The 288,358-nt window shown below is 40.8% G+C and overlaps 6 protein-coding genes across 12 annotated transcripts; 3 read left to right on the forward strand and 3 right to left on the reverse strand.

Moving 5' to 3' along the window:
- Positions 1 to 56,092: 56,092 nt before the first annotated feature.
- On the forward strand, positions 56,093 to 215,041 carry LOC124132567 (calcium-dependent protein kinase C-like). Of its 4 annotated transcripts, XM_046496529.2 has the most exons (17): positions 56,093 to 56,287; positions 56,433 to 56,464; positions 57,134 to 57,216; positions 153,418 to 153,526; positions 160,110 to 160,238; positions 164,689 to 164,845; positions 167,344 to 167,578; positions 170,096 to 170,221; positions 173,089 to 173,262; positions 174,414 to 174,505; positions 175,899 to 175,961; positions 177,320 to 177,458; positions 179,219 to 179,299; positions 185,282 to 185,389; positions 185,836 to 185,976; positions 191,946 to 191,960; positions 204,209 to 215,041. In XM_046496529.2, the coding sequence occupies exons 1-17, from the start codon at positions 56,130 to 56,132 to the stop codon at positions 204,359 to 204,361; spliced, it is 1,995 nt and encodes a 664-aa protein (XP_046352485.1). In that variant the 5' UTR covers positions 56,093 to 56,129; the 3' UTR covers positions 204,362 to 215,041. The 4 variants fall into 4 exon arrangements, with proteins under 4 accessions (XP_046352485.1, XP_046352486.1, XP_046352484.1 ...); XM_046496530.2 differs by lacking the exon at positions 191,946 to 191,960; XM_046496528.2 differs by lacking the exon at positions 204,209 to 215,041 and having other exon boundaries at positions 191,946 to 193,344.
- LOC125378091 (chromosome alignment-maintaining phosphoprotein 1-like) lies at positions 215,039 to 215,936 on the reverse strand. The gene is made up of 2 exons (XM_048392941.1): positions 215,876 to 215,936; positions 215,039 to 215,736 (listed from the first exon to the last, which is right to left on the reverse strand). The coding sequence occupies exons 1-2, from the start codon at positions 215,934 to 215,936 to the stop codon at positions 215,039 to 215,041; spliced, it is 759 nt and encodes a 252-aa protein (XP_048248898.1).
- Positions 215,937 to 225,845: 9,909 nt separating this feature from the next.
- On the forward strand, positions 225,846 to 235,916 carry LOC124132566 (trans-Golgi network integral membrane protein 2-like). 2 transcript variants are annotated; one of them, XM_046496526.2, is made up of 4 exons: positions 225,847 to 226,598; positions 229,486 to 230,759; positions 233,329 to 233,424; positions 235,377 to 235,916. In XM_046496526.2, the coding sequence occupies exons 1-4, from the start codon at positions 226,082 to 226,084 to the stop codon at positions 235,383 to 235,385; spliced, it is 1,896 nt and encodes a 631-aa protein (XP_046352482.2). In that variant the 5' UTR covers positions 225,847 to 226,081; the 3' UTR covers positions 235,386 to 235,916. The 2 variants fall into 2 exon arrangements, with proteins under 2 accessions (XP_046352481.2, XP_046352482.2); XM_046496525.2 differs by lacking the exon at positions 235,377 to 235,916 and having other exon boundaries at positions 225,846 to 226,598; positions 233,329 to 234,124.
- Positions 235,917 to 248,205: 12,289 nt separating this feature from the next.
- On the reverse strand, positions 248,206 to 260,112 carry LOC124132565. Its single transcript, XM_046496524.2, has 4 exons — positions 259,618 to 260,112; positions 250,882 to 251,097; positions 249,192 to 249,268; positions 248,206 to 248,779 (listed from the first exon to the last, which is right to left on the reverse strand). The coding sequence occupies exons 1-4, from the start codon at positions 260,087 to 260,089 to the stop codon at positions 248,651 to 248,653; spliced, it is 894 nt and encodes a 297-aa protein (XP_046352480.2). The 5' UTR covers positions 260,090 to 260,112; the 3' UTR covers positions 248,206 to 248,650.
- Positions 260,113 to 262,903: 2,791 nt separating this feature from the next.
- On the reverse strand, positions 262,904 to 276,012 carry LOC124132563 (putative per-hexamer repeat protein 5). Of its 3 annotated transcripts, XM_048392543.1 has the most exons (5): positions 275,343 to 276,012; positions 271,526 to 271,801; positions 264,233 to 265,270; positions 263,994 to 264,196; positions 262,904 to 263,373 (listed from the first exon to the last, which is right to left on the reverse strand). In XM_048392543.1, exons 1-5 carry the CDS (start codon positions 275,809 to 275,811, stop codon positions 263,242 to 263,244), a joined length of 2,118 nt encoding a protein of 705 aa, XP_048248500.1. In that variant the 5' UTR covers positions 275,812 to 276,012; the 3' UTR covers positions 262,904 to 263,241. The 3 variants fall into 3 exon arrangements, with proteins under 3 accessions (XP_048248500.1, XP_048248499.1, XP_046352479.2); XM_048392542.1 differs by having other exon boundaries at positions 263,994 to 265,270; XM_046496523.2 differs by lacking the exons at positions 262,904 to 263,373; positions 263,994 to 264,196; positions 264,233 to 265,270 and adding exons at positions 268,208 to 269,729; positions 269,835 to 269,917 and having other exon boundaries at positions 275,343 to 275,991.
- Positions 276,013 to 282,468: 6,456 nt separating this feature from the next.
- On the forward strand, positions 282,469 to 287,022 carry LOC124132623 (tripartite motif-containing protein 3-like). The gene is made up of 2 exons (XM_046496624.2): positions 282,469 to 283,271; positions 285,386 to 287,022. Exons 1-2 carry the CDS (start codon positions 283,256 to 283,258, stop codon positions 286,183 to 286,185), a joined length of 816 nt encoding a protein of 271 aa, XP_046352580.2. The 5' UTR covers positions 282,469 to 283,255; the 3' UTR covers positions 286,186 to 287,022.
- The last annotated feature ends 1,336 nt before the right edge of the window (positions 287,023 to 288,358 follow it).

Consider the following 288,358-nt stretch of genomic DNA (forward strand, 5'->3'; position numbering starts at 1 on the left):
AAAATCTGTTGTTTGATTCGGTGAAAATGTACTGAAGGTATTTCACTATTTAGGATTCTGGGGAGGGACTGGGAGGTTTTTTTAGACCGCAGTGAGCCTGAGGACCTTTTGTGAAAAAACCCACGCCCTTGTAAACGGTAATACGTTAATGGTTGAAGGAAAAAAATCCAATTATATTTGATCTGTCACTGAGGCGGCGGCTTAATATAGAAGTGATGATATATTAAATTAATGGTTACGTAGATACATGTCGTCAGATTCTTGGCATGCCAAATCAAGATAAAAAATGTCACCATGAAATCACCGGACTTGGAACCCAGGTTCAGTAATCTGGATTGTTATGAATGTGCAAGTGTAGACAGTCAGACAAGTATTTTGGACAAAACATCAAACGTAGCATTCTAAAATAATGCCGAACGAATGCAGTACAATTGTTTGATGTAATAGTGCACTCGGTGGTTGCAAGAAGGCCAGTTGAACACATGCTGTTGGCAATATTTCTGAACCCATTTATTAGTATTGTACAGATGGCATAATGTAACCAGCATCCCCACAACGACTGCGGTGGCATCAAACGTGTTCATTACTTTAATATGTTCCGTTACTTCATACACCTCTTCTCCATCCTCTTCACACTGCATCTCTCAGACTCCCTTTATGTCCGCAATTCAGTTCTCCCGATTGGTCTTCGGAAATAAGACCAGCTAATGACGATTATCAAGTCCGAATCTAACGCATACAGAAAATGATTATTTTCTTCCAGTCTTTCTGGAGCCTAGACTTCTTCTGGGGGTTGCAGCACAATATGCATGGACAGATGCTGTCAGGGACGTCTTCACCTCTAACACTTGTCGGCTACCCTGTCGTACAGATGTCCAAAGAACGAGCTAATCGTTAATATCTCTGTGGAAAGGATATTATCATATTCAACGCAATAAGCAACGCAGATGTTCTGAACGACGTCATGCGCGTCCCAAGAGGACACCCCTTTCTTATATTGCTGTCTAATTCTTTAGGTAGTTCTGTACTGACATATGGTCATTAATTTCCCAATGGAACATCTTTATAACGACCAATATTAACTGTGCATATTTCATCGACTTTATAACTACGTTAGTAGGGTAATGACGGAACTTTGCACGTCTACATACATTAGTTTCCTTGAACTGTCGAAATATTTTATATCGACCATAGCTATTCCGTGGCCATCTGCGACCTTTCGGTTTTGCTGCGAAGTTGTGAAGTTTCAGCGCTCTGGGCTCCCTCGTTGGTAAAAGTGTCAATTTTGCGCCTAAGGTTCGCGTGTCAGACAGATCAGGCGACTGTCATCTCCACGAGGGCAGGGTTCATTTGTCCCTCAACTAGCGACCTTGTACGCGTGGGACATTATGCGTTGTCGTTATCGGAGTGGTCACTGATGGTCAGCCAGCTTGTGTCGTGCGGCCGTAATGATCTTCACACCTACCTACCACTTGCTGGTGTTGACATTGGGTCGAGGGCTGGTTTGGCAATGCTAACCTAGGTTTGTGGGCCATCATATTTATCCATACTGTAACGTACCCTTACGATTGTTGCAGCTTTGCAAGTTTTGATGGAAGAGGGGCCGTAACATGATGACTAGGTACAGGTCGTACGTTCGAATCCTACCTTATTCCTGATTATTGCTCAGGGTTTCTCTGCACCAACCCTCAGCTCGTTGGCTTCACGAAGTGGTTTTGGTCTAAGACATGTGCCCGTGATGTTTGGTACCTACATTTATCTGAAATGCCGTGAACTCGTGGTCAAAAACAACGTTAAACCCACTGAACGTAGGTATTAGGCATTTTCTACTTCATACTTATTAGTCTCTGTCTTGTTATGGGGCACAGGTGGCCCAGTCGTCTAAGGCGCCGCGATTCGCTGTGCAGAGTTGCGTCCCTTGGGCACGCCAGAAACCTATGATTGTGGGTTCGAATCCCGGTTCGCCCCGATTATGTTTCTTGGTTTGTCAGCACCATACCCGTGCTCGTGGGTTTCACCGAAGTGGTAAACGTCTGAGACCTGCATCACTTCGGGCTTTCCTCCCACATTAAGATGACACGCCGCGATATAACTGGAATACTGTTAAAAGCGGCGTTAAACCCAACTCACTCACTGTCTCGTAATGACGTAATATCTCAGAAAATGGGCAAAGCCGTGAGGCAACCTTGACGCCATGGTTCCGTGTATGTTATACAGAGAATAGCATTCGCCATGACACCCCGCTTATTTGTCGTTTTCCAACGTCATCACCGATCCTACCAAGTGTCATTTCTAACACTAATAGAGAGCAGTTGTGTTGTTATACTACACACCTCTGAACATAAATACACACCAAGGTTGCAGTGGCTATAATCATTTGCGTTGTGTAAACGCGGTGTGTGTCACATTTATTTACCACCCTCACAGTCTTGTTGGCTTATTCCTTGTCACTTACAGAGGTGGGACACGAGAAGCTCAATTGGGCCACAAAAAACGGATGATATATTCGTCGGAATAGCTCAAGCCTAACTACAGAATTACATGCTGGGAAGAGCTGCTTACTCTACAAACCCTTAATGTCCTTAATTAGGCAATAGACCGCCTCCGTGGTCTAGTGGTAGAGCGTCCGCCCGGAGAGCGGAAAGTCCGGGGTTCGATCCCCGGCCGCGTCATACCAAAAGACGTTAAAAGATGGTATTTGTTGTTACCCTGTCTTGCGCTCGGCATTAAGGCGCTAAAACAAGGACTGGTCGTCTCGGAGTCAGTATACTGTGTCTGAGTGGGGTATTCATGTGAAACTGCGGCATGGTATCTCAGTGAGCTAGCACTATAAATCGGCATCAGTCCGGACTAGTACAAGCAGCCACACACACACACACACGTGCATGTACGTCGCTATATAAGTGCAATAATCTTGGACGCGACGTAAACCCAATTTCACCTCACCGATCCTTATTAGGCAATAACATTGGTAATATAGTCTAAACTAATTATTACAATGTAAATTTATTGATCAAGGGAACTTTGAGATATAAACTGCCGGGGAAAAGAATGTATACTCCCACGTTTGATGATGGCTAAAAGTGAACCAAACAAGAAATAGTTATTCGATGGCGATGCATTTAATACGGGTATTATAGTTGTGTTTTGAACCATTAGTTTGTTTCGGCAACTGGTTTAAGCCCAGTAACGTTTTTATAACAGTTGTATTCTTTTTGTCAATTCCAATGTTCAAGTGCATACTTTCTTTTGCCCGGCAGTTTATACTTATTGAGATTGTAAAAATAAATTACAAAATCCTTTCTATAATTTCGATTTACGATTCCGATTATATCATAAGCATTTGTTTATGAATCATTATCAAATAGTGATGACACCAGGTGTTCACGAACAGCCACAGCTAAAACACATCCGACGAACAACTAATCAGTTTGAAGTTATACAAGTTTTATCATATGGTCCTCTATACAATCGTGTCTGAGCCACTCAAACCAGTGGTTGATAGCAAAAGCAACGACCAAGGCCGATAACACACTATTAGCAAGGTTACACGCGATGACCAGCCGCCCTGGGCTGCACGTACGACAAGCACGAGGTGTTGGTGACCTTTTCTGTCACGCAATTCCTACAGGGTAGGACAAAGTATAGCACACCTGTTTGTTCCTTCTTTCCTATTGTCGGCCTGTACAAATTTGATTCAGGACAAACTAGTGATTGATATTATGAGCAACGTACGAGGATGTGAGGATACGGTGTCACACAATCGACCAAGTCACCGAGCCGAGCCTTTTTATGTTACTCAGTTGTGAACAAATATATGACTTGGAGTCCAGTGAAATTGTTTGCGCTTACGGTTTCGCAGTTGTTACATGCGATCAAATATATCATCATTAGTCTAGTTGTTAACAGTTCTTGGTGTCGCATGTAAGACTGGAGTGGCACCTGCTGTTGCATCTTAAATCTACCCTGTAACATCTTTTCAAGGCCTTGTAACATTTGCCTCTGTTTGTACCCGTGAAGATCCGGGGTAGAATAGGTCTTCAGCAACCCATGCATGCTGTAAAACGCGACCATGCTTGTCGTAAGAGGAGACTAACGGAATCGGGTGGTCAGGCCCACTGACTTGGTTGATGCATGTCATCGTATCCCAGTTGCGTGGATCGATGCTCATGTTGTCAATCACTGGATTGTCTGGTCCAGAATCCAAATTACAGACCGCCGTCGTATAGCTGGAATATTGCTGAATGTGGCGTTAAACAACAAACAAACAAAATTGCATCCATTTGTCTGACACTATTTGCCATTTACTACTGTTTGCCAACTACACTTGGCAAATCCCTGACCACCGCACTTCTCTTTGTCTTCAATGCTGTACAGCTGTTTGGTGCCCAGGTCGAGCTGGAGTCCTGCGCGAACAGCTACCGGAAGCAGATCATTGTCGTCTCTGTCCACAATCACGCCCATGACATTACGAGGGTCGCCTTTACACGCGGGATGGGAACAGTCACATTATCACGGGGTTGACAGGGACATGTTCAAGTCTTGACCATGCGTCCAGCCCGTGCAAGTTGACCATCTGCTGTGCCTTTTCACTCGTACCTGGATGTTTATGTAGCAGGGCGCGGTGTCATCCCACAGATGACATCCTTACCTTGTCAGCTTGCTGACGGGGTTAACCTCTTTGGTCATGTGGACAAGGCGTCCGACCTCGGATCAGAAGGTCCGTGGTTCGAATCCCATCACGGGACTCGGAAGTTTTATGGCCGCTACATTGGCGCCCAACGTGGTGCTGAGCACGTTCATATTAAATTTGAGCAAAATAAGCCTCAGTACCTCACTATGCGGCCCGGGACGTGCCTTCTGTTGACGGGGGAGTATGGTAGCTGTCCCCTAACACGCAGTGAACATGTCCTTTACATCACAGTTTAAACGTTCAATTGATTCCAATAAATTGTGTTAAACTGCGTACTTATATAAGCTTCTTTGATCATCGTAAGATCAAAATAGATCCAAATTAAAACGAGGAGATTAAATTAAGAAGTTAACTTCATTTCAGTCAATCTCTCTAAAATCCACTGTCATTTTTCAGTCAATATGTACATTGCCTGAGTGAATCACTCAACACACATATTGACTTACAAATTGAGTCAACATAACTTTTGCCTGATTATAGTCATTGACTGAAACATATACAAAGTTTTACTGAGAACGGTGTATGAATTATGCTCCGGAAACTAGACGGGCGGACGGAGTACGTTTCTATATGCCCCCGCAACCCCCCGCAAACCCGCGGGGATAATGATGACCAACAAACCACATTCTACACACACACTGGGCGTAACCGTTCATGTTAAGCAATATTGATATTAACACCATTAAATCAATGCATACCTTCTGTCCTCGCCATAGTGGGTGACACTTCACTTGAGTGGGTGAAGTCAGCAATGACGTCTATATCAATGGGGACTGGGTGCGATAGTGAGTCGTTTAGTCAACCAAGTGAGTCAGAGCAAGAACAACTACCCATTCACGCACAGCTAGGCAAGTAAACAGGTGAGCGTATCCTGCCCCACAGGGGGCACCCGCCAAAAACACATGCAGAGGCAAGTAAACAGTCCACCTGAGAAAAACACGGGACATTATGGTACCAGTCATTATCGGGAACTGCATCTGACATTATTTTTGTCACTTATGCGTCAAATGTGGAAATGTCCGTCCTTGAAAGCTTTGCTGAGGCCTTCAAAGTCTTAACCTTGATCAAACAAGTTTGAGCAAGATCGTATGGCGCTCTTTGAAATCTTCTGAAAGATGATGTTTTTGATTGTACCTTAAAAGTTGTGAAATGTAGACACACATTTTGGGTAGCTGACTCCGCTACGCCTGGGATCTGTCGACAGGAACACGTTTCTCCAAACACAAACACAGTCTGTGTGAAGGAATCAATCGTGGCAATTTATGCCACAAGTCCGCAAAACCAAAGCAAAATCAACGATGCCATGAAGATGGTCATTGTCAAGTCTTTGTAGCGTGTCAATCGTTGTGACTTCAAATTTGTTCCCCCTACTCCCCACACCAATAAACATAATATAATACAGCCAGCTGGGTGTCGTTGTATAAAGTGATCTTAGCGCTAAGGTGATCGTAACTCCCATACCTTAACATAGACCTACGCCAGACGTAGCGCTAAGGTTGTTTTGTACAACGGCATCCAGGCCCTTAATGTGTGTGACATAACGGTGGTGATGCCGGTCTTGTAGGACAGGGTTCGTAGTTACGTTTCGCGCCCTTATTTCATTTAAATTAGACACTTTTTTTGTTTCTTGATGGATTTCATTCTTCAGTAGAGCGATAGATCAAACGAAAATAATGTTGTTAAAAGCAAATGCCCTGCCCAGATAGCCTCAAACCCAAATCGATACATCCCAATTGAGATCACATGGCGTTGTGGTCACGAGAGTATTTTCACTGCCACCGCCATGCGCTTGTCCTCGCCTAATCTGCTCCGTGGGAAAACAAGTGACACGGACAAAGCAACTCATGAAACCACTAAAAACGTCTGCACGCTGGTGTCCGTAAATTTAAATCCTCGATGGACCTTTCAGTGGGACGTAAAAAATGTTAACAAACAGGCAAAAGCTTTGCTAACGGTATTGAAATATTTATATATCTGTATTTGTAGACGAACTGTGTTTAGTCTACACACCAAAGGGGGCATGTCTCTGGAATTACTAACACACTTGGGGGTGTCTATTTATATCTATGTTGAACACAACCCAAACAACAACCAGTCCTTATGTTTTGGGGAGGAGCGAGCCTGGGCTATTGTCACCACCCTATAAATCGTTTCAGAGTACCTTTGCCATGTACCAAGACTGGGTCATACGACGGTGGTTGGGTAGGCAAGTGGTTAAAGCGTTAGTCCGGTTCGATTCTCCACATGGAAACATCGTTTAAGGTCTCCTTGTTCTTGTTGGGACAGCGAAAAACGGCCTAAAAAACTGCGTATTCTTTTCCGGCAATACCTTGTCATCCATATATGCCACATGAGTGAGTGAGTATGGTTTTACGCCGCTTTAAGCAATATTCCAGCAATATCACGGCGGGGGACACCAGAAATGGGCTTCATGCATTGTACCCATGTCGGGAATCGGACCCGGGTCTTCGGCGTGACGAGCGAACGCTTTAACCACTAGGCTACCCGACCGCCCATATATGCCACATGAATCTGTTCAGTGTGCATTTGCGACCCGTGAAGATCCGGGGTAGAACAGGTCTTCAGCAACCCATGCTTGCCGTAAAATGCGACTATGCTTGTCGTGCGAGGCGACTAACGGGATCGGGTGGTCAGGCTTGCTGACTTGGCTGATGCATCTCATCGATCCCAATTGCGTGGATCGATGCTCATGATGTCAATCACTGGATGGTCTGGTCCAGACTCGATTATTTACAGACCGCCGTCATATAGCTTGAATATTGCGTGCATGCTCTTCTCTATATTAGTGGCAATAATCTTGGACGCGACGTTAAACCCCATTTCACCTCACCTCACTTTTCAGATTGTGAATCATAACCTCTACTGTGATACCCATACTCACGCCACCTCCACTTTCAGTATTATGTTACTGTCAGGGTGTTACTGGAGTCGTAGGGTAAGATTACACTACGTCCCAGGATCAACGGTTTTATTTAAAGACATCTGAAATTGTTTCAATTAACCTAAGTGTGCAGTGTTAAACGATTGTCTCATCCGGTCACTGATCCGGGCGCATTGGGTAATTATCTCCTTAGCTGAAAGGTTCGAACCTCACAGCCTATGATTTTTACTGCCGCTAAATAACTGAAACACTGCTGAAATAAACTCACTCACACACTCACTCACTCACTCCCATCCATCCACCCACTTAAACCCACCCACCCACTCACTCACTCACTCAGTTTGTTAAGGGGCGGTCGGATAGCCTTGTGGTTAAAGCGTTCGCTCGTCACGCCCAAGACCCGGGTTCGATTCCCGACATGGGTACAATGTGTGAAGCCCATTTCTGGTGTCCCCCGCCGTGATATTGCTTGAATTTTGCTTAAAGCAGCGTAAAATCAAACTCACTCACTCACTCAGCATGTTACTTCTGGCAGCATCTCAAACCAAGTCTTTCAAACTGTTTCACCATCCTGGCAACAGCGTTACAAATGCTTGATTAATTTCGAAACTCCTAAACAAATTCCCTCGACTGAACAAAATGCATTGGGTCTCCCATGCATCTTTGCCAATGCAATGTATCAGATGAATGTTTTCCTAGAAGAACCACACTGTTATTAATGAATCTTCCTCATGATTGAGCGCACCCACTAGATAGAACGGGCCGTATAATTTGATGGGAGTAATGATTGTAGATAATATTCCTGTCACGCCACATTGTCACGTACATTGATTCATGCATAGCCTTAATCAATGCATCGGGCATTACCATATACACAAAAATTAGCAGTCACGCAAGACCAGTGGGACTAGGATATCCTCAGCCCATAGCTCGTTCAGGAGTGGACTACCTGGCGCGTCTCTCTGTGGTACTGTTACCCATGAAACAACAATAACGGTAAAAACACAGCGCATTCCTCTTTCACATGTTTGTCATTACAAACCAAATTTGAATTATGACTTTGCCCAAGGGAGATAATCGGCAATAGGAAGAACAATTTTGAGTCGATTGAAGAGTTCGGTGAATGTTTTATTATTTAAATAAAGACAATAACTGCGTTTTACTGAAAATATTATTGCGCGACCATGGTTGGAGGTACGGATATAGTAACAGACCATTGTTAAACGTGTCAATGGGTTTATGCATGTTGATTGTTGCCATTGGGATAAGCTGATTTAATGTAATGAAACATGCAAGTAATTGGTATAAAGGCATATCATCATCATCGAGTTCGTGCAGAGGTCCAAGAGGCAAATGTATGCTGATAGACGTAATTCAAAATGAACATATGCTTTTTAGTTTCAACAGAATCAGGAACTGGATTTATTTGGTCCATCACTTGATTGTCTGGTTTGTTTACAGCCCGCCGTCGTATGGAAGAGGTACAGCTGTGCGGCGTCCGGCACCAAAGTCTTACTTTTATGCGGGAGGGTAGGACATGCTTACCCTTTTCGCGAACACCTGGTGTCATCACTGATTTTCAGTGATCCATTCATATAATTCTCACCGCTGTTTTGTCTTGTCGTGAGAGGCGACTAACGGGATCGGGTGGTCAGACTCGCTGACTTGGATGATGCATGTCATCGTATCCCAATAGCGTGGATCGATGCTCATGATATCAATCACTGGATTGTCGGATCCAGACTCTTTTAATCACAGACCGCCGTCGTATAGCTGGAATATTGCTGAGTGCAGCGTCCACAAACAACAAACAAACGACACTTTGGAAACGGTTATAATTTTCTCATATATTAAATTAATATATCAAATTAAAATATTATTAAAATATATTAAAAGATTATTTACAGACCACCATCATAGAGATGGAATATTGCTGAGTGAGACGTTACACAACAAGCAAACAACATGTTACGGCCAATTGAAGTGGCGTGCAACAGAAGACTGCGATTCCCCTGTTTGGATGTTCCTATGGGGATGTTCCGATCGGCAGCGCGGAGTCTCGGCATTTTCGAACTTGAAAAATGTTGACAATTGAATGACAAATTATTGGCTTATTCTTGCCTTTTTATAGCCACGACCACGAGTTACGAATGCCATAACTTGAACGTTCATTTTGTTTTACAGTTTTCCTTCATGACATTTTTGAACAAGTGTGAAAACAATGCCGTTTAAGCCATTGCAAATTGACAATGGCTGAGTTTTGACGCACCGTTTGTCGAATATCAGGCCACCAACATTTTCCAATAACATATATCCAATTTATATACCGGTTTTTTTGTGTAGTCAGGTTCAATGAACTTCATACTAACTATGCGTTTCTTTTTTTTCTTTTTTTTTAAGAGTGTAATTACTAGTACATAGTGTAACATAAGTATGCGTACCATGAAGTATGACATGTAAATCACTAGCTACCGTATTTCCTAGACAAGAGGGTATATGGGGTAGCCGAGTGGTTAAATTGTTAGCTCGTCACGCCGAAGACCTGGGTTTTATTTCCAAAAGGGGACGTTGTGTGAAGCCCATTTCTGGTGTCGCTCGTCGTGATATTGCTGGAACATTGCTGAAAGCGGCGTAAAACCACACTCACTCACTACTCGTCCGGAACAGATACAGTCACTACACATGGGATTTGAGGAGTTTTACAACTTTATGTTTACGGTCATGAATAATCGAGTCTGGTCTAATCAGAGACTGAAAGCACTGGTGAATAGCCACGCCATCGATGACAGATGACCCTCTATGAGTAAGGTTATATATTATAACCAATTGATCATTTTGATAACATTTACGGTAACAGCCATATTGAAAATCGGATTGGAACCTGGAGGTCCGTCATTGGTGGGAACACGCATGCAAAGTTTTAGCAGTTTTCAAGGGCAGATCGATCATTTTCAAAAGGGAGGTGTCCAAAATATCTAAATCCTCTCACAGTGCGTGTGTGTGTGACTGCGTGCTTGCGTGCGGGGGGGGGGGGGGGACTACTACATTTGGTATTGAAAAAAAAGGGGGGGGGGGGGGGTCTGGACTCCACCTCTGGATCCACCTATTGTCCAATGGGATGAATAGAAAATGTCTACAGATGAAGTCAACGTGGAATGTGCAAGCAGCCAGAATCGTAAACACACTTTGTCAAGTGAGCTGAAAGTATATCAAGACACGATCAGCACATCATGCAAACAAATTCTTCGTATGGCCTTACAGTATATAACGGCAAAACCAACACGTGTAGGAAAAAAACCTCTTATTAATGATTCCACTACAGCACTTTAAAACAATTGTTAGTTTTATAATTACATAGTATTATCATATAGCCACAGAAAACCTCGGAGCGCGACATAGATAACATACGTCCTTGGTACTGAGGCTGGCAAAGGAGTCTCCTTGCCACTAAATAAATCAAGCAGCACTGAAAGATCCATGAGTCCCATGTTAACGCCATATTTGATTTATTACGCAAAAATGAAGAAACCCCATCTCATCCCATGAGGTACATTCTGGTACGGAAAATATAACTTCAACTTACTGTTATCATTGGACATTCATACGCCACAGGCGTCTAAATCGCCTACCATAGCTTTCGCCATGCACACCCACCATCTTGAAGTTGTGGGAGTTTGTTTGATGGCTGCATTTGAACGGAGGGAGGATGTGACGTTGATGTGTCTGCGAGAGGATAGGAAAATACTGACGGGAGATGTCGCTGATGAGTTGTGATCTACGTTGTTGCGCCATCAAGCCACAATGTATATCTTCCCCAAGAGGACAATTTAAAGACTTTGGAACAGATATTAATTTCCTGTTATCCATTACAATTTCTTCCAGCTGAATAGGATTGGTACCGCCAGTCCAGTAAGTCTGACCGTGCCAAATCCCGAGACTCCCTTAACCCTTGAAATGTCAGACAAACGTTATGCTAGCATATGTCCCAGAAGCAAATTGATATGAATTAAAAAAAGGCGCTCTTTAACCATAAAACATCCAAGTCAATATGGAATTAGCGAAAGAGGGTCGCAATCTCGCTGTGTGCAATCGATCTTCATAAGTTCCAACGTTATCTGTTTTATGGCCGATACTTGTAACATTATGTGGAAAAGGTCATGCTGATTTGTAACCCTCCGATTATGAGTTCTGTGAATATTGTTTTGAGAATTCAAAAGCTGTGTCTTGTCAATATAAATATTCCTTAATTGCAATGTTGTGTAATTCGTTAGAGCGGCCACATCCCACAGAGCGACGTTGAGCCTTTTGTCATCTTCCTCGTTTGAGCAAACAGGATGCCGTGAAAGTAAATGTAACATTGGAGTTCTAAGTGTGGTTGGAATTATCTGCCCTTGTAGTAAAACGGATGCTGCAGTATTTAAACCTTGCTGAAAATATATTCTGCACTTAAAATCACATTATCAGAATCAGCCTGAGAATAAGACATCATCATCAATATCTGCGGGATCAAAACCAAACTAGACCGTCGTCCAGTGGTAGAGTGTCCGCCCGGAGAGCGGAATGTTCGATCCAAGCTCCTTCCCAGTGCGTGACACCTTCGTTACACTCTCGGTAACATTGCTGCCACCAGTGTGGGCGCGGCCTTTACAAGAATCTTCAAATTTGCCCTCTAACCCCATATGTAGTAACGTTTATACTTTTGTTTATGTCTTTGGGAATGCCATCATATTTCATTTTGAAAAGGTTTACGACTGACCATGTTTTCCAGATGAATTTACTTTGTTGTTTTGATAATCAGATTGGTTCGTGATTGCAGACTAACGGAAAATCAACCAACTTCTCCCTTAAATTCTTACTATATCAATAACACGATAGTTTTAATGAAACAGAAATTCAAATTGACAAACGAAGAAAGTAATTTAGCAGCGATAAGTGTATTCGACGTCACGACAGTCGTCACTTGTTTGTAAACATAACGGTCATTCGGTTGCGAGTTCAACTCCAAGCATGGTTGTGGCCACCTATTCACAGTGGGGAGTTTTGACTGGTGGCAGCGATAGTATAGAGAGCTCCGCGAACGGACTATCGCTGTGAGGAGCTTGGTTTCGATCCCCGGCCGCGTCATACCAAAAGACGTTAAAAGATGGTACTTGTTGTTACCCTGTCTGACGCACGGCATTAAAGGGCTAAAACAAGGACTGGTCAGCTCGGAGTCAGTATACTGTGTCTGAGTGGGGTATTCATGTTAAACTGCGGCATGGTATCTCAGTGGGCTAGCACTATAAATCGGCATCAGTCCGGACTAGTACAAGCAGCCACACACACACGTGCATGCAAATGTATGCTGATAGACGTAATTCAAAATGAACATATGCTTTTTAGTTTCAACAGAATCAGGAACTGGATTTATTTGGTCCATCACTTGATTGTCTGGTTTGTTTACAGGCCGCCGTCGTATGGAAGAGGTACAGCTGTGCGGCGTCCGGCAACAAAGTCTTACTTTCATGCGGGAGGGTAGGACATGCTTACCCTTTTCGCGAACACCTGGTGTCATCACTGATTTTCAGTGATCCATTCATATAATTCTCACTGCTGGTTTGTCTTGTCGTGAGAGGCGACTAACGGGATCGGGTGGTCAGACTCGCTGACTTGGATGATGACTTGCTGAAAATATATTCTGCACTTAAAATCACATTATCAGAATCAGCCTGAGAATAAGACATCATCATCAATATCTGCGGGATCAAAACCAAACTAGACCGTCGTCCAGTGGTAGAGTGTCCGCCCGGAGAGCGGAATGTTCGATCCAAGCTCCTTCCCAGTGCGTGACACCTTCGTTACACTCTCGGTAACATTGCTGCCACCAGTGTGGGCGCGGCCTTTACAAGAATCTTCAAATTTGCCCTCTAACCCCATATGTAGTAACGTTTATACTTTTGTTTATGTCTTTGGGAATGCCATCATATTTCATTTTGAAAAGGTTTACGACTGACCATGTTTCCCAGATGAATTTACTTTGTTGTTTTGATAATCAGATTGGTTCGTGATTGCAGACTAACGGAAAATCAACCAACTTCTCCCTTAAATTCTTACTATATCAATAACACGATAGTTTTAATGAAACAGAAATTCAAATTGACAAACGAAGAAAGTAATTTAGCAGCGATAAGTGTATTCGACGTCACGACAGTCGTCACTTGTTTGTAAACATAACGGTCATTCGGTTGCGAGTTCAACTCCAAGCATGGTTGTGGCCACCTATTCACAGTGGGGAGTTTTGACTGGTGGCAGCGATAGTATAGAGAGCTCCGCGAACGGACTATCGCTGTGAGGAGCTTGGTTTCGATCCCCGGCCGCGTCATACCAAAAGACGTTAAAAGATGGTACTTGTTGTTACCCTGTCTGACGCACGGCATTAAAGGGCTAAAACAAGGACTGGTCAGCTCGGAGTCAGTATACTGTGTCTGAGTGGGGTATTCATGTTAAACTGCGGCATGGTATCTCAGTGGGCTAGCACTATAAATCGGCATCAGTCCGGACTAGTACAAGCAGCCACACACACACGTGCATGCACGTCGCAATATAAGTTCAATAATCTTGGACGCGACGTTAAACCCCATTTCACCTCACCTCAAAACCACACGATAATAATAAAACACGTGTCATTCTGCCATAGCTGCGTCCGAAGAAATCGCGCCACGGCTCATAAATCAATCCTTCGTATGAACTTTTTAAGTCGGAACTACGAAATGAAGGAAAGTAATTTTGATTAAAGAACTAAGTTTTTCTTGGTAGGTATAGCCATAGTCTCTAACCAACATTGTCCTCCAACAGACACGCGAAGTACCCTGGACGGTATCTTCCTTTGGTGGAGAGGGAGTTTGTCGACAAGTAAATTATGTGGCTAAGTATAGAAACATGTCCCTTATAATATAATCACTGCCCTGTGTACCCTTTTTTAAACAAGCAGGCGACGAATCAGACGATCGGGTAATCAATTTGGTGTAGCCTTGTCGGGGGTTTGCAGCCAATTCAGGCAGCGTGATCACTCAGCAGTGTGGCGCCCCCTGTAGGTCACTCTCAACACGTCTGAAGAAGCCTCGTTTTGGAGTGAGTATAGTTCGTTAATGTCGCTTTGAACATTATATCAGTAGATCCAGCGTGCCCAATCGATGCGTGGGGGTGGGGGGATAGGGGGTCTTTTTTCAATTTGGGAAATCCACTAGCACAGAGAAGTGTGGCGTCTTGGACCACAAACCACCCGTACCTCCTTGACATGGTCGCTGCGAGAAATATAACCTTCCACTCGAAACAAACGACCTCGGTCAAAATTCTCCTGTCAAAATACACATGCTCTTTCGACTACTTAGACATTCAAAGACAAACAGAACCCTAAATGTTTAATGGAGGTTGTGTTTTTTTATTGTTTACTCAGTGTGTTTTTCAGTTGAGCCTTCAGCTCTCATAGAGGGCATCACGAGGTGCAAGGAACATCAAAAGTTTAGAGTATTCAACACTGCCTGGGGGAATTGAGCCAGCATAAATCAACAAGTAACTCCATGTATTTGTTTGTGTGTTGTTTACCATCGCACTCAGCAATGTTTCAGCTATATGACGCCGGTCTGTAATTATTTGATCATTTGATTATTTGATCAGACAATCCAGTGATTGACCACTCCTTACAAAACTGAACATTAATTTCAGACCCGGACCATAACAGAGGTCCGACCCTTGTTCCTGTCGTAAATCTAATTGGGAGAAGCTTAACCAGCCCTGACTGGAGGCCCGGCGCTTATTTCGAATTACATTCTTTTTGCGAAAAAGAGTTACTGTACATTATTTTTTTTAGTAACTGGTTGATTTTGTTTTTATGTAAAGAATCATTCACTCACTCGATGGGAGGGGATTATAGCAAATTAAAATATTGGTAAGTTAGTGTTAGAAATTATATTATAGGCATGAAATTATAATAATCATCAACTCATTAAGACACGAATGGTAACACATAATTAGACAATTAGAGAGAAATTAAAACAGCAAGACATTGAAATAAGGGAAACTACACGCCAGATACTGTGTCAAGAACTAGCAATATACGGATGTGAGTACCATCTTGCAGAGATATACAGCCTTAAAGGCGGGTGCACTTGGCCATAAGGGCACGAGGGCACAGCCATTAGGGGGGGGGGGGGGGGGGGGGGGGGTGTTGCTGGATATCATATCATAGCGATGGTATTAAGATTAGAAAGAACATCCAAGCTACTACAAATAGGGAAAGAGTAATGAGAGACCAACCAGAGACTAACCACAGATAAACGTTTATGGTATTAAGAAAATAGTCTTACGAAAGACCTAATAAGGGTTTTGGTATGGAACACGGGTAGGTTAGAATGATCTTATGTAAGGAGGAAAAGGTTGTTGACCAATGATAGATGAAAACATGATTAGCGTTGTGACGTAGGAACCGGTTTTTAAGGGGCGAGGGAGACCCGGTGGCAGATTGGTCACTCAACTTGTGTTTAGAAATCATCTTAAGCCCTCAGCATTTTGACTGGGACTGAAGCTTTGCGGCCGAAGTCTCTTAACTAAGTGACAAATAGAGTGGTTTGACCGACAACACAAGGAGAATAGAAGCATTGAACGAGGAGCATCCTTTGTGGTTGTTGGAGAGACTACGGTAATAGGTCCAAGGTACTGATATTGTACCTATCGCAGCATCCCAATCGTCAGGACCGAAGTACGAGGGAAATACCGTAGTCAGGTGAAGGTACACGAATTACCTTCTAATTGCCGTTAATTACATCTTTAAAATACCTTGGACAATTCGGCCGCTGTCAGCAATCGGTAAATACTCGATATTTGACGAGACGACTTAGTGGTTGATAGCATGGATACAGCCCATGCTGTCAGAGTACGACGTCACACGAGCAGCCAGGTCACACATTGTAACCAACCGATCCCCATTAATTATGGTGATCTTACGACAAGCCTGGTGTACTTGGGATGCATTCTGGCCAGACTCCCTGCGGCAAAATACATCACCACAGAGGAACCATTTCTCTCTGTTTCATACAGGGGCGATCGGGTAGCCTCGTGGTTAAAGCGTTCGCTCGTCACGCAGAAGACCCGGGTTCGATTCCCGACATGGGTACAATGTGTGAAGCCCATTTCTGGTGTCCCCGCCGTGATATTGCTGGAATATTGCTAAAAGCGGCGTAAAACAATACTCACTCACTCACTTTGTTTCATACTTAGCCACCACCAAACACGAGTGTGTGTTCTTTTGCACTGCAGTTTGAATTGGTAAATCAACTCGGGGACCATAAGCCAAGAAGTGTCGACTTTTATAAAGTTGTCCTATCACAAGGTTTCTCACTCTCGCGTGACCGGTGAATATCATTTGATTTGTTTCTGCCTCTTAATCAGAGTTGATCGAAAGGCCTACAATCATAACTCCCTAATAATGCATTAAATTATTGATGAGCGAAATCTGCAATGACTCATTAACACGCCATGTTCCCTTCAGAAACGGCAGTACAGAGATCGGCGGTGCATCACTTCACACATGTCGAATCATTACATTTGTACAACTGCATGTAGTTTTCTGATAATGTCTGTTTGTTTGTTGTTTAACGCCGCACTCAGCAATATTCCAGCTATATGACAGCAGTCTGTAAATAAGCGAGTCTGGACCAGACAATCCAGTGATTGATGTCATGAGCATAGATCCACGCAATTGGGATACGGTGACATGCATCAACCAAGTCAGCGAGTCTGACCACCCGATCCCTTGTCGTCGTCATTCACTTCCAGTTAAAGACATCAATTCCTGTTTTGGAAAACAGAAATCACCATGCCTCTAGATACCTAAATACACTTTTTTACAGTTTCATTCACACGGTTAATTACATTATTTCCGGTTAGGGGAGACAACAACGTCATTTATAAACCAGTCGTACAACCACAGGCATTTGTTTCCGGGAAGATCCGGGGTAGAATAGGTCTTCAAACCATGCTTGCCGTAAAAGGCGACTATGCTTGTCGTAAAAGACGACTAACGGGATCGGGTGGTCAGGCTCGTTGACTTGGTTGATGCATGTCATCGATCCCATTTGCTTGGATCGATGCTCATGATATAATCATTGGATTGTCTGGACCAGACTCGATTATTTACAGACCGCCGTCATATAGCTGAAAGTGTATTATTGCTGTGTGCGGCGTTAAACAACAAACAAACAAACAGGTCAGTTTCACATGTCATCATTGGGACAGAAATATTGCAAAGTTTCCAAATGCTGCCTCTTACCGTATTAACTTTGGGAAAACTATTTCGTCTTTTCGTCGCGTCATCAACCAGCATCATCAGGATAATTCCAATCCGTGACGGGAAATGCAAACAGAAGTGAATTTCAGTCAAGCGCATTTTTTTAATACGACATTATATTTGAAACAGCGGGAAAGGAATGTTCCGATTAATGCACGTCCGTAACACTAAATGACGAACACGGAACAGCGACAGTGTCTCCAAGTCAGCTTTGTGAAAGTGCTGAACACGTTCTGCATACTAGTTAGTAATAGTTCATTCCGGCTAACCCTCGTCGCATTCATGTAGTGATGTTTCTGTGTAACTTGTGACCTCTTCCCAAGTACATTGGCCTGCCCTGCCCTGCCCTGCCCTGCCCTGCCCTGCCCTGCCCTTTGATGACAACCTGACTTCGAGGTTCCGAGGACAATGTATGTTTGCACATCACATATATATGTATTATGAGAATCACCAACGAGCTGCAAAGAATTACAGTTTATCTTTAACAAGGGAATTAATGTCATAGATCCCAAGTGACCGAAGCCGACGAGGGATTTGTGACATCAATTCGCAAGGGAAAGTTGAACCGTAATTCCGAGCTTCGAGTTGTTTATTCTCTTTCTTATCCATAATAAAAGTAACTTAAACGTCACTAGATCCCACCACTGACCACCTTCGAAATTTCTAGCGGCTGTAACCCAAAACAAATGTATCCCTACGCAACAGTAAACAGACGACCTTTTCACGGCATATCGGATTGTGTAAAATAGCTCGCTGTTACGATTCAAATTTAGTATATTTGTATTAATTACACTTCTAAAAAACAGCAAATCAAAACTTAAGAAACGTGTTGTTGCATTTAATTCATTAACTTTAATAACTGTAATGAAATCACGGAGACCCGGAAAAATTCAAACCTAGGTTTCTGGCTCGACAAACAGACTCAAGTCTGCACAATGAATGGCAGTTCCTAAGTGACAGGCACCCGTGCCCTCCACGTCTGAGTAAGTATGGGACTAACAACAAAACAACTTTGCAAATTGTATGGTGATTTTCATGAAGACATATTTTTATTTAGAAGCTTCAGTGTGCACTTTAGAAAATATAAGGACGGGAAAAAGAGTAGGACTATGGTAAATGTTCTCCGAAGTAATAATAGCTGAATTCTTAACTCATTTAAATAGACTCAGCCATGTGTGTGTCTGAGTATGATGTTTCAACACATATCGATTTTTGGAAGCAATAAATAAACTATGTAATAGATCATTTCATTTAAATAAAAATAGACCATGCTTTCATTCGACAGAAATGAGTTTTCGGAGAGCGTGACTGACAATGTAACGTGCAACACATGTCGCATCTGTCGGCCATTGTAGTTAACGGTACTCTGTGGATACAAAGTATTCTTTTCTCTGCTCTTACAATAGCAAATTTTCTATCTATTAATCCTTATATGTTGTACAATGTATCTGTGTCTTTCGTTTATGAAATAGTACATTGCAGCTATAGATTAATTAATAGACATGGGAACCGTGAATAATTACAAAGTGCGTTATCCTATTTTCAGCGATTCTGATTGACCGACTGGGACTCAAAATTGAATGTTATTTTTCGATAACCGTTATTTTCCCGATGCGAAGGGAACTAACTGACTGTAAAAGTCTAGTTTCCACCCTTGCCGAACTAGGTTGGAGTGAGTGAGTGAGTTGGGTTTAACCCGCTTTTAACAGTATTCCAGTACTGTTATATCACGGCGTGTCAGCTAAATGTGGGAGGAAAGCCCGAAGTGATGCAGGTCTCAGACGTTTACCACTTCGGTGAAACCCACGAGCACGAGTATGGTGCTGACAAACCTAGAAAAATAATCGAGGTGAACCGGGATTCGAACCCACAATCATAGTTGTCTGGCGTCCCTAAGGGACGCGACTCTGCACAGCGAATCGCGGCGCCTTAGACGACTGGGCCACCCGTGCCCCCAACTAAACTGGAATTCCGGAGTTTGGCTGGACTAACGAGTCCTTGCATAGTCCTATCATAGTCGCGCAACGAACTAGACATCCGATTTCAACGTGTAGATTTCGATCGACTGCAGGATTTGCCAAGCATGTGAACCGTCAACTTTAGGCGTCAACAGATATTTTCCAAATCTTTTCATGTTTTTAATCAAATTAAATTGGGGAAATGGACAAAGTTTGACAAATATTTTATCACGTCAAATGCCACATATTTAGAATTGGAAATTGTGAAAAAAAGGGAATATTACAACTAACGACCAAGTTCCATTATCATTAGACTGCCAAGGGTCAACCCGATAACGCATATAGGACAGGACACGTATCTCTCATGGTGCTGGTCAGATAGAGTTAGGCAAACAAATGTAAGGCGTTAATATCTGTATCTGTATCTGCAGCTGTTTATTATCCACCCTTATCAAATCACACTACCACGTATACATTCGTGGCATACTAGCAACTGGTTAACTATAACTCTTACTAAACACTTTTATCATCAATGCCTCGATCAAGCTAAATTATATAATTATGTCTAGATAGCGCCACTAAAGTTCGCAATAACAACTTTCAGTCAATGAGACTATCTGTAGTTGCTAGAATAGCTATTAATACGAACGACAGACAGTTACAAATCATTCTGTGGCTGTCTAATAAACTGTTTATTCACTCATGATCAGGTACGAAACCTTACTATCTTGTACTATGTTCATTTTTTAACTATATGCTGTTACCCTTGGCAAAACCTGAAAGTCTGTTTGGTAACTAAAAATGTCATTCCTGTGTATCCCATTGTACTACTTCTGTGTATAAATAATGTCAATTCTGTTAACTGCATTAGGCGAGTTGAGGTGAAATTGGGTTAAATGTTGCTACCAAGATTATTGCACTTATATAGCGACGTGCATGTACGTGTGTGTGTGTGTGTGTGGCTACTTGTAGTAGTCCGGACTGATGCCGATTTATAGTGCTAGCTCACTGAGATACCATGCCGCAGTTTAACATGAATACCCCACTCAGACACAGTATACCGACTCCGAGCCTACCAGTCCTTGTTTTAGACCCTCAATGCCCAGCGCCAGACAGGGTAACAACAAGTACCATCTTTTAACGTCTTTTGGTAAGACGCGACCGGGGATCGAACCCCGGAACTTCCTCTCTCCGGGCGGACGCTCTACCTCTAGACCACGGAGGCGGTCGTTCACTGTATTACATTGTTTACCGTTTAGAATATGTATTGTGGCTGAACTGAATGCAGCTTGTGTGAATGCCCACTCGGGTAATGTATAAGTTAGAATGTGTCGGGTGTACCAGATTCAATCATATGTAAACTGTTGCCTTACGTTGTGTACTTTGGAATATGTATCGTGACTAATGGTGTACATTGGGGCTGGGACGAGTCCAAATGCACTACCCGCGTACCCACCCTCATATTACCCGACCCTATCCGGGTACCCACTGTAGGTCTCAGGATATGTCTCAATAGCATAGCCCTGGCATGTCTTTTAGCTCAGCCCTGGCAAAACGTATTTAGATACACGTATTAAACAATTTGGTCATTCATACACTGAAGTTAAATTGAGTTATATCTTTATTCAACCATATGAAAAATCAGAAGGAATGGGTGCATAGTCAGAAAGAAATGCGACCATTAGTGACTTGTAGTTTACCATAATTTGTGTCATTAAACAATATATCACGTGACTAACCACGGGTCCGGGTAGTCCTGTGGGTACCCGGGTCCTACTCAGCACCAGACCCGACCCGGGTTCCCGAGTTACCCGTCCCAGCCCTATTGTACATGTATATACCTTGTGTAATGATTCTATACCATGTTCACCTAATGTTCTTCCCATATATGTACTTCTACAACTGATTGTTAACATGCTATAATAATTGACTGTAATTATTGATTGTCAACATTTCTATTGTTGACTGATTATATATATGATTCTGGCTGTCTAATAAACTGACTGTTTATTCACTCGGGTCTTGTGTTGTTGTGTGGGTTTGTCGGGTACAGTTGTAAAATGATTGATGCACTTCGCGCGGTAAGACCTGTTTTATTACAATATAGATCTTGATTATCGATCAGATCGTCTTGACTGTTCGCCGCAATTTTGTTTGAAGCAAATACAGTGGTAATATGAGAGGTGGAATCTGATTGGTCAATAGGAGGGCATGGAAGGGACATAACTCGTAATAACTACCGACTGCGCTACGATCGAGCCCAGAAATTCCAGCGTAGTTCGGCAAGGTTGGAAACTGGACTTTTGTAATCAGTTAACACCCTTACCTCGTGTATGTACACGCGTAGGTCGTGACGATGAGCTTGACAGCCCTCCCGTGGACACACTTGTTGTTAATAACACTATTAAAAGGTCGGTGTGACAAGTCGATACCAGAATGATCTAAAAGTCGTTTAATAAAAGTTAATTACAAACAAATAAACACGTCAAAGCTAGACAAGCAAGGCAAAATCATACATTCTCAAGATAGCGAATAGGTTTTTTAAAGAAATAAATGATGAGTGGGGGTTGTTTATCGTACAATAAAACACTGCAGGGAGAGTAAACCATGATAAACCATGTTCTTTGCGATTTATCGCGTAGCTATCTTATATCGGGTCATAAATTACATGGAGAAAGAATGTACAAATATATCTCAAGCATTGTCAAAAGTAAGCATTGTCACTGGTCTGCCTGTATCTGTGCTAAAGTGCGTCAGAATGTGAAGACTATTACTATGAATATCCAGTTATCTCAACATAAATCCAGTTGGCAATATTACGTTTACAGCATGCTGAAACCTCATAAACAATCACATGGGATTAATTAAGGAGAATGTCATTGAGTCAACTATCTGTACGTTAAGGTCGCAACCTTCACAGTCATTTGATGAATGACATGACAATGGTAGTTATTGCTCTCAGGGGTAAAAAAGCATTCAATTTTGTAAGAAAACTAATGCCCTTCATTGTCTCGGTACTTCTCAATTGTTGTTATCTATGCAAATTTGCTGTCACAGCCAAATTGTAAGAACGTTGGAGATTGCACAAAGCGAAAGTCAACTCTTAAAATAATATATTTTGTACCTCAAAGGATGTACAAGCAAGTAGATTTACATTGAGTGTGTCTGATTTCTTGTCTACACTAACAGACACCCACACAGCAATACAGCCGAATCGCTGAAGAAGTAGTTACTGAAAACGAGGGCATGTCTGATCAAAATACTAGTACTCTACACAAAGTATATATACAAATAGCATGGGATTAATATAATGTTATAAATAAACATTAGATGAGACACGTCTTTTAAGAACTACTTTAGTAAGTCAGTGGAGCGTGGAAGTGTGTGAGTGAGTGAGTCGGGTTTAACGCCGCTTTTAACAGTATTCCAGTTATATCACGGCGTGTCAGCTTAATGTGGGAGGAAAGCCTGAAGTGATGCAGGTCTCAGACGCTTACCACTTTGGTAAAACCCAGAAGAACGGATATGGTGCTGACAAACCTAGAAACATAATCGGGGTGAACCGGGATTCGAACCCACAATCATAGGTTTCTGGCGTGCCCAAGGGACGCAACTCTCCACAGCGAATAGCGGCGCCTTAGACGACTGGGCAACCCGTGCCCCGCACATAAACAGTGACAAATGTTACACTGCTAGATGAATTTAGCACACATTCAAACATAAAGTCATTGGGATGGACAAAGTGATATTCTGATATATACGAATTTCTTTATGACGAAATATCCCGGAGACAGTGATACTGATTCCCTCTTTCTTCAAGTTACATGACAGGCAAATTCGTTCTTCTCTTACAATATTTGGATATGGAACCTCGAAATCTAGCAAGAGCTATTCGTGATTTCTTTACATTTAAAAGGTAAATAATGTTCAGTGTTTAAATGCCTTTTTCATGGCCTATATAAATGCTTGTGTTTGAACCCGGGACCAAAACATGAACCTAGTTTTGTACATAAATATTTTCATATCCTTCAGTTGTTTTGTTAGTGAAATGATAAAAACGCTGCGTATAAATTACTGTGCAACAGATGGTGACAACAGGTGATTGTTCAGTGTGAAGTGTTGTTGCACGATCGCGACCTGGTTTGTTAGTACATGACTTAGTTGTCTACGTGTAGCATATCCTATTGTGTTGTAAAGGACGCATTACTCCGAACAAACTCAACGTGGAGGCGGCGGTGGGGTAGGCTAGTGGTTAAAGCGTTCGCTCGTTACGCCGGTTCGATTCCCAAAATGGGTACAATGTGTGACGCCCATACCTGTTGTCCCCCGCTGTGGTATTGCGGGAATATTGCTAAAAGCGGCGTAAAACCATACTCACTCACTCGCTCACTCACACTCAAAACGTTTTAAAAACTACGTGTTTCTCAAAACGGTTTACAAACAAAGTGTTTCTCAAGACATTTTAAAAACAAGGTGATTCACAAGACATTTGACAAAATGTATGACGAGACGTTTGTAGAATCTAAGCGTTCCACAAGGCGTTTTACAAATTCGTTCTTTCGCAAGACGTTTTACAAACGTTTCACAAAATGTTCATATGTCGTTTCACATCCACTGTGATGAACCCGGAACAACATATAGGCTCCACACACGTCATGTTAGTAGTGTAAATGGCCAACGTTGTGAAGAGTGCGAATGGAGCATCGATTGACGTCACGCCCGTAAAGACTCCCACTCCCTCACATCTAGCCTGGCTCGTATAGTGTTGCCATCCTTCCCCACGATGTCAGTCGCAACTTTGTTAGTACAAAGAAAAGTGTGTATCATACTGAAACGTTGTTAACGTGTTTTTCCCGTGTGTGACTCACGAGATCGCTGAGACGTGAAGATCCGGGTTAGAACAGGTCTTCAGCAAACCATGTTTGCCGTAAAAGGCGACTGTGCTTGTCGTAAGAGGCGACTAACGGGATCGGGTGGTCAGGCTCGCTGACTTGGTTGATGCATGTCACCGTATCCCAATTCCGTGGTTCGATGCTCATGATGTCATTCACTGGATGGTCCAGACTCGATTATTTACAGACCGCCGTCATACAGCTGGAATATTGCTGAGTGCGGCGCTAAACAACAAACAAACAAACAAACAAAAGCTAAGATGATGTTCATGGTCCCGGTAGAATCGTCATTATTATATCCCTCTTAAAGATAGACATTGAGTCATACCAAAGGCTGGAAGACGTAATACGTCACAATTGAAATCCCAACTTGTGTCAATGCCCTGTATCATTCAATGTATTCGTGTGATTATTCACACGTTTGATGGCTTGATTAGTAGATTAATCTTGAGCAAGCATGCGTGATTATAACATCATATACCCTCGACATACGTTAATCAATTAAACGTGAAATCTCCTTGTAATCAACTAAACGTGAAATCCCCTTGTAAGTAATGAGCAATGAAAATGTGATAAAGTAAGTGAAAAGAATTTGAAACTTAAAGTGAAGTTGCTGTTTAATGATCGTATGTTAACAATGTAAATGGGTAGCTCTCTCAACTCTTTCTAATCTGGTCTTTGAAAGGCATTTAGAAGTGATACACATAAGGAAGAGAATATATGGATGTCAACTTCTTTATTATGAGGAACACAACGTTTCGGAGTATATGCTTACTCCTTCATCAGGTGAATGAATGCCATGAGGCAGAGAGCATATATATGTACATGTAAGGACAACAAAATTAATAAGATAGCAAAAGGTGGAAAATAACAAAGGGTGGAGCTAACAATGGAAGCCAACCGATGAATGGCGCTGATAGGTTATTAGCAATAGACAATGGAAGCCAACACTTATGTTATCATAGCTAAGTAATTGGTAATGGACATGGGCAAATGGGGGATGGCGGTAACAAAACATGACTCTTGTTCCCGGACGCTCTAGAACATCTTTTTTTATACTAAATTCCAAAGCCCCATAAAAATACGTTTAATGAGAAATATATTGCTAGGTCCAACAAATGTACCACCAAATCTCTGTCTCAAAGATCGGTCATAATCCTTAATACAATCAAGGAAGCTGCTACGACAGCCGTAGGTCAATATTGGAGTAGAGCCGTAGAGCTATGGTCGTGTACCAATAGAAGTAGGAGGGCTTAGATGCTTCTGATATAATTTGTTGTTTGTTTGTTGTTTAACGCCGCACTCAGCAATATTCCAGCTATATGATGGTGGTCTGTAAATAATCAAGTCTGGGCCAGACAGTCCAGTAATTTATATAATGAGCATCGATCCACGCAATTGGGATACGATGACATACTTCAACCAAGTCAGCGAGCCTGACCATCCGATCCTGTTAGTTGCCTCTTACGACAAGCAATGTCGCCTTTTACGGTAAGCATCTGTTGCTGAAGACCTATTCTACCCCGGATCTTCACGGGTCACTTCTGATATAAAAGACAGCGACTGCTTCGTCTGATAAGTTTGGTTCATATACTTTGAATAGTCACTTAACTCACGACAAAGTTGGAGCATGGTAAGGGAGTGAGTGAGTGAGTGAGTATGGTTTTACGCCGCTTTTAGCAATATTCCAGCAATATCAAGGCGGGGGACACCAGAAATGGGCTTCAAACATTGTACCCATGTCGGGAATCGAACCCGGGTCTTCTGCGTGACGAGCGAACGCTTTAACCACTAGGCTACCCGACCGCCCAAAATGGTAAGGAGGTAAGTAAAACAGGAAATATATGGTCAAACGATCTTGAAAATTACCAAAATGTAAACAACCCCAAAGCCCGTAATGTAGTTTTGAATAATATGGAAATTCTTGATCTCCTGGATATCTTGAGTGAACTATATCATGATAGTTAAAAAATTACTTGGTGGAGAGAAAATCCAAGAAACAAGAGAGACTTGATTTTTGTTTGGTACAGAAGGACATTTTTAATCTTACTTTGGATTGTAATATTCTACCAGGTTATAAATCGTATCACTCTGTTATTACTTTCGAATTTTCTTATGTCCTCAGTAAAACTAAGCGTAGAGGATATTGAAAATTAAACACATCCTTATTATACAAAGAGGACAACATAAAATTAGCTAGGAATTTATAAAAAGACAAAATTTGAATATGCACAGGAAAAAACGGATATTGAGTGAGTTGGGTTTAACGCCATTTTTAACAGTATTCCAGTTATATCACGGCGTGTCAGCTTAATGTGGTAGGAAAGCCCGAAGTGATGCAGGTCTCAGACGTTTACCACTTCGGTGAAACCCACGAGCATGGGTATGGTGCTGACAAACCCAGAAACATAATCGGGACGAACCGGGATTCGAACCCACAATCATAGGTTCCTGGCGTGCGCAAGGGACGCAACTCTGCACAGCGAATCGCGGCGCCTTAGACGACTGGGCCACCCGGGCCACCCTCCACATAGGAGCAAATAGTGACCATGACCATTTTACTAAGGTTGATAACCCATTTTAGAAATAATTACTTTTGATTTGTGGAAGATCTTTCAGAAAACATAAAATAAACCATGAAATGATTTAAGATACTTTATAAAAGATTTATGCAATGCATAACGCATAATTCTTTTGAATGATCTTAAAAGAAGTAATAACATAAAGGGGATATATAACTGAATGCTAAATGATATTCCCAGTAATTGGAAAAAGACCATAACTGACTTATTACAAGCTACTTCCAGACTAAATTCTGTAATGTATGAAAAGATGAAACCACACAACGCCTAATAACTCTTTTATTTAAAGCTTAGCTCTCCCCACATTTATCCAAATATTTGTTACAAATGGCAACACATGATCAAATTTGACATTTCTCGGGAGGAAATACAATACAATACAGATGATTTACAAAAGACATTAAGCTGTTAGACTTTCAGTATAGATTTATATATAGCATTATTTATACCAAAACAGAATAGTTTGAGATGAATATTGTTGATGATAACATTAGTTCCTTTTGTGAGAAGGAACATATTTTTTTATGCATGTTTATATAGAATGCCACTATGTAAAATTATAGTGGAATCAACTGCAGAACTATCTTAATAATAGCTTACTTTTTGAAATTAGATTTGATAAAAACCAGGTACTATTATCTATCAGTGACACAAACTCATTATTATTTCAAGTAAAAGATATATCTATACTTTCACTAATAAAAGGAAAAATAAACACTAATTTCTTTTGAATTTTTGTTTGAAAAACATTTATCTGGTTGAAAACATCTTGGCAAAAAAATAACACCATGATTTCTTTTATATAAATGGTCTGATCTATGAGACCTACTTAACTAAAACGTAATGGGTTTCAAGAAGTATATTAAACATGGTTTCCGTTAAGATATATCATTACTGCTTGTTTCCACGCGGTATAGCCTTTGTTTTCTTAAACAATGATATGTAATGTTATATAATGAAATTATAACATTATGTTTCTTTTAACATGAATAAAAAAATAATTAAAAAATGACATGAAATGAATTCGATGAATGAATATTGTTTATCGCCGCTATCATCAATACATCAGCTATATCACGTTGACCTGTAACGAGTCAATTCTAGGCCAGTAAGGCAAGTGTTTGGTAAACAAGATTCAGGGTGATGAAACACTCTCCACATGACTGTATGACAAGAGGGATGACTTCAACTTTCCAATAGTCAATTTTCCTTTCATGTCGAGGAATATTCCAGCAGCTCCAGCCTTTGGTGTTTACATTTCACAACTTTTGAGATACAATCGAGCATGCTCTTTCCACCAAGAGTTCAGAGAGCGTCATACTTTTACATATTTATTCATTTTTTTCATATTTGTTTTTTCTATTTTTTTTATATATTCACTGCAGTATATGATTTTACATGTTATCACATAAGGTACCTTGACACGTGATATAATACTTATTAGGTGTAGGTCACATACCTATACAGCCGACAGCAAATTTTAGTTTAGTCAGTTTTTGTTTAGTCAAGTGAGTGAGTTGGGTTGAACGCTTCTTTTAACAGTATTCCAGTTACATCACGGGGTGTCAGCTTAATGTGGGAGGAAAGCCCGAAGTGATGCAGGTTTCAGACGTTTACTACTTCGGTGAAACCCACGAGCACGGGTATGGTGCTGACAAACCTAGAAACATAATCGGGGCGACCACTCGATTCCGTTAGTCGCCTCTTACGTCAAGCATAGTCGCCCGCATAGGTTGCTTAAGAATTCTAACCCTGACCTTCTCGGGGACACACTCGGGGGCACGGGTGGCCCAGTCGTCTAAGGCGCCGCGATTCGCTGTGCAGAGTTGCGTCCCTTGACACGCCAGAAACCTATGATTGTGGGTTCGAATCCCGGTTCACCCCGATTATGTTTCTAGGTTTGTCAGCACCATACCCGTGCTCGTGGGTTTCACCGAAGTGGTAAACGTCTGAGACCTGCATCACTTCGGGCTTTCCTCCCACATGAAGCTGACGTGCCGCGATATAACTGGAATACTGTTAAAAGCGGCGTTAAACCCAACTCACTCACTCACTCACCCGGGAACACACTCACAAGCACTATCATGCTGTGGAATCTGTCTAGAAAAAATGTATGTATTAAGGTAGTCATATACATAACCTGCATTACATATACAACTAATATACCATCTCACTTTCACATAAATATAAGTATTCCTGTCCGCAACGCGGACATTGTTTCAGACAAATCAATTGGGTGTACATTATTGATAAGATGGTGGCGCCAAATATACGACTGTGCAGAGATACAAATATTCAGGAAACGCCAGGCATTTTTGTGAGGTCCCGTTTACAGTTATGTATTGCAGAACCGTTGTAGGGGTCAGTCTGGTCGGAGACACAGGTCAATCGATGGCGATAGCATGTTGTCCTTTCGTTAGGCAACTGCACTCTTGGGACACATTACTGATCAAATATCACATTCTGCGCTTTGGGTTATGTAATCACCGCAAAGTTTTATCAACGAATACGCTCTAGTGTTACACATGGGATACATAATTTAAAAGAAAATAAGCTCATACATTTCTGTTTTTCGTATTGTAAATGTGTATGACATTTTTGTGTCTATGGCTTAGAACAGTGGCCCCTCTTCAGTGACTTGGGGCGGTCGGGTAGCCTAGTGGTTAAAGCGTTCGCTCGTCACGCCGAAGGCTTGGGTTCGATTCCCGACATGGGTACAATGTGTAAAGACCATTTCTGGTGTCCCCCGCCGTAATAATACTGGAACATTGCCAAAAGCGGCGTAAAACCATACTCACTCACTCTATGGTGACTTTTTGTGTGTTTGTTTGTTTGTTGTTTAACGACGCACTCGGTAATACGAGCTATATGACGTCGGTCTGTTAATAATCCGGACCAGGCAATTCAGTGATTGACATCATGAGCATCGATCCACGAAAATGGAATACGATGACATGCATCAACCAAGTCAGTAAACCTGACCACCCGATCCCGTTAGTTGCCTCTTAGAGCAAGAATGAATTGGTGAAGACCTGAAGACCGGATCTTCACGGGTCCCACTGCGACGTACCAGGTTTGATCTGGATTAATACTCCTTACTCCTTACTCCTTACTCCTTACTCTGAAGATCACATCATGGTGTTTACCATTATTGTATACTGGAAAGGGAGACTACATAGCAAACACTCAAAATGTGAAACAGACCCTATCTTGCAATTGCGAGGTTTTGTTGATCGGGAATATACATTTCTCAATGTGAGTGAGTGAGTGAGTATGGTTTTACGCCGCTTTTAGCAATATTCCAGCAATATCAAGGCGGGGGTTACCAGAAATGGGCTTCACACATTGTACCCATGTCGGGAATCGAACCCGGGTCTTCTGCGTGACGAGCGAACGCTTTAACCACTAGGCTACCCGACCGCCCCAATTCTCAATGTGACTCAACCCAGGGGTTTTGGGACAGTAATGTCTCCAAGTAGACTATGCTTCTTCTAAGAGTCGATTAAAAAGGGATGGGGGTAGCCTTGTGGGTAAAGCGTTGGTTCGTCACGCCGAAAATCCGAGTTCGATTCCACCATGAGAACAATGTGTGAAGCCCATTTCTGGTATCCCCCGTCGTGATTTTGCTGGAAGTTTGTGAAAAGCGGCGTAAAACCATACACACTCCCGGATTTTGTTGGTTTCGTGTCTTCCTATCCTGACAGTGCGGTACGCTGCAGATAAACGAAGCACCATGTTGGTTTGGCCCAGACTTGATTATTTACAGGCCGCAATGAAATACTTGTAGTTGGAATACTGCTGTACAAAAAATGAACTCTCATTGTGTGTACAGGATGTTTATCTGGACAATGTCCACTTTAACACTAGTTTATATCCATTTCAGTTTGGAATGTCCTTTGGTTTGGTGCTGTTCCGGCCATACACATGATGTACTTCATCCTAATTAAAACAGACGGTACCAGTGTCAATCAAATCGGACATGTAAATCTCATTAAAACCCACGCTTTTACGCCAACACCATGCCATTCTGGGAGAAGATCTACGGACACATCCATGGTTGTGTCAATGGTATGAAGTATTGTATAGGAGTAAAAGATCTGGTTTTAATGAGATTTGACATTTTACAAATTTCCAGGTTAACGAATCATGCTTATTAATGACCCCTCTGTGTCTATGTACAGGAAGTATTGGTCCTGAAAGTAGAAAATCCGGATTAACGAGGATACACAGTATAAAGGATGGTTCTTTTTATCGGATCTGGTGTTGATTAAGAAACACTTTTAAAAGAGTCCAAGTACTTAACAGCTTCATCTTCATAGCTGAAGACCATTTGGAAAACACTTTGTCAAAATTAGTTTAGAAGCTATACTAATGGGCCCAATGGATTCTGAGAAGATGTGAGCCGAAAACGGAAGTCGACACGCAATCTACGGATAAACATATGCAGACCTTGACAAAGACCCTTCCGTGTAAACAAAATATGTCACTTCCTCCTGCATTAATCATACACATTGGATTCAGCTTTTTAAATATCTAGGTCAAGTATCTTACAAATTTTGATCATATTTTAATTTGATATATTAATTTAATATATGAGAAAATTATAACCGTTTCCAAAGTGTCGTTTGTTTGTTGTTTGTGGACGCCGCACTTAAGCAATATTCCAGCTATACGACGGCGGTCTGTGATTAAAAGAGTCTGGATCCGACAATCCAGTGATTGATATCATGAGCATCGATCCACGCAATTGGGATACGATGACATGCATCAACCAAGTCAGACAGTCTGACAACCCGATCCCGTTAGTCGCCTTTTACGACAAGCACAGTCGCCTTTTATAGCAAGCATGGGCTGCTGAAGACCTATACTAACCCGGATCTTCACGGGTCATGGTTGTGATGTGTTCGATAGAATAGGAACGTTCACAAGCCGGGTTGTGGTGATGGTCCCAAAGCAGGTGGTTTACTTTACATATCTATATCATTACCATCTATATCATGCAGCTGACGGGGGCACGGAGGGCCCAGTCGTCTAAGGCGCCGCGTTTCGCTGTGCAGAGTTGCGTCCCTTGGGCACGCTAGAAACCTATGATCGTGGGTTCGAATACCGGTTCGCCCCGATTATGTTTCTAGGTTTGTCCGCACCATACCCGTGCTCGTGGGTTTCACCGAAGTGGTAAACGTCTGAGAGTTATACACTTCGGGCTTTCCTCCCACATTAAGCTGACACGCCGTGATATAACTGGAATACTGTTAAAAGCGGCGCTAAACCCAACTCACTCACTCACTCACTCACTCATGCAGCTGACACAGGCTGTGCGGAGTTGCGCCCATTTTTGTGCCAGGATCCTAGGTTCAAATGCCAGAATCGCACTGACAGAATGGACCGGAAAAAATAATTTGTTCTCAGGTCCTCCCCCTAGAAATAGAATGTTCGTTTGATGTGATGGGTGACCTGATAAAACAAGTCCTAATGTCTCAGTTTCACGCATGGCACGTATTTGTTGAAGAAGCGCAGACACCCATTGGTGAAAGTCGGTTCACGCAAGTAAGTATTGTTTTGACAGATAGCTTGGCCTTGCACGCACCGTCCGTGCACAATGTATACACCCGTCAATGTGCATAGTACACACACCAAGCAGCCATTTGCACAATAGACGCACCTGCCAGGCACGTGCACCATACACACACCTGGCAGTCACGTGCACAACGCATAACTGACAGCTATGGTGGCCGAGAGGGGACATCGCTTTCTCGTCTTCAATTATGGCCGCGAGAAAGCGATAACACTAGACGAGAAAGCGATAACACGAGACGAGAAAGCGATACCAAGAGACGAGAAAGCGATAACACGAGTCAAAAAAAGCGATATAGCGCTGTTTCTTCTCGAGTTATCGCTTTCTCGCGGGCGTAACTGAGACACCATAGTCAACCACATCGGACACCCACGTGCACAATACATACACCTGGCAGTCACGTGCACAATACATAAACCTGGCAGCCACGTGCACAATACACACACCTGGCAGCCACGTGCACAATGCATTCACCTGCCAGCCACGTGCAAAATGCATACACCCGGATTAGGGCTCATATTATTTGTGTGTACCAGTAGGCACAAAGTGTATATCTTGACAAGAAACAGGCACCATTGTCCCTCTTTCCAGATAGCTCGGCAGAAAGATGACTAACGTTGTTGTTGTTGTTGTTGTTGTTGTTGTTGTTGTTGTTTATATTGGAGGTCAGAAGTAACATAGCCAAGTTTAAGTAACCTTGTTCAGCTATAGTTCATGTCATGAGAGAATGAAAGTAAAAACAATTGTACCGTTTCTGAAACCTTAACCCCTGTTTTTCTACATTTATACGGAATTCAATATATGCATACAGAACATCGGGTGAACAGCGCGGGATATACATTATTCACGAACGGGAGAAAAGTAGATGCATGAAATAAACACCACGCTTGTTTACAACTCTGTAAATGTAAATCCAAAGAGTCACACCGGACCGTTATCAGGTTCAGAATATGGCAATGTTATTTATCAATGTGTCACAATTAACTGCAGTATGTACATGTATGCATACCCTGGCCACTCGATTACAATTACTGGGCCTGCACAGCTTGTAGGCGAAAGTAAATACAGCATGGCACCAGATTGCAATCATCCATGGACATTGTCAGAAACATTTAACATTAAGTTGAAGGTGTGGATTATTTTTAGAATAATTCTTTGGAATATTTTACGGTACAAACCAATATGATCTATGCATAGAATGTGTCATGATTTCTGAGTGCTCTATCCTCGCATATACAGTAGTGACGTTTGTAGCCATATGATTGCCGTCTGTGTTTATAGACAGTACGTACTGAAGGTCAGACTCGTAGACTTGGTCATCGTATCCCAATTGCGTAGATCGATGCTCAGGATGTCAAACACTGGATTGCCTGGTTCAGACTCTATTTTTTATAGGGCTGGAATATTGCTGAGTGCGGTGTTAAACAGCAAAGGAGCAAACAAACATTTGAAACCTCAAAGAATATGTTCACTTGTTAATGGGGCCTTTACACAGGATGGCGACCTTTTGTGCCTCACGTGTGCGACCTTAGAATTTACCAGGTCGTCGTTGGAGGCTCAAAGTAGGCAGAATGGTTGCCTAGGTCGTTCCAATGTGGTACACAGGAGGTTCAGAAATCGCCATGGACGCCATGGTGGCCGTGAATTTTTGAGCATGTTCAAAACAGTCGCACAAAGGTCGCCGAGGAGGTTGGTTGCTCAAAGGTGTCTCAAAGGAGGCAGAAGGGAGGCACAAGCATTGCCGTTGTTGCAGAATGAAGGCACAGTGGTCGCCCAATGGTCGCCAGGTAATAGATGCGTTCTGTTGAAATACTGTCCCGTAAATCTTGGCGATGCTTCTGCCTCCCTTGTGCCTTCTTTGGGCGACCAACAGCGTGCATTGAACGATGAGTATGGCGACCGCCGTGCCTCCATTCGGCGACCACGGCAACACTTGAGACACCATGGCAATGCTTCTGCCTCTTTTCCGCCTCCTTTGAGCTACCTGTAGTGCCTCCTCAGCCTGCCTGTAAATAAAGGGCTTGTACCTGCAGTGTTTCATTGTGGTTGCAGACGTTGAACAACTCGAGCAGTTACTGCTGAACAACTGCTGGAGCAGTTACATAGAAACATGATTTCCTGGGTTCAGGTGACCATTGAGCGTCCTGGCCAGTTTTTGATCGCTCGAAGGTGGCACAAAGGTCGCAGCCCTGTGTAATGGGGGCTTAAATGAAAAGAACGTTCGCTGATGCGAGCTGTAAGTACAGACATGTTTCAAATGCATCAATAACGTCATTTCCCAATTGTGAAAACGAACCACGTGAAGGGTCGTGACCCAAGATGAAATTATCAACAAATGTCTGCATGTTTTCTTATTACCAACCCTTTAAAGTGTACAGCTCCTGCACATCTGAGTGAGTATTGTTTGACGCCGCTTTGAACAATATTCCAGCAATATCACGTCGAGGGACAGCAGAAATTGGCTTCACACATTGTACCCATGTGGGGAATCGAACCCAGGTCTTTGGGTTGACAAGTGAACACATTAACCATAAGGCTTCCCCACCACCCTACTTCCGCACAAACGCTTACTTTTTAAATGACCAGAAACCCCTCTTTTGCCATCCCCTTAGGACAGTTTAGTGGTTTCTTGTAACTAATATCATTCGTCAAAAATGTGGTGGTGTTAAAATATAAAAAACAGCTTTTCAAGTTTGCAATCCGTCCTATGAAGCCTTTCAGTGATTTTCTTAACAAGTTTTTCGTTTAGAAATCTGGCATTTCCAGTGGACCAGGATCATTGTCTGCTGTGAAAAGGATCATTTTATATTCATAAATAGTATATCGTATTTGCCTCTTCAGTCACCACATACAGAGTATCTAGTACGTTTTGGACATCCAAAATGACTGCCTTGCTTCTCTTTCCACCAAATACTTTCAAGGCCTGAATGAGATATGCAGGAGTTTATGCTCAATAATATAACCGGAATTGACTTCTGTACTGGGGGTCAACATTCCAGACAATTTTGTCTGTGCTGAGATAAATATTTTAGAGTCACAGACATGAGCAAGAAAAAAAGATGCAATTATGCCACTCAACTGTCATGTGCAATTGTTAATTGACGGCTCAATTACTGACGTTACGATTAAGAAGATTAAAAAGCCACGGGGATCGCCTGTATTGGAAACTTTACTTCATCTAATTGTGTCTCACAGAACAATACAGTAGCATGGGAAATTAGGGTGCGGACTGTACATATGTCTTAAGGAACTTTGTAGATGGACTTAGAAGACTGAATTTAGCCCTGGAGTATATGATTGCAAAGTGGGTGTTTTATTTGGTTTGTTGTCTGTTGTTTATCGCCGCACTCAGTAATTCCAGCTATATGACAGTGGTCTGTAAATAATCGAATCTGGACCAGACGATCCAGTGATTGACATCATGTGCATCGATCTACGTAATTGGGATACAATGACATGCATCAACCAAATCAGCGAGCCTGACCATCCGATCCCGTTAAGTTGCCTCTTCCGACAAGCATCGTCGCCTTTTACGGCAAGCATGGGTTGCTGAAGACCTATTCTACCCCAGATCTTCACGGGTGCAATGGTCAATGAAAGACAAGAACCAAGGGTATAAAATACAGCGACAGCTTCGTCTGAGCGAGTGAGTGAGTGAACAGTATCATATCACAGCGGTGTGGAAGCAATCGTTATTGGGTCATACGTACCAGAGGTTAATATGGCACGGCAGGGCTGATCCCCAACGTCAAGGTAAACAATGCATACCAATGGAGAACTCACAGTAGGCCAATGGAGAACTCACAGTAGACAATGGAGAACTCACACTAGGCCAATAGAGAACTCACAGTAGGCCAATGGAGAACTCACAGTAAACAATGGAACACTCACAGTAGGCTAATGGGGAACTCACAGCAGACAACGGAGAACTCACAGTAGGCCAATGGAGAACTCACAGTAGGCCAATGGAGAACTCACTTTAGGCCAATGGAAAACTCACAGTAGACAATGGAGAACTCACAGTATACAATTGAGAACTCTCAGTAGGCTAATGGAGAACTCACAGCAGACAACGGAGAACTCACAGTAGGCCAATGGAGAACTCACTTTAGGCCAATGGAGAACTCACAGTAGCCAATGGAGAACTCACAGTAGGCTAATGGAGAACTCATAGTAGACAATGGAGAACTCACATTAGGCCAATGGAGAACTCATAGTAGACAATGGAGAACTCAGATTAGGCCAATGGAGAACTTACAGTAGACAACGGAGAACTCACGGTAGACGATTGAGAACTCACAGTAGACAATGGAGAACTCACAGTAGGCAATGGAGAACTCATAGTAGATAATTGAGAATTTACGGTAGACAATGGTGAACTCACTATAGGCCAATGGAGAACTCACTGTAGGCCAATGGAGAACTCACAGTAGGCCAATGGAGAACTCACAGTAGACCAAAGTAGAACTCACATTAGACAATGGAGAACTCACATTAGGCCAATGGAGAACTTACAGTAGACGATGGAGAACTCACAGTAGACAATGGAGAACTCACGGTAGACCATGGAGAACTCACAGTTTGCCAATGGAGAACTCACAGTAGGCCAATTGAGAACTCATAGTAGACAATGGAGAACTCACAGTAGACAATGGAGACCTCACAGTAGGCCGATGGAGAACTCATAGTAGACAATAGAGAATTTACGGTAGACAATTGAGAACTCATAGTAGACAATGGAGAACTCACAGCAGACAATGGAGAACTCACAGTAGGCCAATGGAGAAGTTACAGTAGACAATGGAAAACTCACAGTAGACAATGGAGAACTCACGGTAGACAATGGAGAACTCACAGTAGACAATGGAGAACTTACAGTAGACAATGGAGAACTCACAGTAGACAATGGAGAACTCACAGTAGGCCAATGGAGAACTCACGGTAGACAATGGAGAACTCACAGTAGACAATGGAGAACTCACGGTTAACAATGGAGAACTCACAGTAGAAAATGGAGAACTCATAGTAGGCCAATGGAGAACTCACTTTAGGCCAATGGAGAACTCACAGTAGCCAATGGAGAACTCACAGTAGGCTAATGGAGAACTCATAGTAGACAATGGAGAACTCACATTAGGCCAATGGAGAACTCATAGTAGACAATGGAGAACTCAGATTAGGCCAATGGAGAACTTACAGTAGACAACGGAGAACTCACGGTAGACGATTGAGAACTCACAGTAGACAATGGAGAACTCACAGTAGGCAATGGAGAACTCATAGTAGATAATTGAGAATTTACGGTAGACAATGGTGAACTCACTATAGGCCAATGGAGAACTCACTGTAGGCCAATGGAGAACTCACAGTAGGCCAATGGAGAACTCACAGTAGACCAAAGTAGAACTCACATTAGACAATGGAGAACTCACATTAGGCCAATGGAGAACTTACAGTAGACGATGGAGAACTCACAGTAGACAATGGAGAACTCACGGTAGACCATGGAGAACTCACAGTTTGCCAATGGAGAACTCACAGTAGGCCAATTGAGAACTCATAGTAGACAATGGAGAACTCACAGTAGACAATGGAGACCTCACAGTAGGCCGATGGAGAACTCATAGTAGACAATAGAGAATTTACGGTAGACAATTGAGAACTCATAGTAGACAATGGAGAACTCACAGCAGACAATGGAGAACTCACAGTAGGCCAATGGAGAAGTTACAGTAGACAATGGAAAACTCACAGTAGACAATGGAGAACTCACGGTAGACAATGGAGAACTCACAGTAGACAATGGAGAACTTACAGTAGACAATGGAGAACTCACAGTAGACAATGGAGAACTCACAGTAGGCCAATGGAGAACTCACGGTAGACAATGGAGAACTCACAGTAGACAATGGAGAACTCACGGTTAACAATGGAGAACTCACAGTAGAAAATGGAGAACTCATAGTATGCCAATGGAGAAGTCATAGTAGACAATAGAGAATTTACGGTATAGACGATGGAGAACTCACAGTAGACAATGGAGAAGTCATAGTAGACAATAGAGAATTTACGGTAGACAATGTAGAACTAACAGTAGGCCAATAGAGAACTCACAGTAGGCCAATGGAGAACTCACAGTAAACAATGGAACACTCACAGTAGGCTAATGGGGAACTCACAGCAGACAACGGAGAACTCACAGTAGGCCAATGGAGAACTCACAGTAGGCCAATGGAGAACTCACTTTAGGCCAATGGAGAACTCACAGTAGACAATGGAGAACTCACAGTATACAATTGAGAACTCTCAGTAGGCTAATGGAGAACTCACAGCAGACAACGGAGAACTCACAGTAGGCCAATGGAGAACTCACTTTAGGCCAATGGAGAACTCACAGTAGCCAATGGAGAACTCACAGTAGGCTAATGGAGAACTCATAGTAGACAATGGAGAACTCACATTAGGCCAATGGAGAACTCATAGTAGACAATGGAGAACTCACATTAGGCCAATGGAGAACTTACAGTAGACAACGGAGAACTCACGGTAGACGATGGAGAACTCACAGTAGACAATGGAGAACTCACAGTAGGCAATGGAGAACTCATAGTAGATAATTGAGAATTTACGGTAGACAATGGTGAACTCACTATAGGCCAATGGAGAACTCACTGTAGGCCAATGGAGAACTCACAGTAGGCCAATGGAGAACTCACAGTAGACCAAAGTAGAACTCACATTAGACAATGGAGAACTCACATTAGGCCAATGGAGAACTTACAGTAGACGATGGAGAACTCACAGTAGACAATGGAGAACTCACGGTAGACCATGGAGAACTCACAGTTTGCCAATGGAGGACTCACAGTAGGCCAACTGAGAACTCATAGTAGACAATGGAGAACTCACAGTAGACAATGGAGACCTCACAGTAGGCCGATGGAGAACTCATAGTAGACAATAGAGAATTTACGGTAGACAATTGAGAACTCATAGTAGACAATGGAGAACTCACAGCAGACAATCGAGAACTCACAGTAGGCCAATGGAGAAGTTACAGTAGACAATGGAAAACTCACAGTAGACAATGGAGAACTCACGGTAGACAATGGAGAACTCACAGTAGACAATGGAGAACTTACAGTAGACAATGGAGAACTCACAGTAGACAATGGAGAACTCACAGTAGGCCAATGGAGAACTCACGGTAGACAATGGAGAACTCACAGTAGACAATGGAGAACTCACGGTTAACAATGGAGAACTCACAGTAGAAAATGGAGAACTCATAGTATGCCAATGGAGAAGTCATAGTAGACAATAGAGAATTTACGGTATAGACGATGGAGAACTCACAGTAGACAATGGAGAAGTCATAGTAGACAATAGAGAATTTACGGTAGACAATGTAGAACTAACAGTAGGCCAATGGAGAACTCACAGTAGACCAATTGAGAAGTCATAGTAGACAATAGAGAATTTACGGTAGACAATGCAGAACTCACAGTAGGCCAATGGAGAACTCACAGTAGACCATTCAATGATTTACAGTTAAACAATGGATAACTTGCCGTAGACCAGTGCGGGCTTAAAGTAGATAAATGGAGAGCTTACAGTAGACAACTGAAGGAATGACAGTAGATGAATGGAGGACTTACAGCAGGCCACTTGGGGACATTTAAACATGTCAATGACACTCCATAAATTCATATTTGGTTGGGATAGTTTATCTTTATAGACATAAAGATGTTAATTCACGTTAAGCGTGTTACTGGACTGTGGCAAGGCAGCTTCAGGTAGCTCATTAATGCAGTGTGTTTCCGAGCTATTAAGCGTGCCTTCAGCTTGGATGGTATCCCATGAATAATACTTTATGATTAAACATTCGAACAATAGAATCATCGAACATAGGAACATCGGCTCTATTTACAGCTTCACTGCATACCTCGGAGGTTAAAGAATAAAACACTCCTCGTCTTGGGCCATGAAACACAATCTTTTATCGCTTTAGTTGCTGTTTTTGTTGCCCTGATTTGTAGAACAAGGGGATGCCGTGATTGATGGCGAGGACAAGTATCTTGTTCCTTGATAATTCTGTTTAAAATACGTTCAGGCTTACCAAGAAAACACAAATACCAACAAAACAACAAATATTTATTTAGAAATACTTTAGCAATACCAATCGTTGTTTTGAATATTGCTAAAAAAGGGCTGAAGTTTTGTTTATTTTTTTCTTAAACGATAAAAACAATACTTTGAGGTCGCGAATAAAACAATCGCCTTTATTGTGAGGACCGTCCCTAATGCTGCACCAAATTAGGGCTAAGTCCTCAATCTTGTCAATATCACGGTGCCCGGGGAAATCAAAGACACGCTAATGTCATTGCCTCCTTATTTTTGCCCCTGCCACGCGGCAGGGGAGGGGCTAACAGTTCAGTGTTTGGCTACTAATGACAAACTAAAAGTTTTGTTTCAGAGAGGTAATATTTGGAACCCCTAGTGATGTTAGCACTGTGTTAGTTGGCACAGTGACAGACCGGTTGTGTGCTGGAGTCGATGCATAGATGTAATTAGCCGAGGATATTGAGAAGGGAAATATTATTTTTTATATGAAATTGAACCGGGGGTTCAGACACATGGTATATTGACGATCGACGATTGAATTGTGTGGTATATAGAGAGATATGGTTCACTGGCTCGGTATAATGCTTCCTCACACACCATGACTCATTACATGAAGGGGACCTGACATTGTCACATTCAATTAAGTGAGTGAGTGAGTGAGTGAGTGAGTGAGTATGGTTTTACGCCGCTTTTAGCAATATTCCAGCAAAATTCCAGCAAAATCCACCAGAAATGGGCTTCACACATTGTACCCATGTCGGGAATCGAACCCGGGTCTTCGACGTGACGATCGAACGCTTAAACCACTAGGCTATCCGACCGCCCCCATTCAATTAAGAAGCGCGATTTAAGTGAGTGAGTGAGTGAGTGAGTATGGTTTTACGCCGCTTTTAGCAATATTCCAGCAATATCACGGCGGGGGACACCAGAAATTGGCTTCACACATTGTACCCATGTCGGGAATCGAACCCGGCTCTTCGGCGTGACGATCGAACGCTTTAACCACTAGGCTACCGACCGCCCCCGCGATTTAAGGGGAAAAAACAGAGTTATTATGCTCAATTGTATAAACTTTGCCCCATACCTGTATATATGCTTGTCAACCACATCACTCACCGCATCCGTGTTCTATTGGTAGAGTGTCTTCCCGGAGAACGAAAGGTCCGGGGTTCGATACCAAAAGACGTTGAAAGGTGGTACTTGTTGTTATCCTGTCTGGCGCTCGGGGGCTAAAACAAGGGTTTGTCGGCTCAGAGTCCGTATACTGTGTCTGAGTGGGGTATTTATGTTAAACTGCGGCATGGTATCTCAGTGGTCTAGCACTATCAATCGGCATCATTCCGGACTAGTACAAGTAGCCACACACACACGCACGCACGCACGCACGCACGCACGCAGACGAACATTTTGCCCTCGACACGACTATACATCTTAAATACGTCCATAGTGTCTATGACAATATGATATACATTAAATACGTCCATATTATCTATGACAATACGATATACACTAAATACGTCCATATTGTCTATGACAGTACGATATACATTTAATACGTCCATATTGTCTATGACACTACGATATACACTAAATACGTCCATATTGTCCATGACACTACGATAAACATTAAATACGTCCATATTGTCTATGACAGTACGATATACACTAAATACGTCCATATTATCTATGACACTACGATATACACTAAATACGTCCATATTGTCCATGACACTACAATATACACTAAATACGTCCATATTATCTATGACACTACGATATACACTAAATACGTCCATATTGTCTATGACACTACGATAAACATTAAATACGTCCATATTGTCTATGGCACTACGATATACACTAAATATGTCCATATTGTCTTGGACACTCAAATATACATTACATACGAACACGATGTCCATGACACTACAACATCCATTATATACGCCCATATTGTCTATGACACTACGCTTTACAATAAATACGTCCATATTGTCTATGACACTACGCTATACAATAAATACGTCCATATTATCTATAACACTACGATATACACTTAATACGTCCATATTGTCTTTGACACTACGATATACAATAAATACGTCCATATTGTCTATGGCACTACACTATACAATAAATACGTCCATGTTGTCTATGACACTACGCTATACAATAAATACGTCCATACTGTCTATGACACTACGCTATACAATAAATACGTCCATGTTGTCCATGACACTACGCTATACAATAAATACGTCCATATTGTCTATGACGCTACGATATAAATTAAATACGTCCATATTATCTATGACACTACGATATACACTAAATACGTCCATATTGTCCATGGCACTAGGCTGTATATTACAAGCGTCAATGCTGTACAGAACTAAAGCGCTTCGTATGATATCGTAATTTAATTAAGTCACACGCACCCATAAGAATACTACGACTGCCTGTGATAAACTGCAGGAGCCACTATCAGTGCTCTAAGACTGCGTAACTCAAGCTGGCTTCGAGATAAGATGATCACTGTTCCCAAACCACCGACTGCCGTACGCATTGATACCACGGCAGTTACTGCATGGGCCCTAACGCTGCGATAATTCGTATATCCAGTGGTCTAATACAGGTCGACGACAGCGGTAGAGACAAAATCATTTCATGTATAATTAGGACTTGTCTGTATTAAAATACGGGATGTGCGAGTCGTATCTCTGATATCGCTTTTTGAATCCGGGTTCCAGAGTGTCCATATGGAATTAATTTACAGGTTCGTTGCTGGGCAGTGTTACACGCTCTAGTAAGTATTTACGTCACGCTGAGCTGAGCCGAGCTGAAATGGGACCGCGTCCAAGATTATTGCACCTATATATCGACGTTCATGTGTGTGTGTGTGTGTGTGTGTGTGTGTGTGTGTGTGTGTGTGTGTGTGTGTGTGTGTGTGTGTGCGTGTGTGTGTGCTTGGTCCTATTTTATAGTACTAGCCCACCATGCCGCAGTTTAACATGAATACCCCACTGTGACACAGTATACTGACTCCGAGCAGACCAGTCCTTGTTTTAGAATCATAATCCCGAGCGCCATGTTAACAACAAGATAGGGTTACAACAAGTATCATCTTTCAACGCTTATTGTATGACGCGGCCGGGTATCGAACCCCTAACATTCCGTTCTCCGGGCGGACGCTCTACCACTAGATCACGGAGGCGGTCACGTCATGCTGAGGCATCCCGGTGTGTGTATGTATACGTAACGTTACGTTTACACGCTTCTCAAGAAGATTGAATAACTCGGTAACGCAGGGGCTAAGGTAAAGGCATTAGATATGAAGAAATTAGCATAAGAGAGCATATGTGTGACGTTTCGCATTTCAAGATATTTAATAATATTACTTCCTGGTGCTATAAATACCTGTGTTAGGCAGGAGTTGATTGTGTGACTGGAACCCAACTCCACAGGTCACAATCTCCGGGTACACCCCGGTATGTCTTACAGCGATGAAGACAACAACGGCAGATATGGTGTCTGTCAATATAAACGTCCCTAAGAAAGCTGTATAGAACAAATGCAGAACTTGTATAGATTTAGATTCATGGGTTAAATCGCGCATAAAAGGGTTCATGTCCCACATTCAGCGGAGCGGAGGACTCCGACATGAGTACAGTCATAGATACACAAACTGGGCGACATCCTTGGTGAGGTGTAACAAGACGTTCAAAAGGAACGTGCCCACTGACCTGTCAAATAATCTTCTTGCAATCTTAGGAATATGTAGGTTGTAATTTGTTTGTAACAGTGAGTGTTAGCGGGTGGTGGTGCTGGGGCTAGGTTTTTTTTATAGCTACGGCTGCACAACCTACTTTTTTTTAAATTACAAGGTGAGGGGAATGGGGTTTAACGTCGCGTCCAAGATTATTGCACTTAAAAACCGACGTGCATGCACGTGTATGTATGTGGCTGCCTGTAATAGTCCGGACTGATGCCGATTTATAGTGCTAGCTCACTGAGATACCATGCCGCAGTTTAACATGAATACCATACTCAGACACAGTATACTGACTCCGAGCCGACCAGTCCTTGTTTTAGCCCCTTAATGCCGAGCGCCAGACAGGGTAACGACAAGTACCATCTTTTAACGTCTTTTGGTATGACGCGGTCGGGGATCGAACCCCGGACCTACCGCTCTCCGGGCGGACGCTCTACTTTGGACCACGGAGGCGGTGTTTTAAATTACAACTATGTGCGTAAATATTTTGAAGTATTTTTGGGATTATTTGTTTTTCGATAATATCCCAGCAACTCTTACCCCCTATAGACACACACACTGAATATCAGGTGAGGTGATATGGGGTTTAACGTCGCGTCCAAGATTATTGCACTTACCGTATTCGACGTTATAAGCGCCCAGGGCGCTCTCAAAATTAGAAATAGGGGACTCTTATTAGAATATTATTTTGGTGGAAAAAAGTTGAAAGATAGACTTTGTGGTTTATGCTGACAGCCTGAAATGTTTATATACGAGAGATACATTTTTCCAGAATTTAATTGCCCATAATTAAGGGTGCATATAACACACGAGTGCGTACTGCACGCGAATAAATAAGTGTTGTGTACGTTGATTAATCGGAAGGGGTGCTAATTGGTATTGTTCACTAGCCAATATATTAGCAAATATCGCCGTGGGCGCTTATTACGTCGAATACGGTTTATAGCGACGTGCATGTACGTGTATCTGTGTATGGCTGCTTGTACTGGTCCGGACTAATGCCGATTTATAGTGCTAGCTCCCTGAGATACCATGCCGCAGTTAAACATGAATACCCCACTCAAACACAGTATACTGACTCCGAGCCGACCAGTCCTTGTTTTAGACCCTAATGCCGAGTGCCAGACAGGGTAACAACAAGTACCATCTTTTAATGTCTTTCGGTATGACGCGGCCGGGGATCGAACCCGGACCTTCCGCTCTCCGGGCGGATGCTCTACCACTAGACAATGGAGGCGGTCCAATGAATATCAAATGGTCGGTCTTTTACATTTGCGGTAGTTATAGAAGCTGATGTAGCTGGTTGGAATTCTGGGGATGACCAGGTCCCCAGTGCTTTATAGTGGGCGTATTAGAATTGAGTAATCATATCAGTCCCATGTCTTTCTTACCAACCTGGACTATTCAGCAAAAAACAACATTCACTCAGTCAAGGCATTACGTCACGGTGACCTCACAGTTATCTACTCTGGGGACATGTATTATGGCGACGTGTATGGGTCGAGTCGCCCCCCGAGGACATACCGACAATACTTGTAATTTAGCCAGATATTGGCTTACACATATACCTGAGACCACGCCTCAAGGGAATCGTCATTAGTGGCCCATCGTGTCATTCCGGGACAGAACAGTTTCCGAGAAAAAGGTACGGAAAGAGACGGCTGGTTCCGATTGAGCGATCTTAAAGAATTTGGACCTTTGTAAGGCTAAATGTATTATATTTTTTTAATTTTGCGACAGGCTAAGAACTAAGGAGGAGTTGTGAATCCGGACGCACCCTTTAAGCAAATACTGTTGTTTATTGTGACTGTTGCTGGTCATTGATATTCGCCCCTACTATGTATTGATGTCTACTTTTCCGGCCGACGTTTCTTTAGAGCGGATGAATAATAGACAGGTCTAGCTCATAATGCACCCCTTGAAGATCCGGGTTAAATTGGTCTTGAACAGCAATCCATGCTTGTTGGATAGCTTGACGGTATTGGGTGGTCAGGCTCGCTGACGTGGATGATGCATGTATTAATCCCATCCGACATGCGTATAATTCGATGCTCATGATGTCAATCACTGTCTGTCTGGTCAAAATGAATGCAGGGTCAGCGTATGACTGTAAAATCTCTCTCTCTCTCTCTCTCTCTCTCTCTCTCTCTCTCTCTTCTCTCTCTCTCTCTCTCTCTCTCTCTCTCTCTCTCTCTCTCTCTCGTCCCTATTTGTGGAACTTGACCCAATTGACGCTCGTCCCAGTGTACGCTAAAGCCAGTGCTCCGTTCTGTTGACGACAACATCAAATTTCTATTCGACGTTTACGACAGATATACAAAGTAGTTTCAAGGCATATTCAGAACTATAATACGCCGGCCTTTAAATACTCGAATCTGGACCAGAAAAACCAGGGATTGATATTATGAACAACGAGCAACGTCTTTTGGGTACCATAACCCGCAATCAGCTAAGTCACCTGGCCACACCCATCCATTAAACCGCCCCGTACGACAAGCATATGATGCTGAGGGCCAATTATTACCGGATTCCCCGAAGGATGCTGCTTACTAACAAGTAGTCAGGCATCCAAACCCTGAAATAAATATAACACAGCCCATGCAAGTCTGTAATATCTGGCAAGACTAGATTACTGCAGTAATGAAGAAAGTCTTTTGGCTCCTTTTTATTATATCCCATAACTATAATTTAAAAAAAAAATTGTTTCGTAAAATATGTTCATTCAGAGACTAGATACCATGCAATACCGTTTCAAGTGTACTAGGCAAGGATGTGTGGAAACGATGATGTGAATTATACCAACCTATGCTGAACAAGAATTTTTAGGATCATAAATAAGTTTGGGGATATTTTTGTAGTGAAGACTAAGCGCGCAATTTAAAAAAAACATACCCCCAAATATTTATGATCCTTCACTCTTTTGTCACATATATCCAATAGCTGTACATCACTCGCGTCTCAATAAGGAACTGAGTGATATAATTGTCTGAGAAATGGCAGATATTTGGCGGACATGCAAAGGACGTACATGAAGTGTTGTAAGACTGTCAAGAAAAAACGAAATACATGTAGATTGAAAACGAATTCTACCGTGCACATTAACCAAATATATAAATATGTATTACGCGAGTAACGAAATAGTTTCAAATGAAATTTTACTTTGAGTGCAAATTAAGTACATAGGAAGTTATTATCTTATAGAGACGTAACTTATTATTCTGCAGGACGTGCGAGGACAGCCGAGAACCTTGGCCTAAGAAGAGTCTGACAGAGCGTACATGCTAAAACATTTGCCGCATCGCAAAAACATAAAAAACAAACTCAATTTGTTTCCAATGCTGGTTGATAAGTTTACGTCCAGATTGTGAAATAAAAATCTATTTGACCACAGAGACAAAGATAATCACCCCATTTCGACTTGATCCATCAATTCGGATCCATTTAGTTCAAGCGCAGAGCTCTCCCGGGACCACTTAGTGAAATATGTACGTGCGTAACACTGTGAAATTAGGTGACGTCGTCAAACGACTTTACTCTCTCATTGTGGACTGGTGGAATATGAAAGAGGCTCTTATCCCTACGTGTTGCATCCATAACACTTTTATGTTCGAATGTGCGTGCTTTCACTGAATTACAGAGCGGAATAGATGGTTAGTAATGTCATTTTTAGTTATGCTTCGTAAGTGTATCATTACAGGGCTCAGTGACTCAAAGGTGAGGTGAGGTGAAATGGGGTTTAACGTCGCGTCCAATATTATTGCACTTATATATACTAGCCACATAAAGAAACTGTGCACGGAGTAAATATAGATATAAGGGCACACCGTCCATATATGAATTATAGGTTTGAACACAGCAATTATTGGAGACATTCAAACGCTCATGCACGTGCCATGCGATATGACGTCATTGATGGGGGCCTATGCACGTGCAATGTGTTACTGCACGTGCATCCTGTGCAATGTGTTACTGCACGTGCATCCTGTGCAGCTGTACACAGCATGTGCACTCAAAATTCGCTGTCACTTTGGAAAGCATGATCTGTGGTCATTCAAAAATTCAAAACTTCTCAGGCGCAGACACAAGCATATCACAAGCAAATCAGGCCAAGAGCGACAGCTGCACAGCGTCATGAAGCCATTGGAATGATCCGAGCGGGAATAAGGCAACAACAGGTGGCAACACATTTCCAATGCTATCGTAACACGATATCGGCATTGGTGAGGCGTTATCAGAACACAAATGACGTTGCCGACCACCCACGTTCAGGACGTCCCCGAGTAACGACGACAAGACAGGACAGATGGATTCGAGTAACACATCTCCGACACAGGTTCCAAACGGCAGTAACGACGTCCCAGACAATTCCTGGACTGCGCCGTATCCATCCCAACACTGTCAGGAATCGTTTACGTCAGTACGGGATTCGACCACGACGCCCTGCCATACGTCCCATCCTGACACACCGTCATCGAGTCAACCGTCTAAGATGGTGTCGAAATCATGTTCGACAACCTCGAATATGGTGGAGAAATGTTGTCTTTACAGATGAATCGAGGTTCAACATTTCCCACAGTGATGGGCGCAAACGTGTCTACCGGCGTTTGGGAGAACGTTATGCACGCAACTGTATTGTGGAGAGGAATCGTTTTGGAGGTGGCTCTGTGATGATTTGGGGTGGGATAACAGCACGGCACCGAACCCCTTTGGTGGTTGTTCAGGGCAATCTCACCGGTGTTGGCTACAGAGATCAGATTCTGAGGCCTGTGGTCATTCCTTTCCTGCAACGTCATGGCCCGGGATTGACATTTCAACAGGACAATGCTCGTCCTCACACGGCTAGGGTCGCAATGGGTTTCCTTCACCATAACAATGTCATGTTACTGCCATGGCCTGCAAATTCTCCAGATCTCTCCCCAATAGAGCATGTGTGGGATGAAATGGAGCGCCGTCTGCGTCGTCTTCCACATCCTCCAGATAACGTCCGTGACTTGGCACAGGATTTGAGGAGGATATGGCAGGCCATTCCCCAGGCCTTCCATGCCCATTTGGTGGACTCCATGCGTCGCCGATGCACTGCTGTGATTCACGCACAGGGTGGTCATACCCGTTATTGACTTTGTGACTTTGTAGTTTGACCCCCTACTCCATTTTGATCTTCTGACGTCATCGTAACAGATGTTGTTCAGGTACCGTTGACATTTTCTAATGGTCCGATCATTCAGCTGCTACAGCGTCTGCATCATTTTGTTCTTGCTGTGTTGTATTTCAATTCGGAATATATTTTCTCCGTGCACAGTTTCTTTATGTGGCTAGTATAGTTACGTGCATGCACATGTGTGTGTGTGTGTGTGTGTGTGTGTGTGTGTGTGTGGCTGCTTGTACTAGTCCGGACTAATGCCGATTTAGAGTGCTAGTCCACTGAGATACCATGCCGCAGTTTAACATGAATACCCCACTCAGGCACAATATACTGACTCCGAGCCGACCAGTCCTTGTTTTAGCCCCTTAATGCCGAGTGCCAGACAGGGTTACAACAAGTACCATCTTTTAACGTCTTTTGGTATCGAACCCCGGACCTTTCGCTCTCCGGGAAGACGCACCACCACTAGACCACTGAGGCGGTCCAATGAATATCAAGTACCATCTTTTAACGTCTTTTGGTATGACCCGGCCGGGGATCGAACCCCGGACCTTCCGCCCTCGGGGCGGACGCTCTACCTCTAGACCACGGAGACGGTCCAGTGACTCAAAGGCCGGTTGATATGTATATGGAGGCGCTACACAGATACACTGTATATAGCCTTCGAAGTGTAATTTCCTTCATGAAGAAACTTACTCGAATCTCTTTAGCTTGAAAGCTGAAATGTCAGCATGCCAAGGGTATATTAACTTTGAACTTCTCACACAAAGTGGATCATCTCCTTCAACGACACCCATGGGGGGACCAGGCTTCTGAGACTCATTAAATGACTTAAGGAGCGACTGAAATGGAACGCCATGTCACTTACTAATGAGGATATATTGGTCCGACGGTGAGAATTGTTGTTCATGCGATCAACCACTGGTTTCCCCCTTTTCAGACTGGACTATTAAAATGAAGTTACTTTTGAGCTGTAATATTTATCACGTCGAAAAGCAATACTACTCTCTCATTGACACGTTCCACCACTCTGGCTCCACGGCGTAAAGCAATCACTACTCTCTCACTGACACGCTCCACCACTCTGGCTCCACGGCGTAAAGCAATCACTACCCTTTCACTGACACGCTCCACCACTCTGGCTCCACGGAGTAAAGCCATCACTACTCTCTCACTGACACGCTCCACCACTCTGGCTCCACAGGGTAAAGCCATCACTACTCTCTCACTGACACGCTCCACCAATCTGGCTCCACAGGGTAAAGCCATCACTACTCCCTCACTGACACGCTCCACCAATCTGGCTCCACGGCTCAAAGCCATGATCACTACTCACTCACTGACACGCTCCACCACTCTGGCTCCACGGGGTAAAGCAATCACTACTCTCTCACTGACACGCTCCACCACTCGGGCTCCACAACTTTATGCGTTCGTACAGATGACGCCAGTAATGGCACAGCGAAACATAACGTTCTCTCATACGTCATGCGAAGCACTGGAAGCGTCCAAACATAGGCTATTTCCTGATTGTCACGTTGCCTTCCCTCGCGTGGCGTCAACTTTCTGGTGTGTAGAGACGGATACTCGACGAATCAGTGTTTACTCGGCACTCATGGTTGAAGTTCCCAAATCCATATGCATTTCTTGCCTTGCCTTGCCTTGCCTTGCCTTGCCTTGCTTCGCGCCGCGCCGCCTCGCGTCTCGTCTCGTCTCGTTGCGTCCAATTTAACATTTAATAAGCTTCTCGGTGAATCAATGTTTATTCGACCCTTATATTTGGAGTTCCCATATTTTAACGCAGTAGTCTGCACAGAGCAGTAATTTAATGCATGTGCAATTATCCATATTAGATGATTCGAAAATATGATCTTGCCCCGTTATTATGACGTGTCATTTAAAGATCAAATTGCGGTTGTAACAAGCTCGTAATAAAACCCAATGGAGTTAATACGCCAGTGATAACAATACCATATAATTTCGCGAATATTGTCTGTTTAACACTTGGCACTCTTGTTGACGTATATGCCCATCGACTGCGACACAAGACGTGCGCGCAACTTGATGAGTTTCTCGGGTTCTGCCACGTTGCTCACACATGCAACAACTGTGTTGATGTAGGTATCGACAAAAGTGCGCAAGTGGATCGATTTTTGCAGGTTCGCTGGCCACTGTGTGTGTTGAAGTAACAACACTGGAATGCTCTCAGAGACCGCTCGGTGATCTAATATTGCAGTCACGTATATCATACTTCTGTGATTGTGTTTTATGTTTATTTTGTCCAGCGTATGTGAAATATTGACGTTGCTTTGTCTTGAAGCAAGGTGTATGTGGCCCTCAAATCAAGAAGTGCTGACAGGCTATATAGACAAAGATTGTTAAAGGTTGCGAGGAATGGAATATATGGCGTTAATGAAATCACTCTTCCGTAATAGAACTATACCAAGGAATACAGGCACTATAGTTCACGAGTTCTCTGCGAGTCTTCTTGCAACAAACCGTATTGGATGTTATAGGGGCACGCTCTTCGGTTATTGTATCTCATATATTTCAAGGGGGCACGGGTGGCCCAGTCGTCTAAGGCGCTGCGATTCGCTGTGCACGCCAGAAACCTATGATTGTGGGTTCGAATCCCGGTTCGCCCAGATTATGTTTCTTGGTTTGTCAGCACCATACCCGTGCTCGTGGGTTTCACCGAAGTGGTAAACGTCTGAGACCAGCATCACTTCGGGCTTTCCTCCCACATTAAGCTGACACGCCGTGATATAACTGGAATACTGTTAAAAGCGGCGTTTAACCCAACTCACTCACTCACTCATATATTTCAAGGACCGCCTCCGTGGTCTAGTGGATAGAGGGTCTGCCGGGAGGGCGGAGGGTCGCGTCATACCAAAAGACGATAGAAGGTGGACTTCAATTGTTTGATAGGCATTACTTAGTAGTTGACGGATGACAAAGTAGACACAAGTTAAGGATAACAACTTCTTTAATACTGTAAAGGCGACGTTTCGGTATAGATCCGTATACCGTTGTCAACCAAGACTGTATTGCAAGACCTCACGTGTGATGTAGTACAACTCTATAAATCCTGATGAAGCGTCAACCAACATTCCCTCACTAACTCGCTATGGACGCCTTCTGTGACATGCACTTAACAACACACAAGATCTACATTACTCACGTGTAATGTATTACACGTGTATTTGCCTTTGTACCGTTCTTCCTCCGAAAAAAAACGTTTTCTTTTACGGTAAATCGATCATTGTTCACTGATCCGTAAACTAATCTACTTGACAATGTTGGTCACGCACCTCCTCGATGTGGCCGGGTCACAATGACAGGTCCCTAGAGCCCGTGCTGATTGCACTGTGCCACGATATTGGACAGGTACACGGAAATAGAAATATTGCTTCCCAATAATACGTTAACACTGCTTGATAGTACTAGCAAATTGCTTCAAAATAGTGACTTGATTATTTTCATAGATGTACCGTTAATACTCGACTAGAAGTTTGTGGACCCATTCCAGAAAGCGAACACAACAGAAACTCCCATTGTTTATCATAGATAGAGGCTCACGTGCACAAAGCGATCTTAGCGTCACGACGGTCGTAAGTCAATGTTAAAGTATGGGAGTTGCAATCGTCTTAGTGCTGGGATCATTTTGTGAAACTGGATACTGCTCTTTATTCTTAACAATAAATATTTGACGTTGGCCTCTTTTATCCTCACAGATCCGAGTTAGAATAGGTCTTCAGCAGCCCATGCTTACCGTAAAAGGTGACTATGCTTGTCGTCAGAGGAGACTAACGGGATCGGGTGTTCAGGCTCTCTGACTTGGTTGATGCATGTCATCGCATCCCAATTGCGTGGCTCGATGCTCATGGCATCACTCACTGGATTGTCAGGTCCAGACACGATTTTTTACAGCCCACCCTCATACAGCTGGAATATTGCTGAGTGCGGCGTTAAACAACAAACAAACAAACAAACAAATCTCACAAGAGCCGACTGAAATAGGGACCGATTGGTCTGTGACTCGGCTGTCTGTCACCCTCCTCCCCGATGGGGTCGGTCGGGTAGCCTAGTGGTTAAACCGTTAGCTCGTCACGCCGAAGACCCTGGCTCGATTCCCGACATGGGTACAATGTGTGAAGCCCATTTCTGGTGTCCCTCGCTGTGATATTGCTGGAATATTGCTAAAAGCGGCGTAAAACCATACTCACTCACTCACTCCTCCCCGATGTGGAGGTTTCCCATGCATCAGTCACAGCATGCATGGTTTGTCTGGTCCCGACTCGATTATTTACAGGCCAACCTGTTATTGCTAGAATATTTGATGCTGTGACCTTAACATTCGTTTGTCCCTTCTACAATACGTGAAGGGGCGGTCGGGTAGCCTAGTGGTTAAAGCGTTCGCTCTTCACGCCGATGACCCGGGTTCGATTCCCGACATGGGTACAATGTGTGAAAGCCCATTTCTCGTGTCCCTCCCCCGTGATATTGCTGGAATATTGCTAAAAGCGGCGTAAAACAATACTCACTCACTCACCCACTCACTCACTACAATACGTGAAAGGTTCACTTGTGAAACAAGCCTCAAAGGTTCTCGAAAGCTTAAATAAACTGTCTGTCTGAAAATATGATATGACCAAAAAATTACAAACGTTATCAAAACGTTACCAGGCTGAAAACAGTCGCAGAACACTGCAAACGTAAGTTCCAAAACACAACTACGATATCCGTATCAAATACATCACCATCGAATAACCTTTTCCCATTTGTTTCAGTTCAGCCACCATCAAACATTGGCGTAAAGTTTCTTTTACCCGGCAGTTTATGTTCAAAGACTGCATTCTACAAAGACGCTCAGTTCGTCTCACGTCATTGTACGTAGACACACCAAGGGGGGTGCAGATCGTTGTTAATGTCATTAGTTTCTGATCATAACCACAATCGATAATGCCAACCTGATATAATGGTAACATAGCAACAAGAAATAACATTCACTTACTTCATGCATAATCCAAGAAGAATTTCGACTTTTGAAAATAAATTCTGAATCGCCCGCCTTCCAAATCAAGCTTTATTTGTTATCCGAGAAACCTCTCTTAACGTTTTTTGTCCCGTTAAAAAGAGGGTCTTATGTCACTAAAATGTTGTCAAGGTATCCATGCAGAGAATTCTAAATATTTGAATGATATAAAATTTCGAGCACTTCCTTCATGTATTTTTTTTTTTCCGGTATCAATATGGTTTAAACGGTTCTATTAATGAATGTTAATTGGTTAACTGTCCAATGAGTGAGTGAGTTACCTTTTTCATCTTCAACAACTGCGATGGACCGCGAGAAAAGTCCTTCAAAAATCGGGAATCGAACCGCGCCCTTTGACGAAAATGGCGAACGTTTTAACCACTATAAGCTACCCCACCACCTGTTCCAATGATGTTCCGTATTTAAACATTGTGTTGGCTTTTGTGATTATCTGGTAATATTACCTTAAGTCTGTCTGCAATCTGTCTTTCATCGGGGCATAATTACATCTATCAGCCAAATGTTGATTATCACTCCCATCTGTCTGTATAAGCTTATTTATATCTACCAGTGTACACTTATCTGTTAATGAGTTGGAATGTGAAACAAAATGGTAATGGCCATTTTTGTATTTATTTTGTAAAAAGATAAATTGTTAGTCATTTGAGGATTCAACACGACTCCCCGTGTCGAGATTGCCCCTTAATTACGGAGAATCAACTATACCATTATCGCATGAAGTAGCAAAGTGCTATTTTCTGGTTCCGATTTTCCGTCATTTACGAACATATTGCAAATTTCCTTGATCTAGTTCATTAAGCGCTCAACACCCCACGCAATGCCTCTGCTGTTTACAAGGCACGGACTGTCATTCGACCTACTCGAGGAGAGAGAAACGCGACAATTCTATCTTTGGCGAAATTACATCACCCTATTAGCATAATTCATCCTTGTCGCCCAGATTTCTCCGCTCAAAACTACCTACTACTTTCACTTTGTAAACTCCCGAACATGGATAATATCATCTGCCCTGCAATATGAGTAACTAAGTCTCTCACACGGAACCAGGATACGTATCGGCAGGGCCCGGAATCGAGGATGACGAAACTGTCAGTTCACGCTCAGCAAAATGGCGGACGGTAAGGAAGGGTCTATGAAAGCCGTGCAGCGTTTTGAGCGAAGGGGTGCTTTGAGACAGAAAAATGTACACGAAGTTAAGGATCATAAGTTTGTAGCAAGATTTTTCAAGCAGCCGACCTTCTGCAGCCATTGCAAGGATTTTATTTGGTAAGAATTCTAGCCTAAACGGCATACTATTTTCGTCGCCTCTGCCGTTCCGACACTTCGGTGACTTCTTTTTCCTGAAGAAGATTCGCATTTCATCGTGTGTGTGTCTTATGCGCATAACAAGACCTCTATTTTGTATTTTTAGGGGGTTCGGAAAGCAAGGATTCCAGTGTCAAAGTAAGTACCTATGTTCCCATCACTCTATGCACTCGGCGAAAATCTGTCGTATATCGTTTGACAGGAGCAGTGTTCCTCTCATCGACTATCTGTCTGAAATCAACACGAGCGTTCTGTCCGCGTAGTGATGCTAGCTGCAGCGACACACACTTGCTTTAATTTGCAATGCGATTCTCTCTCTCCTGCACATATATTCAGTGTGCCGATATATCACAGCGTGACATTTACTGTATCTTCTGTTCGTCTCTTATTACACTTGATATTTGACACGATCTTCTGCCTCAATCACAAATCAATACCATCGGTTAAATATAGCACAAATCGCTATTGCAGGTAGCAGATAGGCATCTTCAAGTTACACACATATTGCACAGCCAACAACAAAATTATTAACATCTAAATGCCAACAGCGTTTTCAAATACCTGCCAATGCAAACTGAAGTAAGTTGTTGCAAGCCTGGGTGTAGAGCTAGAAACGGTTGTCATCATAATATGTGTCAACTTAAATGTATCCTTGTTAATTTCATTACCTGTTGTTTATTTACGTGTTAATGTGTTAGCTGTTGATGACTGTGTGTTTACAGTCGAGGAGGGTGTTGATTGCATGCTGCTAAACAGCTGCTCAGACAGAAGTGCCTCTGTTATGATAATGCATTTGTCTCTCTGCAGTTTGCAGTTTTGTGGTGCATAAAAGATGTCATGAGTTTGTGTCATTTGGATGCCCTGGAGCAGATCATGGCCCTGATTCCGATGTAAGTACATTCATTCTTTCATATTTTAACACAATGCATATTAACTATGATGTCTTAATGAATGATTAAATTATATGGGCTTGCCATTTTCTGCCTTCGAGGCACCATCATAAATACATGTGCTTCAATGTGTTCAGGTTTGTAGCACGTAATACAGATTGATTTAGCAGGTAAGGAAATCTTTGCATCATCCTGAATACACCTAAGCTCCAGTACGTGTATTGGTGTATTATATCTGTCATCATAGGAAGGGGCGTGGCACTTGTCACACCCGATGATTTTTCAGTGTACCTAATGAGATTATGTCATTGATATGCCTGCGAGATGCTCTAATCTGGAATCGTGAGGCTGTTCTCATGGATAACAAGATACATGTACCTGTTGAGGTGTATGTTATTGACAATGATGTATTGACTGACACGAGAAATCAATGGACATGTTCATTGAACAGCATGAGTGTACGCTATCTGAGAGTGTCTTGTCATCAGTCAATTTGAGGGGCTGGTTGATCCCTTAATGGCTATAGTTTGGACTAATAGTAATACACATTATTGTTATAATGTTGTAATTTCAAAACAGGCCTTGTAGAAGCATTTTGAGAAGTCACAATGCTATATTTATATTTAATATCTTATTCCCTTATATTTATCTCTGCGGCTGACAGCTTTAGGGTTTCTGTTATATGGGGGTTGGGGTTGAGAAGGGCAGGGGTGGGGTTGAGAAGGGCAGGGGTGGGGTTGAGAAGGGCAGGGTTGTTTCGGTTCACAAGAAAAAGTCTTCAGTTTGAAGGTAACCAATGAGATTTCATCTAAACGAGCAATGTTTTATAATCTGCAGGAATTTGATAGTCAAAATTTTTTTCATTCATGAAACTATGACTTGATTTTAATTAAGAAACTGTTCAATGTGGCCAATGTTTCAGTAGCTTAAGACAGGGCGGATCTTGACAATTAAGAGTGAGTTATTAGGGTTTAAGTGCTTTTGGCAATATTCCAGTAATATCAGCACAGCAGGGGACATTAGAAATGGGCTTCACACTCTACCCATATGAGGAACCAAGCCAGGGTCTTCGGCAACATTTTATCCACTAAGCCAGCTCAACACCCCTATCATTTAAGAAAGCAAGTAAATAGCCCCTTGTTGGAGATAGAACATCTTGAAGAATACAGGAAGAATACATATCTGTCAGTTTCAGCTGAGCTGAAATGAGCATGTCTTGTGCACGTGGTGATGGGGCTTGTCCTTGTGGACATAAAGTGTATGCTGTTGATGTTGAAATCTGATCATGAAATAATTGACACTGCATTATAGGGATCATGAGAGGAAGTACATATCAGGATTGCATGTTGTCATGGTGAACTGACAGTCATGTTAGAAATGAGACCTAAGGTGACTGTCTTCCTGTTTTTATTGTACATGTACTGACCTGTGAAGATCCGGGGTAGAATAGGTCTTCAGCAACCCATGCTTGTCTATGCTGTTCCGGGGTAGAATAGGTCTTCAGCAACCCATGCTTGTCTATGCTGTTCCGGGGTAGAATAGGTCATCAGCAACCCATGGTTGTCTATGCTGTTCCGGGGTAGAATAGGTCTTCAGCAACCCATGCTTGTCTATGCTGTTCCGGGGTAGAATAGGTCTTCAGCAACCCATGCTTGTCTATGCTGATCAGGGGTAGAATAGGTCTTCAGCAACCCATGGTTGTCTATGCTGATCTGGGGTAGAATAGGTCTTCAGCAACCCATGGTTGTTTATGCTGATCTGCGGTAGAATAGGTCATCAGCAACCCATGGTTGTCTATGCTGATCCGGGGTAGAATAGGTCTCAGCAACCCATGGTTGTCTATGCTTATACGGGGTAGAATAGGTCTTCAGCAACCCATGGTTGTCTATGCTTATACGGGGTAGAATAGGTCTTCAGCAACCCATGCTTGTCTATGCTGATCCGGGGTAGAAAAGGTCTTCAGCAACCCATGCTTGTCTATGCTGTTCCGGGGTAGAATAGGTCTTCAGCAACCCATGCTTGTCTATGCTTATCTGGGGTAGAATAGGTCTTCAGCAACCCATGGTTGTCTATGCTGATCCGGGGTAGAATAGGTCTTCAGCAACCCATGGTTGTCTATGCTGATCTGGGGTAGAATAGGTCTTCAGCAACCCATGGTTGTCTATGCTGTTCCTGGGTAGAATAGGTCTTCAGAACCCATGCTTGTCTATGCTATTCCGGGGTAGAATAGGTCTTCAGGAACCCATGCTTGTCTATGCTATTCCGGGGTAGAATAGGTCTTCAGCAACCCATGCTTGCCGTAAAAGGCGACTGCTTGTTGTAAGAGGCCACTCAGTGGGTCGGGTAGTCAGGCTTGGTTGAAGCATGTCATCGATCCCAATTGCATGGATCGATGCTCATGATATCAATAACTGGATTGTCTGGTCCAGACATGATTATTTACAGACTGCCGTCATATAGCTGGAATATTGCTGAGTGTGGCGTAAAACAACCAACCAACATAATACATGTACTGCTGGGAATTAGACTGATTTGGTTCGATGATTGGTTTTCTTCAAGGTGTATACAATTTAGTTATTACACACTTAAGTTGAACATTGTTACACAAATCGAAACTTTTCAAAGGTGAGTATGCAGTAGTTACATCACATTTGGAAACAGATTTATAAATATTGTTTTTAGTTACAACAATGTTTGATATTTGAAGAGGCAAGTTTCAAGACTATTAATGCTATATGACAACATAACCATGATAACTTATTTAGGTTTGCTAAAACTCATTTTTCTTTAAATGGAAAGAACATGTTATATCACATTTTTAAATGGCACTTTTTATCAAAGATTTGGAAACAGGGACTTTGCTCACATATTTATAACTCTGTCGTGGCAGTAAACATGTAAATTATTGGGTTTGTGTTTGGTCTCTGTGTTATTTCTATCACCTGGAGGCTATAATGTGGCAGCTATTTAGGTAGGCATGTCTGTCACACTGTGACACTGGGAGCACCACACTGAGGATAGTTTCCAGCATGCAAGGAGGGAAATATGGGGTCTACTCCTTGGAGTTAAAGGCTGTTTGTGGGAAGTTTTATAGACAAGACCTGATAATCCTTGAATTGTTTGATGAGCCTTACTTGGAAGTTGACAGATGACAAAGTAGAGACAATTTATAGATAACAACATCTTTATTTACTGTAAAGGCGACAATTCAGTACAGATCCTTGTACCGTTGTCAAGCAAGGCTGAATTGTGAACATGGTACAGAATTATTCAGCCTTGCTTGTCAACGGTATAAGGATCTATACCGAAATGTCGCCTTTACAATAAATAAAGATGTTGTTATCAATAAACTGTCTCTACTCTGACAATCCTTGCCTAGACCAGCATTATGACCAGATCCAGTTATGTCGGCTCACATGTTTTGTCAGCTTCCTTCCTTTCAGGGGGCACAGGTGGCCCAGTCGTCAAAGGCGCCGCGATTCGCTGTGCAGAGTTGCGTCTCTTGGGCACGCCAGAAACCTATGATTGTGGGTTTGAATCCCGGTTCGCCCCGATTATGTTTCTAGGTTCGTCAGCACCATACCCGTGCTCGTGGGTTTCACCGAAGTGGTAAACGTCTGAGACCTGCATCACTTCGGGCTTTCCTCCCACATTAAGCTGACACGCCGCGATATAACTGTAATACTGTTAAAAGCGGAGTTAAACCCAACTCACTCACTCACTCACTCTATAATTCCTACTAGTTTTGTTTTAATTCCAAATTGGTCATTAAGGTATTGACTGGAATGCATTACCGGTATCCTATCTGTCTGGCAGTCTAAGGTACAATGTCAAGCAAGTCAGCCATGGTAATTCTACACCCTGAAGTACATTGACATTTCAACATTGAAAAACGAAGGCAACTTTGATTTATAGATTGTCACAAACTATGGAGTATCAGCAATGATCAGTGATCTACAGCTGTGTGATATTTATTTTAATGACTATCTGTGATGGATAAGACAATAAGGACCTTGTCTATCCTACTCTGCAATGTCTTGAATGTAGAAATTAGCAAAGAGTGAGGATGTTTTCTTTTTTGGTGAGATGGGTTTAAGGATCCATTTGGAGGGGTGTCATATTTAAGGGGTGTCATATTTAAGGTTTTTTTTGAGTGGGTACAACTTCTGCACTTTCAGCATAGCATGCTAAATAGATTCATCATTATTTAGTTAACTAGTTTGGGGGTTCTGGAAGGGTACAAGGTTTCTGGGGTGTTTTGGTGTTGTTTTTGAGGAGTGCAGGGTTTTGGTGTTGTTTTGCAGGAGAGTAGGATTTTGAGGTTGTTTTGGAGGAGTACAGGGATTTGTGGTTGTTTAACAGGAGAGTAGGGTTTTGTGGTTGTTTGGAGGAGTAGAGGGATTTGTGGTTGTTTAGCAGGAGAGTAGGGTTTTGAGGTTGTTTGGAGGAGTAGAGGGATTTGTGGTTGTTTAGCAGGAGAGTAGGGTTTTGAGGTTGTTTTGGAGGAGTACAGGGATTTGGGGTTGTTGTGGAGGAGGATAGGGTTTTTGGATTTATTCAGGAATGTAAGGTTTTGGAGGTGGATAGGGTTTTGGGGTTAATTTGGAGGAGGGTAGGCAAAGGGTTAGGGGTTGTTTTGGAGGCTGTGTCATGAAAGGACAGTACAACATTTGAAACATGTTAATTCTATTATTCATTGGACCTTCAGTCTGACTATTATGTTGTATGGGTTTTATTATGGCATTACATGGAATCATAAATATCTGTATATGACACAGCTGTGACAAGCTCGCTTGTCTGTTTTGTTGCTGGAACCTGATAATCGTTGCCTAGACCAGCCTTGCAAAGAGATCCACTTGTGTCAATTTACATGTTTTGTCAGCTTCTGTCCTTTCAGCATAGCATGCTAAATAGATTCATCATTATTTAGTTAACTGGGTTTTTTTCGATATAAGGGCAAGGATCTATGTTGTTTTGATATTGTGTTTCACCAATATAAATAGCTGTAGAATGGTTCTTTTTAGAACCCTCACATTACCCATATATCTAAAAACATATTCCCATTTGTCATGACATAAATGTCAATACTTTGTTTGATAGGCATTACTTAGAGGATGACGGATGACAAGGTTGACACAATCTTATGAGTAACAACCTCATTAATACTGCAGGGGGCACGGGTGGCCCAGTCGTCTAAGGCGCCGCGATTCGCTGTGCAGAGTTGCGTCCCTTGGGCACACCAGAAACCTATGATTGTGGGTTCGAATCCTGGTTCGCCCCAATTATGTTTCTAGGTTTGTCAGCACCATACCCGTGCTCGTGGGTTTCACCTAAGTGGTAAACGTCTAAAAACCTGCATCACTTCGGGCTTTCCTCCCATATTAAGCTGACACGCCGCGATATGACTGTAATACTGTTAAAAGCGGCGTTAAGCCAAACTCACTCACTCACTCATTAATACTGTAAAAAGCGGCGTTTTGGTATTCAGTATTAAGGAAGTGGTTGTCCATAAAATTGTGTCTACCTTGTTGTCAATACTTTTCTAAAAGAAAAAATAACCCAAAACAACCAGACTACTGATGTTTGTGTTATGTATGTAAAAATAATGTTCTTTATGTTTGTGGTTATATGGTAGTGCTTATTATTTTGTCCGCACAATATCTTTGAATCAGTGAAAGCTGGTGGTACTACAGTAAATATCCAGAGTTATGTCCCCTTACAACGAGAATCTAGTGGTCGTGGCTTTAAATACCAGATTCTTCATGATGATGAGCTGAGAGTCTGTGAACTTCATAGCAAAGCTTGCGGTTTTCATGAAAATGGTAAATGGTTACGACCTGCAACACTTCTGGCATACCTCCCACACTAAGCTGACACACTGCAGGGATTTAGCTAAACTTGCTCAGAGGCCGATATTTGGCCCCAAGTCTGCAACAAATGTCAGTAAATATTTCCAAATTGAAATTAAGAAATTGCCAATCCATGTTATGTAGTACTTACTAATGTTTTGGCTTTGTGCAGGTGACTTTTATATTACTGATCAATTTGCAAAATTAACAATTTTTTCCCCCAAATTGCCTGCCAGGGACGCTTAGTTTGGAATCCTGGATATATCCCTGCATTGTGATCATTGTGATCATGTAATTGAAACAATGTCAGACCCAACTCGCTCACTGACAATGCAACAAGCTGCTTTTTCAAATAGACTGCTTTTAGTTACTGTGATGTCAATGTTCTGAAAGCTCGGGAAGTTACAGAACGCCTTTTCCATTCTCGGTATTGTTGTTATTGATACTTATGGGATGTCAACTGTAACACTAAACTAAACCTGTGACTCTGCCCGTTTGTCTTCTACACTTTCAACTTTCAACATCTTACGTTTAGTAGACATGTCAAGATGACCCTGTGGGGATACTGGTTAGAACTGCTCCCCAACAACCTGTGTAGGTTGTAAGAGGCAACTTAGTGGATCGGGTGGTCTGACTTGGTGACTTGGAAGAGGTTAAAAGATACATTGGTGCACCGTGAGTTTTCCTGCAATATGACACACAATACACTTTTTTCTCTATATCGATACAAGATGATACAAAAAATGTAAAATATTTTTATCACGACTTGTTTAATGACCCCCACCCCAACACCAGTGTTTCTGTCAGTAAAATATTGCAAAATGTGTTGTAATAAGGTTTTCAAGTTCGCTTCTAAAAATAACCGCTACGAACATGTGTCTACAGCTAGCTTTTTCTTTGGAACCTGCTCTGAAATATTTATTGTAAGAAAGTATCCACATGATGTGATGTAAATATGCGTATCCTGATGCATACTGTAGGGTGACCTCTGTATTGTGATACATGTTGTATTCTGACCTTGCTGCATCACTTCACCACTATGACTTGATTGATAGAGTGTCATCGTAATCTTTGCTAACAATATCGATCAATGGATTGTCTGGTCAAGACTCGATTATTTTACAGGCTGTATATGTGGAATATTACCAAGTGTGTGAATAAACAACAAACCTCTTAAGATGGAGCTCATCAGATTCATAAGTTACATTTCTCAGGCAGGGTTTACACAAGGATGCTTTGCTTCAGACTCAAATGATGCCCATGAAAGTTAATCCCCTAAGGTTATCACATAGGTCATATCTGTGTTAAGTCACTGTCTGTATTCCTTGCTGTGATATAACATTACACTGTTACAACATGGAGTATGGTCCACTGACTGGGACTCACAGTGCAACATGTGCTTCATCTTGGTGGGGGGTTCACACAGGTGTCCCAGTCATCTTAGGTTCTGCAATTTTGCTGTGTAGAGTTGTGTCCCTTGGGCACGCCACGAAACTACGATTGTGGGCTCAGTTCCTGTTTACCTGAAGTATGTTTCTAGGTTTGTCAACACCATACCCATGCTTGTGGGTTTTACCAATGTGGTAAACATCTGAGATCTGTATTATTTATGGCTTGGGTTTCATTGGATGTCAATGATTCCAGTTGCGTGGGTTGATGCTGATGATGTCAATCACTAGCTGTCATATAGCTGGAGTAGTGAGGCGTTAAACAACAAACAAACAATCTTTGTGCTAGGACAGTCTATAATCTTTAATGACAAAGTCAATTTTGTTGAACCAGAGCCAAGATCTTCAGGTTTCACATGTTGTCAACAGAAGGCTATCTTCTTTCTCCATGACACCTGAAGTTCCGACAGGATTCCGGCTGCCTGAATGGGATAGAAAAACATTCCTTTTGAAAGGAGAAACATATACTGATCAAAAGAAGTTAAGGAACACCCGGTTCTTCCCTATTACTGTAGCTAATTCTTAAAGGCATAAGAATATATATAGCTTTTGAAATGAGGTGGTCCTTAATTCTATTGAGTAGTATATGTTTTGAGTAGTATACATAATGATGAGCTCAAAAGAAGATAAGGACCCCCCATTTCTTTCATCTGTCATGGCATTAAGGATTAACTATGGTAATCTAAAAGGCCCTTAATTTCTTTTCAGTATGGTTACTTTTCGTTCTTGGGATCAACTGGTGATGTCATACAGATGTACTCCTGCTTGTCTGTTTAGCATCCCATGCTTGCCATAAAAGGCGACTATGTTTGTCGTAAGAGATGACTATCAGGATCGGCTGGTCAGGCTTGCTGACTTGGCTGATGCATGTCATCGTATCCCATCTGCCTAGATAGATGCTCATGACATCAGTCACTAGATTGTCTTGTCCAGACTCGATTATTTCCAGACTGTCGTCATATAGCTGGAATATTGCTGAGTGCGGCATTAAACAACAAACAACAACAATCCTGCTTGTCTGCAGCTGTTTCTACAGGTGGCTATTATTGTTGGTATAGAACACTGGAGACTCCAGGGGACAAGTATGTTGAACACACAAGCCTGACGTGACTGCTGTGTGTAGAAGGAATACAAGGACATTGCTCGAGCACCTGTACTGTCCTGTTCAATCATTTCCTGGTTTCACTATCAATAATTGCTGGTCAAGTATTGAGTATGCAAATATTATCATTGTCTTGAGGCTGAAATGAAATGTCCTGTAAATATGTACCCCAAACTGTTGAACTCTTAGACTTGGGTATTGTATATTAATGTCATGATCACATACAGTTATTACAGAACTCATGAAGATCCAGGGTACAATAGGTCTTCAGCAACCCATGACTATGTTTGTTGTAAGAGGCGACTGACAGGATAGGGTGGTCAGGCTCTCTGACTTGGTTGATGCATGTCATCGTATTCCAATTGCGTGGATCGATGCTCATGATATCAATCACTGGATTGTCTGGTCCAGACTCGCCGTCATATACCTGGAATATTGCTGAGTGTGGCGTTAAACAACAAACAAACACATATTACAAGGATCTCTTCCTTTCTTGAACTAGCAGTGGGATAATACACTGATGCATCGGTGGAACGTGACTTTTTACTTCTTGATACAAGTATCGATCACAATCACACACTAAGTAAAAAGTATCGATTCTTACCTTAACTGTATTCTTCAATAAATATTACACAGAACATTAATTGCCAGTGTACATGAGCAGTGAAAATGTAAATATTTTCATCCATTGTGCCATACTTGACACTGCCAAGTGTAGCCATACTTGACACTGCCAACTGTAGCCATACTTGACACTGCCAACTGTAGCCATACTTGACACTGCCAACTGTAGCCATACTTGACACTGTCAACTGTAGCCATACTTGAGACTGTCAACTGTAGCCATACTTGACACTGCCAACTGTAGCCATACTTGACACTGCCAACTGTCACCATACTTGACACTGCCAACTGTAGCCATACTTGAGACTGTCAACTGTAGCCATACTTGACACTGCCAACTGTAGCCATACTTGACACTGCCAACTGTAGCCATACTTGACACTGCCAACTGTAGCCATACTTGACACTGCCAACTGTCACCATACTTGACACTGCCAACTGTAGCCATACTTGACACTGCCAACTGTAGCCATACTTGACACTGCCAACTGTAAATCATTAGTGTGCCAGGTATTTGGCTATCCTACATATAAAAAAGATGGCTTAGGCACCACGGATAAGGGCAAATGCAAGTATCACTGCATCACACTGACACACTGTGATACACGTATAACTGGAATACTGTTCACAGTGGCGTTAAACCATGCTCACTCACTATTTTCAGACAAAGAGGTATTTAGTATGTTTAGTGAGAGAGTCTCTTTGATATTGTTTTTTTATGATATTAATTCGGGATAATTATATCCTATCAAGTAATGAGTAGTGATTAGGTTCTTGACGGGTGATTATGGCTGGGTCATTGATGCTTGTGCTATTGATATTCAATCTACAATAGTGTAGTAATTGGTTGGGTGTAAAACAGTTAATTTTCCTGTAGTATGTATAGTGATCGGTGAAGATTTAAGTCCTTCATGTTTATTATTAACGGCATCTTCCAGCAGTATGCTGAGGAAATGCATGGATGACTCTTTTTATATTTTTTTATTTTTTTAATTTTTTATTATTTAATGTATTTATTTCCTCATGGTACATGATATATACATGAGGAAATACATTAAATAATAAAATAAAATAAAAATATGTATATATATATATATGCTACATATACTTATGCTACTATTCTAAAAAAAAAAATTAACTCTGAAACGTGAGACCTAGATCGTGTTAAGGCAAGCAGAGAATGTGTACTGTTTTGTTGATCATCTACCCCCTACGACTCCACCTCGGTTATACCGCTGATCGTCTATTATGCGAATAAATTCTTTGGACCCCAAAGGTAGCTTTGTAGTGAGGCATGTAATCGATCCCAATTACGTGGATCGATGCTCATGATATTAATCACTGGATTGTCTGGTCCAGACTCGATTATTTACAGACCGCCGTCATATAGCTGGAATATTGCTGAGTGCGGCGTTAAACAACAAACCAACCAACCAACTTTGTAGTGAGGGATCACTGTATTTGCATCACCTGCAACAGTGCATACATTGTAAAAAGTAGAGTGACAGGTCAAAACTTTCAGTTCATCCTCACAGAAGTATTACCAGTTAGCACTGAGCATTTTCATTCCTCCTACTCCTAAAATCTCAATGTCACTATCTGAAAATAGAGAATGATAAAAGGACCAAAAGGCATAACATTTAGTCTGATTACAATTTGAGAAGGCAATATATTTAGATATTTGGTAGTACTTTAATATTTCTCTTTGAATTTGTTTAAAAAAAGGTTTGTTTTTGTGTCTGCTCATTTTATGATTTTTTCTTTTACGACCAAACATACTAAAATGGATTAGTGTTGATAGTCTGATAGTCAAGAGTGCTCATCATAAAGCCTATACTATTGATGTTTCAATATTGATGAAAGAACATTAATATTGAATAATTTCCAAACTGTTAAGAATTGAAGACTAATATTTTTAGTCAAAGTTACAAATCTTGTGAGTATTCAAGTTTACCAAATTTATATGTTCCCCTTAGCCTTGACTGTGGGTTATATTTATTTTGACCTTCAAAAAACATTGACTAGGTTATATTTATTTTGACCTTCAAAAAGCATTGACTAGGTTATATTTATTTTGACCTTCAAAAAACATTGACTAGGTTATATTTATTTTGACCTTCAGAAAGCCTTGACTGTAGGTAATATTTATTTTGACCTTCAGAAAGCCTTGACTGTAGGTAATATTTATTTTGACCTTCTGAAAGCCCTGACTGTGTGTTATATTTATTTTGACCTTCAGAAAGCCTTGACTGTAGGTAATATTTATTTTGACCTTCAGAAAGCCTTGACTATAGGTAATATTTATTTTGACCTTCAGAAAGCTTTGATCGTGTGTTATATTTATTTTGACCTTCAGAAAGCCTTTACTGTATAGTACAGTGAATGTAATGTTTATTTTGCTATTCGATGATTGCAATTCTCTGTGCAATTTACTTAGATCAAGATTTAGCATGTAGATAGGGTGATTTATGACCACTTGTTCCATACTAATGCAGTTCACTTGACCAGTCATGAACAGGTAATCAAACTTCTAATGGCCTAGCTGACCTTTATGACAGCAATGTTAATTCAAGGTCAGCTTCTCAGGGTGATGAAAACAGGATGTCAGCAGCTCTAGTATTGTAAACATGGCAGATCTATTGAACAATCAGTTGTCCCTACAATCAACCACTACATGCACACATTCTCAATGTCTTCAAGTTATAAGCCTTTGAAATCCCAAACTGCATGACTTTGCAGTGTCTGTAAGGCTGTATGCAGGCGGCAGCTATGTGACAAGCCATGGTATTGTAGTCCACGGCACCAGCCATGCGTGTGGTGCATCTTGGCCTTCACAAATACATCAGTAATCCATACTAGCTGTAATTCAGTACCTGTGACGTTAGTTGTTACCACGAGGACAGTGTTTCAATTGTTTCCACATGAAGACGAAGTCCTTTGGACATATTCAGAATTCTGTATTCAAAGGGTGGTGTTTGGTGATTAAAAATGCATCGGCAGAGGATGCCAAGACGCAGCATATATTCAACAGTTATATTCAACATATATATACTACTCAAAAGAAGTTAAAGAACTCCCATTTTTTTTTTCATATTAAAGTTTATCTGTCATGCCATGACAGTAATATAAAAGAATCCGGTGTGCCTTTACTTCTTTTGAGTAGTATATGCTCTGTTTCACAGTATTTCTGTACCTGTAGGGTATTTTATGGAAGCCAGTTAGCCTCTGTAAATGTTACAAATTGAATAGTGTTTAAACAAGTGTGAGGACTTGTTGACAGTAGAAAGTACATGGCATAGTAAACAAATGACTTTTAGATTTTTTCAAATTTCTTATATTTTTGGGGATGAAATTTCATTTATCAAATCTGAAACATTCATGATTTTTATTCATTCATGTATAATTTTGATTATTTAAAATTTACATGTCATTGTATCCCAACTGTGTGGATTAACAGTCATTGTATCAATCACTGGATTGCCTGGTCCAGACTCAGTTATTTACAGACCACTCTCATATAGCACGAATATTGCTGACTGCAGCATCATAAAACAAACAAGCAAATAAAGCTTACTCAATAAATGCCTAAATTTGAACTAACACTGACAGTTCCGCATATGTAATCATTGCCTCTGCATGTATTGATTGTCTGTTAATTCTGTTAAACAAAGCTTGCGATAGATACAGTTCGGATGAAAGTGGATTGCCATGTCATATGAACAGTTCTGGGAGGAGATTAAACATATCACTGACTGTTTAACTGGTGACTGTTTGAACAGCTAAGTATAATTGCTTATTGTCATGTCTGGCGTCAATATCCGGCTTGGAACCTTACCAGGAGCTTCACCATTTACAAGTCGCATCTGACGCAAGTGCGGCAACTTTTTTCATTCCTCCCCAGCAATATTGGATTAATCGAAGCAGGCCTTATCTATCTTATCCCAGTGGCAGCCATGTTGAAAGATGGGCTACCTCAATTCCAGTAATGAGTTTTGTTAAAAGGTGAATGGGACTAAATGCAAAAAGTAATATGGTCGTAATGAGTTGTTCAAGTGATTGTTTGATGGGACTGGTACCCACAGGGCCAGCAACTCCTGGGAGATGTTAGATTGTGTATTGGAAGCTTTAGAAAATTGGGACGGGGCCTGTCGTGGTCAAGTTCGTCATCATGTACAAAACCCATTTTCATAATATGTCTGGCTGAGGAATTGAAACTTGGCAGTTAATATGGTGCGAGTCAGAGACAGCCTTATGTAAAGGGGAAACTGCACCCTCGCTGGGAAGTTAGATAAGGATGTAATCAACGAGGTGTATGTTTTGCCATGACTAGGACAAGGATGTATGACGAGTGAACAGTGTTTTGTTTACGTGTGATCAAATTATGTGCAACAGGAACATCTGACTGGGCAATTTGTATTCCTGGTGTAACGTATGGTTTGGTAAAATGATCTGAAATTACCACCAGACAAACATGGATAAATTGTGATTATGACTGGACAAGATATACTGAAACATTGTGAATATGTCTGGTTAGAATCCACTGAAACACTGAATATAGCTGGATAGAATAAACTGAAACATTGTGTATAGCTGGTTGGAATAAACTGAAACATTGTGAATATGGCTGGTTGGAATAAACTGAAACATTGTGAATACAGCTGGTCAGAATAAACTGAAACATTGTGAATATAGCTGGTTAGAATGAAGTGAAACATTGTGAATATAGCTTGTTGGAATGAACTGAAACATTATGAATATGGCTGGTTGGAATACACTGAAACATTGTGAATATGGCTGGACAAGATATGCAAACATTTTTGTAGGTTATAGCTCGACAAATATACTTATGTATGAAGATATGGACACTGATTTGACAAACTTGAACTGATCAAGTATACCTCGTCTAATACATCAGGCTGACATATTTAGGAAAATGTATACAGAAGCATAAAAAATTTGCAAAAACACTTGGCGGAATGTTGTATTAGTTGCAGCATACAGTATCAGCCCCTTGACAAGCTGGTGCCCCATCATTGCAGGCATATACATATATATTCAAATCATGCTATGACCCTTCCCCACCTCCAATATACAGTGACACTTGCTGATTGGCCATATGCTTGCATCTGCTATGTCATTGTATATTAACACACATGCTTTTCATATTCCAATGCAGGCAATCAAACCTGTGTGGCCTGTTTCAATATTTCTGTAGTGGAGCCATTATTGTGCAGCAAAGTGTTTTCATAATTAATGTTTTTCTTGTTAAATTCTGTTATGTGTCTGTGTATGTTTCACATAAGCAATTTACTGAATAGAATTGGAATCATATTGAGTAAGGCTTGACAATCAGCCCTGAGCTTGTAGATGCATGAAGCTGGCAAATTGTAATTGCTGATGGTTTATCGTAGTGGGGAAGTTTGCATTGGGTACCTGAAAAGAAGGAATGTGTATGCTTTCCTGAAACTATACATTAAACATTTACAGAGGATAATAATTGGATTTAGAGGACCATATAATGAGGCCAATTTTAGCAGATGGCGGCTAGAGACTGATTATTTGTTTGTGAAAATTGCTGCATGTATAGTGTTCGGTCCAGTGTGTCAAGATCCAAGGTTTATGTGCCTACTTTAGGTTGTGTTTTTTATGAGGTATGCTTGTTCATGTCGGTCCAAAGTGGTGATCTCACAAAACAATAAAGATGAAATTTCAAATGAATGAATAATATATCCAGTTATGTATGTAAAAATATATGCCCATGTCATCCACCATACTGTGCACTACCTGAGTATTCATTTGGCGGGATTGATCCGAGACGAAGTAGATAATTGGTTTTAGCCATAATTATTTGTTTAAATAATTGATATGTTCTTAATTATCTAAGTAAGTAATATATCCGTCAGTTCGTTATAAGCGTGTTTGTTATAAACATAGTTTACAGTATATCCAACACACCAGTTCAAACAAACATGTGACCGCCTCCGTGGTCTAATGGTAGTGCGTCCGTCCGGAGAGTGGCAGGTCCGGGGTTCGATCCCCGGCCGCGTCATACCATAAGACGTTAAAAGATGGTACTTGTTGTTACCCTGTCTGGCGCTCGGCATTAAGGGGCTAAAACAAGGACTGGTTGCCTCGGAGTCAGTATACTGTGTCTGAGTGGGATATTCATGTTAAACTGCGGCATGGTATCTCAGTGTGGTAGCGCTTTAAATCGGCATCAGTCCGGACTAGTACAAGCAGCCACACACACACACATACACGTGCATGCACGTCGCTATATATGTGCAATAATCTTGGACGCGACGTTAAACCCAATTTCACCTCACCTCACCAAACAAACATGTGCAAAATGGAAATTTGATAATTCACTGTCATCATGTCTCATGGCTTTCTGAAACCTTTATCTATAACTTCAACAGAAATGTGTATTTAACACATGTATACACATTTGGCATCTGATATAAATGGGATTTTAATGTTCAGCTGTTGTTTCATATGAATGCATATTCTGTTGGCCCGAGTGAGCTATTTTGAGTTGCCATGGTTTCTGAGCAGTGGCCAGTGGCTAGCTCAGCCCATTACAAAGTGTTAGTTAACAGTTGTCTCACATTGCTTGTGGTCATTAGTGGTCAGTGTGAGCTAGTGCAGGTAGGTGGAGGTCAAGCAGTGTGTCTGACATGTCTGATTATTGTATTCAGGAGCCAGACTATTCAGTACCCGAGTTGGTAGATTGACTCCAAGTGATGCATATGATGTCACATGTTTCGTGTTGCTGGATGTGACCTGCATCAGACATTGTATGTTCAAGAATCGGAATACCGTATTCGACGTAATAAGCGCCCAGGGCGCTCTCAAAATTAGAAATAGGGGGCTCTTATTAGAGTATTATTTTGAGTTGAAAAATCATAAATTTCGTGGTTTATGCTGACAGCCTGAAATGTTTATATACGACAGAAATATTTTTCCAGGATTTAATTGCCCATAATTAAGGGTGCATATAACATACGAGTACGTATTATACACAAATAAATAAGTCTTGTGTACGTAAACCACTTGGAAGGGGTGCTAATTGAGATTGTTCACTAGCCAATATATTGGCAAATATCGCCGTGGGCGCTTATTAGAGCAGGGCGCTTATTACGTCGAATACGGTATTCACTATTTTGAACACATTATTACGTTAAGGTGTCTAATTTTCTTTTTTTCTTTTCCTTTTTTTTTCCTTAATATTTTTTTATATATTTGTTTTATTGAGGCTTGTTACCATCTTGATCTGCATTGTATATATATATATATATATATACTCTTGTACCACCGTTGGTGTTTTTTCAGAGAAATAAAACTGAACTGAACTGAACTGAAGTACCAGAGTTTGTACATTGAGAAATAGAGGCCAAGTATGTGATCGTCAGATGTTTCTGTTCTTGCAGTGGTCTGCACACTGCAGCAGATTTCTACAGCTCTGAAAGTTTCATTTACCAGAACAATAGAACGGCACTGCAATATTTAATCACTAGTCCTCCTTTTAGGTAGTTTATTGATTTATTTGCCTCACATGGATTTGTGCAATAAAATTGACCTTCGAGATACTTTGTAACCAGCAGCCACTGAGTCTGAATGTTCCGTTTGTATCATTAACTCTCCAGTAGGACCAAATCCCATAGCTGTGTATCACCTTTTATAATCACTGATGTCCATTACTTCTTGATGGTCTGAAGTCCGCTTCATTAATATGATTCATGCTCTCATATATTTCCGTCTCCGTTTACATTGTGTATGTGTGAGGATGGTAATGAAGTCAGCCTGTTGGTGGAACAATGATTGCAATCCTGGTGGCCGGTGACATTTGGTCAAATGGTCATGCATGCATGGTGCAGTGCATTAAGTTGCCCTAATAGCCAGAGGTATCGGAAGTGAGCCTGTGAGTGGAGGATGTTTTTAAGTGTTATCGTAGTCTGAGTAGGTTTGAAGAAGATTGTCAGTTAGGTAAATTGTTCCGGATTTGTTCAGCCAGGGGGGTCTGTGATGGTCAAGGTGTTTTATGGGCACCAACATTAATAGCAGTTGTTTCTTTCGCCTTGTTCTTGATTTGGCCCTGGGGGGCACGGGGGGCCCAGTCGTCTAAGGCGCCGCGATTCGCTGTGCAGAGTTGCATCCCTTGGGCACGCCAGAAACCTATGATTGTGGGTTCGAATCCCGGTTCGCCCCGATTATGTTTCTAGGTTTGTCAGCACCATACCCGTGCTCATGGGTTTCACCGAAGTGGTAAACGTCTGAGACCAGGATCACTTTGGGCTCTCCTCCCACATTAAGCTGACACGCCGTGATATAACTGGAATACTGTTAAAAGCGGCGTAAAACCCAACTCACTAACTCACTCACTCACTGATTTGGCCCTGTCACCTGCATCTCTAGGCATGAGGAACACTAGGATAGACATGATCAATGAATATCAACCATGTCTGAAGGGGCCTTAATATAAAGCCACAACATATATATTCCATTTCAATCATGATATTAATTGTTACCTGAATGTGATTATTAAGTCTGTCACATGTTTAACTAAAGTTGTGTCAGTCATGAAAGTGAATGTGTTGTCAGTCTTGTTTACCATGTTTACAGGTCAAGGTAATTGTGAATGTTTAATTGCTGCTGGTTATTTGAATGCGAGAATTCAAGCTGGTTGTTGATGTTGTTTGGGATGAGGTTGGGTGTGGTTGATGATGGTGTTGGGGATGGTGTTGAGTAATGCAGTAGGTGATGTGGTTTCAGCTTTTCTCTGCTGAGACACTAATTGAGATTTATGACATGCGTTGATGTTCTCGGCCACGCCTGTTCTTAATAACACAACAGTCAATAGTATCTGGTCCTATGATGAAGTCAACAGCTTCTGCTGTCCGTGACCTAGGCAGATGCAATTAGATGTTCACAATGTAGGATATGTTATCATTGTCTCATGGCACGGAATATTACTCATCACACTTTCGATGGGGATCTTGTACTGAGGGATAATTTGCCAGAGTTTGTACTTTGGCGTTTATATCTGGAGCAGTGTATGACCAAGTTACTAAGCCCTTGCAGTTCAGCAAATGTACTTCTGAGTGAATGTCAATACTTGCTTTGATGAATGATGCCCTTTATGAAAAAAACTTCATTGATCAAATTTATAAGGTGCAACAATAACTGTGATAATAAAATCAGCCAATAAGCATGGTGGCCCCAATAACTGGTGGTATATGATCAGTGAAGTGTTTATGGTTGCCTTGAACATCTTCTGATGAGCGAATGTACAATGTTTCATCAGCCTCCCATGTATGCCTCACAGTCAAATGGGATAATCTCCGCCAGACCTCACTTCACATGGCCCCTCAGGACCAACCCCTAACCTTTGTGGATGTTTTTTTTCACTGTTGATCAGAGACAGTTACTGTATTGCTTACAAGTGGGCTTCTATATTGATCCCACGTGATGAGAATACTTATTTTGAGATAAAAGTAATCCAACTTTTAAATCTACTTTCATTTTCTGATTTTACAAAAAGGAAAGAATTTTTTAAAATCCAACAGGATTTTTTTTCTCGGGATGAAAATGGGGTTGGATGTTGTCAGAAAATATTTCCATTTATAGTTCTCAGGATGTTGGGGAAGGATAGGTCCCCATTAGACAATGCTTGTCAGACAGGATGAGGTTGAGGTGGTTATGGTGACCTGGCAGAGTGTGTGTCATCCTGTCTATCAACGTGGATTGTTGATGACGTCTACCACTGGATTACTTGTCTAACTATAGTTCTCCTTAGGATGCTGAGGAAGGATAGGTCCCCATCACCCCTTGCTTGTCAGACAGGATGAGGTGGTCGCAGTGGCTGATTGACTGTCACCGTGTCCTATCAAAGTGGATTGTTGGTCATGACGTCTACCACTGGTTTGCCTGGCCCAGATTATTTACAGACCACTGTGGCCCAGTCATCTAAGGCACCATGATTCACTGTACAGAGTTGCGTCCCTTGGGCACGCCAGAAACCTATGATTGTGGGTTCGAATCCCGGTTCGCCCCGATTATGTTTCTAGGTTTGTCTGCACCATACCCGTGCTCGTGGGTTTCACCGAAGTGGTAAACGTCTGAGAGCTGCATCACTTCGTGCTTTCCACCCACATTAAGCTGACACACCATGCATGATACAATTGGAATAGTGTTAAAACGGTGTTAAACCCAACTCACTCACTCACTCACTCACTCACTCACTCACTCACTCACTCACTCACTCACTCACTCACTCACTCACTCACTCACTCACTCACTCACTCACTCACTCACTCACTCACTCACCCACCCACCCACCCACCCACCCACTCACTCACTCACTCACTCAGCTTTAATATTGACTTCGGTGTCACATGAGATTCGCTGACTCATCAACATGTACTGATAGTGAGATGGTTAAGGAGATACCCTAGTGGAAGACATGTTAGTTGTCTATATCCTGTTTGTTGTGAACACTTCCTGCATATTATCTACACTTCTGTGACAGAAGAGTATTAACTTTCCTGGAAGGGCCATATGTCTTGCTGTCGGTGACTGGTACGTCACACAGCAATACGGATCTGCCAGTACACCTTGTTTAACTCCGCGGGAGTTCTGCCTGTTTCTGAAGTAATGGGATTTCATGTAATTATTGCTTAATGTAGCATAAAACAACATTTAGTCTTATGCTACTCAAAAGAAGTTAAAGAACACCAAATTGTTTAACTCTGGTGTTTGTGAACGTCTTTTGAGTAGCATACATAGTCTATAACATGAGTGAATGTGTGTTTGCAGCATGAATTGATGCTCACTGTATCGAGCGCTGATTGAGATTTTTGCCGACTGCTGTAATTTTGCTGACTACCGTGTCACCTGTTTGCTCATCAAGACAGTTAATGGAACTTGTTTACCCCAAAGATATGGCCATAATCCAGGCAGCCATTAAGAAGTGTACATTCTGTCATCAGACAGATTTCTCACTGAAACTGTATAGAAGTCCTCAAGGCACTATCAAGCTCTAATGTAGTCAATTGTCAGGCAGCTTGTGCAGGACCTCGTTGAGGAGGAGGAGGAGGAGGGTAAATCAATGTCACTGTCACAGGCTGGTGAAACCTGGCAAGTAAAAAACATATCAACACTTCCCTCGCCAGGCAGTGGTGTTGTGGGATGGGGAGACTAGGAAGCACATTAAATATTCACCAGTGAAGTCCACGCTTGTTTCCTCCAAGATGTACTGCAGCAAGGGCAGCGGCACTCCAGGCTGAAATGTGATGTTATTTCTGTAAAAATAATTGAAATAGTTTTTCCACTTTTGAAGTGTCATGATGTCAGTGTCCTTCCATGGCAGTAATTTGAGTTTATTTAGGAATGGAATCTGATTATGTCGGATAGCGTGATCCACAACCGGAAGTGTGTGCTGTCTGTTGTGAGGTTCGGTTGAGATGCTTATCAAACTGGATACGAATATTCAATTCCCCATGTGAGTGAGTGAGGGGAGAGAGTGATTTAGAAGATTAGCCTGATTCAGTTATACTGTGAGGTTCTGTTGATATGCTTATCAAACTGGATACGAATATTCAATTCCCCATGTGAGTGAGTGAGGGGAGAGAGTGATTTAGAAGATTAGCCTGATTCAGTTATACTGTGAGGTTCTGTTGATATGCTTATCAAACTGGATACGAATATTCAATTCCCCATGTTAGTGAGTGAGGGGAGAGAGTGAGATTTAGGAGATAAGCCTGATGCAGTTGTACTGTGAGGTTCTGTTGAGATGCTTATCAAACTGGATACAAATATTCAATTCCCCATGAGTGAGCAAGGAGAGAGCATGAGATTTAAGAAATTTAGCCTGATTAGATCTATCTGCTGAGAGGTTCTGTCAAGATACTTATCAAACTGTATGTGAAAATTCCGTTCCCTATATGAGTGAGTGAGTGGAAAGAGTAGGATTTAGGAAATTTAGCCCAGTTAGCCCAGTTGAGTTGTCACTAGTTGATGTCATGTCTTGGTTTACCCTGAGTGTCAGTGACATGTTGTGACATGGAATACCACACTCGACCTTTGGCATCATGTGAGGACTTCCTGCAGTCAGCCTTGTTGTGTGGAGGATGGGGGATTTATAATGACATTGCATCACCACTCAGTTGCTGTTGGTTAGTTACTGTTAGGTATTTATGTTAGGGATATTTGGCTGTCCCACTCATGAGAATATCAACTTTGCCCTGTCTTAGTCTGAAAATGGTTTCACTGAGACCATATTGCACTCTCCTGCCGGGGGCACGGGTGGCCCAGTCGTCTAAGGCGCCGCAATTCGCTGTGCACAGTTGTGTCCCTTGTGCACGCCAGAAACCTATGATTGTGGGTTCGAATCCCGGTTCGCCCCGATTATGTTTCTAGGTTTGTCAGAACCATACCCGTGCTCGTGGGTTTCACCGAAGTGGTAAACATCTGAGAGCTGCATCACTTTGGGCTTTCCTCCCACATTAAGCTGACACGCCCTGATATAACTGGAATACTGTTAAAAGCGGCGTTAAACCAAACTCACTCACCCTCCTGCCATTTACTTGTGGCCATCCTGGTACCTCTGCCACAGGCCAGCTAGATGTGATGACTTGTCACATCTCACAGACAGTCAGACAGAAAGACAAACAGTTTTATTTGCATGAAGGCGATCAGACCCATAGTACAAAAAAGTTTACAAGTACCATATAGTAAAATTTTACTGAGAGTGCTAGTGCTATTGCTTTATCTTCCTGTGAAGATACAATTCAGGAACCTGGCAAAGATTTACATGACATTAACATTTGTTGACTGACGTATTCTTTGTAATGAATAATAGTTATCACTTACAGTTTGGGGAATTTAATATTTCCGCTTACTATCGTAGAGCACGCAGTGGTATATATAACATGTATTTCGTCTTCAGTTACATCACAATGCTTGCACAATGCTCTACATACCAACTGGATACCTAGGGTGTTATGATCACTTCTATATGTAGTTAGAAGTCGTTTATACTCACAAATATTAGTATTTAAGAGATAATGTTCACAAGTTAAATTCAGCTTTTGAGACATAGACTTCAAGTCATGTGGTATCTGGCGATGCATGCCAATCTTGAATTGTGCAGTCATAAACTCTTTCACTAAATTTATATACAATTCTCACATCTGATAGAGTCCATTCAACACATTACATATGTTTTTCACCTGTTCATTTTTGGAACATCTAAATCAAATGGTTTATTTCTTGAGAAAATATCATAAGATTGGGCAAAATATTTCCACTTACACAATGATCCTTTGTTTACAATGTTTTAACAGTGCCACGTGTAGACATCAAAGCCTTATGGATACCAGGCGATATGGTCACTTTGATGTGTAACAATATATCGTCATACTCTTCACTGTCGCAATTATGCTTAACAATCTGTAAATCACAAAGAAAGATTTCCATTAGAGTTAGGTATCACTTATTAGACAGTGTGTGTGCGTGCAGCTGTTGATTTGTTGCCTGTTGGTCTAATGGAAAGTGTGTTCGTCCTCACAGGCAGGTTCTATTCCACACTGATGCTTTAACTGTGATGCTCTTGGTACACATTGTATTGTTTTCCTGCTTTTTAAGTTGACCAGTTTGAATTAACAGTGGAACCGTTCACATTTATTTCAATGAAATATTGAGGAATTTTCTGATAGCTTAAGCTGTTCAGATTTAGCTTCTGTGAAATGCTGATGATATTAAATGTTGAAGTTGATTGATTACCGTTAAGTTGAAAACAACTGTGCCCTGAAAATCTGCACTGAAGCCGAGTGGACATGTATTTGATTGCAACTCGCAGCTGTTGACTTGTAACCAAATCCAATTTCAGACATGCAAATTTCCAACATCGGTATGGCATTACCATGGTAACCTGCAGAATTTTCTTTTATTATCATCATTTCCATTTTTTCAACCTGGCATATGGGAATTTTTTATTCGAAAGAAAACATGAGTTTTAGTTGTAATATAGCCACAGTGTTATCTTTTGGTTATTATACAGGGCATATTCAGATTTTCTTCGAGTTTGTTACAGGACAATGTTGTCTTGTGAATGTGTGCAAGATTCGTCTTAAAAATATTCAAACTACAGAAACACAATTAATGAACAATAATATATGTCTGTTGTTGTCATATGCTTCAATGTACTCAACAGATTGCTGTAATATGCTCTTATGCATTTCACAGGTTGCCGTCATATATATTTATATATTCAGCAGGTTGTTAATATGCTGTTAGTACTTTACATAGGTTGCCGTTGTATATTGTTATACATTCAGCAGGTTGTTGATGTACTGTTAGTACTTTACATAGTTTGCTGTTGTATATTGTTATACATTCAGCAGGTTGTCAATATGCTGTTAGTACTTTACATAGGTTGTCATTGTATATTGGAATATATTCAGTGGGTTGCTGTAGTAGAGTGGAATACATTCAGTGGTCTGCCATAGTAAAGAGTAATGCATTCAGTGGGTTGCCGTGGTATACTGGAATACATTCAGTGGGTTGCCATAGTATATTGTAATACATTCAGCAGGTTGCTATCATATATGCATTGAAACTTTCAACAGGCAACTGGGATATGCTGTAATACATTTAGCGGCTCACAGTGGTATTTTGTAATCCATTTAGCACTTGCTCATAGGTCTAAAGCAGACATATTAGTGTCGCTAAGACTGTGAAGGTTTTGTTGGAGAAATATTTCAAAGTTTGTGGTAATCTTGGATACAAAATAGCAGTTGAACATCTCTGCAGTAGCAGCAACAAAAAGACGAGAATCGAGTTATTTACAACAAGACTGTCAGGAGGAACAAGGGGAAGTTTATCTGGCGCAATCCTCAGCTTAGGCATGTAGCAACTGAATATTGATCAAGGATACAACCTGACTGGTGTAGGTTTTGTCTAAGGTCTCACGTGGTAGTAGATACTTTCCTGAGGAAGCGGTCAATGCCTTGCTATGTGCAACTCATCAGGGTAATGCTTTGCAAATCAGACAGGAAAATAGAGCAGATCTCACGATTGAATTTCTTTTTTTATTGTGATAAATGGCTCTGTAACAAGGTGCAGTTGAAGAGGACATGACTCAAGGGCTATAAATGCAAAGTATGTCTGCTAGGGGGCAAAATCTGTTTCTGATAGCTTCCCAGAAGTGCTCTCAACGCTTTATATGTTGTACAAGGGAGTTTTATACATTATTAAAAATGAAAAAGAAAATCCTCTATTACTATATTTCCTGGAGCTATTAGGCAAGATGTTAATTTGAGATTAAACTACCTACATTACTACAACCCAGCAACCTGAACGACAACACTAGGGCACCATGCCATCTGCCACTGGATGGCTTGCTCAGCAGAATTCATAGTTGGTAAACTGCACTGATGCTGCTGAAAGATTGTGGGTTATTTCCCATTCATTCATCAAATCAATTGCAGTGTTAACGTGAAGAAAGAGGCAATGTAAGCACTACATCATTCAGAACTTTAGGCTGTTCTCTGTGACCCCATTGGCCATTGTTAGGAGGAGTGCTCCCTGTGCCTGATTCCATTGACCATTGTTGAACAGGTAGACTGTTCCTTGTGTCTGACACCACTGACTATTGTTGAACAGGTAGACTGTTCATTGTGTCTGACTCACTGACTATTGCTGAACAGGTAGACTGTTCCTTGTGTCTGACACCATTGACAATTGTTGAACAGGTAGACTGTTCCTTTTGTCTGACTCTATTGACCATTGTTGAACAGGTAGACTGTTCCTTGTGTCTGACAACATTGACCATTGTTGAACAGGTAGACTGTTCTTTGTGTCTGACTCACTGACCATTGTTGAACAGGTAGACTGTTCTTTGTGTCTGACTCCATTGACCATTGTTAGGCCGGTAGACTGTTCCCTGTGTCTGACTCACTGACTATTGTTGAACAGGTAGACTGTTCTTTGTGTCTGACTCACTGACCATTGTTGAACAGGTAGACTGTTCTTTGTGTCTGACACCATTGACCATTGTTGAACAGGTAGACTGTTCCTTGTGTCTGACACCACTGACTATTGTTGAACAGGTAGACTGTTCCTTGTGTCTGACACCACTGACTATTGTTGAACAGGTGGACTGTTCCTTGTGTCTGACACCATTAGTAATATATCCCAAATGCATCCCCATGTGTACCTATCCCCTTTGACGCATTGTTTTTATCAATGCACGCTGTGAAAGTCACTACAGCAAACTGCCAGCAAAAATTGGCCACTTTAATAACGCTGTGCTGTCATCATAGATTAGTGTAGTCAAGCATTGCAGGAAAACACATTGCGACTTTTGTTGCCATAGTAACAATAGGTATGATATTTTTGCAGCAGTATGGTTGAGACAGCCCTGCACGCTTTCTGCATACCTGTCAATAATGCCATGCAGGTGTGGATCGTAAATTTGTCTGATGATATTGGCTTCGGTTAATCGCTTTCATGTGATTGCTTCGGTGAATTACTGGTTATTGATTGTCCTGTATCAGAAATGTATTTGGGCCATCACTTGATCATGCAAGTTTAATTCTCTTGATGTGCCTGCTGAAGCATTTTTAGCCATAATGTAATTTGTTGATGTCTTTTTACACTGATAAGGAGAAGAATTTGTTTTAGAATGAACTCCTGGTGGTTAATGACCTGCACCAGTGATTGATTTGTGAGACCATGAATGTCAGTGGGTGTAGAGGTACAACATGGCTGAAACATTGCTGATGGGACTCCATAAAATTGGTGTTTTGGAATTTGTGTGATGAGTGAGTGAGTGAGTTGGGTTTAACGCCGCTTTTAACAGTATTACGGTTAAGTCCCGAAGTGATGCAGGTCTCAGACGTTTACCACTTCGGTGAAACCCACGAGCACGGGTATGGTGCTGACAAACCTAGAAACATAATCGAGGCGAATCGGGATTCGAACCCACAATCATAGGTTTCTGGTGCGTCCAAAGGGACGCAACTCTGCACAGCGAATTGCGGCGCCTTAGACAACTGGGCCACCCATGCCCCCTTGTGTGATGAAGAATGGTCTTGAACCAAGGCATTGTTGCTCCAGAATTGCTGTCTTCATCTGCTAGATTCAGACTATTACAGGTGTGTGGTCAGACAATGTTGAGGACTGGCGCATTAATTGTCTAGAATTTCTAGCAATCTGCAATCCATTCAAACTTGGCAACATAATTTGTGGTCAATGTTCAAGTTCTAAAACTGAACTTTCCCATATTAGTGGTCAGTGTGTCATGGTCCTTCATTTCATTGTCAGCTCGTCATGGCAGAACATGGCATGTCATAGCATGTCATAGCATGTCACCTTCATGTTCACAAGAGAATAAGCTCATCTTGAATGTCATTGTTGTGATGGAAATAGCAGTTATTTACATACGGCTACACGAACAAGATCAACACTCTGACGTCATCTCTTTAATGAATACAATAGTTTATGTCAACTTTCTTTTTCATGTTATGACTTCCTTATCTGTTTGAAGTCGACGATAAACTGCCACAACACCTTGCTGTGTCAACAGACTCATCGATTTCTGGCGTTTGAATTTCATAACTACTGCATGTCCAAGAACACTCATGCGCTACCTGTCTTTGACGAGGTCACACGAAATGGATCGTTAATATCGACAGCTTTTGACTGATGTTAGAAATTAACAACACTTTACAAGCACTTGGCAAAAAATCAAGTTGTTTTTTCTACACTTCATCACACTCGTCGTTAGAGAGTGTTTGATCAATGCATGGCGAATAAAGGATTTTCTCAGGTGTTACATGGTTCAGCGCTCTCAGGTTTATGCCGGTCACGCTCAGGTGGGTGTTTTGCATGTGATTTGACACAAGAGTGACGGGTGAGATTTACAGGAAATTCAAATTCTTTCATCTTATACATTTTGTTTGTTCTTATTATATTGCTGTTGTCAATTTATGGATGTATTTTGCCTTTGTGAAGGATATTGTAAAGAATTTTCTTTGCTCTGTAAAAAAATGTCAGCTTGAAGTGCATTGTAATAATTCTTTTGAAATCCAGAAGTTTTTTGGAACTAGCGAAGTTGCTAACTAGGATAGGGAGTTGGAAGCAAGTCAGGGAAGTGGATCTAATAGCGATTAGTTATGCATTAATCCCATATGACAGCGAGGGTTCTTGAATGTACCACTATGACTGAAGGCTTGAGACTTGTGATCATTGAGAGGTATTGGTGTACCTCTGAAAAAATATTGTCAATTTCAGAGGCTATGGGTTGTGATTGACAGTGCATGATAAGTCCTTGTCAGTCATTGAGAGGCCATTGGTTATGACTGACAGTGCACGGCGCCGACATTGCACAGATACATCACTGTTCCTGCAGTGTCGGCAGTGATGTATCTGTGACAGCATAGGCTCCTTTGTCTCTGTTCCTGCAGTGTCGGCAGTGATGTATCTGTGACAGCATAGGCTCCTTGGTCTCTGTTCCTGCAGTGATGTATCTGTGACAGTGTAGGCTCCTTTGTCTCTGTTCCTGCAGTGTCGGCAGTGATGTATCTGTGACAGCATAGGCTCCTTTGTCTCTGTTCCTGCAGTGTCGGCAGTGATGTATCTGTGACAGCATAGGCTCCTTTGTCTCTGTTCCTGCAGTGTCGGCAGTGATGTATCTGTGACAGTGTAGGCTCCTTTGTCTCTGTTCCTGCAGTGTCGGCAGTGATGTATCTGTGACAGTGTAGGCTCCTTTGTCTCTGTTCCTGCAGTGTCGGCAGTGATGTATCTGTGACAGTGTAGGCTCCTTGGTCTCTGTTCCTGCAGTGTCGGCAGTGATGTATCTGTGACAGTGTAGGCTCCTTTGTCTCTGTTCCTGCAGTGTCGGCAGTGATGTATCTGTGACAGTGTAGGCTCCTTGGTCTCTGTTCCTGCAGTGTCGTATCTGTGACAGTGTAGGCTCCTTTGTCTCTGTTCCTGCAGTGTCGGCAGTGATGTATCTGTGACAGTGTAGGCTGCTTCGTCTCTCTCTCTGTGCTCCGTACCCTGCTTGGAATCTGCAGGCTGTCAAACTGCCCGTCTGCCACAGATATGATAGAATTGATCTAAAATTGATTTCTTGTGACATTGTCTAGCATGCCGAACTAAATATAGTCCATGAACGGAACTGTGAATAACTTGGCACTTGACATATTTGCGTCAGCGAATATATGATGTGTTCACTTTGCACCGTCAATGCTCTTTAACACGACTGCCTATTTATTTTACCATCAAGGCGACATTTCATAAGTGTGCAATACAATTTCATGCACAAATTCTCATAAGTATGTAAATGAGCAGGGATTTGATAGAATGAATCAATCATGTTGGCTGTCTGGGAGCGCTCTACAACTCCAGGTTATAGAGCATGCCGAGCAGCCATGCCCTGCCGCTTAGTGGAAGGTGGCACATTGGAGCAAGGGCAGTCAAAAGTCCCCTCACATAGGAATAGCATTCTTGTTAGACTTGCAAATTTCTTGTAAAGGTTCAGATTGGTGTCATGCTCTATAGGAAGGGGGTATAGCCTATTACAATTGATTTAAGTGGAAAGGACTCAATTTGTTTTGCTGTGTGCATGCCTGTGTCTATAAGATCCTGTTATAGGAAAGGAACTACAATTTGAGGGATATGGAAAGGTGAATGATGTTTTCAGGACAGTTATTTTCCATTGTGCCTATAGAGCTCAGTGAGCTATTTGCAGACTTAGACACAAGATTATTGGGGGGAAGGAGGTTATGAAAGCATTACCTAATGAAGATCTTTAGTATGTCTTCCCTTTCTAGTCCTCTTTGGAGTTCTAGAACTGGGCTCAGCTCCCTGATTTTTCTGGTAATCATACTTTCTTGCAATTAAAGACCTGGGTAGATCCGGGAGAGAATAGGTCTTCAACAACCCATACTTGCCGTAAATGGTGACTATGCTTGTCGTATGAGGCGAATCACGGGATCGGGTGGTCAGGCTCGCTGATTTTGTTGATGCATGTCATCATATCCCAATTACGTAGATCAATGCTCATGATGTCAATCACTGGATTGTCTGGTCCACACTCAGTTATTTACAGACTGCCGTCATATAGATGGAATATTGCTGATTTGTGTTAACAAACAAAGTGGTGTTAAACCAAACTCATTAAACAATAAATAAACAGACAAACAAGGGTTGCAATTAAAACAAACTCCTGGTTATATCACACTGCATTGTTATTGACTCTTCTATTTGTTCACCTGTATCGCTATTACATTAGTGTTAGTCATGCACATCAGTTAGCTGAATTCTTTGTTTAAGATATATACAAAACTTCATATTTAATTTCTTTTGCTGATATATTTTACCTTTACCGTTCCTTGTGACATCCTGACTATTTTCCTCTTCCATGCATCAGTGCTGCTGGCAATAATGAGATATATTACCAGAAACAATAGAGGATGTGGTTACGTAATGAAGCAGTCTATCTGTACAAGCTGACATTCTCCCGCTGGGACGGGTTGAGGGGAATTGCCAGTATTACGGTGATTGTGTTGTAGATCTCATTTATATCACAGACCTCAGCATCTGGTGCCATTAGTGTTTTGTTAATATCATTAGTCATGATGTTGGTATCGAAACCTTTTTGCATCTCATTTCCACAAATATGACAGATTATAAGGATATGAAATTAACATGAAAGCATCATTTGCCAGGAGGAATAGCTGTTTAGCTTTATTTGTGTTTAATGGATGCTTGCAAGTGGTTTTTCTGCTCTTGGCTCCATTAAAAGCACTCCTCATACAGTCTGTGATCAGCAATAACTCAGGGGAAGAACTAAGAAAGTAGGAAACTGAGCCAGGAAAGTCCTGTCACTGCAAGGTAAAATATAGTGTTTTGCTATATTGCACACGCCCGCAATACAAGAGGACTTTTCATGGCCCTTATTCACTTATCTAGTCATGGATTGGCAGTACATGTTACATTCATACAACTGGGTAGATAATAGGTCTTCAGCAAACCATGTTTGCCGTAAGATGAGACTAACGTGATCGGGTGGTTTAGCTCGCTGACTTGGTTGATGCATGTCATTGTATCCCAATTGCATAGATTGATGCTCATGATGTCAATCACTGGATTGTCTGGCACAGATTTGATTATTTACAGACTGCCGTTATATAGCTGGAATATTGCTGTGTGCGGCCTTAAACAACAAACAACATTTAGATATATGTATTCAACAATCTGGTCATGCATACACTGAAGTTGACTTAAGTTATATCTTTATTCAACCATATGAAAAGTCAGAAGGAATGGGTGCATAGTCAGAAAGAAATGCGAACATTAGTGACTTGTAGTGTAACCATAGAGTTCTAGATATTATTTGGGCGGTCGGGTAGCCTAGTGGTTAAAGCGTTCGCTCGTCACGCTGAAGACCCGGGTTCGATTCCCGACATGGGTACAATGTGTGAAGCCCATTTCTTGTGTCCCCCGCCGTGATATTGCTGGAATATTGCTAAAAGCGGCGTAAAACCAAACTCACTCACTCACTAGATATTATTTGTCATTAAACAATATATCACTAACTTCAGGTCCGGGTAGTCCTGTGGGTTTCCGGGTCCTAGTCAGTACCCACCCAACCCGGGTACCCGAGTTACCCGTCCCAGCCCTACGTCAGTGTTAACTTTACTTATTGCTTTTTACATGGATTTCATAGTAATAGTCTATAATGTAATGAGCAGTACTGTGAGGCTTGAGAAAAGTAAATTAATGCAAATAGCCTCTGTCCCTTATCGTAATATAACAATCCCTTAGAGCTTAAACTAGGTATTGGTTGTTGGACAACTACCTTTCCTTGTAAATAGAACCTTGAACTTTTGACATTGGGAGGATCTGTTCAAACATATTGGTTCAGTCATGTCAATGAGAAGAAATCTGTTCTGTCTCTAAGCAACAAAGTAATGATAGGATTTCTTCAACATTTACAGAAAATGTGAGTGTTATGTAGTTCTATTGGTATTTTGCAGCCTCTATTGACTGTGTACACACTTGTAACAATCAGTTGTTAGGAAACACTCACGCCTGCTTGTATGAAGAGTGTAGGCATGTGTCAGAAGGGTTGTAGTTTATAGATAAGATAGCACACGGCCAACTATTCTTTTTGGTATCTAATTTCAGTATACATGAAATGGTACTTAATAGCATAGTGTACTTGTCAGTGGCGCTTTCAGTTTTGTGTATGTTTTATAGTCAAGGGAAGAATCGATTACACATACAATTTGCTGAATGGAGGATAGAAAAAAGGCAATATCAATTTGGGACCAACCATTTGATATTCTGTAGGAGGGTGCCTGGGATTTTATTGAAAAAAATATGTTGTACCAGAAATGCTTGAAATGGTTTTTTTTAGCTTCAGACTGTTGAAAAATAACGAAAATTGTCGACCACAAAATATTTAGGCTCATGGTTTTAATTAGAAAAGTTTGTGATTTTGCAGCGGTAGCTGGAAAAATATCCAATCTCAATACAAAATCACACACCCACCCCATCCCACCCACCCAGAATATCAAATGGTCTGCCCCTTGACATAGCTGCTCCGCTTACGGGGTATGTTAAGTTGACAAGGTGAGATATGCTTCACTGAAGTAGGTTGAGTGATTTGTTTGTGAAGAAAGGTTTTTTTGGTCATTCGATATCTATATATGGTTGAGAGGGATTTGATCAACATATGCTATTCAAATGAATTTCAAGAACACACATTTTTACATTGACAATAGTTGAACTGTCATGTGAAGTTAAAGATCATGATTTTTTTTATAGGACTGTTGTCAGTCTGTCATGTCATGGCAGAATAACTATAGTAATATGAAAGAGAAGGGTTTCTTTAACTTCTTTTAGTATATTTTAAGTTGTGAGGATCTGAAGGCTGTTTTTCATGTTTGATGATGTTTTCTATGCAAAAACCTTTCCAAGATCAGTTTGACTTAGCTGTGAGGATTATAATGTTCAAGTGTCTATCTCATCAAAATTAAGAAGTTAATTAATGCAGATTTCCTCTTCCATTGTAAGATTGCTGCCCCATCATTATGGGCAAGACTAACTGAATGAATTTGATTCAAGGGTGAGGTGAGGTGAGCTGAGGTGAAATTGTTGCACTAATATTATGACAGGCATGCATGTGTGTGCTTGTGCTTGTGCTTGTGCTTGTGCTTGTGCTTGTGCTAGTCCAGACTAATTCCGATTTCATAAATACCAAGCCACAGTTTAACATGGATACCCCACTCAGACACAGTATAATGACTTCGAGCCGACCAGTCCTTATTTTAGTGCCCAGCGCTGGGCAGGGTAACAACAAGTACCATCTTTCGGTATGACGCGGCCAGTGATCGAACCCCAGACCTTCCACTCTCCAGGCAGATCCTCTACCACTAGACCAAGGAAGAGATCTTTGATTCAAAGAAAACTGGACCATTGATTATGGCCTGGAAAGAATTACAAATGATCATGCACCCAAAAGTTGGCTAAGAAAGCTCAATCACAATGTCACTACTAATAATGACTTTTAATGTATTTATATGCTCAGGAGAGTCAGCACTGATTATGCTAAGAAGGTTGACACCACTTTTGCCCTGGTTCAGACAGAACAACACAGGTTCATACTTATTAACTGTTCATCCCAAGTTTCAATTCCGTTACAATGTCTTGAAGTAGATACAGTAATACCCTAGGGTTACAGTAATGTCTTCCATCGTCCTTCCCATCTGGGTAATAAATAGAAATTCAGCATTTGTTGGATTTCCTATGCTGTGCTGGACGATGATGAATGGGTGCTGGTCAGCAGGTGGCTGCAGCATCGCAGTGAATGCCTGGCCAAAGTGACCTTCACAGATCCTTCAGCTCTTCTGCCCTCCCTCATCAAACCAAACCCTTCCTTTCAATTACATCTTTGATGGGGTAATCCTAGACCAAATTTGGATGTATTGATGCCAGGAAAGATGAGAAATTGCTTTGTTGAAGAAGACATATATGTGATACAGTGCAACCGGTGTACAATGTCCGCAACGATGGTGAGGATGTTGTCATGGTGGCTGATGTATGATCAGGTTATAATTGATGTCCACATGAACCATTTGTCAATCTTTATTATGGTCTAGGATGTTGTTCAAGGTGGGCTGAAGTTGTTTTTTTGGGTAGTCATGGAATAAGTTTCAGGAACAAGATGTGACATGGTGATAAAGGTTTTATTATTGCATGGTTTCTTCACTTCTGTTTCTTCCAAACATTGGTGCTCAGTGTAGAGACCTTTTGCATTTTATTGCTTTGTTTCCATTTATGTTTCTTGGTATTTTTTGTTCCATTTATTTAACGAGATACATGTATTTGCAGATGTACAACAATGAAACATTACCCGCTGCAGTTTTCCGTGCAACAAAATACTTGAACTTTCAACATTCATGTCTGTTGTATAGAAACTTTGTTAGTTTATTTATACCCCTATTGTGGCCTTTATTAGTTCTGAGGATGAGAATTTAAGTGGTGGTTTCATTGCAACATCTTGTCTGGCCCTGGCTGCTGAGAGTTTAGTGGGTTTTTACTGAGATGATCCATTCTCGCTTCCAGGCCTCGTTTCTTAGGATTGATCTTGAGCTAAAAACAGAAATGTTTCTTTCTGATCACAAATTAATTCAGTGAAAGTTTGATTGAATTTTTGCCTTTTCAGAATAGAAGTGATTTCCATATTCAACAACTTTGGGTTATTATGTCCCTGACCGATTCATTAAACTTTAATTTCCTCGTTCAACGGCTTTGCCAAGTGTGCCTGCCAGCATGTGTTGGTTCACCAAAAGCCCATCGGGTTGCTGCAACACGTAGGGTCATTTTGACCAACACCAAATATAATCACTATCCAATCTCACCACTGTCGCTCCTCTAGCATTTCAGCAGATATTTCACCCAAAAAATTTCAGAAAGAGCTTTTCTTTCTCAAGACATTGATAAAAGATTCTAAGAACTCTTGACGCATGACAAATTTGATAAAGCATCAAAGATGGTAACTTTTCAGTTATGTTAATTTCTAATCTGTCTTGTGGTTATTGCTGGGGGTAATGGCTAAGTAATGGCAATTTGGGGCCATTTTCTTTCCAATTTAGATTGCGAAAAAAGGAGAGTTTTATCCTTTGATTAAGTATGTTCACGATTATGGATTCAGAAGAAACACATCAGGGCCAAAGTTCAGACTGATTTTTTGGATTACTGATAACGAAAAGTGTAATGAGTTATTTTTCATAAAATGTAAGGTTCTAATTATCACATGCCTGTGCAATGAAATTTGCTTGATAATTATTAAGAAGGTTATGCTTTGATCAAAGTGCTTCTTCATCAATGAATGCATGTGTGTATTGCACAAACTCTCTGTGATTACAATCCACATGATGCATGGATGTATTTGTTAAAGCCTGTCAAAATCAGGGCAGTTTGCTGATTAGTTAGCATGTGAGGATCAGTGAGTCATCACCTTGTACAATTAACATCATGAAGATCACACCATGCAGGCTTCATGTCACAGCTGGCTCAGTCGTCTACGGTGCTGCAATTTGCTGTTCAGAGTTGCATCCTTTGGGCACGACAGAAACCTATGATCATGGGTTCGAATACCGATTAATGTTTCTTGGTTGTCAGCACTATGGCCATGCTTGTGGGTTTCACGTAGTGGTACATGTCTAAGACCTGCATTACTTTAAGGCTTTCCTCCTGCCTCAAGCTGACAGGCCGTGACAGGCCTTGACAGGCCTTGACAGGCCTTGACAGACTGTGCAGCATTAAAACCCAACTCACTCACTCACTCACTCACTCACTCACTCACTCACTCACTCCATGTCACACTGGGGATGATACTATGAGGTCATTTGACACTAGGAAGGCAGTTGGGTCACCAGACCTAGGAACCCATGAAGATCTTGGTTAGAATAGGTCTTCAGCAACCCATGCATGCCATAATTAGGACCGGGTGGTCAGGCTCGCTGTCTTGGTTGATGCATGCTGACTTGGTTGATGCATGGCTTTGTATCCCAATTGCCTAGATTAATGCTAGATCGATGCTGATGTCAATCACTGGATTGTCTGGTTCAGACTCGATTATTGACAGACCGCCATCAACAACAACCAAGCAAACAAATACTAGACCAAGGTTACAATGTTCACTCATCACCCTGAAGACTCACAGTTCTCTTGTCCTCATGGATACAATCTGTACAGCCCTTTCGTGGCCTTCCCAAGAGGATTTGGCGGAGTTATCGCTTAATGTGGCTACTCTGCAGAATCACTTGAACAAATTATGAAATCTAGTATCAAGCCTTTATCCAGAACCATCTTGTCCTCTGACAGTTTTCCCCACAGACTTGAGCAGTAAGTGTGTTAGGTGACCTGAGTACATTAGCAGCCCTTGGTCAAATGTGTCTCAACAGGCAACACCTTTGTGCCCCCTTCAGATGGGAGGAACCCTCTTTATCCCTTCTCATCCTGCGTGATGCTACGGCTGACATCCCAGGCGTCTAGACGGTGTTCCTCTACTCAACTAAGTTCATACTTCTTCAGAAATGATGTGTATTTTCTGAAGTATGTCCATGATCGCACTGTCCCATGTTATCACTGTCCCTGTTTATTTGTGGGTATCCAAGTATAGATGGTGTGGTGAAATGACTTGACCTTTGTCTGATGTCCTTCTGAACCAGGATTTCTTGTTACTTCAGTTTAGTGGTGTATATATTTTTTTGTGTTATTTGTTAACCTATTTCTATTTAAAGCCAGTCAATGTATGAATATTTTGACAGTATTTAGTTAAATATTCTGAGAAATGTGAAGTTAGGTGTACAAAGTTGCTTCTTGTATATGACTAGTTGTATTGGGCCCGTTCAACAAAGTGATCTCAGCGCTAAGAGGGTCGTAACTCCCATACTTAAGCATAGGCCTGTGATAGTCTTGTGCTAAGATCACTCTGTAGAATAGTTTTAAGTACGAGCTGGCAACCTCAGGTTCAAATTTGAACAGAAAGAGATATATTTTTCTTTTTGTAACCCTGGGACTGATGATATTTTCTTACTTTATAAATACATCTTTTCATATACCTACTGTTCCATGGCTGAAAGACACTGAACATACTTTATTATGCTGAAAAAAATGATGCCAATAAAAAAAAAAAAAATAAAGGGACCTGAAGGCCATGCGGCCTTGACATCAGTTTTAGTTCTCATCCTGCTGTGGAAAGGCAGGTGTCCCTTTGAAATCATAAAGTACATGATGGTTGCTGATGACGTCAGTCAGACCGGTGGTGACGGATCCCAGATGCAGGCTGTCTCGACCATGTCTCGGGGGACTCCAGTTGATGCAGCAGACCTGGACACAAAGCTATATAGTCTGGTCTGTGTGCATAGTAACAGGCAGTCTAGGACAGAATGCATATATATCCGGCTACTGTTTTTGAACTGGTGACTCAGTGTGTGTCTCATGGTGGCAGCATTACCATGAAGGCACAGGAAATGTGCAAATTCATACCATGCTGTTTTAAGTGCCTTTTATAGACATTAACTGCATGGAATTAGTAGGTTGAAGGTCTTATTAAAATCTTCTGTCAAGTTCCAGATTGTGTTTGATGAAAATCGGTGGAAGGGTAGGGTTATGGTGAAAGCCTTTGCTTTATTGCCTGGAAGACCAAGGTTCAATTTCTTCATGGGTACAATGTATGAAACCTTTTTCGAATATTGCAGAGTGTGGCGTTAAACAACAAACAAAACAGAAAATCATTGACCATTGTCATAAGGAGTTTGTAGATTGTGTTAGATCAGTGTGGGTGTGGGGTAATGTCAGACGACACCATTGTTTCCTTGAAAAGGTCAAAGTAAGACAGATAATTTATTTGGTCACAATGACTTGATTTGCAGAAATCATTATTGAGAAGACCAGAAGAGTAGAGGTTTCAAAGGAAGGAGGGGGATAGGGGTGAAGGGATATGACATACTAATCAAATGTCAACCTGTGGAGCTATCTGGTTGATTCAGCTTAATGAAGCAGTGGAAAGGGCAGCAGAATCTAACTCTTGGAGACAGAGTCTTAGATGTGTGTGAAATGTGACCCTGGTATACAATTAACATCACACAAATGTTCTTCGTCAGCTGTCCATGTACAAATCTCTGCTGTCTGGGAAACCTGTCAACGATGTTTGGAGTTAGATTTGACTCCTGGAAGTAAATATTGTTATGCTCATTTGGAAATGTTGTGAAGCTAATTCTGACCTCATTTGTCCCATGAGTAGATCTGCCTTGACAGAACACACAGTACATCATTCATAGTCATATAGTTTTGTTGTTTCGTAACACACTCAGCAATATTCCAGCTGTATGATAGCTGTCTGTAAATAATCAACCAGACAATCAAGTGATTGCCATCATGATCATGAAACAGGTGTGATAAGATGACATGCATCAACCAAGTCACAGAATCAGACCATCCGATCCATTTACTCACCTCAAGCATGGGTTGATGGGGACCTTGTCTCACCCAGAATCCCCCAAGTTCTCTGAAGTAGGAGTTGAGATGCTAACTATTCTTGGAATATATCCGAGATCTGCGTTAAGTAAATGCTCCAGTAATATCCTTTGTCATACTGATTTGGAGTATTCTGTGAACAAAGATATGTCCATTGGAATTTCATTTGAGGAATAATCCGAACATCACCGACCTTGACAGTGCTTTCCATGAAAAGTGACCTAGGTTTATAAGTCTTCACATGCACAGTTTTAAGGTTTCATTAATGTTCAGTTTGACTAGTAGGGCTGGTTGAAAAATATTGGTTTAGGATGTGCCTGTCAAGGTCTTACAGGAATTGTTTTCTGGGACTAATTATTACATTATCCAAATCCAAAATGGCAGTCAGATGTCTCCATATTGTTATAGTTTATTTCCAATCAATTTCTTCTATCTGCATTGACACTAGGAGCTGAAGCAGCATCAGTGCAATGATGTCCTCCAGGGGGCCACTGTTAACATTGTGCAATCGGATAAATGTCTCATTTTGAATATTCTGAAACAGATGCAAGTTAATCCTGTATGATGTTTGTTTTGTCCAAAGTAATTTGGCCAAGTAGTGATGCTATCGGACACCAATTCCAAACTGTTTTTGTTCGTCTTTTGAGCATTACAACCTGATGAATGAGTTAGCTCAGGAATAATGCTGGGTCCTTTACAAGTCCTGAACATGAACAAGTTAAGTCAGATTGAATTGGGTCGTTTTCAAGTCCTTAGTATGAGCGAGTTAAATTGGATAGAATTGGATTGTTTTATCACAATTTTATTTAGGACTTGACCTTAATACAATTGGGTTAGAACACTTCCAGTTTAGGTCCTTTAAGTCCTTTATTTGACTGTTTGTTTGTTTGTTGTTTAATGCCGCACTCGGCAGTATTCCTGCTATATGATGGGGGTCTGTAAAAAATCAAGTCTGGACCTGACAATCCAGTAATTGACATCATGAGCATTGAGCCATGCAATTGGGATAGGATGCCGTGCTTTAACATCACCACCCTATCCCGTTAGTCGCCTCTTAAGACAAGCATAGTCGCCTTTTACGACAAGCATGGCTTGCTGAAGACCTATTCTACCCCGGATCTTCATGGGTCTTAATTTGAATAAGTTAGATCATATACAATTTGAATGAGTTAGATCAGGTACAATATATGTCATATTCATGTATTTAAGTTCTAAATATACAACAGAAATACAAGGGTACAAATCAGATACAATTTGAATGAGCTAGATCAGGTACAATATATGTCGTATTCATGTATTTAAGTTCTAAATATACAACAGAAATACAAGGGTACAAATCAGATACAATTTGAATGAGCTAGATCAGGTACAATATATGTCGTATTCATGTATATAAGTTCTAAATATACAACAGAAATACAAGGGCCAGGAGGCTCAGGCATTACAATAGCTGTGATCAAGGAGCTTGGGATCACACACATACACTATCTTTATTCATCTCATATCAAATAGCCTGAATTTCTCTCGATATTATTAGCCAGTCAGCAGGGTCTATGGGGACTGAGGTCCGACCATCCGGTCCTCATTTTTGGCAGAATAATCCGTGATGGTTTTCCAAGGGGAGCTGTTTCATCTGTTATGATTTTAAGGGATTTGTGAAAGACCGCGTTTGGGAATAAACGCTTCACAGGCTTGTCCATTTGGTGTCCTTTAAGTGGTTTGAGGGATGATGGGTTCAAATGCTGAATTTGGTTAGTGTTGATGCCCCTGTCTGATGCAGGTCTTGGATACACTGGCATTGATGGTGGCTTGCAGTGGTCAATCCCCATGGACTGGCCCCTGAAACAGGGACTAGTATGTGAATACTTCATTAAGTCCTCCTTGGGGAATTGAATGTATTAATGGAACCTTTGCAAGGAGATCCATAATTGATCAATGTGGATTTCATAATTGAACTCTTGATCCTATTTGCAGGTGGATTTGATATTTCATATTTATGAATGAGTTGAATAATGAATGAATGTGTGATTGACTGGATGAGAAAAGTTAAAGGGAAAGGGTTTTCTTTGAAGGATAGGTATTAGTGGTTTGGTGAAATTGCTCTCCGTTAGTCAATTAGGCCAATGTTTATTTTCTTCCTTCTCATTGCCTACCTGACAATATTTTCCCTGCCAAATGAAAATATAAAGGATTTGTTTTTTCCGGCTTTCTAGAACTCAAACCACTCCAAACAAAATGCCAATTAGAAAAGAATTCACAAAAGCTCCAATCTCTAACTCCCAGCTTAAACAAGTTTTTTTCAGACCACCGTTGTAAAAAATTTGAAAATCTCTCAGCATAGTCATGTTTATCTGCCAATCTAGTAACTTGAAATCAATGTGAAACACAACAAAAAAGCAATGTCCTTATCTGGTGGACCAGATTCACCATTGTAAATTACTGCCACCCCCTGATGAGGTAACTATCTGTTCACATTTCAACAGTTGAGTTGTTTATGAACAGTATGGTAAACTTGTATCTTTTCTGTATGTTTTGGCAGTATATCTACGGGTGGTATGTCTCATTACAGCTACATCATATCAGTATTGTTTGTTTGTTGTTTAATGCTGCACTCAACAAAATTCCAGCTATATGACGGCAGTAAGCAATCGACTCTTGACCAGACAATACACTGGTTTGCTTGACGCATGTTATCATATCCCAGTTGAGTAAAATGATGCTCATGATGTCAATCACTGGATTACCAAGTCCAGACCGTCATCATATATCTGGAATATTGCGGAATGCAGTGTAAAACAACAAACAAACAAACAAAACAGGGACATGATGGACTAGGAATATTCACAATGATGGATGTAATGCTTAGGATCTTTTCTTCTTGTCATCAGAATTGATAGAGCACAACAGAATGACCATTTGATGACCATTTGATGACCATTTGATATTCTATGGGGCTGGGACTTTTTGGGGAAACAATAATTCAACTGATGTCCAGCTAAAAAAATTAATTGTTTGCCTCCTCTGTTCACAGAAAATAATTATGAGTTTTTAAGTAGTTAACCAAATTACTTACACAGAGCGCCATATAGCTGGAATATTGCTGAGTGCAGCGTTAAACAACAAACAAACAAACTATGATATACTGTCTCCAACAAACTTCCCAGCCATGCCCCTCTCCCCACCATACTATTAAATCTAATGACTGAAATGCAACATGTAGTTTGCAAGAGCTACAACACACCTACATATGACAAGGGGGCGGTCGGGTAGCCTAGTGGTTAAAGCGTTTGCTCGTCACGCAGAAAAGCGGCGTAAAACCATACTCACTCACTCACTCACATATGACAAGGAGCTGATTGTGTCTTGTCCTGTTCTCACCCTGTATGCAGTGCAAAAATCCCGGAACAGAGCTTGCCTGTTCCCATTGTTAACACATTGTTATCCACTGTAGTCTTCAGGTTCGCAAAGGTATTTATATTCTATGTAAACTTTGCCAGGAGCTTCTTTTGATAATCTATTAAAAAAATTGTGAAGCTGAAAACAAACAAGGGGGAATGTGCCTGTGAATATTTCTTTTTAAGTTGTACATTTTTTCAGAAAAGAAAGCTGGATGTGCTTGGGGGTAGAGGTATTTTTGGACATTGCTCTGTTTTGCGATACAAATTTCACAAATCAAGCAGAAGTATGTGAAAGCTTGATTTCCCATGAGCTTCTGCATAGCAAAATGCAGAGTAGGGTCCGCAACCCCTACTATTCTGTACCAAGTCACTTTGCAATGAGCAGAACATAATCACCCCCAAATTGTCATCATCCTTGAAAATGTGATTGATTCAGGTTTAAGTTGAACATTCAGGGAGAATGTAAAAAAACTCATGTCAGCTGACTTGGCAAATTGAAAGAATTCCCGTGAGAGGATTTCGTTTTGTAAAAGAGTCCCCTCTGTCAACGTAAGAACATTTGTACCATTGCTGGGGGAAATGTTATCTATTTCCTGGACTCCAACGTCCCGCTTAATGTTGCAAAAAAACCTGGACATTGCATTAGCTGTAGATGTGATTTCAGCTCGAAGATGCAGTAGGATAATGGCTTTGCTTCTCTTTAATGATTATATTGTTATCAATTAGGGAAGCAAGGGGCTCGTGTTACAAACAGAATAATGAGTATTCAAATAAAAATATAAGATGTAACAGAATGTTTTAAATGTTGTGATATCGTGAGGAACATGTTTATTTTTGAAGCTGGTAGTTTGAAAACAAGGTACATAGAACTTCCTAGTATTGAGTGATGTGGTATTGTTTTAATGTGCCTCATTAGTTGATGTTTTTGTTTACAGAGTTATAGGTTGCTATGGTTTCGCTTTATAATTTCTTGGCTAGGATGCTTGGTATTTGTGTCAGGACCATCAACAAAGTGTGCTGCTTGAAAACAGTTGTAAAATTAGTAGGGCTGGTTATATATAGTTCTTGAGAGTAGTGCATGGGATATGCTTTAAATCTCTTAGCTTTTTGAAGAGGGAAGGTAGGATTAAAAAATTAGCTGGGGAAGGTTCCCCATTTCATTTTTTTAAGCCTTTGGCATAATTTGGTTCCAGGAAATTCAATGGAATTTTGTCTTGGAGTATAGATCATGACCATTTTACCTGTGACTGGTGCACACAACCTCATATCAACATTAAATACATTACTACTAGTAGTGGGATGATACACTGATGCATCGGTGGATCATGATTTTTCACTTCTGGATACAGGTATCAATCACAATTGCACACGAAGCAAAAAGTATCGATTCTAACCTTAAATGTATTCTATGTTACACCACACACTAATTACTAGTGAAAATGAGTAGTGAAAACGTAAATATTTTTGTCCATTGCGCCATACTTGACAATGCCAATAGTAAATTGTTAGTGTGCCAGGTATTTGGCCATCCTGGCTATGAAAAAGATGGCTTACGCATCACTGATAAGAGCACTTGCAAGTATCGTGATGGCTATCAGATCGCACAGTTGGTGTATCGTCCCAGCCTTAAATTGACGACATACAATTTATAGAGTGGAGTTACCTGCCCCTTGTTTTGAAATCGGAAAGATGTTTTAATATACAGGTGAAAACAGAAACTTTTATATTTTTAATTGCTTTTTGTTATGTATTTTTACCATTTCATCAATATATAGTCCCATTAAGTCTTAAGTGTTTTTTTGGATGAATAATTGATGAAAGAAGACAAAGAAAAGCTCTTAAAACCACTATGTTTGTCTTTACAGTATGAACAAATGGAAATGAAATAGCCATAACGTCATGAAAATATATTGAAAAATATGAACAAGCAATTTTGTTACTAAAGTGCAAGCATATATAATCCATCTGAAGTACATTGCTTTGAAATAGAGCTATTGTCTGATAATAGAGGCACTATACAGCATTCTCCTGACAATTCGTGCACTGATTCTTGGGGTTAGTTTCAGTTTGTCTGCCCTGTGTGACATGTTTATTAAATGTATTCCATATGATTCATCAGTAAAGCCTCTTGTGGTGTTATCTTGCAGCTCTGAGGGGATATAGAGTTGTCTTCTCTTGGCCTGTAAATTCTCAAGCCCCTCACAGTGATATCCCGTTCGCGGAGCTCTCTATACTATCAGTGCCACCAGTCAAAACTCCCCACTGTGATAGGTGACCACAACCATGCTTGGATTTGAACTCGCAGCCGACTGACCGTTATGTTTACAAACAAGTGACGACTGCCGTGATGCCGAATAGTCTTACCCCTGCTGAATTATTTTCTTTGTTCATCAATTTGAATTTCGATTTCATTTTAACTATCATTTAATTGGTATAGTCCGAATGTAACAGGGAAGTTAAATGATTTTCCGTTAGTTTGCAATCTCAAACGAACCCGAACAAAAAGGTAAATTCATCTCGGAAATATGGTCAGTTGTAAACCTTTTACAAAATAACTGTGATGGCATTCCCAAAGACATAAACAAAAGTATAAATATTTCTACATTTGGGGTTAGAGGGCAAATTTCAAGAGTCTTGTAATGGCCGCGCCCACACTTGGAAGCGATGTTACCGAGGGTGTAACGAAGGTGTCACGTGCTGGGAAGGAGCTTGGTAAATTCCTACATTGTGAATCTAGAGCAGGTTCTTCATAGATAGTCTTGGGTATTGTCAAGTCAGCAGTTATGGCTCTGGTCTAATGTAGAGGGCAATTGTTATGCCTGTAGGTTAGTGTCATGGCTTTTGCATAGAAACTATCTCACGTACATCACTGGCATCAGACATAGTCCCAGGGGCATGATCTCACTGCATGAGTTGGAAATGTAACAGGGAATATGTAAATTTGGGGATTGAGGACCAACTGGTGGCTTCTGTCTCGAGAAGGTCCTTCAGTGGAATGGATTTGTTTGGGAGGTTATTACTTGGAAATGGTTTGACCTGCTTTGTGAGCATTGTTTGATGGTTGATCAGGAAGGTTGTTATGGACAATATCATGGCTCCTGGTTATTAGAGGTTTGTAGGAGAACTGAATCAAGTTCCCTTCACATCAAAGCTATTTCAGTGGTGTCAGGCGCCGCAGTGTTATAAATGTAGTAGATGTCCAGATAAACATGTAAAGCAAGACTGTAAAATAAATAAGATTGGTACCATGGAAGATAGGGATAAAATTAGTTTAAGACATTAATATATATTTATCTTGGCATACTTTAAAGGGTTTTTGAGACTAAATGATGCATACAGTCTTTAGAATTGGGCGAAAATTTAACCCAAAAAATCTTATTGTTTGAAAGGTTCAGTGGGACACTACCACATATCCAATAGATTCAGAGAAGTCATATGGAGATATATATAGACAATTACTTGCCAAGGAGTTTTTCATATACTCCTGGAGAAAAGGTAAGCACTGTTCCTTCCTTACTTTCTTTGGCGCACAGATGGTCCTGTCGTCTAAGGTGCCACAATTCGCTGTGCGGAGTTACGTCCCTTGGGCATGCAACTTGTGGTTTCAGCTCATTTATGTTTCTAGGTTTGTCAGCACCATACCAGTGCCCTTGGGTTTTACCAAAGTGGTGAATGTCTGAGACCTGCATCACCTCGGCTTTCCTTCCACATTAAGATGACATGCCGTTAAGTAACTTGAATACTGTTCAAAAGTCAGCATTAAGCAGCACCGGGAATTGAACCCACAAACATTTCCACCTACGACAGATTGGTTGGCAGTACAGCAACTGTGTCCACTTATGGCTGGGAAAGTGTTATCAAACTGTCATAAAGGCGTATCGACCAGCTCCCAGCTGACACAGCGGTCACAGGCACTTGTGTTGTCCTAGCTTCATGCACAGCTTCATATGTCACAGTACTGGATTGAGTTTATGATGTCATTGGAAGGTGACAACTTTGTTGATGTTCAACAGATTGTTTTATAACAGGATTTTTATAGCAGGATTTTTTTTCGATGTTGGGGAGTGAATGTACTTTGAATTAGACAAAGGCCCAAATGCTTTCCACCATGCGGTCCACATGGCTTCCTTCCGAACTCATTGTCTTCGTGGTCTAGATAGCTTGGTGGATAGAGCATCTGACGGAGAGCTATCCCCGGCCACATCATACCAAAAGACTTTAAGATATGGTACCTGTTGTCACCCTGCCTGGCGCTCAGCAGTAAGGGGCTAAAACAAGGACTGGTCGGCTCGGAGTATGTATACTGTGTCTGAGTGGGATATTCATGTTAAACTCCGGCATGGTATCTCAGTGGGCTAGCACTATAAAACCTGGCATTAGTCTGGCTAGTCCAAGCACACACACCCGCTCACCTCGCCTCGCCCCGCTCCGCCTCACAAACTTTGCCCTGATTTTAATTCATGACAAGGGCAGGTAACTCTAACCACATTTCAGTAGTATGGCAACATGTGTTATCCTACTGATGCTACATATCGGTGTTGCATACCATCCTTAAAAATGGCCAAATGTCACATCGTTGCCTTGATTTTTCTGAAACCATAAAAACTTGTTCTGGTTTAACTCTTGTGAGTTGAATTAACTTCAGGCTGTAGCCATGACAGCAATGACTTTAAGATAGGGAATATATGTTTGGAAGAAGATTGGATAGAGGTTTAAGAAAGATTTGCATAATGAAAGTTTTTTTATCTTTTCTATCAGAACCAGAGATGACCATTTGAATTCTTGTGCATTCTGTCTCACATCATGAATCTGTAATCACATCTTTGCATATGGATTGCAGAGACTGCATTTCATAGTCCGCATTATGCGTTATCTATGTTTTGAGTCAAAGTGTTTTGTTTGAATTGCTCCAGTCTCTACAGAGGATGACAATTCAGATTCCACATTGTTTGCTGGGATGGAAGAGTTGGTGTTTGAAGTGGAATGTATCGGGAGGGTCAGAGAGTTATCTGAGCAGTGTAATGAGCTCTCATTACTGACGCTGATTGGTTCCCTAGTAGATAGTCTACCAGTGTGAGATGTACACGCGTGTACATAACTCCACTAACACAGACCATCGTGTAGGTTACTGCTTGTACACTGTAGGGTTTAGTCATGTATATTGGACCCTGGATGTCATACTGTTAACATGTGGCCTTTGTTAGTTTCAATGTAGGCAGGCTGGGGTTAATCAAGGGTTGTGATGGCAATACATTCCTGTTCTTTTCTTTCATATGAAGAAGCTACTCACTGATACAGAGCTGGCTCTATGTATCTGGGACAGTTATGAATGGAGAAGAAAGAGTTTCATGTTTATTATTCCTGATGGTTCAAGGTCAATGTTCTTATGATAAGAGCTTAGGTTTTGGTTGTTCTTTAACGCCGCACTCAGCAATACTCAAGCTATCTGATGGTGGTCTGTAAATAATCAAGTCTGGATCAGACAATCCAGTAATAGACATCACAAGCAGTGATCCACGCAATTGGGATACGATGACATCATCAACCAAGTCTGCGAGCCTGACCACCTGATCCCGTTAGTCGCCTCTTACGACAAGCATAGTCACCTTTTATGACAAGCATGGGTTGCTGAAGACCTTGAGCTTAGGTAGAAGGCGTCTCTCTGTATGATGGGACAGTGGGCTAGCCTACAGCTAGTGGTTAAGCATTTGTTTGAAACAAGGACCAGGTTTGATTCTCAACTTGCTTATAGTTTGGAACCTGTTTTTGCTGTTTTTTAAATATTGCTGTCACAAGGGAGCGCATAATTTTGATTTGCTAAGAAATCCAACTAAGTAATTGATTTAGAAAGTAGGGGACACATTTCATTCCTTTGGCCTGCCAGGATCCTATGAATGGGGTTTGAATCTTGTGAGTTTCATTAAAGTGGTAAAATGTGAGACCACTGAGTTTCGGGGTGGTCCAGTCGTCTAAGGCACTACAATTCACTGTGGAGAGTTGCATCCTTTGGGCATGTTAGATTGGTGGTTTGAATCCCAGGTCAACCCAGTTATGTTTCTAGGTTTGTCAGCACCATACCCATGCTCATGGGCTACACTAGAAATTGTAAACATCTGAGACCTGCATCACTTCGGGCTTTCCTCCCACGTTAAAGCTGATAGGCTGTGATGTAACTCGAATTACTGTTCAAAGCGCCGTTAAACACAACTCACACACTCAATTTAAGACAACTGTGGCTTTTCCCCCACATCAAGCTGACATGGCTTGATATGACTGAAACACTATTGAAAGTGGTATAAAACAAATCTTTTTCTCACAAATTCTCTCATTGCCAGTCAATCTTAGGATTTTCTTCAAAAGACAATTCTGTCATGAGAACATGGCATTATCCATTTCAGAATCAAGATACAATAATGTTCTGTGCCCCATTTGGTACTGCAGCAGCTTTCAAGGGCTCGAGTTGCTGTTGTTAGCAAATGTCGTAATGCCAAAAGCATCGATTAGATGCTTAAATATCTCAATCACATCCTGTCCGACTCGGGACATCTAACTCAATCTCTCGGGGATGAACTTCTCGGAGCACAGCCTAACATGTACATCTTGCTTTTTGTTAGTTTGAACTGGCTTTGAACTTGCGTGGAATTACAAATAGCTGTAGTTAAAGAAGATGAAGTATGTGAGCAGGGAGCTTGTTGATCAATGTTTTCATCTACTCATGTCATGAAAGTTGTTTGTTTGGCAGATCGACGTGACCTGTCAGTCAGTTTAGATGAGAGGTCAGAGTTTGAGTCAAACAGTTTTAGTCTGATTAATGTAGTGTTTGTTCGTGTTTGTCGATATGTATGTTGTTTGTGTGCTTGATGTGGGGCTGGCATTCATGGGAGACACACTAAGTGCTTCAGTTTAAGTGGTTATTGGGGTGCAAGTTTGCTTTGTGAGATTTCACAATATTGGGTGCTCACTTTGATTTCATGAATCCTTTGGGCATTTAAGGACTGAATTAGTCTTCAACAGCTGATGATTTTCATCAGTCGCTCCTAAAGTGGGGATTGTATGGCCTCAAGGCTACAAGATCAGGTGATCTAAAGAAGCTTCCAGATGGGGTGGTCAAAGATGCTACTAGATAAGGGGATTTGATGGACAAAAGATGCTATTAAGTAAGGGGACTTAGTGGTCCAAAGAAGCAACTAGATAGGGTATTGAGTGGTCAAAAGAAGCAACAAAATAGGGTATTGGGTGGTCAAAAGAAGCTACTAAATGAGGGGATTGGGTGATCAAAAGAAGCTACTAGATACGGTATTGGGTGGTCAAAAGAAGCTACTAGATACGGTATTGGGTGGTCAAAAGAAGCTACTAGTAAGGGAATTGGGTGGTCAAAAGAAACTACTAGATAGGGTATTGGGTGGTCAAAAGAAGCTACAAGATGAGGGGACTGGGTGGTCAAAAGAAGCTACTAGATGAGGGGACTTGGTGGTCAAAAGAAGCTACTAGATGAGGGGACTGGGTGGTCAAAAGAAGCTACTAGATGAGGGGATTGGGTGGTCAAATGAAAATACTAGATAGGGGGATTGTGTGGTCAAAAGAAGCTACTAGATGAGGGGAATGGGTGGTCAAAAGTAGCTATTAAATATGGGGATTGGGTGGTCAAAAGAAGCTACTATATCAGGGGATTGGGTGGTCATAAGCTATAGGATATAGCAAGAGGCTTCTATATTTAGGGACCTAATAGGCTTTTAATGTGAGTAGGAATTGCGTGTACATAAGTGACTTTGGGATACTTTTAATATGCACTGTGGTGAAATTACCATTCATCTGAAATGACAAATACATCGTTACAAGCGTTCTGAGCCCCAATGACATTCTAATCTAACCCCACATTTGACATTCTAAGCAAGAATATGAGACTCTTGTGACATTCTAATCTAACCCCACAGTTGACATGCTAAGCAAGGATATGAGACTCTTGTGACATTCTAATCTAACCCCACAGTTGACATGCTAAGCAAGGATATGAGACTCTTGTGACATTCTAATCTAATCCCACAGTTGACATGCTAAGCAAGGATATGAGACTCTTGTGACATTCTAATCTAACTCCACAGTTGACATGCTAAGCAAGAATATGAGACTCTTGTGACATTCTAATCTAACCCCACAGTTGACATGCTAAGCAAGGATATGAGACTCTTGTGACATTCTAATCTAACCCCACAGTTGACATTCTAAGCAAGGATATGAGACTCTTGTGACATTCTAATCTAACTCCACAGTTGACATGCCAAGCAAGGATATGAGACTCTTGTGACATTCTAATCTAACTCCACAGTTGACATGCTTAGCAAGGATATGAGACTCTTGTGACATTCTAATCTAACCCCACAGTTGACATGCTAAGCAAGGATATGAGACTCTTGTGACATTCTAATCTAATCCCACAGTTGACATGCTAGGCAAGAATATGAGACTCTTGTGACATTCTAATCTAACTCCACAGTTGACATGCTAAGCAAGGATATGAGACTCTTGTGACATTCTAATCTAATCCCACATTTGACATTCTAAGCAAGAATATGAGACTCTTGTGACATTCTAATCTAACCCCACAGTTGAAATTCTAAGCAAGAATATGAGACTCTTGTGACATTCTAATCTAACTCCACAGTTGACATGCTAAGCAAGAATATGAGACTCTTGTGACATTCTAATCTAACCCCACAGTTGACATGCTAAGCAAGGATATGAGACTCTTGTGACATTCTAATCTAACCCCACAGTTGACATTCTAAGCAAGGATATGAGACTCTTGTGACATTCTAATCTAACCCCACAGTTGACATGCCACGCAAGGATATGAGACTCTTGTGACATTCTAATCTAACTCCACAGTTGACATGCTTAGCAAGGATATGAGACTCTTGTGACATTCTAATCTAACCCCACAGTTGACATGCTAAGCAAGGATATGAGACTCTTGTGACATTCTAATCTAACCCCACAGTTGACATGCTAAGCAAGGATATGAGACTCTTGTGACATTCTAATCTAATCCTACAGTTGACATGCTAAGCAAGAATATGAGACTCTTGTGACATTCTAATCTAACTCCACAGTTGACATGCTAAGCAAGAATATGAGACTCTTGTGACATTCTAATCTTACTCCACAGTTGACATGCTAAGCAAGAATATGAGACTCTTGTTCCCAAGAAACACATGTTTTGTCAGTAAATGCTGATTCCTAGTTTTGGCCTAGTTTCAGTGCCATGTTTTTGTAATCTCAGTGATCTTTGATGATTTGTTATTATTATAATTGTTACATTGAAATAATCTTTTATATATTTTCTTTTGATGAAAGGTTTCATTCAGAGTAAGTAACAAGCCTTTCCTGTCTCTACAAACTATTCCTTCATAATCTTACCTATATCTTCCATTTCAAGATACCACTGTTTTATTGTTCATATTTATCAGCATTAATTACTGCCTCAAATATTTATCTTTGGCATATATATCTCATTTATTACGTGCATTTAATAAGCTTTATTCAACTGGTAGCAATGTGAATGATGAAAATCCTCAAAACTATCAATAACATCATTTTCACCTCATACCGTTCAATGTGGCATTACACCTGTGAAGATCTGGGTTACAACTGTTCTTCAGCAACCCAGGCTTACCATAAGAGGCGACCAATGGGATTTGGTGGTCACAATTGATGATTTGGTTGATGCATGTCATCGTGTCACAAATGCGTAGATCGATATTCATGATGTCAATCACTGGATTGTCTGGTCCAGACTCAATTATTTACAGACAGTCGTCATATAGCTGGAATATTGCTGATTGATGTTGACAAACAAAGAAACAAACAAACTCAATCGCTCATTCACTCAAAGGTTAACATGTAATGGCAATACATTATTCCAGGGAAAAAAGAAAAGAAGTAACTGATGTGATTTTCCTATGTGTTATGATTCACAGTTGTTAATTGAATGAAATGCCACTGATATGTCAAGTCTGAAAGTGCATTAGTTCGTTGACAAAACAGCATTTTCAGGGTAAATTTGCATCCTGTCTACTTGTGTGGGAAGATGAAGTAAAGGAAAGATAATTTGGAGTAAGTGGTATATGACAAGGTCATGGCCTGATGTCTATTTCACACTGTCAATCACTGAGCATCGTCAATATCAGCTGTGACACTTCACCTAGGCTAGGGTCTGTGTGTACACATGCTGTATTAACACTGTCTCCCTGCACTAATGTGTGATTGTATTTTCACACATCATCAATTAGTGTGAATCTATCTCAGATTGTTTGATAGGCATTACTTAGAAGTTGATGGATGACAAGGTAGACACAATTTTATAAATAACAACTTCTTTAATACTGTAAAGAGTGACGTTTCGATATAGATCCTTATACCGTTGTCAAGCATCTCAGCATGTACATTATGTATTCTACACAAAAGAAGTAAGGATAAGAATTTATAATGTTTATGGATGAACACCTTCTTTATTACAATTAAGAGTGACGTTTCGGTGCTTGATAACGGTGTTAGAACCTACACCGAAACATCGTTCTTAATTGTAATAAAGAAGTTTTTTATCCATAAATTCTTATCCTTACTAAGTATTCCAACTTCTAAATGCCTATCAAAGAATTTACTCAAAAGAGGTAAATGATCACCTGATTCTTTGATTTGCCACTGTTAATCTGTCATATATAGTGAACCATCTTGCTCTCTGTGCCTCTTCTCACAGCAGTATGGCAAACATGCAGGAAAATTGAAGCAGTGTTATTCCATGTCATGGACTCCATGTTCAGCAATGTTGGGTATTGTATTGCTACAGAAGTGTGTTGATGTCAGTGTGGTTGGGAAATGCAGTGCAACAGTGCAAGGCATAAACTGATTTGATAAAATGTGCTGTAAATGTATTAAGAATTAATGCATTATGTAAGCAAGGGTAATGTAACAATATAAACAAGTATGATTCAACAATGTAAGACCGCCTCCGTGGTCTATTGGTAGAGCGTCCGCCCGGAGAGCGGAAGGTCCGGGGTTCGATCCCCAGCCGTGTCATACCAAAAGACATTAAAAGATGGTACTTGTTGTTACCCTGTCTGGCGCTCGGCATTAAGGGGCTAAAACAAGGACTGGTCAGCTCGGAGTCAGTATACACACACACACACACATACACACACACACACATACACGTGCATGCACGTCGCTATATAAGTGCAATAATCTTGGACGCGACGTTAAACCCCATTTCACCTCACCTCACCAACAATGTAAGCCTGGTAGGATAACATATAAACAAGTATAATGCAACAATGTAAGCCAGGATAACATATAAGCAATTATAATGCAACAATGTAAGCAGATATAGTGCATCAGTGTAACCAAATATAATGCAGCAATGTGAGTAAAGATGCAACAATGTAGACAGGAGTCATGCAACATTGTGAGTAAAGATGCAACAATGTGAGTAAAGATGCAACAATGTAAGCAAGTATAAACTTTGTAAGTTATTTGTTGTTGCAATGTTATGAAATTTAATACAACAGACAACAATTCCAGCAACATGATGTGTGAGAAACATTGCAACAGTGTAGGTTTTCAACTGCAACAATATTAGCAAATGTAATACAACAATAGAAGACAATACCTGCAACAATATGTATGAAAAAATGCAACAGTGTAGTCTGAAACTGCAATTAGCAAATGAAATGTAACAATGTAAGGAAATGTAAGCAACTACAACAATGTATCTAGACACCTGGAACACTAGAGCAGTTGTTACCAACTGTCATAAATTACACAATACAAGTCATGAAGAAGCATAAGATTCTGTCACAATCATATGACACTGGGTGCACCCACCTTGTGTTTGCTGTAAGTTCAAACATTTGTAGGGGGCACGGGTGGCCCAGTCGTCTAAGGCGCAGCAATTCGCTGTGCAGAGTTGCGTCCCTTGGGTTCGAATCCTGGTTCGCCCCAATTTCTAGGTTTGTCAGCACCATACCCGTGCTCGTGGGTTTCACCGAAGTGGTAAACGTCTTAGACCTGCATCACTTCGGGCTTTCCTCCCACATTAAGCTGACACGCCGTGATATAACTGGAATACTGTTTAAAACGGCGTTAAACCCAACTCACTCACTCACTCACTCAATCAAACATTTGTAGTGTGGCACAAGCCAACCTTGCTGGTGTCTGTATGGACCATTCAGATCAGCTGCTTATAACCAAAAACATGTAATTACAGATATGCAATTAATGAAGACAGCAAACAAGATGATTGGGACTTTGTGGAAGCTTAAATTGGGTTATTATTTGGTGCTTGCCCTGCAGCCTGACATTAACACTATAGAAGGCCTAGAGTGGTCGACAGAAAATCTATAGCCAAGAGTCCTTAAGTCAATTTCCAAGTCAAGGTGTGAAAATTGATTACCTTGGAAAGATGTTTGCATAGAGTAATATCCCTTGGTGCTGACAGACTTATCTGTATGTAGCCTCCGCACAGTCCCGGATTGCTCCCTCGACACTGCAGCTTAAACTGAAGTATTGTTGTTCTTTTGGTAAATTCTGTTGTCCATACAACTGATTTCAGTATATTGATCATCTTGTAAGAAACATCAATTAGTTGTCGTAGACTGGAATAGAGATGTTTTTTTATTTTTATCTTCTTCTTTTTTTTCACGAACATCTGATGTCAGCACTTATTTTAAATGATCTATTCATGCAATTTCACTGCTGTTTTGCCTTATATTCCCAATGGAATCTTTTCCGTTGGATAATCAAAACTGGTTGTTCTCGGGCATTGACGTATTATGTATTCTTTGGCATTGATATATTATATATTCTCTGGCATTGACATATTATTCATTTGCTCACAATGTGTGAAAATGAATGACTGATGGTTGAAAAAGAGGGACTGGCTTGTAGGAAGTTTATGTATTATATTAACTTAACACTGATAGGATGGCATACTGTTTGACTATGAAGACAGATGAGGCTACAAGGAATATACAGCATTCAGTCACTGTGCACACCGTTAGACTTCTAAACAACACCAGCTCATACATGTAAATTCCTCCCAATAAGTTGAAAATAACCATTTCCATGCAATGATATTGAAGAGGCGATACTAAGGCTTGTTCATGAACACATGAAAATGCCATTCGATGTGCTCAATCAATGTTTGCTGGGGATATTAACCTTCGATTCAAGGCATTGTGCAACACGAGATAAAATCAATCAGTTCTAGTAAGCGAACATTCAGAAAGTCATTGTCAGTTAGTTCTACGCAGTGTGGAGAACGGAATAGTTGTCTTGGATCTAATTTCCATGATATTCCGTGTCAATTTGCTGTGGTAATGTGACAGTTTTGTGCCAGATTTAAACGGGTTTGACTCGTAGCTACATGATGTATGTATACAGGGCTATTTGTAATACTAGGAAGGACCAATCAGGAAATGACGGTGGGGAGTATTTCTGTTCACTGGTCCTCTGACTGCATCACTTACTTACTTACATAACTTCAGTAGTTACGTACTAGGGCGATGGGGTAGCCTAGTGGTTAAAGCGTTCGCTCGTCACGCCAAAGACCTGGGTTCAATTCCCGACATGGGTACAATGTGTGAAGCCCATTTCTGGTGTCCCCCGCCGTGATATTGCTGGAATATTGCTAAAAGCGGCGTAAAACCATACTCACTCACTAGTTACGTACTACCTTGTAGTTGGTGAAGAAGGAATATTGAATAATGGCAATGGAGATTGCTGATAAATTTATCCTAATGTTACAAGTTCTTTTTATTGAAATTTAATTAAATATAACAGGCAGTATGTATTACATTGAATGTAAAGAATAACTGGTTCTACTTAACCTGGTAATTAGATTATTGGTTTTCAGGGTTAAGTTAAAGGAAAAGACAGAAATGTTTTTATGTCAAATTGAAGTTTCTAGAGTATTGTTGTCTGAAGGATTGATGGAGTCTTTGAGTAACCTTGTCTGAAGTAACAGGATCTAACAAAGCCTTTGATTGGCATTCTGAAGTTCAGCACATAGCCTAGATTAGTTTGGTTCACAGTTAAAGGATAAGGAGTGGCATGACCTTGAGAACCAGGTCCAGGAATACATTGGTCCATAGTGACAATGTCCATAATAACATTGCCCATAGTAACATTGTCCAGAGTAACATTGTCCAGAGTAATTTGATCCATATTCACATGTTGTTAGTAAACTGGATCTAAATAACAAAGGGAGCAGTAACTGATTAGTATAAACAATTTTGAGATCCAGGTCCAGGAGCACATTGGTCCAAAGCGACCTTGTCCATAGTAACATTGTCCAGAGTAACATGATCCATATTCATATGTTGTTAGTAAACTGGATCTAAATAACAAAAGCAGCAGTAATTGATTAGTATAAACAATTTTGAGATCAAGGTCCAGGAGCACATTGGTCCAAAGCAACCTTGTCCATAGTAACTTTGTCCAGAGTAACATGATCCATATTCACATGTTGTTAGTAAACTTGATCTAAATAACAAAGGGAGCAGTAACTGATTAGTAAAATCAATTTTGAATAAATGAAATGTCAGAAGAAATTATGTCTTATGATAGAGTGGAAATGTATGGCTTCCTGATTAACATCCACAGGTGAAACATTTGTCAGAGTTGACACATTTAGAGCTATAGCTTCCTTACTTCAATAGCCTTACCAGGAGTAATTTACTTCCCCATTACAAACAATGTCAGGTATTTCCTTCTGTCATGGAGACATGCGCCTGTTGCAAGAAGTCTGTTATCTGTAAAATGATCCCGTTGTGCACACTAGACAGATGCAACTTCAAAACCCTAATTGCTGAACAAAAAACCTGCCGTTCTATCCTCAACTGCCGATAACATTGTTATGTCAAATTTGTAAAACACTGTTTTCTTAAGGATGACGAAAAAACTTCAAATAAAAAGAAATTATAAATGAAGATCGGTTTTCTCTTTGCTTATAACCAAATTGACATTCTCAATCACATGAATACCTGCTTCTGTGTTTTTTTCTGACGGCCAGGTAAAAGATGACAAGGCTGGGGGACAGACATGTTGTCTGTTGAAGTTCCTTATGAGTTATTGCTACTAAAGGCTTCCTTAATGTCTCATTTAACCCTCAGTCAGAACAATGTCAGGCTAAGAATACCCAGTTTAAGGTGTTTAAGATGACAAGAAAGACATCTCTCACCTTGACATCTCTATTTATTCCATTGCTGGTAACCTTTTCACCTTGCTACTGCACACGTAGACCTGGCTTTTTCATGGTTCAGTGAAGTGAGCTTGTCAGCGTTGTTTTCGGGGTGTTTTAAAACATTTTGCATTTTTTAAAACATTGAAGGAGTTTTATGTCTTTGCAAAATGTATTCATGGATCATAAAATACTTTGTTAATTTATAGGATCAAAGACTTTTGCATGTGCTGTGTTATGGACAAGAATGTTCCATGCCATTGGTTGCACCGTTTATGGTTGATTATGGTAACTCAGAGAGATTCCAGTAGAATGCATGATCAGTACTCCATGCTTGTTGTATAAATCATGATATTGTTCTTATTTTTGTAAATTCTGAGAAATTGGAAAAATATTAATTCAAATTGGAAATTTTTTCCTTTGAATTGCTGCAGACCCATGGCCGAATATCGGACATTGAGCAGATCTAGATAAATTCCTGAAGAGTCGACTGATGTTCAGGAGGCTAAAAGCAGCGACCAGGCTGATATTGTGTGTGTACCTTATCATCTTACCTCTCCAAGGTTTGATGGTGTATGTGATGATATACCTCGAATGACACTATGGTAGAAAACAACATTCATTCACTGACTTGATTATGGCCTACAAAAACTGTTCTCGAGATTGCCAGTAGTGAAGTTTGGCTGATCACAACTAGTACTACGATGAGATGCTGTGGCATGATGCATGGCTCAGTAGTTACTGTGTTTGCTCGCTATCTAGGTTCAGTTCTCCCATGGCACAAAGTGGGATGCCTATTCTTGATGTCTCCTGCGATCATGGAACTTGGCAGGCAATTTGGGAAAAAATCATGATATTGTTCTTACTAGGACTACGATGAGATGCTGTGGCATGATGCATGGCTCAGTAGTTACTGTGTTTGCTCGCTATCTAGGTTCAATTCTCCCATCGCACAAAATGGGATGCCTATTCTTGATGTCTCCTGGGAGCATGGAACATGGCAGGCAACTTGGGAAAAAATCATGATATTGTTCTTACTTATACTACGATGAGATGCTGTGGCATGACGCATGGCTCAGTAGTTACTGTGTTTGCTCGCTATCAAGGTTCAGTTCTCCCATGGCACAAAGTGGAATGCCTATTCTTGGTCTCCTGCGATCATGGAACTGGGAGACTGCCACAAGCAGTGCGAAATACTGCTGCCTCCAATATCGATGCTGTGAAGGAGTTGCACTGACGGGCTGCTGATAGTCTGGCTCAAGGTGGCAATAATGGAAACTGGGGTTGTGACCTGGAAGTAACTGACTCCATGTTGGTAGCATGGAGGTGATCCATCCTGGTAACCAGTATTGACAGCCATGTACAGATGAGCCCTCCTGTAAGTGCCCCCTTCCCGATGATGGTATAGGCAAGAGGTATATACATGACACTGCTAGATGGCACAGCTCGGGCCTTCTCCAGATCAATACACAACCACTGCATCAAGGGACCATTTTTTTGTTGTTCCCAGCTGCTAAGATAATTTTAGCCATTCAATGACTTCCTTGTTTGCTTGGTATCTTGACTTTCCTGATAAATTAGTCCAGCACTTGGTATCCTTCAGCCATGATTGAAAGTATTGATAACCTTATAGGGTTTGATTAAGATTAAGTAAGTTAAGGCAATGCAAATCTGCCACTTGTAATAGAGCCAGTACATTGCTTTGATTCACCTTGTAATTGAGTGTTCTCAGAAATTCCTCAAATCAATTAGTGTTAGGATGCACGGCCCACAGTAACCCATGTGGTGATACGAGGCAACGCATGTAGGGATATGAGTGATATCATGTCTCCACCAGTTCAAGTGGGTTGGATGCTCATCCTGATGCTCACACTGTCGACCAGTGGTTTGCATGACCCATTAATCTGTGTAGGTCAGTGTGTAGCTATTGCATTACTGAGTGTGGTATATACTTGCTCATCTCTCCAAGGACTCGTCTTGTAGATGACATATTCAGAATTACTTTTTATTTACCCCGTGGTGATTCCGGTTTAGAATAGGTCTCCAGCAAACTGCCCTGATCATGAGAGGCAACCAAATTGACTGGTGGGTAGGCTCAGTGACTTGGTTGATAATATGTCCTTGTGCCCCAACAGCATGGATCCATCCTCACAACATCATTGATTGGATTGTCTGGTCCAGTAATTACAGGCTGCTGCCATAAGGCTGGAATACTGCTGTACAGTTGTAGTTCTTGCAGTATTCCAAGGACGGAAATGTTCCTTGTATTCAATTAGTGTTTTAACAGCGAACTAATGAATATCTGGTAGTTTCAGTTTGTGTTCTGGCTGATTGTTCATGCCCTGATCGTTGCCCAAGCTGCCAACCACTGGTTTATCTGACCCATATTTCACTATATATGAAGACTGCCTCTGTGGTCAAGTGGTCGATCACGTCATACCAAAAGACGTTAAAAAGATGGTACTTGTTGTTACCCTGCCTGACAGTCGGCATTTTGAGGCTAAAAGAAGGACTTGTCGGCATGGAGTCAGTATACTGTGTCTGAGTAGGGTATTCATGTTAAACTGCTGCATGGTATCTCAGTGGGCTAGCACTATGAAATTGGCATTTGCCAGGACTAGTACAAACAGCCCCCTACACGCAACCGCACGCACGTGCACACCTGCATGCACATTGCTATATAAGGGCAATGATCTTGAACGCAGCGTTAAACACCATATCACCTTCTCACCTATTTATTAAGCTGGAACTAATTTGGCTTTTACCAACATTCACTCACTCTTGTTGAAGCAGGGAAGACCTAAATATTTAAATATTAAATCCGTTAAATGGCTACTGATGGGCAAAGGATAGACATGTATCCCTTCCTTCATGCATACTTCATTTAAAAAAAATAATCAACTCACTTAATTTAAAATGTTATAAAGGAATGGTTGATTTATAAGCACCAACTTTACAGTGCACTTTAATTCAATAAGATATTCAATTTCTTTAACTGGAAAGCAGGGACATTGTATTAGAGAAGTTTGTTTTCGGCTGATCCAGAGTTATCTGCTCTTGGTTATCGATTACATGTCCATTTAACTCCCAAAATATCCTTGCCTTGAGAAATGAGTCTTTCTGGATGGGCTTTTTCTGGTTTCAATAGTGACATTTGAAGTTAAAGACCATTTTCTTGTCTGGGGAGAATCAAAATTGCAAAATTCAAGTACTGAAGGTGAACGTGATATTTGTTGAATTAGGACTATGCCCAGTTTAAGCAGGGCCCGAAAGTCAGCTTTTTATCACGGTTAAGTTCATGGATATTGACATACAGTCGTCAGTGTCCATTTCATGATCTAACTAAAGACAATACTGTTTGTACAAGATCGGTTCTTGTTCTGCCCAGAAGGGTGTCAATAGGCCTCTACAACATTAGAGCAGGAATTATTTCTCACCAGTGCTCTGGAAGTATTAGCTGGGGCAAATTGGGCCAGAACTTTGAGCTTCCAGCGGAGGCTTCATTCATCCGAATTGTCGTGAATGAATGGTGGCCAGATTAACACGCTACAGCTGGGCAATCATTGAAGATTGTTTTCGGGCAAAAATTCCAAAGGCAGTATTGGTCAAAACCAATTTATTTATTGGAATGGTCCTGAAACAAGGGAGCCAAGGGTAGAATCCTGAAGCCTTAGGGATCAATAGAGCTTCTTCAGCAAGCCAACATCCCCATATGCACCTTGTAAGTCCTTGCTTAGAGATCATTGAATTGGAAACACCATGATACATCTTGTCATATCAAGCCTGTCCATTTAAGCTTGGTGAATGGCACCTTGTTTGTTGAGATTGTTAGAAAGGAGTGCATATGGAAAGCCTTAAGCAGCTGAGACAGTAACGTCCACGTGCCCTCATTATACCCAAGCACAGGTGGACACTTGTCGCCTTGCTGTCTGCAAGCCCTCAGTAAAGCGCTGATTGGCTTATCGGAAATATCCATTGGCTAGGAAGTTAAAAGCATCTGACACCTTCATTATGGCGTGGAAGAGAGTAGGAATGAGGCAGTGGTTTAGCGATGAGGGCATATTGGTGTTGTCGGGAAACACCGCAGAGACCTGCTAGACACAGTTGTGGTCGCACAAATTGTCCGACATGATTGCCCAAGTCCGCTCTTTGACAAATGGTCTTGGTCAATTTAGGCGGGGGCAGCCAGTGTTTGGGTGCACTCAGAGTCCTATGATGTGGCCATAGCTGAGACAAATGACACGTTGGCATGGTTTTCTGCATTCAATATTTCATACTGCAGACAGCTGGTAGAAGGTTCTCGTAGACATGTTTTAGATGCAATGATAATAAATGTTGGAGACTATTCAATTCTCCTCTTCAGAGGCAGGCCAATTAGTGAGTCGAAACACTTCGGTGTCGTTGATGTCCTAATGGGACAAAAGATGCCTGTGCAATACATACAGGAGAAGAGCCAGTCTGTTTCACTATCTTTTCGTATGAGATGTTTTGTCATGAGCCAAATTTGAGACTTGTAAGAGTAATAGATGTGGGTTGAGCTGTCTCAAGCTGTGTGTGAGCTGTAGCTAATCTTGTAGTGTTGTAGGTAATATCACGAGAATGTGGACACTGAAGACCCTTTGACATTTTCCTCTCTGCTTCGTCAGGATGGGCCAAGAAATGTAATTAACAGAGAAATACCAGGATTACAAATAATAATTTATACTGCACTGAGTAGGGCCAGTCTCTCACTATGTGCTTGAAATCCATCATTGCAGGTTCTTTTGGATGATGTTGGGATGATAACATTTTATGGCTAGGCATTCATTGCTACTTTACAATACCTGAACTTCCAAACTGTACTTTTGTCATTCATGAAGGATAGTTCTGTCTGATGTTGTTTTGTTATTAATGGTGGTGGGGCGGTTGGGTAGCCTACTGGTTAAAGCCTTAGCTCGTCACGCCAAAGACCAGGTTCGATTCCCGACATGGATACAATGTGTGATGCCCCTTTCTGGTGTCCCCCGCCGTGATATTGCTGGAATATTCCTAAAAGAGGCATAAAACCTCACTCACTCACTCACTCACTATTAATGATGGTTGAATCCATAAACAATAATAAGTGTCTTCATGATGTTTTCTACATATGCATGAAACTAAGTGAGAAATTGTTTTATTCGACTTTATGTAGCATATTATGCCCTCTACTAAGAGGAAACTAAATAATATTGGTAAGGATATGTTGGATCTTTTGATTTTATGTGGCACTATGTGGCTGAAACACTGATGATGCAGTGTTAATTTTTTACATTTTTTTTTCAGTGTTAAATTTTAACGCACGCACTTTTTGTGGATGATTCACGAACACATACTTATGTATAGTCAGAATCATACAGTGGACACTGCTTTAAGCAGAGAATTCTATAGATTATGGAAATGGCTTTGTCGCTTTTACATACAAATCAAAATCTGTATACATGCCTAAATCTACCCGTTTCTTCAATATATCTGAGCACAGACAGGAGAATCTGTTTACTGTGCGAGCAGCACTGCATTGCCAATAAGCACTGTGTCAAACATTAACTACAGGCTAAAAGTACATGCATATCAGCAACCCATGCATGCCATAAAAAGTGATTATGGTTGTCATAAGATGCAACTAAGGGGATTGGGTGGGCAGGTTTGCTGACTTGGTTGGTGCATGTCATTGTATCCCAATTGCATGGATCTATGCTCATGATATCAATCACTGGATTGTCTGGTCCAGACTAAATTATTTACAGACCGCCATCATATAGCTGGAATATTGGTGAGTGGGGCGTTAAACAACGAGAAAAAAACAACAAAAAACGTGCATATCAACATGCACTAAATGTTGGACAACCCTAAAAGAAAGAAATGGAGCACATCTTCATCGCAGTACAATTAGCACTACTGGTGATGTGTCGTTGACACTTAGGAGCAGTTAGGCCACCACCACCAAGTCTGAATCATGCATGGACTAATTAACTTGACATGCTCTCGTTCCACTTGTTTATAGATCACATTCAATAGGGATATTTTTATCTTTCCATGAGACGCAAAAAAGATTCTCATAATATGTCAAGTATATATTTAAATATATCTGACATATCTCATTATCCCTGTTAAAAGTTGAGTAGTATAGTTTAATACTTTAGAAAATATTCCAAATATAAAATGTTTCCATAATAAAATGTATTTTGCAAGGTTAGTGCTTGAAACATGTGTATGCATGTATTTATGTCTCTCATGAAATCCTATTAGTTTGCAATAAGACAATGGCAAAATAGCTAATCAATGCTTGTCTCAATTCCATTGATAAGGGACTGGTCATTTATTAGAGGTGGTGGAGGGGGTTGGAGGGTCACCCAAAAATATGACAATCTCTAAGGGCAGGTAATAGAAAATAATACACATATTTTCATAGGATCCTGAAAAAAAATGAACACAGGGTCATCCAAAAATAAGACAAGCATTAGGGGAGGGTCATTATTTTCGGGACGTTATTTTTATTGCATCAAAAGCTCTGATTTCCCAACCCCTGTCATAAATGACCGGTCCCTAATGTTATTGGCATGCCAAGAGACATTGGTCATTCTGTGCACGAGCAGCTATTATGGATATGACATATAAAGCTTGTCATAACTGTAACTCCTTTCAATCCACTGCTGCTGTATTGATTGTCGCTGAGTCTTTGGGTGCGGTTCCAGACCTACAGGATAGTTTATGCTACTAGTGCTTTGATCAATAGGGATCAACTGCCTGTCATGATCGATTTCATACATTTGGCATTGTTAGCGGGAACAACAGCAAATTATCAGCTGTCAGGACCCAAGTTTGATTTGACTTATTAATGATATTCTGACATAAAGTTGTTTATTAATAATATCCACCCACATTTGAAGTCAAAGAAGCTTTGTAATTATAACAGACAGAGATAAATAGCAGACATGTAAGATATGAGTACAGAGGCTAACTCTCATACTCCTGGTTCTGCGCTGCTCATCTTCCCAGTTCAACACGAAAAGATCAGATAATATTTGATCAAACCTGCCTAGATCTACCTTACTATCTCCACTCTTGCTTGGACCGCCTCCGTGGTCTAGTGGTAGAGCGTCCGCCCGGAGAGCGGAAGGTCCGGGGTTTGATCCCCGGCCGCGTCATACCAAAAGATGTTAAAAGATGGTACTTGTTGTTATCCTGTCTGGCTCTTGGCATAAAGGGGCTAAAACAAGGACTGGTCGTCTCGAGTCAGTATACTGTGTCTGAGTGGGGTATTCATGTTAAACTGTGGCATGGTATCTCAGTGAGCTAGCACTATAAATCGGCATCAGTTCGGACTAGTGAAGCCACACACAGATACACATACATGCACGTCGCTATATAAGTGCAATAATCTTGGACGCGACGTTAAACCCCATTTCACCTCACCTCACCACTCAGGCTTGACAGCGGTATAAGGACCTATACCAAAATGTCGCCTTTTCAGTAATAAAAGAAGTTGTTATCCACAAATTGTGTCTACTTTGGCAAACCTAACTAGTTATGTGAAATCAGCATTATAATTATTATGTGACAAAATATGTTACAGATTATGTGGTAGTCAAGTATCCACCCATCCAACTGAAGAAGTTGAAGTGAATAAAAGCTGCAAAATCCTATCCATATTCATAAGCAATCTCTGCTAAAAGAGCATTGTACGATACGACTATATTATGTGTTTATGAATCGCTATCAAACTGTGATAATCCCAGGTGTTTGTGGAAAGGTGAGCGTGTCCTGCCCCACTGGAGGCGACCTTCCCAAACACATGCAAAAGAGCTTTGAGTTAATGTGACAGAGCAACAGAGCCTGAGTGTACATCAATACAAAAGCTGTGACAACAGAGGACTTGCATATGCTTGATGTAGCATTTGCCGAGGATGACTATGAGTTGATCTCTGCTCACAGCACCTTGATCAGGACAACTGATGCTAAGCTGGTGGACAAGAGAGCTTAGTGTAAGCTGTGCATCAGAGGACTTGTCTGTGTGGGATAAGCTTACCATAATGCATCATCGATGATAACAGCTCGGATATAGAGAGTTGAGGGGAGAAGACATTTCTTTAATCTGGTTATAGGAGAGAAGGTGATCATGATATGAGTATTGTAAGGGATTTATGATTTTGCCAAGTAATAATTTGTACTTGTGTTTAGATGAACTTAAAAACTGTAAATATTCAAAAATAAGAAAATGAGTTAATTAAGGGGGTGATTAATTAAGAGTACCAATGTTCTGGCTTTGGGTTCTGCAGCAAGGGCCTGGAACAGGCAAATCAATGTTATGGGTTGTCGGTATCAGGGCATGTTTATATATTAATTCAGCTGACTGCCTCCATGGTCCAAAGGAGAGAGCATCTGCCCTGAGACTGGAAGGTTGGTGGTTCGATTCCCTGCTGTGTCAGAAGAAAAGACGTTAAAAGATGGTACTTATTGTTTCCCTGTTGGTGCTCGGCATTAACCAGGACTGGTCAGCTCGGAGTCCGTCCACTGTGTCTGTGTAGGGTATCTGTGTTAAACTGTGGCCTGGTATCTAAGTGGGATAGCACTTTAACTGGCATCTGTCCGGATTAGAACAAACAGATTGTTAATCATGTAACCATGTAAAGAGGAAATATTAATTTGGTCGTTTATATTTGTGGGACATCAAAAATGGGCCTTGATGAGTTTGCCAAAACAAGAACTTTGAGGCATTGGACTCAAATGGGGAATAAAACTTTGTGACACCAATATACTTCCTGGCACTGGGCATAATGGAAAAATACTCCCAACTATGATCATGACTGCAAATTGAGTTTTGCAATTTTATTGGAGCTTTGATTACGAGATGCAAGTATGGATACACAACAAGGAGCAGCCACAATCCACTAATTGAAATAATAATGTTAGCCATCAATGGTTGCGTGCTGCACACACAGGCATCGAAGCCACAACAGAGAGATAAGGTTTGCTGATAATCCTTGAGGGATTAGTTGTGCCTTTTCAGGAAACGGTCATCATTTTGGTGTGACTTAGGAGATGATGGCTCAAGCTTGTTGTCAGGATGTGGGCCCCTACTGTTATCTATGGTAGCTCGAGCAGGAGATGTACCAATGTTTGGTCTTTTATCCACTAAGTCTGCCTGGAATAGATGGCCACTCTCATTGTTTTTCTGACCTGTTGCTAGTTTGGTATCATGAAGGTCTTTCAGACATCAAAAACTTGTTACGTTTTAGGTTTGATTGCATTGAAAACTGTTCTATTTGAGAGGAAATTAACCATTTGATGAGGTGATGGAAATCGACACGATGAGCTGTAAATTTCATCTTGAGAAGATTGTTGAGATGCTGTGTTCATTTCATGACAGTTAAAGCTCATTGTGAAAATGGAATTGCAGCCTTTTTAGCTTGGGATTTAATTATCATGGCAAACATGAAGAAGAGTATGAATAAAGATTGTGGTATTTGTTAGAGTTAAAAGTAAAGTCTTTAGTTTTTGATTTATTTATTATAGGAGGATAATGTTCTTCAGATGACTTTTCATGTGCGTCAGCAGAGATTTTAGATAACCTATTTCTGGATTTTGTTGGAAGTACAAAGTGATAGAGAAAAGATTTTGTTTACAGAATTATGTCTGAAACTGTGATAATGCTGCTGCCATGTGACTCATCCATAGTATATCTGCGGATGAGAAGGAAATCTGAATTATCAATAGATATTCTCAGGATTTTGTTAACATTACAGATTTGATTTTTTTAAGTGTTTGTATTTAAATCCTTCCCAGACATAACTGTTTGAGAGAAGCAGTATGGTTTTGTGTATTTGCAAACCTATTTCCATACAAATTACTTCTCAAGGAAACTGCATTGCCTTGATTGTGTATAACCCTTGTTGTAAATAGGTCATCTTCCCCTTGACCTTGACCTTACATTCAAGCGGGGGTTGCTTTTCCGAATATGGAAACTATGTATCTTCATCAATGTGACAGAGAAGCTGGCCTTTGTTCAGCAGCTTCCTGGTAAGGACCTGAACGCCCCCATGAACATTACCGATAGTATTGTCACATTACCGGAAGGGCTGACGACTGCTTGTGTCGTGGTTGGAAGAATAACAGTATTGCTCATGTGGCGTTACAGAACATTAACTCACTGCCTTACTGACATTGGGGCGGTCGGGTAGCCTTGTGGTTAAAGCGTTCGCTCGTCACGCCGAAGACCCGGGTTCGATTCCCGACATGGGTACATTGTGTGAAGCCCCTTTCTGGTGTCCCCCGCCGTGATATTGCTGGAATATTGCTAAAAGCGGCGTAAAACCATACTCACTCACTCACTCCCTTACTGCCATTAAATAATAATTAACATATTTCATAATAATTTCTTTATGTTGCCCTTCACCCGACACTCATATTCATGTTGTCAGAACGTGACATGATAGTGCCATGGAGCGCTAGTTACTGGAGCAGTGGGCATTCGAGGTGCACTTTCAGCTGCTGCAGGGCCGTGGTGCACTTTCAGCTGCTGCAGGGCCGTGGTGCACTTTCAGCTGCTGCAGGGCCGTGGTGCACTTTCAGCTGCTGCAGGGCCGTGGTGCACTTTCAGCTGCTGCAGGGCCGAGGTGCACTTTCAGCTGCTGCAGGGCCGTGGGTGACCCAGTTGTGTACTGTGCTGCAAGTTGCTGTGCAAAGCTGTGTCCCTTAAACGTGCTAGAAATAAAGGGTTTGTGAGCATCGTCTCCCAGGCAGGACTCAACCCAAAAAAGTATGAGAATCTGTATTTTACTGAGAAAGTGTTATCCTAATACATCCTGTATAACATTTGTTTCATTTGACCACTTTCTAAAAATAGCATTATGTGTTCATTATACCATTCTCATGTTCGCGTGATTCACCAAAGTGGTACAAGACCTGAACCATTTTGGGCTTTCCTCCCACATCATGCTACAACTCTGTGATATAACTGAAATACTGTTCAAAGTTAAACCAAGCGTCCACCGTCACGCAGAAGGCCCGAGTTCGATCCCCAAAATGGGTACAATGTGTGAAGCCCATTTCTGTTGTTTCTCGCCGTGACTATTGCTGGAATATTGCTAAATGTGGCGTAAAACCATACTCACTCACTCACACATATCCAGAACATGTTCAAAAGCATTTGATTTGAAAATATCAATTCACAAAAAGGTCTCTCAGTGAACCAAGCCTTGATCAGGCTTTCAGTGTATACCCACCACATTTGTGATTACTTGAAACTCAGCAGATACAGTGTACATCTGTCTTATGTTGATGTCTGTAACAGTAAATAAGCATGGAGTAATCTTAAAATTATGACAATGTTTACCATACCTCCTAGTTTTTGTTGTTGTTGCTCATGTAGTTTTTCAGTAAGAAAATACACGAATCGACATGAATCTGTTTGTTTTTTCTAAGAAAATATATAGATATTGGTCCAGGAAAGTTTTTGAATCTGTAAATGTAATTTCAGTTTGAGAGACAAACAGGATAAGCGTTACAGCATTGACATTGCTCCAGACAAAAAAATCATACTTTTCCAATTTAAGACTTATCGAGACATTTTGGTGATAGGGATGTGTTATGAAAGTTGGTAGAAGAAACTGGCATGCTGGTGATGGAGATAGACAAGACAGGCCATGTTGACAGGAAGTATGGAGATAGACACCGCAAGCCATGTTGACAGGAAGTATGGAGATAGACACCGCAAGCCATGTTGACAGGAAGTATGGAGATAGACACCGCAAACCACGTTGACAAGGAGTGCAACAGCATCAGCATCAGCATCAGCATCAGCATCAGCATCAGCTAGGTGGGATGAATGACAGGCAGCCTGCAGAACGTGGCACAGTGTACTGTTACATCAGGAAATGGTGAAGTACCACCTAGTTCCTGGTTCCTCACCGGGGCATGTGATGTGGAAGCATGCTGTGTCTGTGTCTCTTATTCCTGACAGTTGGGGCGGTCGGGTAGCCAAGTGGTTAAAGTGTTCCCTCGTCATGCCGAAGACCCGGGTTCGATTCCCGACATGGGTACAATGTCTGAAGCCCATTTCTGGTGTCCCCGGACGTGATTTTGCTGGAACATTGCTAAAAGCGGCGTAAAACCATACTCACTCACTCACTCACTCACTCACCTGACAGTTGCTTCATCCGATGATCCACACCCTCTGTGTGCTTCATGGGTTTCTCAAAGGTGGTAAACATCCAGACCTGCATCACTTTGGGCTTTCCTCCCACATCAAGCTGACACACTGTGATACAACTGGAATATTGTTCAAAGCAGAATAAAACCCAAATCACTCACCTCTGTGTGCTTTATAGGGGGCTACAGGGCGGTGGGGTAGCCTAGTGGTTCAAGTTTTAGCTCATCAAACCAAAGCCTGAGTTCGATTCCCCATGTGGGTACAATGTGTGCAGCTCATTTCTGGTGTACCCCCCGGGCTGGAATATTGTGCAAAACCACACTCACTCACTCACTCACTCACTCACTCACTCACTCACTCACTCACTCACTCACTCACTCACTCACTCACAGGAGACTTACTTATTGCAGCAAGCTTCAGTCAAGTTATTGAAACTGCAGGGTTTTGCTTGTGAAAATCATTTAATTGTGTGAAGTTACATAACTTGTTTAATCACCAAGGTAACTTCATATCCCAGGTGTAGACGCCATAAGTTAAATTTGACTCTGTATGAACCCGTACCTCATACAACTCAACTTGTTTTGTTTTGGAACATAAGTAGTCGTAAATTTTCGCCAGTTTCATGACTTATGGACAGACACACATACCCACTTTCCACTGAATATTGTTGGATTAATTCAGCAAATCTTTTGGATCAGATTCAGTGTTGTTTGGCTCTCCCATTGATATTTTCAATTTGAAATGCATTTTGTTTATTTTCCTTCATGGGTTTTTATTGGTTTCATATTGTTACTTTTATGTATCAGAATAAGTCATGGCCTTTTTTTCTGATCAGTTTTGTTGATTTCACCCTTTGAAATTGTTATGTCATCACATGAGGTGTCCTTTGAAATTAATTGAATCATACTTGTCCTTTTAGATTTTATAGATTTTATTCATAGAATCTTCATTCAAATGTATTATGCTGACACAGGATTCTCACAGATATTATATCAAGAACTGGTGAAAAAAGAAAAGGAAACAAATATTTGGTCGGCGTATACCGTTAGTTTCCTTGCATTAACAGACTTTCGATGCCCGTGCCTTTGCATCTGCTCTGTTGTTTGTGGTTCTTTCCAAACTCCACAAGATTACGTAAACCTTTCAAAACATACAAAACATTAGTCTGGCCCTGTTTTCGCTCAGACATTGAAACCATGTTAACTCCTGAGAGATGCATGCTTTCCACACTGTTGTGCTCGCCCTCCACTGCAGCTTGGAGTGCAGGTGGAGTTAAACCAGGGAGAGATAAGGAACACAGGGCGACAACATTCTCAGGCTGTAAAGAGCTCCAGCCCATGATGATTGCAGATGGAACTTTGTACCCACAAGGGCCTCACCTCAAACATCAAACATTAAACATTGAGAGTTAAGTTATCCCAACTGCTTACTAACACTGGGATGGGATGGTAACTGTCTGTTTCCAAATTTGCTGAGGACAATTGAAATGAGTGAGTGAGTTGGGTTTACTGCCGCTTTTAACAGTATTCCATTTATGTCACAGCGTGTCAGCTTAATGTGGGAGGAAAGCTCGAAGTGATGCAGGTCTCGGATGTTTACCACTTCGGTGAAACCCACGAGCACGCGTATGGTGCTGACAAACCTAGAAACAGAATCGGGGCGAACTGGAATTCGAACCCACAATCATAGGTTTCTGGCGTACCCAAGGGACGCAACTCTGCACAGCGAATCGCGGCATATTACACGAGTGGGCCACCCATGCCCCCACAATTGAAATGATGAGGCAAGCATGCTGAATAGTTTTGTGATTGCTATTGTTGATTGGTTTAGCCACTTTTGAAGCAGCATGTGGTCAGGGATTTGAGAGGACAAGACACCTGATTGTATCTGTTATTTTAATTTGGGGCATTATTTGAGTTGATGACAGCGTCATATTTTGTTTGTAAAGCTTTTGACTTTAGAAGTCATTACTGAGTGAGGGAGTGAGTTGGGCTAATGCTGTGTTAAACGGTACTCCTGTGACATCACGGGGAGGAGGGCGCGGTCAGGTAGCCTAGTGGTTAAAGCGTTCGCTCGTCACGCCAACGACCCGGGTTCGATTCCCGACATGGGTACAATGTGTGAAGCCCATTTCTGGTGTCCCCCGCCGTGATATTGCTGGAATATTGCTAAAAGCGGCGTAAAATCAAACTCACTCACTCACTCACTCACAGGGAGGAACGCCCCATGTGAAGCAGGTCTGAAATGTTTACCACTTTGGTGAAACCCACAAACGTGGGTGTGGATTAGAACCCATAATCATAGTTTCTCTGTCTAAGGGACACAACTCCGCACAGCAAATTGCATCACCTGATACGACTGGGCCACCCTTTAGGCTAAGAAATCATTACTTGATCATTTAGAGTGAGGACTATGAAAACAAGGACAGGGCCTATGTCATGTTTTCTTTTTTTAATATTCATTACATACTGTTTACCTTGTAGAATGCCATTTTATACCAATTGAGTATGGAACTACTGATGGGTATGAGGATGTCATATGAAATTGATTTTCTTATTTATGCTCTAGATCTGTTTCAATAGACTTCATGTGTAAATAAACTAATCCTAGTCTAAACACAGTCTTGTTATGATAACAGCTGCCTGTGTTATGCTAGACATTGTAGGCCCTCACATTTAAGCCTAATGACTCATTACTGCGAGGAATACTCCATTCTCTTCCGCCTCAGACTGTGACCTACTGTGGCCCACTTAATAATAAGAGTTTTCATCAGTTCCAAATGCAAATATGCGTTGGCACAACATCAGTGCGATTGGATGATGTATGTGTTTCTTTAGATTAAACCATTCCTGGGGATACAATCTTTTCAAGCAAGGATTCATACACTGTTTGTAAGGTGAGATGAGGTGAAATGGGGTTTAACATTGCATTCAAGATTATTGCACTTATATAGCGACATGCATGCACGTGTTTGTGTGTGGCCGCTTGTACTATTTCGGACTGATGCTGATTTATAGTGCTAGCCCACTGAGATACCATGCCGCAGTTTAACATGAATACCCCACTCAGACACAGTATACTGACTCCGAGCCAACAAGTCCTTGTTTTAGCCCCTTAATGCCGAGCGCCAGTCAGGGTAACAACAAGTTCCTCCTTTTAACATCGTTTGGTATGATGGGCCCAGGGAACGAACCATATGTTGCTGAATTGTCTGGTCAAGGCCTGGTTGCAGCTGGAATATTGCTGACTGCTGCAATAAACAAGAAATACAGAGACACGAAAAGTGACTGGCAGACCTTATGCAGTTAAGCATTATCGCTGACTGTGACGTAAAACAACATTGACTGATTCTTTCCACTTCAACATAGATTGTATGTCACCCTGACCTGGCAACTGACCTCTGACCTTGTCTGAGCCACTGACAGGGTATTTTGATATCCGGCTGTGAATGTGATATTGCTGACTGCATAAAATCACATCCTCCACCCAAATGTCTTCCATGGCCATAAGCAATACCCACCTTACATCACTATTGTCAAACAAACAATTGCGAGTCAGCTTCTATTGTTATCACATGTTCCTGGTTAGCCAGTTTCACCAGCTGATAGTGTATGGCCCTGGAATGAAGAGAACTCACATACATGTTCAGAGTGACAGGCCATTTAAAGTACGAGATACAATGACAGGTTCCTCATTACGCTAATCAGTGTTTTACACTCGAAGCTTCCAACACCAATCACTTCATGAAGACTGTGATGTGTTCAGTGACATTTTTTAACATGATATTTTCCTTTTTACTGGAGCTCTGCATTGAGCTGTATATTGTCTGTGTTGGCAATTTGGCTGCAGTACAGAGCTAGGCCTGATACACGGATGTACATTTGTCAAGCCCACTTCTTGCATTGCATCTACACTGCCGACACTGCTGGATGGTGGGGAAACTCATTGCTCGTGTTTATAAATAGGCTCAGCAAAGCATTAGTAATTACCCTCAGAACAGGGGTGGGATCCCAAAATATGTTTGGGGTTGTGTGTACATTGTTGAACATAGGTGGAGCCCAGACATTTGTCTTGCTTGGGAATATCTGTATCTTATTTTTACATGGATGGAATCCCAGAGATTTGTCTTGGCTGGGATTGTCTGTACCTTGTGAAACAGAGGTGGGATCCCAGAGATTTGCCTTGTCTAGGAATGTCTGTAACTTGCTGAACAGAGATGGGATTCTAAAGATCTGTCTTGTCGGGGATTGTCTGTACCTTGTTGAACAGAGGTGGGATCCCAGAGATTTGTCTTGTCTAGGACTGTCTGTAACTTGCTGAACAGAGATGGGATTCTAAAGATCTGTCTTGTCGGGGATTGTCTGTACCTTGTTGAACAGAGGTGGGATCCCAGAGATTTGTCTTGTCTAGGACTGTCTGTAACTTGCTGAACAGAGATGGGATTCTAAAGATCTGTCTTGTCGGGGATTGTCTGTACCTTGCTGAACAGAGGTGGGATCCCAGAGATTTGTCTTGTCTAGGACTGTCTGTAACTTGCTGAACAGAGATGGGATTCTAAAGATCTGTCTTGTCGGGGATTGTCTGTACCTTGCTGAACAGAGGTGGGATCCCAGAGATTTGTCTTGTCTAGGACTGTCTGTAACTTGCTGAACAGAGATGGGATTCTAAAGATCTGTCTTGTCGGGGATTGTCTGTAACTTGCTGAACAGAGGTGGGATCCCAGAGATTTGTCTTGTCTAGGACTGTCTGTAACTTGCTGAACAGAGGTGGGATTCTAAAGATCTGTCTTGTCGGGGATTGTCTGTAACTCGCTGAACAGAGGTGGGATCCCAGAGATTTGTCTTGCCTGGGTCTGTTTGTACTTTGTTCGACATGGATGGGATTCCGGAGATCTATCTTGTCTAGGATTGTGTGTATATGGAGCTCTCTATTATAGGGCATCCTTGGCCTATGATCACACTCACACGGCTAATTCCTGAATAATTCAAAGAGTCAGTTGATTGAAAAACATAGCCAGTGATCATCCGCTTTATAACAGGGTTAACTGTTAAATGAAAGTGTTTTTATTGCTAGTTGTGAGTGATGAGAGAGTTCGGGAAAAGGCTTGGAGCCATTTCATTCAGGAAACAGTGAAACATTGATGAATCTGGCTGGTGTCACAGTGCTATATGTTACGTTGTATTTGTCGTATTTATCACCGGCACTTACTCCCTTTTTAACAGTGATGATTTATTTGGTCATTTGGCCAGAATTTATCATTGATTTGACTTCCATTATCCAATAATTTAAAAAGACAATATCGCCAGTTTTCTACAAGCATTTTCGAGAAAAACAGTAATGCAGCATCATTTGTATATGTTACGTGACATTGCTCAACAAATGTAGGTATGTTCTTCAATCTACATTAAAATGTACTTCTAGAAATATGTCATATGGGTGTACAAGTACATTATGTTATGTGGTTAATTTTCCCCGACAGCAAGAAGCTCTCAAGCATTGTGTTTGTTATATTCAGTTTGATTAATATGAGATTGAATATTACACCTATGCTTGATTTTTTTTTTCTTCTAAAATTATCTTCTCCAGGTTTTTCCTTCATTGTTGTTTTGGGGGCATGGGTGGCCCAGTCGTCTAAGGCGCCGCAATTCGCTTTGTGCACGCCAGAAATATATGATTGTGGGTTCGAATCCTGGTTCGCCCCGATTATGTTTCTAGGTTTGTCAGCACCATACCCATGCTCATGGGTTTCACCAAAGTGATAATGCATCACTTCGGGCTTTCCTCCCACATTAAGCTGACACGCTGTGATATAACTGGAATACTGTTAAGAGCAGCATTAAACCCAACTCACTCACTCACTCACTCACTCACTCACTCACTCACTCACTCACTCACTCACTCACTCACTCACTCACTCACTCACTCACCCACCCACCCACCCACCCACCCACCCACCCACCCACCCACCCACCTACTCACTCACTCTACATGCTGAAGTGATATCTGTGGCTTGTCACAGCTGTGACACGGAAACATTAGTTATTGATAACTTCACACTTTCAAATGAAAATATTCTGTCACAGCAGTGAGATTTTGCAAAACACAATGTTCATTTTAAGCTGTTATACTTGCACCATCAGTTTGAAATGAATGCATTTAGTACCATAAGACCAAAAATATACTAATGGTCAGGAGTGAATGGCACTGTAGATTTCACAGATGCATTTTACATTTCTATATGTTTGAGTGAGTGAGTATGGTTTTACACCTCTTTTAGCAATATTCCAGCAATATCACAGCGGGGGACACCAGAAATGGGCTTCACACATTGTACCCATGTCGGGAATCGAACCCGGGTCTTTGGCGTGACGAGCGAACGCTTTAACCACTAGGCTACCCGACTGCCCCTCTATATGTTTGAGATTTATGACTGTAGGTTTACTAGGGTTTGTTGGGTGGCTTAATGGTTAAAGCATTCACTCATCACACCAAAGGGTCGGTTCACTTCCCCACTTGAGCACAATGTGTGAAGCCCACTCACTCCAACACAACACTCACTCACTTTCACTCATTCACTCACTTTCAATCACTCACTCACTCACTCACTTTCAGTCACTCACTCCAACACTCACTCCAACACAACACTCATGCACTCACTTTCAATCACTCACTCACTCACTCACTTTCAATCACTCACTCACTCCAACACTCACTCCAACACAACACTCATTCACTCACTTTCAGTCACTCAATCACTCACTCACTCACTCCAACACTCACTTCAACACAACACTCACTCCAAAACTCACTCCAACACTCACTCACTCACTCACTCTACTGCCCAAACAGATAGATGCAGGCTGCTTTATTGACATATTCTGCATTTAGATGACATTTGAATAGCCGCCACAAATAACAGTTAAAGAACATTCAGGTTTGTATTTTAAATGGGGAATACTGATGAGATATACTTTCATGCGCTTTTCTTTGCGCTGCCGGCTTCAGCAAGTGCATGTATAATGGCCAGCTTGTCAATGTCTTCAGCACACTCAGCACTTGCTTGTGAAAAAACATCAGTATTTGCTACAACAATACATTACATGGTAGAGACCAGGCAGGAAGGAAGCACGTTCTCGAGCTCAGGTGGCCAGTGCAGTGAGTCCCATTGATTACTGCATTGAGATTCATACACTTTTCTTACTGGCTATAGGTTAATCATGCTCCAAGGAGCAAGACAGCATCATGTCGCAGTGCAGGAAGCTCTATGGTTCTCTGTCAACCACCGAGATTTCCATGTCTCATGGCACCACGTTTATGAAGGCTGTGACATGGACAGGTTAATCTTTTCACCCATAAGCAGTGTAGATTCCTGTTCACAAGCATATTAGCGTCTGTTTTTTGTCACATGCCAAAAAACCGTCTGACGAGGAATTTTATCAACGTTTCGTATTCAGTACCATCTGTCTTCATGAGCTGCAGTTTCCGTTTCCGCTCACAGAGCAAATTAATTTCTCCTGTTTGTTCTGCAGCAATGGCTTGTCGCTTAAAGGTTGCAGATGTGATCAGGAACTCGACACTGTATAATCTTTCTGTTTTGATATTGATGGCTTGAAACATTGTCCTTTTCTAAGTGTCTTTATCAAAGAAGACAGTTGTGTGACTGTTTTCATATATTCTCTGACGAGATAAGTCTTGTTTTTGTTCTTTTGTCTTGTGGTACACATGCAGATGAAGTATTTGAGCCAACAAGCCAATGACAATGCTGTGATGTTTGCAAGGATCAATCCTTATGTTGTTTTTGGCTGAGAAAAAGTTTCACTGTTTGTTATAGCCTGCATGTTAGGTATTTTCTGGGATTTTCAAGAGCATCAAGGGCAGATAACTCACAACAGGCTTCACATGCAGATGAACCACCTGAGCCAACAAGGGCCAATGACAATGCTGTGATGTGACTGTGTGCAAGCATCAATCCTTATGAATGGCTGAGAAAAAGTTTCTCTGTTTAGTTTAGCCTGCAAGTCAGATCTTTTCGGGATCGTCAAAAACATCAAGGGCAGATAACTCTAAACGACTTCAGTGCTATATCTATGTGTATGCATGCGATAACTGAATCTTTGTTTGACCTATGTGTCATTCTGGTCATTCTCTTGTCATGTTGATTTTGCTCAAACCAAAATAAATGTGAAAGATTCTTTCCATGACCTTGTGGTTGTTATGACACCATTGAAGCCTGATAAAATAAACTAGCTCTCTGTTGAGAAAAAGGGGCGGTCGGGTAGCCTAGTGGTTAAAGCGTTCGCTCGTCATGCCGAAGACCCAGGTTCGATTCCCGACATGGGTACAATGTGTGAAGCCCATTTCTGGTGTCCCCCGCTGTGATATTGCTGGAATATTGCTAAAATCGGCGTAAAACTATACTCACTCACTCACTCACTCACTCACTCACTCACTCACTCACTCACTCACTCACTCACTCTGTTGAGAAGGGATGGAGATTTAACCCAATTCACTCAATGCTGAAAAAACATTTTTTTACAGTTCTGAAGGACAAATGAATGTTTAGTTTCTCAATGTTCACTGTGTTGATATATATACTGTTCCTTCCAAAGTATGAATTAACTTCTACAACAGTTCTATCAACAAGACAAAGTCAGTGTTTATTGCTCTTTACAGCTCTGTAATTCTGTTGTCACATGGAATCCTTATATTTCACCTGATGGATGTACAAAGAGGCATATAGGTGGATAGAATGACAATCCAGGGGAAATCTTCCATGCTGAATGAAGGGGAAATCCAGCAGGGAAACACTGAGTGAAGACAGGATCAGATAAAAAAAGCACTGACATATTTTTTTCACCATGTTGTAAATGTTTAAGCAGGAGAATAATAGGGAATGCCTGCAAACTGTAATTTCTCTATCGGGGACCGTCTTACGCAAATGGTTCTGTTTTTGTACTGGAGAGGTGTTTGCAAGAACTGAGACATCTGTGATCAATACAAATCAAATTAAAAGAATTATATTCTCTTCGACACTGCGGTAATATGATCAGATATTTTATCTCTTTTGAGAGCGAGTCATGCTCTCCTTATCTGCCATTGGACTGCAGTAAGTCTGCCTGAATATTTATGAATTTTGAATTTCTTTGATGTAAAATCTGATGAGCTTTTGTCTGCGCTTAATTCAATTTGTTGCCCCTGTGCACGGTTAGTTCACAATCCCAGGAGTCGAAATCTGAAAAAACAATTCCACAATTGGACATGTATTTTAATATTTTCTTTTGCTGGTTGTTCATATCATGTTTCAGGGTCTGTCTGTAGAGTGTCATCTAGTTGTAGAATAATACAAGGATTTCTGAAAAATTTCAAAATGTCTGTAGAGTGTCGTCTAGTTGTAGAATAATACAAGGATTTCTGAAAAATTTCAAAATGTCTCTAGAGTGTCGTCTAGTTGTAGAATAATAAATAATCAAAATGTCACGTTTAATTTCTGAAGTTGCAAGCTTCGTGGTGTTAAGAGTGAATGTAATGGGGATATACGTCTTTGGTTTCATTTTAAGATGGCAAATTATAATATATAAATTATAATAAACCGAGGGGTATCTAGGTGAAATTAATCCCGGCTACTCCAAGAGTTTTCAATGATGGGGAACAGATGGTTACAATGGACCCTTGAATTAATTATTTGATTATAAACCCTAGCCAATGGTGCAGAGCTGGATACTGTAAGAGAATGTTCTCTGAATAACAATCCTGGTGAAAATGTTGTAATAGATTCTGGTATTAGTAAGTAATGTTTGGTTCAAGCTTATACTATTCAAGTAATACTGATGATCAAGGATGACTGCAAGAAAATAGACCCGTTAAGATCCAGGGTAGAATAGGTCTTCAGCAACTCACACTTGCCGTAAAAGGCGACTATTGGGATCGGGTGGTCAGGCTTGCTGACTTGGTTGAAGAAAGTCATCGATCCCAATTGCGTGGATCAATGCTCATGATGTCCATCATTGGATCGTCTTGTCCAAACTCGATTATATACAGACCGCCATCATAGCTGGATTATTGCTGAGTGTGGCGTAAAACAACAAACCAACCAACCAACTGCAAGAAAATATTCACTCACTCACACAAAATAAACATATATAAAGTAGCAGTCAGATTGGAAGCAGATGTTCATTCAAATGCATCTACACATCCTCAAATTTGGTAAAATGTTTTTTTCATATATGAAGGATAATAGATGCTTCTTGTCCTTAACCATGAAATAACAGCTGTTTGAATAGCGACCTGAAAAGATCTGCCTTGAGATACATCCTGTTCGTTTACACTTGATAAATCTTTTATCAAAAGGGAATGAAGCCATTTGATTTAATTGCATTACAAGGGATCTCAGTTGAACCAATCCTCTCGGACATTCTTTCTCAACAGAATATTTCACATTCCATTCCACCACAGTAGCCAACTGCTGCCAGGAATTCAATCTCTCCAACATGCTGGAAACTGGGAGATCGGAAAAAACTAATCAATGTAACATGGACAGATTCTGAGTGCACCGATTCCGATTCATCTTGAAAGCCGAGAATCCAAAGACTTACAAATGAAGGGGAATTACTCTGTATGGATCTGGTGCCTATGGACGACCAAGTCCTTGGGGTCCCATTAATTGATTCTTAAACTTGTAAGAGCATGTGGGCCTTTGTCCAGGTCTGGTAGAAGGAAGTTGTCTTTTATCCCACCTTTCTGCACCTTTCAGCCACAGACTAGCATAAGGGCAACTTAGCTGTCAAACCATCCTGCCATAGATTAGGACCATCCTTCAGATAAATGGCTGGCATCTTTCGGTAGGCATTAACAAATGGCAGTGCGTCAGTAGTTCGTCAATATTTGTCCTGTTTAGTGAAATAGAGAGTTAATATTATCGTTAGGCAGGGAAATATCACAGGAAAAGAGTTTGGATTTCTTTTAAGTGTTCTTGATGGGAAAGTGTGAATGATTTTGATTGAAGTATAGCAAGAAAGGATAAGATGGTTCATGGTGTACTCAGAACATATATTGGACATACTGTTGAGTTTTCAATTAATGCTTGCAAAAATGCTAGTTAACATAAAACTTGAATAATGAAAACCTTAATAATTCATTGATGTCACCATGTAGCTGAAATACTGCCGGTGTGACTGTAAATTGTAACTTATTAATAATTCATACTCTTTTTATATGTCTGATAGACCAGACAGATGACCAGCAGAAGCTGAAATTGTTCTGACTGAGGAGGGATAGCCTAGTTGATAAAGCATTTGCTCGTCATGCCGAAGACCCAGGTTCGATTCCCCACATGGGTATAATGTGTGAAGCCCATTTTCTGGTGTTCCCTGCCATCATATTGCAGGCATACTTCAAAAAGCAGCGTAAACACATACTCACTCACTCACTCACTCACTCACTCACTCACTCACTCACTCACTCACTCACTCACTCAGAGGAAGCTGTATGCATATGAGCTGACATTTGCTTTCCAGTCATGAGAGTGAGTGAGTATGGTTTTACGCCACTTTTAGCAATATTCCAGCAATATCACAGCGGGGGAAACCAGAAATGGGCCTCACACATTGTGCTCCAGTTATTACAGGGAACAGGAGGCCCAGTCATCCAAGGGGACACAACTCTCTATACAGAGTTGTTTCCCTTAGTTGCTCGGAATCACTCATCATGCTTATGCATTTCCCCAAAGTGTATGGCCTGCATTACATTTTGTTTTAACCTGTGACTTGATTCTGGCACTCTTACACCTCATCCCACTTGCTCATTGAACTGCCTCAGAGGTAGTTACCTTCAACCATGATGTGATTATATGACCAGTTGATTGCTGACAACTTTCTTCAAGGTGGTTGATGCATGTCATCGTATCCCAATTGCGTTAATCGATGCTCATGATGTCAATCACTTGATTGTCTTGTCCAGACTCGGATTGTTTACAGACTACCATCATATAGCTGGAATATTGCTGAGTTCAGCGTTCAACAACAAACAAACAAATCTAGGTACAATAAATGTTATTGTTTTCAGGTAAAAAATCAGACAAAATGGATTCTGAGGTTTGTCAAGATGATTCATCATAATATTATATCTTGTTTTATGTTGAAGCAGGTTAATGATATGGTCAGGAAAATCAATAGATACAGAGTTCATGGTAAAAATGTGTGTAATTGCAAATGACAAGTTATTCTTCTATTATGATACACTGACAACATTGGCCCTTTGTTCTGTGGAGTTAACTTTTTATTTTGACCAGTTGCCCTGTTTCTGTAGAGGTGAGGTGAAATTGGGTTTAATGTTGTGTCCATAATTATTGCACTTATATAGCGACATGAATGTACGTGTGTGTGTTTGTGTGTCTGCTTGTACTAGTCCGGACTGATGCCGATTCATAGTGCTAGCTCACTGAGATACCATGCCGCAGTTTAACATGAATACGCCACTCAGACACAGTATACTGACTCTGAGCCGACCAGTCCTTGTTTTAGCCCCTTAATGCTGAGTGCCAGACAGGGTAACAAGAAGTACCATCTCTTAACGTCTTTTGGTATGACGCGGCCGGGGATCGAACCCAGGACCTTCCGCTCTCCGGGCGGACGCTCTACCACTAGACCATGGAGGCGGTCTTGTTTCTGTAGACAGCCCATAGCACAGAGTACATTCAATGCAACCCTGAAAGTTGGGAACTTGAGCACTTTTATGGATAACAACTCCTGATTTATTGCATATAGTGACGTTTCGATGTTGATTCTTACACTGTTGTACACCGTTATCCACTCCAGCTTTATAAGGGTGTAAGAATCTACATCGAAACGTGGCCATATGCAATGAACCGTAAGTTATTATCCATAAAGTTGTACGTTTTCTTGCTTACTCACCACCTTCTAGGATCCCATCAAACAGTTACCTCAACAGTTTGGAACCTCAGTAGTTGGATGATTCTACAGGAATGAATATGAAGAGTCATTACTTCTATGAAGACTAAGTTTTTTGTCAGAAACAACATCTGTGTGTGGTCAAGTGTATTCAGGGAACAAAACTTTGGATGATTAGTTGTAACCTTGACAGCACTAATTGGTGCTCATGCTATCAATCACTGGTTGGTCTGGTTCTGAATCAAGTGCCCCCACATGCCAGGCATATTGATGTGATATTGCTGACTACAGCATAAAAGCCTATGAACTCACGCGGCTAATTTATAGACCTTCCCCATGACAGGTTGCATGATAAGCAAGTGATGGCATCAGTCTGTGAGTTATCACCAGCCAGACATGACACGCAGAAGACTCCTGCATGTCATGCTAGGCCAGCAGTTTTGAGATGTACGTAGCATTTATGCGATCTTGTCATGTAGATGCCCTTGACGCTCGTCATTGTGTTTATGCTCCTCATCGATCCGTGTCTGTAAATTTAGTCGGACCTTCCTCAATGTTTTGCCTAAAGCACCTATTCTCATTTGGTCCTGTTTTTGTCACAGCGATCCCAGGCAGTAAGTTTGGCCTGGATGTCTGCAGTGTTGAATCCTGGCCGGCTGCCCCTGGGGGGAAATTGACATGATTGCTGCCGTGATGTGACGCACACATCCTGTGTCCACCAAGTTCCAACTCACTGCAGAAGGGTTCATCCTATGAATTTGAAAACCAAATTAAATGCAGGGAGGAATTTTTCAATCCCTTAATTGGTGTTTTGAGGCCGACCCAGTGTAAGCTAATTGCAACCTGTTTAGTTAACGTTGCCTCTCTTCCCTTTGGGACAAACCACTCAATGGCCAGAGGCTGGCGAAGACCATTCACAGTTAAACAATTGGGATTTGGCTAATTTTGTACAAATTGTGCAAGTGTATTCTGGAGAGATACATTCTGTGCAGGTTTATTTGATGGTTGCTTTGATGTTGGAAACATTGATTTTACTGGCTGCTTGCTGTCTGTTATGCATGTCATTACGTTCAAGGCTAGTAGGTTTGTGTGTTGTGTCGTACTGAATTGCTACTAGAGAACTCTTGCACTGTCAGCAGTTGATTTGAAGTTTGGGTCAATACTTTCATGTTCGAAGGTGTGAGGATAGTATGATACAGGGAACAAGACGAGTATCAAAATTTCAGGATTTAGATTAGCAAATAATTGGCAAACTGTGTTTGTCTCTGAAGCTACCTTCATATACATGTGGGCAACCTCCCATTCAGATATGGCCAGTACCAGTGCCCCTACAAGATCATCATAGTATATTTATTGATCTTTGTCTGCCTATTCTGCATCCGCGCTTGATTGACTTATATCTGTCTTAATGTAATTGGAACAACTCAGCTTTGGAGAGTTTGAACATTTTTATCGTTCTCACGCCAAACTCTTTTGTTGCACATAAGCTTAGTTCAGAAAACAACAGCTTGAATGCAACTATTGGTTCATTCTTCAAGTAACAAGGATATGAACAAATTGATAAGACTATAACATCTGAAGTATTTGACAGGCGTTTAGAATTTGGAAGAACATGAGTACATGACACTTTTTATGGATACAACTTCTTTTATTCTTTGACACAACATATCAGCTCTACTTCTTGATCCTTCATTAACATGAGACCCGTGAAGATTCCGGGATAGAATAGGTCTTCAGCAACCCATGCTTGCCGTAAAAGGTGACTATGCTTGTCGAAAAAGGCGACTAACGGGATCGGGTGGTCAGGCTCGCTGACTTGGTTGATACATGTCATCGATCCCAATTGCGTGGATCGATGCTCATGATGTCAATCACTGGATTGTCTGGTCCAGACTCGATTATTTACAGACCGCCGTCATATGGCTGGAATATTACTGAGTGTGGCGTTAAACAACAAACCAACCAACCAACCAAATCATTAACCTGATTAAGGAACAAGAATTAGCTCTCAAATGTAGTTCAAAGAGTAAAGGAAGCTGCTACCCATAAAAAGTGTCATGTATTCTTTAAGATCTGCCATAAATGTTGACTTTTAGAAACTACAGTACACTACAGTTAAGATCTACTCAAGGGACCACTAAATTTAGTTCTTAATAACCGTGGTTCGCTGTAGGCATATATTCACAGCAAATATCCGGGCCTAACAAATAAGTTGTTACATTGGTCAGTTTGTTATAAGCATGTACGTTATCAACATCATTTGTACTTTAGAATTATTTTACTCCGATGTTTAATGTATATTCATCTATTTCCAATGAAAATCACCAGATGATTGACATTGATTTGTGTAACAATATACCTGTTATGCACCCCCACCTCCCACGCATGCAGTATGCTTGGTAATGAGATGGAACCATTGCCTGTGGAAATATCTTATTAAGAAGGTAGTCTATTTCCCAGATTGCAATCAGGATGATTGAATTAAGCATCTAGATCAGTTAGTGACAAAGGATGTATTAGCTTTAGGAGATCGCCAAATAGTTGTCAGTCAGTGGAGTCAGTGGAGCAAAGCATGGGAAGGACATATTCAGTCCATGAATCGGGGTACATCTAGTTGTCAGTTATCCATGATGTGGTGTCATTGTTTGTGCCCGTGTGTTTGAAGTGTGAACCAATCAGCGACAGTTTTGTTTCTTTTTTGTTTTTGTTTAATGCTGCATCAACAATAAAATATACCAGCTATGTGAAAATATGGACCAGACAAACCAGTGATGTGAGTGTCATGGGATCAGAGTATGGTGATGAGCTACCAAGTCACCAAGTCGGACCACCCGATACACCCGATCTTTATAGCTGATTCTGACCTTGAAATCAGGGGCGGTCGGGTAGCCTAGTGGTTAATGAGTTCGCTCATCACGCTGAAGACCTGGGTTCGATTCCCGACATGGGTACAATGTGTGAGGCCCATTTCTGGTGTCCCCCACCGTGATGTTGCTGGGATATTGCTAAAAGCGGCATAAAACCATACTCACTCACTCACTGACCTTGAATCCTCACAGGGACAGTGGCACACCAAGGTGGGGGTGAGGTGAAATGGGGTTTGATGTCATGTCCAAAATTGTCGCACTAATATAGCACTGTCTGTCTGTCTGTGTCTGTGTGTGAGAGAGAGAGAGAGAGAGAGAGAGAGAGAGAGAGAGAGAGAGAGAGAGAGAGAGAGAGAGAGAGAGAGAGACTGACAGTGCTTGTACTAGTCCGGACTAATGCAACATATTGCTCCCTGACTGCACCCTGGCCATCACTGCAGCCCCTGTGGTCAAGGGATCCTCATTTAATCATCTCTTGCATTCTATTCTACAAAGATTGCCCATTGGATGGTAGGGATGCATTCAAGGGGATAAGAAACTGGAATAGTCCTTGTTGAGCTCTTGGAACAAATGAATGACTTGTAAAAGTAAATGAAATATTTTTGTTAGCATTTAGTAAGCTGTTGCCAGGCGTCAGTGGGAGACACACTTTTAGCAGGAATGTTTATATCTCTGTGAGGAGCAGATCATATTGCCTTCCATATCACATATACCATGTCAGATTCTGTATAAAACATGTATTTCATACATGTGTAATCAGGAGAACCACTTTATCAGTCGTCATGGCATTCCTAGGTCAGGTATATGAATGGAGGCTTTGTTTGACAAGATGGCAAGGCTAGAGATAAGGAAGAGGATTATATAGTGTGAAGATGTCAAAGACAGACACCTTGACATACATCTTCAGTATTTTGTCCGTACATGCATTCATGAAAATAGTCACATCATTTTAGAACTTACAAAATAACGTCCCTCTCTGCAACAGAAAGGTTATATTATAATGCAAGGATATATTTTTAATGTTGAAGATTGTGGAGATAATTTCGATTGAAAAAGGAACAGGTGAATAAAGTCCAACTGAACATCCTGGGAGATGTTGTGATGGGCTGTCATCACCTTCCCCAGTTGTTTCCCCGCTGGCACCGAGTTGATGGCCAGCCATCGGAGTACCTGGTGACTTGGAGCTAAGCAATGGGGTTACATTGAGGTGGACAAAATACTAGTGTACTTCATCACCGTCCTGTCTGACATCTCTAACCTGGAAGTCATTAGAAATTCACAAAAACAAATGTGGTTGATATGGTATGCAAATGAGTGGAATTGTTTTTGAGGAAGTTGTATTGATATTTGGTAAAAAATCCTAACTGAGTTTGCAGAAGTAGACTCTATAGTTTTTTGATAGATTTCAATCAAATCTCTACATATATTTATTAGTAACGTACATTTATGTGCAGTAGCCACTGTTTATCTCGGAAAAATATATAATCAAGCTGTACTCAATGACCCTACAACTGTACCCAGATACTAGCTGTGTGAGCGTGAGTGAGTGAAACTTGTTTTGTCACAGTAAGCAATATTCCAGCAATTTTTCAAGGCCTGTTTTTAATCAATTTTAGGACAGGCAACCAGTGGTCGACAGCATGAGTAAAGTTCCAAGCATAGGGGCACAACTGGTGGGACCACCCAATCCTCATTAGGCCTCTTCCTGTGGGGATTCTGGATTACAATAGCCCAGTGCTGGACATAACGAGGCGACTAAGTGGATCGAATGGCCTCAGCCCCAGTGTCACTTGGTTGGTTGATCACTGTGCCTTTACATTGTGGATGATTGCTCACAATCTTGATCACATGATTGTCTGGTCCAGACTTGATTATTTACAGGCCATCGTCATAAGCTGGAATATTGCTGAATGTGGCTTTAAACAACAAACAAACACAAAACATGAGTCATCGTCACAACAGAAATGGGTACTGAGAACCCATTCAGACCTGGAATCCCTACAGGATATGCGCGACAGATTGCTATTTCAGCACTTAATATGATTGAAATTTTGAGAGGTTGATAATCACAAAAGAATTCTCAAAATGTAGCCAAACAAGACTGAATTTTTTTTTTTTAAGTCAACTTCCTCTGATTTCCATTAGGCTCTGAGTTCTATATTGCCTTCTGGCAGTATGACGTTGAAACAGGGCTACTTGTGGTGCAACAGCTTTGAAAGTGTTTCAAGTGATGTAGCATTCTCCATGTGGGGGTTCAATTTCACAGGTGCTTCAGGACACATATTTAGTTGAAGCCACCCACTGATCATATGTAATTGTAGATAAAGTAAGTGTTCCATATCTACTTCTAATACTTTTCCTCTGCACCTGATGACTATCAGATTTATCAACAGTGGACAGGATGCGTGTAAAGTCTGATTGGTGGTTTAAGAGATGGGCAATTAAGTAGATTATTCTCAAAAGCCTAAGTTAGACATTCTTATTTGTTTGTTTTGTTTTCTAAACTCTGCTCAGCAATATTCCAGCTGTATGGTGGTGCCCTTTTATGATCTAGTCAGGACCAGACAAACCTGTGATTGATGTTATGTGCGACATAAGGGTACAGTGACACACAATCAAAAAAGTTATGGACCCTCACCACTCGATCCATTTAGTCGCCTCTTACGACAACCAATGGTTACTGTCCCGTGAAGATTCCGGGTTAGAATTGGTCTTCAGAAGCCCATGCCTGTTGTAAGAGGCGTCTAACGGGATTGGGTGGTCAGGCTCGCTGACTTGGTTGATACATGTCATCGATTCCAATTGCGTGGATCGATGCTCATGATGTAGATCACTGGATTGTCTGGTCCAGACTCGATTATTTTATAGACCGCCGTCATATAGCTGGAATATTGCTGAGTGCGGCGTTAAAAAACAAACAAACAAACAAAAAAATAATTAAAAACGTTGTCTATGCGATGAGTCGGTTTATAAGTTGGACAAACCATGTCTCCTCATATTACTAGAGATTGTAAACCCTCACATTTGGGAACGTCCCTCATGTGAGGGTTTACAATCTCTAGTAATATGAGGAGACATGGTTTCTCCTGCTAATAGCCCATCTTTGAGAAAAGGAGGTGGATACAGTAACCAAAGGGAGGCAATTACATTCTCTTTCAATGACCAAAGGCATTTGTTGCAAGAGACTTGGGGATATATCAGAAAATGTAAGGAAATATTTTTTGTGTTTTTTAAATAAAAGGAAGGACATTATTGTTGACAGTTCAATATCTGCAGAGATATTGATTGTGTAATGGTGACAGTTAAAGGACTTGATGTCCATGATGTCATCTGGGTCTTCTGACAATCACAAACAGTAATGTCGGATACAGCATTTTTAAAAGGGAGGGTCCAAATATCGAAATCCTCTCTCAGATAAATGTAGGGGGGTGGGGAGTTCAGACCCCGTGGACCCCCACTCTGGATCCGCCGATGAACAGTAAAGTACGGCCTACCAGGAAGTGCTGAGTGCAGCAAGGTGGTGTTCACACATCATTATTCAACACCACGGACACTGACATATATAGATTGCCACCCACACACAGATACAGTTACCATATTATCTTGTGTGTAGTGTACACCCCAGCTGTGTAGAGTCACGAAGACAATGAAGAAGTAACTGAGGACAGCAAGTTGCTATTTCTGGCTTATTTTCGAAGACAATTAAACACTTAATCTCATAATCTTCATCTCTGCATTTTAATCAATGCCTAGCATAACAGGAAATACAATTGAAATTGTAAATCTCCACGAAGAGGGGTGCATTATCGCAAAAAATCACATTTTCATTGACCAAATTTATTATCTCCAGTTCCTAAAATGATGTAGTTTTTAACTGTTCACAATATGCAAAATAGGAATTTTCCCCAAAACTTGCACCAAAGAATGAGGTAGCATGTTATCCTCAATTGTGACTCACCATGCACAAGAGAATACGGTAAGTTATTTGGGAACTGAGGTAGAATGTTTCCTCAGCATTCCATTGTGTGTCATAAGAGGCCACCAAATTGCAAACCTTTCGGGATTCTGGGTTAGAATTGGTACCCAGCAACCCATTGATTGGGTTGCCAGACTCAGCGACTTGGTTGATGGAATTTTTACACACCTCGACGACGAGGCTTGTTGCTCATAATATCAATCACTGGATTATTTGGTTTTGTGTTCAGCCGTTGATTAAAGCCAATATGATGAAACAAATGTGATGCAAGCCAAAATGAAACAAATTAATGCTCAACTATTGTCCTGTGTCAATGTCACTGGTGGGTGCTACTGGTAGGGCAGGACATGCTTACCCTTTTCACAAACACCTGGTGTCAGTGGACAGTGCTGAGTGGGCAAGCGGTCAAAAGCGCCAGGCTAGCAAGTGCCAGCTGATGAGATCATATCTCCCTGTGACTGGGTTGTTATTCAGCCTTGGGACCAATCAGTGTTAACAGGTCCTTACAGTGTTATCACTACCCGAGTGTATAGTACATACACCCTGTGCACTCAAAAGAACCCACTCTTCCGATGGCAGATGACCAGATGGTGGGAACACGAATACGTACATACACCCGAAACACAAGTGTCAAAACATGTGGTGTCACCGTTAGCAAGTGACTAAGCTCAAATGTGCCTCTGCTCACCCAGCAGGGAATGGGTACCCGATATGTGAAGTGGATATAACAACCTGTTGGCGCCTATGGCAGATTGGGATGTATTCTACCCAGGGAGTTGAGAATGATAACTGGAATGCAAACAAATTCACTGGTCGGGAACAAAAAAACCGCATTTGAGCAGATACTAGCTCCTGGATACCTATGCTATATAAATGTATAATATAATCATAATAATGATCACTGATTTTCAGTGATCCATTCATATCATTTTCTCAGCTATTTTGCCCTTTGGAATCTTTTCCGGATACTGCATGGTTATTCTCTGGCGTTAATGTCTGATGTTTCTATGAGTGGATGAGTATTCACATGCCCCAATACATAAGTAGAGCCTTATTTCACTTGTCCCTTTGAAAGAACCATATGTTAGTTCTTCACATGCCCCACAGGGGGCACGGGTGGCCCAGTCGTCTAAGGCGCAGCGATTCGCTGTGCAGAGTTGCGTCCTTTGGGCACGCCAGAAACCTATGATTGTGGGTTCGAATCCCGGTCCGCCCCGATTATGTATCTAGGTTTGTAAGCACCATACCCGTGCTCGTGGGTTTCACCGAAGTGGTAAACCCTTGAGGCCTGCATCACTTCGGGCTTTCCTCCCACATTAAGCTGACACGCCGCAATATAACTGGAATATTGTTAAAAGCGACGTTAAACCAAACTCACTCACTCACATGCCCCCTTGCTAGAACTAAGAGTCAAATGTTCAGCCGTCCCCCCCCCCCCCCCATGCCTATGGATTACTATGATCTGGTTGAAGTAACCTGTTAGACCAGCTAGAAAACCATTTTCAAATCAAGTTGTTGGCATAGCGTGGCGGTAACTGTGTTATTGTATGTCAGATAATGGCTCATGTCTCTCTGCCGACTCGCAGTCGCAAAGGTTTGTCCCTTTTCGTGCCACATTCATGTCAATTTGATCCCCGCTCTGATTGATTAGATTTAAGATAGTGTTTCTCCGAACACCGTCCTATTAACACAGAAATTAAAGAACTGCATTAAACGTTATTTTATCCTGCCTAATCTGGCTGTGCTCCCAAGTTGACTGCATCACTGGGTGTGAGAGAAAGAGAGTCTGCACGTTTGTTTGATATAGGTTTGTGTTCGATAGCGTACACAGTCGGGCTGGATCTGACCAACAATTGGCACCATTTACATAAGAATTGGCTAACTGTGCTTCCTGACTGCGCATTTCGAGTTTAGTACGTGTAACTGTCTCTAAATGAAACAGCTTCATTCGTTCAAACAAAGCTTGGGGTAACACGCTACCAGTCTTGGACTTAATTTGAAAAGTTGAAATATGGTGGTTGTGGCAAGAGCTATGAGTTACCTCCCTTTGAGTGAAGAGTTATTTTGTCAGGGAATTGATGACAACCATCAGCTGTTGGTTCAATGTATTGAGCTGAAAACCCACAGCATCAGTTAATAGTTTGGATGGGTATTTGAGCGCAAACAAGGGCTATGATGACTTCATGAATATTTATTGTGTATTTGATTTCCTGGCAGGGATTTTAACATGGCAACATCATGGCTGTTTAGTTTGTTCCGAACACTTATAGATAACCAAGCATTTGTTTCATTGATCTCATTTATCAAAGATATTGACAATATGTTTTAATCAGTCCCGGTATCTTGATCATTCCAATAGTTTTCACCCGAAGATATTTTGTTATTCTTCTGTAAAAATAAGGTATTTGACTCTAAAGAATTTATGAGGAACACAAAATTGTTATGAGAAATTTTACAGAGGCAGTAGAATCCAGTTGATAAGTTTAATGTAAAGGAAATGTAAAATTCTGTATTTTTTGTCTGTGTAACATTGCCCTTGAATGTATCTAAATCTTTCTTGACTTCCAAATGTCACTAGTTTAATTTTTCTACACTATCCTGTTTTCTTATGCTTAAGTAATTTAAAAAATATGAATATTTTGCCTTTAGTGTATATAACATAGAAAAAGTAATCATTTTAATAAGGTAGAATTCCTACACAGTAATCTAGTGGGGATTAAGGATTTCTGTTTCTTTTTAATTCCCAGGTCATCAATTATCTATGGTGTAGAGTCTGTCAAGAAAAGCACTATTGAGATAATGGTATTATTGTCTTCTTCGGTTCATGAGCTAGGGGCCAACTTGCACGCTGCAATCTTGGCATTGTGACAAGCCATGTCCCTCAGTGACAATAAAGGTTTTGGTGCCTGTCACGTAAGATTGGTGAGCGCAAGAGGGCTATTCCTGTATCATTGAAATCCTGTTTAAAAATGTTCAACGGCTTTGAGCTGTATTTGAACGAAAAAGCACAAATGAAATGAAAAAATGGGAAAGGATTAGACTCCGGCCTACTCTACCATTATGACAATTCCAAGCAAAAATGTATTCTTTGCAACAAAAGTGGTTTGAAATCCCTCTTGTCATCCAGCATCCCACTGATGGGGATCCCGGTACAAGGTTGTCTAATAACAGATCATGTCAACACACAAATGCCACATAGGCTTTGCTGAAATTGAAATGCATCAATAACCAAGGAAGAACTGAAGGTAAAGCGTGGCACACACTGTAATTGCTGCAGACAACATGATTTGCTGGTGTCCGTTTCACGCTTTGAACTGCTTGCATGAGATAGATTCGTGATGGATTGCATCCCTTTGCCTGGAACTGGCCTGACAATGCAGTATCTATCTCCTAACTCTGATGCTTTAATTAAATTACTTCCAGGTCTGCTTGGGATCAAGGTTTCTGTTTTCTGTAAATTAAATTGCAAGAAAATAATGCACTGTGCTAATTATTGGGTGTTGATTCCGTGGCAGGAAATGCAATGTTCTCTTGATAACTTTCTGATCACATTGTTTTGTACAGTCAGCAAGTTTGGGAGGCCTCGGGTTTAGCTGAATGACAATGAGAGTGTATTGTATTTGGGATGAAATTACAGGTAGGTGTAGAGGAATGGTGTCATTTGTACCTGAAAGGTGTGCCCCTTCCTGCAAGGAATGGCTTAAATGAGTTTTTCTTTGAACTGCCAGATATTGTTCTGGTGGTCAAACTTATAGAAATTTTCAAGTGTAAGTTATAGATTTATTATATTTTGCAAATTTGCAAAAATTGTATGTGTATGTACATATTTATGCGTACCAAATACAGTGAGATAGTATTTCAGTGTAGGGAATTGGTAACATCTGTGTCATTGCATGAATGTTGTTTAAACTAAAATGTAAATCATCCCTAATGTGATTCAATTTAATAGAATAAGGTATTGCTTGTCAATAGAGATATCCTATGTTGTATAGAGACAGTGTGTTTACAGCTGGTTAGTGTGAGATGACCTCTCTTACTCTGGGTATTGATAAATGGAGTGTCGCCATGTCAGGCTTCCAGTAGCTATTCCTGGCTAGTGTATTTCTGAGCGGGAGGATATTTGCATGGAATATTTCAGTCCTGAGGACTCTGTTTTGATGGTTTAAGCCATGCTGACAGCTGCGGGATTGGATGATAGTGTGAACATTTCCTTTGATGTAACTATCGCAAGGTTGATATGTACTACCTTGCCTCATGCGAATAACCTGAAAATTTCAACTTGATGCTAAGAACATTGCATGCAAGATATGCATTAACATACTAGTGACTATCACTAAGCTTATAGCTATTGAACTTCATGAGGCAAGAATACCATTTGTAGGAAGTGCATATTTCACTTCCTGTCAGGTCATTCATCTGTGTAGTTTAATGAGAAATACATGTGTTGTTCTCAAGTTAGGGTTCTGGTTGCATCCCTAAGCTAAACTACACATGGAAAATGGAAGGAATCACGATATGAAGCACGTTTTGATGCTAACCATAGATGCCACTTGTATAGATAAGTCATACCTGCATCTCTGTCCCATCCAACAGAGTCCTAACGTACATAGAGGCATACTACCTGCATCCCATGACTTCTACATCCAACCCGTGAAGATCCAGGGTTAATAGGCCTTCAGCAACCCATGCTTGTCGTAAAAGGCAACTATTCCTGTCGTAAAAGGCGACTATTCTTGTCGTAAAAGGCGACTATGCTTGTCGTAAGAGGTGACTTACGGATCAGGTGGCTAGGTTTAGCTTGGCTGATACATGCCATCATATCCCAATTGCTTAGATCGATGCTCATGATGTCAATCACTGGATTGTCTGGTCCAGACTCAATTATTTACATTATGCTGTCATATAACTAGAATATTGCTGAGGGCAGCGTTAAACAACAGACAAACAAACAAACACTTCTACATTTATCGGACCCATAGAATAGGTCTTCAACAACCCATCTCGCCACTTCCACATCCATCTATCCATAAATCGATCCATCCATCTACCAACCCACCACTTTCCCTCAATCATTAATGCCCTTGTGGTCAGAATAGGCCTCATGTAAACCCGGGGGCACGGGTGGCCCAGTCGTCTAAGGCGCGTGATTCGCTGTGCAGAGTTGCATCCCTTGGGCGCGCCAGAAACCTATGATTGTGGGTTCGAATCCCGGTTGGCCCGAATTATGTTTCTAGGTTTGTGCTCGTGGGTTTCACTGAAGTGGTAAACGTCTGAGACCTGTATCACTTCGGGCTTTCCTCCCACATTAAGCTGACACGCCACGATATAACTGAAATACTGTTAAAAGCGGCGTTAAACCCAACTCACTTACTCACTCACTCATGTAAACCCACAAGACAGTGGGTCGTTACAGCTCAACAGTTGTTCATGCTATCAACCACTTGTCTGCCTGGCACCGATTATTCATAGAATGCCATGATCAAGCTGTAATATTTCTGTATGCAACATAACAACACAACAATGCCAGAGAATAATCAGCCTTTGTTTGATTATCTGCCCAATCAGATTCCACTGGGGGTAAAGCGCAAGACAGAGGTGAAAATTATATGAATGGATGAGTCAGTGACAACACCAGGTGTCCAAAACAGTCAGTCACTAACACACAGATAAACCTTTTCCGTGTCCGCCAAGAGACTCAGCAGATCTGTGAGACCGCTCCCTACAGGGATGAGTCAGTAATGCCACACACCGTCACAACACCACTGCCTATACCTACGACCTGCAAGCTCTTCACCTCAATTATGTAATAGTGTAACCTAGAACTATTTCCTATGCTTACTGCTTGACACTCAACTGTCTGAGAATCCTGCCAGGAAGTCGGCCGAGTTGAGTTGAGATGAGATTTATCTTCGACATATCCTGCCCAGACCGGTCCTGCTCAAGCAGTCTGTATTTAGGTCTTCCACAGTTTATGTCCATCCATGCTGGGAATTTAATTGCTCTGGCTTGTCATAAGCTATGAATATTTTAGGAGAGGTTTTCTTGCCTCGACTAATGACAGAAAGGAGGCATTGGGTTGTTAAGGAGTACAGATAGCTGTCTGTCCAAATGATTTATATTTAGCTGTCTGCAGGGAAACCTCATCCAGATTCATTTGTCTTGCTTCTTACTGGGAGTTAAGATAAGGGTGATTCCCAGTCGGTGTGCCCTTGATTCATGTGATTGACAGTTTGTGGAAGAAAATAGCATATTATTTATGTTAATATTTTAGGGATGTTTTCTCAAGATAGGTAAAGATTGTGGGCAAGTTTTTAGCGAGGCATCATCTGATGTTGCTTTTTTTTTTCAACATTGCAGCAATGTTGCTGAGAAAGGCAGTGAGAAGGATATATGGGGATTTGTTTGTTTGTTGTTTAACACCGCACTCAGCAATATTCCAGCTGTCTGTAATTAATCAAGTTTGGACCAGACAAACCAGTGATTGACATCATGAGCACTGATCCATGCAATTGGGATACGATGACATGCTTCAACCAAGTCAGCAAGCCTGACCACCCGATCCCATCAGTCACCTCTATCAACAAGCATAGTTGCCTTTTACGGCAAGCATAGGTTGCTGAAGACCTATTCTTACCCTGATCTTCACGGGTATAGAATTGGTATTCAGCAACCCATGAGGGAACTAACAGGATTTGGTTTGTATACTCCCTGACTTGATTGATGCATATGATCATATCCCAGTTGCGTGGATTGATGCCTATTGTGTCAATCACTTGATTGTCTGGTCCAGATTTGATTATTTACAGATTGCTGGAATAATGCTGTGTGAGGCATTGAACAACAATCAATCTATCACACAATGTGTACATAGTTCAAAGAAATATCAAGTCAAAGTTTATGTTGGTATTTCAAAGCCACTGGCCCACATACAAAGTCAGTGAAAAAATGTATATGGCTCCAAATACACCACCACAACACAAAAGCATCACACCATGTGTGTGCCGTGGTGGAGGTCAAGGTGAACCTGTCTTCCTGTCTCAGGGTCCTCATGCATCAGTTCTCTCACATAGTTCTCCTTCACAGCCTCTTGACTGTTGCCAGAAGGTGACATGTGCTTTTCTCATTAGCTTAAACGTAACAGTTCACATCAAAGGAATTTCAAAGACGGAATTGCAAAAATAGTACTTTTTGTACCTCTTTCATCAGTTGAATATGGATGAAAATACATGCTGATTGGACAAGATTTGAACTGTTTTCATTGCTATGAATTTTGTACTGTTGGTTCTGTCAAAGTTTGGCAAAGAGAAAAGCTTTAGTACACTATGTTGTGGGACCAACATATTTGTAGTCTTTTGAGTAGGTGTTTTTGACGACCCAGAGTACTTTGAATAATACCAATGGCAACAGTCATTATTAATGGGTCCTGACCAAGTAGTACTAAAATTGCCATTTTCAAGGATTTACTATCATTTAACCTGTTACGGAAACATGTCTATGTTGTTTGTATTCAGTGCGAGTATCGTTGTTGGGTTACTGTGACAGGCAAAACAGTTTGTTTGTTGTTTAACACCGCACTCAGCAATATTCCAGCTATATGACGGCGGGCTGTAAATAATCGAATCAGGACCTGACAGTGTCTGCATTGTAGATGGTTATTGTATGAATAGGGGTTGACTTATCTCTGAATAGGGGATGACATATCTATGAATAGGTGATTACTTGTCTCTGAATAGGGGACAACTTGTTTATAAATAGTGGTAACTTGTTTCTGAATAGGGGATGCCATGTCTATGAATAGTGGTTGGCCTATCTCTATGAACAGACAATGAATAGGATTTATGACTTGGAGGTACATCTCCATCATTGTCTTCAGCATTTGTCTGCTAGTTGGTCATTAGTGGAGATCCTTAGGAAGACAAGTGCCTTCACCTCACAGCCTTTCGGGGCTTGAATCACACCAACCTATTTCACGAGATGTCTCAGACTTGCTGAGATAAACAGAATTCAAGTTGCACTTGTTAATGACACCAGTTTTGTGTTGTATTAATGACACACTTGTTCTGCATTTCAGGCTACAAACTTGCACAAGTTCAAGGTCCACACCTATGGCAGTCCTACCTTCTGTGACCACTGTGGCTCTCTATTGTATGGACTGCTACATCAAGGCCTTAAGTGTGACGGTAAGTGTCTTGGTGTTGTGCTTCCCCAAACGTGATATTGCTGAAATATTGCTAAAAGCAGCATTAAACCTGACGGAAATATTGCTAAAAGCAACATTAAACCTGACGGAAATATTGCAAAAAGCAGCATAAAACCTGACCGACTCACTCGTCCACCAAAACAATTCTTACTATTTCAATAATCCGTTTTCAAAACTCACAATTGTGCCTTCTGCCTGAACTTATCAAAACTCCTAAGACTGAGACTGAATGGTGGACTTTTAACATTTTGTATACCAGCTTGACATCCTTTCTTCCCAAATCCGCCCTCAGAAGTGTGATGATCCCCCTCAACGACAGGTAGACAGCTTGACAGTGTGTAAGATGCTTACTCCAGTCCCACAGGACATGGCTGTGTTAGCCGAGTCCACGGTGCCAGGACTAAATGGACAGTGTAGATTAGAGTGCTGACAGTCCATCACCACCTACAGCAGGGAAGTGCTGCTGGCCTGGAGTGTCTGTGTGTTACACTTGTACATTTGCCATGGAAATTAGTATGTTCTGAGGCAATGGGATCTCGTATCTGGACTAACTCCACATAGAAAGGTCCATACATACTTGAAAAGGCCACGGATAAGGAAGTGGTCTTTACTGTGGAGATGGTTTCCTGAAAAGGCCTCATTTGTGGCAATTGAATGTGAATGAATATTACAACTGAGTCAGTGGCCTGTAAATATACTACTCTAAAGAAGTTAAGGAATACCAATTTTTATCATGGGAATCTATGAGTATGAGTGAGTGAGGATGGTTTTTATGTCCCTTTTAGCAATATTTCAGGAATATGATGTCAGGGGACACCAGAAATGGGCTTCACACATTGCACCCATGTGGGGAATCAAACCGGGTGTCAATCCAGCAGGTGCCAGTTTAGATTGCCCTTTGTTATCACAAGTATGAACCCCATGGGGTTCAGAGTGTACTTCAGCTTGTATACTACTCAAAAGATGTTAAAGAAAACCCGATGTTTTTCATTTGACTAAAGTTAGTCTGTCGTTGCTGGTGGGCATTGCAACACACAGCCTTCATATTGTGGGTGTTCTTTAACTTGTTTTGAGTAATGGATAGATAGATAGATAGATAGATAGATAGATATGATAGATATGGTAGATATAGATGGATATAGATGGATATACCAACAGAAATTTAGAACCCGAGAGAAAAGGCTTATCTTGATGAAGTATGTAAATGGTTTGTGAAATAGATAATGTTTCATTAGAGATTCCACCTAGGAGGTAAATAAGGTCTTGGATCAATACGATGGCCATAGGATCCCAATGACATTGTTTGTCGGAGACTGCACTTATGATATGTCTTCACTCCAGTAATAACAAGATCCCTCACCGTCTGGCAGGAAACTACTCTCCTGACCACAAATCCTTCATCATATGCATGTCCCCATTCCAGCACATGTCCCACCATCCTAAATATGATGGAGCAGGAAAGACGATGATAATGATGCTGGGAATATGCTAGTAAACCTTCTCAGGCTGGACATGTGATAGAAAATTGTCAACTAAGAAGAGACTACTTGACATTTGCCAAGATTATTTGCACAAATCCCTGGCGGCTTAGCTTGGACAATAAGTTGCTTATGTGATAACAGTTTCCTTACGACTAGCTATCAATGCAACACTGACTGGGACATGGCTGTGTGGTAACCGGGGGGAATGCAGCAGAAGATGCTGCTATTTAACATGAGATGTCCATTAGATACTCAGCTCTTGTATCCCATTTGGTTCAATAGCCAGGCAGGAGTACAGAACGCTGTCACATATAAGCCATTTCCACTTGATTATATTCATGGCGATCTCAAAATTGTTTGACTTGAGGGAAGTAGCAGGCTTTTTTCCCTTGTTAAAAGTTGATTTAACTTTTTTCTTCCCTGATTGTGTTTGTTGTGAGTTCTGCTTCACTTCCTCATGACTCGTTTGACATTTTGGAATTTGGATATTTCTTTTTTACTACGAGAAGACCGTTTTGGATATGTTTTCCATGATGTTTTTACAGTTCGGTCACTGCAGTTACAAGTCATGAGTGTTGAAGTCGTTAGATGTGAAGTTTTGTAAATCATTAAATAGTTAATGGAAAATTTTGGCCTGTGGAAAGTAATCAAGCTTTGTAGTAGGCTTGTTCAAAATAGGATTTTATGAGGTAAATGTCTGTCAGAAAAGACAGAGAAGAGATGATTTGCTTTTTAAGAAACCCTCCTGGAACATGGGACACCTTGGCTTGTAGATTTGCATGTATTTTGAAATAAGATCCCTTCAAACTGTAAATGTCTATGGTCATTCTTATGTGTAATATGTGGTAACAGAAACTTGAAAAGATTTTCTTGGAATGTGATCATCATTGTGGTAGGTATTTAACAATGGGAATGCGTCTGTAGTGTTTGTCTTTGTGATGAGTTCAAAACTGATGAAAACCACCAGAGATGATCCAGCATCTCACATAATGGTCGAGTTTAAAAAAATAATTGGTTTAATATTTTTTTTAAATGGTTGAAAAGTCTGGGTTGGTAGAGAATATATTTAAGATTTTAAACTTTTGGTTTTGGGGCACAGATAGCCCATTTATCTAAGGTGTTACTGTGCAGAGTTGTGTCCCCTAGGTGTGCCAGGAACCTACGCTCCTAGGGTCTGACCATTATAATTCCAGTTTGCCAGTACCATGCCCTCCCAAGTAGTAAATGTTAAGGACATGAATCGCTTCCGGCTTTCCTCCCACTGTTCAAAAGACATTAAAAGAGACTCTCCCACACAGTTACTTTTTATTGTTTTAAAAATTGTTTTTATGTAGGTTCCATTGGTGTAACAGAAACATATAGTTTCATTTCAGATGCTATTTCTTCCACTTTTCATGTCCAGAGAATTGGATGGATCTGTAAACTGATTCTTTGAAGTATTACTTCAGTGTGGTGGCGGTGGTAGTTGTAGTGATTAGAGTCCTATTGGCCATTGATTAGGTTAGTCCGTTGAATAAAGGGCAATGGGATTGCCAAGGCTACTTGAGAAAAACATGAAGACCAATAATACACCTCCCACACACATTTGAAATTGCGCTTATTAACTTACAAGATTATACACTATTTATAAAATCTTAATCAAGGCTTTACTCTTGCAATTCTACCTGTGAATGTATTCACAGTATAGAATTCAGATTTAGAAAATGGAAGTCATTTGAGTGATAATCATGTTTCTGATGTGTATCCTGTCAGGTGATTAGCTCCCACACGAGACACTCATATAGCATCTTCATCTGTCTGGAAGCTACTGATTCAGCCACAGCACGCTGCCTCACTTGTCTGCCTAACAGTCCCTCAACTATATTATTTTCCCTTCCTCCCTCACCTTACTGTAATGCTATTGCCCTAAATGAAGTCTAGATTTTCCAGGGGCGGTCGGGTAGCCAAGTGGTTAAAGCGTTAGCTCGTCACGCCGAAAACCCGGGTTCGATTCCCGACATGGGTACAATGTGTGAAGCCCATTTCTGGTGTCCCCCGCCGTGATAATGCTGAAATATTGCTAAAAGCAGCGTAAAAACAAACTCACTCACTCACTAGATTTTCCACAGGTTCTGAATATCCCAACTCACTGGGTCCTCCTTTTCATATAAAATTTAGTTGCTTGCTCCTATCAGAATTGTATATCTTCAGAGACTGTGTGTAAGCCTATCTGCCTCACCACCACAGCTAATTGTGTTCACTCAGTTGATATACAAACGAAAGTAGTGGTAATTTTGATTAGGATTGATTTCAACTAAGGGACTGACCATTTCATAATCTGGAGAAGGGGCACAGGTGGCCCAGTCGTCTAAGGCACCGCGATTCTCTGTGCAGAGTTACATCCCTTGGGCACGCCAGAAACCTATGATTGTGGATTTGAATCCTGATTCCCCCCGATCATGTTTCTAGGTTTGTCAGCACCATACCCATGGTCGTGGGTTTCACCAAAGTGGTAAACGTCTGAGACCTGCATCACTTCGGGCTTTCCTCCCACATCAAGCTGACAAGCCGTGATATAACTGGAATACTGTTAAAAGCGGCGTTAAACCCAAGTCACCCACTCACTAATCTGGAGGAGTGGAGATTTTGTTTGGAGACAAGATATTTTTTTCTGCTACAGCTGCAAAACCAGATATTTAAGAATAAAAACTATGAGCCAAAATATAAAAAAACATTAAACACTTTACAACTGTTATTTTGTGGCGGGGTGGTTGGGTAGCCTAGTGGTTAAAGCATTCGCTCGTCACGCTGAAGACCTGGGTTTGATTCCCGACATGGGTACAATGTGTGAAGCCCATTTCTGGTGTCCCCCGCCGTGATATTGCTGGAATATTGCTAAAAGCGGCGTAAAACCATACTCACTCACTCACTATTTTGTGTCATAAAATTTCTTTTTTTGTTCAACTGTCCAAAGTATAATTATTTTTGTCAAAGATTTTCTGGGACAATATATTTTTTTCGATAAAATTCCTCCCCCCAACCCTCCACCCCTACACCATTATCAAATGGTTGGTCTCTAAGCTCTTCTATTGCCAACCATGTTTCAAATATGATACTTATGAGGCAGTCTGATGTCTTGAAGTTGACATCAAAAACCCAATGGAAGTGAAAGCATCGTGGTGACAGTAGAGCAGAGACCGACTAACAAAGACAGATATCTCGGCAAGATCTATTTCCGTGGTCAGCGCTTGCGTTTCCATAGCAATAAAATGAATTTGATAGATTACATTTTGTAGATTTGTCTGTGCGTTGAGTTTGTGTTGGGTTCTGGTGATATCATTGGGATAAGTAATAAGAAACACAAGTTTGCCGGGGATGTTGAATTGAGGCATGGCTGTGTAAGCCAGCCAGTAGTTTTCTTTATACTGAGCATCAATTCATGGAGCTCACATTTCACATATTTTTAAGGTCACATTTAAAACTCCACTGTATTAGCTTTAGCTGTGAAGAGATTGGAAATTATAATTGATGTGGGAGTGAGAAATAAAAAATATTATAATAGGTTGCGCAGGAACATCTTGATATACTCTTACTTATTTATCATGATGATCGTGATATGGCTGCAATATTGCCGATGCAATGTAAATATAACTCAATTATCATGAGGATAATAGATGGTCAGGATTTTTGGAAGGTTTGATGGAATGATACTTTGTCAGTTACCTGTATTTTTTTTACTCCTTAGCATGTTTTAAATCAATGCTGCAGACATGCACTCTCATTTAATGTCAGAATAGTCAGTCTTGATTAATGTTTGTTTGTATGTCTGTTGTTTAACGCCGCACTCAGCAATATTCCAGCTATATGACGGCGTTCTGTAAATAATCGAGTCTGGACCCGACAATCCAGTGATTGACATCATGAGCATCGATCTACACAATTGGGATCGATGACATGCATCAACCAAGTCAGCGAGCCTGACCACGCAGTTCTGTTAGTCGCCTTTTACGACAAGCTACTTAGTACATCAATTTCAGTTCGCGGTTAATACAGACGATTCTATTAAGTATTTCTTCTGGGATCTCAGTCAAACAGGAATATAACAATAATTGACTTTCCTTTGCATGTGTTTGTGAAGGGTGCTTCTAATGATACACTCACCCTTTCACGAACACCTGGTGTCTGGTGACCCTTCATCTAAGGTGTCGCTTAGTTGTGCCCCAAACCTCTGATCATGGGTTCTGTGAATTCCGATTCAACCGTATAATGTTTCTAGGTTCGTCAACACTGTATCCATACTTGTGGGTTTGACCAAAGTGGTATATGTATGTAAGATCTGCATCACCTTGTGCTTCCTCCCACATCAAGCTAACAAGCCATGATATAACGGAAATACTGTTCAAAGCTATATACTGTGGTTACTCACTCACTCACTCACTCATTCACTCACTCACTCACTAGCTATATTTTAGTCACTCCTGAATTATTGTGATATGACAGTGTTGACACCAGAATCATATCAAGGTCAAGGTCATGATATAGTTCACTTTAAGGGAGACCATGCAAGTTAGATTCCTGTCATCCCAAACACTGTTTCAGTCTGCTAACTCATATTTGATGTCAAATACCAATTTATCAGATAATGATTACCATGCTTAGAGACAATGTGTCAGTTTCTCACTCTATTAACATCTTCGATTCCCCACATGGGTACAATGTATGAAGCCCATTTCTGGTGTCCCCAGCCATGTTTTTGCTGAAATATTGCTAAAGCCATACTCACTCACTCACACATTATTAACATCCAGACAAAGACTGAGAATGGGAACCTCATTGTGGAATATCGTGTCCATCTTGTAATGTATGTTCTTTTAATATTTGCAGGGGCGGTCGGGTAGCCTATTGGTTAAAGCGTTCGCTCGTCTTGCCGTAGACCTGGGTTCGATTCCCGACATGGGTACAACGAGTGAAGTCCATTTCTGGTGTCCTTCTCCATGATATTGCTAGAATATTGCTAAAAGCAGCGTAAAACCATACTCACTCACTCACCCAATATTTGCAATCTTTCATGACGTCAAAATAATGTTGTTTTCCTTGTTTCAGCATGTGACATGAATGTCCACAAAAGATGTGAAATGAACGTTCCCAAGCTCTGCGGCATCGACCACACAGAAAGGAGAGGACGGATTTATCTTAGAATTACACATCTAACTGGCAAATTGAAAATTGAAGGTAATTGCGTTTCTAATTTTCTTTAACTCATGAGGTGATCTGAAACATGTTCCAGAATTTGAATACTAGTAGCCTTGGTTATATTTTGGTTGGTATTGACAAGTCAACTGGTAATTAATAACAAAAGATGTATTCATGGAAGACCAGTATTTATGAAATATTGCAGCACAAAGTTTTTGAAGAATTCATATAGTTTCATAAGAGGAATGATAAAAGGCACCTCATCTCATGAACGCTAAACAAATGTCATCAATAGATTGTGTACCATCATAAAATAGAAATCTTATGTCCTCCAAAAACACTCTCTGTTACACATGGACGGATAATGTCATAGCTGTTTCAGCTTGATTAAAATGTTGGTCAAGGCATCACTACTTATCAGCTACCATTGAAGATGGACCGCCTCTATGGTCTAGTGGGGGGCACGGATGGCCCAGTCGTCTAAGGCGCCGCGATTCGCTGTGCAGAGTTGCGTCCCTTGGCCACGCCAGAAACCTATGATTGTGGGTTCGAATCCCGGTTCGCCCCAATTATGTTTCTAGGTTTGTCAGCACCATACCCGTGCTCGTGGGTTTCACCGAAGTGGTAAACGTCTGAGACCCGCATCACTTCGGGCTTTCCTCCCACATTAAGCTGACACGCCGCGATATAACTGGAATACTGTTAAAAACGGCGTTAAACCCAACTCACTCACTCACTCATGGTCTAGTGGTAGAGCGTCAGTGGACCGATATGACTGAAACTTGGCACACATGCTCCAACCACTGATGACACAGCTCTGTTCATTGGGTTCTCATGTGTTACAATTTGTTTTTCAATTGAAAAAACACGAACATTATATAAATCTTTAAGAAGGCTCTTCTCTGAAAGGGCTGTCGGGTAGCCTAGTGGTTAAAGCGTTTGCTCGTCACGCCATAGACGCCAGTTCGATTCCCCACATGGGTACAATGTGTGAAGCCCATTTCTGGTGTCCCCCACCGTGATATGTCTGGAATATTGCTAAAAGCGGCATAAAACCATACTCACTCACTCTTCTCTGAAACCTTTGGATCACCTGAAACCTGGCAGGGTGTTCCTACTAATGATGACTCCAATATTTTTGTATTGGTTGGATTTCATTCATTTTTTATTTTAGAAATTGTAAGTAATTCGAATAGAAACTTTGGTTAATGATTTGGAATGGAATGGCCATGGAAGTTACTGTTAATTATCTGACCTATGTATTGATTCTGCTTAACAGTGGGTCTTGCAAATTGTTGCCTTGACATTTCGCAGTAAATGGATACCTGGTATGAAAAAACTTATAGTAGTTAATAACTATTTTAAGTTACAGTTTAAACTCGCTGACATTTTAACCTGTTGTATATATGACCATATGAATTCAGGCTGTGCACTACTTACATTTGTGAGGTGTATTGTGAGAACTTGAAAACCTAGTTCCACTTGCATGTATATCAGAAGAATACTGGCTGGAGAAAGAGTGTACTTAAATGATGAAAAACTTTGACAACTGCATCCTAAACATTTTTACTCTATGATATGTTGTAAGCAAGATTACTTATTTATGCAACAGCATTTTAAGAGTTCCCTAGAGAGGCTGAGGTTTCTTTTCAAACTTGACACAGCCAGATATAAAATCACTGCATAGTATAAGAAAAAAATAGGAGTATAGCCATCTCCCTGTTGAACCCCTTCATGTGCCTGGATGTGTCTGAGGGTTTGTGTCTTGTAGCTTTGTATTTGAGGGTATTTAATAAATACACATTTTTGGCTGTTAAAAACAAGACTGGCTGAGAGAACAAGGCCCACAGTTATTGATTGTTGGACCTGTTACAGGCTTCTGGCATCTTTTGAGTGAGATTACATCTTTCAGTTTTTACCCCCTTCGGAATTGCAAAGTTGCTGTAGGGAAGATGAAGACATGTTTATGTTGTTCAGAAAAAGTGTTATCAATAATAACGAAGGAAAAAAGCAATGGCCACAAAATGTACAAACCCCCAGAGCAGTATGCTTGCATTTTATTTGCAGGCTTTCAGATGCATTATTTATTGGTGATTTCCTCTATCAGAATCAGAGGCAATTTCCTTTGAGATCCGAGTGATCTGTTTCTACCTTTTTACAAGTTTATCAATTTTATTACAGTAAAAATGGATCTTTTCAGAATGAAAGAAACCAATTTGTTCATTGGGCTTTGTTTGGCATGTGAAAATACTTTGATGGATAAATTTGGTTCTGATATGTCATATGATAATAGCCAGAGGCCTTTCTGGATGAAGTTTTGTTGGAAAAGGGGAAGTATTTGAACCCATTTGGAAGTACATTGTAAGGGAGGATATTTGATAGAGTGAATTTCTTCTGACAATATTTGGCTTCTTGATGTAAATATTTTTTGTATTGATAATTTCCTGATAGTTTTCTTTTGTGACTGTCAAGTAATCAAGGGAACATTACAGAATTCCAGTTGTTCAATAAAGTTTTTATCAAAAAAACTTTGGCATCAATGGAAGATTTGTTCCCATCTTGATTATGAAGTATAAATATTGGCTGTGTATGATAGGAAAGGAAATATTGAGTTTCTTATTGAGCTGTTCCACACCTTTTTGTAGTTCATCTAGTCTGATCCAACGGACAGAAGTTGGACAGATTATGTCCATGTGAGCTTCAGAAATAAGAGGGGGCACGGGTGGCCCTGTCGTCTAAGGCCCCGCAATTCACTGTGCAGAGTTGCGTCCTTTGGGCATGCCAGAAAATTATGATTGTGGGTTCGAATCCTGGTTCGCCCTGATTATTTTTCTAGGTTTGTCAGCACCATACCCGTGCTCGTGGGTTTCAACGAAGTGGAAAACGTCTGAGACTTGCATCATTTCGGGCTTTCCTCCCACATTAAGCTGACAGCCGTGATATAACTGGAATACTGTTAAAGCGGCGTTAAACCCAACTCACTCACTCACTCACTCACTCACTCACTCAGAAATAAGAACTTGTATCCCATTTACATTTCAAACTAAAGATAAGCATTAAAGGTAAGTAACATTGACTGGATAACATTGTACTTACAAAGAAGAAGGATAAATACATGGATTAAAGATAGACTGAACTGGTAGGGAAGGGAAGAAATAGTTAAACCCATTCTTTATTGCATACTTTTTAGATGAGATGAACAGGGTTAAACAACAACATAATGACAGTCCACTCCATACAACAAAATGTGGATATTTATACTAAGTTTGTCATATTGTATGATTTGAATATTTAAGCAGTTTCATGTAAATGGATATTTTAATGCTTTATATGAAACACTTGTTTTTGAAACCACGCAGCGCTTGGACATCCAAGGAATATCATATCGTGTACATTGCCTTTATACCTCTGGAAATATTTGTTCACACATTGACCGATCATGTCAAATGTCAAGGTCACCCTCTATGTCATAGCCGGCAGAAAAGTTAACAAAACGATAAGTCAGTGCAATCTGTAAATGTTGTATAAGGTCACGGTCACAGAGCTCCAGATAAGCTTTTGGTGTTGTGGGTATTTTACCCATGCATTTTAAAATCATTGGGTATCAGTAATTTTATCTGGGTATTCAAATTTCTGTTACCCACTAGTTTTTACACATGTGGGTATTTAAGTTAAATATTTAAAAAACACTTTTCATCAAGTCCCTGCAAACTGGTGTCGTCTGGGTTCGAGAGCTTTATAGGACTCAAAAATACCACGATAATTCCACAAGAAAGTGTGATGGCAAATGATCATGATGTAACTGTCATCGTGGAGTTTGGCAAGGTTGACGAAATGCCCGTTTATAATTTCAAAATAAGTTGCTGATTTGCTAATCGAATACACAGGGTTACTTCACAATATTTTGATGATACGCACAAGTTTTATTTTTGTAGTATATCTATAATGTTCGTTGCGTATTTGATACGCTTGGATTTTATTTTACTGCGTATTTCTGCATTTCTGATGCGTATTTTACGCAGATACGCAGCTTATCCCGAGCTCTGAGGTCACAGTGAAGGTCAATGTTTGCCAGTTTAAATAATTATGAATCGCTATATTTTAAGCTTTATGTATGTAGTAGTTATATCATTTGAATACTTATGTATGACAAGTGATGTCAATGTTATGACATCAGTGGTAGGTCATTGTGACTTAATTAGTTTCCCACACCTTAGGGATGCCTTTGAACCGTAAGTTATTATCACATCTATTAAAACACTTTTTTCTGTTTCAAAGTTGTGATGTTAATTATCTTTAATTAATAAAAATTTGAATTGATATGTTACATCTGTTAGTTGTTTTCATTCTTGTTGTGTGTGTGCATACTATTTTTTGCTAAACAATGCATTTAATGATGATATTGTCATTAATTGGTTTCCTTGATTTTGAGTCTTATTGTGTAAAGGACTGAAAGAACTTCCAGTTTATCGTGCACCTCTGTTTGCAGTCCTCGAGGCCCGAAACCTGCCACCCATGGACCCGAATGGACTGGCTGACCCATACGTCAAAGTAAAGCTCATCCCAGATGAGTCTAACAAGTCCAAGAAAAAGACGAAAACAGTCAAGTCTACACTCAACCCTGAGTGGAACGAATCATTTAGCTTGTGAGTGAAGAGCTTGTTATGGTAGAAAGTGGAAATCAGTAGAATCTGGTACTAGACAATGGATCTCGATCGAGACAACTTTGATTTGTATCGTTTTGTCTCAAGTTTCATTATCTCTCATTGCCATTGAACGTCACTTCAGAATGTTGAGGTTGATAATTACGGCTATAATGCCAATTAGATTTACCAAATTATCCTTCCCACTCAATATTCAGCCCCTTGGAGTTAGACCGTCCTTTTGGCTGGTCCAATTGATTGTGAGAAGCACAATAAGCGGTGTTTATAAACAGGTGCTAAGCAGGTTCGTAGACATTCTCGACAGGGTGAAAATTGCCTAATGAGATTCTGTTGACAGTGGTCCCGAGGAGCCTGTTGGTAAGGGCCCACCGTTGTCTTACAGACCTCCTCCTTGGTCCATCACTCTTTCCTGGAGAGTTTCTAAATTTGTTCGACCACTTCACGGGGATTTGCCCATTATCCCATTCAGTCCATTAGAAATATGTCCCTGAAATAGGAAGTCCATTGTAGGGAGGAGGATGAGGACCAAAAATCGGCAGTAATTATTGCCGAGGTCTTGGACTGATTGAACAGAGTGGTGTAAGATTAACGTAATAGTGCTTTCTACATCAGGGCTGGTTTGATGATTGTCTAATGGGCCCGGAGACCCGTTACCCTTGACGCAATCCATGAGGCCATGCTCCCAGTTTCGATGGACTGTCTTGCCATCGCCTGACTGTCTCATTGGGATCGCATCGCGTGCTGTTGCATGCCTATTGAAGGAGACGTGCACCCACTTAGCAGCAGATGCCTGCCAGACCAGTGTTTTTAAGCTGACTGTCTGACTTCGTCAATAACTCGTCTGGTGCTGCACGTGATGTCTCTCAAGGATTTCTGTGTACATGTAGGGCTAATGTGGTCGAAAATTATTGTATTTCTGGTCAGCTGATGTCGTACATTGTAATGGTATGTACAAGTTACGACTTATTGCTTCCGGAGAATGTGAAAAGGTTTATGTTATTGGACGTTGTGCCATTTTCTTAGGGTCAATAAATAGGAAATTATGTATTGACAATTCTATGAAATTGGTGGTTGATAGTCTTTTGATGTAAAAAAATAAATCGATGCATTTTAGCTTCCAGACAAATTGTTTCCGGTAAAAATAAAGGCTGCATGATGTATACGTTATTTTTTATTATTAGAGATGAAATTGATGTACAAATATACTCAGAAGCGGTACCTGTGACACATGTGAAGCAGCGATAGAAACTGGCACTAGTCCTGTAGACCTTGCCAAACTGCGCAATAGTTAAGGTATCACAAGGACTAGTAGAATTTGGAAATTTTCAGGTTTTTGCTATATGTTATCATTATAAGGATCAGTATACTAAAACTGTTAGTTTCTATTGCTGTTATGATGGTTTACCTATTCCAACACAAGAACACATTGCAGGCGGTGACATCTAGCTGAATTATTTGCTGGAAACCATTCGTTCTCTTTCTTGCTGACTCTATTGAATGTCCTTTTTCAGATGCATTTTTCCATTTTAGACTGTGTACCTTGTGTCTTTCGGGGATATCCGGTCTAATGATGTTCTGTGTTTCAGGGTACTCCGGTCAAATGATAGTGTTTTGTTTCAGCCATCTCCGGTCTGATGATGCTCTGTGTTTCAGCGATCTTGAGTCTGATGATGCTTTGTGTTTTAGTAATCTCCAGTCTAATTATGCTCTGTGTTTCAGCAATCTCCGGTCTAATGATGATCTGTGTTTCAGCCATCTATGGTCTAATGATGTTCTGTGTTTCAGGGTACTCCGGTCAAATGATAGTGTTTTGTTTCAGCCATCTCCGGTCTGATGATGCTCTGTGTTTCAGCGATCTTGAGTCTGATGATGCTCTGTGTTTTAGTAATCTCCAGTCTAATTATGCTCTGTGTTTCAGCAATCTCCGGTCTAATGATGATCTGTGTTTCAGCCATCTATGGTCTAATGATGTTCTGTGTTTCAGGGTTCTCCGGTCAAATGATAGTGTTTTGTTTCAGCCATCTCCGGTCTGATGATGCTCTGTGTTTCAGCGATCTCCAGTCTAATGATGATCTGTGTTTCAGCCATCTATGGTCTGATGATGCTCTGTGTTTCAGTGATCTTGGGTCTACTGATGCTCTGTGTTTCAGCGATCTCCGGTCTAATGATGATCTGTGTTTCAGCCATCTATGGTCTGATGATGCTCTGTGTTTCAGTGATCTCGGGTCTACTGATGCTCTGTGTTTCAGCGATCTCCGGTCTAATGATGATCTGTGTTTCAGCCATCTATGGTCTGATGATGCTCTGTGTTTCAGTGATCTCGGGTCTACTGATGCTCTGTGTTTCAGCGATCTCAGGTCTACTGATGCTCTGTGTTTCAGTGATCTCAGGTCTACTGATGCTCTGTGTTTCAGTGATCTCGGGTCTAATGATGCTCTGTGTTTCAGTCATCTCGGGTCTGATGATGCTCTGTGTTTCAGTGATCTCGGGTCTGATGATGCTCACAAAAGAATCTCAATGGAGGTGTGGGACTGGGACCGCACATCCCGCAATGACTTCATGGGGTCGCTGTCGTTCGGGATCTCGGAGATCCTCAAGAATCCGGCAGATGGCTGGTACAAGCTCCTGAGCCAGGAGGAGGGGGAGTTCTATGGTATTCCAGTCAGTGACGAAGTTGAACCCACCATCGAAGAGCTCAAACAACTACAAGTCGAGGTGTGATATGTTTATCATCTTCATACAGTATCCATGTAGGGCCATTAACAACTGTCTTGTACACTATAAATATGCTGAATTCTTATATAAAAGATTCCTGATAATATTCTCAGCTTCAAAAATCTTCGTTCATTGTAAAACAAATATATCCTGTGACAGCCAAAGTCTTGAATTAACTTGATCTTTACTTTCTTCTTGACAGTGCTTGCAAACAGTAAGCTATGTTGTTTAGTATAGTTCTATGTTTGCCTCACCCAGAGCAGTAGATATAGACTGCAAAGATGTTTGCACAAAAGTCTGCCCAAGTAAGTGGCTGCCTTTGGTGAACTCAACTGTTTTAATGACAGAACACCTTTCCCTCATGTAAATTATGTTGTTTACTACAACTTCAGTTTTTGCAAGACTCTTCACTTCACAATCACTGGCTTGCAATTTATCATGCAGAGTTGTGCCCCTTGATCATGGCAGGATCCACTGATCATGGGTTCATGTCCAGATTTGCCATGCATACCCTTGGTCAGAACCCATGCACAGTGGTAACTGTCTAGGACCTACACTACTTTGGGCTTTCCTCCCCCGATTTAGCTAACATGTGTGTCTGAGTTACCATTGAATTTTGTTTGTTTGTTGTTTAACGCTGCATAATAATCGAGTCTGGACCCGACTATCCAGTAATTGATATCATGAGCAATAGATCCACACAATTGAGATCAACCAAGTCAGCGAGTCTGACCACCCGATCCCGTTAGTCGCCTATTATGATAAGCATAGTTGCTTTTTACGGAAAGCATGGGCTGCTGAAGACCTATTCTAACCCGGATCTTCATGGGGCAGATACCAACACCAGGCAAACACGACTGTTTCTTCTCGGGCACCACAGCGTCAGCAAACATTTCACAGCATGTTCGCAGCTTTTGAACATTCTTACACTATAACACTTTTATTCCCTTTTTAGAAAACTGTATATACAGCTTACTTTTTACTTTTTTTACAGTTATTTGTATAATTTTATTAGGGTTACAATTAACAAACATTAACATCAATCATATCTTCATACAAATGTCAGTAATATGATTTTCCATAGTATTTGCCAATGTTGAGTTTGTCGTGATGAAGAGATTTAAATGATGAATACATGAGTATATTGCTTTGTCACATGTCACATGTCACATGTCACATGTCACTTCTCTGTGCTGCTTGCTACAAGACTTGTGTAATCACGACTGACATACATTAATATCAAATCAACACATTCACAATTCATATCCTCTACCAGCCATTATAGAGTTGATTAATTTCACTGATATTAACTTTTGTCCTATCAGGAATCTATTAAATGGCTTCAATATCCAGCATTGATTTGTAACGGACTTGGCAACCACATGGTTTGTACAAAGCCTTCTTACTTGATCCCTCACAGGTTGTCAGTTTCACTTTGTTATTGATGCCGATCAATTTCATGATCCCATCTGACAACCCGATTAGGTCCAGTGCAATTGAATGAGTGAGAAATGCACCATCTGTGTATATTTAGCTATCAATTGGCAGTGTTGTTGCGCTGTGTGTCCTCCCCTGGGCCAGGTACTTAGCTTCACTCCCCCTGTGCTATGCTGTAACCATGTCAGGCTAACTGTACATTTCATGCATTCACCTGTCAATCATACACTTGATGTGGGGCAGACGAGGAGGGAGGCACCATACCACAAATCTTTATTGTAAATAAGTTCAATTTGGATAGCTGTTTATTTTTTTTTATTTAATGTTACAATTTTCATTTTGGTTTTTATTAAAACTATTTGGAATATCTTTAGTAACTTCAAATTATCATGGAATAGTAGTTTGTGAAATTTGGTTAAAAAATCTACAAAGTATGGTTCTTTAATATCAACCTTGAATGGATTAAAATTGAGCTATGAACAGAAGATATTTACTCAATCAAATACATGTACTTCCGCTGTAATTTTTCAAATCTCTAGAATAGCATCGGAAATATCAGCATATCGAGGCCTTTGGTTATATTGTCAATTTTGAAATATGTTCAGGTGAATGAGTAGGCCCCCAATACAGGGCCCCGTTTAAGTCATAAGGTTCTGTCTGTATCATGGCTATCTGCTCTGCTATTGACCCATGATCCATTAATTGTCTCAACAACTCCACAGTCATCCCAGTGCTGGAATAGTGCACATGAAGTTGTGGCAACTTGGATTATCAAGTAGTCAATTTGTGGAAAAGGTTTTCCCATTTTCAAAATCATCCACACTGAAGCTTTGAAAACTTGGATTTGGATTTGCATTGGTTTCCAGTGGATGTCGATTTCACAATGGTTATTGATGATGAGGTAGGTTGATGACTGACAGGCGAAATGGACGAAAAGTAGGAAGTGCTTTGCGGACAGTTAGTCAACCACAGATAATACAAATCTTTGTTTGAAATTTCTAATTATACAAGACAAATTTGCCATGTGGATCATATGTTTTTTTAATGCCACTTTTTTCATAGATGTGTTTATTTTTGTAGCGCCAGGAAAGTAATGAAAAGAAGATGGTACCACTTGACAAGGCTCAGAACGTCAGTCGGCAAGACATTGTACGTGCAAGTGACTTCAACTTTCTTACAGTTTTAGGAAAAGGTAGTTTTGGAAAGGTAAGATATTTTCGTTTCACCGTTATCAATGTTAACCTGTTGAGAGCTGAATAGGAACGATTAACATAGTGGCAATATCAGGATGAAATGTAGGTGAGGTGAAATTGGGTTTAACGTCGCGCCCAAGATTATTGCACTTATATAGCGACGTGTATGTGTGTGTGTGGCTGCTTGTACTAGTTCGGACTGATGCCGATTTATAGTGCTAGCTCACGGAGATACCATGCCGCAGTTTAACATGAATACCCCACTCAGACACAGTATACTGACTCCGAGCCGACCAGTCCTTGTTTTAGCCCCTTAATGCCGAGCGCCAGACAGGGTAATAACAAGTACCATCTTTGAACGTCTTTTGGTATGACGCAGCCGGGGATCAAACCCCGGACCTTCCGCTCTCCGGGCGGACGCTCTACGGAGGCAGTCCTGATGGAATGTAACCCCCGACACTTTCTTGATGATTTTTCCTCATGTTGCAGTGACGAGAGCAATGTTTGGTTAAATTGTTTCAGAGATTTCAGTAAGAAATGATGACCACAGATAATGAAGTGTTGACACTGAAGCAATCCTTCCTTCCTTGTTATAAGTAATACAGGTTACAGTAGCCACAGCACTGGGAAGTCTTTGTGGAACACCAGGCTCCATTGTGTGAACATGCACTTAGCAATATTTCTGCTATAGACCAGTGGCCTGTAAATAATCACATCTCAACCAGGGAATCCAGTGATTGATATTGTGAGCAATGATACACGCCATCATGGTATGTTGACACGTCATCACCCAAGTCAGAGTCTGACCACCTGATCCATTAAGTTGCCTCTAAAAACCAGCAGGGATAGCTTGGGACCAATTCTGACCCACAATCCCCACAGGGTTCCTGTTTAGCCACTTCCTGTGACTAGCAAAGGAGTCCCCGTGGGTACGTTCCATTGTGAGTGTGCATTCCATTGTGAGTGTGCGTTCCATTGTGAGTGTGCGTTCCATTGTGAGTGTGCGTTCCATTGTGAGTGTGCGTTCCATTGTGAGTGAGCATGTGGTGTTATGTCCCAGTCTGCATGATTGTAGCTGTATCGTTGCAGTCTTACCGAGGACCAAACATACAGTTTGCCTCCACTGAGATGTGCCGAGGGAATCTTGAATACCGTATTTTCTTGAGTATAGTGCACACTTTTTTTCCCAAAAACACAGCTGTGTAGAAGGGGGTGCGCATTATACACGCAATAATGAGTTTTGATGTTTTTTTCCCCCCCAACCAAAAAGACATTACCGTGAGCATGTAACACCGGAAATACCATGTCAACAAATCCATACTGAAGTATGCAAATTAATCATGTAATTACACAGTCTGGCTATAAAAAATGTTCTTTGTATAACTAGACTTATGTTTGTAGACTTATTTCATAAATTTTGTTCAAAAATTCCTTTTAATATTGTTTTAAATAATTTCGGCGAAATCATGTGTGAAGCGATCAGAAGATCGCACAACTCAACTTAACAGCAACCACGCTCAGATTACCGCTTTTGATGCCTTGAAACAAACTTTAGTTGACAGAGAATGGATACATATATCATAAATGCCATACTTTGACTCGTTAATAGTCATATTTGTTGTAGATTGACGATTCTATGTCAACACATAGTTCTCGGGATCACGTGTGCAGGAGCCTCGAAGGTGACTGGTCAAACTGGTTCCGTGTGAAAAATAATAACCGGCAATAGCGATCAGCTGTTTCGCTTAGGGTTATAATTATTTCAAATATATTTAGTAAAAGCTGCAACTAAAATAACAAGATATTGGAATATATTATTCCTAATAAAAAATAGTTTCAGATACAATTTTTGCAGATCCTTGCATTAAAATCCTTTCAAGTTATATCATTGGGTGTGTCTTGACCGAATCACGAGTAGATTCCAAGAAAATGTGTGTACAGCTGATTGATGTTTCCGGCTTAGTTTACGAGAAAATACAAAAGGGAATCTTAATCCATGGATGTAAAACAATGCCTAGCAGAACAAAAAATACAATTTAAACGGTAAAACAACATGTCTGGGGATTTTTTTATCTCTAATTTCAAATTTGCACTGACAGAGTTTCTCATCACCCGTTCTGAAGGGGTACGGTGTAATTTTTTTCTGCACATAATATGCGGAAAAAAATATTTTTTAAATACTGAATCCGCTAGAGGGGGGTGCGCATTATACTCGGGTGCACACTATACTCAAGAAAATACGGTTTGTTCCCAGTATCTCTTGCTTGGAGTGGAGCAGGCTCTTACAATGTGTTCACCGGCTGATGGAATCATTGCTATCAACCTCTTATCTGACTGACCCTGACATGAATTTTTTTACATACTGCCTTGTTATGAGCCGCGTCCATGGTCTAATGGTAGGGCATACACCCGGACAGGGGAAGGTCCAGCATTCGATCCCTGGCCCTGTCAAACCAAAGGACATTAAAAGATGGTACTTGTTGTGACCCTGTTTAGAGCTTGGCAGTAAAGGGCTAAATAACAAGGACTGGTCGGCTCGGAGTCAGTGTACTGTGTCTGAGTGGGGTTTTCATGTTGAAATGCGGCATGGTATCTCAGAGTGCTAGCACTATAAATCAGCATCAGTGCGTACTAGTACAAGAGCGCACGCACGCAAGTACGTCGCTATAAAAGTGCAATAATCTTGGGCGCGATGTTAAACCCCATTTCACCACCTCACTAAGCCTTGTTATGGCTTTAATATTGCTGATTACTGCATAAAAATCATCAATCACCTCCTACCTCCCAGGTATATGTTTCAGGATCTGACCATGCTGTTTCTCTTAGATTTGGGGGTTGGTTTATTCAAGACTTGACCATGCTGTTTTTCTCCATTTGCAGGTAGTTTTAGCAGAAAGGAAAGGGACTGACGAACTTTATGCAATTAAAATATTGAAGAAAGATGTCATCATTCAAGATGATGATGTAGAATGTACGATGATAGAAAAACGGGTTCTGGCGCTGCCCACCAAACCTCCATTCCTTGTTCTCCTTCACTCCTGTTTCCAGACCATGGTGAGTAGCAACCCCCATGTCCACAGCTGGGTAGCAGCTCCCGCGTCCAGAGCTGGGTAGCAGCTCCCTTGTCCACAGCTGGGTAGCAGCCCCCTTGTCCACAGCTGGGTAACAACCCCCTTGTCCACAGCTGGGTGGCAACCCCCTTGTCCACAGCTGGGTGGCAACCCCCTTGTCCACAGCTGGGTAACAACCCTGTGTCCACAGCTGGGTAGCAACCCTATTGTCCACAGCCGGGTAGCAGCTCCCGTGTCCACAGCCGGGTAGCAGCTCCCTTGTCCACAGCTGGGTGGCAGCTCCCTTGTCCACAGCTGGGTAACAACCCCCTTGTCCACAGCTGGGTGGCAACCCCCTTGTCCACAGCTGGGTAACAACCCTGTGTCCACAGCTGGGTAGCAACCCTATTGTCCACAGCCGGGTAGCAGCTCCCATGTCCACAGCTGGGTAGCAGCTCCCTTGTCCACAGCTGGGTAGCAACCCCCATGTACACAGCTGGGTAACAGCTCCTTTGTCCAGAGCTGGATAGCAGCTCCCTTGTCCACAGCTGGGTAACAGCTCCCATGTCTACAGCTGGGTAGCAGCCTCCCTTGTCCAATTTTCGAACAATCTGCTAGTACTTGATCATTGCACTTCTTCAAGTTTGTCAATTCTTCAAAAGTTCCAGACCCCGCTTAGTTTACTGACTTATCACAAGAAAACAATTGGTTTGCTCAACTGACTTAAGTTTTTTTGGATATTCTTCTATGACATCATGTGATAACCACAACAAAAGATTTCGCTATATGCAATTTTTTTATGTGAGGCTCAGATGTTATTGCAGGTTTGAAACATCACTGATTGTGACAAATAGGTTTAGGAATGGTCTGAAGTCAGTGTTTGAAGATGGATGCCCTGTGGTTACCTCCAACTGTTCAAGTGCAGTCCTACATGGATATAACCCCTGTGCCCTTCTGGGGGCGGTCAGGTAGCCCAGTGGTTAAGGCGTTTGCTCGTCACGCCGAAGTCCCGGGTTCGATTCCCGACATGGGTACAATGTGTGAAGCCCATTTCTGGTGTCCCCCGCCGCGATCTTGCTGGAATATTGCTACAAGCGGAGTAAAACCATACTCACTCACTCACTCACTCACTCACTTGTGCCCTTCTCCTTCCAGGACCGCCTGTATTTTGTGATGGAATATGTGAATGGTGGGGACTTAATGTATCGAATCCAACAGGAAGGAAAGTTCAAAGAGCCTGTGGCTGCGTAAGTATTCATGTCAGAGTCATGATCAGACATCAGATCTGTCCTGTGTCTGTAATATCCCTTCATCTTGTTTCAAATTATTCATATGTATAGTGGGTGGCCCAGTTGTCTAAGGTTCCGCAATTTGTTTTGCAGAGTTGTGTTCCTTGCCAGCAACCTAGGATTGTGGGTTTGAACAAGGCTGTTGGCTAAATTAATTCATCAGAATAGAAATTCAAACAAACACCTGTCATGAAGATAATCCCATACAAATACAGAAAAGGAGGCCGTTATGGGACATTTTAGGGCAGTATCCCAGCTTGTAACACTCTTACTCTTGTGGTAATGAACAGTATGCAAAGTCATAAAAAGTGATGTCAGAAAGGGCAAGAGTTTGATTAAACATTTAATGACACATACAACTGTACTTTGCGATGTGTAAAAGATGAGTATGTTGAGGAATTATTGCTCAGTGTTTGCAACGAATCGTAAATACAAATCTGATCTTGCATCTTCAGTGCAAAAATATTATAGAACTAGAAGTAGTGGTTGCAATGGGTCAGGAGTATTGACTACTTGGTGGCAAGTTGAAACTGTAAATGGCTGAAGTCAACAGCTTGCACTAAAAATATTATAGAACTAGAAGTAGTGGTTGCAATGGGTCAGGAGTATTGACTACTGGTTCGGATGTTGAAACTGTAAATGGCTGAAGTCAACAGCTTGCACTAAAAATATTATAGAACTAGAAGTAGTGGTTTCAATGGGTCAGGAGTATTGACTACTGGTTCGGATGTTGAAACTGTAAATGGCTGAGGTCAACAGCATGCACTAAAAATATTATGGAACTTGAAGTAGTGGTTGCAATGGGTCAGGAGTATTGACTACTGGGTGGGATGTTGAAACTGTAAATGGCTGAAGTCAACAGCTTGCACTAAAAATATTATAGAACTAGAAGTAGTGGTTGCAGTGGGTCAGGAGTATTGACTACTGGGTGGCAGGGGTGTTCGGGTAGCCGAGTGGTTAAAGCGTTCGCTCGCCACGCCGAGGACCCAGGTTCGATTCCCGACATGGGTACAATGTGCAAAGCCCATTTCTGGTGTCCCCCGCCGTGATATTGCTGGAATATTGCTAAAAGCGGCGTAAAACCAAACTCACTCACTCACTCACTGGGTGGCAAGTTGAAACTGTAAATGGCTGAAGTCAACAGCTGTCTGCTGAGTCCCAGAGTTCATCAAGGCCAAAAGCCATTCTGAAATGCATATGGCTATTCCCCCTTCAAACAGCCTGTTGGTGGGACGAGGCTGACAGCTAACAGAATCAGTGGAGATTGAACTGGATGTAGATGCATTGATCACATTGTACAATCCAACACCAACATTGACAACTCCTACGAATCAACTCTGTTTTCTTTCAGGTTTTATGCAGCTGAAATTGCCATAGGTCTTTTCTATCTCCATTCCCAAGGAATCATCTATAGGTAAGACCATGGAAGGAGTTTGTGCCTCCCTCTACTTTGTTGTCAGCGGCTATTTCCAGTTGTTTGTTTATGGTGTCAGTTGGTTCTTTTTAGGCAAGATGTACCATGTGTTATGGTTGTGGTTCAATCATTGATTGAGATACCAAACCATTCATGGACTTATGGATTTAGGTTTGCAATACCAACAGAAATTATGCATTGTGCAAATGATAATTTGACTGTAAGCAAACTATGATTTATTGACAGTGACGAAATGTTTCTGTCTCACTTGATGGAAAGACAACTGAACAAACTGTGTGAGTAGCAGGTGCTACCAGTAGAGCAGAACAAGCTTACTGTTTCGGGGAACACCTGGTGTCAACACTGATTTTCAGTGATCCATTCATATTATTTTGATCACTACTTTGCCTTTTACGCCCAATGGAATCTGTTTTGGTGGATAATCGAGACTGGTTATTCTCTGGCGTTGCCATTTTATATTTGTTAAATTTTCTCCATCTGTAATCATCTCTCTGAAACAATTGGACACTGAAGCTGAAACATGCATATATTTTTCTTACCAATGATAGCACATCAATTTGTTCCACACAGTCAAATCTAAAACTGACGACTGAAATCTTCTGATACTTAATGTTGATATTGGGAAACCTTTTGGAAACAAAATTGATCCAATAAGAAACATGTAAGTCTTCTCAGACGGCAAGCATGAAAACTCCTTGTGTATGGAGTCTGGATTCCATACATTTATTGCTGCATGCATAGTTGCAAATTTAATAATAGTTTTTTCATATTTGTCCATTAGCTCTGAATATTGATAAGTACTCAGGAAATACTTACCGATGCTAACAGCATCTTATAGTCTCTGTCCTTTAACCTTTAGCATGCTGAATTGTTTTCACATTTCTTGCCCCTTCCTGCTGGATTAATTTTAGGATCAGGCGTTCTAAAGAGGGGGGGTGCTTTCAAACAGTCAGTGCTTCATTAAACATGGGACGAATAAATCAATATTTCCCACATTTATTCCTGATAGAAAAGTACACATTATTATATAAAAGTGGTGCTATTTTCTAACCTTATGTGACATGTTTTTTTTAATGCAATTATGTTCCTTTTCGGGATGTGAATGTGTAGTTGTAACCGGGGTGGTTGGGTAGCCTAGTGGTTAAAGCATTCGCTCTTCACGCCGAAGACCAAGGTTCGATGCCCGACATGGGTACAATGTGCGAAGTCCATTTCTGGTGTCCCCCGCCGTGATATTGCTGGAATATTGCTAAAAGCAGCGTAAAACCTCACTCACTCACTCACTGTAGTTGTAGCCTGTTATACAACTTTGTTACACAAGTGTCATTTGTTTTCAGAGATCTTAAACTTGATAATGTGATGTTAGATGCCGAAGGACACATCAAGATAGCTGACTTTGGCATGTGTAAAGAAGGAATCATCAACAACAAAACAACACGGACATTCTGTGGAACACCGGATTACATTGCGCCCGAGGTACGGTACTCAGCACCCAATGTTCTTCACAGGGGCAGCGCTCAACATGGCCATTGATTAAACCCACCCTCAAAGGATCTGTCATTGGTTGAGAATATTGTTGATTATTAATCCTCACTTCAATAGGAATTGATGTAAAGGAGAAAGATTAATTATTAATAGGCTGCTGTGATATTCATGTTAAGCTGCGGCATGGTATCTCTGTGGGCTAGCATGAAAATCGGCATCAGCCCCGACTAGTACAAGCAGCCACACACATACACACACATGGGCATGCACATCGCTACATAAGTGCAATAATCTTGGACGCAATGTTAAACCCTATTTCACTCACCTACCAAGGAGAAAAATGTGTATTTGATTTTATGGCGTTCAGACAGTTGTTAGTGGTCATCGAAAATTTATATTAATTTTAAGTCCACTAGGGAATATGCACAATAAACAAGCTGTCTTATTGTGTAATATTAATGTTTGGCAAATCATGGCTAAAGTTGTGTGGTAATATTTAATGGATTGTCACTAATTGGTTAGAAAGCAACCACATTAAATTACTGACATTTTACTGATTCTGAAATGTCCAAAGTAAGTTGTTGAAAAGTTGTAGATTTGTCATTTTCCTTTCTTTATTGATTGTAGAATTCTGTGATAGTTTCATGTGGCAACAGGTCAAATTCTGACTAAGGCACTTTGTTGAAACAGCACTACTCGAGGTAGACAAGACCACTTAACACCCGATAATCGTAACTCCCATACTTTAACATAGTCTCATGATAGTCTTAGCGCTAAGATCACTTTGAGCAAGTGGGCCCAGGTACTCACCATGTAGTAGTGAGTTAATGTTGTTTTATGCCTCTGTCAGCGGCACACCAACTGTATCACATCAGCCTGTAAATAATCAAGTCTAGGCAACAATCGACGCTGTAGAAGCAAGATGACCACAATCATGGGCCCTGTTTCACACAGTGCTAAGATGTTCGTAACTCCCATTCTTTAACATAGACTTATGACAGTCGTAGCGCTAAGATGATCATAACTCCCATACTTTAACATAGACTTATGACAGTCATAGCGCTAAGATGATCGTAACTCCCATACTTTAACATATACTTATGACAGTCGTAGCGCTAAGATGATCGTAACTCCCATACTTTAACATATACTTATGACAGTCGTAGCGCTAAGATGATCGTAACTCCCCTACTTTAACAAAGATGTATGACAGTCGTAGCGCTAAGATGATCGTAACTCTCATACTTTAACATAGATTTATGACAGTCGTAGCGCTAAGATGATCGTAACTCTCATACTTTAACATAGATTTATGACAGTCGTAGCGCTAAGATGATCGGAACTCCCATACTTTAACATAGACTTATGACAGTCGTAGCGCTAAGATGATCGTAACTCCCCTACTTTAACAAAGATGTATGACAGTCGTAGCGCTAAGATGATCGTAACTCCCCTACTTTAACAAAGATGTATGACAGTCGTAGCGCTAAGATGATCGGAACTCCCATACTTTAACATAGACTTATGACAGTCATAGCACTATAATCGCTTTGTGGAATGTGGCACAGATCACACTTTGCTGCGACCAAGTCACTTTGACAAGCACTTCGTGCTAGGGATCTAGTGACCTATAGAAGTCTGTAATGATACCGGTAAGCAACTTCAGGTGAGGTGGTCAAGAGTAGGAGGACCATGATGAAGTCAAGGACATGTGTTCTAGTTGTTGATGCTTCTCTTGTTTTCCTCCCCAGATTGTGTTGTACCAGCCATACGGCAAGTCGGTCGACTGGTGGGCATTCGGGGTGTTACTCTACGAGATGCTTGCTGGACAGGTAAGGCTAAGGCTCTCTCTGTCTGTAGCCCAGGATACAGACAAGTTGTCATTGGCAAGAAATAGCACAACATTGAGATGCTAGGACTTCAGAAGAAGTTACCGTACAATGTCTTCCTTGGAAACAGATTAGACACTAAATTAAGATGGACATTTGTTTTAACACAGGTACTACAACCTGTGACATTTGGGCCTTCTCACACATTGTCTAACAGACCCTAATGTGGGTCCATTATGCGATTCCAACTTTATCATGACCCTGTATTTTTGAAACACTGTCAGACAATTACAATTCCAGGTGTTCGTGAAAGGATGAGTGTATTCTGCTGTGTTGGTGGCACCTATCACAAACACATGCAATTGTTCACCTGAAAAAGAACACCAGACCATCGATATGGTACAAGTCAAAATAAGGAGTTACAACGGACATAATTTTGGTCACTGATGCTTCAAATTTGGAAATGTCCTCAACATGGCCTCAATAATACACTTTGAAATCTTTACAAAGTCCTTCAATGTTGTGGATCACTCGTGGCTGACTTGCTGCTATATTTAGATTACTCATTTAGTAATGGTAGGATTGAGAGTTATGTCCCCTGATATGTCAGTTTTTTAAAATGTTTTTGACTCATTATTTGTTCTGTCTGTGACAGTCCCTTTAAACATGATTTTCTTCTCCACGACTTGCTGGTTTCATTCAGTAGTGACCGCCTCCGTGGTCTAGTGGTAGAGCATCCGCCCGGAGAGCGGAAGGTTTGGTGTTCCATCCCCGGCCACGTCATACCAAAAGACGTTAAAAGATGGTACTTGTTGTTACCCTGTCTGGCGCTCGGCATTAAGGGGCTAAAACAAGGACTGGTCGGCTCGGAGTCAGTATACTGTGTCTGAGTGTGGTATTCATGTTAAACTGCGGCATGGTATCTCAGTGAGCTAGCACTATAAATCGGCATCAGTCCGGACTAGTACAAGCAGCTACACACACACTCGTGCATGCGCGTCGCTATATAAGTGCAATAATCTTGGATGCGACGTTAAAACCAATTTCACCTCACCTCATTCAGTAGCGTGACTGAAATGCAGCAGCTGACCTGACGGTGACTCAGTTCTGGCATCAAGGAAAACTGTGTCTTGTCATTAACAGAGAACTATGTGCCGAGGTCATCATTGGATGGGATAGAGAAAATTGTCTTATCGTGAAGTAGCAATGAAAATTGTGTCCTTTTGTTAAGGGGTTAATGAAACATTTACCTCATCAGAAAGTTTCAGTGAAAACTGTGCCTCATCTGATAGTACCAATGAAATACAGCTACTTGAAGTATCAATGAAAACTACCGCATCATGACGTTTCTGTGAAAACTGTGCCTCATCATGAAGTGGTTAGATCCCAGGCCGCATTCTACCAAAGAGGGGGCACGGGTGGCCCAGTCGTCTAAGGCACCGCGATTCACTGTGCAGAGTTGCGTCCCTTGGGCACACCAGAAACCTATGATTGTGGGTTCGAGTCCTGGTTCGCCCCGATAATGTTTCTAGGTTTGTCAGCACCACACCCGTGCTCGTGGGTTTCAACGAAGTGGTCAACGTCTGAGACCTGCATCACTTCGGGCTTTCCTCCCACATTGAGCTGACACGCTGTGATATAACTGTAATACTGTTAAAAGCGGCGTTAACCCCAACTCACTCACTCACTCACTCCTACCAAAGATGTTAAGGATTGAAGTTGTTTTTAACCTGCATGGTGCTTGGCATTATGGGGATGAAACCATGACAAGCCAGCATGGAGTCTCAGTGGGATAGCACTAAAAACACTGTCATAAGTCCAGACATTCAAGCAGCCCCCCACACACATGTTTGAATGCTGTGCCTCATCTTATAATATCAATGATCATGTCCCTTATTGAAATATCAATGCAAACTAGGGGCGGTTGGGTAGCCTAGTGGTTAAAGCGTTAGCTCGTCACGCCGAAGACCCAGGTTCGATTCCCGACATGGGTACAATGTGTGAAGCCCATTTCTGGTGTCCCCCGCCGTGATATGTCTGGAATATTGCTAAAAGCGGCATAAAACCTCACTCACTCACTCACTCACTCACTCACTCACTCACTCAATGCAAACTATGCTTTATCTTGCAGTACTGTTTAGTTGGTGTGATACTAGTGGAAATGTTGTTAAATATAGTGTCATTGTCAAGCAAATGTTCCGACTCAGCATTAGCTCAGACCATGAATCTTACAAGGCTGATCATGGCTTGTGAAGAGAAATCATCCTAATACCCGTGTATCCTCTTACTCTCAACCCACATGTGATTGATGAGTTGGGATGGGGATAGACCTCGAAGCAACCACCATCAAGACGTCGGAGGAGCAATTGTTATGTCAGAATTCCACTCTCTCTGTCGAAGAAGGAAATGTTACACCCAAGAGCCATCTCCAAACCATCCATCAATATGTATGGCAGATTTGTCACTAATTGCCACTTTCCCCACGTCCCAAGCACAACAGAACATGCTCTGTTTAAGACTGAGATACCTTTGTCCAGGCAGCTCATATACACTGTTTTCCCTCATTGATCGAAGCAGAACACCGCCGTCATCTTCAGTGCTATTCTGCAGGATTTGACAAGATGAGACAGAGTTTTATCAAAGGCGAGAGGCTCCCCTGGGAGAGTCCAGTCACAATTGTCCTGGCCCAGCTTTGCTGAGTCAACATTATTTCACACTCCATCACACTCTGGGAGCACTTTTGTGCACTCCACACAGTCATTTGGATGGAAGCAAATGTGTTCTGGCCATGTTTGATTTAACTGTTTTCATTGCAAGTTTATTAAATTCAGATCAGTGCAATATGAGCTGCCAAGTTTGGATTATTCTGTTTTCTGTAAACCCACTGTTAGTACATTCCAGATAATTTATAGATTATAAGTCTCGGTGGAAATGGTGCTTTGTTGGAAGAATATTACCTGGTTGTGCTTTCCCCTTGGAGGCAAAATGGCCTGTTTATGTTTCTGTTGTGAAAACATCTCCCAGTAACTTGTTTAAGTTTAATTTGCCGTTAGCAATGTTGACATACTTCCACAATCTCGCGCCATTCTTCAGGCTTCAGTTTAGGATCTGAATTTGTTTTCATTTTATGGTTATATGCTTTGGATAATGTGTCATTGAATATTACAAATATTATGGGCACAGAACTTGAAAAATAGGATTGTCTAACATGACCATGGTTTATCATATGATTATTAATATTGAGAATAGAACAGTGTGTTGTCAGTCAGTCAGTCAAATATTATTGATTCAGAATCGAATTTAAGGAAGCTTGTACCTTAACTATAGCAACATAACTATAAGGGGTCCTGGTTGTATATAAAGGAGACATTTCCATTAAAAGGTTAGAACCTGTCTTTCTCCAGTTTTGTTTGTAAAAACTGCTTAAGGTGTTACCATTTCAAGTTTGACAGTGTAGATGCTAGAAATCTATAGATGGGAGAATCTATAGGATGTCTGGAGTCATTGTTGTCTCATTAATTGTCATCAGTGCTTAAAATGTTGGTCTGAGGTTGAAGTGTTTGAGGTTCTGTGGGTATCTGAGACTGTCTGTCACTGTAATTGTCAGCAAAAGTGTATTACGAGGATCAGTTCTGTGTACAATGTGACTGTGTTGTCTTTGATTATCACTGGAGCCACGGTGACACTATATCTTGTTGATGTGTCTGACATCATTGCTATGCATCAGGTCATCACTGTTTTGAAGATGTCTGCTTTGTATTTCGTTCTTAGTGTGTCTGAGGTGACTGCTTTGTCTTTGGTTATTGTTGTGTCTAAGGTGATTGCTTTACTTATTGTTGTGTCCAAGGTGACAACATTGTCTTTGGTTATTGCTGTGTCTGTAATCTTTCAATGTTAAAGCATACTGTTTTGAGGGAAATCTGTTCGTTCCATATGACATCATTTATGACTCAATCAGATTTTGATGACACTCTTTATGTGTGAAGAATACAAACTGTTCTTTAGAAGCTAATTTCAGTGGTGAACAATACTCACTCATCTTTTGTACAAGGGCTGATATTAACATTTTAATGCCAGCGTAAAATAAAACTTCATCATATAGCCTCATGTCAGTCAGTCAGTCAGTCCAGTCCAGTCCGGTCAGTCTTTTATCTTACTGTCAATTACAGCATCCTGGATCGATGAATGAAATGCCCACGTAATCTTATTGCCTTTTTTGAACCCGTTTCAATCAGTTGAAGGCACCTGGAATTATCATGTCTAAATTTGGCGTCAGCAGAGACAGGCAGTTTCAGACATCCTTGATCCCATGCTGGTAATGCTTTTGTAAGTGACTTCAAAGCAAGAGTTACTGTCCTTGTGTCATGGGTCCAGACAATTGCAGCCATGTCACAGTCTGTTAGGCTGCGATCAATATGGCTAAGAGGGATGTTGCCCCCATTGAACTCGAGACCTAATTGTCTGAGGTGGCATCAAAGAGCAGGCTTTACTGCAACATTATGAAGGCATGATATGGAGGAGATGGTTGATGGCCAGAGGAAAGTGGATCTGGGTGTGGGGAACATAAGTATGATAGGAAGGTGGGGTCGTGGATCTGGATGAGGGGAACACAGGCATGATAGGGAGGTGGGGTCATGGATCTTGGTGAGGGGAACACAGGCATGATAGGGAGGTGGTGTCGTGGATCTTGGTGAGGGGAACACAGGCATGATAGGGAGGTGGGGTCATGGATCTTGGTGAGGGGAACACAGGCATGATAGGGAGGTGGTGTCGTGGATCTCGGTGAGGGGAACACAGGCATGATAGGGAGGTGGTGTCGTGGATCTTGGTGAGGGGAACACAGGCATGATAGGGAGGTGGTGTCGTGGATCTTGGTGAGGGGAACACAGGCATGATTGGGAGGTGGTGTCGTGGATCTTGGTGAGGGGAACACAGGCATGATAGGGAGGTGGTGTCGTGCATGATAGGGAGGTGGGGTTGTGGATCTTGGTGAGGGGAACACAAGTATGAAGGTGGGGTCATGGATCTTGGTGAGGGGAACACAGGCATGATAGGGAGGTGGTGTCGTGGATCTGGATGAGGGGAACACAGGCATGATAGGGAGGTGGTGTCGTAGATCTTGGTGAGGGGAACACAGGCATGATTGGGAGGTGGTGTCGTGGATCTGGGTGAGGGGAACACAGGCATGATAGGGAGGGATATTCATGTTAAGCTGTGGCATGTTATCTCATGGGCTGTTTGTTGTGTTGCTCTATATAGTGTTCGGTTCATTGGACACTGTTCACATATGAAGGATCGGGTAGGACCTTCAACATCCTCCGGGGCAAGGGAGTTAACTGACTTTAAAAGTCCAGTTTCCACCCAGATGAACTAGGTTGGAATTTCTGGGCTGGATTGTAGCACCACCAGTGGCGATTACGGGTTATGTCCCTTCTATGTCCCTGCTATTGTCCAATCAGATTCCACCTCTCATATCGCTTGCGTCTGCTTTAAACAAAATGGCAGCACCCAGTGAAGACGATCTGAGATCTTTACGGTAATAAAACGGGTCTTACTTCGCGAAGTGCATCAAGTCGTGAGCACCTTGGTTGAAAACATGAAAAGATTTGGATTTTTTGTTGACACTTAACTGACGGTACACATGCTTTGCAAATCCATCAATCAACCGAAATCTGCACTGCAGTTTATAAACCAGATGTCGATTTCGAAGAGATAATTCCATAATTCAAGCCTAGTTCGGCAAGGGTGGAAACTGGACTTAAATAGTCAGTTAACTTCCTTGCCTCAGGAAGATGGATCTTCAATATCATAGCAGTGTAAACATGAACATGAAGTTGATGATGTAAATTCACATCTCATACTATCCAAATAACATCATAAGATGATAAAACCTTGAACCTCAAGAATAATATTTGATTAGCAATAAATGGTATCTGTCTTAACTTGACCATGGCCTTAACCATGACCTTGACCTTGTACTTGCAGCCTCCATTTGATGGTGAGGACGAAGAGGAGCTGTTCACGTCGATCACCGACCACAACGTGTCTTACCCCAAGTCTATGTCCAGGGAGGCTGTGTCCATCTGCAAGGGGGTGAGAAGCCAGCTCCAGTAGTGTAGCAATAATAATAATAATGTCTCGCCTTAAACATAATTGGACAGGATTTTACCTATTGGATAAAATGAATCAAACCAGATCAAACGATTTCATTAGGTATTATGGATTTCCCGAAAAGTTTTTGTCACTTCATAGCCAAAAATAAAAGTTAGATTTGTTGCAAATTCAAAAGAATAATTTCTCTTTAACAAAACCCAAGGTTCTCATCAAAAGCTAAATTGTAGTTATTAGTGACAAAGTTTTACTCTTTTGTATGAAAATCATGTATGTGCATGCAAATTTTGATAAAATACTCTTAAGGGCTTATGAGTGTGAATTTGATTGCATTAACTAATGTATATTCTCTGATCTCTGACATATATAGATTTCATAGCTCATAGGGGTAAAGAATTTGCAAAATAATATTTTTGCCCCTCCCTCAGTTGTTGACGAAGAACCCCCAGAAGCGACTTGGGTGTGGCCCAACTGGCGAGCGAGACATAAAGGATCATGCATTCTTCAGAAGGATAAACTGGGAGAAGATCGAAGGCATGGAGATTCAGCCTCCGTACAAACCCAAGATTGTAAGTATCTCGCGCAGGATGACTAGCGTGACAGCTAGATGGGAACTAGAAGTTGAGATTTGAACATCTCTGCATGTCACACATTAGCAAGCAGAAAGTTTAACTTTCAAAGTGTAAAAGGTACTTATATGATAGTAACTGCATTGAAATTTGAATTTAGAGCTTTGACAGAATTGTTGTTGGTTTAGGGTTGTCAAAGAGGAGTCTTTCTCTTGAGAGATACTTCGGATCATCTGCTGCTCCTTGTAGAATAGTCTTTAACGACATGCTTTATTTCTTTGATTATTCCATACTGATTAATAATATGCTGTTATTTTCAAAAACATATTTTCCTTGGCTGGGGGATCATGTTTTTCACAAACCACAGAACTGTGGTTGCCATTTCTTAAAGAAATCCCAGTGAGATGAGCCTAGCCCATTCATACACACTCCAGAACCCTAAATTTAGAAATAATGAAACAAACCTCAGGTGACTGTGTTTTATTTCTCTTTTTTATCATTTAATTAGATAGCTCTTTTGTCACACCAGGAAACATGTCACCCGATTTCAAAGTTGTCACCTGAAAACAGATTTTTTTGTACTTTGAAACATACGATGCAAGTCTGACCTTTAATAATGACTACATCAGGTCCCCATTCCACAAAGCCATCTTAACGCTAAGTCAATTGTAACTCCCATATTTTAACATCGACTTACGACAGTCATAGCAATATGATCGTTTTGTGGAACGGGGCCCAGTACATCTGTTGGTTCTGAACCTTAAAACCATATCAAGAACTACCCTATTCGACGTAATAAGAACCCAGGGCGCTCTCAAAATTAGAAATAGGGGGCTCTTATTAGAATTTTATTTAAAGATAAATTTCGTGGTTTATGCTGACAGCCTGAATGGTCATGTACGACAGATATATTTTTCCAGAATTTAATTGCCCATAATTCAGGTTGCATATAACACACGAGTGCGTATCATACGCGAATAAATAAGTCTTGTGTACATTGATCAATCGGAAGGGGTGCTAATTGGGATTGTTAACTAGCCAATATATTAGTTAATATCGCCGTGGGCGCTTATTAGAGCGGGGCGCTTATTACGTCGAATACTGTATGTTTTGTGTGACCGGTCCAGCCCCTGTTACAAGAGGATGATCCTGTGATGGTAGGGATGGGAGAGGCTCCTTGTCGGGACTGGTTCCCATAGGACTGGGTGGAGTTCGGATACTGATGGTGCTTGTGCTGCCTGGCTTAGGCCATTAAAAACCTTACTGGTATCATTGTTATGTTCAACATCATGATAGTGGTAGTGGTACCTGTGTACAACTTAGTTTGAGTACAACTGACATTATTCTTTTGTGTGTAGCATCTGTATTTAGCTCTTTCAAGATTTCATCCAAGATTTCCAGTTCCAGTTTCCATGACGACTCTATCTAGTTTTATACATATAGGTTTCTCCAGCTGTGTTGTTGCCATGGGCATTTGTGGAAACTAAACAGTCCATCTGTATAAATATATGTTATGGCATATTGTGGTGGTGGTGGTGGTCCATTAGATGAAATATGTTTGAGAATTGCGGTTTTTTTTATCTAAAATGATGAGTCTGACAGGATTATGTCCATAATAATTGGTAATAAAATAAGACTGGTGCTTGATCATGTGTTTGATATTCTAAATCAGCCTAGAAATTAGGGCTGGGATGGGTAAATCGGGTACTCGGGTTGGGTGGTACTGAGTAGGACCCTGGTACCCACAGGACTACCTGGACCCGTTGTTAGTCACGTGATATATTGTTTAATGACAAAAGTTATCTAGAACTTCATGGCTACACTACAAACAACCAACGTTCGCGTTACTTCTGACTTTCATATGTTTGAATAAAGATAACGCTTTGGTCAACTTCAGTGTTTGCATGACCAGATCGTTCTGTATGTGTAACTGTATGCTACAGTCAAACTAGTCATTTTGTACCCATCTCTTGAGACCTACATTGGGTACACGGGTAGGGTAGAGTAATAGGTGGTCGGGTACCCGGGGAGTAAATTTGGACTCATCCCAGCTCTACTAGAAATTAAAATCTGTTTAATTGTTAGGAACATACAAACATGGCATGAGTCTTGTCAGTTATTACAGTGGGTGAAGGTTGTGTTTGAAATGAAAAAAAGTCCCTAATAAAAGTTAGGTATAATGGGATTTTGACACTGCAGCAGAAGAACTCAAGGTCCCCCACACCCCACACCCATACTTCACCCCACACTCCACCCCACGCTCCACCCCACACTCCACCCCACACTCCACCCCCACTCTTCACCCCACACCCATACTTCACCCCACACTCCACCCCACGCTCCACCCCACACTCCACCCAACACTCCACCCCCACTCTTCACCCCACACCCAACACTTAACCCCACATCCCACACTCCACCCAACACCCCACATATCACCCCACATTCCACCCCACACTCCACACTCCACACTCCACACTCCACACCACACACCCCACCCCACCCCACCCCACCCCATGCTCCACCCCACACACCACCCGACACACCACACCCCACCCCACCCACCACACCCCACGCTCCACACCCCACACTCCATCCCACAATCCACCCCAGCCCACACTCCATCCCACACCCAACCCCACTCTCCACCCCACACTCCACACACTACACCCCACACACCACACCCCATCTCACACACCACACCCCACACACCACACACCACCCCACCCCACACTCCACCCCACACTCCACCCCACACCCCACACTCCACACTCCATCCCACACCCCACACACCACACACCACACTCCACGCTCCACACTCCACACCCCACACTCCACTCCACACCCCACACACCACACCACACCACACCCCACCCCACACACCACACCCCACCCCACACACCACACTCCACCCCATCTCACAAACATTGGGTTGGTGATTGATAGCAAAGGTTTATCCCTTTCATTGTTGTAAAAGTATAAAGTTCATATAAAATTCTCACTGATTTTTTAGTTAATAATCACTTAAAACAAAGTATTTTGCCCTTGAACCAATTTGCCCACCCTCTTCTTGTATAAATGACTGGATATATCCCCATAAAAAAAATTTAGAATGATGTTTTGGTAAGTAAAAAGTACTGTGACAAATGTGTGACAAGTGTGTGACACATGATAAGGTCAACTCAGAATTTGAGCAAACAAAAACATTTTCCGTGTCAGATTTTCTCGTGAATTCTCTTAGTATCCTAAGATGTTCTGCAGTTCAGACAAATATTATGTTCAGATGAAATCTACTTATATTCAGCCGGCATATCATGCATATCGTGAGTTTTCACATTTAAATTAGGAAATCCCTGTATTGGGGTAGAAAAATTGATTCTATAAAGCAATTACAGATTGTAGAATCTTGCTCGGTTTGAAGATTGGTAAGTTTTTTTGTAGCTTTTTTCTTGCAAGATGTTTTTTAAATGTAATGTTAAAACACTATTGCAGTATGAAGTGTGAATAAAAATATCAATAATTCATCATGTCTGATAGCAGAACATCTCAGAATGATTGTGTTTCTGTACTCTGTCTTATCTCTCCTAGTGCTTTTTGATGTTGTGGTGTTGACCTCTGTGTGTCATCTTCCCGAGGCAAGAGAGTTAACTGACTTTAAAAGTCCAGTTTCCTCCCTTGCCGAACTAGGCTGGAATACCTGGGCTCGATCATAGCGCCACCAGTGACTATAACAAGTTATGTCCCTTCTATGCCTCTCCTATGGACCAATCAGATTCCACCTCTCTTATCACTTCCATTTGCTTCAAACAAAATGGTGGCGCCCAGTGAAGATGATCTGATCGGTAATCAAAATCTATATTGTGATAAAATGGGTCTTACATCGCGAAGTGCATCAAATCACGTGAGCACCTTCATAAAAAACATGAAAAGATTTGGAAAATATCTCTTTGACAACGAGTTGGCGGTGCACATGCTTTACAAATCCTGCAATGGACCGAAATCTGCATTACAGTTTACGAACCGGATTTCGATTTCGTTGCACGATTTTGATTAGACAATGCATAGACTCGTAAGTCCAGCCAAATTGTAACTCCATAATTCCAGCCTTGTTCGGCAAGGGTGGAAACTGGACTTTCATAGTCAGTTAACTCTCTTGGCTCGAGAAAATGTCTGTGTTTGTAGCACATCTTTCCTAGGTAGCTCGAGGACCATGCAGGTGGCCAAGAATTGTCTCCCTTTAGCTATAACACGACAACGTCACACTGTTGGCAGAATAACTTTTTGTTTTCAAAATATTTTCTGAAATTTTATGTTGAATCTGAAATTGTTTTCTAGAAGGCAAGGTTAAAAATTTCATTTCTCTCTTGAAGCTGTTTGGTAATTTGTTTCATAGATTTTAATATAATAATTTTTTTAATTTTAATAATTTAAATATGTAAATGTTTCACATGATGTTATGGAGGACAATTGATTGACCTGATAATTTTCACAAATTGAGTTGACAAATTAACAATGCACATGCCACTATAATTTGGGGAAGATTTCCCCTTTGTGGACATATATGTTGTAGACGTCACTTTGTTTATAGATATTTTATGTTTTTTCTTTCACTTCCCACTTCCAGAATGATCCAAAGAAGGCTGAGAACTTTGACAAGTTATTCACGCGAATCCCCGTGAAACTGACGCCAATCGACAGTCTGATCATCATGAATATAGACGATGATGCATTCAGAAATTTCTCCTACGTCAATCCTTACTTTAATCTGCAGACATGAGCTGTTGTATGTACGGTGTTGTCAATTGTGTGCAAAACGCATCCAGAACTGACTGAACTGTGATCTGAATCAGAAGCCCTTTTAACATTTGTGATTCATCGTGAAATCTACATTAATACATTTCAACATGATCGATTTCATTTCTGTTTTGACAAAATGGGATTGGTTGGAAAAATATGCATATGTTCACAGTGTTTTTTTCTGTGGGGGGTGGAAGAAGAACATTTTACATTATATGTTTTTTAAAGTTGTGACTTTTACAAAGAAATTAACATTTTCTTATCTTCCAAACATGTCCATCACATGCTGAGCCTTGTTGGTTAAGGCTCCACCTGTTGAGAGAAATGTGGCAGCCATATTTTTATACCCTTTTTTACCCATCAAGTGTTTAATTGTACAAGATGCTTGTTTAGCATAGGTATGTTTTGAAAATTGTTCCCATCAGTTTTAACAGTTTTGCACTCAAATGAATGTTTTTAGTTAATTTATATATTTCTTTGACTACCATGATTCAGTTTGGTGTTGAACATAACATTACACAGCTCCGCAATTTACAAAGCTTGTCACATTCTTGTCAATCATTCAGCATGATTTTTATACCATTTTGACAATATATGGATACTACACATTTGCCGAGGATCACACCTTTGAAGATGACTGATTTGGTCCTCAGCAAATGTTGAGTGGTATATAAGCTCACAGTTTTGTAAAAAGAAAAGATATTTTTTTAAATGGATAGCAATCCTGCTTGAGATTAAATAAAAACACAACGTTACAAAAAGTAAGATTACTTTTGAATACAAAATGTGACAGGCTTTCTGTTTGTTCTTTGACTTAAAAGCTAGGCCTCTTTTCGGAAACAAGCTTTTAAGACAGAGCTAATGTTTGATTAGTTTCCTGCTGCAGTTGCATCCCTGAGTATTTGTGCTTAACATAAAACAGAATGTGCCAATCATAGAAGAGCTTATCACAGATTTGTGTCTATTCAAGTTCTGTTTCAATTTGTTAATGTTTCTTTATAAAACAGGGCTGTTGTTCTAGGTTGGCATCATCTGTTGAATGTTCCTGGCTCTGTTTCCATTCCCTCCAGTTGCTTGTTGAGAGAGTGACCATTTGCCTGTTTTGTTTGCTCTTGATTTGTATTTACATTTCCTTTTTCTCTACCTGTTTGTCTCTTTTTTCTCCTCTGTAGGGTTTTCATGGCACGGTTAGTAGTTTTATTTTGTTAAATGGCAAGAAATGGAAAGGAGTATGGAAAATATTTTTTTCATTCATTTATCTGATATTTATTCTATTTGACATTAAACAAGATATTATTTTTAAAATTACATTTTATGTTCTCAACATTTTAATATTTTTATATACTTTTTTCTTATAATTTAAAATTATTTTTTTTAATTAATCCCATCCTACTCCTTTCCATTATGGATGTTATTGGCTATGTGGTGTTGTTAGTGACGCAGCAAGTATTTACTGAATGCATCATGGTCCTACCGAAATAAATACCCTAAGTCGCTAATTTTATAATGGCGTGATTATTAACAATGTCCTACTTATGATTGAATGCTCCACAATTTCACTAACTGCATGGTACGGCATACGACGCTTTGTATTAAATGATACAGATGGTGTTTATATTGAACTAGTCACAATATGTGTTGTTCCTCATCACTGGCAAACTTGTTGGTGTCAAACAGTGCTCATTGATGCTCAAATAACTTATCTCTCAGTCAAGAGTGGGATGTCATACCCAGTATATAACTCTATCTCTCAGTCAAAAAGGGATGTCATACGCAGTATATAACTTTTATCTTTTAGTCAAAAAGGGATGTCATACGCAGTATAAAACTTTTATCTCTTAGTCAAAAGTGGGATGTCATACCAAGGATATAACTCTATCTCTTAGTCAAAAGTGGGATGTCATACGCAGTATATAACTTTTATCTCTTAGTCAAAAGTGGGATGTCATACCCAGTATATAACTTTTATCTCTTAGTCAAAAATGGGATGTCATACCCAGTATATAACTTTATTTCAGTCAAAAATGGGATGTCATACCCAGTATATAACTTTTATCTCTTAGTCAAAAGTGGGATGTCATACCTAGTATATAATTTTATCTCTCAGTCAAAAGTGGGATGTCATAGCAAGTATATAACTATATATCTTAGTCAAAAATGGGATGTCATACCCAGTACATAACTTATTTCAGTCAAAAATGGGATGTCATACCCAGTATATAACTTTATTTCAGTCAAAAATGGGATGTCATACCAAGTAAATAACTTTATTTCTTAGTCGAAAGTGGGATGTCATACCCAGTATATAACTTTTATCTCTTTGTCAAAAGTGGGATGTCATACCAAGTAAATAACTTTATCTCTTTGTCAAAAGTGGGATGTCATACCAAGTAAATAACTTTATCTCTTTGTCAAAAGTGGGATGTCATACCAAGTAAATTACTTTATCTCTTAGTCGAAAGTGGGATGTCATACCCAGTATATATAGAATACTAAACGAGCTCCTGTGTAATACCAATTTTATGAAACAAGTGAATAGTTGTGGTATCTGATGAGCTAAAGCGAGTCAGATACCACAACTATTCACGAGTTTCATAAAATTTGTTTTACATGGCAGCGAGTTTAGTATTTTATTTATTACTTGCCATTTATAACGTTTTTGGAATTATACTGTTGAGTGTGAATAGGCTGACACCTACACGACCCACGACATAATCCAATTGAGTTCAACATAATAATTCTTCAAACACATCAAAAGTTGAAACGTATGAATGTAATACCATACAACGGTCTACCTTCAGAATTCAGGCGTCCGTTCCACAAAACTATCATATCGCTAAGGTTATCGCAACTCACATACTTTAACTTAGACCAACGACTGTTGTTGCGCTACAGTACGATCGCCTTGTGGAACGGGGCCTTGCACCTCAAAGTTTACAATCACGTCACAGTACCCGATGACGTAATTTGTGGAATTTTGTTGCAAGATCCTTTGGCGAAACAATGCCATGTGACGTCAACCTAGCAACAAGGTTGCTGGGGTCATCGAGTGTGCATAAGCCCCTCTCAGTGATCTATCATCTCCACACACAATGTCGTTGAATAATCCAAGGTATATTGAGAGCTTTCAATATTTGTTCGTGAAACGTGTTCCGAGAGTACATAAGCACGCGTTTTAGTATTACACAATGTGTAATCAACTGTATGTTTATCAAACGGGTGATCTCTTCACAGGCAAGTAATAAATAACTTTATCTCACTCAGTCAAAAGTTGGATGTCCTAACCAGTATATGACTGTTTAACTAATCTTGTCCTTGTTGTGACATTAAAATATATGTAAATATGTGTTAAGTAGAGGGTACATGTTCTAACACAATATAATCCTTTGTATGTACACAAGGCTGTGACAAGACAGGATAATCAAAAAGTACTAGAATTTGTACTTACTAAGAAAATGTTATCCCAAATATAACCTTTGTCACATGATAATCACTGGTAGTTTTGACATGCTAATCACTTAGTGTAGTGATAGTGCTTTGTATACATGTAGTTAGTGAATGATATATGACATGACAGGAAAGTAGACAAGAACACATTTTACAGGGTGTGGGTGATCTTTGCTTATTATTCCCCGTGTATATCTTAGGGTTATAGTTCTATCTTTGTAGTTTACATTTTTCCATCTTTGATATATTACCCTTTGATCCCCTTTACTGTCTTAGCAAATCCTGAAGGCAAGTTATTTATGTCATAGAATGCTCTTAAATAACTCGGTGAACTATCGTTCTAGTTGATAAGGGTCAAGCACTTTGAATTTACAAGTGCTGACTGTGTGGTGAGTTTGATAATGGAGATAATCCATCTTCCCTAGGCAAGGGTATTAACTGACTGTAAAAGTCCAGTTTCCACCCTTGCCGAACTAGGCTGGAATTTCTGGGCTCGGTCGTAGTGCCACCAGTGGCTATTACGAGTTATGCCCCTTTTATGCCCCTCCTATCAGATTCCACCAACTGCATTGTTTTCAAACAAAATGGCAAAGCCCAGTCAAGATGTTCTGATCGATGATTAAGATCTATCTTGTTAAAAAAAGGATCTTACCTTGTGAAGTGCATCAAATCACATGAGCACCTTGATTAAAAACATGAAAAAATCTGTCAACGACCAGTTGATGGTTCACATCCTTTGGAAATTCTGCAGTGGACCAAAATCTGCAGTTGAAATCCATGTTGTTTGCGAACAAGATGTCAATTTCGTTACGCTGTTTTGATTGGATTATGCATAGACTCGTTTGTCCAGCGAAAATATAACTCCATAATAACAGCCTAGTTCAGCAAGGGTGGAACCTGGACTTGTACAGTCAGTTAGCTCCCTTGCCTCAGGAAAATGGAGATAACGTAGCTACTCATACAGCTTTAGAATCTTCATAGTCATGTCTGTATTTCTTCGTCAAAACAATAGTTCTGTGGATTTATGAACATCATAAGCTAGCACTCAAATATATTTATTTGGTCTTTATCAAGGTACCTATGGTGCTTCCACAAGACGTGTAGGTTGAAATGTGATGATGCCTCTTAGTAATCAGTGTGCCTTCATGAGAGGTCAGTGCTACAAATTAAAAAGTCCAAAATATGATTGTAGATTTGAAACATTTGATATGATAAAGGGAGACCACTCTGTAAGAGAGCAAAAGCTTTAGGATACCCATGGATAATATGGAGAGAAAGTTGTCTGATATCCTCTAGGCACTTGACTGTGACCTTTCTTAGGGTAGAATACTTACCAGCTGAAGTTAGCATACAGAGCTGAAGTACAAAAATGATAGGAGATCAATACATCCAAATCCAACTCCTCCCAACCATTTTTGAAGACTTTGATGAATCTGTGTCATTTTGAGAATAGCACATTCATTGATTTGACATTATGAGAAAGGTTTGTGAGAGATGAACTCTGATGTATTCGACTCTTCGAAAAAACTTGCAAAGGTTAAAAAAACTGCCTGAAAATCAGACTGGTGAAATACAAAATCTAACTTTGTGTCACTGACATGAATCATGCACAGTTTTTAGTGAAAACTTGAGACCTTGGAAGAACGGAGCGTGGTCAGATTTTCAACAATAATTATGAAAATAAATATGGCAAAAAAACGTAATTTATAGTTAATGCTTAACACATCAAGTCAGTCATTCATAAAATGAAACAAATGAGTTGCCATTTAATTGATAAGATTTTTAAAGTGTAAATCTTTGTAAAATCCGATACATGTTCTTTAATCTGTCATATCTGGCAAAAGTAAACAAAATATTTGTGTTGCATTATAATAGATGATTGAAGATGAAATGCAAGCATATTTGATTCCCAAAATTACTTCTTGCACAGACTTGTTAGTGGTAGTGTTTGCATTGCATCATGTTTGTGATGTTGAGAGATGAATACTTATCTTTGTCCATTATATCTATGTCAATGGATACTTATTTTGGTTTTTTTCATTTGTTTGATGCATGATATCTTTGCAAAATGATATCTTGTCGGGACAGAAATTAAGTAATGCAATTTAGAACGCTGCATTTTTTTAATACATTCTGATCTATATGACTATAAATTCAGTGTTATGAAGGGAATTGACATGTTTTTATCAGTATAGGCTCTTTGAATATTTAATGACTATTTGTTGATGTTCCATATTGTGAGGGGGGCACGGGTGGCCCAGTCATCTAAGGCGCCGCGATTTGCTGTGCAGAGTTGCGTCCCTTGGGCACGCCAGAAACCTATGATTGTGGGTTCGAATCCCGGTTCGCCCCGATTATGTTTCTAGGTTTGTCAGCACCATACCTGTGCTCCTGGGTTTCACTGAAGTGGTAAACATATGAGACCTGCATCACTTCGGGCTTTCCTCCCACATTAAGCTGACACGCCACGATATAACTGGAATACTGTTTAAAGCGGCGTTAAATCTAACTCACCTGCCCATATTGCCAGATTGACGATACATGTAATACTGAAATGGAACCACAGAATGAGCAGCTATCCCAATGATGCTTCTGCTCTTTTGAGAAAAAAGTACATTTAGTCCTTTAATGTAGAAACTTGTTCCCTTGATGTAAGCCAGAAGGTTACACAGCTTTAAATATTTCCCTATTATCGGACCAGGTTGTAGCCTCATGTTCCCATCTTTGCCTAGGCATCCAAGAGTTACCTCCCTTCAAGTTCTTGTCACATTTATGGGTGCTTCAATGATTAGGTGTCGTTGGCCTTGTCAATGTTTGTAACACTAACATGACAAGTTTGTTTCTGAGGAAATGACAAGACATGTCATTGAAATGTCTCTGTATGAGCATTTGTGCTCAATTTCAAATACTATGCAAAGTTTCAATGAGAAAGGAAACGCATTGTACATAATACAACCTTTGTAGACAGAAATATATCAAACAGGATGTATCTGTTCATCAAGATGCATTTTTATGTGATTGTTTTAGGGAACTCAGTACAAAAGTACCTTTAATATATTACCATGAAAGTGACAGTCATGTAAAACACTATTATTATAAACATGGATTATGTGTCTCCGTGTGTTTCCTCCCTGTTCTTGATGACTACGATCTTCTTCCGTCAATGTCATCCTTTCAGCCAGTTCGAGGAAGTCAAGAAGGAACTGAGTTTGTTGTGGTGTTATCAGTATGTTATGCTCGATGACCATGCCAGAGCTAAACAATGTTGGTATAACATTGAGTATATGGGCTGGAGCTTCAATAGCCAGCCAAATCAATAGGCATGCTGTGATAATCTATACCAGACGGGATAAGTTGTTATGTAGGTGTAGATCGGCGTATATTAACACCACTCTTGGTTCAGGAGGGTTGAGGGCAGGTTTATTACCAATCACATTTTCTATGGCTTGTTCAGCCACTATATTCCTTACCCCTGCAGGGTCTAAAACCATGCAGACGTTTGCCCACACTTACTGTCCTCTGCTTGAAGCCTGCTCTTACCCCATGCTTTTACTGACGTTCTTTGCCAAGTACTCTTGGTGACTTGCTAATGACGAGTTCGTTGGATTAACTGGAGCGTGTAATGTTATATCTTGTTTGGTTGCATGTTTCCAAGTTGCTGAAAATTAAAGAAAATCTGAACTTTTGTACCTTGCATAATCACATATTTGTTAGTACAGATTACGCGTGAATGTTTTGTGTTAAGATATACTTACATCTCCAATATTGCATAATCTAAGTTTATTATAAATGTAAATATGTAACTTGTTCAAGTCTATGCAATTTTTGCTCTGATTATGATCCATATTACAACCCAGTGTGTCAAAACTATTTAAATGTTATTGGTTGAGTATTCGTATAAGACACATTTGTGTGGAGTATGTTATTATAACCACACATCCTGGCCAATCGACATCAGTGTTCTACTTTGTTTCTCAGATCTTACTCATTTGTGAAATATTGATTCTTATATTTCCCATCTCCGATTTCTGCACAAGTGGCAGCATATTTCTTAGTGTCCACCTTGATTATAGAGAAACTATAGACCCAAACGTCTCTAATGTACATAATGTCATTATTTTATTAAATTTAAAAAGTTTAGTAATTGCCTCAATATATCTATCTGCTAATCCATATTAATTTTCAACTGTTTCTCGTTTTAATTGTCTTGGGTATTTTAATGACCAACTATTGATAGACTTGTAAATTTTGAAATAATTCTTTGTGATCATGATTAAATTTGATAACAAGAAACTTGCATAATTAATGAATGGCAGACACTGACTTAAACTCCACATTTATTCTGTGAGGGCGGATGTGATATTTGTCCATGTCACAGTGTGTTTGTCCCAGATTACATACAAATCTGTTTGTTGCTCATATGTTGGTACTCGTCTTGTTCGATATATATGAATGTCCTGCCGAAATCTCTCTTTTAAGCAAACAAGATCAGTTCGTTTCTCAAACTATGGTGTGGCTCACTTAATATGCTCAGGGGCGGGGGGAAGCCTTGTGGTTAAAGTGTTCGCTTGTCATGATAAAATTTTACCAACGTGAACTTTGAGCTTAGAGTCCCTGATGTCATGACTTAGTTTTATGTACCAAATAAATCTTGATTTTTATTATGTCGGTACTTACACAGACCATGGTTGATATGATGGAGAGGTTTGTGATGTCCACTGACCCTTGGGCCCCATAGCGCTAAGATGATTGTAACACCCATGTTTTAACATGAATTTACAACAGTTGTAGTGCTAAGATGATTGCAACCCCCAAACTTTGACATGAACTTACAACAGTTATAGCGCTAAGATGATTGTAACTCCCATACTTTGACATGAACTTACGACAGTCGTAGTGCTAAGATGATTGTAACTCCCATACTTTGACATGAACTTACGACAGTCGTAGTGCTAAGATGATTGTAACTCCCATACTTTAACATAAACTTACAACAATCGCAGCACTGTTGATAAGGGCCCACATCTTGACTTTGTTTGAAAGAGAGGTTTGTTGCATGATCTGTTGATATCTGATTTAGTGATAAACCTCTGGCATAGAATGGGATAATGTCACCAGTCCTGATACGGAATTCCCTTATTGGGAAATCCAAACAATGCACAATAAATGCAGATAAGATGAGGTATTTCATCCAACTGAATGATTTAGTGAGTATTACATCACATATTACCTAAGTGTATTCCTATCGCCACCTTATTTCACTGATATCCCTGCAACCACTGTATTGCTTAACTGTGAATTTTGAATCAGTCTGACTGGTCTGTGACCCGTAAAGATCCGGGGTAGAATAGGTCTTCAGCAACCCATGCTTGCGTAAGAGGCGACTATGCTTGTCGTAAGAGGCGACTAACGGGATTGGGAGGCCAGGCTCGCTGACTTGGTTGATGAATGTCATTGTATCCCTATTACATGGATTGATGCTCATGATATCAATTACTGGATTGTCTGGTCCAGACTCGATTTAATTACAGACCGCCGTCATATAGCTGGAATATTGGAGTGTGGCGTTATGCAACAAACCAACCAACCAACCAACCTTGCATGCAATTAAACATAACCTTGCAGATGAACTTAGACTTTCTGAGAACATATGTAAATATATAATGTCAACGCCAGAGAATAACTTTGATTATCTGTAGAAACAGACTCCATTGGGTGAAAAGGCAAAATAGCAGCGAAAATTATATGAATGGGTCACTGAAAATGAGTGATGACACCAGGTATTCACGAAATGGGCAAGCATATCCTGCCCTATCAGTAGCGTAAGCATTTCTTATGGAAAGTTTAGTTTAGGGTGAAAAAGTTGAACTGGACATGACCTGGGTGACCATGGGCAGATGTACTCTCAGACATTTCTTGTACTTTAGGATGTAAGGTGCTGTTGGGTCTAGCCCACTCTAGGATGTCCGCTGGTCTGTAATGAGGGTGTTTAACTTTTTTTTATGTTAGATTTTCCTGAACTCTTTGTTATGTATTGTAACTGTCTAAATGTCTGAACAAGGGGTTGGTGTTACTTGTTAGTTGCTGCTCCAGAGTTGACTGAAGAGGTATTTAGGTTTGCATTTTAGTATAGTTAATGGTCTGTAACTTTTTAACATATTGATAAAACATTAGTTTGTTAAAAAATCTAAAACATGTTACTGTGCAGTGATAAGATTGATAAATATGTGCGCATTTACATATTTCCATCAACTGTACAGCAATATTCCGTTGATGATGTCATACAGTGCTATTAGGATTAGCTTGGTAGTATTGTGGCAATAGTGGTTTCAGGGTATTTTGTGAGAAAGGTGGATGTAGACATGTCGGTATTAATGACCCTTGCAGTACTGGTGATATGTGTTTCTGATTATGTAACAGAGTGTATGTTCTTTGAAAGCCGATATGTCTCAAGCCGGGGTACCCATCCTGTGGTACCCAACCAGTGGTACCCTTCCTCCGTACCCATCCTCTGGTACCAAACCTCTGGTACAGCAATGGTCATGGGAGCAAAACATGCACATATTGGTTTGCTTTGGTTTCAATTGTTAAGCTGTGAATGACACTAATGATAGTTTTATACAAGAATCATCTCTCTGATGCCATTAGGGGCGGTCGGGTAGCCTAGTGGTTAAAGCGTTCGTTCGTCACGCCGAAAACCCTGGTTCGATTCCCGACATAGGTACAATGTGTGAAGCCCATTTCTGGCATCCCCCGCCGTGATATTGCTGGAATATTGCTAAACGCGGCGTAAAACCATACTCACTCACTCTGATGCCATTATGCACTGGGCAGTTGGGTAGCCCAGTGGTTAAAGCCTTTGCTTGTCACGCCGAAAACCCGGGTTCAATTCCCCACATGGGTTCTATGTATTGCCCTATATCTTGTGTCCCCGCCGTGATATAGCTGGAATATTGCTAAAAGCGGTGTAAAGCCATACTCATTCACACCCATCATAGACGGTATAGAAGCTGCATGTCAGAAGACTGCTCAATGACCGACCCACCCAGAGGTGATTGTGTTCGGTGGTAGGGTACCCAGCCAGGCCTTCTTGTTGATTCCACATCAGTGTGCTTGTCTAATGTTCCTTTTCATTGTTTTCTTGTAATCCTTTTTTATGAAACAACTTTTTTGTACATGAAATTTATGTTCATTAAAGAAGCCATTTTTGTTACAAATTATGTTACATCTGTTTTTATTGTTTTGAAAGTTCTTACAATAGTACCTCATAGATTCAATGTCCCGTTGCACTCACTGAATCATATTGAATGAGATGACGGTATCTCTGCGTCAGAAAGGGCATTTTCAGTGGAACGAGGAAGTACGTTTTGGTCATCCAGTTCATCTGAACACAACTGATTCCTTGTATACCACTCGAAAGCAGTTAGAGAACGCAGATTTACTATAGTAATATGAAAGAATCATGCATTCTTAAATTTCTTTTGAGTAGTATATTTGCCGTTCTCAAGTTATCATGGGTTTGTCAGTAGGGCTGGGACGGGTAACTCGGGTACCCTGGTCGGGTGGTTCATGAGTAGGACCTGGGTACCCACAGGACTACCCGGACCTGTGGTTAGTCACGTGATATATATTGTTCGATGACAAAAATTATCTAAAACTCTATGGTTACACTATAAGTCACTGATATCCCATTTCTTTCTGACAATGCACCCATTCCTTCTGACTTTTATATGCTTGAATAAAGATAAAACTTCATGCATTAAACTTCAGTGTATGCATGAGCGGATCATCTTACACGTGTATCTAAATACATTTTGCCAGGGCTATGGTCAAACTTTTCCAAATTGGACAGTTTGTACCTATCTCTAAATATCTACAGCGAGTACCCGGGTAGGGTTGGGTAATAGGGTGGTGGGTACCCGGGTAGTCAATGTGGACCCGTACCAGCCCTACTTGTCAGTACCATGCCTGTGTTCATGGATTTCATCTCTGTTCTATGTGTCTTTGACCTGGCTGATTTTCTCCCACATCATGAGCAGTGGGGGGTGGCCTAGTGGTTGAAGCTTTAGCCCATCATACCGAAGACCCAGGTTTGATTCTCCACATGGGTATAATGTGTCAAGCTCATTTTTGTGTTCCATGGGGGTAATATTCCTGGAATAATGCTGAAACCATACACTCCTGCCATATCTGTAATGCTATGAAATCTCTGAAATACTGTTCATCTGTTTATACAGCCTGTATCCCCAGGCCTCTCTGTGGTCACAATAGTGTGGGGTGGTCAGGTAGCCCAGTGGTTAAAGCGTTCGCTTGTCATGCCGAAGACCCGGGTTCGATTCCCGACATGGGTACAATGTGTGAAGCCCATTTCTGGCATCCCCCGCCGGAATATATTGCTGGAATATTGCTAAAAGCGGCGTAAAATCAAACTCACTGTATGGAGAGAACTACATGTATATTGCCAATACATGCCATTGTGTTTAATCTAAGAGAGTGGAGGCCCTTAATAAGAACATACTATATTGTCAGACCAAAATACACATCTGGTTCCTGACTAAATTGAATAAGCTATAACTAGGATCTATTGATAAAAAAGTATCTAAGCAGCAACCATTGATACTTTTGATACTAATTATGAAATGTAAGTGAAACAAATGGATTGTTCCTCAGTAACTTACTGTATAGTAGGGAGTCTTTTATTCAATGTTTGGGGCGGTCGGGTAGCCTAGTGGTTTTACCTCTACGAAATTGATGATTATACAGTTTGTGTATGAAGATATGTATATTTTGTTTTAAACAAGACTGGATGCTGTGTTAAATGTGGCTCTCGTCGTCTCTTGTCTCTTGTTATGTTTCTAAGTTTGTGAGCACAAACAATGTACCGGTACTCGTGGGTTTCACCAAAGTGGTAAATCTCTGAGACCTGCATCACTTCTTCCATTCCTCCCCCATAAGCGACCCGTGAAGGTCCGGTGTAGAATAGGTCTTCGGCAACCCATGCTTGCCGTAAAAGGTGACTATGCTTGTCGTAAAAGGCGACTAACGGGATCGGGTGGTCAGGTTCGCTGACTTGGTTGATGTATGTCATTGATCCCAATTGTGTGGATTTGATGTTCATGATGTCAGTCACTGGATTGTCTGATCCAGACTTGATTATTTACAGACCGCCGTCATATAGCTGGAATATTGCTGAGTGTGGCGTAAATCAACAAACCAACCAACCAACCCACATTAAGCTGACATGACATCATATTACTGGAATACTGTTCAAAGCAGTGTTAAACTCTATCACTCACTCACTCACTCACTCACTCACTCTTCAAAACATAACCCAAGAACACCAGATGGGTTAGTAAGAAATCATAGGTGGTTAAACGCTGTATTTGTTCACGTACAAGATTGTGAGATAACAGATTGGTATGTCATAGATATGTCATGGTTCAAAGGTTGCTGGGTAGTAATATTCCTTGTGAAACTTAGGAAAGTGTCCTCTCCATGGAAATAAGTCTCTATATGTAACTCAACAAATGTCTTTGTCACCAGTTTTAAAAACAGGTAAGTACTTGTTAAGAATTCATGGAAGGGCTGTGATTTATTTTGATATTGATGTGTTTAGAATAGACATCTACATCTTGAAACTGATACATTGGGGGCGGTGGTGTAGCCAGAGGTTAAAAGCATTTGCTCGTAACGACGAAGACCCGGGTTCAATTCCTGACATGGGTACAATGTGTGAAGCCCATTTCTGGTGTCACCTGCCATGATATTGCTGGAATATTGCTAAAAGTGGTGTAAAACCATACTCATTCACTGATACATTGTATTTCAATATTTTCCTTTCAATAGCTTTGAAGATATTCCACGCCCAAAATTTGAACAGAACTGGTCTCAATTAAGTTAATTTACATAGGTTTCAGTTTGTCAGGAGATGGAATATTTCTTTATTTCTGTAATCTGATGATCTAAATTATGTCTGTTTCATTTTCAGAAAAGTCGTAAAGATGTCAGCAACTTTGATCGTGAATTTACATCCGAACCACCTAAATTGACGCCAACAGACAAGTTGTTTATCATGAACCTGGACCAGACTGAGTTCCAGGGCTTCTCATACGTCAACCCCGAGTTTGTGGTCAATGTGTAACTCTCCAGCACAAGAAACAGAAATATAGCTCTCTTCAACGACCATATTGGAAAGAAAAACAAGATGGCTGCCATGGGTTTTGACTATTGAGAATGCTATGCCACGGTTCCCATTGTGGCTGTTCTTGCCGCCAATCACTAGTGGCTGGCACTTCTGGGAAGATGATTGGCAGATGTGAAATGAGTGTGACCTGATGCTGGCAAGTTGTGATTTCACTAAAACAGTTGTCAACTGTGGCTCATTGGATACCATCGCGTGACGAGTCATACTACGATAAAGGGACTATGTAGGATTGTTTATCATTGATAAGTTGCATACAGTGTACAATTATTTCAATCTGTTTAAGTATGACCTTTTGTGTATTCACTGGTGGCAAAACCTTTCTAGTGTTTTGACTGATTTACTTTCTGTGTATAGGTGCACATCCTTGAGTCTACTTGATAGATGTTTGGTTTACAGTTATCTTGTACAGACAGTATATAAGTCACATGCAAATTAGTCAGTATATGACTTTGATATTTCAAGGTTTAAGTATTTTTGATTTATATGTTTTCCATGTATTTCAGCCAAGTAACAAAAAACGTTCTTAACAAAATGTGTAACATATGTGATAACATGCACAAGAAATCTTGCCAAAATATATGTCGACATCAGATCATGTATGTTCCATTACTACTGATTAAGGTAAGCTGTACACTAGCTGTCGATAACATAAGTGTATCATGTGATTGATCGGCAATAAAGGTAGGACAGCCGATGTATATTTAATCATTAAATAGGATGTCAATTTTATCACACCACACAAATATTAAAATTTGCAGGTAATCATTAAAGTTGCACCAAGTTACAAGGAGTATTGTTCAGATATCGGAGTCTACATGGTTCGAGAGTAGTCTAATCAATAACGTTAAACAAAAGGGACAGAAAAATTATCATCATCATAGGATAAAAGCAGAGCCCATTGTATGTTACATTGTTGGGCCTATAGGCTGTATATGGAACTTCATAATTATCATGTCTCCTTTTTCAAGTCAAGAGTGTAAGTAGACTATTTGCATTATACAGAATAGCTCTATGGACTTTTGAATCCCATTGGGTTCAGAAAGTGAGGAATGAAAAAGAGATTATGTGCAGAGGTTAAATAGTATTTCTATTATGTGTGAAAGATTGTAAGGTTACCTGGGAAGGTCCATAAGTATTCCAGTTGATAGGAAACAAAAGGCTTCAGCATCAGTTTGGGACAACCCAGTTGGTGCAGCAGGAGCTGGTCACCTGATCACCTGATCATCTGGTCACCTGGTCATCTGGTCACCTGATCATCTGGTCGCCTGATCATCTGGTCACCTGATCATTTGGTCACCTGATCACCTGGTCATCCGGTCACCTGATCATCTGGTCATCATCTGGTCACCAGGTCACCTGTTCACCTGTTCACCAGATCACCTGGTCACCTGATCATCTAGTCACCCGGTCACCTGATCATCTGGTCACCCGGTCACCTGGTCACCTGATCATCTGGTCACCTGATCACCTGGTCATCCGGTCACCTGATCATCTGGTCATCATCCGGTCACCTGATCATCTGGTCACCCGGTCACCTGATCATCTGGTCACCCGGTCACCTGATCATCTGATCACCAGGTCATCTGATCATCTGGTCGCCTGATCATCTGGTCACCTGATCATCTGGTCACCCGGTCACCTGATCATCTGGTCACCCGGTCACCTGGTCACCTGATCATCTGATCACCTGGTCACCTGATCATCTGATGCTGCTTCTGCATGGCCCATCTGCTGCATGCCTGAGGGAGACGATCACTTGTGTTTTATTGACAAAGTACTGATTTACTCAGTTGACCATATGTTGCAGAGTGAGGCACTTTCATATTTACTGACTTACTGATTTGGCCAGTTATATTTTTATCATTGGGATTGAGTTTGGCAATTTTATATTTACCATTGGGATTGAGCTAGGCAGTTAAATATTTACCATGGGGATTGAGTTAGGCAGTTTTATATTTACCATGGGGATTGAGTTAGGCAGTTTTATATTTACCATGGGGATTGAGTTAGGCAGTTTTATATTTACCATGGGGATTGAGTTAGGCAGTTTTATATTTATAAGGGATCTTGGCTAGGCAGTTTAATATATACAACTTGCTTTCTTCTTAGTCTGTTCATTCAAGGATATTGAAAACATCCTACATGTCGGTTTGTTATATACTTCATCAGTATTATGATTACAAGATCTGTCAACAGATAAATAATATCCTATGATGATCAATTTGCTTGTTGACTTGTATTACTGATATCTTGTGCATGATAATTGCTGGTCCCTGTTTTCTATTTCAGTGACATTCATAGGCATGCCTTGTAGATTTCATTGTCATTATCGCTCCGTGTCATATATTTGACATGAAATCAGTGCATGAGAATCTTAATTATTATTGTGTAGTTTGAAGTGATTTGAGATGTTTATCCTGTTTTAAAGATGGTTTTCACTCTGGACCAGTCACTTGTCTCAATTAGTCACATATATCGTTATTCACAACTGTAATCGACCAAATGTGAGTCAACCACATGCATGCTTTTGTAGGGGGATTGAGGAAATCAGATCAGCTGTTTGTATTATAACAGATTGATTTATTTGAAATGTCATAATCATATCCTATTTTAAGACGTTCATGTATTAATCTAAGGTAGAACTGATTTGCCAGTTTTGTTTGGGTAAACTTTGCACTAGCAGTAGTTAAATTTGGTAAATACCAAGTATTTCTTTTAACAGCAGGATTCAAACATGTGTCATATTGACAAGTTACTTAGTATCAGCACTTTAACCAACTCGTACCAATGTATGACACACGACTGTGATGGAAGTAGGGAACAAACCCCTGAGTAAGATTGTTGAACACTTACAGGAATGTCGATCTCCGTAACCATTCTTCATTACTAGAGTTGTATTTTGATATGAGTTGTGTTGAGTTTAATTATGCTTTGAAGTGTTGGCACTGCTAGAGATACATGTAGAATAGTTTCACATGTCGGAGAGACAAGTAGTCTCGTGTATTTCCTTGCCTCACACTTAACTCATATAAGGCTAAAAAAATAATAGTCTTGGTTCTCAGGCTCCGCATGTATCATCATTAAGTCAGCCGTATGTTTCGTTTTTATTTCCAATTTCAAAAAAAATAAATAATATGTTTTAATATTTCGCATCTCGAACACGCGACCCTGGCAGTGAAATTCTACAATACTTAAGAACAACATGATTTTACTGAAATTATTGTAAACGAACTTTGGTTTTTATACTTGCTTGAAAAAAACAAAAAAAACACCATCGCCCACCCGCCCGCATTATTTAAAGCCATTGCCTGAAAACCAATTCTTTTATTTATTTGAAGCCTAAGGTGTTATTGAATCAACCGTTGCATTCAATTGAAGAATACAAGACATGTGTGACACATTGTGGTCAGTATTCTGTATCAAGTTTGAAATTTACAAAGCAAATGTGATTTCCTGTTGAATATGAACAATGTGTTTGTCGTAATATATTCTGAATTCAAGTTGAAATGAACAAGGAAAATTGGACTTCTGAACGATTGCATCAAAGAGCTTGTGATATTATTGAGGATTGATTACAAGCAACTCAATATTGATTTCAGTCTAGATAATATATATTGTTATTCCCAATTAATGAGGAGTAGCAATGCCACTCGGTCATGTCATGTGACAGTAGTGTTTCACTTGTGACTCATTTCAAAAGGTGTCTATCTACAGCGCTTTATGACATTTCAGTGACACATTTGTTATGGAATTAAGTAAAGCATATTACAATTTTTTGTTCAGTTTATATTTTGTGCAATTTTGTTTATATTTACCTATGTTTTGTAGAGTATATTACATTATTGTGAGGTTGAATTCTCAAAATAGTTTGTTTATTTTAACAAAATCAAATATTTCTGTTCAGGGACAACATTGTTGCTTGTTTGCTTAATCAAAAATATCTTAATTTAGCTTTGCTACAAGCGTAAGTATTTCCCAGTTCAAAGATACAAAATTAACGTGAAGGGGTATGCATGTTTTATGAATCATACTGACATTTGGATATTTATGACTCACAATTTTATGATGTGAATAATCATGGAGAATAATCTCCAACTGAATAGTGTTTATGAGTGTTTATTATTGTTTATTATTGTTTATGGTATTTGTCTTTTCCCTATGCTAAGTTTGTTATTTTCATTTATAACATATCCCAAGGTGCATACAGTAATATTTTGTTACTTTACAATTACACGAATTTACTTGACAAAACTGAATAAGATCTTATGATTGTTTTCAATCAGAGATTTTACCAACTGTTAACATGTTGCCTATGGTATTGATGCGATGTACGTACTGTAGCTTATAGAAGTGGTAGTGCTTCAAATTTTAAGCGTTTTTCTGTTATTTTGTCTTTGGTATGGGCATAAATCATATAGGTAGTTCAATTACTTCATAAAAATACCCACACTTTCAATGGAGATTCAATAATGCCTAATTTGTTTGTATAATTATGCAGTTTTCAAAGACCAAATATTTCCAAGCCCCCCATGAGGTTGTGATTAGACACAGGCAGGTGTGGTAAGTTACTCAACCTGTGTTCACATTTAGCCTTGGTGTTTTTTAATTATGTGTATGGTACTTGTGACGATCAGGGTTGATCTGTGTTACTATGGAGAACTGGCTTGTCAAACTCCTCTACTTAAAATACCATCAGATTGATGTGCTTCATGTGCACGCATTCAGAATTTCTCTCATATGTGTTAATTCGCTCAAAGTTATGTTGTAAGAAATGTTTGGCAGTTTTGCCCAGTCTCCAAGCAGAGACAGGGGTAATTGCGTGATACACCTTTAACAGTTTCGACTCTTGAATATTTTTCAAACTTGACACAGGTTGTCAATTTATGTTGAACAACCTTGAAATTTATCACAAATAATTCTGCCTCTGTACATGATATTCAACTGCATAATCACATGACTAATTTTTATTGTAAAATTTCTTATTATGTTAAAGTTTCACTCAAAGCATGTTATGATTGTTAACTTGTTGATTTTTTGTTAAATTTTTCACCCTTAATCGCTCAAGCATTCTTCCATTCCACAACCAACCAGAGAAATAATCACTGGTCCACCTTAATCTCTCAAAGGTGCAAGATCAGAAATGCATTTTTTCTTAGACTGTTTATTGCAATTTCTGACAGAGAGTACGTCACACTCAGTTACAGGTATTTTAGTGACTGCCAAATATGTTCAATTTAATGCTCAAAGCATTCCTCAATCATTGCCTTAGCTCAGAGTAGTGATATTTGGTGACTCTTTTCTCCATTTCAAATAGGGTGGTCGGATAGCCTAGTGGTTAAAGCATTCACTCGTCACGCCGAAGACCTGGGTTCGATTCCCGACATAGGTACAATGTGTGAAGCCCATTTCTGGTGTCCCACGCCGTGATATTGGAAGATTGCTAAAAGCGGCGTAAAACCATAATCACTCACTCACTCACTCACTCACTCACTCACTCACTACATTTCAAATAAAGCTTAAAAAATGCAAACACTTCTAACTCTGTACCTTTAAGTATTGTCAAATGTAAAACATAGATTCAAACTCTCTGTACTCTGTACATTGTCTTGTCAATATAGCCAAGGCTTGAGTGAGTCATAATCAATTGATTTATGTTATTGATCATCTCTACTTGTTCAATGACTGGTTGTGTTACGTTACAGATGTTTATTTGTAGCTCCCAGTCCTCACTGCCAAGTCTACTTTTACATACATAACCAAGAAGTCGGTTTTAGTTGCTCTATATACAGATCAAGTTCATAATGGCGTGTATATTTTGCTTCTCGTCAGGTGCCCAGCAGCACTTGTTGATGTATTTTTTAAATAACATTTGATTTTAGAATGGATCTTTAAGGAAATGGAAACCTCTAGAAAATTATATACTACTCAAAAGAAGTTAAGGAACTCCCAATTATTTCCTGTTACTGTAGTTTATCTGTCATGGCATGAAAGAATCAGGTGTCCTTTTACTTTTTTTGAGTGGTATATTTGATTTGTGGGAAGTAAGACAGCAAGGTTTGCTCAGTATGAGGTGTTGTTCTTGTGTGTAATCTCATTTTGGTCTTTGCTCTAATGACATTTCTAAATCTCCCAAATCTGATGTCGTATATTTCAAAATTTGATGAATTTCTGAAATCATCCACATGCAATTTTTCTGTTTCTTTCTCGATGTTCAATACACATTAATCAAAGAAGATTGTAAATTCATTAAGAAAAATCATCAAAGATTCAATGAATTCTTAAGTGTTTTCTTTTTTGGAGTATTTGATTTCCTTGTGACATTTTGAATTTTTCTGGTTCAGAAGTATTTACACTATGTTGGGATTGGGATGCGCTTTTTGTTTGTTCGTTCATGGAAGTGGGTTAGTGGTTATGAGTGTCAGTTTCCTGATATATGCCTGTCTGTGTGTACAAGGAAGTGTTGATTTCTGATGTATAGACATGCTCTGTCATGCCATCAGCTGTTGATGACCTTGAACACAATATCTCCCATCTCGGCTCGACCCCTCGCTATGCAGCATTCGACTCCATCTTGGCAGAGATGTGATCCAGATTGACATGATTGACAGATATGATTGACACATGTAACTGACCATGATGTAGGTGAATGACAAGATGACATTGACAACATCAGTGACAGGCTGACAGGCTGACAGGAGGATAGTGCTGTGAAGATGTCATGTAAATTTGTTTTAGGTATAAATTTTTACACTGAAAATGAAAACAGAAAAACAATAATAAAAAAATATGTATAAAATAAAAGCAGAAACTATGATTTACTACCAAATGAGAAATTGTTTTTTTCTGAAATGCACCGGAATACCACATAGTGCTGTGGTTCAAGGGATGTTGATTTCACATGTTCATCGACACAGCAGTATAGGTCTCTGTTACTGTATGTTGCTATGGTTACCTGAGGTACTGGATAGGACATTTTCTGCATTGGCAGTGGTAATCAGGTCTCACCTGTCGACACCACCTAACCACTGCCACGAGTGATGGCAGAATCTGGTCTGATGGGTAGTAACTTGATACTTAAGTGGAATTTAGTAACGAATTGAAGCTCTTCCGACTGGAGAGAATGACATTTAGGATGAGGTAGAGATGAAGAAATGATGAAGAGTGTGATGCTGCGGCTGCAGTAAGGTGAAGGTTATGATGAAGGAAGGAAACGTTTGGCAAAGATCTACTGCTGCTGTAGTAGGGAGCTGAATAAGCTGGAAGGAGGAGGATGCCATGTACACACGTTGTCATGGTTACTGTCCTCAACAGCTGACATGTTGCGATCTGATGCTGCTTAAAACTGCAATTATATCATGGACAAAGTCATGGACAGAAACTAGATATATACTGAACCGCAAAAGGAACATTACTTCATGAAAAAACTTCATTAAAGTTACCCAAGGAGGTTTCTAATTTTTTGCGTTAGTTTGTATCCACATTTCATGTCAACAGATGAGAAGTGACACAAAGATGGATATAATGGGTATCATGATAATCAAAATTCACTTGTGTTTCCTTGTGCCTTTTCTGATAATCGACACCCCAATACGTGCATCGAACATTCTTGCATCGATACCAGCGCCATGCCAAGACTTGTGATACTGACTTACGTAAAAAATGGGATACCTCCAAAAAATGCATTGATATTTCAATGGGAAACTTTCATGAATTATTTTCATGAAGTGATGTTTCTTTTGAAGTTCAGTATATTATGAAATGCAACACCCTGGTCCCTTTAGAGATTTTGAAGTTTTTGGATTTTAATTTGTTTCAGATAATTTGTTTGGCTTAATATAATGTATATTTCCATCAATTTCATGTGATAATTTGAAATATGAAGTTGGATATGGATTTATGACCAGGACTGATATATTGCCAGCACCTTATTGACGACAGTGCTTACAGCAATATTATGATCGTGACAGAAACAGCTGTGTGTTTGTGTTTGTTTCGTACAAGAGTAACAGATGGACGTTTACGCCAGATTGTTGTCGGATCTCATAGTGGAGCTGGGCTGAGGACATATTGCATTCAGGTCAGCTGTAGTTGGAGATGACTGACATGAAATATACATGATATTGATTCATGTGGGTCGGGCAGATACAGATTGATCCAACACTGCAGTACTGGCTCGGGTTGCAATGTACACCCGTGAATGATGGACCTTGGAATGATCACAGTGCACATGGGCATGCATGACTGTAGGGCTGAAGGGGGTTCACACAATGGGCAGTTTAATAGAGGCATTGTCTGCCAAAAATCAAACAAATTCAGCTTTTTTTTCAGTATTTTGGCAAAGGAAAAAATAGCACATATCATCAAATTACATTTTCATCATTTCAATACATGAATAAAAATATGCCTATTTCTGAAAAATGTTTTGGTAGGATATGAAATTTCTTTCAATGAACAGTAAGGGAAAAGGCAAGAAGCATTAAGTTTGTGAAGTGATGAATACTTTTCACACAGCCCTGTGTTGATGTGGTATGTGATGGAAACTGGCGTTGGGATTATACAGCTTAAGCTGACACTGGGAGGAGTCTTTGAAATTCATGCTGTTCGGCTAGCCCGAGACTACTAAATTGTGCTGAGGTCAAGTTAGAATCCAGTGATGGTAGTCCTCACTGACTAGTAGCATTTGAGGGCTGTAATTCTGAACCAGTTCTCAATGTTTCAGTTTAGCTTCATATCGAAGGGAATAAAACTGACAGGAAATTTAGATGTTGTAAACATTTCTATCTCGGCTACAACAAACTCAGAGAACTGGTGTATAAAGGCTTCAACTCATCCTCTAGGCTAGTCTCTACAAAAATGAATTTCTAAGGCTGGGGGAGATATTATAACCATGCAACATTTAAAAAAACAAACATGCATAATGAAAGTTATTACTAAAAATCTGTTTTATTTATGGGTTTTTTCATATCACTATTTTACTAAAACCATTTGCATAATTTATTTTCTAATGTAATCTTGTCAGCTAGGTAACTATAGAATGGCATGGCTAAAGAATAGACCACTTTGATGATTGACAGATGATGAACGGATGATTGACAAGTGGAACATGATCATGAACTATTTGTGCCCATGACGTCTTCATGAATACTTGCATATAATCTGTATGACACCTTCAACATACAATGAAAGACTGTGTTCACCAAAACTGTCATCACAGTTATTAAATTTACATAAACTTTTCAAAATTATTATCATATACCTTCAAAATCATTGTTTATCAAATATGAATATAACAACATAATATATACTTGTATATAAATGTCCTTATTTCATGAAATTGTGATGTGAGAACCTATTGTGGCATTTTGTTCAGAAAGTCTTTTCTTTCTTTCTTTTTATCCTTTCCTTCTAACCATAGTGGCACCACAGATCCAATTCAGTGCACTCTTCCTTGTATATATGAACATTGTGAATCTCTGTGGAACAATGTGGCGAGGACCACCACCAATATGGATCCAGCCTTCTGTGCTCCTGGTTCAGAGGGACAATGTAGTGTTTTAGTGTCTTATATGCATCATATTGTTATATCTTATGCAGACTGACCGAAGAAGTGCATGCAGACCTGGGATATATTTAACATACAACTATTTACACAATCAAATTCATTTCATTCATTTTTGGTTAAAAAATGAGTTTGATGTTTATTACATTTATCTGTGTAATCCAGGTTTTATGTTATAGGTAACTGAAGACATTTATGACATTTTGGAGTTACAGAGTTTCATTTTAAAAAATGTATTTGGGACGTCTGAAATTAGAAAAAATATAATCCATTGTACAGGATGTTGTAATTATCTTACATTTTGATTTGGATTGGTAATATGATATAAGAACATCAGGAACAAAATCAGTTTCAGTCATGTTATAATCCCTTGGATTTTTTTTTTCCCAAAACGATCTTTACTGGCAGCGGTTTATGAAAAAACTCATTCTGATTGATTTGTTTCTGAATTTTCTATTTATAAGGTCAGATTTGTAAACGAGGCAAAAAAAATTGTATAATTTGATCATGTATGTCTTTGTTACTTTTTTTAAATATTCTCACTGCATGGACTCAAATATGTCACTCAGTAAGAGCTCAGTATTTTCTTTTGATGGAATTACACTAAGTATTTAATGTATTAAGAGTATATGCATCGGTTGGTAAGTTTAATGTTAAGTTAGCTGTGTATCATTTGTCAATAATCTCGACAGTACATAAGTCAAGCTGAAATGGGAATAATTTCTACATATGTCTGTGAATGTTAAAGTTGTTATGTTAGTCTATCCCAGATCTTCATGACTGGGGATGTATGTTGTGTGGTCCACACAGTGTCTGCGAGGGAGGGGTGTGCACACCTAGTGCAGGGGAGGGGGGGAGTGCTATCAAGAGGTTTCTTTATATTACAGAGTTGATTTATTCCAGATTTCTACCTTACAGCGTTTCAGATGCTTTATTTCTTGGCATGGAGCTCCAGCTGTATACGACTAGACTACAATGCCATTCCTAGCATTTCACCTGCTAGACAAATGTTGTGTCTCCTCATATCGACTAAATAAATGGATTGCCTGTCCTATTTACACCTGTTGTTTGTTCTTTCTTCTTCCTCCCTGTGGGGATAACAGTGTTTGTGCTTTCTTCCTCCCTCCAGGGATATGGGGCTGTCCTTTCTTCCTCCCTCCAGGGATATGGGGCTTGTCTTTTCTTCCTCCCTCCAGGGATATGGGGCTGTCCTTCCTTCCTCCCTCCAGCGATATGGGGCTGTCCTTGCTTCCTCCCTCCAGGGATATGGGGGTTGTCCTTTCTTCCTCCCTCCAGGGATATGGGGGTTGTCCCTTCTTCCTCCCTCCAGGGATATGGGGCTGTCCTTTCTTTCTCCCTCTAGCGATATGGGGGTTCTTTCTTCCTCCCTCCAGGTATATGGGACTGTCCTTTCTTCCTCCCTCCAGGGGTATGGGGCTGTCCTTTCTTCCTCCCTCCAGGGATATGGGGGTTGTCCTTTCTTCCTCCCTCCAGGTATATGGGGCTGTCCTTTCTTCCTCCCTCCAGGGATATGCGGCTTTCCTTCCTTCCTCCCTCCAGCGATATGGGGCTGTCCTTGCTTCCTCCCTCCAGGGATTTTGGGCTGTCCTTTCTTCCTCCCTCCAGGGATATGGGGCTGTCCTTGCTTCCTCCCTCCAGGGATATGGGGCTGTCCTTTCTTCCTCCCTCCAGGGATATGGAATTATCCTTTCTTCCTCCCTCCAGGGATATGGGGCTTGTCCTTTCTTCCTCCCTCCAGGGATATCGGAGCAGAATAGGCCTTGAGTACCTCATGTAGGAGCCCACAAATGAGGCTTGCTGTGTGTCATCATGTCATTGAAGTGTATAATTGCTCAAGCTTTCAACCACTTGTTTGCCTGCTCGAGACTTACAGGATGTAGTGAAGAAGCTGAAATACTGCTGCTGACATAGTACCTGCGCTGACTCATGCATTTCTTCCAGATGAAGTTGTTTGTTTGTTGTTTAATGCCGCACTCAGCAATATTTCAGCTATATGACAGCATCTCTAAATAATGGAGTCTGGACCAGACATCAAGTGACTGAATCTGATATGAGCATCGATCTACGCAATTGGGATCGATGACATGCATCAACCAATTCAGCGAGCCTGACCACCGGATCCCGTTAGTCGCCTCTTACAACAAGCATGGGTTGCTAAAGACCTATTCCACCCCGGATCTTCGCGGGTATCCTGATGGACCGACATCAGTGGAATCATGTTGGAGTAGGTCCACAGCACCTAATGCTTATCGCTATTTCCTGTACATATTTGGATCCTCATTATACCCTCAATATGAGGGCATCATACCCAAAAAGGTTCACAACCTGCTTGGTGACTTTGTCTCCCTCCCCCAATGCTATGAAGACAGTCTATGATCTAACTGATTATTGTCAATGCAGTGTTCGAAATACCTGCCTGCCCGACCGTCCGAGACGGGTTGATTTCAACTCGGGCTGCCAGATTTTCAAATCCCCCTGCCCGACGGTCGGGTTATATTTCATATGTGACAATATTCTAAATATATCCCGATGATAATAATTAATTCACATGTAAAGATGAATGATAAAATGTAACCAAAAAGAAACCCCGTTAGCTTATCCTGAGAAACATATGATTATAGTGGGCAGGCAGGTTTTGGTCAGGGCTGGCAAGTATTTCAGCTAGCCAGTCCTGTGGTCTGGCTGAAATTTTTGGGAGTTTCATACCCTGATATTTTTGTGCAAGGCAATGTTAAACCCAACTCACAATATGTGTGTATCTAGACTGATAGTTTGCCACTGATCATGACACGATGGAATATTATCTTTTTACACATCCTGAACATAAATATATGGATAAAATACAATCAAGTCTCAAGACAATACTTCAGCCAGTCTAGGTGTATCAGTTTATTAGTTTCTCATACAGACTTTGAAATATATGTTTGAAAAATCCCAATCACGTCTTCCATATTTTGGGTAGTCTAGATTTCTTCAGTGAAAATGAAATGATTCTCTTGGCTTCCATATTTTTTTATTTAAATAATGAGAGTCCAAATGTTAATATGACATTGCCACATCAGGGTATTTGGATGCACGCATTTCACTTTTTTACAGTTGCAACTTGCAATGTTTTTGCTATGTTTTTTAGACGTATGTATGCTGGAAATAGTATTTCTTCAAGAAGCACAAAAGTTGTAAAACGTGTTCTATATTCATAACTGATCTTTAAGTCAAATATAAGTTTACAGCTAAAACATACTGCACAAAACGTCATATCAAACCAAAAACGTCATCTATGGCATTGAATATACCCTTTGCGGATTGATATATGTTGGAAAGGAATTATCGACAGGAGTCAGCCATCATTGATCGGGCATCAACAGAAATGTTTCCAATTGTCTACCAACACTTCAATTCTGAAAATCAGTCTATCCTTTGCATAAAGGTTCGTATACGAGAGAAAAAACACCAACTATTCAATAGCCTTAAATGCAGATGACATAAGATATGTCCAGAGAAAATCATTGTGTATGGCAATGCCACATGGATGTGATGACAAAATGAAAGACCTTGGCTATCTTTCTGACCAACGAACCGCCTCCGTGGTCTAGTGGTAGAGCGTCCGCCCGGACACACGCACACACACACTTACATGCACGTCGCTATATAAGTGCAATAATCTTGGACGCGACGTAAAACCCCACTTCACCACACCTCACTTCCGGACTAGTCCAAGCAGCCACACACACACACGTGCATGCACGTCGCTATATAAGTGCAATAATCTTGGACGCGACGTTAAATCCCATTTCACCTCACACCTTCTGACCAACGAACTGTCAACGTCAATGTATTGAGTGTATCCAACATCCCAAAGACTCGGCCGCAGCCATGGTCACATGGAGGGAGGAGGGCCAAATGCTCTGTTGCCCCTCCTTTAGGAACCACTGGGACTTTACAACGCAAGAACAAGACTATATTCTGGGGCGTTAAGAGAAAGCAAAGGACTCCAGCAACTTTTGTTCATGACTGAGGCCTTCAACAGCAAGAACCCACTGTATCGACTAGAGAGCATAGTTCTTGTCATTGTTTTGAAAGTTAGAAACCTAGAAACAGACTCCACCGCATGTTCCTGAATTTGAAGCTGAAGTAATATTAGCAGACAAAAATCATTTTCCCTAAATGTATCACAATATTGCATAATTCAAGAACTCATTTTCGTTCTCCTATACGAACAGGTTGTTCGATTGAAGGAATGTTTCCAGAACGTGGACAAAAGGTCCTATTTTAAAAAAGAACGTGGTTATTTCCGCCCACAATGCAATGACTTGTTTTTTATACATTTGTCAGTAGTGTGTTTGCTGACCCCAGAGTTGTTATCTGTCATCCAGCATGGTTGATGACTATGGTGGCCGTGAGGGAACATCGCCTTATCGACTTCAAAGACGGCCGCGAGGAAGCGATAACACCAGACGAGAAAGCGATAGCTCGAGGTGAGAAAGGATTGCCTGAGGTGAGAAAGCGATTGCACGAAACGAGAAATCCATTGTGTTGCTTATCATCTCGTGTTATCATTGTCCCGTGTTATCGCTTACTCGCTTCCGTAATTGAAGTCGATAAAAGGATGTCCCCTCTCGGCCACCATAGATAGCTGTTTTCATTTTGACTTCGAGACCCTTCGTATGCTTAGCTGGAAAGAGAATCTGTATATAATTTGTTGGGTGTTAAATAGGTTCCATTAGTAGAAGAATTATAAACTCGATACAGAACAAAACATTTTCGTGCCATCACCTTCTATTAGTGATTCCAAATGTATTTTAAGCATACTGTGTGACAGAATGACGAGGCAAGCAGAGAAGAGTTGTGGTGCAGTCTGGAGCACTCTGGAGCGCCGCCTTTTAATTACACCGGCATATCGTTTCTGTTTCACAGCTAACTTGGACATACCTGAACAGAATTTTGAAGTGTGTATGTGTGCGTGCCTGCCTGCCTGCCTGCGTGCGCGCATGCGTGCGTGTGTGTGTACGGGGCCTCTCTAATTCATTATTTTTAAGGAATGGAGAGTTACTCGTACCAGAGACCATATAATAGACCCTCTCCATTTCACGGCGACCATGGCGTTCATGGCGATCTGAACCTCCTGTGTACCACCTTGGAACGACCTAGGGAACCATTCTGCCTCCTTTGAGCCTCCAACGACGACCTGGCAAATTTTATGGCCGCACACGGGAGGCACAAAGGTCGCTAACGTTGAGTCAACTGAGGTTACCAGATTCCTGCAAACGGTTGACAAGATTCGACCTTGTCTAAAATATACTTAAAGGCAGCACCAGAGATAAAACGCATAAATGCAACCTTAGATATAATACTAAATGGCTGCGTGAAGGGGTAACACTACAGTCGTAGATATTGCTATAACACAAACAAAGTAACTAGCTGTTTTATTGTAACAAATGTTATATTTCGATCCCCGGACGGGACTCAACCCAAAAGTACGAGATTCTGTACATTTGTTATATTTGACCACTTTCTAAATGGCATTGTGTGTTCATAACTGTTTTATTGTTTGACAAAGTTGCAATTATACAAAAAAAGTTCCTGTGACATTGAATAAGATTTAATGCAAAGTTATGATTTTTACCAAATCTGAAACAATTTCGGTTTGTAACAGATAAAAGACTCCTGTAAGTGTTCAAATGGTTTAATTTGCCATACTGACTTCAGAAAATGCGTGATTTCATAAAAAAAAACACAAAAAAACATGAACATGCCAAAATGTCAATTCACAAATCAATAGCGTGTGTGTCCACCTCTGGTTGCGATGCAAGCAACACATCCTCGTCTCATGGAATGGACCAGGCGTCGCAAAAAGTCCTGTGGGATATCTGTCCATATCTGTTGGAGCATGGTTCGAAGTTCCAGGAGTGTCTTTGGAACACGTGGTTGACGTCGAAGGCGCTGATCCACATCATCCCACATGTGCTCGATTGGTGAGAGATCAGGGGAGTGAGTCGGCCAGGGGATGACATTCACGTTGTTTTGTTGAAGAGAACCCTGAACAAGTTGACCAATATGAGGCCGGGCGTTGTCATGTTGAAATGGGTTACAGGCCGGCAAAGCCACATTTCGAAAATAGATAGCCCAAATTGATGTGGCTCTCGCGACAATGGTTATGGTTGCGTGATTGTATAATGTGGCTCTCGCGACTATGCTGTCAAAACATGCTTTGTGATTCTAACAGGTTACCGTATATAACAAAACAAGTATTGTTTTCTCATTTTTTATTCAACAAGGATAACAGGATGAACTCCTCAATTAAGACCGCCTTTGATCTCTAAAGAACACCACGCTTAGTAATTTAAATGTGGGACACTCATTTAAAGGTATCGGTAATCGGATTAATTAATTACCCGCTAGAATAGGTGAAATGCACTCAGCTGAAAATGTGGCTCTACCGGCAATAGCCATTTCTGAAATGTGGCTCTCCCGGCTAGACACCTTGAAATGTAATGCCTTGGCCATGACGACGCAAAAACGGTAGAACAACAGGGCTGATGATCTTGTCGCGGTAGCGGTGGTTTCCTGTCAAAATGGGACGTCTGGCGGGTCTTCTGGCGACAATCCCTGCACATCCGAGGCGACGACGTACGGTTTGTGAAGATATTCGTCGAAGGCCAGGAATGCATCTTGTATAGTCACTGTTGCTGGCTGGAATCGATTTTGTAGGTGTGTTGTTCGAATTCAGTTGTCTTGTCTGCCTGCCACTCCGAGGATGGTCTGCATTCGTCTGTTGCCAACGTTGCCATAAACACCAAATGGTGTTTCTGTGGACGTTTAATTGTCTTGCAACATCACGTTGACTCGATCCTGTTTCAAGCATACCAATGGCTCGCAGACGCTCATTTTCGGACAGGCGTGGCATTTCGTAATGTTGAATAATTGCGTAATTTTGTTGTTTTTCTGAGTGTATGTTGTCAGCACGATGCTAAACAATGCATATGGAATCCCGTTAACGCACATGTTTTTATACCCGTTCTTGGGTAGTAAAATGCACGGGGCTTGCATAAAAGTCAACTTTTGCATGGAATGCATGCTTTTCTGTAGCAGATGTGTTTTTGTGACTTGATTCCATACATGTACTATAATTACTTGTTTGAAAAATACACTAAAATATTGGTGTCACAGAAACTTTTGTTGTTGAGTATATTTCTATTTAATGCACGTAAACCGACAAGAAGGTTCAAACTACCGCGTAGACCATCACACAAAGATGCAAAATCGTACTCAAAGTTGCATTATCAACTCGGAAGAATTTACATCAACGGGCGGTCGGGTAGCCTGGTGGTTAAAGCGTTCGCTCGTCACGCCGAAGACCCGGGCTCGATTCCCGACTTGGGTACAAAGTGTGAAGCCTATTTCTGGTGTCCCCCGCCGTGATATTGCTGGAATATTGCTAAAAGCGGCGTAAAACCATACTCACTCACTTCAGCCCTATAAACATCCAGATAACAACAACACACAAGTGCTCTTACATTTCCATACTTTGGTGTTTGAGTACATGGGAATGTGGGTTCTACACTGAAATGATTGAAGATTTATGGACGCAGACAGGTGAGAAAATTTAAACGCAACGTCAAATTGGCTGTTTTAAATCATCAGGGGCCAGTTATCATTATTTATCATATAATGGATAGGTTTCTCGGCAGGATAAAGCCAACGGATAAAAACGATATCCGTTGGGGTCATATGCGGATAGAGATGCAAATATCAAAGGTCAAGTAGGGACTAATTTCAGTGTTTATAAACAAACATGCCGTCGCACTTGTCATTCGGCGATCGAGTCAGAATTAACCACCGGGAATCTGGATAAACTACAGGGATAATTGCTACAATTATCAAAAGAACAGTCTAATATACTGAAAATCAGTGTCTAACTGCGACGTAGCTAAGGCATTTTATAGGTTTGGGCAACTTTGGAGATATAAATTTCGAAACAATTTTGCGAGGGCACTAGGCCTAGCCATGCGGAATCAGTAGCCATATCTGTGCTTGTAGACCTCTGTGGCTTGAAACCTTTTCCACAAATTAAAATAGTTGGATGTAGCCGAAATATGTTTGAATTGTTACCTTGTTTCGTATTTTTGCGCTGTGTGTACATCTGACTGCACTTCTTACGTTATGACAGGACAGGCCGACTGTCAACAACGTCTGAATGTGGTCGTGACGTCTCATAGACTAAGGTTAGAGTAGCTTCGCTTTGACAAAGGGCAGTTACTCTAGCGGACAGACCGATGGATTGTCGCGAAAGACAAGTAAAAACAATTGTTGTTTTGCGTATATGTTGCTTCGCTACTGTATAAGAAACAGATTTCAGTTGGAACTATATTGGCTACTGTCACTGTCCGACTGACACATCACCTACCCCGTGACGTAATAAGTATTAATGAGCGCATTCCAGGAAAACTCGCAATGTTTCGGTAATGTTTGTGAGAGAGGGGAAGCGATTTTCAAGCACAGAATTATAGAATGATATTATATGATAAAGAGGTTATCACGCTTGTGTGTTTGGGGATGGTAAATATCCTGTGTTAGGAATAAACACTATGTATTTAGCTCGCCAAGGCTCGCTAAATACAATATGTTTATTCCTAAAGCAGGATATTTACCACCCCCAAACACACTCGCGTGATAACCTCTATATCTTTCATGCGCGGATACAGGGTGCATCTTCCACGCACGGATACAGGCTGTATCTTCCATGTGCGGATACAGGGTGCATCTTCCACGCACGGATACAGGATGTATCTTCCATGCGCGGATACATGATGAATCTTCCATGCGAGGATACAGGGTGCATATTCCATGCGCGGATACAGGGTGCATCTTCCACGCGAGGATACAGGGTGCATATTCCATGCGCGGATACAGGGTGCATCTTCCACGCGAGGATACAGGGTGCATCTTTCATGCGCGGATACATCATGCATCTTCCACGCGCAGATACATGATGTATCTTTCATGCGCGGATACAAGGTGCATATTCCATGCGAGGATACAGGGTGCATATTCCATGCGCGGATACAGGATGCATCTTCCACGCACGGATACATGATGTATCTTCCATGCGCGGATACATGATGCATCTTCCACGCGCAGATACATGATGTATCTTTCATGCGCGGATACAGGGTGCATCTTTCATGCGAGGATACAGGGTGCATCTTCCACGCGCGGATACAGGGTGCATCTTCCATGCGCGGATATATACAGGGTGCATCTTCCACGCGAGGATACAGGGTGCATCTTCCATGCGCGGATACAGGGTGCATCTTCCATGCGCGGATACAGGGTGCATATTCCATGCGCGGATACAGGGTGCATCTTCCATGCGAGGATACAGGGTGCATATTCCATGCGCGGATACAGGGTGCATCTTCCACGCGAGGATACAGGGTGCATATTCCATGCGCGGATACAGGGTGCATCTTCCACGCGAGGAAACAGGGTGCATATTCCATGCGCGGATACAGGATGTATCTTCCATGCGCGGATACAGGATGTATCTTCCACGCGAGGATACAGGGTGCATCTTTCATGCGCGGATACATGATGAATCTTCCATGCGAGGATACAGGGTGCATATTCCATGCGCGGATACAGGGTGCATCTTCCACGCGAGGATACAGGGTGCATATTCCATGCGCGGATACAGGGTGCATCTTCCACGCGAGGATACAGGGTGCATCTTTCATGCGCGGATACAGGATGAATCTTTCATGCGCGGATACTTGATACATCTTCCATGCGCGGATACATGATGTATCTTCCACGCGCGGATATATGATGTATCTTTCATGCGCGGATATATGCTGTATCTTCCATGTGCGGATATATGATGTATCTTCCACGCGCGGATACAGGATGAATCTTCCACGCGCGGATACATGATGTATCTTTCATGCGCGGATACATGATGCATCTTCCATGCGCGGATACAGGCTGTATCTTCCATGTGCGGATACAGGGTGTATCTTCCACGCGCGGATACAGGATGTATCTTCCACGCACGGATACAAGATGTATCTTTCATGCGCGGATACATGATGAATCTTCCATGCGAGGATACAGGCTGCATCTCCCACGCGCGGATACAGGGTGCATCTTCCACGCGCGGATACAGGATGCATCTTCCACGCACGGATACATGATGCATCTTCCATGCGCGGATACATGATGCATCTTCCACGCGCGGATACAGGCTGTATCTTTCATGCGCGGATACAGGGTGCATCTTCCACGCGAGGATACAGGGTGCATCTTCCATGCGCAGATACATGATGTATCTTCCACCCACGCATACATGATGTATCTTTCATGCGCGGATACATGATGAATCTTCCATGCGAGGATACAGGCTGCATCTCCCACGCGCGGATACAGGGTGCATCTTCCACGCGCGGATACAGGATGCATCTTCCACGCACGGATACATGATGCATCTTCCATGCGCGGATACATGATGCATCTTCCACGCGCGGATACAGGCTGTATCTTTCATGCGCGGATACAGGGTGCATCTTCCACGCGAGGATACAGGGTGCATCTTTCATGCGCAGATACATGATGAATCTTCCATGCGAGGATACAGGCTGCATCTTCCACGCGCGGATACAGGGTGCATATTCCATGCGCGGATACATGATGCATCTTCCACGCGCGGATACAGGCTGTATCTTTCATTCGCGGATACAGGCTGTATCTTCCACGCACGGGTACATGATGTATCTTCCACGCGCGGATACATGATGCATCGTCCACGCGCGTATACAGGCTGTATCTTCCACGCGCGGATACAGGATGTATCTTCCACGCGCGGATACAAGCGGTATGTTCCACGCGCGGATACAGGATGCATCTTCCACGCGAGGAAAATGAGAGGTGCGTCTTTTAACCACAATAAATTACAAGCGCTAAATGTATCCCCCTGTTGCTGGTTTTCGGACGCGTGAGAAAAAATCGTAGTTTTCTCTCTAATCACATGAAGCTCATGAACAACTGTTAAACTTCTCATTCACTTTAAAAAGAAAACTTTCTCTTAAAAACAAGCCATCACCTGAATAATTACAATTTCTGTGCGATGCTACACTTCACGTTATAACGTATGATGTCCGAAAACATATGATCCGACATTATATACAAGTATTCGTGTGAGCAATCTGCGTTTGGTAGTCGTGTTTTTCATCACCAGATGAGTTATTTGCTTTTGTTCGCCCTGCTACCCGAGCACATATCTCGGATTCCGCGTTTGACTTCTCTTATGTTTTCAAGGTTTGATAATTGTTATAAAAAATGTTGAGATATTAATCCATTACCGTATTCGACGTAATAAGCGCCCACGGCGCTCTCAAAATTAGAAATAGGGGGCTCTTATTAGAATATAATTTTAGTGAGAAAAAAAAACAGAATTGAAAGATCGTAAATTTCGTGGTTTTATGCTGACAGCCCGAAATGATACAAAAGAAAAGTATTGCGTTTTATACACGACAGATATATTTTCCAGAATTTAATTGCTAATTAGGATTGTTCACTAGCCAATATACTAGCAAATATCGCCGTGGGCGCTTATTAGAGCGGGGCGCTTATTACGTCGAATACCTATCTCTAACACATCAATAATCTTCAAGTTTGATAAGATCCATTTCACTTGTGCTCCATTTATAATATGCACATAAAGTATAAATACTGTTCGATTTGATAAGGTATTATCCATTTTGACACGACAATTAAGGCGTTTTGACCAAACCGCCTGGTCAGTTTTGGAGCTAGCCGTTTTGGCTCGTAGCCTTGTACTTCGTGAGAACCTGTTGCCAGGTTGTGTTTTGTGACTAACTTTCTGTTTCCAGGCGTAGACTCGGATGTCACATTTTGCTGGTGTAACCTGACTTGTGAAGTACTCAAATATGTATCACAAGTAAAAGACAGTTTCGGACCTTGTTTACCAGTTTGGAATATACGCTAACGTGCCCCATCGCAACATAATATTGCAAATCATTATAGGAATTGTCTCCCTTTAGTAGTTCATCCACGCTGACAACATGGCGGCGACCAACAGAAGAGATGGGGTCCGAATTGGATTGATGTTGTTATTGTTAACTGTGAGTTATATCAGGGCGCAGGATGAACCTCAGGATGAAGAAGACGATTGGTTTGCAGAGTTTAGGAATTTGAGAGACAGCTGCAAATTCCCAATGTTATCGCTCGGGTTCCTTACAGAGCCATCAGGAAAATTCTATTACGAAGTATGCGAAACCACACAGCCGGGCGGTGATCTGTCGAGGTTGTGTAAAAAAATGTTCGATCTCACCTTATACATGTGTAACCAAACCCAGGTCTCAGAACAGAAAAAGAAGACAATCGATAGACAAATGACTTCAGAGCTTATGAAGTTTGACAAAGATGAAACACCGTTTTGTACGAGACTTGAAAGAGACAGAAACTCGTCCAGGTATCTAGGAACCTATCTGCCGAAAGATATGAATTGTGAGACGGCGTGTAAAAAGAATGTTGCAGAAAAATTGTGTGAATTCAACTTCTTTTCAGTAATTGTTTACGGTACGTATAATCACCACATTTGAGTATCACAAAGTATACAGCCTAATGGAGTTATTAATATTGCGAATTTCCCTGAATATTACCAAATAATTTTGACAGGTGACTACAGCATGTACAGCAGGGTTGGCGAGAATCGGAGCTGTTATAGAATATATTCGCCAAATTTTTCTCATTTAAGCATCCAAGGTGAGGTGAGGTGAAATTGTGTTTAACCTCGCGTCCAAGATTATTGCACTTATATAGCGACGTGCATGCACGTGTGTGTGTGTCCGGACTGATGCCGATTTATAGTGCTAGCTCACTGAGATACCATGCCGCAGTTTAACATGAATACCCCACTCAGACACAGTATACTGACTCCGAGCCGACCAGTCCTTGTTTTAGCCCCTTAATGCTGAGCGCCAGACAGGGTAACAACGAGTACCATCTTTTAACGTCTTTTGGTATGATGCGGCCGGGGATCAAACCCCGGACCTTCCCCTCTCCGGGCGGACGCTCTACCACTAGACCAGTGAGGCGGTTTAAGCATCCAAGGGCTAAGAGTAGAGTTTGTTTAACTCAAATAAGGGAATGCCTTCAAGTTGGGCCAAGAAAAGTCGGGCTGGGCCAGCTGGTAATACTGAAAATGGATTGCAGAATAATAAAACGAAACGTGCATATCTAGGCAGATTTCAAATGTCCACAAACATATAGTTTTGCTCATTTAATTGAGTCTGAATCAAAATGCATCTTCAACAATGTAATAAACTGATGATTATAACTACATACCGAGAGTCCCCGTAGAAAAGTAAGTGTCTTGACTGTGTGTTTTATTTGATGAGGTTTCTCACCGACCTAAGCATATAGGGGTGTGATGTCCTGGGCAGGATATGACAGTGTTTTGACTACTCTTCTTTCATTAATGAACGTGTTGGATTGAAGTGGCATGCAAGCCGTGAAGTAATCTGAATAACCTTTCTTGAGGCACAGCTCGTGTTCGTTATACTAAGGGGTGACGAACTGATTAAATAATCGCACAGGAGAATCAAACTCCCATTGCCTACTTTAAAAAATAGAAGCTTTCGTAATGAGTTTATAAGTCTGTACTTTACCAATAGTGGTCATTGTGGTGTAATGATACGGTGAAACAGTTTTGTAACCCAATACGAGGAACATGACATAATGGCCCATGAAGATCCGGGGTAGAATAGGCCTTCAGCAACCCATGCTTGCCGTAAAAGGCGACTATGCTTGTCGTAATAGGCAACTGACGGGATCGGGTGTTCAGGCTCGCTGACTTGGTTGATGCATGTCATCGATTCCAATTGCATGGATCGATGCTCATAATATTAATCCCTGGATTGTCTGGTCCAGACTCAATTATTTACAGACCGCCATCATATAGCTGGAATATTGCTGAGTGCGGCGTTAAACAACAAACCATGAGTGTAAGTTATCAATCAGCATGGTCATTGTATCAGGGTGGGTCTGTTTGTATCCAAGACACTTTGTGTTTGTGGAATGATGAGCTGTTCAGAGTTGCGTCCTTTGGGCATGCCAGAAATCAACGATCGTGGGTTCAAATCCTGGTTTTACCTGTTTTACATGTTTCTAGGTTTGTCAGCACCATACCCGTGCCTGTGGATTTCACTAAAGTGGTAAACGTCTGAGATCTGCATCACTTCGGGCTTTCCTCCCACATCAGCTGGCACACAATGTAATGTGATGTAATTGGAATTCTATTCAAAGCAACTTTAAGATCCAAATCACTCGCTGTATAATGATGATGATATATGATAATGATTAAAAATAGCTACGAACATCATGAGCATAGGTATGTTTCATTTTCAGGATATTTAAACAAAAAAGAAAGTGGATATGATTCTCTGTGAAGCTGATTTGCCACCTTTAAATTGTTAAAGGTGATTACTGTATTTGACGTAATAAGTGCCCAGTGCGCTCGCAAAATTAGAAATAGGGGGCTCTTATTAGAATATTATTTTGGTGAAAAAAAGAGAGTTGAAAGATAAATTTCGTGGTTTATGCTGACAGCCTGAAATGTTTATATACGACAGATATATATTTTCCAGAATTTAATTGCCCATAATTGAGGGTGCATATTACACACAAGTGCGTATTATACACGAATAAATAAGTCTTGTGTACATTGATCAATCGAAAGGGGTGTTAATTGGGATTGTTCACTAGCAAATATATTAGCAAATATCGCCATGGGCGCTTATTAGAGCGGGGCACATATTACGTCGAATACGGTGTGATAGTGTGACCATAGTTGTCACTATTACCAAGTAAAGAACTTGAACACTGAACAATACATTGGTACTCATGATTGTAGTTGCTGGATCTTGTGGGCATCTCTTCTGAATCTTTTTGTCAAAGAATGTATTGTTTTTTGATGATTATGATCCCAGCACTGGTGTTTGGTTACTCCTTTGGTTCAAACTATGTGCATGTACATTGACAACCAAGAAAATACCAGGTAAGCTGCACAACCATGTGGCCATTCTTCAGCCTGCTCCGGGTTAAAATTTACAGGATGATATGTTGGTGGCCGTTAACCTTCTGACTGCCACATGAAAATAGCCTGTGTACTATCGCTGTGCCGAGTTTATTTGAGAGTGACGTATACGCACTGGATACTTTGTGAGTCTCGTCAGGTTGAAAATCTCCAATAATGTAAAAACCAAAAACATTTTATTTCCATTCCTTTTTTAATAGATGTTTCAGAAGGACATGTATGTCCCTCTGGCACAGCAACTGCGTTTTGTGTAGGGACATATATGTCCAAATGGCATCCAGGGGGTTAATGTAGAAGTTTCTCACATATCTGCAGTGATATGTTGTCCGGGGAATTGTTTATTGTTTTATCTTATTATTTTTTTTCCAGAAAAAATCGCTGCTGGACCAAGTGGACGTGAATCTAACCGTGGTGGCAGCTCTACTGGACCAATCGGTGATGCTGGAGATAATGGTAGTGCTAATGTTGGGTCTACGACACCTCCATTGGCAAAAAAAAGTAATGACAAGACTGTTACAGTTGGAAACAAAGAGGGTGATACCAATATAGAAGTTAACAATACAGGATCACCCCTAAATGGTTCCCATGCATCGGTACTTGTCAATGGTTCTGCTGGTGAACCTAAAAGAACCGATGTTGATATAGCCCGACCAGTTGTAGTCGACAAGACTCATAAAACAACTGTTAAGGTTGAAGGTGGTGGTGGGAAAGGAAGTGACACTCCTGATCACAGGGGGATGACTAATGATGAAAAGGATGATGGCAACGGAAGGAGTGAGGATCTTGACAAGAAGACGACGAGTGAAGCTGGCAACAGAAAGACAACTACAGCGGGAACCTCAAACGCCAGGACTGAAAGTCAGACTACAGTGAGAACTGCTACTCCACCAGCCACTGAAGGCCGTGATGGGCTGAGCGGAAAAGATTCCCATAAGACACTAGGCACTGAAGGTGGTGATGGGCTGAGTGGAAAAGAGAACAATAAGACACTAGGCACTGAAGGTGGTGATGGGCTGAGTGGAAAAGAGAACAATAAGACACCAGCCATTGAAGGCGGTGATGGGCTGAGTGGAAAAGAGAACCATAAGACACCAGCCATTGAAGGCGGTGATGGGCTGAGTGGAAAAGAGAACAATAAGACACCAGCCATTGAAGGTGGTGATGGGCTGAGTGGAAAAGAGAACTATGAGACACCAGCCATTGAAGGCGGTGATGGGCTGAGCGTAAAAGATTCCCATAAGACACTAGGCACTGAAGGTGGTGATGGGCTGAGTGGAAAAGAGAACAATAAGACACTAGGCACTGAAGGTGGTGATGGGCTGAGTGGAAAAGAGAACAATAAGACACCAGCCATTGAAGGCGGTGATGGGCTGAGTGGAAAAGAGAACCATAAGACACCAGCCATTGAAGGCGGTGATGGGCTGAGTGGAAAAGAGAACCATGACACGGATAGCGATTTTAGTGAGCCTGGTGATGGGCGGGAGCAGCCTGTTGTCCATAGTGATACAGCTAAGTCACCGGAACAGATAAAGAAACTAGAAAAGGAGTACGAGGCTCCTTCATCTGGCAACTTCATGGCTTACTTCCTGACCGCTGTGGTGCTGTGTATTGCTGGATACGTGGTTTTCCACAATAAACAAAAGGTAATAGTGCTATTGTATTGGTTGGTGTGGTTGGCATGGTTAAACATGTTATTAAAGGCTGGTCACTTTCCTATATATATACTATGGGCTATGCAACAGAGATCCAACTTTACAGATTAATCAGTTTGTACACAACAAACCACTTGTCCAGGAATTTATCTAGACATGCTAAGATGCCGACATGCTGCCCAAAGTTTGTAACCAATGTTCGTACAAATTCCCAATTTGGAATTCATGATGTGTGCAGAATTGACTTGAAGGTGTTTTGTTTTTTGGGGGGTATCAGTGATAGAAATTTGGACTAGTCCTTTAGTCCTTGCACTAGTCCTTTAGTCCTTGCCAAACTGCCCAATAGTTAAGGAATCATAAGGATTAGTAGAAATTTGACATTAGTAAAGTTTTGCTTTATCGTGAATATATTATCATTATTAGGACTAGTGTTCTAAAAAGGTTATTTTTGTCACTGGGGTATTATCTTGAAGTAACAATGTACTGTGTAGATCTGCATTCACACAGTTTGCTGGTCAGTTTATTAATTGTAAAACCGTACGGACCTCCATAAATGCAAAAACATATTGAAGTCAATTATTTTATATAAATGTGTCAATGATAACTCCACAGACATCATTTAACACTTAAAACATTTGTAGACAACAATATAAATTCAGCCATATGTGTTAGCACAATAATGCACCACAGGCCCCGCCCATTCTATTATTATGCAATCGAGGCACAGTAGTCTGTTGGTGGGTGAGTGTAAGAGTGAGTTGGGTTTAACACCGCTTGTAACATTATTCTAGTTATATTGCGGCTTAATGTGGGAGGAAAGCCTGAAGTCTCAGGTCTCAGACGTTGACCACTTCGGTGAAACCCACGAGCAGTGGTATGGTGCTGACAAACCTAGAAACATAATCGGGGCGAACAGGTATTCGAACCCACAATCATAGGTTTCTGGCATGCCCAAGGGACGCAACTCAGCACATAGAATCGCGGGGCCTTAGATGACTGGGCCACCCATGCCCCCAGTCTGTTGGTGGGTAAAGTCTATTATTGTGTTTTGTTTATGGAACCATAAATCACAAATAAATGCTTGCTAAGGCAATCAAATGCCATCAAAACACTTGCAATTTGTTTATGTCACATCATCAGTGTATACACTTGTGACTAATGTTCTGGCTTTGTCCAGTGTTGTAGACAAGGTAGAGGTGACTTGAATTTTCATTGAAGAAGCTGATAACAGGATGCATAAAGAGGATCGAAGGGGTTTTAATGTTTAGTTTTACGTTATTGAACAAAATTAATTTTTAAAAATTCTCAATTTTAGAACAAATATGCGTTTTGGTTCCCAATATGTGATGGGAATTTAGTTTGGAATCCTAATGATATCTGTGTAGGTATCCTGATCTTGAAAGACCTGGGCCCACTTGCACAAAGCGATCTTAGCGCTAATATGATCGTAACTCCCATACTTTAACATAGGCTTACAATAGCCTTAGTGCTAAGATTGCTTTGTGCAAGTGGGTCCTGGATAGATTGTTTCTTTTTCATTGTGTATAGGGAGTTAAAATATGGTCACTCTCAATCACTAATCATGCTAATGAGAATAAACAGCTTGTGTAAAGACTGAAAAATATCCAAGAAGAATTTTAATTTTGAAAGAATGGATATGATGGATGAACGTGATTAAATTCTTTTGAACATGAAGAAAGCCTTAAAAGTTTTTGTCTTCAGCCTAATAATTCACATTACACCTTATGCAAGCTTGGTCTTCAAAGAGAAGGGAGTTTTCAGTCATACAGGTAATTTTCGCATTGAGTTCATGTATTGTTCACTGTTGGGTGTTGGACAACAACACTCTCCTACCCAGAGTTCCATGTGGCTCGCAGCCAGCCAGCATAGTATCTCTGCCACAGGCCAGCGCCATGTGACGATTCGTCACATCTTTCACAGTCCATTCAAGATATTGCATATGCTTTTCATCCGTTTCATGTTTGACAAGTCAACACATTTTCATAAACAAACGTCAAAGAATGGTTACGGTTCATTAAGAAAGTATCCTAATTCATGAAAATCTATTTGTTTTTGCGTAGTTATTCTTTGTTTACATTGGTTGTAAGGCTCCTCATGCTGTCGTCGAAGCCCAACCGAGAGCTGGCGATACTGTCTTTTTGATGCATAAATATATATTGTCATGCAACTCACTGTCGCAGTTGTAGTATAATTATGCAAAACAATATATTAAGCGCCCCCAAATACTTGCATTAGTCTGTTCTACATTGATTTCTGAAAAAGCACGTTTGTTTACAAACAAGAGAAAAGTCCGGTCACGTGATATGCAAAATAGCCTGTGGCAGTGGTGTTATGCTGAGTCACCACTGCGCCGGAGTTCGGGACAACAAATCCCCAGATGTGCCATTTAGAATGTTTTAGTATACCACAGAATGGAAGATAGGAAATGTTGGCATTCCAAGAACAGGTATCTGCTAAAAATAGATTTTTTGATTTCAGTGAAAATAAGATTAGATAATTTGTTGCTGTCTCATTTGAAATGGTAATGTTTGTTTGACAGATAATTGCTTTCGTCATCGAGGGTCGCAGTGGGCAAGGGAGGCGGCGGACCAATGGCAGCGGAGAGTACAAGAAACTACAGAGCAATGTGGAAGAGGTGATGCCGTCACTCGACAAGTCCACGTCGGCTAAGAACTTCATATACTGAACTCTCATTTCATTATTTGCATTATTGGAGTCCAAGAAACAAGAGAGGATTAGACAGATTCTTTTGGGATTGTTTGATTGCAAAATTGTAGGACATGTTTCAAGGATTTTGTTTCTGAAACATGTAAAATCCTGGGCCTGGTTAGACAAAGTGATCTTGGCGCTATGACTACTGTAAGCCTATGTTAAAGGATGGGAGTTATGATCATCTTAGCGCTAAGATCGCTTTGTGGAACAGGGCCCTGTCCAAGCTCACCTTTTCTTTGTGATTGCATTACGTTATTTTTTTTTTAATTTGAAGTTCTTGTTTCATAACAAGGAACACAACATAAGAGTTGTGTTAAATTTAAACAAGTTGTAGTTAGCACTGACATCCTTTTCCTGTGTTTCTGTTAAAAGTTTAAAATGTGAAATGAAGGTGTTGATCATGTTCCCTGACAATAGATGTGGATGGGGAGTTACGGATGTATTAACTGTACTCAATGTTAGTCACATTTTGTTTTCAATCTCCTTGATCATTAGTTGGCCGCATCACACTGCAAACGGTGACTATGCGTGCCAGATAAAGGCTACCATGCTTGTCGTAAGAGGCGACTAATGGGATCGGGTGGTCAGGCTTGCTGACTTGGTTGATGCATGTCATCGTATCCCAATTGCCTTGATCGATGCTCATAATGTCAATCACTGGATTGTCTGGTCCAGACTCGATTATTTACAGACTGCCTCCATAAAGCTGGAATATTTCTGAATGCAGCGTTAAACAACAAACAAACAAACAAACAAAGCATATGACAGGAGTAGGGACTTGTCACAAAGTTGTTACAAAAGCCGGTAAATGATTGTGATGTAACAATTCTTATTGAAACTGAGTTCTATAGCCTTGTCCAAACTGCTCAATCAATGATATACAATAATGACCAGTGGGAGAAATACAAAGTTTTTGAAGGTATTCTTATACAATCTGTGACAAAAACATGATTCTACTGGCAACTTATCTCTTACACATTTTAAGATTTTAGTGTTAGCTTATAGACTTTTCATCTTCTAAACATACTAGGCCAAAAGATATGTTTTATTTTTTAAGTGAGTGAGTATGGTTTTATGCCAAATTAAGCAGTATTCAAGCAATATCATGGCGGGACATTTATTTTTGTTTATAAAACTAGTTCTTCACATTGCATATTGCTTGTGTACTGATCATTATCAGGACTAGTGACTTAAATATGTGAAGGCTCTATTGCTAATATTGCTAATCCTAATTGAATGTCTTTCTGTGATCGGCCTTCAGCTAGTATTGCACACTATCATCAATGCATATTCAGCACATTTGAAGTGGGTCCCATTCATAACAGTGTCATAGACCTGTTGTGGGAGCTCCATCATACTGTAGTCTCACTGTAGCCACCAAGACTGTGAGTTAACCATATCTTGCCGTGATGTTTGTGGGATGTCGATAAGAGCGGCGTAAGGACTGAAAATCATGGCAAAAGCGTTTCCTTGTATATGATAATGATGCTGTTTTTAGCAAATAGTTGATAATGAGACAATCATACCCACTTGGCACATATTGGAAGTAAATGGGACCGATCTGTCCATTAGGATCATTGTTATCCTATTGTTTATCAAAAAGTCCCTGTTATACCAAGGTCAATCATCTTGGTCAAAGGGAGATAACTCTCCGTGACTTTATTGTCTATAAAAAATGATGGCTTACGCACCACAGATAAGAGTGAAGTTGGTGTATCGTCCCAGCCCTAACATTTTTGTCAACGAAAACTATTCTGTAATTAGTTAGGCTATGCATAGAGTTATGTATAGGCTTATACTCCTGTCATGCTTTGCAATGTCTCTTGTCACCATCATCTTTTGGGTAAAGACCTCCTGTTTCTTGTGTATTTTCAGTCAGTGTGACTTGAGGATGACACATGATGACACCCACTCCTAACAACTGCATCCCAGGGGAGGTGTCGTGGCAGGTTAATTGGTATTGGTTTCCATGGTTACTGGCATCATGTTTATTGGTTATTGACATGTGCACATACTGGCCTTAGCCATTGGTTAGAGACGGCTCCCACCTATATATAGTAACCATTAGCTACTTAAGAACTCCAGACCTCAGTGTGGTTTAAAATTTGGATGTTTTAACGTGTTGAATATTCCGGAAAAATAAGTCTTTGTTTAGATATTTTTATCTGATTACATATCTGCAGTTTGGGAAAATATAAGTAGTTACTTCTCATGTAAATTGTGTGGATGGTGGTCGGTCCTCTTTTCTTAAGAGTATTAATTCTGTTGTACCAGAGGTCCAGATAAGCTTTAGGTGTTGTGGGTATTTTACCCCTGCATTTTAAAATCATTGGGTATCAGTAATTCTCTCTGGGTATTCAAATTTCTGTTACCCACTAGTTTTTTCACGTGTGGGTATTTAAGTTAAATATTTAAAAACACTATTCATCTAGTCCCTGCAAACTGGTGTCGTGTGGGTTCGAGAGCTTTATTTGATACGCTTGGATTTTATTTTACTGCGTATTTCTGCATTTCTGATGCGTATTTCACACAGATACGCAGCTTATCTGGAGCTCTTGTTGTACCCTGTTTACTGTACATGGGGTTCTGAGAGACAAGGATGATTATTTGTTTAGCCTAAATGTAAGACTGACATCTCTCACCATGATATTCTTCACAACCAAAGGACATTTTATTTCCAGATTGTATATTTTGATACTGGTTTGATGATAAATGTTTGAGATATGTCATGTTCTATTCAGAACATGTTTACATTCTTTCATAAGTTTCCTAGACAGGTGAGTTTTGGTAGTTCATGTAGATTCTCCCAAGTGCCTGTGATATTTTCTGGAAATATTATGAAATCTGATTTCATAACTGCATGCAGTATTAAATCAATTACCACACGAATATCTGCCTTTCTAAATTGTTCTAAATAACCATGTTTACTGACATTTTGTATTGGTTTTCTAATCATCAAACACTGTTGTGGCGAACTTATGTTTGACTTCAAGTAAAACCGTGATTATTCCTTCTTTAGTCATCCTTTTCGGTTGTGCTGAACCTCGGATAACTCGAAGTATTTACATAGGTCCTTCAACTTCGACCCAACAGTGTTTGACTGTATTGATAAATGAAATTGGTTCGATGTTAAGGATTTCTTTTCAATGTCGGAAACATTGACATGAGTCTATGGCCTGTCGTTGGCAGAAACATTGACAGCTTCATAATGATCATAGGCACTTAGAGTAGAGGGACAAATATTTCTTTCATCTCATGTCCATGACCAGGGTTCATTGTCAGAATGTTTTTTCCTCACCATGTATATATAACAGAAATCGTATGCTTATTATGCACTCACAATCTTATGAAAACATTTATTTTCTTGATGAACGTAATAAATGAATCCTTAATGTGTTGAAGTTACCAGGACATTCCATTCCCAACCATTTGACTTTACAAGATCCTTGAAACTGTTAATAATAATTTTTGTATGTATGTGAACTTGTGTCCTTTGCTTTCATTACGTTTGTACAAGATCTGACCATGCTCATGCAATGATGACCAGAGCACCACTTCCCCCATGCCACCAACGTCTATTATGATCATATCTACTATACTGGAAATAGGAGACCAGTGCGACAAATACGGTCACATCTCCTGTACATGGACAGGGTCAAACGTTTGATGTTTGATATGTCACATAATTCATTAAGATTTGAGACATACCACCACACCTACTCCTAAAACTTACTACCGCCTCCGTGGTCTTGTGGTAGAGCGTCCGCCCGGAGAGCGGAAGGTCCAGGGTTCGATCCCGGGCCGCGTCATACAAAAAGACGTTAAAAGATTGTACTTGTTGTTACCCTGTCTGGAGCTCGGCATTAAGGGGCTAAACCAAGGACTGGTCGGCTCGGAGTCAGTATACTGTGTCTGAGTGGGTATTCATGTTAAACTGCGGCATGGTATCTCAGTGAGCTAGCACTATAAATCGGCATCAGTCCAGACTAGTACAAGCAGCCTCACACACACATACACGTGCATGCACGTCGCTATATAAGTGCAATAATCTTGGACGCGACGTTAAACCCAATTTCACCTCACCTAAAACTTACTCCTAAAACTGTTGACATTCTAGTATTTCATCTCATTTTATGTTGATGGATGGGGAGGTATTTTCAAAGTATTATTATAACAAGTAGGGCAGGTATCTATCGACTAACAGTATGTACCCTGAAAATTTAATTTTGTTCGATGGAAACCTTGCAGACCAGGTAACCTTGAGGAACTAAGATACTCATCTGATATGTCATTTTGAACTGCTCTCTTAAGGAAACATGGTAGCTGATATGCCATTGTAGCCAGTTGGCAAAAGGGCTGTTACAGTCTCCAAACTATAACATGAGACATGTGTTCAGTAATTTCACTCTGATAGTAAGGCATAAAAGCTACTTATCTATCATTTAACTGATGAGTCTCTGCTTGTAAAGCAACATAAATAGTGTCGTATGACAGTCCGTGAAGCATGTTAAAATGTCAGTTTGAACTTGTCATTTGTAGTGCTCGCACCTAAGACTATCTGGACTGAGATCCAGCCAGCAAAGGTAAGGAAGCTATCCGACCCTGGTTAATGGTGTGGTGGCCAGGTACTTGCCCCCTGTATTCTATAGGCCCTCCTCCACTGATGGAGACAACTGGTGTATATGTCAGATGTCATAAGTACGACCCTGGTTAATGGTGTGGTGGCCAGGTACTTGCCCTCGGTATTCTATAGGCCCTCCTCCACTGATGGAGACAACTGGTGTATATGTCACATTGTCATCAGTACATATCGTTTTGACATATTGTGGGTCTGACAGTCTTACAAGTACTTTCCAGGGAGTGTTATTTATTACTGATGCCACTTTGTTGAGTACATCAACAATAGGCCAATATTCCTGTAATTTGATTCTTTCAAATGTGCAAAAAATCATATGATCACCAGAGGTAGAAGCTCAGTCTTAACAATGATCTCCATTACCGGTATTTCGCTCTTGATTATTTTCTGTAGAGGTGTTTCAAAATTGAATGGAGTTTTTACTTTCTTTTTCCAAAATAATATTTTGATAATTTGCAAAGTTAGATAGTTTATTTACTGAATTATAACCTTGTAGATGGTCAAACAATATGTGGCTTCTTCATTACACAGAGGGTGTTTGTGAATCCCATTCATATTCCAGAAGGTATCTCATAGTATGCTAACATTTGAAGTGAATGACATACTGGGGTCTGTCATGAACTCCTTGTTGGTAATTTTATCACTAACCATATCAGTAAATGTAGAATATTTCAAATTGTACTAATTTGTGCAGATATTCATTCCATTAAGGCGTGACATGTCTAGGCAGATATTGTGATGATGCATGATGCATGATGTTGCACTTTGTCCTGCTACTTCCATGATGCATACCCTTTTGTCTTGTAGATAGCCATGATGCAAACCCCCTGTCTTGCCAATAAGCATGGTGCAGTGATACATATGCTTTGCCTTATGCATGTCATGTGGTAAATGTTTCAGGCACACTGGGAATGCACTCAGCAAGTATGCTAGTGTATTGTATCAGCATCATGCATGAAGTGTTTCAGGGAGCACAATTGGGATGGAAGGTTTCGCTCCTGAGTGGGTACTCCGGGTAGACAAGTTGAGGAATCATAATGTTATAGTGTTGGGGTGTATTCAGTAGTGACAGTTTTGGATACTGTCAACTGTCTTATATAACAGTATTGGTTTAATATAAAGTATTGGTGTTGTGTATATATAAATATATCTTTCCAGTGCACTCATCCAACACACTTTTGGAATTTTTTCACTGAAACCATTTAAGTTCTTGAGATATTTTGAAAGGACGATTCATGAACCAAACTTTGATATAGTAAGGAGCAAGTCTTAGATAATACATTTATTTTAATGAATCTTTCAGTGACACATTTATCATAACTATTATACCAAAAGAATTGAACTTGTGTACATTTAGCATGTGAAGACTTGCTATTTGTTGTTGTGATTGATATCAGTAAAAAAGGATTTATGTACAAATTTCAAGCAGATGATTTCTCATATTTCAAGTTCATGTACATAATTGACATTCAATCATTGTATACATAAGAAAACATTGCCATAACTTGATATCCTGTGTGTACATTTTTCTGTGTGCCGACATGACTGTGGCCCTGTTGGGATTCCGAGTTAACTACGTGCCCAGCAACCTATTCTTGTCATGAGGTGGAGAATCAAGTGAGGCTCGATGGCTTGTTGGATGTGTCATCGTACCCACAACAGCGTACAATGTTTCTCATACTGATCCAGGCTCTATTAACAGGCTGCTGTTATACAGCTGTAAGATTGCTGAGTGCAGCGTTCAGCAACTCACAAACGTGATGGGGTGTGTTGGATCATTCAGTTTTCATGACAAGCCTGTTTCAAAAACTAGACTTTTAGTTATTTGATCTATACAACTCAAAGTAAAAGAACACCTTTCTTATGACAGCATGGCATTATGATACATCAATGTGATATGAAAGTCTGAGGTGTTCCTCAACTTCTTTTGAGTAGTATATATAATCAGTTCAGATTATTGCAGACAATGACTAGCCTTGAAGGAAATGTTATGTAAATAGAAGGTTCCTCTAACTTATGTGTATATACTTGTTGCAGTACCTGGTGTATGCTTGTGTATCTGTGATCGTCATAAGGATCTGTTTTCAACAGAAAACTGCACATGCAGGCCTCTGAAACAAAGGTTCTGCTTCTCTTGCTGTGCACCATGATACGATGATAACACCACATTTCTGTTCATATATTTTCGTATAAAGTTGTTACCATTTTCTTTCACGAGACATGCACATTCACATGAGTATTGCTTAGTATAAAAATGAAGAGAAATGGTTTTTCTGGCCTACAGAAAGATTGTATTTTGTGTCATTTCATTGATATTTAGAATCATTCCTATAAATGTCCAGATCTTTGACAACATGTTGAAATGTTTATTTATGAAGTTTCATGTGTGTTGCCTGCTTATAAAGCAGATAGGTATTTTGTTTACTGGTTTGTTTATTAGTGTTTATGTGTTTGATATGCTTCAAGATAAAAGAACACTTGCTAACACAAGTGACATGTCATAGAGTTCATAAGGATGTACAAGAACACTGGCCCATTTTACCAACACGTAAGGATTCCCTTCATCAAGGAAATGATTGGTGAATATTGGGATAAGTTTAGAAGAAATGGCCTGATCTTAAAGGAATAAGGAAAATAGTAATAGCTTGGAGTTTGCTTTGTCTGAAGTAACCTGCCTTGGATTTTGGCCTAGCTGTGTTTTGGACACTTATTCTCAGCTTTATGTTATAAGCTGGATATCAATTCAGGGAGCAATGACCTGTATCTGATTATGATGAATTTGGAGGAATGATTCTTGTGTTTTAGACATACTGATAGAAAAGCTTCAAATTGCTCTGCCATTCCAATATGCATTGATTTCCAGAACTTATTTGATTGAAAAGTTAATTGTGCTTATCTTGTAGCTATATATGTAGATATGTGTATATAACTTGTTTGCGATTGTACATCTCGAATATTTTTTTATGATTTCAGTTAGCGCTAGAAGAAATTGTTTTACTATAGAGAAAAATCTCATCTTGCTTATTTGCTTTGATGAAACATTTCTTTTTGTTCTTTAAAAAATGTGTTGTGACCAATGCCCATCAATAGATACAAGCCTAAGAAAATTTGAATTTTTTTCCTCATGGTTATTAGTTTATAAAGGGGAATTGTTAGAAAAGTAACAGCATAGTATGAAATATATCAGTGTCCCTTGTCATGTTCAGCATTGCTTTGATAATTTTGTCTTCATCTGACCTACTGATTCCAGTGTTAGGCTAAGTGTGGCAGGTACTGATCTTGTCTTATGCTATATGCCTATTGGTATACTATATGCCTTTTGGTGTATGTTACATATCTTATGGTCTGTTACATGACCTATGATATATGTTTCATATCTTAGGGTATGCTCTATGCATTATGGTGTGTGTTTCATACCTTAGGATATGCTACATGCCTTTTGGTGTATGTTACATATCTTATGATATGCTACATGGCTCTTGGTATGTAGAAGCTGCCTCAAGAGAAGGGAACTAAATATGTGTGAAGACAATAGTCAAACAACTTTTATATCATGTTCTTCAATACTAAAAGTAAAATCTATGGTTACACTACTTAATATTACTGACAAAGGTGTCATTTTACATAGAATTACACCTGATTTAATTAGGAAATCAAGTTTTCATTTCATCCCTATATCTCAATTTCCATTTTGATCCTTGTGTGTCTTTGTAAATTATTTGTAATGCAGTTTGACTTATGTTATCATGTTAGTACATCTCTCCAGTTTCACTGTTTTCTCTTTGTATATTTTGCTTTTTCTACAGATGGCACTTGTGACTATGCAAATGTAAAATATGGTTTTCAATGCTTTATGTGAATGCTGGTATTTAAGAGTTGTGAATGCTGATGCAAGTGTAGGGCCAAATTTTGCTTTGAAAACCATCAACATAAAATACATTGTGTTGATGAATATTTTCCAAGTTCTTTATGAGGAAAATAAATCAAGTTTTGATAATGATCCTTTTGAACATGAACTTTAAAATTCTAAAATGTTCCTGTTAGAATATGATTTGTATTTGATCCTTTGAAATAAGATACTGGTACAATTAAGCATACCGGTAATTATTGCTGGAAATTATTTCTCTTAGGGCTGCAGAGTGTATCATGTTTGTTGCTTTTTTGGTAACTGTTGTAATATAAGAGTATTTACTATTCTTTTTAACTCTGAGGGAGATTTGTTGTGGTTATGTTCATTGAAATAAATATTAGATTATTACCATAACTTTGTACTGTTATTACTTAATAGATAGCATTCATGTCATCATGATAGATTTGCATCATTGATATATTTATAGTTGATTGGAGTTTGCCTGAAGACATGCAATGCACTGTTATTTGGAAAAGACCAGCTTATTTTAAAAGGCATGTGCTACATATGAATCAAATGGATACATTTGATTTGATTATAACATCAAACATTCATTTACTTTGATTCTTATGCTTCACACTATTCAGACGGGACGTTCCTATAAGGGCATCTAGAAAGTTGTCTCCCTTTGATGGGACTGCTAATCTTGAATCCCTCGAGTCTTAACCAAGGATTTGTTTGTTTGTTGTTTAACGCCGCACTCAGCAATATTCCAGCTATATGACGGCGGTCTGTAAAATAATCGAGTCTTGAGCAGACAATCCAGTGATTGACATCATGAACATTGATCCACGCAATTGGGATCGATGACATGCATCAACCAAGTCAGCGGGCCTGACCACCCGATAGTCGCCTTTTACGACAAGGAGGCCAAGTGAATCAGACAATAACAAATACCACATGTCCCTGACTGGAACAAATAATGTGTTATGACTTATGTTCATTATTTAAATGGAGACACTGGAGAATTAAAGCTTAGGATATTATCCACATCGATGAACTATACAGATAAACACAGGGACGTTAATCAAGAAAACAAGTTTACATACTATTCTATGAGAGCAGAAATGACTTGCTGACCAGACACCTGACCCAGGATACATAAAATGAGCACTGGGATGTTGACGTGCATCAAGAAACTTCAGTCTACTCACCCAGAGAAGGCGCACGCAGTATCTTGTTTTTGATGTTCACATTAGTATTTGCCAACTTCACGATCTGTCATTCTTTTGTTTTCGAAGAGTGAGTGAGCGAGTTGATTTAACGCCGCTTTTAACAGTATTCCAGCTACATCACCGCGTGTCAGCTTAATGTGGGAGGAAAGCCCGAAGTGATGCAGGTCTCAGGTGACCACTTCGGTGCACAGCGAATCGCAGCGCCTTAGACGACTGGGCCACCCGTGCCTCCTGTGTTCTAAGACAAAGGAGGATCTGAAGATAAATACAAAAAACAACAATACATTTGCAGAACATTGCGTGGCAAATGAAGTGCAACAAATCTATCAGAACCAGAAATCTACATCAAATCAGACATGTCATGTAATTATATGGCTGCAATATTACATATTTGACACAAGACTTCAACACGTTCACTGTGTAAAGTCACGGGAGGACAGGAGTGGTTAACAAAGTCCAAAGTGCCTTGTTTGATGCCTTTGGGGTGTAAGATGTTTGCTATTGGATGTCTACCACCCTCAGTGTCAATCGTGTGTAAGATGCTTGCAGTTGCATGTCCACCTACACCAACTACACCAACTACACCTAAGTTGAAGGTAATATATTACATGTGCAACTAAAGAGGTGGATTTCTTTTTAAATACATTCCCAGCCCTTCAATATGCTTCTAATGGATTGTTTCTCTCCTTGGAAAATCATAACGGTAGGTTTCAATAAGCTGTTAGCGGGTAACTAAATGACAAACAAGAAGGAAGTGATATTCATCTTCCATGAGTTTCAAATTGTACATTCTACGAATGAGTGTATTATTATCCACAGAAGGACTATGGCGACGTTTGCTGAATGTTAAATTTGTGTGACAAACAACGAAATTTACATATCATTCGGACACGATTCTTTCTTTTAAAGAAATTAAACTTCAGCAACTTTTGCTGATGGGTGGGTAGTTGTAAGAGCCCACAGTATCAACCACAGACCAAACCAGGGAAAGACTCCACATAATCAGGCAAAGACCGCATGTTCTTGAATTTGAAATTTGCAACCATGGGAATTGATGCCTTTAATCCAAGTAAAATTCTCAGACAAGAATGAGTTTCCCAAAACGTCCCACAAATTTTCAGGAACCACCAACAATTTCATTTTTCTATACGAACACCATTTCATCCAAGTTCAACGTGCAGAACACATTGCAGAACATGGACTTCGAAGTTTATGATGTAAATTACACTACTTCTATCATCCTGTAGATCATATACACAGTACAAAAAGTGTTGCACCCCCTATACTTTTTCATGGAGGGATGTTTTGAAAGGGTGTAAAGATAACCGAATTAATATTATAACCAGGATTTCGTGTATACCAACAAACCAGTGTATTGTCTATACAATGAACTTAAATGGGGTATTCCATGACCTTATGGCATGTAATAATCTCATGCTGAACTTTTACGAAAAATGAACGAACAACGAAGACGCATTAAGTATGGTGACATCTCAATAATTTTTAGTGACCAAATTCATCCAATAGGGTAAGAATGTCATATGGAGATTTGACGAACACAGTAAGTCAATATCGAGAACTTCCACCAAGCACTTGGATCACAGCTTGAAGTCTTCGTCTCATACTCCTCACCAGACGTTGGAATCGCTCCATGGGCAGCTGCTGCCACTCCTCGTGTAATGCTGCTTCCAATTCACGCAAGTTCTGTGGAGGAGGGTCCCGACGATAAATCAGGCGTCCCAAAATGTCCCATACATGTTCCAGAGGATTCAGATCTGGACTCATTGCTGGCCATGGAATCTGCGTCAGAGCATTGTTGTGGATAACCTGGGTCACAGCTCGTGAACGATGTGGTCTGGCATTGTCATCCATGAATATCGGTCTGGTGGCCAGTGGATGATTGTCAAAATGGGGCACCACAACTGGATTCAGCACCTCTTGGATGTAGCGCTCCCCTGTCAAGTTGCCTCGTATGGTCACTAAATCAAGCTTACAATCAAATGAGAAGCATCCCCAGACCATAACAGATCCACCTCCATATGGTACAGTTGGCATGATGTTTCTTGCAGTATAAGCTGTTCCAGGACGCCTCCATACTCTCACTCTGCCATCCACAACATGCAGAAGGAACCTGCTTTCGTCCGACCAGTGGACTCTTCTCCAGGACCTCAAGTTCCAGTTCTGTCTCAGTCTACACCAGGCTAGACGTAGTCGTTTGTGGTTGTCTGTGAGTTTAGGTCGCTTGATAACCCTTCTGGACTTCAACCCTGCAGCTTTAAGACGATTTCTCACGGTCTGGGTACTGAACTGTTGACGAGGAAGCCAAAGACGTTTCAAGGTTGTGCTTGTAGCAAATGGATGACGCCTTACCACCCTCAACAACGCTCTGTCATCTCTAACTGTGGTCTTACGTGGTCTGCCAGAGGGTCTGCGATTCCTTACATCATTAGTTTGTGCGTGTTTTCTGACCAAACGGCTTATTGTTGAGTAGTGATGTCCGGTTCTTCTGCCAATCTCCTTGAACGAAAGACCTGCTCCATGAAGGCCAATAATCTGCCACTTGACTGCTTCTGACAATCGTCTACCCGGCATTGTGGGTTACAATAAACTGGGCTGTCAGAGAACATCTTTTATAGGCGATGTTGAGCTTAAGAAGATACTGCAATCTGCAAATGTCATGCACCATGCAATTCACGTGCTGATTGCTACGTTTTGGTGATCATCTTCCCTCCGAAAACATTACACATTTAACATCAGATCCCCAAGGAATACCTACCATTAAAACCAGAGTCGGGCGTTTTAAATGTTGTGATGTATCAAACGTATTAATGTGGGGGTGCAACACTTTTTTTACTGTGTATATAATCACAGGTGACTTCTCTATTGTTGACAATTACAACCTTTGTCAGTTGTTCAAATATGGACCAAAATATCGTGAGCAACCTCCTTCCATTTGAGATCACAACTTATACATTTTTAAGGATGTTGTCGAAGCATATGCAGAAAAATCGGCCAAAAGAAACAGGAACCTGTCTTTCAAATAGGGTTGGTTAAGTCAGTTGTTGTTATTGGTAGCATGCACAAGCTGTCGCCCAAAGTCTGGCTGCTCTACATGAAATGTGTTTAGTTTTTCCCACTGACAAGACCTCAAATAACATAACTATTAAATGTAAGCATCACTACATAATTCTTTGATCAAAGAACTTGGTATAAATGACATATCCAATAATGCCACGTATAAGGCCAGTATGTTAACTGAGGAAGAAATCTACCCAGCACTGTCAGCCTTTGACTTGACTCTAAAACCTGAAGACATCTCCATTCCGTACAAAGAGAGATATATTAAGGGGCCTAGGAAATGTACCACCAAATCCCACCAAATTAACCATAATCCTTAATACATTTTCCTTGAACCTTCTTCAAGCAGTATTTGAGACAAGTGAAATTAATACCATGTTGATTCTCAAAATCTCAAAAGATTTGCTTGACTTTTGGCAATCACAGAAAAGAACCTAGTACAATTTGGTCAAAACACAACTATCCAACATGAGAAACTTAAGGAAAAGCTTCATTCCTTGATCCATTGGGCTTTTGTTCAAAACTTGGTGACCATTTGTACACCACTATCCAACATGAGAAACATAAGGAAAAGCCTCATTCCTTAATCCATTGGGCTTTTGTTACAAAACGTGGTGACAACAGATACATATCTATCTTCAGAGGCTCAGGACAATTTGTCAAACATGAAAGCCAAATGCCATCTGAAGTTTACTGAGAAAACAATATGTGAAATCTTGGACTTCCTCATTGATAACATCCAAGAAATATTTGGGGGTAAGCTATTTAGGCAAGAAGTAGGCATCCCCATGGGCACCAGTTGTGTTACCCTTCTTGCGGACCTGTTTCTTAATGCATATGAATCGGAATATCGACAAAGTCAAAACAAGATAATCTGGCCAAGAATTTTAACTTAAGCTTCTGGTTTATCGAAAGTTTAGGTATAAGAAAGTGAGCGTGTCCTGCACCAACGCTGGGACCTGTCACAAACACATGCAAAGGCAAGTCAGTTGTTCACCTTAAAGAACACTGGAACATATAGTACAAGTCAAAATGGGGAATTGCATCGGACATCATTTTTGTCACTGATACGTCAAATTTGGAAGGGGGCACGGGTGGCCCAGTCGTCTAAGGCGCCGCGATTCGCTGTGCAGAGTTGCGTCCCCTGGACACGCCAAAAACCTATAATTGTGGGTTCGAATCCCGGTTCGCCCCGATTATGTTTCTAGGTTTGTCAGCACCATACCCGTGCTCGTGGGTTTCACCGAAGTGGTAAACGTCTGAGACCTGCATCACTTCGGGCTTTCCTCCCACATTAAGCTGACACGCCGTGATATAACTGGAATACTGCTAAAAGCGGCGTCAAACCCAACTCACTCACTCAAATTTGGAAATGTCCTCCACATGTCTATCATAAAGCCTTATGATACGGTTACTGTGGCCGTGAAAGTTGTAACCTTGATTAAACAACTTCTGAACAAGAGTCGTATGATGCTCTTTGAAATCTTGGTAGAAGGAGCATCTCAGATTTTACCTCTAACGGTGTGAAATGTACACACCAAGGACGGTCCCTGCAGGGATATTGCTCGACATAAAGGGCCAGTTTCAGTCATCCCTCTTGTCATGCTGTCTTGTCGAGAGACAAACGCCCAAACGGTAACTAAAAACCCGAGGGAATTTAACATTTTAAAAATACTAATCAATAAAAATACAAGAGGGCAGTACCTTAATCTGAACCTTGTCACAACTGTGTAAACGATGCTTGATGTAGTGAGGCCAGCGACACTTGAGATCTTACAAAGAGATGCAGGGATGGAGGAGACCTTGTATGATGAAGATCAGGGCTTGATGAAGGCTGACCCGTGCTTCAGACTAATTGATGGCAAAGTATGGTCAGGGAATAACACATGAAAACAAAATAAAATGTCTGGGGGGTTAATGAGTTTAATAAGTGAACAGAAATATAATACATGTAAATGTCGCAAAATACAAAGAAGATTATCTAAAGATCTATGTTTAAAAACTTCAACATGAAGCGTCTCATTCCTGCATCGTTATACATGCATTACTGACTGGTAGCACCGACTGCATTACATTATGAATGTATGTATGTATGTATGTATGTATGTGTGTGTGTGTGTGTGTGTGTGTGTGTGTGTGTGTGTGTGTGTGTGTGTGTGTGTGTGTGTGTGTGTGTGTGTGTGTGTGTGACTACTTCATATAGAGGGTTGATGAGCCTTCATACACACCCATTGCTCATGTGAGTGTCTTGTTTTCATTTTGCAAATAAGAATCATTGCAACAAACAGAGTGCAGATTCATAGGATAACAGGTTAAGCCTGAATGTCAATCACAGGCAGTAGTAATCAAACTATTTGACTTTATCTACAGCGTCTAATGATGGTACAGCCCTTTCAAAATGTGGTAACTTCTGGTAGGTCCCCTTCCCATCTTCAGGTGACTCCGACGTTTTCCCATCCTCTTGAAGGCAAGTCAGGATCTGAAGACATACGTAAATCACAAGTTGGTAAATCTATACATGGGTTAGCCAGCATGTGAAAGAGAAGGCATCACAGAGCTATATTATACCCTCGAAAATAAATAGGGGGCACGGGTGGCCCAGTCGTCTAAGGCGCCGCGATTCGCTGTGCAGAATTGCGTCCCTTGGGCACGCCAGAAACCTATGATTGTGGGTTCGAATCCCGGTTCGCCCCGATTATGTTTCTAGGTTTGTCAGCACCATACCCGTGCTCGTGGGTTTCACCGAAGTGGTAAACGTCTGAGACCTGCATCACTTCGGGCTTTCCTCCCACATTAAGCTGACACGCCGTGATATAACTGGAATAGTGTTAAAAGCGGCGTTAAACCCAACCCACTCACACACTCGAAATTAAATAACTACTCCAACCCACCGTTTTTCTTGTTCTGTAGATAATGTAGAGAGCCACGCAGATGGCCACCACTAGGGCGGAATACAGGAGATATTTCACTGGAAATGTAATAAAATGTGAAAACACCAATGGCATATATGTTCAAGAAACCATTGGAAGTAGTGTAGCAGTTCTTATACACTGTCATTAAAATAAGATCGTAGTGTCCGCCACACAAAGATCTGAGGTCATCCCATTACAGGTCACATGAAACACAATCGGACTTTCACTTTCGCAATCTCAGACTGGACGAATGAAACGTCATTCTGACGTGACCTGTAGTGGGATGACCTCAGATCTTTGTGGGGGCACGGGTGGCCCAGTCGTCTAAGGCGCCGCGATTCGCTGTGCAGAGTTGCGTCCCCGATTATGTTTCTAGGTTTGTCAGCACCATACCCATGCTCGTGGGTTTCACCAAAGTGGTAAACGTCTGAAACCTGCATCACTTCGGGCTTTCCTCCCACATCAAGCTGACACGCCGCGATATAACTGGAATATTGTTAAAAGCGGCGTTAAATCCAACTCACTCACGCACTCCGTTTTGACAACGCGAAGCAGTGGTTGATATTACAAGCGACGTTCAACGATGACACGCAATCACCATGACAAAGAGCATAACCACCCGGTCCAGTTTGGCTGCCTTCTACGACAAGCAAGAGAGCACTGGGGACAAGTAGTGACCGGTTCCGGATTAAAGGAAAACTGGGGACCATTTTAACCGGTTTGGGGTTATATAAATAAGTGGGTACCTATTCTAACCGGTTTTGGGTTAAAGGAATACTTCTTACCTATTCTTACCGGTTTGGGGTTATAGGAATACTAGGGACCTATTCTAACCGGTTTTTAGGTTATAGGAATACTTCTTACCTATTCTAACTGGTTTGGGGTTATAGGAATACTTCTTACCCATTCTAACTGGTTTGTGGATATGGGAATACTTCTTACCTCTTCTTACCGGTTTCGGGTTATAGGAATACTAGGGAACTATTCTAACCGGTTTGTGGTTGTCGGAATACTGGGGACCTATCATTCTATTATCAATTACGCTCTGGAACGCTTTTAAGGCGCTATTTGTATTACATGAACGTGCATGGACCTATATCAGAATGAAAATCTGCTCCCAAAAAATAACAAATATATAAATATTCCGTCGGAATTGTTCTTGGTCAGTGAATATATATTTATGTTTTTGTCCACAATATGAACTTAATGTATGTAATTACGAGGAATAATGTTGCCAAAATATCAGAATAAGGTTTATGAATGCTGGGCCGCGGAAGCAAACATGTATTCCTTCAATGTCAGTAGGAATTATATTCAAGGTAGTCGTGTCGCAAAGGACTGGTCAGTAGATTAATTTTGTTGAGGAAGTTTATTAGTAGCTGAACGCAATCCATGTAAAAAGCTGACAAATGCTGTGTTATATTTTGACCCGTGAAGATCCGGGTTAGAAATTGGTCTTCAGCAACCCATGCGTGTCGTAAAATACGACTAATGTGATCGGCTGGTCAGGCTTGCTGACTTGTTGATGCATGTCATCGTATCCCAATTGCTCATAAAGTCAATCAATAAAGCTAGTAAAATTAAATACCCGGTGTAGGAATATCACGAAACATGAGCCCCATACTGGACACATACTGATAGTCATACACATGACCGAATCGTCAATTACCAGATGATGTTCGGGCTGCTGGTTGTGTGGTATTCTGTGTCTGATTCTGTGTCGGAGCCTGTGTCTGAGTCTGTGTCTGATTCTGTGTCGGAGCCTGTGTCTGAGTCTGTGTCTGATTCTCTGTCGGATTCTCTGTCGGATTCTCTGTCGGATTCTCTGTCGGATTTAAATTCGAACTCGTTGTCGTGGGCTGCCAATTCAGGAAGGTGTTTGGCCCTGAAACATTAACACACCATTATAACGAATTTTATAGATTTAATTTGTGACATCTGCATTTCCAGCTTAACATATCCTAAAAAGACTTGCCTTTGTTGCAAATTGGACTCTGGCAATAATGACTGTTTGGGAAGGTTTGTAAGTTGTAGTTTATCTTCGTATTGTAGGAGCAATATATTACGTTTTTTTACATTACACTATTTAACTTACTTTTGGGAAAAGAACACACACATTATTCGGAATATTCTGGGGGCACGGGTGGCCAAGTCGTCTAAGGCGCTGCGATTCGCTGTGCAGAGTTGTGTCCCTTGGGCACACCAGAAACCTATTATTGTGGGTTCGAATCCCGATTCGTCCCGATTATGTTTCTAGGTTTGTCAGCACCATACCCGTGCTCGTGGGTTTCACCGAAGTGGTAAACGTCTGAGACCTGCATCACTTCGGGCTTTCCTCCCACATTAAGCTGACACGCCGTGATATAACTGGAATACTGTTAAAAGCGGCGTTAAATCCAACTCACTCAATCCAAATATACTGAAATATTTAAGTGTTTATTCACCAGTCCTAAGATATTAATGAAGATTAGATGTCAACTGGACGCAGAAGTCCTTAGAAGAACAAAAAAAACCAGCAGTAATCAATAATAAGTTTTCACATGATATGAACATTTTTAGGCTCCTAGGACAATCACGGAGGAAACAATGGCGCTGATATGATTAACTCTCCTTTTAACTTTCTGATGAGGAGGTAAATGTAGATGTCATTTTGAAATATATGCTAGAACCAAACTGAAAATGATAAATTACATTCCTGACATTGCAATCAATATGGGAATTCTAACGACTGAGATTAGAAGGCTAATTTGTCTTTTATACATTCCATAGGAAATTATCATTTTTTAAATCATTCAAACACTGGCCATCTACTTGCCATGATGTCTTAGCTAGTATAACATATAGGCTATATGAAGCAGATTTGAAGAACCACCGATTTTGCATTTCGACGAAAGAGAAAAATGCATTGTGTGTCTACATAATGTGTCTTTGGTGGATGATGTTGTGGAACACAACGTACATAACCAAACCGCCAAGCTGCCATTGGTCAACAGATGTCAGCTCGGGGAGGTTTACAAATTATATCAGCAGGATATATAGAGGATTCATCACGAGTGTTTTTTAATATGGGAAATATCAACCGAGTCTTAGTTAATCGGTATTTGCCGAGCCTTTGGCGAGGCAAATACCGATTAACGGGACGAGGTTGATATTTCCCATATTGAAAAACACTCGTGATGAATTCTATTTATCATTTTCACATTTTTGCTTCCCAATTAAGGAATAATTGCATTAAACATTAACATCAGCAACTTGTCGAAATCTTACATATAGATCGTGCGTAGTGATACATGTTTTCCATAGCCGTGTAAACCAAAATAAACAACCTCTTAACTCCTTTATGACATATTCCTTCGCTGAGAAAAAAAGTTCCTCGGATTAATTTTAACAAAATACTTAAACAGACTTTTGCAGAATAATTGAAATAATGTCTCCAACATCAAAGGTATCCATGTTGTTTGTAAACACCTACTCACGTGCACCGGCGAAAAAAGTCCCACTTCCGGTTATCTAATTTGCATATCTAATTTGCATACTTATATCATTGGGGTATGACATACATGTTTTTATGTCATAAGCTTATGTCATGGATAAATGCTTTAGTTAAATGATATAATTTTATAGGACGCGTGAGCGAAGTCAAAGTTTTATTAGTAAATGGTAAACGACATTTGACTGTACCCTATTTCGATCCCTGGGAAATCTGACTATCTGAAATGTTGACACCCAAAATATCTGCTTCCTTAAAGGGCAAGTGCACACTGAAATGAACCTATTTTTCTTGTACTTTTTCCACATTAAAAGTGTTAACCTAGTGGTGTCATAGACAAAAATATAAAAATAACACAATTAATTAACATATGTTTTGCGTTAAAACGATTTATATTTCACATTTACCAAGTGTTCTATTTCCATAACAAAAACACCATGGCTTATGCCCCTTGCAATATGACGTCATTGGTGCCAATTGATAAACATTATGACGTCAACATGCTTTGTTAGAGCCGCTTCACGTGGTGTAGGTACAGGCGTGTGATTCTAGCGTCTCAGATGCCAGCCAGCATAGTGTTATGCTGAGTCACCACTGCGCCGGCGTGTGTCGTAGGCCATGTTGTTTTACCGCAAACTGGTACTTGATATCTTTTGCGTTGAGAATAGACAGGGACCCAGTTGAATTGGCACCAATTACGTCATAACCTAAGGGGGATAACTCAGGCCTGTTTAGCTCGAAAAACGAAGGCCTCATAACGGCATATCATTTTCACAGTATTGTGAGCTACCTACTTTCACTGTGGAAAAAGTGAGTGTATATTTTCAAACACAAATACTAACTAATTCTAAAATTGCGTTTTGTTTTGAAAAAGAAAGAAAGTGATTTTTGAGTGTACACTTCCCCTTTAACGGCTTGGATGTTATCATTCTATTATGTTTATTCGTGAAGCACTCGTTTGTGATTGGTCAATTATAGGTTCCAAGTCCCAATAACACCCTCTGATTTGATTTGCTGTTACGACAGCGTGCAATGTATGAATGGCAAGCAAAGCAGTTTGTGCAGGATACACGATCAAAATCAACAAGGTATTTAAGTGTATTTAAGTGTAACACTGATTGGTCGTTAACATTTTGCACTTTTGAACATCAAATTTTCTACGTCACAATAAACGGGATGACGCCGTAATAGTGAATAACTGAGAGCGAGAGAGAGAGAGAGCGAGAGAGGGAGAGAAAGAGAGAGAGAGAGAGAGAGAGAGAGACGGTGTAAACATGTACTGTAAAACGTAGCAATAACAGAAAGTTGGATTTTTAGCCTTACTCCACTTGAATATTCACACCACAAAAGGGTACTGTAAACTAATTTGTGTTGTTTACAAAGTGTGCGTGATCGCTATGACGACAGCCTATGTTGACGGTAGCCGTCGCGCACTCATTTCAATGAATGCAAAAGGGAATAACATGCTTGCTTTGAAGATATAGTGATGTGACGACCCTAAGCCACTAACATCTGTTGTTGTGCAAGAGACTTGTAAATGTGTGACTATTTTTAGGCTACTGCCAACTGTTGTCCAAGTGACATGTAACTGTGCAAGGTGAGGCTGCTGTCATATGTTGTTGTTGTGTAAGTGGCATGTATGACTACCTGTAGGCTTCAGCCACCTGCTGTTGTTCAAGATTCATGTATAAGTTTTATGACTAGTTTTAGGATACTGCTATCTGTTGTTCAAGAGGCATATATATGTGTAAGACTAATCGTAGGCTACTTACATCTGTTGTTCAAGAGGCATATATATATATATATATATATGTGTGTATGACTAATTGTAGGCTACTTACATCTGTTGTTCAAGAGGCATATATATATATATATATATATGTGTAAGACTAATCGTAGGCTACTTACATCTGTTGTTCAAGAGGCATATATATATATATATATATGTGTATGACTAATTGTAGGCTACTTACATCTGTTGTTCAAGAGGTATATATATGTGTAAGACTACCTGTAGGCTACTTACATCTGTTGTTTCAGAGGCATATATATGTGTATGACTAGTCGAAGGCTACTTTCATCTGTTGTTCAAGAGGCATATATATGTGTATGACTAATCGTTGGCTACTTACACCTGTTGTTCAAGAGGCATATATATATGTGTATGACTAATCGTTGGCTAATTACATATTTTGTTCAAGAGGCATATATTTGTGTATGACTAATCGTTGGCTACTTACATCTGTTGTTCAAGAGGTGTGTATATGAGGCCAGTGTAATCAGTTGTTGTTCAAGAGACCTGCATACGTGTGTCACTACCACCAGGCCAGTGTGACACGTTGTTGTTCAAGAGACCTGCATACGTGTGTCACTACCATCAGGCCAGTGTGACACGTTGTTGTTCAAGAGACCTGCATATGTGTGTCACTACCATCAGGCCAGTGTGACACGTTGTTGTTCAAGAGACCTGCATACGTGTGTCACTACCATCAGGCCAGTGTGACACGTTGTTGTTCAAGAGACCTGCATATGTGTGTCACTACCATCAGGCCAGTGTGACACGTTGTTGTTCAAGAGACCTGCATACGTGTGTCACTACCATCAGGCCAGTGTGACACGTTGTTGTTCAAGAGACCGGCATACGTGTGTCACTACCATCAGGCCAGTGTGACACGTTGTTGTTCAAGAGACCTGCATACGTGTGTCACTACCATCAGGCCAGTGTGACACGTAGTTGTTCAAGAGACCTGCATACGTGTGTCACTACCATTAGGCCAGTGTGACACGTTGTTGTTCAAGAGACCTGCATACGTGTGTCACTACCATCAGGCCAGTGTAACACGTTGTTGTTCAAGAGACCTGCATACGTGTGTCACTACCATCAGGCCAGTGTAACACGTTGTTGTAAAAGAGACCTGCATACGTGTGTCACTACCATGAGGCCAGTGTAACACGTTGTTGTTCAAGAGACATTTATATGTTTATTCCTACCCATAGGCTTTTGTGACCCTTTGTTATCATTGTGGATGTTGTTGTTGTTGTTGTTGTTGTTGTTGTTGTTGCTGTTCAAGTGTCACGTATACAACTATGACTACCCTTGAGCCGGTGACATGTATTGGTGCTGTGTAAGACTATACTTGGACCACTTACAGTTTTGTCAATAGAATAATAAATGTCAAAATAAGTTCAAAATAATTCTTATTATGGAAGGAGCAAACCATTGTGCTTCTGCCGGGTTGTGTTATCTATTATTCTTATTACCCTTATTATAGGGCAGCTTATACCCCGTTCACAAGTGCCTCTATACATATGTGTGTATATGTGCATACGTGTGTAGCAATATATACACTCTTCAAAAAAAGAAACGCACAGGTAGCATTTAGTTCATTGAACCTGATTACACAAAAAATCCGGTAAAATGTTAGCGGCCTGATATTCGACAAACGGTGTGTCAAAACGCAGACATTGTCGATTTGCAATGTCTTAAACGGCATTGTTTTCCCACTTGTTCAAAAACGTCATGGAGGAAAACAGTGAAGCAAAATGCACGTGCAAGTTATGGCATTTGTAACTCGTGGGAGTGGCTATAAAAAGGCAAGCATAAGCCAATAATTTGTTATTCAATTGTCAACATTTTTCAAGTTCGAAACTAACGAGACTCAGCGCCGCCGATCGGAATATCGCCACAGGACTTATCCAAAGAGGAGAATCTTCTGTTGCACGCCACTTCAACGTCCACCACAGCACCATTTGCCGCCTTTGTGTCCGATACACACAGTTCAATTCCACTGCAGACCGTCCGAGAACCGGCCGACCAAGAGTTACCATCCCTGCACAGAATCGCTGCATTCGACACTTCCACCTATGTCATCGCAATGCCACAGCTACTGAGACTGCAGGACGCAACAGATCCATCGACAGCGGCGCTTGCGTTGTGCCATAAACACAAAAACAGCCTTGGAATTCGAGAAACTGGAGACGAGGGTGGTTTAGCGATGAATCAGGATTTCTTCCTTACCGGCGAGATGGAAGACAACGTGTTAATCGTCATCGAAATAAGCGTTTTGCCCCACATTGTGTACGTGAATTCGACAAATTCGGTGGCGGTAGTTTCATGGTTGTAGGGGGTCATATCCTACACCAAGCGACCTGAATTGATTATGGTTCAGAGAAATTTGACAGAAAATCACTACATGAATCAAATTCTTCAACCTCACCTTCTTTCAATCATTGACTAGAGGGAGCTGTTTCAACGGGACAACGCTCCAAATCACACAGCTTGTGTCACGGTAGACTACCTTCATAATGCCAACATCAACGACATGCCCTGGCCTTCGAGATTACCAGATCTCAGTCCAATCGAACACCTCTGGGATGAACTCGATCGACGTGAACGTCAACGTCAGAATACGCCGAAGACACTTCCACATCTGTCCAACGCGTAACAAGCAGAATGGCGCAGGATTCCGCAGGAGAGAATTCGTACACATCCAGTCAGTGCCGAGGAGAAGCAGAGCCGTGATTGCTGCCCGGGCGGTCACACGAGATACTGAGTTCAGCGCAACCTTGTGGCCTTATGTGACATGACAATGAACAGTTTTCAATGCCTGTGTACAACAGACAGACAGACAGACAGAAGTTTATTCAATATTTTAGGCCATTTGACCCATAGTACAGAAGTGTTTTTTTGTATCAATATTGTACAGTCACGTGTAGGTAATAATAAGTTTTCATATAATATTACGGTCTAATTTCAAAAATCTTCTTCAGGAATATTGACAGAGATGATATTGTATTAGCATTGCGGGAGTTCAACAATTTGTTTCATCAGTTGTTCATCTTTGAAACTCATCCTCAACATAGCCTTCATACAATAACGGCTTAAACTACTTTCTTTATCTTGTACATTTTTCTTTCTGAGATTATTAACATTAAAATTATGTAATGATATACGTAATTTTCACAAAGATCTTCTCAAAATTCTATCCTGAAGTACAGATACATATCTTTCAGGAACAAGTAATGATTTTATATTCGTATAATGGCATAAAAACCTTGAGGATGATATTTGACAGTGCCAAAATATATCAAGTAATCTTTGCTTAAGCATGAAGATAAATAATTTATCTTTTCCAACATCTTGAGATATCCATGCAAGAGAAAAAAAACAGACATACAAAGAATATTTCTGATATCAGACACCCATAAACAATATTTACCCTTTTCATCCAAGGCTTTTAACATATTATAACAGTGAAGAGGAAATCTATTTGAATCCATACGAAGTAGCTTTATCCAATATTTAACTGCCCGTAGCTGGGATGAAACAAAAAGATTGGTACGACCAGTTTCTCCTAGAATGGCTTTGTTAGAGGCATATTTACCGACACCAAAATATTAAAGTACATGGCATGAATGTTTTCAATGAAATCATTATATTGACATCCCCATATTTCTGAACCATACAGAAGAATTGGTGCTATTTTTCTGTCAAAAATGTCCGAAACAACCCAGAAAGATATAAATTTGTTTTCTTTAAAAACTCTATAGACAGGAATCAAGGCTTTAGATGCTTGCAGAGCCAACTGCTTACATGATGTTGACCATGATAATCGAGAAGACACAGTCAAATATTTATAATATGAAACAACATTGACTGTCTTATAACAATACGTCCATTTTTCAAATTTATTTAAAATACCACCTTTTCTGAAAACAATACAACTGTGTACAACGACAACATGTGACTATCGAACTCCAGAATTTCGTATCTGTATCTATGATATTAAATTTAATATATTGTCTTTATTAGGTACAATAAATTTATGTGCGTTTTTTTTTTTGAAGAGTGTACGTGAGTATACTTGTCACGTAAACGCGTTACTCACGTGTGTATATTTACACCAGGAGGGAATTTGCATCATGTCTGGAGCAGGTGCATGTAAGTGTAAATTTTCACTGTGTGTATATGTTGCAATGGGAACGTTTATGTCAACGTAAGATGATGATCTAATTAATGTCTGTTCTTTTGCTAACACCAAACAAATTGTCAGCGGACGGTTTTTTCTTTTGGTTTCAAGGAGTTGAAACTTTGTGTACAAATTAAATCAAACACATGTTTATTCACGCCAAACTTTTCGGTGAAATAAGTAACTCTCTTCTCATTCAAATTTGATTGGAAAACAACCTGTTTTGTGTTGAAAGTCGTGAGTGAGTGAGTGAGTATGGTTTTACGCCGCTTTTAGCAATATTCCAGCAATATCACGGCGGGGGACACCAGAAATGGGCTTCACACATTGTACCCATGTCGGGAATCGAACCCGGGTCTTCGGCGTGACGAGCGAACGCTTTAACCACTAGGCTACCCGACCGCCCCTGAAAGTCGTGAACAGACTGACGAATATGTGTTCCTCACACAATGTACATACTTTATTTACACACCTAAGATGCTTTTCATGTGACATTTACATATACTCACATATATATAGTTATACAAGTGTAAAATTACTTACGTTAGTAAATGTTATGCATGTGAACCGGGTATTACATAAAACAACCTGGCTTAATGACAATGGATTGCTCCTTCCATCTTACTTAATATAAATGTATGTATGACCAACATCATACATGTACTTAAAGGCACGTTACTCCGATATTGGCCCACGCGCAAAGTTTGTCAGCGTTTGGTGTACAGTAAACTACGGTTATAACGAACACGCTTATAACGAACTCACGGATATAACGAACTTACTTTTTTGGTCCCGACTATTTGCTGTAGTTATACTGTATATATGCTTATAACGATCTACGGTTATAACGAACTAAAATTAGTAGTCCTTTGGAGTTCGTTATAACCGTAGTTTACTGTACTTTACTCAAACCCAATGCAACAGTAGTTTGATCCCCTGATCTTACCTGTCAACGATAGAATGATGAGCAATCTGCACACTTCTGCGGCGCCAAGTGTGGAACAGGCAGATGGACACCTTGGACCTTGTAGGTGTTCCTGCATCGGGTAACTCAACCGCACCCTCTTCGCTACGCTACATACGTGAAGACGTGTGTTCAACAATTGCCTGGTTTCATCGGCTGTTTCCCGCACATCAACCGACTCCGACCAGAGACAGAACCTATGAACCTCTTGTTGGTATAGATCACAGATTGTCTTCACTGTAGGAACGGCGTTATATTTCTCAACGCATATACTAAAACTATTAGTATAAGTAGACCTCGTTTCATTATATGTTTCTGCTGGGGGGTATCCACAATCGACCCACTCTTTTTTTAGTGCAGTGAAATTGTCGAATGTCACACCCTCAACAATTCCTGGTCCTAGCACAGAAACGATCACTGCTGCACAGAGTACCCTGCGTGTAGTGTCCGCCATTTTGTGCACACACAATGTGTACCCGGCAAATACCGTATTCGACGAAATAAGCGCCCCGCTCCAATAAGCGCCCAGGGCGATATTTGTTAATATATTGGCAAGTGAACAATCCCAATTATCCCCCTTCCAACTGATCAATGTACACAAGACTTATTTATTCGCGTATTTTACACACTCGTGTGTTATATGCACCCTTAATTATAGGCAATTTAATTCTGGAAAAATATATCTGTCGTACATAAACATTTCAGGTTGTCAGCTTAAACCACAAAATTTATCTTTCAACTCTGTTTTTCTTCACCAAAATAATATTTTGATAAGAGCCCCTATTCTTAAATTAGAGAGCGCCCTGGGCGCTTATTACGTCGAATACAGTAACCCGATCCGGATATAAAATTTTCAATGACGCCTCTTCGCTTTATGTTATATTACCTTAACCAGCGGGAAGTGTCGTTTTCAGGTGGTGAATATGTTTCTTGATATTTGTGAACTATGTGAACTTTTCCATGGGACGCAAAAACATCTTTAAAAGCCTTATTAATATTCCTCACGAGGTCTCCAGTTGCACGCTAGAGACTATGAACGTAATGTTGCCTATTTTTGTGTATTATAGTTAAGATTATATTTCTTAACTGAAATGATACAATTGACTTGGAAATCCAAATATAATTTTAACACAAATGGGATCAAGTGAATGATATTCATCTTGACTTAAATGTTCAGAACAACAGACAATAATGAATAGTATATGTAATATCGAGACCTCTCATTAGAACTTAAACAACATCCAATGATGTCTTTAAATCCTAAATATACATGTTATTTTCCTCAAAAGTGCCTGAATCATTACAACTTGTACTATATAAATAAAAGGGGCAAACTCCTGTACATATTCTTAAGAAAATGAAAAAAACCTATTGCAACGAAGTAATTAGGTGACACACCTCAATATAAACTAGCAAATTGTTATGAGTGTTAAGATGAAAATATATTTTTTCAGGATATATTCAGGACATCATTAATATACTGTTCTAAGCCGATTTTTAACCCATGCATACAGATAGACGTCCATTTATAAGTGACACCAGTCTCAGAATCTTAAATAATGTTGACGTGTTTGACATTCTTGGGACAATGATTACACGTATAGTTTAATGCCACCACTTGAGGGAATATATCATATCAATCATGTTAGAAACTGACTTCATTTGAAGCGGACCGGATACCGTATTGTAATTGTACTTGGCCGGGATGTCACTCGTGCCTTAAAAACCTGTTTGACAAGGAGGACATTTGTCATTTAAATACATGACTGGTGCGGTATTGTGCAGTGGCACGCTTCTTCCTGATTTTCATGGCGCGCCCAAGGCTTCATTCATTCATTCATTGTCAATGCATTTGGGATTGTTATAAAAAATGTGTTTGCTCTTTTCTGAAAAAGAATCCAGCTTGAAGGTCGGGGTGACTTTATGCAATATTATTATGTTTATTATGTGTTGGTATTACAATGTGGCTTCATTTCAATACCTTTATACAGTTGGCGATAACATTACAACCAAAGAAATGTTTGCAATACAAACACTATGTCCGTTCCTAAAATAGTATTCGGCGTGAAGGTCGGGGTGACTTTATACCTGGCCATTATATTACAAACCAAGAAATGTTTGCAAAGGGAGGGAACATAGCTACACCCATATTTTTTGTTTGTTTGTTTTACGCCGTTCTCAGTTATACTCCAGTTATATGACGGCGGTCTGTAAATAATCGAGTCTGGACAAACAATCCAGTGATTGACATCATGAGCACCGATCTAGTGAACACATGTCTGTAAATAGGCATGCACTATGGTTTTGTCCGCGACGCCACCGCCGCACTTTGTATTTTAAAACCAAACGGTGCTTGGATATCTCAGGGATAATAATTACCTTTATATCTCCTTTATAACCTTGGAAAGGTTATTCAAGGGTCAAGGTCATCCTCGAGCCCAGATGTTTGTTTAGTCTAGATTTTATGTAGGTCAAACGTACATGTCCTTAATAGGCCAGGATCGGGGACGTTTGTGGGCGATGTACTATGAGGTCAAGGTCACAGTGCAAATAAACGTATGTTTGCCATTATCAAATATATATTCAAGTCTTATGCATATTGTGGTTATTGCATTTGAATGCTTATGTATGACAAGTGATGACACTCTTAGGATGTCAGTGATAGGTCACGGTGACCTGCTTTCAATGAGTAGCATATGCTTTCGTCATACTATTTGTCTTATTTGTTGCTGAGACCCTGGGAATGTTCTTGAAATACTTGCAACTGATATTGAAGGTTAAATGAAGGTCATACACTCCAGCATATATCATGTATATGATAACATAAATGGTTATTGCAGTAGGGTCAAGTTTGTTACATATTTCTGCTTAGGGTGGTTCATTGGGGTCGTGAGGGTTTGAGGTGCCTGGAATTGTCTTTCGAAAAATTGTTCTGCTGCTCTGTGTACTGACCAGGCAATCGCCGTCATACCATGCAGCAGGATAAACGTATACAGTCAGAGAAATATGATTTTCAGTACTGCTTTGGATATGTGTTTCCCAAAGTAGAAAGGAAATAATTTCAATCGGAAGTAGAAATGCCCTTACGGTTCCTCATTGTTCCCACTGGGGGCAAGATATCCATTATCTGGTATATGATTGTAGCAAACGTGTTCTTCACCAAATGCACAATCATACTAGCAATGTGTGTGGTAATGCTCCTTTCTCGGACCTTCTAGATATGGCGGTTAATGGGCTGTTTCTGTTTGTGCAAATACTTGCAGAATCATTTACCATTGTAATACATCTTTATTAATATCTGACGTATAGATAGATATCTACTGTAAAAAACAATGAGGGGTGAAACATTTCTAAAATGTTGCAAAACATATTTGACAAACAGGCGTTTGTTTGTTGAGCGGTGCAACTCCTATTTCAAATTTGTCACACAGATTGAAAGGTTCGTTCGTTATGTCATTCTCTCCATTCTACCCAGGCACTTAAACATTTCAACCAATTTCGGACACAAAAACATTCAAACATATTTTCCAATAGGAATTAGACATTTGACTATCAAATTCAGACTTGTTTCTTTGTATCCATTAGTGCCAATGATAAAATGAGATTTCAGTAAATGAAATTTGTAGCCGACGTAGACGACAACACCTCTTCTACATCGTTCTGGAGTATCTTGTACTTGCCCCTGTCATTGTTTCTCCTCCGTCGACTGCTGCGACCCCCGACGATGACAGCAATTATCTGTGAACACATTTCAGACGATTATAATTAGATTACAAATTAAGTTCTTGTGTATTGGATTGTCATGACCATTTCCTTGGACTTCGTATTAGATAAACAATAAATCAGTGATCAATAACCAATAAACACAGTTCTTCTCAGGACATCCGACATGCCCAGTAAACAATGTTTTTGTTTGTAAATCCAAAATCCTTGAAAGTTGTTGCACGCGATTGGCAAGAGTTAGTGGTAACTCTTTATAAAATATGTATTTAAGCTTTTTTTCACACTACTTTGATAAATAGGGTCAGGTTAAACCACTGCGGCGAAGCCCATCCAAGGTCGAGGCCACCACTATTTTAAACGTTTACTATGAGTTTATTATGTTGAAACAGCATAATATGTTTTTATTGCAACATTTCACAATCAGTGATTTATATCATTTAACCCCTGTTTTCATTTAACGGCATGGTATAGAGTACATTGTCAGTATGGATATATTAAGTTACATCTCTAACACCCACGTAGTTTTCAGTTCTTAATTCAAGCAAATCATTGACTATGATGAAGGTCACGGAATATAAAATATACAACATATATATTGTACAATCCCTTTTCAGGCATGAATGAAATAAGGTTACCTTTTTTCTATTGCTGTACACCACATACGCAGCAATAGCCAGCACGCACGCCGGTATGAAGAAAGCCATGAAGTGGCCGGATGAAGTGACATCAGGTTCTTCCTTTATTTGTCCATGATCAGATCCTGTACTAGTTGTTGTTTCAACTTCTGAACCAGATCCTGCACCAGCTGTTGTTAAATCTTCTGTATCAGATCCTGTACCAGTTGTTGTTTCAACTTCTGAACCAGATCCTGTACTAGTTGTTGTTAAATCTTCTGTATCAGATCCTGCACCAGTTGTTGTTAAATCTTCTGTATCAGATCCTGTACTAGTTGTTGTTTCAACTTCTGTATCAGACCCTGTACTAGTTGTTGTTAAATCTTCTGTATCAGATCCTGTACTAGTTGTTGTTTCAACTTCTGTATCAGATCCTGTACTAGTTGTTGTTAAATCTTCTGTACCAGATCCTGTACTAGTTGTTGTTAAATCTTCTGTATCAGACCCTGTACTAGTTGTTGTTAAATCTTCTGTATCAGACCCTGTACTAGTTGTTGTTTCAACTTCTGTATCAGATCCTGTACTAGTTGTTGTTTCAACTTCTGTATCAGATCCTGTACTAGTTGTTGTTAAATCTTCTGTACCAGATCCTGTACTAGTTGTTGTTAAATCTTCTGTATCAGACCCTGTACTAGTTGTTGTTAAATCTTCTGTATCAGACCCTGTACTAGTTGTTGTTAAATCTTCTGTATCAGACCCTGTACTAGTTGTTGTTAAATCTACTGTATCAGACCCTGTACTAGTTGTTGTTAAATCTTCTGTATCAGATCCTGTACTAGTTGTTGTTAAATCTTCTGTACCAGATCCTGTACTAGTTGTTGTTAAATCTTCTGTATCAGATCCTGTACTAGTTGTTGTTAAATCTTCTGTATCAGATCCTGTACTAGTTGTTGTTAAATCTTCTGTATCAGATCCTGTACTAGTTGTTGTTAAATCTTCTGTATCAGATCCTGTACTAGTTGTTGTTAAATCTTCTGTATAAGATCCTGCACCAGCTGTTGTTTCAACTTCTGTATAAGATCCTGTACTAGTTGTTGTTAAATCTTCTGTACCAAATCTTGAACCAGTTGTTGCTTCAACTTCTCTTTTAGATCTTGCACCAGCTGTTGTTAAATCTTCTGTATCAGATCCTGCACCAGCTGTTGTTTCAACTTCTGTATCAGATCCTGCACCAGTTGTTGTTTCAACTTCTCTTTCAGATCCTGCACCAGTTGTTGTTAAATCTTCTGTATCAGATCCTGCGGCGTTAAACAACAAACAAATATAACAAACAAAGATCCAATACGATGGCATACGCGAGATATTTTAGAACTCAACTCACATGTATTTCGTACACAATGATCAATAACAATTGTGACAAATTATGTACAGTGTCCACGTAATAAATGTATGATTGACAACACAGCTTGTACATGTACCTCATTAAGCATAACAGCAATCTACAGCGATTAACATTAAAAAAAATGAATCTCGAAATAAGGGGATCCTACAGTAATTCAGAAGTGATTCATAATACGTCCCTACTATCCACATTCGTAAGGCTATATATAAGCCACCGCCATTTTCATCTGTATAATAATAAATGTCGATATGGCTAAATAGAATCCTTATTTTACGGCAGCTTAGACAATACAACCGACTGAAGGACAATGGTGTGCTCCCTCCATCTGAACTGTCAAAGAAAGAATAATAAGCAAGTGACACACGAACACTGTTGCACTAAAAACCCGATCCGTGAAGATCCGGGGTAGAATAGGTCTTCAGCAACCCATACTTGCCATAAAAGGCGACTATGCCTGTCGTAGGAAGCGACTTACGGGATCGGGTGGTCAGGCTCGCTGACTTGGTTGAAGCATGTCATCGATCCCAATTACGAGGATCGATGCTCATGATATCAATCACTGGATTGTTTTGTCCAGAGTCGATTATTTACAGACCGCCGTCATATAGCTGCACTATTGCTGACTGTGGCGTAAAACAACAAAAAAAAACAACCAAAAACAACAGAAAAATAAAAACCCTGCTTCTCTTGTCGTGCATTTTATGCACACAAATACTACAACTGGCAAACAACACGACTCTATTTAGAATCTGTGGTGACGCTTCTTCAAACATTCCAACATCCATTGACATAACCTTTTGTGTGATATATGTATGTGCTATATGATGAAAGTTTGCATGAATAGAAACAAAGTTATCCATGCAAAGAAACATACATGTATTATGAAACATGGACTGTGTACACCACATGGTCGCTATTCAGAGCCTTCAACTTGGCAATGGTGTCTATTCATTACATTAGGCACAGCCAGCCCACTCGTCGTTTAGGCGTGTCACAACTTAGCGGCGGTATTGTATCACTGTGCTGCTCCCCGCTCCATATAAACGATTTGCATTTTGATTTTGCCGATACGGGCTGTTCCATGATCTGAGATATGCCATGGAATGTACTGCATATCAGATGAAAGAAAGTTATGATGATTTTAGTGATGTTGATAAAGTATGTTATTTGTTCTCCTCTGTTGATTTAGTAAATATTGTTGCCCAAACCACCTTAGCAATACTCAAACGCAGGCGTCGTTATTTTATATAGCACATAGTAATGGGTGCATCTTTTTTTAGCTATTGTATTTTATACCTTTTTATTTTCAGATTAATTAAGTTGTATATATTTTTAGATTTAGTCTCTCATAATTCCAAAAGGAATAGTGTGTGTACATTTTAAAATGTTTTATCTATGTATTAATGTATGCCTGTACACACAGTGTACAATATCAAGCCAGCCGGACGTTGTTTCGTATTACACATGAGCATGAATTAAGTATCACCTGATTCAAAATAAACATCCGAAAAAGATATAAATCCCCTGATCCGAACCAAACTGAATATCCAAGGGATTTCCTGGGCCGCCAAGTGGGAGATAGACGCTCCAGGGCCCACTTGCACAAAGCGATCTTAGTGCTAAGACTATCGTAAGCCTATGTTAAAGTATGGGAGTTACGATCATCTTAGTGCTAAGAATACGTTGTGCAAGTGGGCCCTGTTCTAAACCTGAATGACCTGACCCAGACACTGCGCGAGGATGGGGGGGGGGGGGGATCCCAATGTTGAAAATCAGCCGTCTGGTTAGCAGCAGGAGTGGAAGCTTCGCGAATGTCAGAGTGAGTGAGTGAGTGAGTTGGGTTTAACGCCACTTTTAACATTATTCCAGTCATATCACGGCGTGAGCGCGAATGTTAGACGTGAGAGGGGTGGATACTAGTACTCAAAGACAGTGCTGAGTCAGTGGTGATTCCTAGGTTGACAATATCGTTTTTCACTGCATAACGTGACAGTCCGATTCGAGGTGTTGGCTAGTGCTGATATTTTTTGGCGTTGCTGAAATAAATCGCTTTTTTAAACGTCTTCGCATAACGCCAATAAAATGGTAACGATTGCTAGTGTCAACTTCATTACTTGTGTGATGGTAGTGCCATGCATTCTGTGTGTCAGTTTACTACTCTTTTGTCGTGTTTCCAACAATGAATCACACCAGTCATTTTCAATGTGGTACATATCCGAAAAAGTGGGTGGTGCTTAATTAATGCTACTATCTAGAGTACCTTTCTGCAGGAAAGATAGCTGTCAATGTGCTGATGTTTCCTCCTCACCCCCAGATGAGATACCTTAAGAGGTGCAGTGAGGTGAAACGGGGTTAAACGTCGCCTTCAACATTCGTGTATGTCGTGACCAACTCGTGTTATTCCGGGACAAGCCGAATAGCGACTCGTGCCCCTCTCGTGGCCATTTTTGCGACTGGGTCCCGTCTAAGCGCAAACGGGCATAGTTAAAAGAATTGTCAAACCGTTGCAATTTTTCACGTATATTTCCCCCATGTCATATATCATACATATGCTATTTAAAACACATCGGGACTTACGGTATTTATACCCTATGACTGAACACATTTAACTGTATCAATGGCGTATTTTAAGATGCAAAACAGAAGTAAACTCCTTAATTATTCTTGAGGGATTCTTTGACCGAAGTAATTGACGTCATACGCGCATTCTGATTGGTTTGTTGTATTTTCGTATCGGTAGGTGTACGAGTCGTCTTGCAGGTTACGGAAAGGGGCGAGTGGTGACGAATGTTATGTCGGTGGATCCTCGAAGATAAGATAACATAAGATAAAATAAGATAAGAGAGCTCTTTATTGCCACGAGGGAAAGTTGTTTTCTATCATTACATAAGCATCAATAAAAAATGTTTTCATGGATTTAAGAAAAAATGATATAATATGATTGCACAACAAAATTAACATAATAACCATAATGTGTGCGTGCGTGCGTGCGTGCGTGCGTGCGTGCGTGCGTGTGTGACCCTTGTGTCACATGTGTAATTTTCTCCAACACGAAATACATACGATACTGACTATTGGACTGGAAGGAAAAAAACTTGTCCTGCTAAAATAGCACTAGTACATAATAATGGACCCACAACTAATTCAAATGCTGCATCTTAGACCACGATTTGACAATCGACACGAGCTCCAATTATGCATTCCAATGATTCTAAAGAAATGAGTATCTGATATTTTGGCCCAAGTCCGTCTGACAGTTATGTGGACTTCTGTCATGGCGCATTGTCTATCGCCTGTCTCTTGTCAACGTTAACATTTTCGACAACTCCTTTGCAACCAAAAGACATGACGATCGAGCGGGCTTCCCTGTTCAGTCATCTTCAAAGACAAACGTGAACATTAATCTCGAGAAAGGATACAATAGCATGAACGCATTCCAGCTCTACATTCTGGCCGTTCCTTTGACTCGCGGTCGCCTGTAAGGAAAGCTTCTGAATGTCAGGCAACTATATACAGTAAACTACGTTTATAACGAACACGCTTATAACGAACTGACGGATATAACGAACTTACTTTTTTGTCCCGACTATTTGTTGTAGTGATGTTGTATATATACTTATAACAAACTACGGTTATTACGAACTTAAATTAGTGGTCCTGTTGAGTTCGTTATAACCGTAGTTTACTGTATTATAACTATATTGTTTTGTTTGTTCGAATTTCAGGGAGTTGTGAGCTTGGAGTAATGTAGTCAGGAACCTGAATATCAGTGAACATAATGAGTGAGTGAGTGAGTTCGGGTTAACGCCGCTTTTAACAGTATTCCAGTTACATCGCGCCGTGTCAGCTTAATGTGGGAGGAAAGCCCGAAGTAATGCAGGTCTCAGACGTTTGCCACTTCGGTGACCAGTGAAAATAAAGTGGTGGAGCATTTTGGTAACATTAAGTCAAAATATTACATACAAACATTTGCAAATGTTATTTTGTTGAACCCATGAAGCTCCATAGCTTGTAGGGGCGGTCGGGTAGCCTAGTGGTTAAAGCGTTCGCTCGTCACGCCGAAGACCCGGGTTCGCTTCCCGACATGGGTACAATGTGTTAAGCCCATTTCTGGTGTCCCCCGCCGTGATATTGCTGGAATATTGCTTAAAACGGCGTAAAACCATACTCACTCACTCATCCATAGCTTGTAACAATGTTTCATTTCACAGGCATCAGTAAATATACGATTTGGCTTGATCTACTCCGTCTAATGAAGGCACGTCCCTTTCGAAATGTGGTAACTTCCGGTAGCGCCTCTTCCCATCCTCAGGTGACCCCGAAGTTTCCCGATTCTCTTGAAGACAAGTCAGGATCTGAAGAAATACGTAAAAACAAATCAGCAAGACATAACAGTAGATAGCTGAAGAACGACATCATTACTGTATGATACCTATGCACAAATGCATTTTGTAACTCACCTTATTTCTTCTTCTGTAGATGATAAAGAGAGGGACACACGCTGCCAACACTATTCCTACGTACAGGAGGTACTTGCCTAAACCTATGACAGCAAAAGCATTCATAAGAAACACGAATGAAAAATATTTCAAGGAAGTTTTGTACCAGCTATTGCAGCTGGTGGCCTTGACCTTTACTCTTAATGTATACTTCCGGTTGAAAATGTCGGGATCACCCATCTTCCCGAGGCAAGAGAGTTAACTGACTATAAAAGGCCAGTTTCCACCCTTGTCGGACTAGGCTGGTATTATGGAGTTACATTTTGGCTGGACTAACGAGTCCAATCGAAATCGCGCACCGAAATCGAAATCCGGTTCGTTAACTGTCGTGCAGATTTCGGTCGATTGCAGGATTTGCAAAGCATGTGCACCGCCAACTCGTTGTCAGCAGATATTTTCCAAATCTTTCAGGTTTTTAATCAAGGTGCTCACGTGATTTGATGCATTTCGCAATGTAAGACCCGTTTTATCACAATATATATCTTGATTATCGATCAGATCGTCCTGACCGGGCGCCACCATTTTGTGTGAAGCAAACGCAAGTGATACGAGAGGTGGAATCTGATTGGTCCACATGAGAGGCTTAGAAGAGACATAACTGGTAATAAACCACTGGTGGCGTGACGATCGAGCCCAGTAATTCCAGCCTAGTTCCGCAAGGTTGGAAACTGGACTTTTAAAGTCAGTTAACTCACTTGCCTCGGGAATATGGGATCACCCGGTGTCCTTTATCGTTGTAATTTTATGGATATTCCTGAGTATTGAGGGTCATGTATTTGGTTTGAAATCACCCGTTTGAGACAAAAATAAATTTTGGATTCCTTTTAAATTTACAAACCGTACATTAATTGTTAACATTAATGCAAGTGTTTGAAGTTCTTCGTATTAGTGGTACTATTTATAACATTATATTAAAGTACAGCCCTATTATGCTGAAATATGAAAATGAAACGTGGCAGCCAGGTGTTCTTTGGGGGTCCGTTTGCTTGTATCTCCTTCACAATGTTCTTATTTATCTGACTATAAAGATGGATTGTTGCAAATTGCAGATGAGGTGACATGATGTTAAGTGAGTGAGTATGATTTAACGCCGCTTTTAGCAATATTCCACCAATATCACGGTGGGGGACACCAGAAATGGGCTTCACACATTGTACCCATGTCGGGAATCGAACCCGGGCCTTCGGCGTGACGAGCGAACGCTTTATCCACTAGGCTACCCGACAGCCCCGAAATGAGCTTTAATGTCGCGTTCAAGATCAGTGCACTTATATAGCGACGTACATGTACGTGTGTGGCTGCTTGTACTAGTCCGGACTGATGCCAGTTTTATAGTGCTAGTCCACTGAGATACCATGCCGCAGTCTAACCTGAATGTCCCACTCAGACACAGTATACTGACTCCAAGCCGACCAGTCTTTGGCTTAGCCCCTTAATGCCGAGAGCCAGACAGGGTAATAACAAGCACCATCTTTTGGCATGACGCGGCCAGGGATAGAACCCCCGATCTTCCGCTCTCTGGGCAGACGCTCTTCCTCACAAAGGCGGCTCGGGAAATGGTAAAAACAGAAGATCATTTATGTTGTTAAATAACAACAACTTCTACTGAACTGGGAACAACAGTGCAGATTCAGGTTTTCGCTCTAAAATACCTTTTGTTGTTTGGAGTACGACCTGGGCCGCTGTCGTAGTTGCTGTTGGGGCCGCTGTCGCGTTTGTTGTTGGGGCCGCTGTCCTGGCTGTTGTTGGGGGCGCTGTCGTAGTTGCTGTTGGGTCCGCTGTCGGCTTATTTGGTATCGATTTCTTGGTTACTGTTGGAGCTGCTGTGGTCGTTGTCGCGGCTGCTGTTGAAGTCGTTGTTTGAACTGTTGAGGGTGGCGCAGTCGTTGGATCATAGGTCGGTATATCCTCAAAAAAGGAATCAGGCCCTGAAACATCAGACACGAATAGGGGGATTATTTTTCACAACGTGTCATCCATACATCAAGGTGAATGCCAATTTCAATCATCTCTTGGATACTGACATAAATATTATTTCGGAGATGATGAGAACAAACCCCAGTTTTCATGTCGGCAATTTTATAGTTCTGTGGCAAAAGCCTGTCGTATTTTATCAACTAATTTGTATGATCAGTTTTACAGCAAAATGTGAGTGAGTAAGTATGGTTTTACGCCTCTTTTAGCAATATTCCTGCAATATCCCAGCGAGGGACACAGGGAATGGGCTTCACACATTGTACCCATGTCGGGAATCGAACCCGGGTTTTCAGCGTGACGAGCGAACGCTTTAACCACTAGGCTACCCGACCGCCCCTAAAATCACCATAATATCACTGTTTAACTAGATACTAGATGAGCAACAAACATGCAATGTGACAAAGAGATTCCATTCAATAATAAACAGGATGACAAAAAAAGGTTTCTTTCCAATAATGTTAATAAAAGCGACAAAACCCTTTCCATAATCAGAAGAATTCACTCCTAAAAGCAGAGCCAATTGTACGGTTCCGACTATGTCCTAAGTATGTGTTCATGAATCACTATCAAATAGTGTTTATACACAAAGTAAAAATGTGAAGACAAGTTATCATTTTCATCAATGATGCAAATTATAAATGTCCTGCACATGCCTATCATAAATCGTTTTGAAAGCATTACTGAGGCCCTGAAATTTTGGCCAAGATTCGTATGACACTGTTTGAAGTCTTCACAGATTGCCAGATTGTCCCTCAAACATTGTGAAATGCAGACACCCAAGACTGGAGCTGCTGCAATGTTGCTCTGTCACTCCTAATCTTCATGTGTAGATCTAAATATAATACAGATGAGATGAGGCAGTTTCAGTGCCCTCTTTTATTTCTGGCTGGCGTAGGTAAATCAGTGGAAAAGAATTGGCTATTTGACATCACTGAACGATAACAGATCATTGATATACCTGAAGCCTAAGTTAAACTTCTCGGCCATACTCGTATGCATAAACACACAGACAAGCAAAGGAGGGAGAACAACTGGTGCCCAAGGAAACTGCCTTCTACTTGCATAAGTATCTGAAATTATCCCCCTATCTGAGAGGAAGTATTTCAGTGATATGAGGAAGTGTTCCTTGTGGGATGGTGGTGTACAAAGTTGTCAAAGTAAAACGGATTTTTTTTCTAATTGTACAAAGTTTTTCTGAGTTGTTGAAAATCTACTTGGTATTAATTCTATTTGTCTCAGAACATTGCTGTGAATGAAAGACTTCCCTCGATTATATCAAGAATTACGGTTAATCTTTGATACAAGTTTTTGGTGGTACAGTTGCTTGACCCAGCACTATGTATCTCTTTGTGTGGATTTTTATGGAGTTTTGGCATCCAGTACAAAAGAGCAAAGGGCATGTTTCCAGTTTGTTGGTTCAAGCCAAAACCAAAGTAGTACTGATGCCTGGTTTGGGCCGATTTCTTCCTCAATTAACATTCTGGCCCCATAGGAGGCAAAATTTGTCACGTTTACCAAGTTCTTTGATCAAACAATTAATATAGTGATGTTTACATATTATTGTTATTTGATGCCTTGTGTAGGGGAACGTGGATGGGTGGGTGAGTTGGGATTAGCGCCGCTTTTAACAGTATTCCAGTTATATCGCGGCGTGTCAGCTTAATGTGGGAGGAAAGCTCGAAGTGAAGCAGGTCTCAGACGTTTACCACTTCGGTGAAACCCACTAGCACGGGTATGGTGCTGACAAACCTAGAAACATAATTGGGGCGAACCGGGATTCGAACCCACAATCATAGGTTTCTGGCGTGCCCAAGGGACGCAACTCTGCACAGCGAATCGCGGCGCCTTAGACGACTGGGCCACCCGTGCCCCCAGTAGGGTAACGAGTACAAACTGGGCAACCAGTTTGATTGACAGCTGGCTGGGACAGAATATGTTTATTCTAATTCTGCTTCCTCTTTTGCAGTGTGTGCATTCTACTTATGACGTCACGCACTGATTTAACCCACCCTCAAAGCCATTCAACAGGTGCACCTACTAATGAGTTTATGTCGTGATTCCAACTGGTAGCAGTAAGTGATATTTTGCATTGTGTTTAAATAACTGACGATGATTGTTATAGTTAACTATAGAGTAGTGACCTGTGATCATATAACCAACAGGTCACCAACATTTCAGTTATGTGTTAAATTTTGGTAATTCGTATTTCGCTTTGTTTGAATGTGATACTGGTGTACGTCAAGATTTTTTGTTAAGACCCTTCTTATTTTCAGTTACATTTATAAATGACTTATTAGACACTTTATAGGCGAATTGTTATCAAGGAATATTGTTTCTATCAGAATAACACATCTTTGTCTTTGTCGCTGACGATGTAATCCTTCTTTCTGATCATATCTGGTCTCCAAAGCGTAATCATGATTTAGAAATAAATATTGATAGTTAATTTAAACAAATCTAAAGTTGTTTTCAAGTGGAGTGAGTATGGTGTTACGCCGGTTTTAGCAATATTTTAGCAATATAAGGCAGGGAACACCAGAATTTGGTTTCACCGTGTATTCACTTGTCGGCGTAACGAACGAAGCTTTACCCAGTGGGCTATCCCACCGCCCCTTTAAAAATTAAATTTTCAAAATATGAAAAAAATGTTTTTCTTAAGACAAACCCATTGAGTGTATTCATCATTTATATATAACCGGGCATTATATTTTCAAAAACATACGCCATATAATCCCATAAATTTATATTTGGTGTTTTAAAAACAAACCCAGTCTCTTTTTATTCATTTTGTTTATTAATCATGAATACTTCGTTAATAGTATGGTGCAATAATTGGGGAGTAGATTGTAATATATACTCTGATATTCAAACGGTGCAAATCCTGACATGGTCGTGGGGGGCTGGTATTTTGTATCGAGATTAGATATTTTTCAGCTAAACCATTACAACTAGCTATTTTTTATTTTTAAAACTGGAAGCCTGAATTTTTTAAAAAGAAAAAACAATGTAATATTTATAGCAGGTAATTTCCTTTTTCTCTCAACAGTTTGAAGCATAATAATTTCTTTCAAGTCTTTTCGGTCCCTTACTCGCGAAAGCCGATATGCTTTTTATTTAATCATTCATGAATGGAGCTGTTAATATGTGACTTCCATGTTGTGGAATCGTGTTGTTGTTTAACGCCGCATTTTGAAACCATATATAATATCGAATCTGGGCTTGACCTACCCGCCATTGATATTATGAACAAATCCCACGTAACTATTTATTTGATACGGATTCACGCAACACGGATGGCCCAGCCTTCTAAAGAGCAGTAATATCCATTAGATGTTAACACAAAAGTAAATATAATGAAATTTATACTCAGAGCTTAATTTTTTTATAAAAGAAAATTGTACATGAACGTTAAAAATATGTTAAACCGATTGCGGCATACGCTTCAACTGTCAGCATTCTGTGAGCTCGAGTAGTTTGCGCCTTCAGTCTTACCTGTGATACATAGAAGTATCAACAATCGGCACACGTCTGGGGCTCCAAGACTGGAGCAGGCAGGTGCACATCTTGAACCTTGCAGGTGCTCCTCTATCCTGGGACTCAACTTCACCCTCTCCGCTAAACCACATATGTGTAAATTTGCATTCAACATTTCCTTGGTTTCTGAGGCTGTTTGCTTCAAATCAGTGGGCTCCGACGTGTGACACAACCTGTCAACCTCCTGTTGATATAGATCACAGATTTTCTCCACTCCACCGCCTGCTTTATCATCAAAGCATTTACTGAAACTATTAGTATAAGCAGACAGCGATTTATTATATGTTTCTGCTGGGGGGTATCCACATTCGACCCACTCTTGTTTCAAGGCAGTGAAATTTTTAAATGTCGCCCCTTTTCCATTTCCTAGTCCAAGCACAGATACGATCACAGTTACACAAAACACTCCTCGTATCTTGTCCGCCATTTTGTGCACGCAAATATTCCAGCAGGTTAGAACGCGACTCACATTAGAAATGTTTCTTGACGCTTCTGTGTGTTTATGACCTTAACCGGTGCTGAGGTTCAGTCCCTTTTGTCCGCCATCTTGTTGAGAGCGCATGCGCATCTGGGTGTCTGCTACACCTGACAAACAACCCAACCCGGATGTGTAGGTCCCCTTTTCCCCCGTGTAACATTTGTGGTCATATAAACTCACAACACGCTATTTTTAGTTCTGGCAAATAGTTGTATAGTAAGAGCACATTGTACAACATGACGACGCTCCATCGGACCGAATCTGTTGTGAATCTAAGGACGTGGCGCGATTATTAATGGGTACATGATCAGTATCATCAACATAAACACGTATTATTTATATCTAGTGGTTCCTTAGTAGTGACTTGGTGCTCTCCAGGGTGAAATTAAATATGAATGCACACCTTCTTGTGCCTTAGATTGAGGCAATAGATTTAAGTTGTTTCTTAAACCATAGTTGGGTTGATATATAGTGAGTGAGTTGGATTTAACGCCGCTTTTTACAGTATTCCAGTTATATCAAGGCGTGTCAGATTAATGTGGGAGGAAGGCTGAAGTAATGCAGACGTTTGCCACTTAGGTGAAACCCACGAGCACTGGTATGGTGCTGACAAACCTAGAAACATAATCGGGGCGAACCGGGATTCGAACCCACATTCATAGGTTTCTAGCGTGCCCAAGGGACGCAACTCTGCACCGCGAATTGCGGCGCTTTAGACGACTGGACCACCTTTGCCCATGGTTGATATATAATTACTCTAAAGATTTGCTTAATGACCTGTAGTTGTCTGTGTTTTTTTAAAGTTCAGAATGGTCAGTGAATTCCTGGGTCTGAACTAACTGCAGCAATAGCGTGACGTCATCATCAATGTATAATTAACGTAGAATAGTGTGTTTTCCCCAAAATGTTTGCAACGTTCACCCCTGAAAAGTAGGGCGCACACCTGCAACCTTGCTACCGGTCGGAATGGTGTAAAGAGCCCCCCAACTCTATGTTGTGCCCCCCTACTCTATGTTGTAGGTATTCAGGAAACAGCATCTTCCCGAGGCAAGTGAGTTAACTAACTTTAAAAGTCCAGTTTCCACCCTTGCTGAATTAGCCTGGAATTACTTGGCTCGATCGTAGCGCCACCAGTGACTATTACCAGTCATGTCCCTTCTAAGCCTCTCCTATGGACCAATCAGAATCCACCTCTCGTATCACTTGCGTTTGCTTCACACAAAATGGTGGCGCCCGGTCAGGACGATCTGATCGATAATCAAGATATATATTGTGATAAAACGGGTCTTACATCGCGAAATGCATCAAATCACGTGAGCACCTTGATTAAAAACATGAAAAGATTTGGAAAATATCTGCTGACAACGAGTTGGCGGTGCACATGCTTTGCAAATCCTGCAATCGACCGAAATCTGCACGACAGTTAACGAACCTGATTTCGATTTTGGTGCGCGATTTCGATTTGACTATGCATCGACTCCTTAGTCCAGCCAAAATGTCACTCCATAATACCAGCCTAGTTCGGCGAGGGTGGAAACTGGCCTTTTATAGTCAGTTAACTCTCTTACCTCGGGAAGATGAGAAACAGTGGAAACGAATATTGTTTCCGCTGCTAGTTAACTCTCTGGAATGCTGTTGATGAACGCACGATAACATTAAAGGTAAGCTGTTAAAGTTGGTCACATTTTCCGGGGCATTATTCCTATTGCCCAATGTCCACTCATACCTTGTCAGTGTAGCAGGGTTGGAGTCGTCCCACTGATGACATCCTTACTTTGTCAGTGTAGTAGGGCTGCCATCATCCTACAGATGACATCCTTACTTTGTCAGTGTAGCAGGGTTGGAATCATCCCACAGATGACATCCTTTCTTTGTCAGTTTAGCAGGGTTGGAATCATCCCACAGATGACATCCTTTCTTTGTCAGTGTAGCAGGGTTGGAATCATCCCACAGATGACATCCTTTCTTTGTCAGTTTAGCAGGGTTGGAATCATCCCACAGATGACATCCTTTCTTTGTCAGTGTAGCAGGGTTGGAATCATCCCACAGATGACATCCTTTCTTTGTCAGTGTAGCAGGGTTGGAATCATCCCACAGATGACATCCTTACTTTGTCAGTGTAGACAGGGTTGGAATCATCCCACAGATGACTTCCTTTCTTTGTCAGTGTAGCAGGGTTGGAATCATCCCACAGATGACACCCTTACCTTGTAAGTGTAGTAGGGCGTGGATGTCATCTCACAGATGACATCCTTACTTTGTCAGTGTAGCAGGGTTGGAATCATCCCACAGATGACATCCTTACTTTGTCAGTGTAGCAGGGTTGGAATCATCCCACAGATGACATCCTTTCTTTGTCAGTGTAGCAGGGTTGGAATCATCCCACAGATGACATCCTTACCTTGTAAGTGTAGTAGGGCGTGGATGTCATCTCACAGATGACATCCTTACTTTGTCAGTGTAGCAGGGTTGGAATCATCCCACAGATGACATCCTTACTTTGTCAGTGTAGCAGGGTTGGAATCATCCCACAGATGACATCCTTTCTTTGTCAGTGTAGCAGGGTTGGAATCATCCCACAGATGACATCCTTACCTTGTAAGTGTAGTAGGGCGTGGATGTCATCTCACAGATGACATCCTTTCTTTGTCAGTGTAGCAGGGTTGGAGTCATCCCACAGATGACATCCTTACCTTGTAAGTGTAGTAGGGCGTGGATGTCATCTCACAGATGACATCCTTACTTTGTCAGTGTAGTAGGGTTGGAATGATCCCACAGATAACACCCTTACCTTGTAAGTGTAGTAGGGCGTGGATGTCATCTCACAGATGACATCCTTACTTTGTCAGTGTAGCAGGGTTGGAATCGTCCCACAGATGACATCCTTACTTTGTCAGTGTAGCAGGGCGTGGAGTCATCCCACAGATGACATCCTTACTTTGTCAGTGTAGCAGGGTTGGAATCATCCCACAGATGACATCCTTACTTTGTCAGTGTAGCAGGGCGTGGAGTCATCCCACAGATGACATCCTTACTTTGTCAGTGTAGCAGGGTTGGAATCGTCCCACAGATGACATCCTTACCTTTCAGTGTAGCAGGGCGTGGAGTCATCCCACAGATGACATCCTTACCTTTCAGTGTAGCAGGGCGTGGAGTCATCCCACAGATGACATCCTTACCTTGTCTGATCAGTGTAACAGTGCATGGAGTCATCCCACAGATGACATCCTTACCTTGTCAGTGTAGCAGGGCGTGGAGTCATCCCACAGATTACATCCTTACCTTGTCAGATCAGTGTAACAGGGCATGGAGTCATCCCACAGATGACATCCTTACCCTGTCAGATCAGTGTAACAGGGCATGGGGTCATCCCACAGATTACATCCTTACCTTGTCAGTGTAGCAGGGCATAGAGTCATCCCACAGATGACATCCTTACCTTGTCAGATCAGTGTAACAGTGCATGGAGTCGTCCGACAGATTACATCCTTACCTTGTCAGATCAGTGTAACAGGGCATGGAGTCATCCCACAGATGACATCCTTACCTTGTCAGATCAGTGTAACAGTGCATGGAGTCGTCCGACAGATTACATCCTTACCTTGTCAGATCAGTGTAACAGTGCATGGAGTCGTCCGACAGATTACATCCTTACCCTGTCAGATCAGTGTAACAGCGCATGGAGTCATCTCACAGATGACATCCTTACTTTGTCAGTGTAGTAGGGTTGGAATCGTCCCACAGATGACATCCTTACCTTGTCAGTGTAGCAGGGCGTGGAGTCATCCCACAGATGACATCCTTACCTTTCAGTGTAGCAGGGCTTGGAGTCATCCCACAGATGACATCCTTACCTTTCAGTGTAGCAGGGCGTGGAGTCATCCCACAGATGACATCATTTCTTTGTCAGTGTAGCAGGGTTGGAATCATCCCACAGATGACATCCTTACTTTGTCAGTGTAGCAGGGTTTGAATCATCCCACAGATGACTTCCTTTCTTTGTCAGTGTAGCAGGGTTGGAATCATCCCACAGATGACATCCTTTCTTTGTCAGTGTAGCAGGGTTGGAATCATCCCACAGATGACATCCTTTCTTTGTCAGTGTAGTAGGGTTGGAATCATCCCACAGATAACACCCTTACCTTGTAAGTGAAGTAGGGCGTGGATGTCATCTCACAGATGACATCCTTACTTTGTCAGTGTAGCAGGGTTGGAATCGTCCCACAGATGACATCCTTACTTTGTCAGTGTAGCAGGGCGTGGAGTCATCCCACAGATGACATCCGTACTTTGTCAGTGTAGTAGGGTTGGAATCATCCCACAGATGACATCCTTACCTTTCAGTGTAGCAGGGCGTGGAGTCATCCCACAGATGACATCCTTACCTTTCAGTGTAGCAGGGCTTGGAGTCATCCCACAGATGACATCCTTACCTTTCAGTGTAGCAGGGCGTGGAGTCATCCCACAGATGACATCCTTACCTTGTCTGATCAGTGAAACAGGGCATGGAGTCATCCCACAGATTACATCCTTACCTTGTCAGATCAGTGTAACAGTGCATGGAGTCATCCCACAGATTACATCCTTACCTTGTCAGATCAGTGTAACAGTGCATGGAGTCATCCCACAGATTACATCCTTACATTGTCAGATCAGTGTAACAGTGCATGGAGTCGTCCCACAGATTACATCCTTACCTTGTCAGATCAGTGTCACAGGGCATGGAGTCGTCCAACAGATGACATCCTTACCTTGTCAGATCAGTGTAACAGGGCATGGAGTCATCCCACAGATGACATCCTTACCTTGTCAGATCAGTTTAACAGGGCATGGAGTCATCCCACAGATGACATCCTTACCTTGTCAGTGTAGCAGGGCATAGAGTCATCCCACAGATGACATCCTTACCTTGTCAGATCAGTGTCACAGGGCATGGAGTCATCCCACAGATTACATCCTTACCTTGTCAGATCAGTGTAACAGGGCATGGAGTCGTCCAACAGATTACATCCTTACCTTGTCAGATCAGTGTAACAGCGCATGGAGTCATCCCACAGATGACATCCTTACCTTTTCAGGGCGTGGGGTCATCGTTGCGACTTTGGTGGACAAGTCGTCTCGCTTCAGATAAAAACTTTTATGGCCGATAAACAAGTTTACTGTCACGAGTTCTCTATTTTACTAAAAACATATTAAAGTATCACGTTTGGAAGATGCCGAGGGACTGAAAAGACCTGGTGATGATGACTGGTAAAAATATTCCTCATATCGACTTAATGTCAGCACTTTAAAGAGTATATATGAAGATATTAATATAGCAGCTAGGTGCCTAACTATTATCAGTCCTGAAGATGTTAATTATGTCAGTGCTACTGTTTTGAATATGTTGTATGGTTGTGCGTACCATTTGCGATACATGTCCATGTCAAACAGCAGATGTCCTGGACGTTTTTATTATCAGTGAATGTGAACACCGTATAATTTAGGAATATGAACAGTGCATGAACGACACAGACATTGCTGCTTTTTAAATTAAATTCAAACAACCTGGAACACATTTGTAGATAGCGTATTTGATCTTAACTTACATTGGGTATTATATTAAAAGGATTCTTTAGTTACCAAAATGTAAGCAATGACCGTGTTCATATACTTAACACCAGGTTCTGTAATGATAAAAATGAATTTCCAGACACATTTAAAAATATGATAATCAGCCCTGATTGCATTACTTTTCTTGAACTGACCAGAATAGAACACAACACAACCGTGTGTAACGACAGATGTCGTGAGACGTTAGACCATGTCTTTAAAACTCCTGAGAGTTTCTAGGGCTGTAGCACACGTGGTGTCTTTTAAGGCAAGTGATATTTGTTCAATATATGCCTCCGTTCACCCAGCAGTGTACGGGTACTAGGTAGCATGAGACGGTGTTGTCACTGTTCACCTTCTACCCTCACAATCAGCTTGGATTGCATACTCCCCAAGGAGAAGAGTGAGTGAGTGAGTATGGTTTTACGCCGCTTTTAGCAATATTCCAGCAATATCAGAAGAATCGTTCGAGTTATCACGTGTTCAAGGCACCAGAATACTTGGGACTCCCAAATGAGTTCGAGACAACCGTGAATTCGACACATCCAAGTTCGACACAACGAGGTTCAACAGATTAAAAAGGTGCGTATGACATTTACCATATATATGAACCGTAGGTAGAATGCTCTGCCTGAAACAATAATACCAAAGTACATTGTCTACTGAATGCTGAAGACTTCACACTGACAACTGGTTCACCGGTCACTGTAGTCCCCACGTAATAGTTGTGTTTGTTGTCATTAGCTGAAGTCGGTAACATACCACCTAGATCACGACTGATTGTATATATGTAGATGAGGTGAGGTGACGTGAAATGGGGTTCAACGTCGCGTCCATGATGTGTTAGTGTGTGTGTGTGTGTGTGTGTGTGTGTGTGTTTGTGCGTGCGTGCGTGCGTGCGTGCGTGCTCGTTAGCTGCCGAAACAGATTCTTTTTGCGTAAGGGAAAGATCATTTATTATGGGCGCCGGGGGATTAAGGTTGGTGGTTAGGGTTTGTTGTGTGGAGTGTATCGGTGGTGGTGATGTCATCAAAACTTGACACAATGAAAAATGAAAATGAAAAATGTATGACCACTATAAATAATATTAAAAAACATGAACAAATGTCACAGTTTTTCAAATAATAATGTAATAAATTTGAATATTTTTAAATATAAATTATATTCAATAATTGTTGAAACGAAGGAATAAAACACAAGTTTAAATGCTTTTACCGGTGCATGTATGGATTTGAACCACTCTGGTATAAATCCAAGCGTATAAACGAGGGTTTTTTAAGATTCTGTCCTCAATTCATCATGTTTCACTTAGAGTTACACTGCTGTCATGACACCAGTATGCTACATCACTGCGCGAGTAGATTCTGTAATATGATGGTCACACAAACCCAGTGACCAGTGCGACAATAGCCGGATGAAAATAATTTCTGATACAAATTTATAGTTTTAAAAGCCAGTATCACATGTTACACCTTAAATTGAACTACTGTGCAAACTGTCTCTGTATTTGACAGACAAGATCCCTGAATCCACTGGGAATTTAGTGTAGGTGCTTCGTGAAAAATAACGTTAAACAAAATCAGCACAATATGATATAATCCTGAAACCAACCCATCACCGAAACCAGCTGATAAAGATTTCCATAAAATGCATGTGCAGCATATAACCATTTTGACATAGTGCCAGGATATACATGTACATCACGTGGTCACATGGCGATCTCTCATTGGACAATAACCTACAGTGATGCTTTAATTTCATATGCTGGATCGTCACAGATGGCTAGAAACTAGACAGCACCATGAGTGTAAGCTACGGTAAGTGTCATTTGGCGTATTCACAATACAGTGTAGCTTGGTATTCATCATCATCTTCTTCTTCTTCTTCTTCTTATTATTATTATTATACAGATTAAAATATATAAATGCAGCCAAGAAGGGTTTGGATGATCCTGGCACAGTATCGCTGTTAAGGCTCAACATCAGCTCAGGGCCCTTGCCCCACCCTCTTCACGCAGCCCAGACACCGAATATGACTTCTCCCATGAAGCGCTTCCTAATCGAACCCACCTAGAACGTTTCGGAGAATATGAAGACTCCCCAATATTGCAGCCTTCTGCATTACTCAGATAGTCAGAAGGGATGAATTCCTGGCAGCAAACCCTTTCTCCCTTGTAACAATGTGTTTAGTTTTCGTTGTGAAGTGTGCGTGTCCTTTTTCATCTTATATATGTTTCCTGAACCAGACAATACAGTGATTGATATCACAAGCATTGATCCACGCAGTTGGGATACGATGACATGCATGAACCAAGTCAGCGAGCCTGACCACCCGATCTCTTCGGGTCTTCTCGACAGCCATGGGTTGCTGAAGACTAATTCTAACCCAGATCTTCAAGGGTCCCTCCCTAAGGACCAAGAACTAAACAATCTCGTTTGTCCAATCTTTCAGTGAGCAGTGTGAGTGATTAGAAGCAGTGACTAGTTGCAGCTAAATGCTGGAGGTTAATCAAATTCATTGGTTTATACAACAGAATACTTTGTGTTATGTGTTGTTTAAGCTTAATGCATTTATTCATTATACTGACTGTGAAAGGATAATGTAAAACATAATATATATTATATTGCATGGAAATGGACAAAATATCATAATGACAAAACAGGCATATTGTAAAAATATGTCCATAGGTCTCATCGGAAAACATTACACAGTTTGAGAGTAAGTTTATCAAGAGATATTAGGAAAACGTTTTGTATTCAAGAAGCGATGAAAGATTCCTTAATTTCGGTTGCTGTAAGTGTGACACGGTGAAAGCTATGCCAAGTATCATTTCTATTGTTGCGGCCATATTTGTTTCGTGACGGGTGATGGGATTCGAACTACTGGATTTCTGATTGGACGCCTTGTCCACATGACCATAGAGGTTAACACCGTCAGCAAGCTGACAAGGTAAGGATGTCATCCGTAGGGTGACTCCACGCCCTGCTTAACAAAATATATCGAAATATGAGGACGCGCTGCGCTGTTTTTCAACAATTTTGACGATCGGGCCGACGCCCAGTCTGCCTACTTCTGCCTCGGATTTTTTTAATACATTACGTCTTTGTTTCTGTCTGCTCATCCATTTGATTTCCGTATCCACGACTTATGTCACCTTAGTAACAACATTGAAGATGCCTTAGGTTGTTGACTCGGGGTATTAATCCCCGACAGGCATTTATTGTGAGGAATAGGGCCAGGGGCAGCTGCTGTTTTATAACCCACAACAGGATGTTCGTCATAAAACGCTAGTTACTGATTGTTAATGGTTATTTTAATTATTTACAATGTCATAATACAATGTCGTTTCACAAATTCAACAATGTATGCAATATTGTTATTTTTGTAGGATCAACGGACATAGTAGAAAAAGGTATATGTATAACGGCTAAGAAGCACAAGATAGACAAACGCGGCAAACATATAAGCCAATGAAAATGTGCCGGGAGTAATAGGCAACGCCCCAATTAGGTTTGTTTTGGAAGCCGATTACGAAGCGTTTGATTTCAGAAATTTCACTCGGACATTAAAAAACTTTATTCGAATGTTATGACTTTTTTCTCTCCCGGAAATTGACTAATTATATCTAGGAATATTGATATTCGCAATAAATGACAATCATTCTTTTCACTTTACTTTTCCTTTAAGTTGACACGTCGTGATTTAATGGAATACTGTTTTTTTGTGATTTTTTCAGGTGAACAATTGACTTGACTTTGCATGTGTTTTTGACGGGTGCAACCGGTGGGGCATGATACGCTCACATTTTCGCGAACACCTGGTGTCATCACTATTTGATAGTAATTCATGGAATCTGCTTCTAAGAGTTTTCTTGTAATAATGAAAATGGATTTTGTCACTTTTAGTTAAAAAATGAATTTATTTGTTTCAGAAGGTGAGAAAAGCTTCAACATCCACGCCGACGGCGACACGGAGAAACCAGAAGTTGTTGACGTCGCGGTTCTGTCTGTGAAAGGCTCGCAGGTTATAGTGGTGACAGACCACAACAATAACTGTCTCAAATCTTTCTACACCAAGGACGGCCGGAAACAGAATTCACAGGTAAAAACCAAAGAAAAGCCCCTAGGTCTAACAAAACTTTCATCAAACAGGGTTGCTGCAGCCGTATGGCCAAATCGTATAGTCCTGGTCGAGGCAACTCCAGACCTTCAACTCCTGTCCAGTCTCCAGACATGCAAGCAGTACCGTGGCCTGGCGGCTCTGCCGGATTTAACATTGGCAGCAGCTACTCTGTCTGGGTACATAGACATCCTGGACGTTAATGGAGACGTCCTGAAGTCCATCTCTGTCCCGATCACAGATCAGAAAATCGAACCTGTGTCATATTTTCTCCACTCATCACTGAGCACCAATATTCTGGTGTCGGACTATGGATCAAAGTCTGTCTATTGCTTCTCATCGGAGGGAAGAGTTGTCTTTACTTACACACCCAGAGGGGAGACCGAATTGAAAGAACCTCGCGGAATTGCCGTCACGACATCTGGGGACATCCTCCTGGCCGACTGGGCCGCTAATGTCATAACGCACCTGACAGAAGATGGTCTGTTTGAAAAGAACATTTTATCTCGTGAAGACGGAATAGCGAAACCCTTTGGATTATGTGTAGATGATGAGGATCGCCTTTACGTCTGTCTTCCGGGTGGTGAAGTCAAAGTGTTCAGGCGAACGTAGTTCACAGATGAGTGGTTGGGTTTAACGCCGCTTTCAACAGTATTCCAGATATATCACGGCATGTCAGATTAATGTGGAAGGAAAGCCTGAAGTGATGCAGGTCTCAGACGTTTACCACTTCGGTGAAACCCACGGGTATGGTGCTGACAAACCTAGAAACATAATCGGGGCGAATCGGGATTCGGAGAGACAATCATATGTTTCTGGCGAGCCCAAAGGACGCAACTCTGCACAGCGACCACCCGTGTCCCAGTTCACAGATGAACTTCTGGCAGTGTTCCCTGGCTCGTCTTTGCACCTGTACATCAACAATGTTAGGACAGATAGTAGTGAAAGGACAAAAAACATCATTTGAAAAAGAATCGCTTTGTACGTTTGGTGCGTATCCCGTTTGGGGTCATTTTTGTTCTTGTTTAACGCCGCACTCAGACACTCAGACGCCGGACCAGACAATCCAGTGACTGACATAATGAACATCGATCTTGGATACGACGACATGCATCAACCAAGTCAGCGAGCCTGACAACTCGATCCCGTTACCACAAGCATGGATAGCTGAAAATCAATTCTAGCCAGGATATTTACGTCTCGCATATCCTGTAGCCCAATAAATGGAGTAGAATTGTAAGTCAGAGAATGATAATCAACTGAATTACATAGTATAGTCCAAAGGGGACAGCATATTGCTAAAAAAGGATGATTTGATAACGTTCAATAATTGTCCATGAACCAGTTTCCTCCCGTTGATTTACCAACCCCATCTTGACATGAGCGAGGCCGGTGAAACAGCCTCATCTATTTCATATTTAGGTCTATGCATAAAATGACAAAAAAATACCAACAAGACTGTTACTTCTTTGTCAACTTTCTGTCTTGCAATATTCGAACCTTGTGTGTCTACATTTCGCAACTTTTAAGAAAGAGCTTAGTGACTCTTTCTACGAAGAATCAAAGAGCGTTTTGCTCAAAAACTGTTTCATCGTGGTTACAACAGTCAACGCTTCAGCAAAGCTTTCAAACGTTTTATGGTAGACATGTGGAGGGCATTTCTAAATTCAGTGAGCAAAATGTTCCCGCTTTCTTTTCAGGTGTACAATTGACTTGCATTTGCATGTGTTTGTGACGGGGGCCATGGGCGGGGCAGGATACGCTCACCTTTTGCCAACAACTGGTATCATCACTATATAGTGATTCATGGACACATGTTTATGATATAGTCGGAATCGTACAATGGTCTATCCTATAAGTTGAGATTTATGTTATGGTAATGGTTTATGTTGCTTTTGTTTATATTTGTGATTATGGAAAGGATTTTGTCCCTTTTTATTTATTAAAATATTCTTACAATATCAATATGTAATGTTATTTGCTGAGGTCACATGTGTGCTATTTTTTCAAATAAAACAGCTGCGTTTAAATGTAGACTTGATGGTATCATTACATAATAGTCATAGGTGTTACAGTAGGAAAAAGTCAAACATTCTCATTTTATGAAGAATCATTCAAAATGTCATTTAACATATCATTTCTTAAAACGGCCGATTTAAAGCGCATTTCGAATACATCTCGGAAATCTAAAGAGCGAATGTAAGGACTGTGTTTCTTTTGACATGTAATAGTCAAAATTAACGTCGCATCGGCATTATTTCGGCCATTTGGTACTGTGGTACTATGTCTCTTTCATATTATCATATTTGTGTATTCCCGTACTGCAAACATTTGATCAATCAATGTCGTCACGTTATTTGGGTATGACATTCAGAATAATCCTCAGGTAGACAATGATACTGTTATAGGTGTACTTTAGGCAATAATATGTCAGTTGGAGCCCACCTGTAATTTCCCCCAACTGCCACTTTTGTTTATTCGAACAAGTCTCGACAAGGACGCCCTGACCGACACTACTCCCATCTTCCCGAAGCAAGAGTGTTAACTGACTATAAAGGTTTAGTTTCCACCCTTGCCGAACTAGGCTGGTATTATGGAGTTACATTTTGGCTGGACTAACGAGTCGATGCATAGTTCAATCAAAATCGCCCAACGAAATCGAAATCTGGTTCGTAAACAGTCGTGCAGATTTCAGTGGATTGCAGGATTAATAGAGCATGTGCATCACCAACTCGTTGTAAATAGATATTTTCCAAATCTTTTCATGTTTGTAATGAAGGTGCTC

Source organism: Haliotis rufescens, unplaced genomic scaffold (genome assembly GCF_023055435.1).
Source record: "Haliotis rufescens isolate VD_foot unplaced genomic scaffold, xgHalRufe1.0.p SCAF_11, whole genome shotgun sequence".
NCBI lineage: Eukaryota > Metazoa > Mollusca > Gastropoda > Lepetellida > Haliotidae > Haliotis > Haliotis rufescens.

Excerpts from the sequence above, each read along its gene's own strand:
- LOC124132566 (XM_046496525.2), top strand. The coding sequence starts at position 226,082 with ATGGCGGCGACCAACAGAAGAGATGGGGTCCGAATTGGATTGATGTTG. Across the intron at positions 226,599-229,485 it reads CTTTTCAGTAATTGTTTACG|AAAAAATCGCTGCTGGACCA; the intron begins GTACGTATAATC and ends TTTTTTTTCCAG. Across the intron at positions 230,760-233,328 it reads TTTTCCACAATAAACAAAAG|ATAATTGCTTTCGTCATCGA; the intron begins GTAATAGTGCTA and ends TTTGTTTGACAG.
- LOC124132563 (XM_048392542.1), bottom strand. The coding sequence starts at position 275,811 with ATGGCGGACAAGATACGAGGAGTGTTTTGTGTAACTGTGATCGTATCT. Across the intron at positions 271,802-275,342 it reads GATACTTCTATGTATCACAG|GGCCTGATTCCTTTTTTGAG; the intron begins GTAAGACTGAAG and ends CTGATGTTTCAG. Across the intron at positions 263,374-263,993 it reads TGTACAGCAATAGAAAAAAG|ATAATTGCTGTCATCGTCGG; the intron begins GTAACCTTATTT and ends ATGTGTTCACAG.
- LOC124132565 (XM_046496524.2), bottom strand. The coding sequence starts at position 260,089 with ATGGCGGACACTACACGCAGGGTACTCTGTGCAGCAGTGATCGTTTCT. Across the intron at positions 249,269-250,881 it reads AGCAGCCCGAACATCATCTG|TGAAATATCTCCTGTATTCC; the intron begins GTAATTGACGAT and ends TTACATTTCCAG. Across the intron at positions 248,780-249,191 it reads TCTACAGAACAAGAAAAACG|ATCCTGACTTGCCTTCAAGA; the intron begins GTGGGTTGGAGT and ends GTATGTCTTCAG.
- LOC124132567 (XM_046496528.2), top strand. The coding sequence starts at position 56,130 with ATGGCGGACGGTAAGGAAGGGTCTATGAAAGCCGTGCAGCGTTTTGAG. Across the intron at positions 175,962-177,319 it reads TCCCAAGGAATCATCTATAG|AGATCTTAAACTTGATAATG; the intron begins GTAAGACCATGG and ends ATTTGTTTTCAG. Across the intron at positions 179,300-185,281 it reads ACGAGATGCTTGCTGGACAG|CCTCCATTTGATGGTGAGGA; the intron begins GTAAGGCTAAGG and ends TTGTACTTGCAG.
- LOC125378091 (XM_048392941.1), bottom strand. The coding sequence starts at position 215,936 with ATGCATGAGTCAGCGCAGGTACTATGTCAGCAGCAGTATTTCAGCTTC. Across the intron at positions 215,737-215,875 it reads CAGCTTCTTCACTACATCCT|GGAGGAAGAAAGGACAAGCC; the intron begins GTAAGTCTCGAG and ends ATATCCCTGGAG.